This window comes from Myotis nattereri, assembly GCF_964212035.1.
Source record: "Myotis nattereri genome assembly, chromosome: 1".
Lineage (NCBI taxonomy): Eukaryota > Metazoa > Chordata > Mammalia > Chiroptera > Vespertilionidae > Myotis > Myotis nattereri.
The window spans coordinates 24,128,869-24,414,205 of NC_138075.1; the positions used below are offsets into that span (position 1 = coordinate 24,128,869).

General features: G+C 44.8%; 10 protein-coding genes and 1 long non-coding RNA gene across 19 annotated transcripts in view; 5 read left to right on the forward strand and 6 right to left on the reverse strand.

Moving 5' to 3' along the window:
- The first annotated feature begins 2,442 nt into the window (after window positions 1-2,442).
- Window positions 2,443-28,556, forward strand: ENTPD5 (ectonucleoside triphosphate diphosphohydrolase 5 (inactive)). 2 transcript variants are annotated; one of them, XM_081100315.1, is made up of 13 exons: window positions 2,443-3,074; window positions 3,967-4,046; window positions 5,475-5,618; window positions 11,075-11,150; window positions 11,427-11,462; window positions 11,783-11,871; window positions 12,182-12,261; window positions 13,369-13,430; window positions 15,015-15,116; window positions 15,787-15,927; window positions 20,967-21,023; window positions 21,716-21,831; window positions 27,507-28,556. In XM_081100315.1, exons 1-13 carry the CDS (start codon window positions 2,858-2,860, stop codon window positions 27,573-27,575), a joined length of 1,269 nt encoding a protein of 422 aa, XP_080956441.1. In that variant the 5' UTR covers window positions 2,443-2,857; the 3' UTR covers window positions 27,576-28,556. The 2 variants fall into 2 exon arrangements, with proteins under 2 accessions (XP_080956441.1, XP_080956440.1); XM_081100314.1 differs by lacking the exon at window positions 27,507-28,556 and adding an exon at window positions 24,966-25,545.
- A 137-nt stretch (window positions 28,557-28,693) lies between these two features.
- COQ6 (coenzyme Q6, monooxygenase) lies at window positions 28,694-42,819 on the reverse strand. Of its 3 annotated transcripts, none has more exons than XM_081100298.1 (12): window positions 42,612-42,819; window positions 37,257-37,391; window positions 35,938-35,996; window positions 35,539-35,683; window positions 33,568-33,698; window positions 32,761-32,868; window positions 32,361-32,423; window positions 32,058-32,165; window positions 29,789-29,991; window positions 29,596-29,711; window positions 29,259-29,425; window positions 28,694-28,824 (listed from the first exon to the last, which is right to left on the reverse strand). In XM_081100298.1, exons 1-12 carry the CDS (start codon window positions 42,775-42,777, stop codon window positions 28,795-28,797), a joined length of 1,431 nt encoding a protein of 476 aa, XP_080956424.1. In that variant the 5' UTR covers window positions 42,778-42,819; the 3' UTR covers window positions 28,694-28,794. The 3 variants fall into 3 exon arrangements, with proteins under 3 accessions (XP_080956424.1, XP_080956425.1, XP_080956426.1); XM_081100299.1 differs by having other exon boundaries at window positions 35,539-35,662; window positions 42,612-42,811; XM_081100300.1 differs by having other exon boundaries at window positions 32,058-32,219; window positions 35,539-35,662; window positions 42,612-42,810.
- A 212-nt stretch (window positions 42,820-43,031) lies between these two features.
- FAM161B (FAM161 centrosomal protein B) lies at window positions 43,032-58,658 on the forward strand. Of its 2 annotated transcripts, none has more exons than XM_081100322.1 (9): window positions 43,032-43,157; window positions 49,196-49,515; window positions 50,261-50,811; window positions 52,377-52,723; window positions 53,467-53,594; window positions 55,360-55,524; window positions 55,752-55,851; window positions 56,636-56,778; window positions 57,565-58,658. In XM_081100322.1, exons 1-9 carry the CDS (start codon window positions 43,107-43,109, stop codon window positions 57,701-57,703), a joined length of 1,944 nt encoding a protein of 647 aa, XP_080956448.1. In that variant the 5' UTR covers window positions 43,032-43,106; the 3' UTR covers window positions 57,704-58,658. The 2 variants fall into 2 exon arrangements, with proteins under 2 accessions (XP_080956448.1, XP_080956449.1); XM_081100323.1 differs by having other exon boundaries at window positions 43,100-43,157; window positions 50,666-50,811.
- A 78-nt stretch (window positions 58,659-58,736) lies between these two features.
- On the reverse strand, window positions 58,737-98,795 carry ZNF410 (zinc finger protein 410). Of its 4 annotated transcripts, XM_081100332.1 has the most exons (13): window positions 98,714-98,792; window positions 86,146-86,329; window positions 84,578-84,713; window positions 81,262-81,480; window positions 79,416-79,607; window positions 74,661-74,811; window positions 73,760-73,941; window positions 69,030-69,119; window positions 68,445-68,570; window positions 67,366-67,506; window positions 65,777-65,904; window positions 60,980-61,052; window positions 58,737-59,821 (listed from the first exon to the last, which is right to left on the reverse strand). In XM_081100332.1, exons 2-13 carry the CDS (start codon window positions 86,176-86,178, stop codon window positions 59,796-59,798), a joined length of 1,497 nt encoding a protein of 498 aa, XP_080956458.1. In that variant the 5' UTR covers window positions 86,179-86,329; window positions 98,714-98,792; the 3' UTR covers window positions 58,737-59,795. The 4 variants fall into 4 exon arrangements, with proteins under 4 accessions (XP_080956458.1, XP_080956459.1, XP_080956461.1 ...); XM_081100333.1 differs by lacking the exon at window positions 60,980-61,052 and having other exon boundaries at window positions 59,041-59,821; window positions 98,714-98,795; XM_081100335.1 differs by lacking the exon at window positions 60,980-61,052 and having other exon boundaries at window positions 59,041-59,821; window positions 84,578-84,616; window positions 98,714-98,769.
- Window positions 98,796-98,800: 5 nt separating this feature from the next.
- LOC308525592 lies at window positions 98,801-104,485 on the forward strand. The gene is made up of 3 exons (XR_013996460.1): window positions 98,801-99,205; window positions 99,573-99,660; window positions 102,207-104,485. It is a non-coding gene; the product is annotated as an uncharacterized lncRNA (long non-coding RNA).
- PTGR2 (prostaglandin reductase 2) lies at window positions 100,648-115,366 on the reverse strand. 2 transcript variants are annotated; one of them, XM_081100348.1, is made up of 9 exons: window positions 115,341-115,366; window positions 114,397-114,481; window positions 112,943-113,061; window positions 110,123-110,314; window positions 105,660-105,869; window positions 104,742-104,863; window positions 103,839-103,926; window positions 103,026-103,065; window positions 100,648-100,813 (listed from the first exon to the last, which is right to left on the reverse strand). In XM_081100348.1, exons 2-9 carry the CDS (start codon window positions 114,431-114,433, stop codon window positions 100,728-100,730), a joined length of 894 nt encoding a protein of 297 aa, XP_080956474.1. In that variant the 5' UTR covers window positions 114,434-114,481; window positions 115,341-115,366; the 3' UTR covers window positions 100,648-100,727. The 2 variants fall into 2 exon arrangements, with proteins under 2 accessions (XP_080956474.1, XP_080956475.1); XM_081100349.1 differs by having other exon boundaries at window positions 114,797-115,347.
- Window positions 115,367-200,141: 84,775 nt separating this feature from the next.
- Window positions 200,142-219,027, forward strand: MIDEAS (mitotic deacetylase associated SANT domain protein; the record flags this gene model as incomplete). The annotated part of the gene is made up of 12 exons (XM_081105397.1): window positions 200,142-201,590; window positions 202,679-202,978; window positions 207,762-208,107; window positions 209,991-210,057; window positions 210,784-210,926; window positions 211,073-211,176; window positions 211,521-211,596; window positions 212,250-212,338; window positions 215,170-215,319; window positions 216,479-216,691; window positions 218,121-218,317; window positions 218,663-219,027. 12 exons carry the CDS (start codon window positions 200,142-200,144, stop codon window positions 218,823-218,825), a joined length of 3,297 nt encoding a protein of 1,098 aa, XP_080961523.1. The 3' UTR covers window positions 218,826-219,027.
- Window positions 219,028-222,758: 3,731 nt separating this feature from the next.
- On the forward strand, window positions 222,759-225,365 carry PNMA1 (PNMA family member 1). The gene has a single exon (XM_081110636.1). The coding sequence runs from the start codon at window positions 223,540-223,542 to the stop codon at window positions 224,599-224,601; it is 1,062 nt and encodes a 353-aa protein (XP_080966762.1). The 5' UTR covers window positions 222,759-223,539; the 3' UTR covers window positions 224,602-225,365.
- Window positions 225,366-232,012: 6,647 nt separating this feature from the next.
- DNAL1 (dynein axonemal light chain 1) lies at window positions 232,013-254,387 on the reverse strand. Its single transcript, XM_081110652.1, has 8 exons — window positions 254,322-254,387; window positions 247,567-247,605; window positions 245,656-245,765; window positions 244,362-244,417; window positions 240,582-240,637; window positions 236,679-236,805; window positions 234,861-235,001; window positions 232,013-232,579 (listed from the first exon to the last, which is right to left on the reverse strand). Exons 1-8 carry the CDS (start codon window positions 254,322-254,324, stop codon window positions 232,539-232,541), a joined length of 573 nt encoding a protein of 190 aa, XP_080966778.1. The 5' UTR covers window positions 254,325-254,387; the 3' UTR covers window positions 232,013-232,538.
- Window positions 254,388-270,610: 16,223 nt separating this feature from the next.
- Window positions 270,611-276,848, reverse strand: ACOT6 (acyl-CoA thioesterase 6). Its single transcript, XM_081100406.1, has 3 exons — window positions 276,218-276,848; window positions 275,611-275,813; window positions 270,611-273,063 (listed from the first exon to the last, which is right to left on the reverse strand). The coding sequence occupies exons 1-3, from the start codon at window positions 276,672-276,674 to the stop codon at window positions 272,461-272,463; spliced, it is 1,263 nt and encodes a 420-aa protein (XP_080956532.1). The 5' UTR covers window positions 276,675-276,848; the 3' UTR covers window positions 270,611-272,460.
- A 7,529-nt stretch (window positions 276,849-284,377) lies between these two features.
- The window catches only part of ACOT4 (acyl-CoA thioesterase 4), a gene marked incomplete at its 5' end in the record, with an annotated part of 3,501 nt that continues 2,541 nt past the window's right edge, over window positions 284,378-285,337 (reverse strand). The window contains one exon of the mRNA XM_081100395.1: window positions 284,378-285,195. Coding sequence (XP_080956521.1) covers window positions 284,590-285,195 — 606 coding nt within the window. The 3' untranslated portion in view covers window positions 284,378-284,589. The remainder of the gene's footprint in view (window positions 285,196-285,337) is intronic.

The window sequence follows — 285,337 nt, forward strand, 5'->3', positions numbered from 1 at the left end:
ATGATTCCTTGAGACCCCACCCAAATTGTTTCCAGTGGCTTTTCCACATGAATGGTCTGTTTTGGCTTGTGCTTCAGATTTTCCTAAAATCTCTCAAGCAGCATCTGGCCTCAGTGTGCCCCATACCTCTCACTAAAGTGACCCCAGGTCCAGCACTAGTAAGTAGCAGCAGCCTTGGTTTGCAGCTTGGTCTCATCAGGGCACCTCCAAGCCCAGCACAAGTAGCAGCCATCTGCAGGTCACTTTGTAGCTCATGCTGCGTGGCCCCAGGCAGAGCACAGGCAGCAGCTGACCTTAGCCTGAACTTCCTGGGAGGCCCAAAGTCAGTGCACCCAGTGGACAGCTTCAGACCACATTGAAGCACCACCCAACCACCTCCACATGTGGCACACTTCAGAGGTGGACTCAGCAGGCACCAAGCCATGCCGAGTAAGTCTTGCTCTGTGGGGTGGGCCCTGCATAGCTGATCTTCCATGGTCATTGGTGGTCACAGCCAGTCCTTGCAGCTGATTGGCCTGGGGGATAAATCCCTCCCATTGTTGTACATACAGCAATCAAGGCTCAACTACACAGGAGGGTGTACACAGCCCACCTGGGGCTGGGGTTGGAGAGTACAGTGTGCCGCAACCTTTTACGGCGGGGGTTCAGGATCTGAAGAAGGGGCTGATGCACGAATGAAAACTCTAGACAAGAAATATGAATTTAGAAGGCATGGGGGCCAGATTCTTGGAGAGGCACATTGAAACTTGGCCTTATCCGCTTTTTATTCAATTTTAGATATACATCTTGCCCTCAGTAAAGCACAGCAAACAGGTAGCAGACTAACCGTCTCTAAGGTCAATAAACATCAGTAAGGTTCAGCAAACATTTACTTTGAGGCTGTTAAGTCAGGAATTTGCTTTGAGCCACCACTATCTCAACACAGCCTTGCTAACGTCCAAGGTCCATTGGCCTCCCGCGTTCCTTGGCGCACTCTTATGGCAGTATTGGGAAAGCGGTGGCTTCCTGCAGCAGTGCACCTAGAGTGCCCAGCTCAGGCGAATAAGGAGGCTGTGTCACTGGACCCTATAGAACACCTAGTACATAAGGCCACCCTGCCTTTCGGGGGATGTTGCAGCTCTACCTAATAGAAACAAACACAGGGAGGCAGCCAACATGAGGAAACAAAGAAACACGTTCCAGAGGAAAGAACAGAACAAAACTCCAGAGAAAGAACTAAACAAAGTGGCAACAATCTACTAGATGCAGAGTTCAAAACACTGGTTATAAGGATGCTCAGTGAACTCAGTGGAAACTTCAACAAAGAGGGAGGAAACATAAAAATGGAGATAGAAAACAAAAAAGAACCAGTCAGAAATGAAGACTATACTGACTGAAATGAATACATTACAGGGAGTCAACAGTGGAGTACATGAAACAGAGAATCAAATCAGAGATTGGGAATGTAAGGAAAGCAGAAAACACCCAATCAGAACAGCAAAAAGAAAAGAGAATTACCCCCAACCAAAAAATAAAATAAAAATGAAGATAGTATAATGAGTCTCTGGGACAACTTTGAATAATGGGAGTGCTGGAAATAGAAGAGAGAGAACAAAAAATTGAAAACCGTCCAGCTGGTGTGGCTCTGTGGGTGAGTGTTGCCCTATGAACCAGGAGGTCACTGTTCAATTCCCAGTCAGGGCACATGCCCAGTTTGTGGACTTGATCCCCAGTGTTCGGCATGCAGGAGGCAGCTGATCAGTGATTCTCTTTCATCATTGATGTTTCTATCTCTCCCTCTCCAGTTCTCTCTGAAATCAATGAAAATATATTTTTTAAAAAGAAATTGAGGCCGGAACCGGTTTGGCTCAGTGGGTAGAGAGTCGTCCTGCGGACTGAAGGGTCCCAGGTTCGATTCCGGTCAAGGGCATGTACCTTGGTTGCGGGCATATCCCCAGTGGGAGATGTGCAGGAGGCAGCCAAACTGGTTAAGGCAGCCGTGGGCAAACTACGGCCCGTGGGCCGGATCCGGCCCGTTTGAAATGAATAAAACTAAAAAAAAAAAAAAAAAAAAAGACCATACCCTTTTATGTAATGATGTTTACTTTGAATTTATATTAGTTCACACAAACACTCCATCCATGCTTTTGTTCCGGCCCTCCGGTCCAGTTTAAGAACCCATTGTGGCCCTCGAATCAAAAAGTTTGCCCACCCCTGGGTTAAGGCCTATTTAGGTGTTTTAAATTAAGTTGATTATTTCCTTGAAATGTGGTTGCATGTGCAAGCCAATGTCAACATTGTTGGTCACAGTGTCAGTCCAATGACCTGATTTTTGAAGGTTGGGAACACCCTGGTGCTGGGACTTTATAACTCCTTTGGAACTTTATAACTTTATTTCAGAAATTGAAGCTTCTTATATCAAAAAGAAGAAAGAGAGGTAGCAGGGAGAGAGGGTTAGTATATGATCTAAAGACAAAGTTGTCAGAGTGGCGAGAATAAAATTTGACTACGATAGGAGCAAGGTGTCAGAGAGAGCTTTTGAATATGTGAGATCCACCCTACAATTAAAAGCAGAGCTTGGTTAAATATATTTTAAAACTCAAATTTCCTTTTGCAACCAGATAGCCTTCAGAAAAGGTCCTAAGAGTCTGTGTCACCCTGGTCTATCTGGTTGTTCTGGTTATTAGAAATAGAGAAGAAGGAGCACCTTAGGAAAGGGGTGGTACTTCTATGATGGGTGTTTCTTCTTTTACAGGTGTAAACAAAAAGGCCACTTGATCTAAGCTTGCGTGTCTTTATCCTATAAGCCACTGCAGGTGTTTGAGCGGCACTGCTTCTACAACAAAGGTCTAGAGACTCACCGCACCTTGGGAAGAGAATGGCCACTTCCTGGGGAGCAGCCTTTTTCATGTTAGTGACATCCTGTGTTTGCAGCACTATCTTCCACAGAGACCAGCAGACTTGGTTTGAGGGTGTCTTCCTGTCTTCCATGTGCCCCATCAATGTCAGTACCAGCACCTTGTATGGAATTATGTTTGATGCAGGGAGCACTGGAACACGAATTCATGTTTACACCTTTGTGCAGAAAATAGCAGGTAAGTGCAACTGGTACCCTCACCAGAGTCAATAAATCCATACTCTAGTAGAAACAAATGTACTGAGAGTGTGTAATGTGCATTACAGAATCTTATGGCTCCTGAATGTCTTTCTTCAGAGAACATTTTGGACTATAATTGAGTACATAATGTTTAATTCAATGTGAGATTAAGGGGGATCTGGGTTGCCTATAGTTTGAAACCCATGTGTCCAAGAAGTATAGCTGAAATTTGTCTTTCCTTTCCTTTTCTTTTTTTAAAATATATTTTATTGATTTTTTTACAGAGAGGAAGGGAGAGAGATTGAGAGCTAGAAACATCGATGAGAGGAGAGAAACATTGATCAGCTGCCTCCTGCACACCCCCACTGGGGATGTGCCTGCAACCAAGGTACATGCCCCTGACCAGAATCGAACCTGGGACCTTTCAGTCCGCAGGCCAACACTCCATCCGCTGAGCCAAACCGGTTATGGCTGTCTTTCCTTTTCTTGAAAGGTGGTTGATACTTCTGGGTGCAGAATATTGAGAATATTGAGGTAGTCTCGAGAGAAGGATCACTACCATCCTTGAAGAATGGGAGAAGGGACCCTGATGTATAATTTTTTCTGAATTTCCAGGGTTTCTGTCTTCAGGTTACATATAAAGCCTAGGGAAAGGAGTAGGAACTAGGTGTCCACCAGAGAAATGACAAGGGGACTCTCAGGGATTGCCTATCATCCTCTGTCCTCCTCCTCAATACTCCTGCAAGCCATTCCTCGCAGGGGGGATCACCTGGAATAGCTCAGGGAATAGCAGGTTAATCTAGGAGGTCGTGTGACAGCCCAGTATCAGAAGCAGCTTAACTTTTGGTAATCAGCCATCTCTCTTCTGTTTTAATCCCTGGACAAAATAGGACAGCTTCCAGTTCTGGAAGGGGAAATTTTTGATTCTGTGAAGCCAGGACTTTCTGCTTTTGTAGATCAACCTAAGCAGGTGAGTTGTTGGTTGTTGTTTTTTTTAATTTTAATAAGATGTTTAGATTCTCAATATCTTGATAATTTCACCACACAGCTGCTGTTAAATAACTCGTGCTGTTCACTACTGATACTGAGGTTATGTGTGAGATTGGTTTTCTGTCCTCTGCTAATCTCCTGGATAACAGAAATTTTATATCCTGAACTCATTAAGGCTTTGGTGGAAGGAGGCTAGAATCTCTTTAAGAGATTGCTTCCTTTGTATTTACTGTTTAAGATTTTTATTTGAAGTCATCAGCTGCATTGATTAATGTAGGTGCAGAAGATGGACATGAAGTTCTATAGGGTATGAGATATAAACATGACAGACAATTTAGGGAATGTTGACCCATTGAACTCCTTTCAGAACACCATGATATAGGACAGACCATGCCTATACTCTGGAAATTAGGCAAGAATATATGATGAAAAAATCTTTGGTGGCAGAGGATGAATGGTTTTGTTGTGTGTTTCACATTGGGGCACCCACAACATATGCAACACCCAGTGTGTCAGAGGCCACATTAAAATATAATAATTCAGAATAAAATAGAATGTTGAACTTTGGTAGCAGCTATAAAGATATTATTCAGTGCCTCAAGCATAATCACTAACCAAAGGGAAACCTAGTGCTAAAAATAGTTTGAACTTGAAGAACTGAGAAGATGCTTATTTTCTCAGCTCACTGTTTTGAAATGGCAAAAATGCTAGAAAACTAGGAGCTCTTGAAAGCAACTACATTATGAAAGACTGATTCAACATTTAGAGAAGAAGATTGTGTTATGGTTGCTATTAATTATAATGATTATAAGAGGCAGCATGTATCAGGATAGGTGTTTACTCAGGGAAACAGAGGATTTAAAATAATGCTTTTGAATTAATCATAAATTGAGCATTACTGTGTACCATGCATGTAGATGTCAGTGATGTAAAAATGAACCTGACATATTTTGTCCTAATGGAAATAATATAAAGTGTAGCATAATAATAGCTACAGCTGGCCTTTGTGTGGAAACTACACACAGTCTGCCACATTAATGTACACAGCAGTTTGTGGTGGTGTGAGGAATCTATCCCATCTCACAGCAGAGGAAGCCAAGTCCAGGAAGCCCCTATGGTAGGCACAGGGTTAGCAAGCAAGCTTTCTAACTCCTCAGTATGTGTTTCCTTCACTATATTCAACTTTTTGGCCTGAAGCTAATTTATATGAGACACAAAATAGCAATCAATTAAAATGATCACACTATAAAAGAATCATTTTTATTACTACTTAACCAAAATGAAATGGATTCTCCTTCAAAGAAGCCCATTTGTCTAGGTTTCTGCTCCTACAGAAACATGATGAGGGAATATACAAGTGCCACCATATGGACTCTTTACTGCATGAGCGGCTCTTCTCTTTTTGAAGGGTGCTGAGACTGTTCAAGAGCTCTTGGAGGTGGCCAAAGACTCAATCCCCCGAAGTCATTGGAAAAGGACCCCAGTGGTTTTGAAGGCAACAGCGGGACTGCGCTTACTGCCAGAACAGAAAGCCCAGGCTCTGCTCTTTGAGGTAATATTTGAAATCATCTGCATCTTGGGTAATTCTTTTTCCCTATATAAATATTTTCTTTATGGGTTTAAAGCCCTCTGGCATGTTAACCTTTAGTATTGCACCATTGCTAAAGCACTGTGGTGACTTTGGGCTCTTTTGTAGCTAATTATTTGCATTTCAAAATATTACTCTTGAATTTATGGAGTTTTTCCTAAAACATTTAAAGCACTTTCTATCCATGATGTTCTTTTTTTTTTTTTTTTTTTTTTTAAAACATATTTTATTGATTTTTTACAGAGAGGAAGGGAGAGAGATAGAGAGTTAGAAACATCGATGAGAGAGAAACATTGATCAGCTGCCTCCTGCACATCTCCCACTGGGGATGTGCCCGCAACCCAGGTACATGCCCTTGACCGGAATCGAACCCGGGACCCTTGAGTCCGCAGGCCGACGCTCTATCCACTGAGCCAAACCGGTTTTGGCCATGATGTTCTTTTTTAAAAAAATATTTTTAGCAATTTTTAGAGAGAGAGGAAGGGAGAGGAAGAGAGAGAGAGAGAGAGAGAGAGAGAGAGAGAGAGAGAGAGAGAAACATTGATGTGAGAGCAAAACATAGATTGGCTGCCTCCTGTACGCTCCCTACCGGGGATCAAGCCCACAACCTGGTCATGTGCCCTGACCAGGAATCAAACTGGCAACCTTTTGGTGCACTGGAGACCACCCAACCTAATGAGCCACACTGGCCAGGATCATGATGCTCTTAATTTTCTAAACTTATTACAGCAGAATTGTTTTTAATCAACTTTAATGAGAAATAACTTACATACAATTAAATGTATCAATTTTAAGTATACAATTAAATGAATGTTGACAAATACATATGTTGCTTGTGCCCCTTTGTAGTCAATTTCCCCCTCCAGTGAAACCAGGCAACAACTGATTTGCTTTATGTCATTATAGATTCGTTTTACGTGTTCTTACATTTCCTGTAAATGGAGTCATACAGTTTTATATTTCTTTTTTGTATGTGTCTTATTTTTTTCTCTCAGTATAAAGGTTTTGAGAAGAATCATAGAATTGTAAAGTATGAAAGATTTTTAAAGATATCTATTTTATCGCTCATTCAGATCAAAACTAAGTACAGAGAGTTTTAAAAAACTCAATATTTTAAACATTATTGTACATTTTATTATACAAAAATGTGTAAATTAATAAGATTAATAAGATTTAATATTGTGAAGAATATATGCAGAATCCCATTATAACAAAAAAAAAATCACAGCAAAAAAATGATTCTGTATTTAGGTGTGTTAATTCAGTCTTATAAATCCACTAGAGGCTGATGCACGAAATTTGTACAAGAGGTTTGGCCCTCTTAGCCCCAGCTTCGTCCGGAAGGTCGTTCCGCTGTTCTGCCATTCAGTCGATTTGCATATTACCTTTTATTATTATAGATTCTCCTTTGACTGTCAGTACAGAGGGCTTAAGTCCCTTGCCCAAGGACAAACTGCCTGGAATGTCCTTATGAAAATCTGAATCCCTATTCTTCATTCATTCATCCATTCATTCATTCATTTATTCATCATATAAGTGCTTTACTATGTACTGGGCACTGGTGAAGTGGGACATAGAGCAGGGAACAAAAATAACACTGTCCCTGTCTTTTTTTTTTTAATATTTTTTTATTGATTAAGATATTACATATGTGTACCCTCTACCGCCCCCCCCCCCCCCCCGCTCATCCCCTCACCCCCCCCGTTGTCCGTGTCCATTGGTTAGGCCTATATGCTTGCATATAAGTCCTTTGGTTGATCCTTCCCCCTTGCCCCCACCCTCCCCTACCTTCCCTCCAAGGCCCGACAGTCCAATCAAAGCCTCTCCGTCTCTGGATCAGTCCTTGTTCATCAGTTTATGTTGTTCATTATATTCCACAAATAAGTGAGATCTTGTGGTATTTATCCGCTCTCCAGTTCCATCGATGCTGTGGCAAATGGTAAGAGTTCCTTTTTCTTCTTCCTCTTCTTAAAGAATACCTTTCAGCATTTCATATAATGCTGGTTTGGTGGTGATGAACTCCTTTAGCTTTTTCTTATCCGTGAAGCTCTTTATCTGACCTTCCATTCTGAATGATAGCTTTGCTGGATAAAGTAATCTTGGTTGCAGGTTCTTGCTATTCATCTCTTTGAATATTTCTTGCCACTCTCTTCTGGCCTGCATGGTTTCTGTTGAGAAATCAGCTGACAGTCGGATGGGTACTCCCTTGTAGGTAACTGACTGTCTTTCTCTTGCTGCTTTTAAGATTCTCTCTTTATCTTTTGCTCTTGGCATTTTAATTATGGTGTGTCTTGGTGTGGTCCTCTTTGGATTCCTTTTGTTTGGGGTTCTCTGCGCTTCCTGGACTTGTAAGTCCATTTCTTTCACCAGGTGGGGGAAGTTTTCTGTCATTATTTCTTCAAAAAGGTTTTCAATATCTTGCCCTCTCTCTCCTTCTGGTACCCCTATAATTCTGATGTTGGTACGCTTGAAGTTGTCCCAGAGGTTCCTTACACTATCTTCATATTTTTTGAATCTCTTTTCTTTTTTCTTTTTCGGTTGGGTATTTTTTGTTTCTTTGTATTTCAAATCTTTGACTTGATTCTTGGGATCCTCTTGTCTGCTGTTGGATCTCTGTAAATTATTCTTTATTTCAGTCAGTGTATGCTTAATTTCTAGTTGGTCCTTTTTCATGTCCTCCATGGTCTCACTATACTCCTTGATGGATTCATTAAATTTATCGGCGGTTTCCATAAAATTCTTGACAAACCTTATAAACGTGGCCTTGAACTCTATATCCAGTCGTCTGTCCTCCTCCGTTTCTGCCAATTGTGACCTGTTTCTTTGTCTCCGCATTTTGGCTGCTTCCCTGTGTTGATAGAGTGGCCCTGCGTGCCAGGTGTCCTGTAGGGCCCAGTGGCTCAGCCTCCCCAGTTACCTGGGGTGGACACTCTTGGTGCACTCTTGGTGCCTTGGTTGTTGTAGGATCACTGGGAGGAATTGACCTCCAGGCCAATTGGCTGTGGGAAGCAGCTGTGTCTGAAGTGGGAGAATGGTCCCCCTCTGACCACTGGGTACAGTGGCTCCTGGATCTAAGGAGGTGCTAATTCAGCCCCTGCCTGAGGCCACACAGCCGGAGCCTCCACGAAGAGGCTCAGCTGTGAAGCAGTGCAAGCCGCTGTGGGGCCTTGGGCCTTCTCTTGGAAGTTCCGGGTCTGCCTGGCTGGGCTGTAGTTAGGTACATTCACATGCAAAAGCCTCTGCTGCAGCCTGGGTGGGGCGGGGTCTCAGGGAGTCAAAAGGGCGGGGAAAGAAGCTATGGCTGATTCTCCGCGCCCGGAGTCGCGCGTCTCAGTGTCCTGGTAACGGCTGCAAGCACCTCTGAGGGAAATCCGCCCTCAAGTTCGCCCGCTGCCGCCTGACAGAGCAGCCTCTCCCTGTATGAGTCCTGGGTCCCCAGAGACTTCCCAGAACCGGAGTTCAGAGCAGTCGGGAGCTTGTGATTCAAAAAGACAGCCGTGTCCTCAGGTGCCACCCCCTTTCCGTGCGCGCGAGCCGCCGCGCACCTCTGCACTCAGCCTCCGCAGCTCCTCTGGCTCTCAGCGTGCTTTTCTTGTCTTCTAGTTGTAGAAATTACACTCAGCCAGCCTTCCTGTTGTTCTGGACGATGTTTGCTCCGTCCTTTGGGATAATTTTCAATTGCTGTGGGAGGCGACTATTTCCCGGTGTTTATCTATGCCGCCATCTTAGTTTCTCCTTGTCCCTGTCTTAATGGAACTAACGTCCTAGTTTCCAAGACAAAATGAACAAGTCAATACAAAGTATGTCAGGTACTTTAGAAGCTATGGAGAAAAAATAAAGCAGGGTAAGGCAGATCGAAATGCTGGTGGTAGTGTGAAAGAGATGCTATTTTAAATAGGGTGGTCAGGGAAGACCTCATGGGTAAGTTGCATTTGATCAGAGATCTGAAGGGAATGAAGAAACAAGCTATGTAAAACGTTTGTGAATGTAAACTATTCTATACTAGAGAAACAGGTGTAAAGACCTAAATCAGGAATGTGCTTGGCATGTTCAAGGAACAGCATCCAGGGTAGGGTGGCTAGAGGAGAGGGAGTGATGGAAGGGAAGTAGGAGATAAGTTCAGAGAGGTGGGAGGGGTTTATCATGTAGGGCATCAAAGGCCTATGTAAGGACTTCGGCTTTTTCTCTAAGAAGGAAGCCACAGGAGGGTTTGAGCTAAGGAGAGACATAATCTGATGTCTGTTTTTAAAGCACCACTCTTGGCTGCAGTGTTGAGAATTAATTGTGAGCAGAGGCATGGAGTGGAGAGGGCAACAGAAGAAACTATGTTTATTCCTGTTTGCTTATCTATCTTCCTAAATGCTTGTTTATGGATCACTTAACTGACCTTTCCTGGTTGAAACAGTGTTCAGAGGTCACTGCAAGAAGTGTTTTGTCCTGTCAGAAATGAGAACAACCAAGACTAGAATTTTTCCTATCTCTATTTGGGACCTCTCCCTCCCCAACATGATAATCATATAAAAATAAGACATAACACTCACCTTATTGACCTATATTTATGGAGAGTTAAGAGCATTTGCGCAAGCTCTTCATTCTCATCTTCTAAAATAGAATAAGTAAATTCAAATTTGAGTCCCTAGCCATGTGCCAGCATTTGATAGGGGCTGGCAGCAGAGTACTTCAGCCCAGGGACATGAGCTCCTTTACCACTAAGGACAAAAACTAGAATTTGATAAGAGAGCAGCAGAAATTTTATTGTAGCCTAAGGAGCCCCCCAGGCCCAACTCTTCTCTACTCTCCAAGTTTATCTGCTAATCTAAGAAATAGAGTGGGAAGGGGTCCTCCTAGCTTCCAGTACATATCCAGGTAGAATTAATCAGTTGTTTTAAAAAAATTACAGGATCCTGATTTGAGCAAGGTCAAATGTATGCCCTTTCCTAGGTCCAGTTCACCTATAAATGTAGATGATTTGGTTGCAATTTATTTTAAAGTCAAGGGAATCCCTGTGTTTTCTTTTTACAAGAAACCACTAATAGCTTGCTTAGTTCCTTCTCCAGCTCTTTTTTTCTTTTTAAAATATATTTTTATTGATTTCAGAGAAAGGAAGGGAGAAAGAGAGAGGGATAGAAACATCAATGATGAGAGAATCACTGATGGGCTGCCTCCTGCAGGCCCCCTTACTGGGGATCCAGCCTGTAAACTGGGCATATGCCCTGACTTCCTGGTTCTTAGGTTCATGCTCAACCGTGAGTCACACCGGCTGGGCCTTTTCTAGTTTCTTTAGGGAAAATGAATGAGTTCTAAGATTTTATTTAGGGAAAAATGAAGAGAGTAGTTTTCTAAGCCTTTTAGGACATAGCCAAAATATGGAAATCTATTTTATTGCCTTAGGGAATTCAAATTTTTTCCTTTTTCTCTAGGTAAAAGAGATCTTCAAGAAGTCACCTTTCCTGGTACCAGATGACAGTGTTAGCATCATGGATGGATCCTACGAAGGTGGAGAGGTGTTGATATATGTTCTAGAGGGAGAGGGACAGGGTTAATAAAAGGTCTGATTAAAGGACTGTGAACAGGATGGGGGTACTGAAGAAAAAGGAACTAAGGGGAAACAAATAAGCATAGAGGAATGGAATAGCAGGAAATGGTAGGATGGGGAGAAGGGAAGTGTGCACTTTAGACATGAACTTTAGAGAGAAAAGAGAACAAAGATGGGGCCCGAGAAGAGAGGGAAAGTGCTCTGTGATGTAATCCTTGTCTTTCTGTCTTTTTTAGGCATATTAGCTTGGATCACTGTGAATTTTCTGACAGGTAATACAGTCTCAAGTGTATCTTAAGATTTTGACTGGGTTTCACACAGGGTCACTGCAAAATTACCTTTCTTTTTTCCTGTATTATTCTTTCCTTTTGTAAAAAAGAGAAAAGGAAAGACAGGATTTAGTGTTTATAACCTGCCTTCAAGGCCTCAGCTGCAGCAAGAGTCCTTCGTGGTTAACATTTGCCTGTAATCCATGGGGGCAGGAAGCAATGGAGTGTTTATGGAATTCCTCCAGGGCAGGAGAGAAATTGCAGACCGAGAAGTATTGGGCTGTCCAGGAGCAGAACATTTTCAAACTGGCTCTCATCCACAGGTCAGCTGCATGGCCACAGTCAGGAGACTGTGGGGACCTTGGACCTGGGGGGAGCCTCCACCCAAATCACATTTCTACCCCAGTTTCAGGTGAGTCATTACCATGAAGGTTTGGTTAGCAACTCACTTGGCAGGCATATCATGGTGCTAGGAAAGTGGTGCCCTATTTTTAGGCAGCAGCTCCACCACAAATAGGCTGAGTAGAATAAATTAATAACTGAGTGGACTTTCCTTTATCACTGTTCAGAGTCCCTTTGCTTCCTCAAGCCATATGAGATTAGCAGTTTAATCTGTCTCCGTCATCTCTTGTTTTCTGGGGGAGGGACAGGGATGGTGGTGATGACATCCTTAGAATGATCACCCATTCTAAATAGCCTTTTTGCTTTTTTTTAATTTTCAGAACACCCTGGAACAAACCCCTAGGGGCTACCTCACTTCCTTTGAGATGTTTAACAGAACTTATAAGCTCTATACATATAGGTGAGGAGGGGGACAGGGAGGAATAATATTTCATGTAGTATGAGCCTTCTAACTTTTTAAAAAAATATATTTTTATTGATTTCAGAGAGGAAGGGAGAGGGAGAGAGAGATAGAAACATCAATGATGAGAGAGAATCATTGATTGGCTGCCTCCTGCATGACTCCCACTGGGAATTGAACCTACAACCCGGGCACATGCCCTGACTGGGAATCAAACCGTGCCCTCCTAGTTCATAGGTCTACACTCAGCCACTGAGCCATGCCGGCCGGGCAAGTCTTCTAACTTTTTTTTTTTTTTTAATTTTTTAAAAAAATATATTTTATTGATTTTCCACAGAGAGGAAGGGAGAGGGATAGAGAGTTAGAAACATCAATGAGAGAGAAACATCGACCAGCTGCCTCCTGCACACCCCCCACCGGGAATGTGCCCGCAACCAAGTTACATGCCCCTGACCGGAACCGAACCTGGGACCCTCCAGTCCACAGGCTGATGCTCCATCCACTGAGCCAAACCGGTCAGGGCTCTTTTAACTTTTAAAAGCATTTTCACATCTATTATTGCATCTGACAAGCCTTACATGGTCTTTACCATTCCCTGAAGGCCTATTACCTGAAAATCAACTCACTTACCAAATGCCAAGGCAAGCATGTCAAACTTGTGGGTTTGACATGCTTGTACCAAGGAATCCAAGGATTTATTCATTCTTGGCTTCCAACATATATGACTTAAAGAGTCAAAAGTTTTCTCTATAAAGAGGACACTCAGTAAAGCTCAACCAAAGCTCTGTGCCAACTCCATTGAGTTTGCCTTCAGATGTTCAAAATCCAGCCTAGGATTTGATCACAGTGAGTCTGGGAGCTAAGATGAGAGCTTTTCTGGGGATGGTTCCCAGGGTGGGACCCTAGGCAGCGTCACTATCTCTGACCTTTAAGTCATAGCTGTGGAAAGTAGTTACTGCAGGGCCCTGATCTAAACTGTGCAGAAATTACCACTTAGCCACACTAGATGAATAGGTTACAGAGGAACCATGTTACTTTTGAAAGAGGTAGCTTTAGGCTGGAGAACTTCAGGACCAGCATGAAGGTAGTCAATCCTGTATTTTACAGTTACTTGGGATTTGGATTGAAAGCTGCAAGACTAGCAACTCTGGGAGCCCTGGAAACAGAAGGTTCGTCTGGGTACCTGTGCTGGTTGGGGTTTGGTGAGAGTGAACCCAATCCTTTTCCCTCCCTTGGCAATGATTCTGTGGAGGAAAGAGTTATGCTAAATTAGGAAGCACCTATATATATAAAAACCCAAGTGACCGGTTGATCGTTCGACCAGTAGGTATGATGTGCACTGACCACCAGGGGGCAGGTGCTCAACACACAGGCATGAAAACATGGAACAGACTGATGAATCTCAGAGGGAAGGAGGGTGGGGAAGGACGAGAAGAGATTAACCAAAGATCTTATATGCATACTAGAGGCCCCGTGCACAGATTCAGTGTACGGATTCTTGCACTGGTGGGGTCCTTTGGCCTGGCCTGCAGGGATTGGGCCGAAATTGGCAGTCCAACATTCCCCTAGGGGTCCCGGATTGAGAGGGTACAGGCCAGGCTGAGGGACCCCACCGGTGCACGAATTCGTACACTGGGCCTTTAGTATGTTATACAATGGACATAATAATGGCAAATTCTTTTTTTCCTTTATGAGTTCAGATAAGTTTTGGTATGCATTATTAGTCATTTCTAGAATAAGGTCTGTTTGTATGGGGCAATAGCCTGTGGCCAGGAGGCTGAAGTATCTGCAGAAATTCAAGGCTCAGAGAGCAAATTTAGTAGGAGCTTACTCAAGCCCTTGGCTTTACATGGGAGATACAGATGCAGAAAAATCCACTTGCAGGGTGGAATAGCTGAGCAACTCCGTTCACCTCCTCACAGGTGGTAGAAGGGTTAAAAGTTTGGCTTTTTTTTTTTAACCGAATCTTTTTCTTTGTATGTTTTTATTGATTTTTTGAGAGAGGAAAGGAGAGGGAGTGAGAGTTATAAACATCGATGAGAAACATCGATTGGCTGGGGATCAAGCCCACAACCTGGGCATGTACCCTGACCAGGAATCAAACCAGCGACCTCTTGGTGCATGAGTTGATACTCAACCACTGAGCCACATGGGCTGGGCAAGAGCTCAGCTTTTGCGGTCAGGTAGAATTGGGTTCAGTTTCAGTTTTGTGATTTGGGGCAAGTTAGCTACCTTTCTGTGCCCCTTTCCTCACCTTAAGTAAGATTTTACATTTAAAGCACTTTGTATTACTTTGCAATAATAGCCAGTAAGCTATTTTGTGGTGATGATTGTATAGCATTTCAGTTTATAAATGTGTTTCATTTAAGCCTCATAACAACCAATGAGAAAAGTAGAACAGTATTTCTCAACCCCCACCCCCCCACCCTTTTTCTTTTTTTTTAGAAAGGAGGGAACTTATTCCATTGTAGGTTTGGGATTTCTTTCAGATGTGATGAAAGCCATGGATCCTTCCACCAAATGCACATATGACAGAAATGTGCTCATAGTTTTAGGGGCTTCACCAACACCATGAAGCCCGGCTATGAACCCTTGTTAAGAATTCCTGTCCTAGGATATAGTCATGGAACCAATTTAATATGATTGGAAAGCCCAGCCACCTTGGTGATTACTTTCCACCTTAGTGGCTTCTTGCTTGCCTCCCTCTCTCACATCCTTGCCTCTTACTTTGTGGTCTGGTGTTTTCCTTTCAGGGACTGAGGGACATACTTTTCGAAGTGCCTGTCTACCAAGATGGTTAGAAGCAGAGTGGATTTTTGGGGGCGTGAAATACCAGTATGGCGGCATCCAAGAAGGCAAGTGATGTTTTTTCACTGGTTGAAATTATTTTTACACTTGAAGTCTGGAGAAGTTCATGTGAAACTTTTTACAGAGCTCAAGAGAAACTTGCCATATTGCAGAGACTCATTGCAAAGAGATATTGGTACGCCTCCAAGACATAGTGGGAAGTGACCGTGAACAGCTGTCGTTCTGTATCCTGCTCTTGCCCTGGCCCAGTGTTGTGGATTCATTAGACCTGGGGTCTCATGCATTAAGGGTCTCTGCCCTCAGCGGGGTGAGCCTGAAAATTGAGATGATAGGGAGAATAATTCATTTTAAGTTTTATAAAAGGCATAGACCTTGAAATCAAGGAAGAACTTGATTTTTCTAGTAAAGGAAGCAGGCAAGCCTTCTAGCTACTTCTCATAAGCACCATGAAACATACTGTGAGGCAGCAGCTCTAGGCTGACTGGGGCTGTTTTTGATGAGCACAGGTCAGGGAGGGCGCTTCATAGAGAAGCAGGTGCCTTTCCTCCGGACGGCGAGGCTATGGAATTTCGCTCACCTCTGTAAGCCTTTTGTCCTGAGCCTCAGCTGTCCTTGTTTCCTCCTCCTGTGTCCTCGTTGGCGCCAGTAGCTTGTCTCAGAGAGTGGTCCTTCCCTGTCATTTTTCTCACCGTGTCCCTGTGCACTTTGCCCTGGCAGGGGAAGTGGGCTTTGAGCCCTGCTATGCTGAAGTGCTGAGGGTGGTCCAAGGAAAACTTCACCAGCCAGATGAGATCCAGAGAAGCTCCTTCTATGCTTTCTCTTACTACTATGATCGAGCTGTTGACACACACATGATTGGTAAGTTCACGCCAGGTGTCAGGTCAGGGAGGACACTGGGCAAGGCTCTGGTGGGAAAGGGAGAGGGATTCTCTGAAATGCTTGGTCGGAGGTGATCATCCTACTCTTCTTCAGTGCTGGTTGTTGAGTGGCGCTAGTTACTCGAATGGAAGGGGGCATATGATTGAGAATCTTTTAAAGCTAGAAAATGGCCTTAAAATTTTACATGAAGTCTTTTTTCTTTCTTATTGAGGTATAATTGACATAAAATAAAATGCACATACTTTATTTTTTATTAAAATACTAGAGGCCTGGTGCACAAAAATTTGTGCACTCGGGGGAAGGGGGTCCCTCAGCCTGGCCTGTGCCCTCTCGCAGTCTGGGACCCCTCAGGGGATGACCACCTGCTGGCTTAGGCCTGCTCCTCGGGAGACTGGGCCTAAGCTGGCAATCAGACATCCCTCTGGCAGCCCGGCAGCCCTTGGGGGATGCCCACTTGCCAGCAGGGAGCAGACCTAAGCTGCAGTCGGATATCCTTAGCGCTGCTGAGGAGGCAGGAGAGGCTCCCACCACCACTGCTGTACTGGAAGCCATCAGCCTGGCTTGTGGCTGAGCAGAGCTCCCCGCTGTGAGAGCAACTGACCACCAGAGGGCAGCTCCTGCATTGAGCGTCTGCCCCCTGGTGGTCAGTGTGTGTCATAGTGACCAGTCATTCCCAGTCGTTCTGCTGTTAGGGTCAGTTTGCATATTACCCTTTTACTATATTGGATAGAGGCCTGGTGCACGGGTGGGGGCTGGCTGGTTTGCCCTGTAGGGTGATCCGAATCAGGGTGGGGGTCCCGCTTGGGTGCCTGGCCAGCCTGGATGACGGGCTGGTGGCTGTTTGCAGCTGGTCACACCTCCTTCAGGGTAGGGGTCCCCACTGGGGTGCCTGGCCAGTTTGGGTGAGGGGCTGAGGGCCATTTTCAGGCTGCCAGGCGACTGAAGCTCCCAGGCTCTTTTTTTTTCTTTTTTTTTTTATTCTGGGATTTATTTACCTTCTATAGCTGTCGCTGGAGCTGAGAGCCGGCTCCAGCTCTGAGGCTGTGGCTGGCTGAAAGCAGGCATCTGGGTTTGTTTAGCTTCTATAATTGAAACTCTGTTGCCATCACTGGCGCTCTAAGCTCTGACCCCTCTGCCGGCTGAAAGCAGGTTTCTGGGTTTGTTTAGCTTCTATAATTGCAACATTGTTGCATCTGGAGCTCAGAGCTGGGCTGCGGCAGGCGGGGAACCTTGGCTTCCTCCGTCACTGGAGCAAGCAAACCACATATTCGCTTCAGCTGCATGGCTGCCGGCCGCTATCTTGGTTGGCAGTTAATTTGCATATCTTGCTGATTAGCCAATGGGAAGGGTAGCGAAGTTACGGTTAATTACCATGTTTCTCTATTATTAGATAGGACTAGAGTCCCAGTACACAAAAATTTGTGCACTCGAGGGGGGTGTCCCTCAGCCCGGCCTGTGCCCTCTTGCAGTCTGGGACCCCCTCGGGGGATGTCCACCTGCTGGCTTAGGCCCACTTCCCAGGGGGATCAGGCCTAAGCTGGAAGTCAGACATCCCTCTGGCAGCCTGGGAGCCCTCGGGGGATGTCTACTTGCTAGCGGGGAGCAGGTCTAAGCTGCAGTCGGACATCCTTAGCGCTGCTAAGGAGGTCGGAGAGGCTCCCGCCACCACCGCTGTGCTGGCAGCTATCAGCCTGGCTTGTGGCTGAGCTGAGCTCCCCCTGTGGGAGTGCACTGACCACTGGGGGCAGCTCCTGCATTGAGCGTCTGCCCCCTGGTGGTCAGTGTGTGTCATAGTGACCAGTCATTCCCAGCCGTTCCGCTGTTAGGGTCAATTTGCATACTACCCTTTTATTATATAGCATAGAGGCCAGGTGCACAGGTGGGGCAGGCTGGTTTGCCCTGAAGAGTGTCCCGGATCAGGGTGGGGGTCCTGCTGGGGTGCCTGGCCAGCCTGGGTGAGGGGCTGAGGGCCGTTTTCAGGCAGCCACATCCACTACAGCAGTGGTTCTCAACCTTCTGGCTATTTAAATACAGTTCCTCATGTTGTGACCCAAACATAAAATTATTCTTGTTGCTACTTCATAACTGTAATGTTGCTACCATTATGAATCGTAATGTAAATATCTGATATGCAGGATGGTCTTAGGCGACCCCTGTGAAAGGGTCCTTCGACCGCCAAAGGGGTCGTGACCCACAGGTTGAGAACCGCTGCCTTACAGGGTGGGGGTCCGCACTGGGGTGCCTGGCCTGCCTGTGTGAGGGGCTGATGGCTGTTTTCAGGCTGGTCAAGCCCTCCAGTGCCGACCCTCACCCCACGGGGTGTGGCCAGTCTGGGTGAGGGGCTGAGGGCTGTTTTCAGGCTGGCCACACCACCTTCAGAGTGGGGGTCCCTACTGGGTTGACTAGCCAGCCTGGGTGAGGGGCTGATGGCCGTTTTCAGGCTGGCCACGACCCCCCAACCACCCCACGAGCCAAGCTCCCAGCCTCTTCTTTTTTTCTTTTTTTTTTCTGGGATTTATCTTCTATAATTGAAACTTTGTAGCCTTGAGTGGAGCCCAGGGCCGTTCAGGAGGGAAGCTTGGCTGCTCGCTCCTGCTCTGTGGCCGCCCACCATCTTAGTTGAGTTAATTTGCATACTCAGTCCTGATTGGCTGGTGGGTGTGGCTTGTGGGCATGGCTTGAGCACAGCAGAGGGACAGTTAATTTGCATGTTTCTCTTTTATTATATAGGACTAGAGGCCCGGTGCACAAAAATTTGTGCACTCGGGGGGGAGGGGGGGTTCCTCAGCCCGGCCTGTGCCCTCTCGTAGTCTGGGACCCCTCAGGAGATAACGACCTGCTGGCTTAGGCCTGCTCCCGAGTGGTAGAGGGCAGGCCCAATCCCTAGGTGCAGCCCCTGGTCGGGCTCAGAAGCAGGGCTGATTGGGGAGTTGGGGCGCCGCCCCGTCATGCACAGAGCAGGGCGGATCGGGAGGTTGCGATGCCACCCTGAGTCACGCTCAGGGTAGGGCCGATTTGGGGGTTGGGGCACCGCCCACTGTCACACTCAAGGCAGGGTCGATGGGGAGGTTGCGGCGCGACCCCCTGTCACGCACAGAGCAGAGTCAATCAGGGGATTGTGGCGCTGCCCCCTGTTACTCACAGAGCAGGGCCCATCAGGGGGTTTGGGGCTCCGTACCCTGTCATGTACAGAGCAGGGTCGATCAGGGGGTTGGGAAGCTCCCCCCTATCAGGCACAGAGCAGGGCTGATCAGGGGGTTGGGGCTCCTTCCCCTGTCATGAACAGAGCAGGCCGGATAGGGAGGTTGTGTCCCTGCCCCGTTACACACAGAGCTCCAGGGCGATCAGGGGGTTTGGGCGCTGCCCCCTGTCACGCTGATCCTGGTGCCGGGAGGCTTCGCGGCTCCGCTGATCCCGGTGCTGGGAGGCATATTACCTTTTACTATATAGGATAGAGGCCTGGTGCACGGGTGGGGGCCAGCTGGTTTGCCCTGAAGGGTGTCCTGGATCAGGGTGGGGGTCCCCACTGGGGTGCCTGGCCAGCCTGGATGAGGGGATGATGGCTGTTTGCAGCTGGTCACACACCCTTCAGGGTGGGGGTCCCCAGTGGGGTGCCTGGCCAGTCTGGTTGAGGGGCTGAGGGCTGTTTTCAAGCTGGCGTGTGACTGAAGCTCCCAACCGCTCCTTTTTTTCTTTTCTTTTTTTTTATTCTGGGCCAGCTTTAGCTCTGAGGCTTGGCTCCAGCTCTTAGGACTCTCAGGTATCTGGTTTGTTTGGGTTCTATAATCGAAACACTGTTTCAACTCCAGCTCTGAGATCCCGGCTGGCTGAAAGCAGGTTTCTGGGGTTTTGTTTAGCTTCTATATTTGTAACAGTGTTTCAAACTGCAAGCTCAGAGGCCGGCAGCGGCAGGCGGGGAACGTTGAATTCCTCCGTCACTGAAGCAAGCAAGCCTCATGTTTGCTTCAAGCTGCCTGGCTGCTGGCCGCCATCTTGGCTGGCAGTTAATTTGCATATTGCCCTGATTAGTCAATGGGAAGGGTAGCGGAGGTACGGTTAATTACCATGTTTCCCTTTTATTAGATTAGATGGTTGACATAATATTAGTTTCAGGTGTACAAAATAGTGATTCAACATTTATTTATATATATCTTACAAAGTGATCTCCCTGTAAGTCTAGTAACCATCTGTCACTGTGCAAAGTTCTTACAATATTGTTGACTATATTCCCTGTGTTGTACATTACATGCCGGGATCTATTTATTTTATACTGGAGGTTGGTGCCTCTTAGTCCCCTTTACCTTTTTTGCCCATCCTTCCATCCCTCTCCCCTCTGGCAACCATCAGTTTATTCTTTATATTTGTGAGTCTGTTTCATTTTGTTTGTTTTGTTTTTTAGAGTCCACATATAAGTGAAATCATACAGTTTTTGTCCCCTGACTTATTCCATTCAGCATAAAATGTACATATTTTAAAGTGTACAGGTAGTTCATAAGTGTGGTGATTGGGTATTCACACTCTTTTGTGAGATGTGCCTCCCTCAAACCTTGTTACATCAGCACATTACCCGTGTGACGTGGAAAAATGTATACTTTGCTAATTTTGACATACACCCCTGAAACCATTACCAAATTCAATATTTAAAACCATATATATTACCCTAAAGTTTCCTCCTTCCCCTTTTTAACTTTTTTTTTATCACAGTAGTAATGTTTTTGTTTAGCTGTGATGATGTATGTATGGAATCTGTCATGGCCTGAGATATGAATTGATTTTCTATTTTCTAGTGTGTTTTTGCAAATGAATCAAATTTTTATTGTGGTTAAATACATATAACATAAAATAGATTATAAATAAACAGACTGCATAGATTATTTTGTATGAATATCATGTATATTTATTCTCTAATGTTGGGAATTTTATTTCCTGTTTTTCTTTATTACAAATCTCACTAGGATGAATTTTCTTATGTTTCTTTGACACTTTTTGACATCAGCGACTCTTCTGCTTCATTCCAGATTATGAAAAGGGGGGTATTTTAAAAGTTGAAGACTTTGAAAGAAAAGCAAAGGAAGGTAAGTGTCAGTGGCACCCCTTAACAGCGAGTCTGAGAGGCTGTGCAAAGTCCAGGGACCTTAACGTGTCCCGACGTTCCACAGCCAGCAGGAAGCCTCTCAGAGGCTGGTTTTCTGTCCTTGCCAGGAACTTAAAGCATAAGTGGCATAGAAAAATGTGAGAATAGAAGAAGCTTTAGGAAGATGGTGAAAACCTGCTTTTCTACATTTCTGGTGTGTGCTTTTTAGTTGAAATAGTGTTATTAATGCTAATGAAACATCAAACACCAAAATATATGGGAAATAGCCACAGAGGTTTCCTGGAAAGAGTCCATTGGAAACATAAATAATCTTATCCAGTGTCCTTAAAGTAATGCTAACTGGTATTTCCCTGTCCTCAGGGCTTCAGCATTAATAATATATAAGGAATGTGGTTGAATTAAGCCCAAAGAATAGACAGAGAAATTTAGCAAATAAACAAGGGCCCATGTAAATTTGAGTAGATAAGATATTACATCAGAAATCTGCACGTTCTTAAGAAGCTGCAGTCTTGTAGAGGCTGTCAGTGCACAGTTCTAGCCTCTAAGACTCCAAGGCATCAGCCAAATGGAGAATCCTGCTTTGCTTATTCCAAGTCTATATTTAGAGAAAATTACACACCTCTCAGTTGGCTGCAAACTTGAATTCCACTCTTTACTCTCTCTCCCCTTCAGTGTGTGACAACTTGGAAAATTTCACCTCAGGCAGTCCTTTCCTGTGCATGGATCTCAGCTACATCACAGCCTTGTTGAAGGATGGCTTTGGCTTTGCAGACAGCACCGTCTTACAGGCAAGAGAGAGGGCAGAGGAATCTCATAACAGACTTCTTATTTGGGAGTTGGGAAGAAAGAGTTAAGAGTGACTATAGGTGGAATTATGAGGATTTTTATTCGGGCTATGGACAAGCACTGTGCAAGACACTATGAGTGTGGGAAATTACCTCGATGCAAAGGCAGTTTCTAAGTATGTTACCAGGAAAGCTATCCTAGAGGTCACAGAGCAGAAGGCTTGCATCCAAATGAAGATGCCCAGGCCCCATGGTTTATTAAATCAATTTTGAAACTCAGGACAAGAAGCAACAGGAAAGAAATGGGACAGGTGAACACACAGTGTAGGGTGCAAGCAGGTTGGAAGTGCCACACTTCCTGAATTCTGGGTAGGTATGTCCTACCTCCCTCTGCTGCTGCTGACAGTGTGGTTGGTTGCAAGTACTAGACCTGAAGTTTAATCAAGGGGGCACAAGGACAGAGGTGCCTGGAGCCATTGCACAAATTTCCACTGTTTGGAGAGGCATAGGGGCAAGTACATTATCTGGTAATATTAGTGTACTCAGCCCAATAGATGGTCTTATTTGGCAGAGGACATGAGGGACTAAAAGGGTGTCACAAACAAGTGGCTTAAGATCTCATGAATGTTGAATGCCTGTGTATATGTAGTATGTCATATATATTTGATATGTGTCTTGTATATTTAGTGCTTCTTGAATCTTGGGTCCCCCTTTATCTTCCTATCTCTGTCCACCTGTTCCAGAATAGGCAGGCTCAACATTGTAGTAACTTATTTATTTATTCTAAACACATCTTATATCTTTTATCCATCCCATTTTCTGGTTTTCAGTACAGTAATTAAGTAATTGCACATATGTTTATGTCAATGAAAGAATGTCCAGCGTTAGAAAAAGTCTTATAAGAGTTTATTTGAGCCAAACTGACAACCATTGCTGGGAAGCAAAATCTCAGTGGATTGGGAAAATGCTCCAGAGAATGGCAGTTTGCAGTTTATTTTATACATTAGAATCAAAGGAGATATAAGGGGGTTACATGAAATCCATTTGGTGGTAGATTAGGGAGGTGGGAGAAAGCAAAGTGGAGAAATCTCTGAGATTAGATAAAAAGTAAAACACAGAGATGCATCTTATACATCGGTGGGTACAGGACAGTAAATATTTACGGGACACTGAATGGCACATGGGCAACAATACAACAGTGTGGTCTCGTGCTCTGGTGCGGGTGGTTGTGCCTTCGAGGGGTCTGGAAAAGAAAATTACCCTGACATTTCAAAGGTATGTTATCTTAGATGCACAAAGAAAAGAGACAATTTCAAAGGTAAAGGTTGACCTTTCTCAAGGAAGCTACAGGCCTAGGACATGACTACCCACCATGACCCACTTTTCGTTAGGATGTTTTACGTTCAGACCACCTTGAGTCAGGTTTACTATGGGACCCTTTTTCGTCCACAGTTACAAGGATGGGTAAGATGCAGTCTTTGTCCTCAGATATCATGTAGTCTATTAAAGGAGATGGCACAAGGCAGCTTTGAACTTTGGGGTCTAGTACGTAGACTGTATTCTTTTTGAGCCTCCTCCCCCCTCCTTGTGCCATTTCCCCTTCCTGTTTCATCAGTTCCGGATGAGTTTATATTATCCAGTTTGTTGGGTTATACAGATGTCATAAACTCATTCGTACTAAGGTACTTGAACTTCATGTGTTTTGCCTGCCAAGAGCTTCAGCATTTAAAGTGCTTAAGACAGAAGAGTTACCTGCCAGTACTTTAGTATAGTGGTGTTTATAGCATGGGCTTTGTTGTCCGTCATATCTGGATTCAAGTTCTGATTCTGCAAGCTTGCTGGCTCTGTGACCTTAAATGATTTACTTCCCCTCTAACTTTTAGGTTCCTCACCCAAAGCACAGGTATCCTTTGAGTTCCTATTTTATAAGACTGTTATGAAAATTGAGATAATGCCTGTGAAACACATTACCTGGCACGTAGTGTAAGTTATTAGTATTGGTGTCGCTAGTAGTATAGACAGTTGGGGAGAGATTTGTGGATTAGAGAGGTCATCCTAAGCCCTTAGTACATAGTACTGAGTTAGCAACTTTCTCTACTTAAGTAACAACTATAACCAAATCATGTAAGGACAAGTTTCTGCCATTTCCAGTGCTGGCATCCTTTTGCTCTTTATGATTTCAGTGGCAACACAATTTAAATCAGGGGTTCACAGTCCTGCCCGAGATAGCTTCACTTCAGCATCTAGGTCTTTAGGCTCTCAGCCCAGTCCTCAGAACAGAGGAGAGCATTTGATTGGGGGACACTCCCAGTTTGACTCAGGTATCTCAGACAAAACCTCAAGATGATCCACATGCCATTCTCCCAGTGTTTGGCACAGTGACTAGATTGGATTTCCTCAGGTCAACAAAGTATTGTGTCATAAAACTGAGTACTAGAAAGACAGACTAAAACCAATCCACTGGTTTCCAAACTTGTGTGCATGTGTGTGGTGGTCTTTACTCAACAAAAGCTTATGCAGAATGCCAGTAACACTGGTATGTGGAGCATCTGGTTGAAGCAGAGGTACAGGGCCTGGGACTCCTCACCAGATGGCCCCCCTTTCTCTTTGAAGCGCTTCCAAGGAACCCTCAGGATTCTGAAGAAAACAATTTGATAAATACTAACTGAAACCCTTTTATGTAGTTGAGAAATTGGGGTCTAACATGGGGTCATGAACTAATTGAGGCTCAACCTGGCCTAGAATGCCTTAAAAACCTTAGATGGTTAATAGTGCTTAAGAAGCAGCAGTTACTTACAAAGTATGAGTGGGGAAGCTTTAGTATGTGCGTTCATACCTCTAACTCTATTCCCAACTCCTATTATATCTAATTTCAGGATTAGGAAAAGAGTTCCAAAGGTCCTGTCGAAAGCCTGGGTGAGACCACTTTCTGGGCCAGAATATTCAGGGATCAGCTTGGCAAGGGGCCAGTAATAGGCCACGGCAGGAAGGAAACTTGCAGAAACGGGTTGTGGGGAGGCCTCCAGACTGACTACGTCCAATTTGCCTTGGTTTGGCCATGTGGGCGATCTTTGCCCATGTCCTGCTTGCTAAAATTGAATGAAAATGTGAAGGCTTTTTTTTCTCCTCCCCAACAGCTCACAAAGAAAGTGAACAACATAGAGACAGGCTGGGCCTTGGGGGCCACCTTTCACTTGCTGCAGTCTCTGGGCATCTCCCACTGAGGCCACACCCTTCCTCTGAGGCCCGCATTTGCCAACAACCTTTTAACGGGAGAAGGAGACAAGATTCAGTCATGTTATGAGGCGGTCTGGAAACCACCTGGATTGAAACCCAGCAGCTGGCTTCATCAGGAGGAAGAGGTTTTTGTAGACAGCTCTTGCCCTGAAGTCTAGAGATTTGGGTTTAATTAATTTTACACATCTAATAGGAACTGGTACCTAACCATTCTGCTTGCACGGCTGGTACTAGAGTCTAAATTTTTGAGCATGCTTGTGTGTCACAGAGAGCCAAAAGGAATAGCTTTGGAACTTAACCAAAGAAAAATCTCATTTCAACCCTTTGAGTGCCTCTTTCCTTTTGAACATTTTAAGTTTCCTCTTACATGCTAATCTTAGCTGACTGATTGCAATCCCATAGCCTGTCAACACCAGTATATTTTTCCTCCCTGCACATTGCCTGGTCCCACCCTTACCATACCCATCCACTCACTTGCCCAAAAAAGAGAGGAAAAAATACCTGGTTTTGTAATTCAAGAGGAAAGAAAGGTCCCATCTCTGAAATTGTGTGGTCCTGCTTTGTGCTAGCTCCAATCAGCCAGCTGAGAGCTGTCCTCTTAGCAGGAGAGCAACTCCTACCTGTACAGCCTTAAGAAAAGAGGCCATCCAGTCTCTAAGGACATGTTTTGGGAGAGCGTGGCTGCCTTGTATAGGCCACCTTCTTTTAATCAACTTTTTATGTCAACCGTGAGATGAATGAGTATGTCCAACCTTCTAGGAATATGTGTTTATTCAGTGCCAGTGCCTCCTTCCAGGCTCTGTTTATAGTAATTTGTCATCCTAATCTTATTTCTTTGTATTTCTAAGAAGTACATCTCTACTCTTCTATTGGAGGATCTAGATTTTGGCCGTAGCTCCTTTCAGTTTGCCCTTTTATTCTGTTTATAGCAACATTTCCTCCTACCTGGCCCCTGATCATTTTAGCTACCATCTCCTAAATTGTCTAGTTCCAGGGTTTCTGATAACCTTCTCGATGATAAGCTAACATTTTATTTTGTTGGCCATTTGGGCCCTCACACTGTGGATTCTCTTTTTGGGTTGGAATGCTCTGAGCCCTTCATTTTGTGAATTACTTCCCCTAAAATTCATTATCTCGTACTTTCCCATAGGCCCATCACCTGCTTCTTGTCTGCCCGCTCAGCGCCCTTGGGCTTGAAGGATCTTCCTGTTGGCTGGCTCTTTGACCTTGGCTCTTTACCCCCAGCTTCTTTCCAGCAGTTTGTATCTTCCACACTTGTAGCCATCACAGTAGCTTTCTTCTGGCTGTCTCACCAAAAAATGTTATTAAACACCTGGCCCTCACAAGAGCTCCTTTTTTTTTTTTTTTTTTTTTTTTTTTAAGAGCTCCTTTTTTAAAGTTATTCCACTGAGTCAGTAAGTGGTTAACATCTGATGTGCAAGTAGCTAGCCAAATTTTATCTTTATCTCCCACATTTTAGTGTGTTGTTTGGTTTCTTTATTTCATTGTGGAATTTTTTCAGATTCTTCATACTGACTTTATTTTCTTTTTTCACACTGACTTTTATACCAAGGTCACCTTGATACCTATTGTCTTCCTCAAAAGAATGCTAATACGTCATACAATCTTTAGAGTTGGAAACAGCCCAAAGATAGAATCCAGCCTTCTAACTGTTGCAGAATCCCCTCAACATTTCTAAGTAGCTGTACTTAGCTTCTGGTTAGCATGTTTTGAGGCAGCTCATTGCATTTGGGACAGCGCTGATGTTAAACATCCCTTCAATGTGGCGCTGCAGTCTCTCCTCTCAGTGGTCTTCTCTCATCGCTCCTTTCACAGCCTTTCCATCTCCTGAAGAAAATTCCTCCCGAGTCCTTTGTGGTCTCTCCTTTAGTAGAACACTTGGCTTCTGGACCCCTTACATTTTTGTCACACAGGTTGAGTGCTAGAACCAGTCACACACTAAATGTTGTTCCACATGATTAGGGAGAGACCAGTTTCTCTAGTAGAAACCAAGTGTTTTCCCCAAGAGGTAAGCTGTGTTCACTAAAGACTCCACCAGTTTGACGGTTGAGAGAGGCAAGATTCCGTGGTCTTTGTCATAGCTTGTCTGTGAAGATTTTCTTATGGACAGAGGCTGTTCAGACTCCTTTGGTCATCCCAAGTACCTCTAGAACTCTTGGATAGATGCATTAACTCCAGAAATGTGTTTACCTAAATTCTGATAATCTTGACTAGAACATCTGGAGAGAATTAACCAGTTTATCCATGTTAGGAGCAATATGGAATAAGAATTTTTATTTCTTAGAAAAAATGACTTGTCTATAATGTCCTTTTGCCCCTTAGTGTACCTTTTGGGCCTCTTATTGAGGAATCCTATAGTGGCTAATATTGCTGGTTAAGTTTCTTTTCTATAAATGTGTTTATATATTTCAAATACTTAGGACCTGGCCTGGCACATAGTGGATGTTGTGTGTTCACCATCATCATATGAAGAACATCCTCTGTGGTAACGGAGGGCCTTGTAAGATGTGCCTTAAAATTCTTCCTATTTTGCCTGATTTTATTTATTTGCATACTTTTGGAGAGTCCATGTTCTTCTTTCCTGGGCTACCTTTCCAATTTTTGTGAAAGACGACGCCCCCCACCCCCTTCAGTGGTTACCTTTCTGGACTCTGCTAGTAGTCATACAACTTTCACAGTAGTTGCCATCTTTCATTCTGGGCACATCTTTCCAGAGATTCCAGGAACTTTTGTGACACTATCATTTTTTACTCTAGTATCTTATAAATTTTCTGCATTTGCCTGAAAAGCTCCCCTTTAGAAACATCTTTCTCATTCCTTCAGTAACTAAGCTAAACTAAACAGAATAGTTTAGCTTGGTTCAAAAGCAGACTGTTTCTTCTCATTTCATCAACAAATCAGACTTTTGGACAAAATTTTCTCTACAGTATACAAATCTAATGGATCCCCCAAATCTCTTCAAGAGGCATCTCTGGTTCTGCGAAGTGAGCTCTTCAAACACCCACAGCACCCCTACACTCTTCAGCTACCAGTCCGCAACCAAATATGACAAATTCTGCTGCTAATCAGATTTTCCCTTTGACCTGGCTCCTGAAGTTCTCACACCTGTGCAATGAAACTATTTATTGTTTTGTCACTGAACAGACAGTGGTGTCCCAGAGAGGAACCATAAATAAAAGCGAAATCCGGTGCTGTGATAAGGAAGTAACAATGAGCAACAGATTTGGTTTTCTTTTTAGAAAGTCCAGTGCACCTACCACAAAGGTTAAAGCAATTTATTTTTAATTTAAAACAGTAATTCTAACAAAAAATCATCAATTGAATATTTCTAATTCTTCTTTATCAAAAGCTAATTGTATAAATTTATGACCAGCATTTAAAAAAAACTATAGATCTTCTCTTTAGAAAGGATTGTTAACAAGTGAAAATGAATGAGATAGCACCTTAAGTTGTTTTAGTAATAAAAAGTTATTTTCAACAAAAATTGTAATAGTCTTTCTTTGGGGTTTTTCTTGGCTTGGTTTATATACCCCTCCCCACAGCAAATTATCACTCATTTGGGTTCCACAGACCCCTTAAATAAAGGAGAAAAAGAAACTAGAGAATGCTAATATAAAGTCAGTTTATTAAATTAAATCTTGAAACTGTATGATGGCCTTGGGAAAAGATGTTTATTTTTCTTCAATATAATCTGCAGAAGAGGAGCATTCATTTGCTTGCAAAGGCCATAATCTGTTCCTAAAGAGAAATGAAACAAAGTGAGTGGTACTCTGACATTGTGAGGGCGGGTGAAGAAAATAGTGTCAAGTATCCAAAGTGATTAAAGCAAAAACTCAGCGAAAGTCCCAGATAGATGCTCTTCACAAGAGTCCCTCCAAAGTGCCTTTCAATGGATGTTTCTCAGTAGAAAAAGCTGACCAAGCAGCAAAAGGAGTTGAAGCATCTTTATCTTTGAAAGCCCCTACTTGCTATTTTAAGCCCTTCCTTATCCTGTATAAAATTACTGCTTAGATAGGCCCTAGCACCAACAAGCCCAGCAAGGTCTTTTTTGCTCATTATTGGAGAAGATAAGAAGGATAATTTTACAGCCAAGAAAATTAATTCAAATTTAAGTCATTGGCAAAGTCATTCCTCGGTGACCAAGACTCTGAGAGCCATGAGCGACCTCTTACTTTGAGTGGAGATACTGCATTTGTGGCCTGCAAGCCCCACGTCCTGAGCAGCACAAGAGGGGTAGCACTGGTGGAATAGAGCCTTTTCAGCAGGTCAGTAGCAGCCAGAAGAGCAGTGTTGTGACGTTGTCGGTCTGTCTCATAACCTGTGAGGTGGCTCATGGAGCCTGGAGGAAAAAAGGAAAGTTACACCCTAATCCCATAGTGAAGTTTTCTTTCCAAGAAAAGCGCACACACTTATGTCCACCACATCTGGCTACTGAGGGGCATTCAGGGGTCCTGATTTTCTCTAACTACATGACCCCTGGATACTTCTTTAAGGTACCAGAATCCTTACCCAAGTCTTTCCCATCGAAGGCTGCAGTTCTAAGGTGATGGACCAAGCTGGAGATATCCCCAAAGCCCATGTTGACACCTTGTCCTGCCAGTGGATGGACTCTGTGGGCTGCATCCCTGAGAATGAAGCAGAGTTTAGGTGTGGCCTCCAGCAGCAGAGTGAGAAGGGAATAGCTGCTCTGCCATCATCTTACCCGATGAGCGCCAGCCGAGGCCGGACGTACTCAGCAGCATGTCCCAACCCAAGAGGAAACAGTACGCGGCTTTTGGCGTCCACCTTGGCTACGCTTGGCGGCAGCTGGCGAGCTGAGACCTTAGTGGGCTTTAGAAAGGCAACGGCGTAGTGCAGCATGGTGCTGGCCGAGTCAACGAAGTCTGTGTGGTTAGCGTCACTCCACTGAGTAGCATCGGCCACAAAACAAAAGTGAAATTTCATCAGTGACTAGCAGGGAATTAAAATTAAACAAGGAAACTCTTTATAACCAAAGCCAAGGGCAATGGTACCTAACATGCCTAAAACAACCTAGACCCCCCAAGTGACAAGTCCCTCCAATAAAGGCAAAACACAGATTCCAGGTTGTAGGATCAAGCGAAATTGCTAAGCCCCAACCTCAATCACCTGCACCAGCCACAATGTAGCTCATTCTACAACATCCTCTTGCCTCTGACACGCCCTCTGCTTAGAATGCCCTCCCACTTAGACTTCACCAGGATCTCACCTCAGAGCACCCGAGGCTGTCAGCTGTTTTTATAAACCTTCCAAACTCGCCTGTGTGTGCTCACCTCTCTGTTCCCATAGCATCCTATGCATATTCTACCACTGTTCTGAAATTGTCATTTATGTACCTTTCTCCTCACCTGACTATGAGCTGCCCTAAAAGCAGGGACTGTGTCTATCACCAGACCCTTTTATGTAGAAGGCACTTGTAATTATCTATATAATAAAAGCCTAAGTGGAATGACCAGAACGACCGGTCACTATCATGTGCACTGACCACCAGGGGGCAGATGCTCAACGCAGGAGCTGCCCCCTGGTGGTCAGTGTGCTTCCACACGGGGAGCGCTGCTCAGCCAGAAGCCGGGCTCACAGCTGGCGAGCGTGGTAAGGAGCAGCGAGCAGGCGGGCGATAAGGAGTGAGAGGTTCTGGACTGCAAGAGGGTGCAGGCTGGGCTGAGGGACCCTCCCCCTCCATAACCCCCCCAAGTGCATGAATTTTGTGCACCAGGCCTCTAGTTGCTAAATGAATGTCCTACAGAGGCCTGTGCCAGGAATACTAGTATATGCTAAATGGCCCAGGGTGGGTAGCAGTTATCTTGGAAGCCACTTCAGTATGTTTAGTTCCTTTTACTGTTACTACCATAGAGCAGTGAAACTTAAGTTCTTTGGTGTGAATTATTAGTGAAGTAGTGGAGTTTGGTAGTTAAAACCATAGACTTGAGGGAAAGCCTCATTTCAGAACCCAGCTTTGCACAAGAGGTAGGATCTTGGGCAAGTTACCTATCTCTAAATGAGCATGTTAACAGTACCTTCCTCAGAGAGTCACTGATTTAAATACATACATGCAGGTAAAACTCTTCCCCTGTACCTGGCACATAGTAAGCGCTTGATAAATGTTACCAATTATCATATTGGTGAATTTAGATAAATGTAGCATTTAAACTTCAGAAATAATGTGCCATATTATCTAAAAGCCATATTACTCCAGAATCATTACTATTTGAGCATCTATAATGTATGAGGTATGCTGAAGCATTTTACATAAAGTCTCTCATCTTAAGTCTTTAGACTTTGATTATTATTAACCTCTCAAAGGTTGGTGATAGTATTTCCATTTTTCAGGAGATTTACAGTTAGTACCAGTATTGAACCTATGTCTGTCTAAAGGAAGGGTGGGGAACCCTTTTTCTGCCAGGGACCATTTGGATATTTATAACGTCATTTAAGGACCATACAAAATTATCAACTTAGAAATTAGCCTGCTGTTTGGTCAAACATTAACTAACTCACCCCTAATGCCTTGGCAGGGCCAGACCAAATGATTTTGCGGGCCTTATGTGGCCCATGGGCCGGACAATCCCCATCTCTGGTCTAAGACCCCCACTGAAATGTGATTAACCCCTCTCCAAAACATCCTGATGAATTAGGCTTCAAAGGTTCAGGTACCTGGGACCCAGTAGAGCTGCTCAAGATTACCTAAGAATTACAGCTTCAAAAGAGGCCAGTGCTAACTTCCACCCAGGCAGCTGTTAAATCAGCATAACAGCAGCCCATGACCCTCAAAAGAGCACACAAGTTACTGATTCCTATTGTTTGGATTCCCCTGAATGCCCTCCTCCACGTCATCCAGACCAAGCCTTTCAGTTATAAAAGGGCAGCTGGTTGGTTACTTCTTTTTCCTACTCAAACTGCCTTTCTATATCTACCCCTGCAACGCCTCATCAGGCAGACAAGTTGATACTCACAAAGGCGGAGTTAATGGCATCCACAAAGTTCTCCTCGTCCATGCTGACCAGCTCTGCTGCATGCTCATGGGATGTGGACCAGACCAAGGAACTCAAGGTGTCTGAGAGCTGTCTCAAAAGAACAACATCAGTACTGAGAGCTGAAACTTCTGTTCTTGGGCACTATCACGCATAAAGGCATGAAGGAGAAACGGAGCTAGCCGGGAGATACTTCACTTGGAACCTGAAAATGGCTGAGAGAAAATGAAGTCCTAAACGGGAGGCTGGACGTGTTTAAGCAGACCAGCCAGACAGACGTCTTACCGGGAGCAGAGCGATGGGCCCTGAGGGAAGAAATCTCTGCCAAGCTACGTTGTTTTCTGTGACCTGCAATAGAAAGGAGACCGGTTGTGAGAAGCACACATATCAAACACCAGCAGGGCCCCCAGATGGTGGCTCAGGGTCTTATTTTTTTTTTAAATCCTCACCTGGGGATATGTTTACTGATTTTAGAGGGAGAAGAAGGGAGAGAGAAAGGGACAGGAAAACATCCATTTGAGAAAGAAACATCCATCGGTTGCCTCTTATATGTGCCCCAACTAGGGATCAAACCTGCAACCTAGGCATGCACCCTGACTGGAATCGAACCTGCCCTCTTTCGGTATACAGGACAATGTCCCAACCAACTGAACCATACTGGCCAGGGCTGGGCTCAGGCTCTTACCTCCGATAAATGCAGAGTAGCCACAACGGCAGACTGGTCGTAGTCCCAGCTGACATTCTGGATTCCAGCAGCTTGCCGTACTCCTGAGTTGTGACCATCTGCACCAATCTGCACAGAGAAAAGAGCCTGCTAAGTCTTACAATCTTTGAGTAAATGAAACTGCTCCAGAAGTTTGTCTCTGCCTCCTAAAGATTTCTCTAGTTCTAACTCCTGGCAAGCCCATCTATGGCAGACAACTTTTTATCATGCCTGCCTCACTCACAGCTCTAAAGGGGCGGCTCTTCATATGTGACCCCGGCCTCAGCTGGGGCCAGACCAAAGCTGGACATCTGACCAACGAGGTGCCAGCCACAGGTTAAACCCAGCCAAATTCCCTTGCTATTTAGACTAGAAAGCAATAGGCAGGCACCAGAGCTGAACAGTCCTGATGTAAGGTGAGGGAGGGCTGCCATGGAAAAGGGAAAGCTGATGAGCAGAGAAAGGAAAAATATAAGACACAAGGAGATGACTTACAGGACTCCTGGGAGGGAAAGAACAGCCTCAATTTCTGATACTCTGGTTCCTGTCTCTGTGAGGCCAGCTGTCCTTATTTCATGACCTAAGATGGTCCAGGAGATTTGGTCCTGTACAGGATTTACAACAAGACCATCTTAACTGGAGCTGGCTTACTGGGTACTGGTCCTTATAACCAAAAGCTTAGCCTAAAATGAACATCAACTGTAGCTTAGATGGAAAACTAGAGGCCCTAGAATTGAGGCTACCATGTGGCTATGCAAGACCCCTGGCGAAACAAGAATCTTTAACTACCAACAATTTGGTCTGGAGGGTGCTGCCATCACCTAGGGTAACATGAACCCACGGGCTGGAGTCTGCCATGGAAATGGGAGAAGGCCAGGTAAAGCCGACTGCTTTGCTCCGGTAGAGAACAGTCACTCGGTCTAGGGAGGTCAGAAGAGAAAACACAAAGCATTAGGAAGACGGCCCACACAGGCTTGAAGAAAAGCCATAACTAAACCTAAAGCAGGTCCCAGGACAGCTGTCTCTTGTCCTTTACTCCTAAACAAGAAAAGATCTAAAAAATCCTCATGTGACTGGTGCTATCGTCTGAGAGCTGATAAACAACAAAACCACAGGGATGAGTCAGTGTGAAAATCGATCTCTCAGTGAACGGTCAGCCGACAGCAGGCACTCTTCCCCGCCTGCTCCTCCCGTTCACTCTACGCTTAATGAGCCCATGTGTGCTTTCAGAGCAAACAGCATGGAAATACCACGGGCTCAAACTTCTACATTTCAGAACATTTTTCTTCCCCCTGGAAATCATTTTACTTCTCTGACCATAAAAATGATATGCTCACTGTAAAAGTCTGAACAGAAGAAAAGTTTAAAAGGGGGGTGGGGGGAACCACCCTCAGTCATGCCCTGAGACAACTACAGTTAAGGCTTTGCCATAGAGCTTACCAAACAATTTCCATACATGTTTATGTGGCGTGCACACCCTCACACACACAAGTGGGATCATGTGACATGTAATATTTTTCACCAATAGACTGTGGGACATGTTTCTAAGTTACTAAATATTAGGTCTAAATTATCTTTAAAAGATGCACAGAAGCTCATTACATGGGTGAACTACTACCCATACCAAAAGCATTTCAGGTTGCTTCCAATTTTTTCTCTTTAGAATAACCCTGAAATACTTGCAAATCATATATTGAATAAGGAATTTATATCCAGAATACATAAAGAACTCTGGCCTGGCCGATATAGCTCAGGGGTTGAGGGTCGACCTATGAACCAAGAGGTCACGGTTCGATTCCTGATCAGGGCACATGCCAGGGTTGCGGGCTCAATCCCCAGTTGGGAGTATACAGGAGGCAGCCAATCAATGATTCTCTCTCATCACTGATGTTTTTAGCTCTCTCTTCCTCTCTGAAATCAATTTATTTTTAATTAAAAAAGAACTTCTATAACTCACAAAAAGACAAATAATCCAGTTTTTAAATGGGCAAAGGATTCTGAATACACCTTTCTCCAAAGACAAACAAATGACCAAAAAGCACATGAAAAGATACTCAACATTATTAGTCATCAGGGAAATACGATCCAAACTATAATGAGATACTATTCCAGTCACTAGGATAGCTAATTTTTTTTTTTTTTTTTTTTTTTAAAAAAAGGGGGTAGGAGCCCTGGCCGAGTAGCTCAGTTGGTTAGAGCATCCTCCCAATATGCCAAGTTTATGAGTTTGATCCCTGGTCAGGGCACATACAAGGGAATACAACTGGCAATAAAAAAGAATAAAGTACTGACATGTTACAACATGAATACATCTTAAAAATACATTCAATAGGAGAAGTCAGACACCAAAGAATACATGTTTTATGAGTCTAACTCTATGAAATGTCCAGAACAGGCAAATCCCAAAAGACAGAAAGTAGAGTAGTGATGCCAGGGGCTGGGGGTTGGATTGGGGAATATTATGAATGAGCTCCAGGTTTCCTCTGAGGTAATGGAAATATTCTAAAGTCATGAGATGATGGTGGCATAACTCTATAAATAAGAAAATCATTGAATTGTACACTTAAAATGGGTAAATTTTCTGGTGTGTAAATTATACCTGGATAAAGCTGTAAAAGAAAAACCCTAAGTATCAGAATGTTTGTTTATGGTGCACATTCAGTATTTGTAAAAGGGATCCTTTCTTCCAATGAGCCCAGAGTAATTCTAAACAGTTCACCTTCCAGCGAATGAAAGGGAGATGGAGAGGTGGGGCCTCACCTGACACGGCCTCCAGCTGCTTCGTGAGGGCATGCATGATGACGTCGTTCTCCACTATATAGCCCATGTCATCCAGGTTATCCTTGTCGAACATGATCAGGGCCTCTGAGCAGGCGTCCCACACCTGGCAACACAGAGGGAGCGTCTGTATGACAACCCAAGGAAAAGGAAACATCACTGCTTTCCCAAGTGACAGAGCAGAATGATCACAAACTGACAATCCCTCTGGCAGGACATAAGGTGAGAAGAAAATTCTCTGGGAATGCTTTGCCCCACTTTCTTAGACGGAGTGTGGACACTGATTCTTGCCACGTTCTCAGAAAACCTGGAGAATGTGGACTCTAATATCTTAACACAAGACAGACCAAGGTATCTTGCCAAGAGTGACAAAGGAAGCACCTGCATTCGCCGAAAGGCTCTGTGTCTCATGTGGCAGATGTGGTCCCAGGCACCGAAACCTACAAAAGAAAGGATCTATGTAGAGAGCAGAGCACCCTTCCTGGGCTCCCCTGTGTCCCTCCGTCCTGCTGTCAGAGGTTGTTCTCAGCGTTCTCCACAACAGAGAAATACTCTCCCCTTCTGTCCTGTTTGATGGCAGGAGCTACGCTACTCTGTTCCCCAGTTCAGATTACAGTCTGAAAAAGACCAGCTTTCATGATCAACAGGTCAAATCACATTGTAAAGTAGGGGAAACGAATAAGGAAATCTAAGCCATACTGTTCTTTTTTCTTTGCCATCCTATTGAAGTTACAAACTCTCTGAATAAAGACTACCTTTTGTTATCCCCATGGCACTGAAGAGATTCACTCATTGAGGAAATATTTACAGAGCACCTAAAATGTGACAAATACATTTCTAGGTACTGAGCAAAAAGTGGAAACCGAATGGACAAAGTCCCCACCTTTCTGCAGCTAACATTCTAATGTATTATTTGTAGTAAAAAACAAATACGTAATATAATGTCAGGTGGTAGTATTATGAAGAAAAATAAAGCAGTATAAGGGGCTAGAGCAGGGGTGGGCAAACTTTTTGACTCGAGGGCCACAATGGGTTCTTAAACTGGACTGGAGGGCTGGAACAAAAGCATGGATGGAGTGTTTGTGTGAACTAATATAAATTCAAAGTAAACATCATTACATAAAAGGGTACGGTCTTTTTTTTTTTTAGTTTTATTCATTTCAAACGGGCCGGATCCGGCCCGTGGGCCGTAGTTTGCCCACGGTTGGGCTAGAGAGTAATACGAGAGTCTATTTTAGATAAGGTGGTTCCAGACAGGATAGTCTGAGGGAATAACATTTGGCAGAGACCTAAAGACAATTTGCTGACAGCTGCTCCTGTTTGCACACATCCATCTTCACCCCAAAAGCATTTATTACACAGGCTCCCTAACTTCCTACAGGGCAGACTCTGGGAATGAAGAGGGTGGGGCTACTGGAAGTGAATGCTCATAATTAGTTCATATAGTTTTAGTTCCACTCATTTATAATGACACCACATCACAAATGAAGTCTATGCGATGGACCCACATGTCCCAAGGATGTCTTCCTCAGACTGGGAATTGGCACATTAACGATTTCAGAGGTCCGCATCTTCAACTACCTGCCAGACTCCAACCACACCTCTCTCTCCCACCCGCCTCAGCGAGCTCCCTCCGCCCAGATGCTCGGGGAGCCGAGAGAGATGGAGATTGGTTCTATGAGGGAGGATGTTCTACTCACTGCTGAGAAGGGTTGCAGAGCCAGGGGAAATGGAGCTGACCCTGTTGCTGTAAGTTTCTGGCAATTTCTCCAATACTTTCTTTGGACCTGCTTCTAGCAACAGGATTTTCTTATCATGAAAGTGAATATCATATCCTAAAACAAACAAACAAACAAAAAACACACACAAAAAAACAGGCAAAATTTTATATCATTTTAGGAAAATCAGAATTTATTTTTTCATTGCCAAGAGAAGCAACAATTAATTCCTGAACCCTTAGGTACAAATTTCTTACAAAGCACACAAAAAGGAAACGCTATGCGGAGTCCTAAGCAATAACATATACCACCATTTCAGCCATGCGAGCCACCCTGCCAACTGCCGTAAGGTAGTATTTAGACACCAGATATTTCTAATCCTCAAAGAATAACATCACTGACAATTACAAATCCTGTTCAACAGAAAAATGTAGTTAATAAGCAAAATTCACTGTGGCGTCAAGATTAACTCAAGGACAAAGAATTAGTCTGTAAAAGGGGGCCAAAAATACATCAGTTGTGCCTGCAAATCTGATCCTAAAACATTGCAGAGGAAGTAAAAAGGGAACTTGGGCCCAGCTGGCGTGGCTCAGTGGTCGAGCATAAACCTATGAACCAGGAGGTTAGGGTTTGATTGCCGGTTAGGGCACATGCCCAGGTTGCAGGCTCCATCCACAATGTGGGGTGTACAGGAGGCAACCAATCAATGATTCTCTCTCATCATTGATGTTTCTACCTCTCTCTCCCTCTCCCTTCCTCTCTGAAATCAATAAAAAATTATTTAAAATAAAAAGGGGGGTGGGGGACTTGGGGATTCCATCACTGGGTGTCTGTAGCACATTACAGTCAGTCCCTCCAGTGTCTCAGAAAAAGACACAGGGCAAAAACATGCAGTGAGCTGCTGCTGCCAATAAAGGAGAAAAATATGTGATAGAATTGCCCGACCACCTCCCCCTACCCCGTTCCTCTAGGAGAGCTTCATCTCATTCCTCCTTTGATCAGTTATTTACAAATCTTTCTCCTTTGCTAGATTCTAAACTCCTAGGGGACAGGAATTATTTTCCCCTTATATTAATATCCCCAGCAGCAAATGCTGTTATCTCCTCAATCCATAAAGTAGATAATGTCTTCACAGAGATTTTTGTTAAACAAGAGACCAGGAAACTAACAGGAAAAGAATTAGATTTCCAAACACATTATAAGATATAGCCAAGTTTAATACTTTATTTTTTAGCTATTTAATGTAACATTTTAGAAAACTCATGTGTCAAAAACATATTAGAGAATTTACAAGTTTACAAATAACAATGTAAAAGGGAAATACAGATATTTCAAGCCTAGAACAGAAATTTGAGTTTGAAGAAAAATCAAGGAAAACATAAGCTGACTGATACGACAAGATGAAGAGCCATCTATCTAAAATCAAATGGGTGTGGAACTATAAAGTAAGGTCAGTCAGGATACCAACTACTGACAAGGCATTTTCTTTGGGATACCTGCCATGACGATCCGGGGAGACATCAGCACACACAAAATGCCAAGCAGGTAGTTCACTTGACTCAACAGGAGAAAACACCCTCCACTACACCTGCCTATGAAAGGTGTATAACACTGCACAAAAGTTAAGAGGTAAAGTTATTACAAGACAATTAAGCACTTCCCTGTGTTTCTCATTCTCAAAGTGTGGTCCTCAGATCTGCATCCATCCCCAGGGAAACATGTAATAAAGGGCCTCACCTGGGCAAACTGAATCAGTTACTGGGGGTAGAACTGTGAACCCTCATTTCTAAAGTATCCCCCACAAACGGGCAACAGTGATTGTCCGGGAAGAGAACTGGGTGGCTAACAATAAAAAATGAAGTCTCACTTTATATGCTTTACTAGAGGCTCGTGTACGGACTTGTGGGGGAGCAGGGGGGTCCCTCGGCATGGCCTGCGGGGATCGGCCTAAACCAGCAGTCCAACGCTGCCTGCGGCTCCTGCTCATCCCTGCACCGCTGTGCCTGCTGCCACCCCTCAGTAGGCTCACTGCCACTCCGCTGCGGTCTCCAGGCTGTGGTGGCCAGCCGTGAGCTCTGAATCTGGCACCCCTCGGTCAGCTGAGCGGTGCTCCTGCTGTGGGAGCGCACTGACCACCAGGGGTCAGCTCCTGCAATTGAGCGTCTGCCCCCTGGTGATAAGTGCACGTCATAGCAACCGGTTGAACAGTCAAACGGTTGCTTAGGCTTTTATAGACAGATAGATAGATAGATAGATAGATAATCTATATCCAATACCCTTTGTATTTCAAAATTCCTTTTGAATTTTATATATGTGCCTGTCCTAGTTTTTCAAAACCCAAAACCAAAGCAAAACAAAACAATCCAGGTGATTCTTAAATGCACCTGAGAACCACTATTTTAATCCATTAATAGGTACAACCAAAATAGCTGTCAGGGAGAAAGGGTATATACACAAAAATCTTTGCTTAATTACTGGCTTTTGAGTGCAAATTAAATTTTCTTGAGCTTTAACTTCCTTACCTGCACAATCAACAATCAAGATTATTGTGAAGATTAAATAAAAATGTATGTAGAATACTTTAAAATATGCCTATCCATAGCAAGTGCTTAATAACTGATAACTATATTTTCTATAATTACTTTGAGATTCAAGCCCATCAGCTTATACAGAGCATTGTTTCCCACCAGTTTCCTAGAAGAGGAACCACACTCTAATTCTCAAGTCAACAAACACTATTAGTGATCTTTGTGAGGCCAGAAAAATCAAACCTAATTTCTGAAAGTCACTGTACAGTTGTTAAAAGCAAACTTTCCTGAGTTTGGTGGCCTGGGTTTGAATTCAGATTCTGCTAGTGCCTGGTTATGAGACTCTGGTCCTTACTTAACCTTTGCCAGGCAACTTTTCTCATATAAGGTATGAAAGTAATATCTACCTCACAGGGTAGTGAAGCAGCCAAAACTATAAATATGAAAGCAAAGTTCTTACCTCACCTTATACACAAAGTTTAACTCAAAGTAGATGATAGGCTTAAATGTAAGAGCTAAAAGTATAAAACTCTCAAAAGAAAGCATACGAGTGAATCTTCATGACTTTGGGTTAGGTAATGATTTCTTAGATATGACACCAAAAACGTAAGTGGTGAAAGACTGGTAAGTTCAATTTCATCAAAATTAAAAACTTTTGACGCTAGCCAATTTGGCTCAGTGGTTAGAGCGTCAGCCTGTGGACTGAGGGTTGAGGGTTCAATTCCAGTCAAGGGCATGTACCTGGATTGCAGGCTGGATCCTCACTCCCAGTCGGTCTGTGTGCAGGAGGCAACCAATCAATGTCTCTCTCACACTGATGTTTCTCTCTCTGTCTTTCCCTCTCCCTTCCACTCTTTCTAAAAATCAATGGAAAAAATATCCTCAGGTAAGGAGCAAAAAGTAAAAAGTAAAAAACTTTTGGGCTTCAAAGGACACCATCAAGAAAGTGAAAAGACAACCCACAAAATGGGAGAAAATATTTGCAAATCATTTATCTGACAAGGGATGTGTACTGAGAATTCATGAAAAACTCTTACAACTCAAAAATAAAGACAAATAGTTCAAGTGGGCAAAAACTGTAACAGGCATTTCCCCAAAAGATATACAAATGACCAATAAGCATATGAAAGATGCTTTATGGAGCATTAGTCTTTATGGAGATACAACTCAAAACCAGGATATACCACTTCACACCCAATGGAAAGACTAAAAACAAAAAAACATTAACAAGTGTCCAGGATGTAGAAAAATTGGACCACTCCTATATTGCTGGTAGGAATGTAAAATGGTGCAACCAGTTTGGAACACTGTTTGGCTGAATTACCATATGACCCAGCAATTCCACTCCTAGGAATCTATTTAAGATAACCAAAAATATGTTTACACAAAAGCGTATACACAAAATCATCCACCACTTAATGAATGAACAAAACGTATTATATCCACACAATGGAATATTACTCAGCCATAAAATGAATGAAGTATTGGCACATGATACAGCCGATGAACCTTGAGAACATTAAGTAGATTTCATGTAGATGGAAATGTCCAGTGAAAGCAAATCTACAGACAGAAAAATACATGAGTGGTTGCCTAGAGCAGTGATTTGCAACCAGTGGTGCTGCAGGAATTTTTAAAACATGCAATCCCTGACTAGTCAGGGGCACTGACCTCTTTCCCTTGTCAAATTCAAAAATGGCAATTGCCAACACAATAGCCGTTAGTGTGAATGAATCAAAATTATAACTATTTATACCTATTTTTTGTCAGATCGGCAAAAAATACATGCTTTGTAATTTCAGTAATTAGTTTATGTGTGCCATGAGATGAAAGCCATTGAAAATCACTGGCCTAGAGCTAAGATTGGGGGGAAATGGGCAGTGGCTGCCAATGAGTTCAGATTTCTTTTGGAGGTAATAAACATGTTCCAAAATGTGTCGTGATGGCTGCACAGTTATGCAAGTACACAAAAAACACGCACATTAAATTGTAGCCTGCAAATGGGTGGACTTTAACTCTGGCCCCGTAGCTCAGTGTGTTACAGTGTCCCATTCACCAAGGTTGCGGTTCCATCCAAACAATCAACCAGTGAATGCAAAAATAAGTGGGACAACAAATCCATGTTTCTCTCTCTCTCTCAAATCCGTCAATAAATAAAATAGTGGTAAATGGGTGAAATTTATGGTATGCAAATTATATTTCAATGAAGCTGTTAAAACACACACACACACACACACACACACACACAGAAAGAGGAAAGAAAGGAAAGAGGAGAGGGAGGGGGAGGGGGAAAACACCTAGCCCAATGCAACAATGCCTGACTGCTTCCAGTTTTGCCCATAGCTAAACAACCCTGAGCAGGTCTACACTGAGTGGCCAGATTATTATGGCCACCCCATCAGTACTTCCAAAAATACTGAATACTGAAAACTCCCTAAGCAAATACTCTCAAGGTTTTATTATTATTATTATTATTTTATTAGTTAAGGTATTACAAATGTGAAGGTTTTATTATTATTACTTGCATAACTAATTCACTTCATTGTACTGATGGGGTGGTCATAATAATCTGCCACTCAGTGTATTTCCCTTCAGGTTGGAAGGACTCCTAAGGTACCGCCCACTTTTGACCCTTCGGCACCCGAAGAACCAAACGCTTGCCCTGGGGCCCTGGGGATCCTCTGGGGGAGGGAAGGGGCCACAAGATCCGCAACGCTCAGACTCTGGGAAAACAGTGCCCGAACTCCCAGGGTCCCCACCGCTCCAGGGCCCCTCACCCCCACACGGCTGGCCTTGGAGATGCGCTTACCCAAGGCACAGGCCATGGCGGCGCCCACCAGGCCTCCACCTGACACCACCACATCGTACACGGTGTCTGCCGCGGCACCGGCCCACCTCCGACAGGAGACTAGCGGGCCTCTGCGGGCAGCCGCACGTGCAGCCCCGACCCGGCTCCCAGCCAACAGAGCCGCCATGGTGCAGACCCGCTCCCTCCTCGGCACCCCGCTAGGCCCGCCTTCGGTAGCACTTCCAGAGCAGAGCCCTCCAATCACTTGCCGCCTCAGCCTCCCGGCCTCAGAACCGGAAATAGGACGTGAAAGGGAATAGCCAATCGGAGAACAAGCCTTGCCTCGTTGGGCGGGACGGATTGGAGGCTCCCTGGTAGGGGACTGGTTCAAGCATCCGCCTGGGAGCCAATCAGAGCACAGGTCTAGAAAGGGGCGGGACTTGGCTCGCGGAGGTAGCGCCGCCACCGCAGTCACCGCTGGTGGCGCGGACGCTCTGTCTCTGCCCCACTGAGAAGATGACCGTGGGGAGGCGTGCGGGAGCCTCGGGCGGCGCGCGGAGCCTTCAGGTGAGGAAGAAAACAGCGGGGGAAATCTGGTCTGGGCCCCGGAAAGGAGTGCCTGGGAGAGGAAAGTGTTTGACGTTGCCTTGGAGACCGACGTCGAGGCGTGGTCCCGGGGGGCGTGGGGTTAAAATTGGTCGCGTTTAGCCCTGCCTGAACCCATGAGCCCGACGTCCTCCTCTTCGCAGAACCGTGCAGTGGCCCTCGGTTTTTGCTTTATCCTCTCAGCTACCCTCGGGCTGTCGTGGACTGTTGTCTCCATTTTGTATAAGAGAAAACCGTGGCACAGAGAGATTAAGAAATTTGCCCCCAAGTCCATATAAACAGAAAGTAGAATGGTGGTTGCTTAGGGCCGGCGGGAAGGATGAGGGGTGTGCTGGGAAGTGAGGTGGGGAAGGGTTGGGAAGGTCGTGGGAAACAGGGAGTGACTGCTACATGGCATGGGGCTTCTTTTTGGAGTGACTAACATGTAAAACTGGCGGCGGTTGCACAACTGTGAATATACTAAAACCCACTGCACACTTTATTTATTTTTATTTTTTAAATTGATTTTATTGATTTTTTACACAGAGGAGGGAGAGCGTTAGAAACATCGATGAGAGAGAAACATCGATCAGCTGCCTCCTGCACACCCGCCACTGGGGATGTGCCCGCAACCCAGGTACATGCCCCTGGCCGGAATCGAACCGGGACCCTTCAGTCCGCAGGCCGACGCTCTATCCACTGAGCCAAACCGGCCAGGGCCCCAATGCACACTTTAAACAAGTGAATTGTATGTATTGCATGATACGTGAATTTATCTCAATAAAGTCCTTTAGAAAGGAAGCTTCCTAAGATCACACACTCTTCAGTAGCAGAGTGAAGGCTAGAGCACCTACATACCTTTGACTCAGTCTAGTGTTCTTTGCAGTGTTAGAGCTGGACCTTAGAGAACCCAGTAAAATCATCAGCAAGTCCAGCTGCAGCCAGTCATCCTCTGGTCGCATCCTGGCACCACCACACCTGCTACACTGGCCCTCTTCCTACCTCTCCAAGAGCCAAGTGTGTTCCTGCCTCAGGTCCCTGCCCCAAGGTCTTTGCTGTTCCTTGAACCCAGAAACCACGTACCCCAGATCTGAGCAAGGCTGGCTCCTTCCCATCAGTCATGTGTAAACCCCGAACTCCTCCACCGTGAGAAGTGAAAATCATCCCAGGTCTGAGAAAGTACAATTCAGGCCGTAGTAGACAAATAAGGCAGCAGCAAGATCAGCAGAAAACGGTGTTTCTCATAGGACCACACCATACTGTAAAATGACCAACACCCCCTTCTAAAGGGTTATGCATACCTATCAATTACTTACCCACCCCCTTGTTCTTGTCACCTTTTGAGTAAAAATTGCTCAGTCATCCACTTAGTAAACTGCCCCCTCTTCACGACAGCATCCACTCAGAGTTGATCCCTGCTTCCCCTAACTCTCATCAGAATTATTCAGGACAAGCTAATCCTAGAAAAAGCCCCTCTCCCACCCTCTTACTAAAAGCTAGCCCCTCCCAAGTTCCCTATAATTTTCCATAGTTTACTGCAGCAAGTTGATAAACCTAACTCTGATTATAATACAAGCATACACACCTACCACAATATATTTCTATCTTTACATAAATATATAGTCTTTATCTGATGGTTTTTTTAGGCCAGATATAAGGAAAGCTTCCTGTAGCTACTCTATAATCCCATAGTTTTGGATTTCACTAAATTATTATCTTTTATCTTATGTCTTCCTTTACTAGAATGTTAGCTTCATGAAGGTAGGGGTCTTGTCCGGTTCTCAGCTTAATTCCTAGAGCATATTAATCACCTAATAATGTATATTTTCTGGAGTATTTAAACCCAGTTGGGTTTCCCATATTCTAGAACATTGCTCATTCAGCTAGACCACATTGTCTCTCCTGTTAATTATTCATTCCTAGTGACACAGTGGAAATCAGCTAGAATATGAGGAAAGCAAAGGTATAGACAGAGGAAGCAAGAAAAGGAAGATTGACAAAAGTTGGTAAAATCCAAATAGGGCAGGGCCCAAAGAGTGGCCAAGGTCATGGGTAGGATTCCTGGAGGGAGCAGAATGCCTGGTGCAGAGTAGTTTCTCTGTAAATGCTCACCGCACTGCATGAAGTAGGGACCCAATTTCAGCTCTTTGCTTCTCTTTCCCGTCTTTTGTCAACCAAAGGTTGCTGCCACAATTCAACACCAAGTCCCCAATTTTGGGTGCGTTCCAGGAGAGATTTTATTCAGTAAAACAACTCAAAGGTTGCAGCTGTTTGCAAACCTGGGAAACACTATCTGCTGGCTTATACAGAGAAGAGTGTCTGCCTTCTAGTCTCTGATTGATCAGTTTTCATACAAATGAACCACAGACTTCTTGTGTTCTCATTGGTCAGTTAATATGCAAATGAGGACATAGTTGCACAGCTCCAATTGGATAAGGTAGGTCTTCAGCCCATTGGTTGAATTATAGCTCCAGGAGCTCTATTATAAAGGTCAACTCAGATGGCAGGAACACAGTACATGAGGCTGGCAGCTCCAGCTGAGGTTTTCCCTGACATACTGTGGGGGTGAGGGACCATTGTAGACAGTGGCTACTACACTCTGGTTATGAATTTGAGCCCAATTAACACAAGGAGTCCTTGGCAGGTATATTCTTTCTTGGGATTGACACCTTCAACCAAGCACACCCCATATACCAATTTGTGAAATTTCTTTTTTTTTTTCTTGGATAAAAATTCTTTTTTTTTTTTAAATTTTGTTTTATTGCTTAAAGTATTACAAAGAGTATTACATATGTCTCCTTTTTTTTTCCCCCTTGACCTTCCCCCGGCCTCCCCTAACCCCCAGTGTCTTGTGTCCATTGGTTATGCTTATATGCATGCATACAAGTCCTTCGGTTAATCTCCACCGCCCCCCCCCAACCCTCCCTGGCCTTCCTCCTGTAGTTTGACAGTCTGTTCGATGCTGCTCTGCCTCTGTATCTATTTTTGTTCATCAGTTTATTTTTTTTTATTTTATTTTTTTAAAATCTTTATTGTTCAGATTATTACATTTGTTCCTCTTTCCCCCCCCCCATAACTCCCCTCCTCCCAGTTCCCGCCCCACCCTCCGCCCTCACTCCCCACCCACTGTCCTCATCCATAGGTGCACGATATTTGTCCAGTCTCTTCCCACATCTCCCACACCCCTTTCCCCGCCAAGAATAGTCAATCCATTCCCTTTCTATGTCCCTGATTCTATTATGATCACCAGATTATTTATTTACTTGATTCTTAGATTCACTTGTTGATAGATGCATGTTTGTTGTTCATAATTTGTATCTTTACCTTTTTCTTCTTCTTCCTCTTCTTAAAGGATACCTTTCAGCATTTCATATAATCCTGGTTTGGTGGTGATGAACTCCTTTAGCTTTTCCTTATCTGTGAAGCTCTTTATCTGACCTTCAGTTCTGAATGATAGCTTTGCTGGATAAAGTAATCTTGGTTGTAGGTTCTTGGTATTCATCACTTTGAATATTTCTTGCCATTCCCTTCTGGCCTGCAAAGTTTCTGTTGAGAAATCAGCTGACAGTCATATGGGTATTCCCTTGTAGGTAACTGAGTTTCTTTCTCTTGCTGCTTTTAAGATTCTCTCTTTGTCTTTTGCTCTTGGCATTTTAATTATGATGTGTCTTGGTGTGGTCCTCTTTGGGTTCCTTTTGTTTGGGGTTCTCTGCACTTCCTGGACCTGTAAGTCTATTTCTTTCACCAGGTGGGGGAAGTTTTCTGTCATTATTTCTTCAAATAGGTTTTCAATATCTTGCTCTCTCTCATCTTCTGGCACCCCTATAATTCTGATATTGGTACGCTTGAAGCTGTCCCAGAGGCTTCTTACACTATCTTCGTATTTTCGGATTCTTTTTTCATTTTGCTTTTCCGGTTGGGTGTTTTTTGCTTCTTCGCATTTCAAATCTTTGCCTTGATTCTTGCGCTCCTCTGGTCTGCTGTTGGGAGTCTGTATAGTATTCGTTATTTCAGTCCATGTATGCTTAATTTCTAGTTGGTTCTTTATCATAACATTGAGGGTCTCATTAGATTTCTTGAGGATCTCACTACATTTATTGACGGCTTCTAGACAGTTCTTAAGAGACCTTAAAAGTGTGGTTCTGAACTCAATATCCTCCATTGACAGTTTTGTCCTGTTTCTTGGTCTCCGCATTTTTTATGCTTTCTTGGTGCACCCCCTAGTGGTCTTTGTGCGCAGTCTTGTTGTAGTTAAGCCTTGATTGTTGTTGGCAATACCGGGGGTGATTTGACCTCCAGGCTAACTGGCTATGAGAGTCCGCTGTGTCTGCAGTGGGAGAGCTTCTGTGCTGGATCTCTAGGGCGGTGCTAATCTAGCCTTTGCCTGAGGCTATCCGGCAAATGCCTCTGCGCAGGGCTTGGGCGGGGCAGGCCGGAGTGAGCAGTTATGGCTGCTCTCAGTTCCGTCCCTAGGGGCTCTGCCTCACAGAGTCCTAGCAACCGCTGCAAACCTTGGAGAGAAAGCTGCCTTGAGTTCCAACCGAAGCCAGACAGTCCCGCTTCTCCCGTTTGAGTCTGGGTCCCTAGAGACTCGCCCGGATCTGGAGCTCAGAGTCTGAAACTCCCTCCCGATTGAAAACAACAACCACGCCCTCCGCCTCCAGCCCGCTCCACGTGCACTCCGCACCTTAGTATTTCACTTCAGCACTGTGCCTCCTCTGAGTCTGGGTATGATATTCTCTTTCCTCCTAGTTGTAGAATTTCCACTCAGCCAGCCTTCCTGTGGTTCTGGATGATGTTCGTTCTGTCTTTTAGGTGTACCCTTGAATTGGTTGTTCGAGGCAGCAATCTCCGGCGTTAACCTATGCCGCCATCTTGGTTTCTCTCCCATCAGTTTATAATGGGCTTTATTATCCATAAATGAGTGAGATCATGTGGTATTTTTCTTTCATTGACTGGCTTATTTCACTTAGCATAATGCTCTCCAGTTCCATCCATGCTGTTGCAAATGGTAAGAATTCCTTCTTTTTTACAGCAGCATAGTATTCCATTGTGTAGATGTACCACAGTTTTCTAATCCATTCATCTGATGGGCACTTAGGCTGTTTCCAAATCTTAGTTATTGTACATTGTGCTGCTATGAACATAGGGATACGTATATCCTTTCTGATTGGTGTTTCTGGTTTCTTGGGATATATTCCTAGAAGTGGGATCACTGGGTCAAATGGGAGTTCCATTTTTAACTTTTTGAGGAAACGCCATACTGTCTTCCACAGTGGCTGCATCAGTCTGCATTCCCACCAGCAGTGCACGAGTGTTCCTTTTTCTCCACATCCTCTCCAGCACTTGTCGTTCGTTGATTTGTTGATGATAGCCATTCTGACAGGTGTGAGATGGTACTTCATTGTTGTTTTGATTTGCATCTCTCAGATGATTAGTGACTTTGAGCATGTTTTCGTATGTCTCTTGGCTTTCTGAATGTCCTCTTTTGGAAAGTGTCTACTTAGGTCCTTTGCCCATTTTTTGATTGGATTGTTTATCTTCCTTTTGTTAAGCTGTATGAGTTCCCTATAAATGTTGGATTCTAAACCCTTATCAGTGATAACATTGAAGTTTCTTTTTTTTAAAAAAAATATATTTTTATTGATTTCAGAGAGGAAGGGAGAGGGAGAGAGAGATAGAACCATCAATGATGAGAGAGAATCACCGATTGGCTGCCTCCTGCACAATCCCCACTGGAGATTGAGCCCACAACCTGGGGAATGTGCCCTTGACTGGAATTGAACTTGGGTCCTTCAGTCTATAGGCCCACACTTTGTCGACTGAGCCAAACGAGGTAGGGTGTGAAATTTCTTTAGAACACATCTTATTTCCACATTGTCTTTCCTGTTAATTAAAATTTTTCTTTGTTCCTCCCCAGTCCCTAATATATAGAGGCTTATTCAAAGTGAAATTAACAGTTATGTTTTGAATAAATTTGAAATTATAGTTTGACCCTGGTCTATCCTATTTCATTTTAGATATTTCCCCCCAAATCCTCCTCAGACACAGAGGCAGAAGAGGAGCTGTCTGGGGATGGGCTGTTTTTGCCTAGGGCTGGCAAACTTGATGAGTTCCTCAGCCTGGAGGAGACAGATTCTACTTCTGCTGACTCAACTGGGAGCTTTTACGAGACCCTGCACGCACTGATGCAGAAAGGCAGATGGTGCCTGTCAGAATCCCTTCATCAGTCTGACCCAGACAGTGATGAGAGCCTCTCTGAAGATGATGAGGACCTGGAGAGTTTCTTCCAGAACAAAGGCCGGGGGAAGCCGCAGGCCCAGTGCCCACCATCGCCAAGGTGAGGCACTGCAGTTCAATAGCTGCTTCATGTGTTTCTCCCCCAGTAAAGCAAAGACCACTTTTTCAGGTTGCCATTTACCCAGGCTCCGGGAGAATCAGCTTCTGGATCCAAACATGGGTTCTGATTCCTACCCAGCAGTCCTAAATCACTCTGGGTAACCCTGAGTCACCCGAAGCACTGGGCTCGGTCAAACTGATGCCTTTCCCAAACGCACTACCTCCCTGAGAATGGCAACAGGGCACATTTGCCTTGGCCAAGCCCTGTTATATGTAGGTATGCTTTACCTCATTTAATACTTATTTTTCTCCTCCACATCACCCTGTAAATAGATATTATTTTGCCATTTTACAGATGAGGAATTGAGGTTCCAAGAGAACCTTGCTTAAGGTCACACAGCTGGCAATTGTTTGAAGCAGGATCTGACGCTGGCTCTGTCTGACTCTAAAGCCCTGCTCTGCACCACTGCGCTGTCCCCCTATGAAACTATCAGAGTGCAAAGTGGCAATTTTTGGATCAGTTTTGAGAAGAGATTTCTTACTAAGGCTGCGAGATGGCCTGTGGGAAGGAGGGAGGCCTGGTTGAGGAAGGGAAAGGCTTAGAGGCCTGTGGGGCTGTGATGTTAGGCTGAAAAGCTAGATGCAACCTGCTGGCAGAGAGGTCTGGGGAGCAGTGGGAAGAGGGTCTGGGAGGAGCCGGGCCTCCTGCCACCCTGTCCTCCAGGCACACTGCTTTCTTCCCCCAGGTGTGGCCACACAAGGCGCTGCAGCTCCCTGAGCAACCTACGCTCCGACATCCCCAAAGTTCAGTCCCAGCCACCCACAGGCTCCAGGCCTCCTTCCCAGCACAGAAGTCTCAGCTCCTGGGCATCCTCCATCACTGTTCCTCAGCCGTTCCGTATGACGGTGCGTGAGGCCCAGAAAAAGGCCCAGTGGCTGGCCTCACCTGCCTCCTTCGAGCTTGAGAGGCAGCAGGCCCAGAGGCAGGGCCAGGAGGAGGCCGAGTGCCACCGGCAGTTCCGAGCACAACCCGTGCCTGCGCATGTCTACCTGCCCCTCTACCAGGAAATCATGGCGCGCAATGAGGCCCGAAGGCAGGCAGGGATCCAGAAGAGGAAAGAACTGCTCCTCTCCTCTTTCAAACCCTTCAGCTTCCTGGAGAAGGAGGAGCAACGGAAGGAAGCCGCTCAACGGAGGGAACTGGCCGCTAGTGCGAAGGCCAAGACCCCCAAGCCGACTGCCACTAGAAGGATCCCCAGGTCCATTCTGGAGCCAGCTCTCGGGGACAAACTCCAGGGTAAAGACAACCTTGCTGCCTTGCTGCCTCCTGCCGGGGGTGCGGTGGGGACTTGGCCAGGCTCAGGGGTGAGCCCGGCTTGGAGATGCGCTGTTCAGGTGGCCCTGCTGGAGGCCACTCCGTGCAGGCCGTGGCGTAGGTTGGGTGTGTTTACACAAGGGGGACCCTGCAAGGAGCAAGGAACCAGGAGATGTCCTGCAGCACTCCCCACCAGCCCTGCACTGGTGAGCTCTCTCGCAGCGAGTGCACGTGAAGGCCTCTGGCCGCACAGATAGGAGAACAGAGAACCAATGAGACACCTAAAGTCAGGCTTAGACCGGTGCCACCTGCCTCTGAGGAAAGCGCCCCCCACCCCCCATCCTGGTGAGGTACTCAATTCAAGAAGTGCAGCTCAAATAAGAGACTCAGGCTTTCTTTGCTCATTCAGTGACATATGCCATGTCCCACGCATTGTTCTAGGGTGAATAAATAGTCATGGAGTTTGTGGACATGGGAGGGAGACAGTAATAGATAAATAACCACAACTGTGATGAGTCATTTGCAGGGATTATAGGGTCCTGTGGAGTTTATAACGGAGGATCTAACAGGGTGTGGTGAGGGGTGGGAACAGTTAGGGTCCCCAGAGAAAGTGAGCATTGAGGCTGACCCTGAAGGGTGAGCTGTGTTAACTTGATGAAGAGGGAGGAAGAGTGTGCCAGCAGAGCTATAGCATGGAGGTGAGAGAAAGTTGAGCACAGTCAGGGGTGAAAAGGTAGAGGGTGGAGAGAAGAGGGAGAGTGGGGAGGAGAGAGGCAGGCATAGGCCAGACCTGGGGCCTTGTGGGCCGTGGGAAGGGTTTGGACTTCACCCAAGGGCACTGGGGAGCCACTGGAGGGTTTTAAGTCGATGATCAGATATGAAGTTCAGAAAGATCACTCTGATTGCTGTTGAGATCATTAAAGGGGGAGGTGCAAGACTCAGGGATGCTGATATAACAGGAGGCTATTTCAACAATTTAGTTGAGAAATCATGAAATTAGTAGCAGGGACAACGAAAAGAGACTGAACTGGATACAGGTTAAAGCGGAGGAGACAGTGGAACATGTGACTGATAAGATGAGGGAGGGAGTGTCAAGAATGATTTGGATAATGGGCTTGGGCAGTTGTGTGGGGGTGGGGCCTTACCTCTGAGACAGGGGAGACCTGGGAGAGGAGCAGGTGACTGGCCTATTCCTCCTGGTCATCCTTAAGGAACCAGAGAAAGCACTCAGTAAATGTGAATGGCAGCTGATTCTGCAACCCAATTGGTACCTGGCAGTGTTCTTGTCAGCATTAATGAGCTCTCCAGAAAAAAAAAAAAAAGCAAACCGATTTGTAGTGTTTGCCATTTTCTGTGGTGTAAATATGCCTATCATGGCCAATTTCAAGCTTCCCACATGATGTCAGCTGGATCACAAAATTCCTGAAAAGTTAACATTTGATTCCAGCACATTACTGCTAGTGTTTAAAAGAGGGAACGTTCTCCAAACCTTTTGGTATGAGGCTCGGTCCCTTCTCACCCATCACCACCCTGATTTTTCTTCATAGAAGCTGAGCTCTTCAGGAAAATTCGCATCCAAATGAGAGCCATGGACATGCTCAAGATGGCCTCCTCCCCCATCATCTCTTCCAGTTGCAGGGCTGACCCACAGCTCCGCACAGCCACCCGAACCTGGCAGGAAAAGCTTGGGTTTCTGCAGACTGACTTTGGATTCCAGCCTCGGGTGAATCCTGCTGTCCCTGACTATGAGGGCCTTTACAAGGCCTTCCAGAGAAGAGCTGCAAAGAGAAGGGACACGCGAGAGGGGACTCGCAACAAGCCCTTCTTGCTGAGAACCGCCAGCCTGTGTCACACTCGGCGGCCCTGTGATGCTGCCGCCACTGGAGGGAGGAAGGTGAGAGCCCAGGCAGTTGCGGGGGGTCAAGGGCCTGGAGGCCCGAAATCCAAAGAGAGCCACGTCTCAATGGAAGGCATTTTTCTATCTTAATTTTTTTTTAAACACCAGTTCAGCTGTAAGCAGATCACAGATCCACAATTCCTATAAACTTAAGACCACAAGAATACTTCTTTTTCTTCCCTCTCTCCAGAGAAATTGAAGAAATAAGTTCAAGCAGGTCTGGGAGGCAGGAAGTTGGGATCAATTGTTGTGTCCCTATGCCAATTCCAGAGAACTCTTCTCATTTGATTAAAAACGTCAGGATTGCCCCAGCCAGTCTGGCTCAGTGGATAGAGCATCGGCCCCTGAACTGAAGGGTCCCAGGTTCTATTCTGGTCAAGGGCATGTACCTTGGTTGCAGGCTCAATTCCTGGCCCAGGGCCCTGGTTGGGGCACATGTGGGAGGCAATCAATTGATGTGTCTCTCTCACACCGATGTTTCTATCTCTCCATCTTCCTTCCACTGTCTAAATATCAATGGAAAAATATCCTCGGGTGAGGATTAACAACGAAAAAACCCTTCAGGATTGACATCCAAGTCTGTCCCAATTACTAAACTTGAAATCTTACTACCCTTGGCTTTAATCCCCGGAAAAAAGATTTAGTCTGATTAGTTTCTGTCTTAACTGAAATTGCTCCCAGCTAAGATAGAACCTAATCACACATGCCGTCCCACCAATACCAGCCTTTGTTTCCTCTAGGACTCTCCACAGCCACCTGCTACTCCCCGGCCAAGGAGTCATTCTCTGAGTGGCCTTGCTTCCCTCTCTGCCAACACCCTACCTGTGCACATCACAGATGCCACCAGGAAGCGGGAATCTGCAGTCAGGTGAGTGCTCAGGCTGCAGAAGACTCATAATGCCCGGATTGTGGCCCACGTGATGGAAACCACCCCACTGCGGGGCCTCCTCTCCTGTTAGCGGAAAGCCTAAAGGCGTGGAAGGGAGTTCTCTGATCAGGACAGGAACACATGTGGTCCTCCACACTTAGGGCTGGAAAACATGTCTCATTCAGCAGATATTCACGGGGCCTTACTCTGTGCCAGGTAGAATGTTAAGGCTGGAGATACCTATGGAACCTATAGTTGAATAACTAATCTGAAATACAGAAAAGCAATGAAGCAACGACCTTATCTTGTTGGTGAGTGCAATGATGAGGGAATACAGGGGACTGTGGAGGCACTGGGGAGCCTGGGGCAGGGGACTCTTGCAATAGATGTCTGAGGTGAAACCTGAAGAAAGAGGAATAAGCCAAAGGCTGGAAAGAAAGAAGTTTCCAGACAAAGAACAACATTGGTAAAGACCTACAGATGAAAAAGGAAGGAACCCATTAGGAGCAAAACTCAGAGAAGCATGACAGGTGGCTGAGCCTGCCAGAGAGGAGCATCCATTGCACGTATTTGAAATCTCCAAGATTCATCCTGGGGAACTATCAGAGGTCAGTTGGGAATCAGGCGCCTCCTTATTTTTAGCTCTTTAGCTGACCTTCCTGTCACGGAATTGTTCTCATCCAGCCGGCTGGAGTTCCTCCACTAGGGCCTCTGAGACGAAGTGAGCAGGGGACCAGCATAGCGGTGCTTTCCTGTGGAGCTCACAGGAGTAACAGAACCGACGTGGCCCTTTTGAGACCCACACAGATCGTAGAAATCTATTTAGAATCCAATGGATATTTCCCTTTCCCTCAGATTTCGTAGAGCTACTAAATCAAGGCTGAATGTAGCAATATCCTGAGGTCCCAATTAGGTATTATGAACCAGAGGTTGGCCCACCTGTAGAGGATGTCCACAGCTGCTTCCTCGCAGTAGATAAAACTTTAATGTCCTTCTTCCTAATCTGTCCACTTCGAGTGCAGGCCAAATGCAAGTCTTGACTTTTTTCCTTTGGTAAAACTCTCCATAATACCTTTTAGAATATTTACACAAATGAAGTGCTTAAAGTTGATTCCAAATTGTGCATTAAAAGAAGTCCATTTCTAGTTATCTGTATTCCCAACGGACCATAAACTCGGGCACCTTCCAACCCACGGTTTATAGCAGTGTATATACCAAGGGCAGAGACTTACAAGGCAGATACCCTGATTCTAACCTTGGCTTTTCCACTGGGACGCTGGGTGGCGTTGGGCAAGTGGCTTACCCTGTCTGAGGCGACATCTCTTCGCCTATAAATGAATGCTCCTAGTTCGCAGGGCAGTTATGAGGATTACACAAGAGAGTGGACATAAAGCACTTGCGGACTGTTTGCACTGGTTCAGGATACATAACTCAGCTACTGGTAGCTATTAGTATTTTGTTTCAGGATAGACACCAAGCCTGAATGTTTGGCTGTTTAAGTAAGGATATTTTATTCACACGTTTTTTTAGTTCAATGAGTGAGACTCTCCTGGGTAGAATATCACTGTATCTAGAGTGCTGGGAAGGTGTCATATGCCCATGCATTTGATGCCAGAATCTTAATCTTTCTGAAATGCCAGGGAGGTAAGTTACTCCCCCACCCCCTTTCATAGACAACACCAACTTTCCAGAGAGGTTACTGAGATTGCTTTTAAATATATCCAAGTTGGTCATCTGTATTTTTTTTTTTGCCTCCTCCCTTTAGAAGTTCACTTGAAAAAAAGAACAAAGCACATGAGAATACTCAGTGGTTGGAGATGCATAAAAAGAAGTGTCAAGCAATGTCCAAAGCCGTGACCTTGCGCGCAAAAGCCATGGATCCCCACAAAAGCCTGGAGGAGGTATTCAAAGCAAAGTTGAAAGAAAACCGGTCAGTGTCTTCCCTGCGTCAAAGGGTTGTGTCTTGGGATCCAGCAGATCATTGGTCTTGAAAACAGCAAAATGGAGTTACTAGGGTGGGCTCCTATAATGGCAGTCATGAGTTTTGCCAGGCACAGTTAGGAATTTACAATGTCCATGGGACTTACTCTGTTTAACTGGAATGAAGGGTATTCTGGATTGGAAAAAGGTGGATTTTAAAAATCTTATTAATTTCAGGAACAAAGACCGTAAAAGAGCAAAAGAGTATAAGAAAGAATTGGAAGAAATGAAAAAGAGAATACAAACGAGGCCGTATCTCTTCGAACAAGTTACCAAGGTAAAACTAAACAGTCATCTTCTTTCTGTCTAAGGGTTCTTAGACATGAAAGTTTACTATCTGAGTATTAAACATTTCCTTGAAGCTCAGAAAGATTCTAAATTAGGCCCATTTGATTACTACCAAAGTAGTCATAGTACATGCTACTTGGGCTAAATTCATCCAAGACTGGACTCTAGAGACATCTAAAATGGGAAATTTCAATTCCTGGAGTTTTCACTGTAGTCTAGCGTTCAGTATGAATCAGAGTGGGAGTTAGGTCCCATACACACAGTGAGTTTGGCTGTGTTAGCAAGCACATCTTTAACTTATTAGTATTAATGTGACTGAAAATCCAGTCTTTTCTGCTGTCCAGAGCCATTGTTCATAGTGGTGGAACATCACCAGCCTCTAGATCTGTGGTACATTGCTAGGTCTCCAAGGGTTTTTAAGTCCATCATTTTCATCTAGACCTCACTTGGTCTTTCAAAAATCTAAGTCCTTGCTTCTCAAAGATGTGGCTCCCTAATCAATGGCTGGCATCTCCTGGGACTGTTAGAAATACAGAATTGCAGGCCCCATCTGAGACCTATCAAATAAGAGTCTACTTTTTAACGAAATCTTCAGATAGTTCCTGTGCACTTTAAGGCTTGAAAACAAAGCTCAACGTAATTTCTATGCAAATCTCGTCCCCACGAATGGGAGATGGTGGTGGTGAGCAGTATTTTAAGGATATGGGTTAAGCTAGTAATTTAGAATTCACAAGTAATTCACAAGACAGTTACAGATTAGTTTCCTTCCACAGGACCTTGCCAGGAAAGAGGCAGAACAAAGGTATCAAGACACCCTGAAGCAGGCTGGGCTGGATGAAGACTTTGTGAGGAACAAGGTCCAGGGCACCAGGGCTGCACAGTGGAAGGCGCAGCTAGAAGTGCATGATTGTCCCAGGTAATCCCAGATGCTGCCGTTCCCCTGCAGTCCTCCAGGTGCCATCCCTCGTAATGCTCCTGGCAGGAACCTTTAGGACAGCTACTATCCTGTACTTACAGAATACTATCCAGACATCTCCAGATAACACACTTGAATCTGGAGAGAAGTGCAGTTGTGAATAAAATATAACCATTGTAGCCCTAACCAGTTTGGCTCAGTGGATAGAGCATCGGCCGGCGGACTGAAGGGTCCCGGGTTCGATTCCGGTCCAGGGCATGTACCTTGGTTGCAGGCACATCCCCAGTGGGGGGTGTGCAGGAGGCAGCTGATGGATGTTTCTCTCTCATCGATGTTTCTAACTATCCCTCTCCCTTCCTCTCTGTAAAAAAACAATAAAATATATTTAAAAATTCATATATAACCATTGTATATTAGGTCTAGATTCCTAAAATTTGAAACATCATTTTTCTATTCCAGTTCCAATGCCACCAGTCAAAAGTATTTCCACTCTGTTTTTGAAAAGTCATGTGTATTTTTATTTCCCATAAAATGATAAAACTGTTTTTCTAGTGCTCTTTAAAAATAACTTATTAGCCCCACCTCCTCCATTGAGATCATATAAATCAAAGGGAGTAAAGCATCTCTAATATTTTCAATTTTGTTGTCTCTTAAGTCCTAATTCCTCTCCCCATTTTCCACCTAGAAATTTCCTTTTGTATCCCATATAAAATAATAAAAATGTTGAGACCATCCTTAAGCTTTACATACTTTAAACGTTTTTTCATATTTTTATTTATTCTGCAGCACCCATGAAACTACAAAACTCGGCATCAGAAATCCACAGCAGGATTTAGAAGAACCTCTAGAACAGCCTACCAGCCCCAAGAAAGAGCAGGAGGAGCTGTCTTATGAACTGCTAGATAATCTCGAATCACCTGCCTAACCAGTAGACTTCATTACTGCTTTTCAATAATATTAAGCAACTAAGGTTGAATCAAGGCAAGGAAAACTTGGGTTTTGAGTCATGGCTATTCTTGGAGAATGGGGAAAAGAAAAGTAGCAGATAACAGGGAATGGTTCAGGTAAATCAAAGTGAAGCTCAGGGTGGAGGGATCATAGCCGAGCTAAGGGGTCTTACTTTGTGCCTCACACTTAAACATTAGGGACAGAAAAAAAGGCACAGGCCCAAATGCCTACAGAGGCTAGTCAGAAAATAAATGGGTTGAATGGGCTGGCTGTAAGGGAGTAGGGGAAAATAGAGACTGGAGTCTCTGCTGGAATCCAGGCCCAGAATTGCCAGATCAACTGCCTTTTCAACAGAAGCCAGAAATCTGCATGTTGTCATCTAATTTAAAAATTACTTGGAAATATTGTATAGGCAAAATAAAACACCTGGGGGATGACAAGTTTGCAACTTCTAGCACAGCATTTCTCAGCCTCAGCACAATTGACATTTTGGGGCAGATGAATCTTTGCTGGGTGCAGGGACAGGGAGCTGTCCTGTGCACTGTGGGGTGTTTAGCAGCATGCTGGCCTCAACTCACTAGATGCCAATAACACCCCTCCAGTTGTGACAACCAAAAATGTCTCTAGATATTGCCAAATGTTCCTAGGAGAGTTGGGGGCAAAATGTTCCCAGTTGAAAACCGCTGCTCTAGTATAAGAGTGAGGCTACAGGAAGTAAAAACTGGCGTTTTAAGAATACAAGTAATTGACATGAACTCAATCTACACAGCACAATATGATTATATACATGTCATTAACAAACTGAGAACTATAATTACTTTATTTAAAAAAGCAGTTCTTTCCTGTTATATATTTAGAATGTTATCTGTGAGCATGTATGTGTCAGCATGAGATTCACTTTAAATAAATTTGACAGCCATGATTTTCTACTAGTAAGTGATCTTTGGAATACTCACTAATTATAATTAGATGTTCTCTCAATAGCTGTAGAGACAGGATAATAGCAAGAGTGCCTACAGAAGCACCTTTCCCGTTTTGTTTTTAACTTTCTGGGAAAATTCATTGCTAATTTTCCAGACTCAGACCTGGTTCTTTCTGATGGGGATAGAGTGACACTCCTGCAATAGCTATCATCTGGGTTTGCTAGTTAGAGATGAAGATGTTCATGTCATGTTCTCCAAGACGCCTGAGCTCGGTCTTACCTGCATGGAATCCTAAGGGTAAATCAATACCTTATCTTAAAGGTGAAGACTGAACTTCTTTCTTAATCTTCTAAGAGAACAAATTCTGTCTAAAACAAGAAGCCAAAGAACTGACTGGGCTATTTTGTTTATTTAAAGGGAAAACAATTGAAGCTCTGAATCATGTGATTTAACTTAAAAAAAAAAAAAAAGCCCTTTAAACATGCTACTGTATGTTCCATAAACAAAGAAAGCAAAGTGGCTAAGTAGAGGTGTATGGGACAAGATAGTACCTCAGTCTGGGCTAAGTAGGGATTCAAGTAATTTATTTTTTTGCAGCCCACTGGCAGAGAGTGTCTTACTCAGGTTGCTAAAGGGAGAGCATCACAACAGAACTGACATCCCTCCCTTCTCCAAAGCAACAAGGCATCTTGAAAGCTCAACGTCTTGGTGAAGTTTTATGGTTGGTGGCAGGACTTAGTTCATCCACATGATAAGAGAGCAGAGGCTGGGATGGTAGCTCTTCATAGGAAAATCTCTTCTCAATTGTTATACTGAGATAGGTCAGCCAACACATAATCAAATTCATTTTTCGGGAGAAGTCCATCCCAAAATTTTCCAGTGGGAAGAGAGGTAGGTACAGTGACCTAGCCCACATTCCCTGCTTTCTTCCTTTTCTGGATCAGATGAGAGTCTGAAGAGAAGCTCTCTTGCATTCATCTTCTTTGCCAGGGAAGATGCACAGAGGAAAAAGCGGGGTCTTGTCATTCACAGATTCATTTTGATTCTGGCAGATTGTGAGCCATAAGCAAGCTGTTCCCACTATATGCTTCCTGGGATCAGATAGAGTGCTCTTCAGGATTCAATACCCATGCTCATGTCCGTCTTTCAGTTAAATCTCCTTGGTTTAGTAACTGTAAAAAGAGTACAACAAAATCTGAAATAGGTTACGGGTGAATAAAAGAAAAATAATTCATACTAAGTAAAAGGTTGATGCGTGGGAGGGGGAATGCACTGCAGGGGCTGAGTCAAGGATATCTAGTTCCAAAGCAAGAGCCATGCAGATACTGGCCATGAGACAGCATTGTGGACACTTCACGATGCTGTCATTTTCACTACGGCAATAAAATGTCCTGAGTCTGTAAATCAAACTATAGTTTGCATATTCGTGTACTTACTAGTCAGTGAAAGAGGAATCTGACTTACAGGGAAATTGGAAATGGTGAAACCAAAAATCTTATGTCAGTGTTAGCCCAAAGTACAGGCTGCAAGTTCAAGCAGAAATAAAAGGAATGGAAGGCTAGTCCCAAAGAGTCCTACCTGAGAGCTAGACCCAACTCAGAAGAACTTCAGGGATTTCCTGGGCTTAAGGAATACCTTTCCTGTGATGAAGTGAGACAAGCCTGAGACTCCAGCAGGGTGGCAGCTAACACGGACATTCTACTCTATACTTTGTTGAAAAGTGGTTTTGTACAATAATTGCTGAAATTGGGTTCCATTTTATTATGAAAAGAAAATGAGATTGGAATACAGTGAAATTCAGAATACAAATTTGGCTTATTAAAATCTAATCAGATAAATTATTGAGCTGGAGATGTATTTACTTGTTGACCTCAGTTTGGATGAAGGTAGTTTATACAGAATTTAAAGACATTTAAACAAATTAAAGGACAGATTTCATTTGATGCTGTGTGGTAGGGATATAAGAATGGTATGCTTTTAATTTAGGCCAAGATCCAGATATTTGAACTCAAAAACTTAGCAATGACACTTTATTAGAGATGGTATAGAATTTGTAATTTGTTTTATCTGGAAAACATGCTAAGATATAGTCAAACTAGCTGGCAATCACTTATACTTGTTCTTGAGTTTAAGAATGTAAACTCGCCCTGGCCAGGTAGCTCAGTTGGTTAGAGCATCATCCAGGTACACCAAGGTTGCAGGTTTGATCCTCAGTCAGTGCACATACAAGAAGCAATCAATGAACAAGTGGAACAACAAATCAATGTTTCTATAAATGAATGAATGAATAGAATGTGAACTTTCTGACATGGGACCCCAGTTGGGATGACCTGTATTCGGCAGCTCCAAAAGCCCTGGGGTCCCAGTGGGCCTGCACAATGAGTCCTCTGATTCTTGGGAGACCTGGAAATACTGAGGGAAGACAGAAATTGTCCAATCTGTACCATCTGAATGAGGCATAGTTTTGATATATTTTCCATGAAATTTTTGGATACTTGATTTGGTTATTCTGATACTCCTGATAAGTTATTTTTATTTTTAGAGCATATTTACAAGGAGTCCAACTGGTGCATCAGTAGATTCTTAACAGGTATAATATATACTGTATGGTGACTTCCAAAAGCAGAATTTGGAATGGGCTTGTGTTGTTTTAGGGTTGCAAATTGCCTTCTCCTTCTCTGGCATCTGAGTCTCCCCAAGGAATCAACCTTCCTCACTGACTGGAGGAATGGTCAGTTAGTACCTAGACCTTGGATGAGGAAGAGGACTAAGGCTGGAGCCTTGGGGGCTTGTAGCTTGAAAACAACTAAGGTACTGGAGGGTGTGATAAGCCTACCCTGAGAAAGGAAAAGGAGGGGTGAGCAGTGTTGTAAGAGGAAGGCAATAATGGTAATGGTGAAGGTAATAAAGGTAATCTATAATAATACAAGTGTAATATGCCAATTAGACCAGATGTCCTTCCGGACGTCCTTCCAGATGATCTTCTGGACGAAGCTGGGGCTGCGAAGGAAGCCTGGGTCCTGGGTGCCTGCCAGCAGCCGGAGAAAAGCCTGGGTCCCGGGTGCCTATCGGCAGCCGGAGGGAAGCCTGGGTGCTGGAGGGAAGCCAGTGCCGGCAGCCGGGGGAAGGAAGGCCTACTCTTGCACAAATTTTGTGCATCAGGCCTCTAGTGCAGCGGTTCTCAACCTGTGGGTCGCGACCCCTTTGGGGGTCGAACGACCCTTTCACAGGGGTCACCTAAGACCATTGAAAAACACATTTATAATTACATATTCTTCTGATTAATCACTATGCTTTAATTATGTTCAATTTGTAACAATGAAAATACATCCTGCATATCAGATATTTACATTACGATTCATAACAGCAGCAAAATTACAGTTATGAAGTAGCAACGAAAATAATTTTATGGTTGGGGGTCACCACAACATAAGGAACTGTATTAAAGGGTCACGGCATTAGGAAGGTTGAGAACCACTGCTCTAGTGTGTTAATAAATATACAAGGACCCATGAGGAAAAAGTGATAGTACAGGATTTTTAGCTACATCTAAGGGCAACACTTCCCACTTGGTGTTAACACTTTTCTATTAAGTGCTGGGGTCTTCCATTATGAAACTAGTTACTTAGGTCGCTATAGATCCTTAGTGTGTGTTTCTTAGGTGGCCTGTGCTATTGTGTCTGCCTGAGGCTGTAAGTGGGCATCACCTGGACATGGACACTCTGCAGTCAATTCCATGGCCCATGTGCCCAGGTTCAAGAGAATAAATGCACTATTACTGGCCTTCCTGCACACACACATCAGGCCGTAACATACCTCATTTAAAACTGCAGTGGCTGCCACTGCCCCCAGGATACAATCAGGTCCTGGAAGGCCCTGCAAGACAGGGGCCAGCTTATCTTTCCTGTTCCCATTTTTCCATTCCAGCTCCCATCATACTCAACCCTCTGTGGTTCCATAGTTCCCTGTTCCCTCTCATCCTCTGCCTTAGTACACATTGCTATCCTTATGCCTATTATTTCCTTCCAACCCCTCCCACTTATCCATCAAGATTATTGCTATCATCCCTCAGATCTCAACTTAAACACTAAAACTTGCCCTGGCCGGTTTGGCTCAGTGGATAGAGCACTGGCCTGTGGACTGAAAGGTCCCAGGTTCGATTCTGGTCAAGGGCACATGCCTGGGTTGTGGGCTCGATCCCCAGTGTGGGGCGTGCAGGAGGCAGCCAATCAATGATTCTCTCTCATCATTGATGTTTCTATCTCTCCCTCTCCCTTCCTCTCTGAACTCAAAAAAACAAGAAAACACTAAAACTTATTCCCTGACTTCCCCCAAGACTAGCACTTACTACAGCATATAAAAATTGCCAGTTATTGATCTTTCACCCTTCCCATTCTAACTTCTCTGTACAGCACCACTCCAGGGACACCATTTACATAGTTATGGAGTTATAAAAGGTAGAGGGCCCAATTCTGACTGTAAATTCTTTGAGGCAGACATTGTACTTTATTTACACTGTACAACTAGTACCCAGTACAGTGCCTCACACATATTAAGTACGAAATATATGTTGACTGAATTATGATTTTATACATCTGGCATTAGTTTGGTGTTGCCTGGAGTGCTTCAATTAAAAAAAAAAAAAGTATTTTGCCCAGCCGGTGTGGCTCCATGGTTGAGCATTGACCCATGAATCAGGAGGTCATGATTGGATTCCTGGTCAGGGTACACGCCCGGATTGCGGGCTCCATCCCCAGTAGGGGGCATGCAGGAGGCATAGATCGATGATTCTCTCATCATTGATGTTTCTATCTCTCCCTCTCTCTTCCTCTCTCTGAAATCAATAAAAACATTTAAAAAGTAAAGTAAAATAAAATAAAAACTTTTAAAAAAAGTATTTAACAGTATAGGAGAGAAAAGCTCCAAAGCTTCAAATATAAAAAAAGGTTGAGTGTTGCAGATTAGTATGTCAGGTAATAATTTGTAGAAGAGAAGACTAAACTGACTTTCAGAGCAACCCAATAGTTGGTGAGAAAAAGTACTTGTTTTATAAAAGAAAAGCAAGGGGAAAAAGAGAATTAGGACATCACCATTTTGCAAGCTCTAATATAAAAATAGATTAGGCCATGATCAGTAATGGCTGCCAAAGTTTTTACTTGATTCATTGGTCAATCTTAAGATCAGTAAGAGGAGAACAACTGATTATCATGTGTCTCCTGATGAGATGTCATAGGAAGCAAGAGTACCACCTATGAAATATTCTTGTGGGGTTTAGGGAGGAGCATGAATCTAATCAAGCCTCTAAATGTAATTACCAGCTTTTAGAAAATCTGTGAATAGAAAAATATATTAAATAACAAAAGGAATCAATCAGTCAAAATCAGAATATCGGAAATTCTATAGGCAGAGTAACCCAATTCCTGAAACAGATAACCATACTGGAAAAGAAAAAAAAAAGTGTGGTGGGTGGCAGGAACTATTTTAAAGAGAATTAAGAATTATTAAGCAATGCAATGTATGGGCCTTGTTTGAATCCTAATTCAAACCAACCAACTATAAAAGATATACTATTCTCTCTATACTCTTTGAACACTTCCATAATAAAGATTTTAAAATAAACAAGGATAAAATAGATAAAGGAAGGCTATATAGGTGAGCCATGTTCCAAGGCAATAACCAGGAGAAGGTAACTTAGGAAAGAACCAGTGGACATGTGTGTTATGTGCCACTGAATTAGCTCCAACTCCTAGTGAACATCGTGATGTTCAACAGCCCTGCTCAGCTCCTGTAGACTCAAGTCCACGGCTTCTTTAATGGAGCCTGTCCAGCTCATGTTTGGTCTTCCTCTTATCCTGCTGCCTTTTATTTTCCCAGCATTACTGTCTTTTCCAAAGAACCCTGCCTGCTCAAGATGTGCCCTAAGTAGGACAACTTCCGTTTTTTTGTGTGTTTTTTTTAATATATATTTTATTGATTTTTCACAGAGAGGAAGGGAGAGGGATAGAGAGTTGGGAACATCGATGAGAGAGAAACATCGATCAGCTGCCTCCTGCACACCCCCTACTGGGGATGTGCCCACAACCAAGGTACATGCCCTTGACTGGAATCGAACCTGGGACCTTTCAATCCGCAGGCCGACGCTCCATCCACTGAGCCAAACCGGTTAGGGCACAACTTCAGTTTTGTCATTTTGCCTCCAGCAATATTTCAGGCTTAATTTTCTCTAGGACCCACTTGTTCATCTTTCTGGGGGTCCAGGGTGTTCATAAGAGCTCTCCATCACCACATTTCAAATGAATCCATTTTTTTCCTGTCAGCCTTCTTCACTATCAAAGTTTTGCATCTGTACATAGTAATTGGGAATATGAGCGTGTGAGCAATCTTAGCCTTGGTCTCTAATGACACATCTTTGCTCTTAATGATCTTAAAACTCTTTAATTTAGATGATGGTTCTCATTCAATAAGCCAGTGAACACATTTCTATATGACCAGTTAGTTCAGCTTGGTATCTCCTAGATATATGACCCTATCAAAATGAACAATAATTTTAAAAAATTATTTGTCAGTACTTTTTTTTGCTTAAGTACCACTTTGTCCAAGGATGTTATTTTCTTTGTAAAAAGCAAACTCATCTCATAGTGAGGCAGAAAACAGAAGGAGCAGATATTCATTAAGCCATGTGAATACAGAAATTTAAAACTCAGAATCTCACCTGTAATTGACCAAGTTCTCAATTCAGGAAACCCTACCACTCAGGCTCCTTTCTGAGCTTAAAGGAAGATATTCTATTCAAAGCTTCTGGGAAGTTGAAATTGGAGAATTTTTCAAATCCTCTGAACTAGATTCCTAATCACTCTCTACCCCAGTGGTTCTCAATCTTTTGGCCTTTTAAATATAGTTCCTCATGTTGTGACCCAACCATAAAATTATTTTTGTTGCTACTTCATAACTGTAATGTTGCTACTGTTATGAATTGTAATGTAAATATCTGATATGCAGGATGGTCTTAGGCGACCCCTGTGAAAGGGTCGTTCGACCGCCAAAGCGGTCGCGACCCACAGGTTGAGAACCGCTGTTCTCTACATTAGTTTCCACGGGAACAAAACAAGGGCAAGAAACCATTTTACCTCCTGTGGATTTACGGCAGTTAAGACAGAAACCTCATATGACTGTCTCCCTGACTGCATGGTCACCAAGTGATGTGTCACATCAGGCACTGAAGACAGGGTACGTGGGGATCCTTCAGCAAGCACCTCTGTGAAACAGCAGAAAAAAATGTTTCAACAAAAAGTGAATCCACAAATACCTACCTACTTTATCAAGCCTCTCATTAAGAATTTTAAAACTGTCCCCTGAAACACTGAATCCCATGTTCCTGTATTTCTTCCAAATTAACTCTTATCTAATAATCATTATCAGTGAACCTGGAAAGTACCATATTACAAAAGGGGAATGGGAAGAAAAGGGAAAAAATCTTGATGTAGGAGCTGACCAGTTTTTAATATGCTGATTTAGAATAATATGGCTTTATCACTGCTAACTGGGTTAACACTGTTAACTGGGTTAACACTGTGTAGGAAACGGGACAAAAGCTGCCTAGGCAGGCAAATCAGGAAACCAGAGGTGACCCTTAAAGCAGTCACCAATGATACAAAGAGCACAATGTGTGCAGGTCAAGAACTTAAACCTAGCTTCACTTCAAAGTTCCTACTCTGTGTCCCTTCCTCCCTTACGACGTTCTTCCTTCAGGTTGGCAAAGTACCTCCATGCGATGTCTGTGCCTCCTGCTTCAGTTAGCCACAGTATCATTCATGAAACAGGAGGGGTAAGGGGTAGAGCACTCCAAGGCCTTGTCGGCTCCATGGAGAAGTCACACAGATATGGTCGCTTATGCCCCGAACTGACTGAGTACGATATGAATAACTAAAACACAGGTCTCAGACTTACTAAATGTTCATTAGTGATATCACCATGAAGATCTTTTGGAAATAGTTTATGCATAAACCACTTAGGCTTCAAATTTCAGTTTATTTTAGTGGCTTTTTTAAACTTATACTGCTCTTCCTAACTATACCATGTAATTTAACATTTGCTTAGTACTATCTTCTGTTTCCCATGTGTAAGTTTTGACTTCTCAACTAGATTTTAAGGTTCCTGTCTTCTACTTTTTAATCTTTCCCATGGTGCCAGGCATAGAATAGGCACTGAATAAATGCATGCTGACCTCACCTGTTACGTTTTTCAGAGAAGAGGGCCTGGCCTGTGTAACTTGGGTGAAATTTCTACACCAGAGAGAAGCAACTGTTTCCTAGAGAGCCCTTTCTTTTCTCCTGAAGATTTGGCTTTTGATGGTATGGAGAAATTGCTTTATATCTCCTCTGTAAAACCTGGTTATGTTCTGTTTAAATGTTTTAAAAGTTAAGTTCTTCCATAACTGCAATAGGAAAAATAGAAATAGTTGGGCTAGGATGCTAGGATTATGGATAATCTTGTTAAATTTTTTTTCTCTTTATTCTGTTGTTACATCTTTTCAATGAAATTTTTTTTTTTACAAGTTCACTTATCCACCCCAGAGACAAAGAACACAAATGCTACTCAATCATACCACAGCCACTCACAAGAAACGAAACTAAAACCTCCATTTTGGAGACAACCCCATTCCTTAGTCTCTAGTGCAGCCCACTTTCCCCAAACAAAGGAGAGTTGAAATTCTTACCATCATCAACTCCTAGGATAGAATTGGTACTTGGTAGGTTCAAGGACTCTCCACCAAGGCTGGGCTGGGGATTCACAGACACCAGGTTTTTACTGGGTACTGACGCCTCTTCAAGCAAACCACTGCCCATTAGTGGCTCAGCTGCACAGAGAACAGGATGTGAGAGATACAGCAGTCAAGGCTGCACCTGGTCCCCACTCTTGCACAGGAAGCTTGCCTTATCTTTCAGAACTAAAAATTAACCTGCATCTTGGATACCACCTCCTATTTCACCTACTTTTGAAAGCAAGAATAAGCCTACAAGGAAAGGGTTCAGCCTTATGAATAAATACCCTTGCTTGTGAGCTGGATAATTAGCTTATAAAATAGGATGAATGCCCTTAAAGGAGCGTTTGGAGTGAAAGAACTGGTTAAGGAAAGACATGGAAAAGGAATAATAACAAAAAGTATCAAATTTACGGTAAAAAGGGAGTCATGACTGATAAGTAAAATATGCTTAAACTCCTGTCATACAGAAATCTTTATCACAGTGATACTCAAATGCTGGTTCATGGATCAGCACTAGTTACCATCCAACTCACTCAGGAAAGTTTTAAAACTACAAGATTCTGGGATTTTACTTCCAAATAATCTCACTATCAGGTTGTTTTGTTTAGGGGGAGGAGTAGACAATATGAATATACTGTATATATTTTAGAAGCTTGTGGCTCAGTGGTTGACTGTCGACCTATGAACCAGAAGGTTGCCAATTCGATTCCCAGTCAGGGCACATACCTGGGTTGCAGGATTGATCCCAGTAGGGGGCATGCAGGAGGCAGCCAATCAATTATTCTCTCTCATCATTGATGTTTCTCTCTCTCTCTCTCCACCTCTCCCTTCCTCTCTGAAATCAATAAAAATATATGTATTTTTTAAAAAGCTTGCAAAGGGTTTTACTGTATAGCTACATTTAGAAACCACTAGCCCATCAAATGAGACCAGGTCTCTTCCCAAAACAGAATCAGAAAATTTCCAGATAACCAGGCATGCCAGTTATTTGGCCAGAAGAAACAGCACTCCAAGAAACCCTCTCTGCTCACCAGTTTGCTCCTGCTCTTGACTCCCAGCTGTTCCCATCTGCAAGTGATGCTTTCTCATGTGCACGTTCCTGCTCCCACTTTGAGAGAAGGTCTTCCCACAGACTTGACACTGATGAGGCTTCTCTCCTGAAACAGGGACCAGGTTAAGACAAGGGAGCCAAAACGACAAGGTACATTCCTGACAACCAGAAAATAGACTCAAGGCCTCGATGGAGAAGCCCAGGGAATGTTAAATCACGTTAGAGGCTGCTCCTTCTCCCACTTCCCACCTTCCCCAGCCTCTCAGGCTTCAGTAAGAAGGCAGGAAAAGTACCCCAGGAAGACTGAGCATGCTCACTGTTCCCAGGCCCCAGTCCTTTCCAGACCCATTGGTGCCTTCATAAAACATCTTTGCTATAAGGTCACGGCAGCCACACAGAGTATTTACTTCCCTTTTCAGATACAGGCCTCCACAGACCTCTAGGATATGTACCATCCTCAAGGACTCCAACCCTGGGTTCACAATATCACCTTATCCGATTCCCTGCCACCACTCTCCTCGTCTTCAACATTCACCCTGGGGGTTCTGAACAATGATCGGAGTACCTGAGTGAACCACCAAATGTTTTCGGAGGCTAGAATACTCAGCAAAGGAACGGCCACATCCTTGGGCTTCACAAAGGAAAGGCTTCTCTCCTAGAAACAGAAAATGAGATAAAGACTCAGTCTTCTGGTGAACTCTCTCTTTTCCCACCAACCGTTTTCTGTTTCTGATTTCTTTAATTCAGGCTATATAATTTCAGCTGGGCTATCTAGCAAATGTCACCTCTCAATGTTCTGCTAGGATACAGCCCACCAGACTGCCCTGCCCTTTTCTCCCTCCTGGCTCAAGAGCTGACCCTCAACTGCACTGACCTACCTTCTTTAGTGACCACATCCCCCCTGAGGACATCAAGATTACAGTATGTAATATGTGCCGCTAGGATTTTAAACTTATGTACCAATTCTCTTTAAGAATCAGTTTCTAGATCCATTAAAAAGTATAGATTTTTTAAAGTTATAAAGTAGATATTATATTTTCTCATTTTATAAAGAAAACAAATAGCCCTACCCAGTTTGGCTCAATGAATAGAGCATCGGCCTGCAGACTCAAAGGTCCCCGGTTCGATTCCGGTCAAGGGCATGTACCTTGGTTGCGGGCACATTCCCAGTAGGAGGTGTGCAGGAGGCAGCTGATCAATGTTTCTCTCTCATCGATGTTTCTAACTCTCTATCCCTCTCCCTTCCTCTCTGTAAAAAATCAATAAAACATATTTAAAAAGAAAACAAATAAAAAACATGTTTAGTCAAGGATACACAAAAAAAATCTATAAATTATGTTAAAAGTAGATATCTTCATAGTGGTATTATAGATGATTTGTTTTCTTTCTGCTTTTCTGTAATTTTTTTCTACAATCTTATTTAAAAATCAAACATGCATGGTAAAAACTGTGAGTAAGGCCTGTGTGTGGACTGACAGTACTGTTAACATCCTGGCTTTGATACTGTACTATGACTGTATAAATGCCACTTTCTGGGGAAGTGGGGGAAGCACACACAGAACTCCTTGTACTATTTTTGCAATTTCCTGTAAGTCTATAATTATTTCAAAATAGAAAGTGAAAAAAATCAGATGTAGTCTCTATCCTCTAAAGGTCACAGACTAGTGTGAGAGAGATAAATGTATTTATAAATAACTTCAATGTAAATTCTTGTACAAAAAAAAGGCTATAAGCATTTAGAAAGGGAAGAAACACTGATTGTGATAATTTTTTTAAAGAAGCTGAATTTAAGCTGGTCTTAAAAGATGACAAGGATGGAAGGAAATTCCAGGCACAAGGAATAGCATAAGCAGAGCCTTGAAACTGAGAGTGCCCAGGGCAAGTTCAGAAAACGGCAAGTGAGAAATAATAAGAAATATATACATTGGTCTCTGGCCCTGGTTCTTCACACAGAGCTCCTACAATTCTTATGGATAAGGGTACCAGGAGACTCTTTTGTTCTAACATTGAGTCTTTAATCTAGGGGTTCTCAACCTGTGGGTCGCGACCCCTTTGGGAGTCGAATGACCCTTTCACAGGAGTCGCCTAAGACCATCGGAAAACACATATATACTTACATATTGTTTTTGTGATTAATCACTATGCTTTAATTATGTTCAATTTGTAACAATGAAAATACATCCTGCATATCAAATATTTACATTACAATTCATAACAGTAGCAAAATTACAGTTATGAAGGAGCAACAAAAATAATTTTATGGTTGGGGGTCACCACAACATGAGGAACTGTATTAAAGGGTCACAGCATTAGGAAGGTTGAGAACCACTGCTTTAATCCCAGTTGCTGATGCAGGGTTCCTAACATCTTGTTGCAGAGAATTGCTTGGTGTGCGGGAAAACCCACACATTTGGTGTCAGAGTGCTGTGAGTGTGGTTGTGTGAGAATAAAGGAGAAACATAAGAGTGAGTTTCTCCTACTCAGCAAGTAAGGCTGGCATGGTGATAACACAGGAGCTGGCCTTGAAGGAGGAAGGGCTACTGCTCTAGATTATCCTGTTCTTTCAGACTGCACCACACAGCTTTATGTGGTGTTTTTCTTTGTTTGTTTGTTTGTTTTTGTTAATCATCACATGAGGATATTTTCCATCGAGTTTTAGGGAGAGTGGAAGAGAGAGGGAAAGACAGAGAAAAACATCGATTGGTTGCCTCCTGCACAAGCCCCTATCAGGAGCCAGCAAGTAAGATATGTGCTCCTAATCAGAATTGAACCTGGGACACGCTCTATCCACTGAGCCAAACCGGCTAGGGCCACACAGCTTTATGTTTATAACATTCCTGTGGACTGCAACTTTTTTGAAAGCATATTTGTGTACTTACATCTACCCCAGAATGCTAGGTACTCAAAAAGTTGCTGACTGAACAATATCACATATATAATATAATAATATGAATAAATGTCAGAAAAACTGAAAATTCTAGTAATAAATAAGATTAAATGTTTAATGAGATGAACTAATATAACCTTAAAGTAGAGGATTTAGAAAACAGAATCGAGTAGTATGAATCTCTGCATCAAGCTGCCTCGGATATAGACACAGCCTCCCTATTTGGACACTGAGAGGGTGGTGATTTTGCGGAGATAAAGTACAAAGGAGAAGAGGAGGCTTAAAAGGTAATGTTGCATTACGGTTAAAGCATGAGTTACTTAACTCTGAGTTCAAATCCTGGCACTACCACTTACTAGTATGGGGAAGATATTTAACCTCTCTAAGAATTAATATTGTTTGTTTGTTTTTAATCAACAGAGGATATGTTTATTGATTTGAAAGGGAGAAATTGGTTGCCTACTCTAAGTGCCCCAACCATAGATCAAACCCGCAACCTGGGTATGTGCCCTGACCAGAAATCAAATCAAATCAGCAACCTTTTGGTTGGGTGGCTCCAAGAATCAGTTTTTTATCTATAAAATGAACATAATACAATCTCAAAATATTATTTTGAGGATTAAATGAGATACCACAAGTATTCAGTATAGTGCCTGGCATAGTAAGTTCTCCTAGTAAGCCATTAAAACTAGCAGCTCTGCCATTTCCTAGTTGCGTAATGTTAGGCAAGTTACATAACTCTCTAATCTTCTGTTTCTTCATCAATAAATACAGTATGTACTGAATAAAGTTACCGTGAAAATTAAATAAGATACACACACACACACACACACACACACACACGTGCTCGGCACATATTAAATTACCTCAATAAATACTAACTTTTATTATTATATTAATTTTTAAAAGATTTTTTTTATTGATTTTGAGAAAAAGAGAGGAAGAAAGAGAGAGAAACAACAATATGAGAGCGAAACATAGATTGGCTGCCTCCTGCATGCCCCCTACTGGGGATCGAGCCCACAACCCAGGCATGTGCCCTGACCAGGAATCAACCAGGAAACTTTCAGTGCACGGGGATGACGTTCAACCAACTGAGCCACACCAGCCAGGACTATTATATTAATTATTAAGACCCGGATCTGTGAGTCATCCTGGGAGAAGTGATTGAATTAAGGCCTGGGAATTCGATGAGAGAGCACACCGAGTGAAAATGAAAGAAGCTGGAAGTTCTGATACTGGTGAACAACTGGAAGATTAACAAGGGAGAGCTAGTAAAAGTTAGAATAAAGAGAGAAAATCAGGTCATTCTCTGAAGTAAAAGAAAGCATTTTAAGATGTTCAGTTTTACGAAAAGCTACAAAGAAGGTGAGCAGCACAAGGTTGAAGTCACTGTACTTAACAATAAGGCATGGTGAACTCTACTTCTTTCCTAATCTGTTCAGCTAGATGTTTTTCTTAGTGTTGTTGGTTTTTTTTTTAATTCAAACTGCTTTCTTGGAGCAAGTATAGTTTCCTCTTTCAAAGAGGACGAGCTGAGAACAGAGCTATTCTGCCCTGAAACACAGCCAATGGTAATGTCAATCTAGAGGGGATCACGCCTGGAACAAATGTGACTTCAGCTTGGACTTTTAAAATGCCGTTTAATCATACCTGCTGCCATGTTAGTAATGCAAGAATGAACAAGGAAGAGACAAAGGAAGTGGCGAGAAAGTAGAGAAGAGTTACACATCCCGAGGCAGTGATCTGAGTTCAGTGAGTAAGCTCTGGCAAGAGACTCAGCACATGCTGGGCAATGGCTTGGCAAGTCACCCTATCCTTCAGCTATCCCCTCATGTCTCCTTCTCAGACTGAGAGTCAGGGTATCTTTATTTTGCCACTTTGATATGAACATGTTGTTTGACACAGACAAGTTAATTCTCTATTCTGTTTCTCATGCTGTGAGGCCCTAACAAGCAAGCAAGCTCCTCAAAGTCAGGGATTATATCTTCACCTTTGTATTTCCCCCATCTTACCCCATTCAGTGCCTAGAAAAGGCTCTGTAAGGTTTCTGTGACTCAATATTCATGCCCAAATTACAGTTGTATAATGTTCAAAATTATCTGGAAAGACTTATTTTGTCCATTTCTCATCATATCATTGCTGTCAGAGGTTTTATATTCCTTTCTACACTTTAGGCTCCTAGAGGCAGAAATTAACACTGTCTGTTCCTCACACACAGGTGAAAGCTCAAGAAACGTTACTGAATGAATTGACGTACCATGAGGAATCTGAAATAAAGAAATTCCATCTTCATAGTTCTAGCAACAACCTTCGCCTCTATTTCCACCTCAGAGCCTTTCCTAAGTATATGTAAGCCAGCACTAAGCCAAACAGTTTGTCCATGGGAAGGTGAGGGTTGCACACACCTGTGTGGATCCTCAGGTGGTTCTTCAGGTTCCCAGCTGTAGTGAACTGCTTACCACAGCTAGACTCAGGGCACATAAAGGGCTTCTCTCCATTGTGGGTCCTCATGTGCACCTTCAGCCTCTGCAGCACATAGAAACTTTTCCCACAGCCTTCTGCAGGGCAGATGAAGGAGCGGTCATTTCTGAAAAACAAACAAACACGCATGAGCAACCATACTTAAAAATGCTTATTGTTGCCCTGGCCGGTTTTGCTCAGTGGATAGAACATCGGCCTGCAGACTGAAAGGTCCCAGGTTCGATTCCGGTCAAGGGCATGTACCTTGGTTGCGGGCACATCCCCAGTGGGAGGTGTGTAGGAGGCAGCTGATCAATGTTTCTCTCTCATCGATGTTTCCAACTCTCTATCCCTCTCCCTTCCTCTCTGTAAAAAATCAATGAAATATATATATTTTTAAAAATGCTTACTGTTAGAGAGGACGAGTCAAAGCTCCTATTGACTCTGAAGGCAGACAGTAAATCCCAAACCTGGATATACTGAAATTACCTGAAGTTTGTTAAAACTACAGACGCCCAGGCCCTTCTTCTCAAAATATGGATTTCATAGGTTTAGAGTGGGGCCCAAGCTTATGCATTATTCTTTTTAAGTTCTCCAAGAAGTTATATTTATAATGAGGTTTGAGAACGCTTGCTGCAGCTCATTTAGATGCCAAATGTCTTATTAAATATGTGCCAAGAATGAGATAAATGAGACAATGATGATCTTTCTACTAGAGAACAAAAGACATCTTAACCACAAATAGTGGCAGCCCTTGCTTTCCATTAATTTATCAATTGGGGGTACAAGTTCCTCTGAAAGCATCAATGTCTTTGGCTCCAAGTGTGGAGTCTCAGCTTTGCTCACCGATGAGTTTTGAGGTGGTACTTAAAGTGAGCTGGCCACACAAATGTCCGGTCACAGCCTTCAACTGTACACTTGAGCTTCTTTTCCGCTTGAGGAAGGGGCCCCGATTCTTTGGGTTGCCCATCACCAGAACCAAGGTGGACGTTTTCTCCTATAAGAGAGTCACATATTTGTAATCCAGGAAAGAACCCTGCTCAGCTACTTTGGTTCAAACAAGAAAACTCCTATATTTTATTCCTAGTGATCAATTATCAAATACCTATCTTCCTCTTCCCCAACTCTTCATATCCATTTAACAAAAGAAGTGAGAGTGTTCCACATGCCCATCCCCTTACGCTAAAAACTGCCAAAGCCATCATGCTTTGTTGCATAGACTAGGCCTCTTGGCAAATGTTAAGAAATGTCAAAAATGGTTTTGTATCAAAAAGCAGAGTTAAGCCTATTTTGTATTACACAGATTGGTGGGAAGACAGGTATATCAACACCCAGAGTGGGGTGCTACAGAAGATGACTTAAAGTCATAGGTAACAAAAACTTGTATTTTAAGGAGGAACAGCCATTCTGGCATAGTTCTGGGCTTACAGTAGTTAATTTCTTTTGTAGATGGCCATTCTTACATTTCAATCTTCTGAAGTCAATTTGGCTATTCCTATCATTCTACAGAGTAACAGCCACCTTCTAATTTTCTGTACCATCCCTCTTCAGTTATAAAGTTTTAACCAGTCAACTGCCACGCGTCCAAAAGGAAAACCATCTCCACACGCCACAATATTTTGAATTTAATTTAAAAAATCAATTTGCAATGAATATTATAAAAATAAATATATTACTCATAATTCGGGTGTTCTTAAATATTTCCAGCTGAAAATTCTTATGAAAAATGACTTTAAAGTTGGTCAGGGCTGCCAATTAGGGAAAATATTTTTTTTTTAATAGACTTACATGGCGTGTGGGGAAGGTCTGCCGCTTGTGTCTACAGACGCTTATGGCGTACAATGGGTTAAGAATGCAAAAACTCAGCAGATTTTAAAATTTCTAACCACACTGTACAAGAGAGAGATAATATCTACTGAAGTTTTTTGTTCAACAGAATAAAAGGAGGAGAGAAGCACACATTGCAGTACCTCCTTAAATTTAAATAAATCAGTTAATTAAAAATTATTTATATTCCAAAGTAGCAGGTGGTGCTCCTATCCTTTTAGACATAGTTGGACATTAATTGAGAAAAACATTCATTTAATTCTGCTATAGACATAAAGACTTTATCTTTCCACTCATACATACCTTAGAAAGACAAGAGTTGGGTACATATGTTGTTCCTATCACACTCCTTGGAACTTGACAGTTGATCAAAGGTAGTGTCTGTCCCATCTATTAATCTTATTATCTTCCTGCCCTACATTCGCTTTCCTGTACTCCATCAATGCTAGTCATAAAACTAATTGCTCCAAGGTCAAAGTAAAAGCTAAGATGCCTTCTGCTAGTTAATATTAACTTTCTCTTTTAAAATACTGTCTCAGTTCTTTTTATTTGTTTAATTGAAAAAGCAATACCTGTACATGGGTAAAATTTAAACAGCACACACCACAAAGGAAATTTCCCAACTCCAAAGCTCCACTAATTAATTTCTAATGAAAGGTCTGTAGAAACCTCTGGCTAATCCAGAGATTTAAGCCTGTGACAGTTGGGGCTCTGTGCATTCAATTTTGTAGACACAATGATATAATTATAAAGCAGAAGAAAATCCCTCAGCAAAGAGTGAGTTGCCTTGTATTTTGAGTCCTTATAAAATTACTCCCTTAGAGAAGTGCTTGCTCCCTCAATTACTGTGTTTTGTGGGGGAGGGGGGAGTACTGTTTGCAGAAGACAGATTAGCTTAAAATGACTTCAACAATGATAGTTTTGAATATTTAGAGGTCACCTGATGAACTGGTTCAAACAAAAAGAAAGACAAAGAAATTCAACACCTCATATTGCAGAAGCTGGATAACAACTGTAAACACTTTAAATCTCCTACGGTTATGCCAGCAGGTCTTTGCATTTGGGATGCAATTTCCAGTGAGGTTATCATACATAGCAAGGATCAGTCAACTTTTTCTGTAAAGAGCCAGATAGTAAATACTTTTTACTATGAGGGCTATATGATCTCTGTTGTAAGTACTAAACTTTGTCATGGTAGTTGCCATAGACGATTTGTAGAACTAATTGGCATGCTAGTGTTCCAGTAAAACTTTATTTACAAAAACAGGTGGGTATTTGGCCCATGGACCTTTGCCTACCCTGATATAAGTATCAAATGCAAAATTAAATTTTGTTGTTGTTGTTAATCTTCACCAAAGGATATTTTTTCCATTGATTTTTTTTTAGAGAAAGGAAGGGAAGGAGGGAGGGGGAGAGAGGGAGAGACATCGATGTGAGAGAGCCTCATCAATTGGTTGCTTCCCACCCATGCCCCGACTGGGGCTGGGGATCAATTCTGCAACCCAGGTGTGCCCATGACCAGGAATCTAACCTGCAACCCTTTGCTATGCTGGTCGACTCTCTAACCACTGAGAAACACCAGCCAATGCAAAATTAAAATATTTTAATGTCTTCATCAACTTAGATGAGTGTAAAGATGATGTGCTTTGATAAACTGTGCTACAGGACTCACAACGTGGCTTCAGTAATGACAAAGGTTTTTGTTTAAATGTATTAAAATATTGAATGAAATTTCATTACGTTATTGGGTAAAAAGCAATATTAAATTAATGTTTCATATAATCTAAAATGTGTGTGTAACCACATTTAGCAAATAGCAATTTACAATGTTTAATTTTATCTACATGCCTAAAATACATAATAGCCCCCAAAAAAGGCTTTTAGGCAACCATTTTATTGAGAAAATGGAAGATTATCATATACTAGAGGCCTGGTGCACAAAAATTCATGCACTCGGGGGGGGGGGGGGTTCCCTCAGCCGGCGTGTACCCTCTCACAGTCTGGGACCCCTCAGGGGATGTCCACCTGCTGGCTTAGGCCCGCTCCCCAGGGGATCGGGCCTAAGCTGGCAGTCAGACATCCCTCTGGCAGACCAGGAGCCCTCGGGGGATGTCCACTTGTCAGCGGGGAGCAGGCCTAAGCTGCAGTTGGACATCCTTAGCATTGCTGAGGAGGCGGGAGAGGCTCCCGCCACCACTGCTGTGCTGGCAGCCGGCAGCCTGGCTTGTGGCTGAGCACAGCTCCCGCTGTGGGCGCGCACTGACCACAAGGGGGCAGCTCTGGCATTGAGCGTCTGCCCCCTGGTGGTCAGTGTGTGTCATAGTGACCAGTCATTCCCAGTCGTTCTGCTGTTAGGGTCAATTTGCATATTACCCTTTTATTATATAGGATAAAGGCCTGGTGCATGGGTGGGGGCTGGCTGGTTTGCCCTGAAGGGTGCCTCAGATCAGGATGGGGGTCCCCCTGGGGTGCCTGGTCAGCCTGGGTGAGGGGCTGAGGGCCATTTTCAGGCTGATCAACCCCCCAGTGGGGACCCTCAACCCATGGGGGTGTGGCCAGCCTGGGTGAGGGGCTGAGGGCTGTTTTCAGGCTGCCCACAGCCCCTTCAGGGTGGGGGAGTCCCGCTGGGGTGCCTGGCCAGCCTGGGTGAAGGGCTGATGGCCGTTTTCAGGCTGGCCATGCCCCCTGGCAACCCAAGCTCCCAGCCTCTCCTTTTTTTCTAGATTTATTTATCTTCTATAATTGAAACTTTGTAGCCTTGAATGGAGCCCAGGGCCAGCCAGGTCAGGCAGGAAGCTTGGCTTCCTCCATCGCTGGGGGCAACCCAAGCCTCCTGCTCACTCCAGCTCTGTGGCCACCTCCATCTTAGTTGGGTTAATTTGCATACTCACTCCTGATTGGCTGGTGGGCATGGCTTGTGGGTGTGGCAGAGTGATGTTTAATTTGCATGTTTCTCTTTTATTAGTGTAGATTTGGACTCACCTTATACTCAAGCATATAAGATAGTTGTTATGCTATCTCAAAGTAACATATTTTGAGAGTAATAAAAACATCCACACAATGCTTTGCTGATTATAAAGCATTTCCCAGATAGAATCTTATTTAATCTCTATAACAACCTAATCAGATATGCTACCTGACCTCTATGTTCTGAACAGCAGAAAATTGAAGCTAAGGAAGATTATATTCCCCAGGCAGGGAACTAGTAAACAATGGCACCAGGTATGGATCTCAGGCTCCCAGAGTCCAAATCACAAGTTCCCTCCCTATACTGCTTCTCACTGGCAAATATAGCACTATTCCCTCAATGTAATATGGGGACGCTGAAGATTTCAGGATCCAGAAATCAGCAAAAGCATCACAGGAAGAATTTGATCTTCATTAGGATAGGGCCTAAGCACCTGCATTTCTAAGTTCTTAAGTGATACCGATGATCCAAGGACCACATTTTGAAAATTACTGGGTAGAGAAAAGTGGCAGAAGAAATAGTACAGACATGCTAAACTCAAAAGAAACAATACAGGGGGAGGGGGCAGACTAGAAAGGGTCAATGGGGGTGGGAGGGGGGAGAATGTACATCTATATTACTTTCAACAATAAAGATAAATCTAAAAAAAATAAAGTTTAACATTAAAAAAAGAAATGAAACAGTACTACAGCCCGCATAACTAGTTGCTAACTTGTCATGAGCAACAATTTCATTTCCTCAAAATATAACCATCACATTACCAAAATCTCTGCATGGAATACTGGAAAACACCACAGGGGTCTCACCATTGCTGCTGGTTTTTGCATTCTTTGCCAGCTGTGCACGAGTAGCAGCGATCAAACTGTCATGGGCCAACTCCTGAACCCGGAGGAACCATGGGATGCTACTGTCCGTGCTCTCACTGGAGAGGAAATCATTTCCTGAATCCTCTGCCTCATCTTGTACAAATACTAAGTGCTCAGCTGAAGAGCTCAGACCTGGTAGAAACAAGAAGACATATGAAAGTCAGCCATCAGGTAATCCTTTTATTGGAACCCTGTGTGTCCTGAATCAGCTGTTCCAGATTTTCACCTCTTACCTCAAGCTTCAATTCTCACACAAGATTAGGTTATCACCTTTCCACTCTCAGCCTGCAGACTTGTCTTCATCTTATCTCCTATTTCAGTGGCAAAGATGTCCTTCCCGGCAACCAGGCTAACCCTTTCCTCTTGTATCCCCATTCTACCCTTCAATTAACCCATGTCTCCTCCAGCTGTCTCTTCTCTACTGGCCAGCCTACAGCCTCCCTTACAGCCTTTAAACCTGTTCAAGTTCAAGTTTCTTCTATCTTTACTTTTTTAAAAAGAACAAAAAGTCCCAAGTACTTCTCTAGCTATCCACCTCCATCTGTTCCTTCAAAGTAAACTTTCTTGAACAGTATAACTGCTAACTTGCATATTCACTTTCTCACCTGCCACCTACTCCCCACCTCCCTCTCTCTCTCTCCCTCTCTCTCTCTCTCTCTCTCTCTCCCGTTATCCAAGGATTTTTTTTCCCCATTGACTTCTAGAGAAAATGGAAGGATGGGAGGAGGAGGGGGCAGAGAGAGAGAAACATCGACTGGTTGTCTCTTGCAGGTACTCCTACTGGGGCTGGGGAACCTGTGACAGAGGTACATGCCCTTGACTGGGAATAGAACCTGCCACCCTTCAGTCCGCAGGCCAGTGGTCTAACCATTGGGCTCCGGCCAGGGGTACTCCCCATCTCTTTAACCCTGACCTCCACTTCTACTACTGCAGAAACAATCGCTCTTGCTAAAGTCACTAGTCCTCATCTCACTAGCCCATTCTGAAGTATTTGGCATGATTTAGTAACTTTTCTTCTTTAAAACATTTTCCTTCCTTGGATTTCCCTTCACCACTCACATTCTATTTCCTTATTAAATTTATTAGGGTGACATTGGTTAATAAAATTATATAGGTTTCAAGTGTATCGTTATATAATACATCATCTGTATATTGCATTGTATGTTCACCAACCAAAGTCAAATCTCCTTCCATCACCATATATTTGATCCCCTTTACCCTTTACTACCTCCTCCCCACCCCCTTTTAGCAATTTCTTCCTATTCTTCTGTTACCCTCTTAAATGTTTGGGTTTTTCCCCATCGTCCCAGATTTGCCTATTTTTCTGTTTATGTTCTAGACTACTCCTGAATCAAAGAATCCTGCTGTTTCATACATTTCCCGAATGCTGATAAGCACCAAAACTACATATTTCATACCAGACCTCTCTATAGCTCTGGATTTGTTTCTAATGCTAAAGGATTCCTCCTCCTGAATGTCCCTCCCACAGCTCAACATCAACAGGCACAAATGGGAACTAATCATCCTCCCTCCAGCCCTGTTCTTTGTGTTCAATATCTTGGTGACCAGCACCACCTAATTTCCCATACAAGAAACTTTTGATTCACCCTAGAATCTGCCCTCTCTCTATCCACATTTAATTGATCACTAGACTATACCAATTCTCCAAAGTAATAAAATAATAAGGCTTCGTTTCATTTTAAGTATGTCTGAGTTAAATATGGCCCAGCACAATTTTTTTTTTTTTTAAGCATGAGCAGAGTTCAGAAAAGGATAAAAAAAATACCTGCTCTTGTTAAGTTAAGAAGAATAAAAGAAGTGCTATCACTTGGCTGTAGATCTTGCAACAGGCTAGGAGACTCTGGAGTGGACAAAAACTCCGGGGACTTCTGTACAGTCTGAGCCCTCGTCTCCTCTCCGTCTGGGCCCACATTCACCTGAAGGCTTCTTAACACAGCTGAAGGAGGGACCTCCTTGGAGGAGTTAGTATGATTTGGAGTATCATCTAGTAAAGAAAAAATAGTACAGCTTTATAAAGCACCTATTTCCAAAGAGCTCACCATATTGATACATAGCACCTAATACCCTTGTAACCTCTCTTAGCATCTAACAACACCCTTACAGGAACAGACATTTTCATTTTACAAATACAAAATTTGCCTCAGAAAAGAACAAAGATATGGCTTTAAGTTCTAAAGAAAGTCAGTCAACAAGTGAGGGACATACTCCTCTAACACCTGGCAGTAACTAATAGCCAACCATCTACATTTGGAATTATAGACCTTTGTTCTTTTGAGGCCAGAAATCAGTACTTTCCCCTTTAAAAAAATATGGTTATACAATGAATACTAACCTAAGAATAGGCTCTAAATTTTAAATTATTATTCTTTGGGAGAGATCCCTTCCATGTATGTGACAGTTCTGGTGAATTATTGGGGGATGGGGGGGGCATAGCTGGGGAAATAACTGAAATTTTATAGAATCATCAATATGTTTCATTATAGTCTGGGTTTACACTGGATATAAAGAAATAATCAAAATACTTTCTAATTTTATTGTAAGGAGGAGATGAATTTACAAAGGTTTTGGTTGCAATATAATGAGGAACTGAACTACAGCGCTGAAGCATCCAATGTTTTCAGCGGTTTCTTTCATCTTTATCAAAAGCAGATAATATTTTTTCCTATTTTAAGGAAATAATAGACAAAATTATAGGAATAAAAGTGGAAAGCTAGGGGCAGTATTGCCATTTCAGAGCCTAATGAAGTTGCACAACAATATAAATATACTTATTAATGCCACAGAACTGGTTAAATAGTAAGTTTTGTTATGTATATTTTACCACAAACATTTTTTAAAATAAAGCTCATAGACAGTTTGTCATTGAACAATAGAAAATAAGTGAATATTCATCAATAGTGACATGAATATTGTGGTACACTCATATAACAAAATACTCTAGAGCAATGAAACCAAACAAACAATAGCTACACACAAGAATGAATTGGATTAATCTCACAAATACAGAGCACTAGTAAAGGAAGAAAGGTACAACATACTTTCATATAACTCCATTAATTTAAAGTCCAAAAACAGCTAAAATCAAACTGTGTTACTTAGACTTGGGTAGTTACTGGAAACTTGGAAACAAAGAACTGTCTCAAAAGCTAAGGACGGTGGTGACCTATGGAACAACAGAGGTTGTCTTTAACAGAGCGGGCTCCTATGGAGGGCTTAGGAGCTGGCAATGTTCTACTTCTTTATTACGTGGTTGGTATCTCCTTTATAATAATTCAATATGTATATCCATGTGGTTTTATACTTTTCTGAATCTATCATATATCTCAAGTAAAAAGAAAACATGCAGGCCAAACACATGTGTGTTTAGAATGATACACACATACTTAAGAGGGAGGGGAATGAGATTAGGGAGGTTTGTGCAGATACATTTGCTATTGTAATATTGTATTTCATTAGCTGACAGGTGCGTAGATGAGTTTTCATTTATTATCTATAATTGGTTCTTGAAAATATTTTAAATTAAAACTAAAAGAAGGTAATGTGCAAAAGAAGACATGCTTTTGTTTCTGTTTTCATTTCCTTTATTATTGTTAATTATTTATTCAATAAGTTAAAATTGGGGGTGAAGGAGACATATGTTAATACTTTAAACCAGGGGTCCTCAAACTATGGCCCGCAGGCCACATGCAAATACAAATATTGTATTTGTTCCCGTTTTGTTTTTTTTACTTCAAAATAAGATATGTGCAGTGTGCATAGGAATTTGTTCATAGTTTTTTTTTAAACTATAGTCCATCCCTCCAACGGTCTGAAGGACAGTGAACTGGCCCCCTATTTAAAAAGTTTGAGGACCCCTGCTTTAAACAATAAAAAATAAAATAATAAGTTAAAATTGGGAGAGAAAAGTTGGGGGAAAAGCCTAATGAAGATAAAAATTTATTAGCACGTGGAAATTTTCACATATTGAAAATCCATAAATATATGGAAAGACTCCCAATATACTAATAGAAAAATGGGAATTGAAAGGTAGGAAATGTGGAAAAATTTGGAGCTAGTTAGGGAAACCTTAAGTCAACATTTGGTTAGTTCATTATATCTGCCCTTCTTGAATCTTTAAACATTGAAAAAGATAGAAAGTCACTTGAAAAAAATAAAAGAAAAAGGAACACCACTAGAAGACAGTAACCAGAAGACTATAACAAATAATTTGTTACCAACAAATATTGATCCTCACCTGATTTAACATTAGTATTCCAAATTTTAAAACAAGGACCAGAAAACAAAGAATTCATTGCATCTAAAAATAATATTCTCCTTGGTAATAGTCAAGGAGGTTATTAGCTTTGGATCACCCTCTTCTCATCCAAAGCTAATAATCTCACTTCCCTATGCTTAGCATCCACTTCATTCTACTCTCCTGAAGCCTCCTCACCAATTATCCACATTTTCTGTTCACAACGTCTCTAACTGGCTCTTTTCTTTTAGCAAAAAACCACCCTTAAATATTTCAAATCTGAGAAAAGAATTCTTCCATCTATTTTGTTTTTCCTTTGCATAGCAGGAGAGTCTTTACAAAGTATAGATACTTCCTCTATACATATCTTACACAAGTATCGCAATCCTCTGCAGCCTGGCTTTCTAACCCCTTTCCATGGAACTGGTCCTGCTAGGTCAACAATGGCCTTGTTGACCCTATCTCACTGGGCCTCTTAGGAACATCTGACACACTGAGTATTCCCTTGGGTTCCATGCCTGTATTCTATGCTACTCTACACTTTCCTATACTACTCTAGGCTTTCCTTCTCCCCTCCACAGGCTCTCCTTAAATAGGATAGTCCAAGGCGTTCTACCTTACCCTTCTTTTCTTCTCACTTTCATATTCTATGGGTGATCATATCCATCCCTATGGTGTAAACTATCAATGCACTTATGACTTCCATGGCTCCTTTTCTCCATGATTCCTAATTTTTACAGTTCCCACCAGTCTGTTATAAAATCAGTAAATCCATTCCACCAGTACCATAGAGTAGGCTAAGCTCTTAGGACTCATTTATCTTAACTGTGGTGTTCTTAATTTTTACCTGGTAACATTAGCCGACTGCATTCTGAGGCCTCAGTCACTGGAAGGAGGGACAAGCAAGTAATGTCTTTAGCTTCTGATTCTACTAGCCCCTGTCCCAATGGGATGGATGTATTCTGAACAAACTGTACCAGGAGCTAGGGGATGGGGGAGGGGAAACAACATAAAGATATACAAGTTGTTAGGAATGGATATAAACGTCTGAATTTCCCAAAAGGTGATGATGTAATTAAGTCTTAATTGCTCACTAATCTCAGCCATATTCATTGTAAAACTAAATTAACAAATAAAATTTAAAGTTATTTTTATCATGTCATCTGTTCTGGAGAAAGGTTAAATTATGTAATTAATTTAACCTCTGTCATTTTCCACCAAACAAAGAAATGATAAAAATAATTATATTTTTAAATGATGGCTATTAAAAACTCAATCATATTGTATTGATTACATTTTATAAAACACTTTTCTGTGTATTGGCTTCCTTTAAGCCTCACTATAAATCAGTAAGCTTGAACATGTATTTTAAAGATAAGGAATCAAGTTGAAGACACTGAATGACTTTTCTAAGGTCCTAAGACTAGTTAGGAGCAGTGTCAGTCTTCAAACTTAAGTAATTTGATTCCAAATTCAGTGACTTTTCATTATGTAACACAGATATATTTAAATTAAAATGAGAAAAATAAATAAAAATTTAAAATGTTGTCTTGGCCGGTGTAGCTTAGTTGAGGACCATCCCATCCACCGGAAGGCTGCTGATTCAATTCCTGGTCAGGGCACATGCCCAGGTTGCTGGCTTGATCTGCAGTAGGGGGCATGAAGGAGGCAGGTGATCAATGTTTCTCTCTTATCGATGTTTCTCTCTCTCCCTCTCCCTCTCAAATCCATAAAAAGATATTTAAAAAAAAAAAAATGTTGCCCTGGCCAGTGTGGCTCAGTTGGTTGGAGCATTGTCCCATACACCAAAAGGTAGCAGGTTTGAGTCCTGGTTGGAGCACATACCTAGGTTGCAGATTTGATCCCTGGTCAGACCACATGTGGGAGGCAGCAGATCGATGCTGTGCTCTCACATTAATGTTTCTCTCTCCCTCTCCTTTCCTCTCTCTCTAAAAATCAATAAAAATTATTTTTAAAAAAGTTTAAGTCCTCCAATTACATTTAGAAAGAAAATACTTTCAGATATATATACTTTCTGAAAATACTTTCAGAAAAATTAAAAGAATGGTTTGTGGTAATAAATATTTACAAATGTATACATACATTACACATATATGCCATATATAAAATATAAAATTTTGTCATATAATTATCTAGATGTATAATTTTATACTTATTAAATAACAAATATTAAAAGTCATAAGAGGTAAAAATGGAATTTTTAAATCTTTGAAAAAGTACTTAGTGAGAGGAAAATAATAAACTAGTAGTTACAATCAAAACAATATGGCCCACAAAGACTAACATTTTACTATCTGGCCCTTTACAGAAAAAGTCTGTTGACCCCCAAATTAAATAAAGACAACCTTTGGAATAGAGCCCACCAAAAAGAAAAGAAAAGCTGATTTGGCTCACCTCTGGTTTGGATTCTAACTCATCTGATAACATTGATTCAGCTTCCAAATCCTGTAGCTGTTCAGGCAACAAGTTAAATTTTTAATTCAAAGTCAATGACACCTTCCTGTTTATGCTCATATTCCTCTAGGAAATGCTATGCTTTTCCTGTAAGATGCTGTGCTGGGTAGGTAATCAATTTAGCCTAAAATGAGGGAAAGAGAGAGAGAATATTAAGAGCAGAGGAAAAATGTAGCTAAATAAACAAAGACTTTATTGTAATAATCATAAGTTGCATGTCCTTTTCCACTATTTCCCACCCTGGTATATCCACAGCAAGCAATAAAGAATTTGTCCTAAAACAATTGTTTTAAAATAGAACCCAGTAGGTCTCAAAACCCATAAAAAGTTTTACTTTGATGTAGAATTTCTATTTCTACTAATCTATTCTAATGAAAGGTCTTAACCCTTTGCGGTCGTATTAAATTTGGACATGGGTGTCGTACTGGTCGGAATTAATTTCCATTGAAAGAGCAGTGATCCATAACATGCAAGATTATGAAGGATAAACAAGATTTATTAATTCTTTTTTGGAATTACGTCACTACAAACGTTATCACTTTCTACGTCAGAGTCAGTATTCAAGGTGCCAAAATAAAACTCTTTTTTTTTTTTAAATATATTTTATTGAGCTTTTACAGAGAGGAAGGGAGAGAGATAGAGAGTTAGAAACATCGATGAGAGAGAAACATCGATCAGCTGCCTCTTGCACATCTCCCACTGGGGATGTGCCCGCAACCCAGGTACATGCCCTTGACCGGAATCGAACCCGGAACCCTTCAGTCCGCAGACCGACGCTCTATCCACTGAGCCAAACCAGTTTCGGCCAAAATAAAACTCTTCATCGTTACTTTCAGATTCGCAGTACACTTCTTTCGGTAACTTTCTTTTTGCCATTTTGGAGTATTATTTTGAAATATCTTAACAAGCGAGAATGCCTAATTACAGTTAAACATAACTTGTAAAGCTTTATTTGAAATTCTGCAAAGTATCTCCAAAGCTTGTCGATTTCTTCACTCTCAAAAGGCAACTGACTTGCCACGGTGTTTTGCATTGCGAGTGTGGAACGACCGCGTTTGTTTATATTGAGTTTCGATATCTCCGATTTGTCGGGGCAATGTTTTGGTTCGTGACAAGGTCGCTTAGACACTTAAGAGCTTTCAGAGAAATTATGAACTGATACATGAATGAATATAGTTAAGATTCGTAGGGTTCCTTGCTGTGGTGGCTGAGAGCAGACATACGACCGGAACGGTAAAAAAGCTTTGGTGGCTGAGAGTAGACAAACGACCGCAAAGGGTTAAATATGAGAAAAGCTATATGTCCAAAGAATTTCATCTTATCATCTGTGATAATAAACAACTTCAAACAACATATAAATACATGCATATACCCAACAATTGGGGAGTGTTGATAAATGTTGGTTAAATTACAAAAACAAAATATGAAATTACAAACTTGCCAATATTAAAACTAGTTAAGATAAGCATAGGAACAAGTGAAAGGAAATTCACACAGCTGTGATAGTAGTTTATTGAGTGGTAGGCTGGTGTGACTATTTTCTCGATTTCCCAATTTTTCTAAAAATATTTATACAGTCAGTCAATATTGAATAATATTTTCCCAAAGTAGTACTCTCAGGACCCTGCTGCAGCTGTTTTCTACCCATAATTTAAACTCTTACTTTCTTTTTTTTAATCATATATTGTTCTTTTTTAAAATATATTTTATTAATTTTTCTCTCTCTCTTTTTTTTTTTTTTTTTTTTTTAGAGAAAGAGAGGAAGGGAGAGGGATAGAGAGTTAGAAACATCAATGAGAGAGAAACATCGATCAGCTGCCTCCTACACACCTCCTACTGGGGATGTGCCCAAAATCAAGGTACATGCTCTTGACCGGAATCGAACCTGGGACCTTTTAGTCTGCAGGCCGACACTCTATCCATTGAGCCAAACCGGTTAGGGCTAAACTCTTACTTTCTTATAGCTTAATTTTTCCCCCCGGGATTTTGGCAAAGTGAGTTCATTTTATTTTGTACAATTATTGTTAAAATTGGGAGCACTACTATATACAAAGTGGTCATACAGTGTAAAATGTACTCAAGATGAGAGTTTTTAATTAATACCAAGGTAAAGTGAAAAGTTAGAAAGATTTACTCTACAAAAAGAGCACTTAAATGTACCTGAATAAGTGTTACTGCCCTGATAGTTCCTTCCTCTCCCTTTTGTTAGCTGCCAGAAATCTGTATTTTTCATCATTAAAAAATTATTTACAAGATGTAAATAAAATGTTAAGTTTCCCACATAAAGTAGCATAAATCTCCAACTTTTCCTTTCACATACATTTTTCTTATTCAAGCACTATAATAGCTCAATGGGGCTTACCCATCCCTCTTATACATTGAAAGGAACCAAGGCTCAGTATTATCACTTGTCCAAGTTATTAAGCTTCAGAGCCAAACCCCTACCCACAGAGGAGGTTGGCATGAATAGTTGGCATAAATAGTGATTATATCTCTCTAAATTTGATCTTGAGTCACCAGGGTGTAAGAATTCCCTTTCCCCAATTCCAGGTCCTCTCAAGAAGCCAAAAAATTACCAAATGTTTATTTAAGTTATTCTTAATGTTCCTCCAATTTTGAGATTCCAGGATTGTAAAATCTCTAAGAAACTAGACAATAATTTACTGTCTTTATATTTGTTCCTTTTTATTTTTTTTTAAGAAACTAATGGTGCTGGCTCCAGGGATAGGTTTCTGTTTCCTTACCTAATGAAAAATAAAGGATAAGAATATGTGCCCTTAACAAGGGAAAAATCAGGTATAGCAGATCTTAAAACACTTTTGCAAAGCTGTAATAACAACTTAGAGAAGGAAGCTGCCACTTCTCTTATAGTTTAAGGACCACCTCTACATCATCATTTCTCAATCCAAAGTTATCTATGACACCCTTTTATTTTAGTGTTTTCATTTCAATGATAATCTTAAAAATTAGCACAATCACTTCCTGGAACAAATGGGTATCTGTATTATAACTGAGAACTGCCATACAATTTTGGTATCCAAATTTGTGGTTTGTATGTGTGCCGTGTAAACAAAAGAGAGAATAGTCGGATGCAGTACAATAGGCAGGATCAGGATGATCTCAAAAGAATCTGTATTGGAGCACTCAGTACCACAGTAAATGTACTGTGTGGATCTCATCTTTAACACAGCACCAGCTAAGTGTGATGGCAAATTCAATTCTATTCCTAATTCCAGTTACCCATGTAACAGATTTCAAAAATTGCAATGCAAATTTTTTTAAATAACAGCTTCACTGAGATATAATTCACATACCATACAATTCACTTACTTAAAGAGGACAAGTACATTGTTTTTAGTATAGTCACAGATGTGCAAACATAACCACAATCAATTTTATAACATTTTTGTCATCCCAGAAAAGAAAGCCTGTACCCATTTTCTCCCAAGCCCTTCACTGAGCAGGCCTAGGCAACTACTAATCTATTTTCTGTCTGTATGGATTTTACCTACTCTAGACATTTTTATAAATGGAATTATATATGTGATCTTTTGTGCCTGGCTGCTTTCACTTAGCATGAAGTTTCCAAGGTTTACCCTATTGTATGTAGCATGTATTGGTACATCATTTCTTTTTGTAGCAAAATACTATTCTACTGTATGGATGTACATTTTATTTATCAAATTATCAATTGATGCACATTTGGATTATTTCCACATTTCAGTTGTTTCCCCAGTTTGGCTATTATGCATAATGTTGCTATGAACATTCATGTACAAGTTTTTGCATGGACATACGTCTTTATTCTTTTCTGTACTTTTCTAGGAGTGAAATCGCTAGGTCATTTGGTAACTACGTTTAACCTCCTGAGGAATACCAGGCTGTTTTCCAAAGTGGTTGTGTCACTTTACAATCCCACCAGTAGTATATAAGGGGGATCTAATTTCTCCACACCCTCACCAACTCTTGTTAATTAGTATCTGCCTTTTCTATAATAGCCATCCTAGTGGGTATGATGTAGTAACTCACTGTGGTTTTGAGTTACATTACCTGATGGCTAATGATGCTGAGTATCTTTTCCTGAGCTTATTGGGCATATGTCTATATCTTAGACCTTATCAAATATTGGTTTGCACAACCTTTCTTCCATTCTATGTTATCTTTTCGCTTGTAAAGCAAATCTTTAATTGAATAAGGCAATTCTAACTCTACAAAGTCATCAAATAATACCTCATTAAAACTGGTATTCAAGGACTTCTCAGTCACCTTTGGTTAAATATAAGATCTGATTATCATAAACTGTGTAACAAGGCCTTGACATTACAAATACTACCTTGTATGCTATCTCTGCGCTAGTATTTTCTAAAGTTGAAATTTAGAAACAAATGAAATATATTACTGCATCCAAGGCTAAATCTTTCCACTGTTAAGCTCAATATTAAATATGTAGTTCATTTTAACAAACAACATCTCTACCACATAATATGAATGTTAATTTGAATTTTCTTGTTGTATGGTATTGCTTACATCTGTATACTTATTCATGAAGATATAAATCCATGGCAACAACTAACATAATCTTGATAATCTAAATTTTATGATGTACATGGTTCCCCATGGCCATCAAAACATATTAGACTGCTTAAAGAAAATAATCTTTGTTTAGCATATATATTTTAGAAATTCACTGATCATGGCACTACTATTATTGATTTGTAAATTTGTTTTGATGTTGCAGTTGATTAAGAGCTATAAAGGCTCAGCATAGGAGGTATAAGAATTACCTAGCTTTATGTTTGAGTATATTTAAAATAAAAATAATTTGCAAGTATTGGGGGTAGGGAGGGTCCCAATGCAATGTTTTTCCTTTAAATGCAACTTATATGACACTGAAGTGAAAGGCACTGCTCTTACTCAAAAGGAAGATATTTTCAGAAAAATTATGGATATCAGAGGAAATTTCTTCCCTGGCTTTCTTATGCTATTAATTAAGATAAGAGATTAAAAATGCAATATACACAGTAGTCACCTAAATCATCCAAAGTTCTTTAATGTGGACAGTAATATTTGTTCATTTTTACTTTGTATCTGTAACTGGTGGACAGGCAAAATGTATATCTTTATTTCCTTTAAAATAGAAAATGTACTAATTTAGCTCCATAAATAATGGAAGAGACAACAACATTTAACTATCAGCAATGAAGGCCAGGCCCATCGAATCATATTTTCCACAAATCATAAGTAAGAAATCTTGTCTCTAGATTAAGACTTTACAACAAAACAAACTGATCTTAGAAATTGGTCAAAGTAGTACTGTTCAGACCAGACCTATTTCCTTCTCCCCTTTTACTGTGTGCATGGCCATCAAAGCATATTAGACTGCTTAAAAAATAACTGGCCCAGCATATATATTATATTTTTTAGAAATCCACTGACCCTGCCACTGTTCAGCCTAGAGATTAAAAAGAATGCAGACAAAACAACAACAACAACAAAAAAACACCTCTGCAATGAACAAAAGCAAAACACAAGGCTTGAAAAGAAGTAATTAGAGAACTCTAACAACAGCAAAGTAGATTTAGGACAACAGCAATCTCTATGATCAGGACTATCCTGAGAACAACTCTCCTTCTGTTTTCAACCAATAAACAAATCCTGGGGACTAAAGCTTGATAAGCTGCATTCTTTTTCTGCAACACACCCTACTTCTGCATTAACACTAAGTAGCTAAACAAATTAAATAAAGAAGCTGAGATATGTTTTTTAAAGAAACAAAAATGCAAGGTCTCTAAAGCAGGAATCTTAATTCTGCCTCTGACTAGATTGAGACCCGGGCAAGCTACTCATCTTCTCGGCCCTAGGAAACTCATCTGAAATATAGAAATGAAACAGATCAACCCTAGGATTATTTTTATATCAGTCAATAGAAATAATTATAAAATTCTTCAGAAATAAACTTCTCTAGAGGTGCTTAAGAAATAAGTAAGTCTATCAAATGTTTAATATACATAGAAGGTTAAGAACTATGCCTTTTATTACTGAGTCCAAATTTCCTATAGAGACTGCAACCCACAGTAAGATACATTTTCCATCATAACCCAATAAACTAAACACACACAGATAACATAGTTTCATGAAATAATACTAAACTATACTATACGACTCTCATGCACTCTGAAAATATTTTTTTAATGATGAGACCCAATAAACTGATCTCACAAACTAATAGGTTATATCCCACAGATTGAAAAACACTTTATTAAAGTAACTTCAAAATGTCTAAAATACATATGTTAAACACTACAGACACACTGCACAAAATTCGTGCACGGGTAGGGTCCCTAGACCTGGCCAATGATCAGGGTTGATCTGTGGGGTGACTGGCGGGTGATCAGGGCCCCCACTCGCACCCACCTTGGCCTGGTACTGCCTGCTCGCCAACCCCCCCCGCCCCCAGCTGCAGTCCTGCTCTTACCAGGGCCCACCGGGGCCAGCAGTGCTTCCACTGCCACCTACTGCCAGCGGTGCATCGCCAACGTCCACCATGTTCCGCGCCACCCCCGGTGGTCAGAGCATGTCTAGCTCCCGGTGGGTTGAACTCTCGCCAGTAGGGACAATTTGCATATTAGCATTTTATTATATAGGATAGCATCACATACAAAGTGTAAACCCAAAGATATAAACCTGCTTTTAATATATATTACAGCCCAGTCAATGTGGCTCAGTGGTTGAGCATCAACCTATGAACCAGAAGGTCACAGTTCGATTCTCAGTCAAGGCACATGCCCCAAGTTGTGGGCTCCATGCCCAGTATGGGGTGTGCAGGAGGCAGCCGATCAATGATTCTCTCTCATCATTGAAGTTTCTATCTCTCTCTCCTTCTACTTTCCTCTGAACTCAATATATATATATTTTACAATCAGCCATTATTATTGTTGGAGTTTTGGTGAAATAGATTACTTGAATCTTATCTTTTGGCCCTCCCTGTGAGTTCTGCAGAGGAAAATATTAAAAACTAGGCAAATAATTAGCAACAAAAAGAAGTTTTTGGTCCCAAACCCCAATGCAGACCTCTCACATACTGGGAGAGAAAACCAATCCAAAGTAAGCAAGCAACAGGGGAACAGAGATAATACCAGTCTCCTGTCTCAGTCCTGATTGCTATGCAGAAGGGAGTGTATTTCCAAGGGAAATATGACCAGGGGCTTTTACTACTTTGCCTCATAAAAGACATATAACATCATTGTGTTAACCCAGGGGTGGGCAAACTTTTTGACTCCAGGGCCACAATGGGTTCTTAAACTGGACCGGAGGGCCAGAACAAAAGCATAAGCATGGATGGAGTGTTCGTGTGAACTAATGTAAATTCAAAGTAAACATCATTACATAAAAGGGTACGGTCTTTTTTTTTATTCATTTCAAACTGCCGGATCCGGCCAGCAGGCCATAGTTTGCCCACCGCTGTGTTAACCTCTAAAAAGCAGAGTGACCCTGGGTAGATTAGTGGGTTAGTATTGTGCGGAACACCAAAACGTCAATTCCTGGTCAAGGCATATACCTAGGTTTCAGGTTTGATCCCTGGTCCGAATGCACACAGGAGGCAACCGATCACATCACATCGATATTTCTTTCTCCCTCCCTTTCTTTCTCTAAAATCAATAAGAACATATCCTCAAGTTCTTATTTAGCTCCATAAATAATGGAAAGAATACCAAGTAAATAAAAATAAAAGGCAAAGTAATTCCACCCTAGAAAACAAAGCCCTGAATAGCAGTACTGCTCTAGCTTGAGGGAGGTCAACAATGCTTTGACCTTGACCCAGTTTTAGGAAGAAGTGGAAGGTGGGTGGGTAGAGGAAAAAAGAAAAAAGAAATTGAGAAGCACTGTGCTCCCCACAACTGGTCACCATTCATACAAAGGCTAAAATAAAGCACATGATTTCAACCAAAAGGACTAGTCTCTCTGACCATGGGCCAATCTGCTTCTCAGCTCCCTCCATCGCCATCTGTGGCTGACCACAGATATAGATCCAGACAACTCTACTGACATTAGTAAATTACAAAGACCAAAAATTAAAATTTATTTTAAAAGAGCAGTTTAAATTTTGGTATAACAGTGCTGGGAACAGGAAAACGAGGTAACTTTCTATATCATACCTAGCATATTATGGGAGTTGATTAAATTCTAATGATAAAGTGGTAACGGGTACTAACGAAAGAAATTTGGAATACAGAATTGTAAAGCCAGAATGAGTTTTAAAACCATAGGATTCACCCTAGGCATTCTCCTTTCTCTTCCCAGGATCTTCTGGGTGCTCCATTCCTACAGCTTTGAATCTTATTCCATTCACCTCCCCATTTCTCCACAATCCTAATTTTCTACAAGCTAAATTCATCAAGAGTTGTCTCTACTTTCTCATCTCCAATCATTACCCAACCCCGCCAATTCACCAAAACCTCTCTTGTAAAGATAACCCATGATCTTCATGTTGCCAAGTCCAATGGACACTTTACTGTCCTCATCTTACTTGACCTTTGCAATGGACAACTATTGTTTTTGACTGTCTTACTTTCATTTCCCCTGCCTGGGTGACAGGATCCATTTTGTTTGGGGATTTACCCCTCCCCATTAATTACATTCTTGGCAGGACTGTAGATTAAGATGTTCTTTTCTATCCTGGCCAACTACTGGACACTTGACCCATGGTGAACAAATCAGACACTTTTCCTCAGAACATGAATCCTGAAAGTAACTAAGGACTGAAAAATGCTGCAGCAGCCCATTCATTCCAGTACTGCAGTTAGCAGCCTTCCCTGGGGCTGCTCATATTCCTGTCCTTTATAAAGTCAGGGCCTTCAGCATTTTCTTTGGTCCTGTGAGTTGCTCACATCCTGGTTATAAATTCCTCTTCTGAAGTAAATTGTTCACTTGCAACCAAAGAGGCATCATTGGCCCTGTTTCTCAAAGGCGCTGCCTCCATTCTCAAACACTATTCTCTTTATTTCCAAGATACATGTTCCTTACTTCACTACTGCCTATTGGCCACCTCTCCAGTCTCCTCTGATAGCTCCTATCTTCCTCCTCCACTCAGCCCCTAAATGTTACTGTTCCTCAGGATAGTTTTCAGACCCGTTTTTCTTGCTATACTCTCTCCCTCTTGTGAATTCACCCAGTTCCTTGGCTTTAAATCAGCCGTGGGCAAACTACGGCCCGTTTCAAATGAATAAAACTAAAAAAAAAAAAAGACCGTACCCTTTTATGTTTACTTTGCATTTATATTAGTTCACACAAACACTCCATCCATGCTTTTGTTCCGGCCCTCCGGTCCAGTTTAAGAACCCATTGTGGCCCTCGAGTCAGAAAGTTTGCCCACCCCTGCTTTAAATCATATGGTCTCCAAAATTTTTATCTGTAGCCCAGATATCTCCTCTGAGCTGCAGACTTGGATATACATCTCTATTTAACATTTTAACTTAATATCTCCATTTTAACATGTTCAAAACAAATTCTCTCTCAAGCCTGTTTCCCATCCTTCCTTACCAGCCCCTCTCACCACAACCCTTTACTCAAGGACCACTATTTACGTCATTTAGGAGTAATCTTTATTACTTTATTTCCTTTGTTCCCAATACTCAATCCAGCTGCCAAGTCCTATTGATTCTATCTCCAAAGAAGGAAATATAGCAAATGCACCTACTTCTTTCTCTACTGCCACCACCCACTCCAGGCCACCCTCACCTTTTGCCCTAAAGCACTGTTACTGGTCTCCCTGCTTCTGTTCTTGCCACCCTCCGTTCTGTTCTCTTCACAGCAATAAATATCATCTTGAAATGTGAATCCTATTATAGATACACTTCCCTGCTCAAACTCTTCTCTAAGCTTTCCAATGTGTCTAGACAAAATCCAAACTCCTTACTCTGGCCTGTAAAAACCTATGTGAGCCATTCCTGCATCCCCACCCCCCGGCGTCACCCTCCTTTACCTGCTCACCAAGTCCCAGCCAGAGGAAGCTCCCTTAGCTCCGAGAACACATGAAGCTCTTTCTTATATGATGGATTTGCACATGACATTTGCTCTACCTAGGAATGCTTTTGCCATTCTCTTCCATTGGTTAGCTCTTTTTTTGTTTGTTTTAATCCTTCATAGTTCAGTTTAACTGTTAACTCATTTAGAAAGGCTTTCCCTGATACCTTACTCAAGGAAGGTTTGCCATACACCCTCTACCATCTTCACTAATCACAATTTCTAATTCTTTCATTTGTTTTTATATAGTCTTTATTTTTTTGTGGGCTCTCCCATAAATTGCAGGCTCCATAAACAAGGGTAAGAACTAGTCTTGTTCACTACTATCTTTCCCAGAAATATAGCAGAGCACTTTATGTAAGTCATAAGGAATTTAGGTTTTCCAGTGTCATTTCTGATACTGTGACGCTCTAAGGTTTTCTTTACTATGAGCTTAAAGGGCTTCCACACAAGGTTCCATGTAAGCACCTAGTAGGCACTGAATAACTATCTGTATAATAAATGAATGACATTGCAAATGATACCTAAATTTTTGTCTCTATTCCTGACCTCTTCTGAACTTCAAACTTTCATTTCTAACTAGCTTGCTACTATCTCCACATAGCTATCCAACAGCAACTCAACCTAACAATGTACTAAATCCAGATTATTATCTCCACCACCTAACCCGTTCTTCTTCCTGCAGCATTCATTTCAATTACTGCCCAGTCTTCCTCCCACTCAGTTGCAAATTCTCCATCTTTAACAATCCCTTTCATCTTCCCTACTGAAATAATCCCAGTGGTTTCGATTCCCCCAAATGTATTCCTAGTGTAATGCCCTGTTTAGGTCTCTCATTATCTTCCAACTACAGTATTGAAATAGATTTCTATCTGGCCACCCAGACCTTAAAATGCCCCTTTCCAATCCATCTTTTACACAACCACTCGAGTTACCTTTCCAAAACATAGAAATGTTTGTATTATTCCCCTTACTCAAAGCTCAGTGCCTCAGTAGTCAAACACCTAAGCATGGCATTTTAAATATTCTACATGTCTTCTGACACCAGCATCCACTATATTCCTTAATAAACTATTTACTGCAGGCCACACTAAATTCGCTGTTAAATGAACACACTAACCTTTGTCAGTGCTCAAGGTCTTTGATTGGGCTAGGTCTTCAATCAGTAATAAACACCCCCAATCTAGATCTGATCTTGTGAAATCCTTCCCAGCCTTTAAAATTCAATTCAAATGCCATCTCATCCATTAAGACTCTGATCCTTTCCCTCCAGTCAGAACAAATCTGTCCTTACCTCCGTGTTTTCACAAAACAGTTTACCCCTCTTTTAGCAATTATTTCATTTTCCTTAGGGTGTTAGTTGTCTACATGGAAATGTTTCTCATTGGTTAGGTTTGAGTTTATTCACCCTTCTTCCATTAACCTAGGACGACGCTGTGTACAAAGTAAACACTCAGGAAATATTTGCTGGATAAATAGGTAAGCTCTTTAATTTACAGAGAAAAAAGAAAAAGCCAAAAGCTAGAGATTATGTAACTTGCCAAAAATTAGGCATCTACTTCGATGTCGAACTTTAAAAACTAGAACCTAAATCTTCTGCTAGTTTAGTTGACTGTATACTCTGTCCACAACTAAGATAACACAAAGTGGAATTTCTTCCTTAACAACAAAATGTCCCTGACTTTATTTCAAAATGGTTTTTTTTTTAGTCTCTTTGAAAATACGCTGCACTGACCTGTTGCCAAAGTGAGGAAGAAGTGCAAATTCTTAGGTCCCAAGTTAATAGTCTGTAACCTCCAAGTAGTGCCTAAATGCATGCCAGAGTCTCATGAGCAAGTGCAACCAACTTTAATAAACTAATTGTATCTGTTATTTGAAGAAACTACAGAGGATAAATTCAACCTGATAAATGCATCCAGGCTGTGCACACAGCCCACAGCCCACACCCCCCGCCTTGGAATGACAGGCGGCGCAGAACCCGCAGTCCAGCCCCTCCCAGTCGGCAGCCTTCCTTCTTCCAGACCCAGAAAGTAAGGGGCGTATGAAAGAAGGGGCAGCTCGGGGATGAACTATCCCGGGCAGAGTCCCTCTGGCATCACATTTCCCCAGGACCACGGCCTCAGTGTCGAGCCCCAGGTCCGCGGGCAGGCCCGGCTGCCAGTGCAGCCCGGCAGCCCCCGCCCACGGGACTCGCTGACTCCGGCTTTCTCGGGACGGTCTGGTTCCCACGTCCCGGCCCCCAAAACCAAGCAAAGGAGCCGAAACATCGGCCCCAAAACCCCGCGAGGGGAAGGGTCCACGCCGTGGGGCTTCAGACCGGCCGCTCCGGGCCCGCCAGGTCCCGCCGGGGTGCCTAAGGGGGGCGGTTTCCCTGTCCCCCCCGAGGGCGCCCTGGGCCCGAGCCCCCGAGGAGCTGGTCCTGGCTCCTTCCCCGTCGCGGACCGCCTCGCCCAGCAAGTGTGGCCCGGCCCGCCCTGGAGCTCACCTTACGTCCCCTGCAGCCGCCCGTGGGTCAATCGGTCCCAAATTCCGTCCACACACAGCGTCTTCCGGCTCCTGCCGGAAGCAGCTCGAGCGCGGGACAGGAAGTTTGGCCGCCCCCCACGCACACACCCACTTTCTTGCCTCCAGGCCGAGCGGGGGGCCGCCGGGCGCCCCGGTTTGCGGCGCAGGGCTCCGCGCCCGGACCCAAGGCGCCGTGGTCTCCCACCTCCCACTCATTCTCTACCGGCCTTCGGGGCTCCGGGGTCTGCAAAGCCCGCAAAACGGGTCGGTTCATTCCCGCCGTGACGTCACTGCTTCCCTGCCGCGGCGGACGGGCCGTGGTACCTGTCGGCCGAGGTCTGTGCCAGCTACAATGGAGGCGAGAACGGCCACTGCTGACTTTCACCGGAGTTCTCAGCGAAGAGGATCGCGAAGCTTCACCTCCCCGGGAAGGGAACTGCAGAACCTACCTCTGCATTGTATGCCGAGCAGGGTAAGAATTGAGACTCAAGTCTCAAGTTTCCATTTTTTGGAATATGAATTCCCTAGCGTCTGGGTTCCACATACGGTGGGGCCTTAACTTACGAGTGTCCCGACTAACGAGTTTTTTGAGATACCAGCTGTCTCTCGGCCGATTTTTTGCATTGAGTTAATAGAGTAATTTGAGTTAATAAGCTCCTTAACGAGCTCGGTCTCAGAACGAATTAAACTCGTAAGTCAAAGCCCCACTGTATTTGGATGTAAAGAGCTCTCAGGTGTCCTGCCTGGGGGCTAGACCACTTGGTTCCAGGCTGGATGCCACCACTTGTTAGAGCTTTATGAGTTTGACCGACTTCTTGAAATTACTAATTTTTTGATAGTGCTGTTTGCCAAACCATGAAGAACTCAACGAAGACAGTGGCAGTGGGAATTAAAGGAGTTCTCTAAGAAAGGCGCATAAGATTAAAGGTAAGCCTTGAAGACAGGCATATAAATGGGTGAGAGAGTAGTAGTTTGAATATACAAATAAACTATGGTGATTTGCAAAACAAAGGAGAAACACAGTTCAGGGGAAGATAATTCCTCTTTAGATAAAGTGCGTTTATCCCAAGGGGATATTTACTTGGAGGTAAAGGTCCCAAACTCAGGTAAGAAAGAGGCCAAAAATAGAGATGTAGATTTGGGAGTTATCAACATACAGAGATTAAATGGCCCTGGAAAATTATATAAAACAAGAAAGAAGGCCACTAAAGACACCAGCCAGGCTGTCTCAATCTTTTTAATCACCTAAAACTCCAAGTAATGTTTAAATCTATTTGCCCTGGAAATCTTGACAACTATTTGACAGTATGTGCCTGCTAACCTAAAATAAACATATGCTTTTATCAATAAATATTTTGAGTTCCTATACAGTAAATTATTTGGCATAACACAAATAGATCATCTTCTGTAGCAAATGTAGTCTCTCCATCAACCTAATCAACCTCTACTTATCTTCTCATACTAGTCCCAACACAGAGCTCTGCATTCCCCCAAACTCCAGACAAACACCCTGCCATTAAGTCCCTTTTCCATGTATAGAAAGGCCACCCCAATTTTCTTCTTATGCCAAGTTTCAGTTCAAGAATTATGTAAAACTTTCCCAGTTCTATAAACATTTACTAAATGCCTCCTCAACCATTCCGTTTTCAATAAAAGTTATTAATTTTGAAAAGCTGTTTTGTATGATCCATTAATAGTTGTATCAAATCTCCAGTGGTTTCAGTATATATGATAAAAATACGTATGTAATAGTTTTAGGAAAAGAAAGAAAAATAGATCATTTTGACTTCAACCTATTGTATGTAATACGTTGGATATAGAGTATATATATATAATGTTGAAGATATAGGAAAGAATTATTTTGCATCTAAGAAAATAATCACCTATTAGTACATTTAAACCAAAAGCTATCTGTACTCTCAGGTGTTTTTTAATGTGTCTTGAAAGTCTTTGTGCAAAATGGAAAGAAATTTATATTTCCTTGATGAAGATGTTTATAGAGACTGCAAAGAGGTTTCTTCTGAAATGCAAACTATTTGCTTTCCAATATTACCTCCTGTCATCATGGACTGGAATGCAGCTAGAAAGAAAAAAAAAAAACTAAGTTATCTCAAAACATAAATGTCACTATCATACATATCTTTTGGTAGGTCAAACACAAGTAATTTGAAAAATTACTTCAATGATTTTAATATTTAAGTATAGAAGAAAATTGTCATCAAAAGAAACCTCACATATACACTGGCAAAGGTACAGGGTAAACTAACCCAATCAGCATCTTAAAAATTGGCTTTACTCGCCAGGCTGGCGTGGCTCAGTGGTTGAGTGTAGACCTATGAACCAGGAGGTCACGTTCAGTTCCCGGTCAGGGCACATGCCTGGGTTTCAGGCTCAATCCCCAATGTGGGGCATGCAGGAGGCAGCCAGTCAATTGATACTCTCTCATCATTGATGTTTCTATCTCTCCCTCCTTCTCTTCCTCCTGAAATAAATAAAAATATATTTAAAAAATTTTTTTTACCCAAACTAGAAATGTTTAATTGGTGTCTATATCAACACTCATGGCTTACAGTCTGAAAACTAGAGGCAAGTAAGTTTGAAGGTAAAATATCAGCAAAACAAATCCTATATAATAAAAGGCTAATATGCAAATCGACCAAACAGCGGAATGACCAGTCGCTATGCTGCGAACTGACCATCAGGGGGCAGATGCTCAACACAGGAGCTGCCTCCTGGTGGTCAGTGCACTCCTACAGGGGGAGCGCTGCTCAGCCAGAAGCTGGGCTAACGGCTGGTGAGCACAGCGGTGGTGGTAGGAGCCTCTCCCGCCTCTGCAGCTACGCTAAGGAATGTCCAGCTGACACGGGGAGCAGGCCTAAGCCATCAGTCAGACATCCCCTGAGGGCTCCTGGACTGCAAGAGGGTCAGGCCGGGCTGAGGGACCCCTCCCCCCGGAGTGCACAAATTTCATGCACCAGGCCTCTAGTTTCTATATAACAGTTAAAATGTCAGAAATCTAATCACAAAGTTTTACTAAGTGAAATACACATTATGCCAGAAAAATAAGTGAAATTATATTTCTGTTTGGTAAACTTAGTAACCAAATACATTAAATTTTTTTCTGAGAAAGAAAAAAGTTGTTTGATTAATCCCTTTTATTTTTAAAAATATGTTTTTATTGATTTCCCTACTGGGATTTGAGCCCACAACCTTTGACCTCCCCATTCATAGATCAACACCCAACCACTGAGCCACACCAGCCGAGCTAATCCTTTCTATTTAAACCAAACAAAAGAACCAGCAGCGGTTTGAGCATTGACCTATGAACCAGGAGGTCATATTTAGATTCTGGTTAGGGGTTTATGCCCCGGTTGTGGGCTCGATCCCCAGTGCAGGAGGTAGCTGATCAGTGATTCTCTCTCATCATTGATGTTTCCATCTCTCTCTCCCTCTCCCTTCCTGTTGGGGTTCAGCTCCATCAGGTCCAGGGGTTCCCAAAGGTGTGGACGGAGTCAGCGAAGAAGGATGGACATGGAGGCAGCGTTCAGTTGATCAGCATACTAGCCAGGTTCTCTCACCAGGTGTTCTAGCCAGGTTGTCTCTTTATTGTCCTGTTACATCTGTATTTATACCATTTGATCCTATAAGCATGCTTCTATAATCACATCATGGTATGTTTTGGGTCCTCCCTTGACCTACATTTCCTTGTTTCATGTCCATAGTTTCTTATCTGACCTTTGCCAAAAATCCCATCTCCATCTAGTTCTGTTGATTTTAATCCTATCCATTCTATTCCAAAGGTTAGGGCGTTTGTTATCTCCATTCCAAGGTCACTACTCGACTGTTCTGTTAAGCTACAAGGAAGTAACTGAAGGAGATTATCCTAAGTAAAGATTATGTAGTTTAAGCCTGACACTTAGTTAAGGGGCTTTACTGATTTATTCCCTTCCTTAGTCCTGTTAATCCCTAACTCCAGGGAAAAATCCCCACCTGGGGAAACAACCTTTGTCGGAGAGGTGACCTTGGTTAAAACACACAGCGCTAAGAAGGGGAGCAAACATATTAAGAACAGTATGCCATATACACCAGGTCCCTTGAAACATATGCTGTGCAGATGTTTCTTCCCTGCAGCGACTGTGTCAAGCAGCAAGGATGGACCGGCTTCCGGCACCTTCCTCTCTGAAATCAATAAAAATATTTAAAAGAACAAAACACCAGAGAAATAGAAGCAAAAGAAAAAAGGTATTATTTGTGCTGAGCACATATATATAATAAATCTACATTCATCTTACCTCCCATGTTTTCTAATCCATTTGTCATAGTTTCTTTAATCTGTAAATCAAAATAGCTATACTTAGTATTCTTTAGACTTCAGTGTTTCTAGTTAATAATTTTCATGTTTGCAAAAGACAGCAAAACTGTTTAGCACTTTCTGTCTAAAAATAGATATTCTTAATTTCATGTAGGTAACCCAAAAAGGTTTCCTATCAATTAACTTTTTAAAATAAAATCCCATTTTCCCATTGTCTAATCTTCCACTGGTAACAGCACAAGCTATATACCCTCTTTTCCAAAAGTACATAAGCATACACACATAAACTTTGCCTATCATTTGCAGGTTTTAAGAACATGCTAGGTCAGGGTCTCTGGACCCCAGATTAATAACTCCTGATTTTAAAGCAATGAGAAGAGATATATCAGAATGTCCTGGGAGGGCAGGAGAGACATATGGTAGTGGAGAGGTGGGGGTACTAGGCGGTGCTTATAAGATTTTTGAGAAAGCACAGCTTCTAACACGTAGAATTCCATATTAATATTTGTTAAGTTAATGAGTATTAAAATTTAGGAAGGAAAATCTATTGATCTTACAACATAATCTAAGAAAAGTATAAGGTTAATAAAACTTCAGGTAAAGGGAATAATAAGAAAGGGCTTCTCAACCAGGAGGTTATATCGCCTGGGAGGCAAAGTTAATTTATAATATCCAGTACACTTCCCTTTTGTAGGAATTTTTATTATGAAACTAGTACATTGCTATAATAAATTCAAAAGCATGTCAAACAGCAGGAAGAATGCTATCGATAAAGAATAGAAGCAAATTCTACCTTTAGCTTTCCTTCTTTAAACCATTGACTCAGCTGTAGAATACCAGACTCAAATTTGTCCTTATAATTTAACACCATAAATCTTTCTCTGTATTGGGAAAGAAAAGAATAATGGTCAGAGACCAGTGGGGGAATAAGAGTCCAAAATGAAATCATTCCACATCTCTATTATGTGTTAATATTTCAAACATTAGGACTTAATCACAGAGTCTGGCCAGATACAGTTTTAGGTGTAGAGACAGGGATAAGTGCAGTGGAGTTCTACTGTTTTGTCTATCCAGCATTTATGACCCCATTTGGTAATAGCTCTATGATTTTACTTTGTGGGTAACATCCTTTCCCTACCCTATGTAACCAAAGCCAAGCCAGTATGAGCCATAAAGTATCAGCGTTGGGACTTGATAAAACTGCAAGAAGAAAGCTGTTCTCTTTTTGCTTGGATTGCTAACCTGGTAAAATGTAAGACTAGAGGTAACAGCCATCCTCCTGCTGCTGCAAGAGGAGAGCCTGGGAGGGAGCACAGCCCAGAGGTGGAGAAAAACAGTCGTGATGCCACTATACAAACCCTTTATCCAGCCAGAGCTCAGCCAGTACTGTACTAATATTGGACTTCTCAATACATGAGCCAATAAATTTCCTTTGTACTTAAGCCAATGTGATTGAGTTTCTATTACTTGCAAAAAAAGACTTGCAAAAGATTTATAGAACAGATGCAATTTTTTTAAAAGTTTTCTGCCAAAGAGCTAATTAACTAAAACCTAAGTAGTGAATCAACTTAAATATATATATTTTCAAGTTTTATTTAATAAGAAAAAATTATACATGGAGAACAATGCATTTCACATACACCTGTGATCTTTAAACCCCTTGAATCCGGTAAAAACAGGAAAAGATAGAACACACCTTGCAATGTTTCTTTCTTTCTGAATTGCCTCTACATCAGGAGGTAGTGGAGGAGGATAAGGCACATCTTTGTTGTACTGAGAAATTTGGCCACACAGGACGATGTGACTGTTTTTATTCATCTGTTCAGATAAAATAGGTGATTATACCCTAAGATATATGCCTTTCCCATATATGACTTTATGGCTGTCTCAAAGAAAGCCTCCTTGACCACTGAATTTAATCCTTTAGTGCCAATTAATATATTTCATTTTAAAGATTTACCCAGTATATGTATTTAAGAGTTTTAATAGGCTAGAAAATAAGTCCACTTCCAAGGAATTAGAGGTAAATAAGAATTTGGTAATCAGCAAAAGAATTACATTAATTGTTGCTGTCGTTGTTGTTGCTACTTTTAACAGTAATAGTAGCAGAGTATTTCTTTGTATTTAAATAATTTAACCTCAATTGCAAATAATTTTACCTATATTAAAGGACAATGCAGTGTTAATAGCTGATATTCACATTTTATAAAACTGTCAATAAAAATAGGTAAATACCTAATGAAAATCCATTCCCTACCCAAAGTCAGGGGCCATGGCTGAGTTGGTTCATGATAAGTTAGGAGTCAGAACTTAACCATTTGAACAATACAACTGTACTTTTCACAAAAATTAACTGCAGGTGAAAAATATAATAATGCTAGCAAAGAACTGAAACTGACGTTCATAGTGCAAATCTGTAAGTGGAAGTAGATATATCAGCAAGCTCTTCTGTTTCACTTAATTACAGTTGATCACTTGATCATCATTAGTTTCTTTTTCTCAATAAACCCAACAATCTTATACAGTTTTTTTTATCTCTTAGTATCAGGTAAAAATATATCACATCAGATAAAATATAGCATTCAAATTTATAAGAAACAAATCAACAAACTACCTGACTTATCACTGTATTACTTATGTCACCGCCAACATTGTCAAAGTAAACATCCACACCAGCTGGGCATAGTTCCCGGAGCTGTTCTGCTACATTCTCTTTTTTATAATTAATTGCAGCATCAAAGCCCAGTTCTGAGGTCAAAATGAGGCACTTCTCATGTGTTCCACAAATTCCCACCACTCGGGAACAGCCCATCAAGTGACCAATCTAGGGGGGAAATTTTTGAAAATTAAACAACTTTCTATGTCATATTTACATTTTAAAATGTGAAAGCATGCAAGATATTATAAGTATATGAGAGTGTTCACCACAATTTAGGTTAGATTACAGGGCTTTCAGCTAAAAGTAATTTGAAATCAGAACAGAAAACATATAATGCCATTCTTAAAAACATTAAGATTGAATAAAATTAGACTTAGTTTGAATGTTAAAATTTCAGAATTTAAAGCTAATTTCATAAAAAGAATAGCCAGATCCCAAACATCACTAACTTGCAATTTATTATTTTTCAGTGGGATGGACCTTGAGCATATAGTATTATGTTAAGTGAAATAAGTCAGATAGAAAAGTGAGAATGTGATTTCACTCATGTGGGATATAAAGCAAAAAGCAACAAATTAACAAACAAAAAATTCATAGACACAACAGAATGGTGGTTACTAGAAGGAAAAGAAGGTAAGGGGAGGACAAGGAGGGTAAAGGGGGTCAAGTATATGGTGACAGAAGGAGACCAGACCAGGTGGTGAGTGCACAATAGAGTACACAGGTGTCATATAATAAAGTTGTACACCTGAAATTTATATAATGTTATTAAACAATGTCACTCCAATAAAATAAATTTTTTTAAAGTTTTAAAATATTTTTCAGGCCTGTGAGTAAAATCACTACTAAGAAAAAAATATTTTATTTCAGAGGTTTCATACTATAAAGGCTATTATTCATAAAAACAATCTTATATAATAAAGAGCTAATATGCAAATGGTTGTCACATCCTCACAGCATCATGCTATAATGGCTCAAACGCTTAACACTGTACTTTTCAGGGGAATGGGGACCAGCCAGGCACAAATGAGCTCGTGAGAGAAGAATGGGACCAGCCCGGCTGCGGCCCAGCAGAGGGACAGGCCACCTGCCCTGCGGTCCTGGGTGCCAGCGCCTGCGGCTGTGGCCCAGGAAAAGCCACCTGCCCAGGGTCCCCTGTGGCTGTGACCGGTCCAGGTGAATCCGGCCTGGGTCCTGGGTGCCTGTGGCTGGCCAGAGAAGGGAATCCTGGGTCCCAAGTGTGGGGTGAGGCAGAGGCGGTTAGGGGCAATCAGGCAGGCAGGCAGAGGAGCTAGGGGAGATCAGGCAGGCAGGCAAGCGGTTAGAAGCCAGCAGTCCCGGATTGTGAGAGGCAGTTGGACATCCCCTGAGGTATCCCGGATTGGAGAGGGTGCAGGCTGGGCTGAGGAACTCCCTCCCCCCCCCCCATGTATGAATTTCATGCACCAGACTTCTAGTGCATTTTATAAAATTCTATCATAATATTTACTGTATTTGAAGACTTTTTTTTACAATATGTGTTTTTTTGTTAATCCTCACCTGAGGATATTTTTTTCCATTGATTTTAGAGAGGAAAGGAGAGGGAGAGATGGAGACAGAAACATCAGAAGCATCAATGTACGAGAGACACATCGATTGGTTGCCTCCTGCACTGGCCAGGGATTGAGTCTGCAACTGAGGTATATGCCCTTAACCAGAATAGAACACACAAACCTTCAGTCTGCAGGCTGAAATTCTAACCACTGAGCAAAACTGCATAGGGCGAGTTTGTTTTTTATTTTTAGTTCATGAATTCCACATAGGTACTTTGATTTTCTTCCTTGGATCGTTCTAGCATTTCCTGTGTCTATTTTTGGTTAACAGAGAACAAGATACAAAAATCTACAACATTTTTCATATTATTATAAAGACAGTCTAAGCAGGTAATAATATATTTTCTACCAGAAATGTGCAAAATAATCATAAATTTGTTCAATTTTATATTTTAAATGATCCTATATAATAAAAGGATAATATGCAAATCGACCAAATGGCAGAACAACCTGTCACTATGATGCACACTGAATACCAGGGGGCAGATGCTCAACACAGGAGCTGCCCCCTGGTGGTCAGTGCACTCCCAAAGGGGTAGCGCAACTCAGCCAGAAGCCAGGCTCACGGCTGGTGAGTGCAGCAGTGGTGGCGGGAGCCTCTCCCACCTCTGCAGCAGCGCTAAGGATGTCAGACTGACGGCTTAGGCCCGCTCCCCGTGGGCTCCAGAACTGCGAAAGAGCGCAGGCTGGGCTGAGGGACCTCCCCCATTCCAGTGCACAAATGTCATGCACCAGGCCATATATATATATATATATATATATATATATATATATATATCCAGAGATTCAATTATGACTACGTTTTTAGAAAATCAAATGATTCTCAGAAATTATTACCTGCCCAGCCAAGGATCCACAAGCACCAGCAGCCCCACTAACAACCATTGTCTGATTAGATCCAGGAGTTATATGACCTTTTTCCTGTATTCCAATCAAGGAAGTTAAACCAGGCATACCAATAGCTCCAAGAAAATATGAAATATGTCCATTCACGAGTTGCGGGTCTACCTAAAATGAAATATATATCTTTTATTTGTATTTATTTATTTTGTCTAAATATATATCTTTTAAAAAGAAAACTAGGAATCCCAGTTTTAAGTCAACAAGGTAGCAACAACTTGTTATAGGCTGAATCATGTCTTCCTGTGGACAAAAAAAGGGTTTCCACAGAAAGTAACCTCCCAGGGTGATCTGATCATAAATTCCTAACAGGGCAGGTCTTGGTGGGTGGTCACTCCCCAAGCATATAACTTCTTTAGTAAAAGGTTTATTTTTGCCTTAAGCAAGCCTATCTTAGGTTACCATTCTTGTTAACTATCCTGTAATCCAATTGCTGCCTTTCTTTCTCCCTCCTGCATGTAATCTTCTTTATGTTTTCTTAATTTCAAAATGTATAAAAGAACATGTAAAACTTATTCTCCAGAATATCTAAGATCTTGCTTCCCAGCAATTGTCATCAGTTTGGCTCAAATACATTTTTTAAAATATATTTTTATTGATTTTAGAAAGGAAGGGAGAGGAAGAGAGAGACAGAAACATCAATGATGAGAGAAACCTTGATCGGCTGCCTCCTGCACACCCCACACTGTACATCTGCAACCTGGACATGTGCCCTGACCGGGAATTAAACCATGACCTCCTGGTTCATAGGTCGATGCTCAACCACTGAGCCATGCCAGCCAGGCTCAAATAAATTCTTATAAAAATTTTCTAGTCCCGGTCACGTGGCTCAGTGGTTGAGCATCAACCTATGAACCAGGAGGTCACGGTTCAATTCCTGGGCAGGGCACATGCCCGGGTCCCAGGCTCAATCCCCAGTGTGGGGTGTGCAGTTGATCAATGATCCTCTCTCATGTTTCTCTCCTCCCTTCCTCTCTAAATCAATAAAAATATATATTTTTAAAAATTCTCTACTAACCGAAACCGGTTTGGCTCAGTGGATAGAGCGTCGGCCTGCGGACTGAAAGGTCCCAGGTTCGATTCCGGTCAAGGGCATGTACCTGGGTTGCGGGCACATCCCCAGTGGGAAATGTGCAGGAGGCGGCTGATCGATGTTTCTCTCCCATCGATGTTTCTAACTCTCTATCTCTCTCCCTTCCTCTCTGTAAAAAATCAATAAAATATATTTAAAAAAAAAAATTCTCTACTAATTTGGACATTTCTTACATTGGCACTCCTAAAATTCATATGTTGAATACCTAACCCTTAATGTGACTATACAGGGGTGACAAAGGTAGGTTTACAGTTGTAAGTATGCAAAACACAGAGTTTATTCTTGTATTATTATTTTTTAATTATTGTGCTGTTTTCCATACTCATAACTATAAGCCTACTTTTGCCCCACCCTTTACATGAAGCTGCCAGTTTTTGCAGGTCAAAACAGAAAGATATTGGTAGTTTCACCTGGTTCAACCTAACAGAAACCAAACTCAAGATTTCTGACACAAGATGGAATTTCAAGCTCAAACCAAAGGAATTTCTTAAGTGTCAATTTCTCAGGAAACTTTAAAGCATACAACTACAAGGGGCCTTTGGTTCTTAGTATAAAATATTTTTTGATGCTTATAGTTCAGGTTTTATTTTATATCTGTAAAATTTGAGAAATAAATTAAATATGGAAAACACCACCACTCACTGGTAATCTAAGAACTGTCATATATAGTTACAGCCAATAGTGGAAAAGGAACAAAGGCTTTCCACATTTTTGCAGATATCTAAAAGAAAATGTATGCTCCCCACCTCCCCTCCCCCTTATCAAACAACTGAAGACCAAAGGTACAAAATAAGAATTACAGTGGAGAAAAATACTTTTATATTATACATCACCTTTTCTAGGCTATTTCCATCCAGAATAACCTTGGTTTGCCAGGGCCAGTAGAAAGAAGTCACAAACTCGCCTTTAGTAAAATTTGTGTGTTTGCTTTCTTCTATAATCCCAATACCTCCTCCGTCAACCACTTGAGACAACTGCCAAGGTGCTAAATAATCAGACCCAGAATCTTCATTCATTTTACAGCGCTAAAAAAGAAAACACTGATTAGCATAATTCTGTCTAATAATACTGAACCAGTTTACTAATTTATCTAGTGACCTAAGGAAAGGTATATAAGTAATGTTAAGTACAGTGTTAAACAAAATTTATCTTAATTTCTATCTTCCTTTCAGTTTTTTATTCTGGAAAAAAAAAATTGTATCTTCTCTCTAACAAGTAAAGAAGTGCAATTCAAAAGAAATTTAAGGCTGAAACCGGTTTGGCTCAGTGGATAGAGCGTCGGCCTGCGGACTGAAAGGTCCTAGGTTTGATTCCGGTCAAGGGCATGTACCTTGGTTGCAGGCATATCCCCAGTAGGAGATGTGCAGGAGGCAGCTGATCGATGTTTCTCTCTCATCGATGTTTCTAACTCTCTATCTCTCTCCCTTCCTCTCTGTAAAAAATCAATAAAATATATTTTTAAAAAAGAAAATAAATTTAAGTATATTCTAAAGTGATGATAGTTCCACAATTTTGTGAATAGACTAAAAACCATGAATTGTACATTTAAATGTGTGAATTATATGATACGTGTATTATATTTCAATAAAGCTGTTAAAATTTTTAAACAATTTAAGTAATGTTACAGACATTATACTAACAAAATTAATTCAAACTACTGTGCCAGTGGTTTCAATGGATTTTGGCAAATTAAGTATACTTACATGTTGATGACAATATTATGAAACTCTACTTTTTATAGAAAACAAATTAGTATCATATAGACCAGTGGTTCTCAACCTTCCTAATGCCGCGACCCTTTAATACAGTTCCTCATGTTGTGGTGATCCCCAACCATAAAATTATTTTCATTGCTACTTCATAACTGTAGTTTTGCTACTGTTATGAATCGTAATGTAAATATCTGATATGCAGGATGTATTTTCATTGTTACAAATTGAAAATAATTAAAGCATAGTGATTAATCACCAAAACAATATGTAATTATATATGTGTTTTCCGATGGTCTTAGGCAACCCCTGTGAAAGGGTCGTTCGACCCCCAAAGGGGTCTCGACCCACAGGTTGAGAACCGCTGATATAGACCATAATGGTACTCATTTCTTTTGGCCTAGCAATTCCACTTCCCCAATGGAAATAACACATACAAAAATGAAACTATTTTTTCTTTTTATTGATTTCAGAAGGGGAGGGAGAGGGAAGGAGAGGAAGGTAGAGATAGAAACATCAATGATTAGAGTGCATCATTGATCTGCTGCTTCCTGCATGCCCCCTATGAGGGATCAAGCTCGAAACCCAGACATGTGCTCTGACTGGGAATTGAACTGTTACCTCCAAGTTCATAGGTCAACACTCAACCACTGAGCAACACCGACCGGGCAAAACTATTTTTATACAGTTGTTTATCACCATCCCTTCTGAACTCCTCTTCCTAATTTCTAATACTACCTATTCCCAAAACATTTTTAAGCTTTCCCCAACTGTTCAATTTTCCACAATAAAACAATGATAGGGAAAACTTCAGACCAAGCACTACATCATACCCCTAACCTCAGGTGGATGTTCTCTTTATTCAGCCAAGAAAAAAATGCCACAATGACACCACAGCCTCCCATGAAACTATGCTAAAGACATCCTGGAAATTAGTGAAGGCTCTCTTCTTCTCTGTGGCTCACTCTTGCTTCTCTCATGAAGCCAAGAATTGGAGGCCTATAGTGTGGTCCAGGAGATGGAAAAGATGGAAACACTGCTTGATTAAGGGTGGTCTAGTTCAGTCAGAAAAGACCAAATAGGAATTGAAGCAGAAGCTTCTATAGGTATATGCTACACTTCTGCTTCTGTGTCCCTCCCATGTATTTTTGGAAAGCAAGTGCAGCAGCCATTGGATATTGGCCAGACCAAGGACCTGACTCAAACAAGGCTAAGAGAAAAACAGAACCACCAATGTAATGATATTTCCACTAGTTTTTCATATAAAGATATGTACATAAAGTCACTTAAATATGAAATCAAAATAGTATATACACATTAAATATAACCACGTAAAATACTGTACACACATGGTGATTGAAATTAGTTGTGATTTTGGAATGATATAAAATTGCAATGATTTAATGTTCATTAGATTCCTTTTTTTTTCATTTAAAGTTGTTTATGTTCTTTTTTTTTTATAGAACAATGTCTAGTGAAGGCAAGTGATTAATTATAATTCCCAAGTGGAGTGGCACACCGTCCCATGCAGGGCCACCTGGGGAAAGAAATGAGTTCCATCCTTCCTTCCTTTAATTAATACTTAATAAGCACCATGCTAGTCCCTGGAGATGGAGTGATAAGTAAGATCTTATAAACTGGATAAATTTGAGAGAATTTCCAATCCTAATTTACTATCTTCAAGCTTTACTTACTACTGGGAAGTAGTCTGGACATTTGGGAAAACTGATAACCACAAGTGCTACTATAATGGAAATCTTCCTTCTATAACATTCCTTAACACTAGTGACTAAAAACAAAGGCGATCTGTAATTCATAGGTATCAAAATATAATTGCTCAAATATTTGTTAATCATGAGGATTGCTCAATAAAATTTAGATGCAGCATTAAAAAATAGAAAAGTAAAATTAATTTTCACCAAGTCACAAAATCCTGACTCTTACCATGTAAGGATCCACAGAAAGATAAAGAGTTCTGACTTGTACTTGTCCTTCATTGATATGATCTGGCAAATTTACTTCTTCTACTCGGAAATTTTCTGCCACTGGATTACCATTTTTTCCTAAAATATTAGGTAAAAATGTAAAGTAAAAAACTCATTGTCCTATATAATTATTTACTATTCTTTAAAAGGTCACTCTAGGTTCCAGAGCACTGTCTTTTAACATGGGCATGAATAAATCTATATTATTTTGTAATTTCTCTGTAACTCAATATAAATTCTTCAAGTAGTTTTACTTGCTCTTCATTTTCTCCAAAAAGATCCTTTGGAATATTGCTGTCAACTTTAAGATTTCTTTTTTGAGATGACTAAAGGTAAATCATGTCATTTGTTTTAATATTTAGGAAGATTTCAAAAATGAAAAATCATAGCCAGCTTTTTTAAATACTAGAAGCCCGGTGCACGACATTCGTGTATTGGAGGGGAGAGAGGGATCCCTCAGCCTGGCCTGCACCCACTCACAGTCCGGGACCCCTCTGGGGATGTCTGGGGACATCCGCTGAGGGGTCCTTAGCGCTGCTGTGGAGGTGGGAGAGGGCTCCTGCCACCGCTGCTGCACTCACCAACTACAAGCCCAGCTTCTGGCTGAGCTGCGCTCCCCCTGTGGGAGCGCACTGACCATGAGGGGGCAGCTCCTGTGTTGAGTGTCTGCCCCCTGGTGGACAGTGCATGTCACTGCAACTGGTCGTTCTGCAGTTTGGTTGATTTCCATATTAGCCTTTTATTACATAGGATTATGAAAAGGCAACAAAACCCAGGCAGCATGAGCCCAAACCTCTCAGGTTCATTCCATACCTGTTTCTATGTCTCAGGTTGCAAGATCAGCACAGACATAAGTCAGTGCTGTTCACATCAAAAAAAAAAAGCAAATTTGCCGAAACCGGTTTGGCTCAGTGGATAGAGCGTCAGCCTGCGGACTGAGAGGTCCCGGGTTCGATTCCGGTCAAGGGCATGTACCTGGGTTGCGGGCACATCCCCGGTGGGGGATGTGCAAGAGGCAGCTGATCGATGTTTCTCTCTCATCGATGTTTCTAACTCTCTCTATCTCTCTCCCTTCCTCTCTGTGAAAAATCAATAAAATATATTAAAAAAAAAAGCAAATTTTAAGAACCAATGATACATACTATAAATAAAAAACAAAAGCCACATATTTGTAACATAATCTTTTAAATAATAATTCTGAAATACCTTATTTTTTTCAACAAATGGCCTTGATATCACTTGAGAAACTGAATAGTACATTGTTTAAAGAATTTCTTCTAATATTTCTGCTACTATTAATATCTTCCTACCTCAGTTTACCACATTGACATCATATGGATACTTTTGTTCCTCCATTTTCATTAATAATTATCAAAGACCATAGCTTTTCATTCATCACAGATAAATACATACCAGGTCGGGAATTCAGTACCACTCTTTGTACAATCATCACCTTGTTTGCACAGGGATCTCACAAGATTTCTGTATAAAGTAATTCCTATTGATAGAAAACATTTTAAATCACAAGGAAGTTTGAAAATATTAAACAATTTAAAAATAAGAAAGCACATTTGTGGGGAGAAGACAAATCATACTTAGGATCCAGAAAAGATATAGTTCCCTGTCAGAGTTTGCCTCCTAAAACAAATATATGAAGAAGGACTAAGTCTAATTAGAATTTTTAATAGAAACAAGTTTGTTGAAGACTGAACGGGCAGAACGTTTTTGGCCTCAGAATGCAAACACATTCATCTTCATACCATCATTAGTCAGCCTCCTACTGAGGCTTGATTAAAAGGAAACAGCACGATACATTCCTCCAGAGCTGGCCAGGTGATCCTTTGAGTCTTCTTGTTTCCTCCTTCCTCCTGCAAGACCCTTCCCTTCTCAGGGACCTCGCCTTCCTCTTGGGCTCCCACTACCCGTCACTCATGGAAACGACTAGGCACCTGCATCCGCAGCCCAGAATTTCAAGCTGACTTCCCAGACCGTAAGCACCAGGAGGACAGGGATTTGTATCCGTTGGTCAATGATTTATGTCCAACCCCTATGCCTGGCACATGGTAGACACTCAAAAAAAAATGTGTTAAATAAACATCTCGGAGGCACCTTGGACACAAGTATGTCCAATCCTGAGGTTGCTTACTCCCCACAATTGTTTTTTAAAAAGACCTGCTTCTGCCCCTCCAGCATTCTTTATTCTAAGTCCTCGCTATAACGCCAGTAGCTCCAGGAGGAAGCCTCGAGGCCACCCTGGCCCCCAGATCTTCCCGCCCCCCGACGGCCCGACCCAACGGCAGGTCCCCCAGTCCCAGTGGCCGCGACGGACCGGCAGGCCGCCTCCGCTCCGCACTCACCGCCACCGAGCTCCGGAGGAAATATCGCGTGGTTTGCGGCGCCGAGAGGGGCTGGCTGCGCGACTTCATCGCTCCGACCGCAGTACGCAGGCGCGCGGCTAGACCTTTGCTCCAGGTCCTCCCAGGGAGGTGAGAGGCGGGGGAGGAGCAGAGCAAGGACAGTCACGAGTCCAGTCAAAGTGTATTAATAAATTAGCCGGACTGGCCGCCCCTACTCTTTGTCCACAAAGAGCAAATCGTGAGTTCACTTACTCGTTTGATGGATTCCTCCCTGAGCCTTGGGCTGGAAAATTGCAGTGAGAGAGGGGCCGTCAAGCCCACCCCTCATGTTGTGGATGGAGAAACAGGTTCCGAGACCTGATATGATTGGACCACCCACCTTTCAGCCGGTGCGGGGGGGGGGGGGGGGGGGGCAGTGCCGTGATTAAACCCGGCTCTGTAAGACTGCTGGCCCCTGGCCCTTTCCCATTGCTTTAAAGCAAGGCTCCCTTTTCTTTCTCAAAGAATCCCAAATTCCTCAAAGATGGATTACCCGGTGTGGGAGACTTCTCAATTTCATTAATTATTAATTGTTTCCTTTTGTGCTCAAGTGGGTTGAGCAAGACTTATTCCCAGGACAGCTTTGGAACCCCAGGGAACCTAAAACAGACTACCCTGATTAGGCAGGTGTAAAGAATTGCTTTTTACATTGCATTCATGTCAGAGCTAATAGTGCAGCACAAATTGTGGTATTCAGTAGCTGAAAAATAACTGGAATGGTGAGCAAGGGGGTAAGAATCATTAAACAAGTTGAAGCTCCTAGTAGCTTCACCTCTGAAATTTTTACTTCTTTGAGAAAATTTCAGGAAAGAAGTAGGATTATACTACTTTGCAAGTTCCTCTAGGCCAGATCTTATTTCTTTTATCAGTCTTGTACAAGTAGATCTTCAATACCTTTTGTTGTAATAACTTGAGCCAACTGATGAAAAAGAAATGCTCAGACTAAAAGTAATAGAGGAAAATAAAGGTAGTCTAAAATTTTGTTTTAGAACTTGATCTTAAAAGAAACAATCTTTCAAAGTAGAACAGAAACTGCAATATTAAATTAGTTTTGACTCTTGATTCTAGGGCCTGAGAACTGCTTGTGTCAAGTGTGATTTTTCTTCCCCGAATGAATTCCCATACCAAAAAAAAAAGCCATAAAATGAGCATCATGCGGTATTTGTGACTTCAGGAGAGGAGAGAAACTTACCCAGAACTACCTACCTAACCTCTCTCAAATTCCCAAACCTCAGAAGAAACTGTGTGAGATAATTTGTTTTTTGTTTTTTAAATATATTTTATTGATTTTTTTACAGAGAGGAAGGGAGAGGGATAGTTAGAAACATCGATGAGAGAGAAACATGGGTCAGCTGCCTCCTGCACGCCCCCTACTGGGGATGTGCCTGCAACCAAGATACATGCCCTTGGCCGGAATCGAACCCGGGACCCTTCAGTCCGCAGGCCGAGGCTCTAACCACTGAGCCAAACCAGCCAGGGCAATTTGTTGTTTTAAGCTGCTAAATTTTGGGGTAGCTGATTATGCAGTAATAAATAGCTAATATGCACACTAAAGAAGAATTAGTGTTCCTTGGAGAAATAATCTGATTTCAGATGAGCCTGGAACATCTATTTTTGCTGGAAATTAAGGAAGTTTTCAAAAAAAAATGATGAGGCATATCTCAGGGACACAAAAGCCAGCTTGAAGAGGATCCTACTAGCTAACTCTGGAACAACTTGAACACCAAAATAATTATGATAATGATTTATAAACATTTAAAAATGTTTATACCATGAATATATACCAATAATAGCAGGTAGAATGGAGGGTTTTTTGCTTACAGTTGAACAATGTGGGTTTGAACTGTGTAGGTCAGGGGTGGGCAACTTTTTTGTGAGTGCGTGCCAAAACCAGCAAAATCTCTGACTCAAAATTCTTCTGCGTGCCAACCCTAATTTTTTGAGAACATGTTACACCTACTTGATATCTCTTAAGGTGTACGTATGTGAAGAACCTGGAAGAAATAATAAAATTCATTCAATGCCCTAGCCGGTTTGGCTCACTGGATAGAGCGTCGGCCTGGGGACTGAAGGGTCCTGGGTTTGATTCAGGTCAAGGGTATGTATCTTGGTTGCAGGCACATCCCCAGTAGGGGGTGTGCAGGAGGCAGCTGATCGATGCTTCTCTCTCATCGATGTTTCTAACTCTCTATCCCTCTCCCTTCCTCTCTGTAAAAAATCAATAAAATATATATTTTTTAAAAAATTCATTCGAGCAACAAAAACACAGTATATGATGATGAAAAAAAATTATTTTTTAATGTATACATGTACACTGATAGTCCGACAGAAAACTTTATGACTCCGTTTGAAATTATCAGTGGGACTTTTGCTGCTGCATCACTGATGACAGAGATTTTACATCAGGTTTATATTTCGTGACCTTCAGAGATATGCACGAGCTACTACTTTCATCCATCAGGCTACTCCTATTACAAAACTTAACAAAATTCATCACTGAGAACAAAGATTCACAAGCGTATGTGGATGAAAACATGGAGAGTAACGCTGTTGCAAAGTTTTTTAAACAGAAAAATCTTTCTGGAATGGCATTCCAAGTCCTCAATAGTTCGTTTTCAACACTTCTCTCTGGTACTCCTGTCTCTAATCGCTTTTTTTCAATGTTTTCCAAGTCAACTCTAAGGTCAATAAATTTCTGCTTCCAAATTGAGCTACTCTGAAATTCAATCAACTGCATTTCAAAGTCAGCCATGTCTATCCATGAAAACATTTGTAAGTTTAGTTCCTCCAGTTTCATGCTATCTGGAAACCGCATGAATTTTGCTGTCTCTTCCAGTTCTCTGAATTTCGCAAATCTTGGGAAGAACTGCTCAATAGTTGACTCGATGATGTTTAAAAACAGCTTTTGAAGGCTTTGACAGTCTGTTCTGTCATCTTTTGGGAGGTCTTTGATGTGCCTCTTGAGGTTTGGGAAATATCTAAATCTCTTACCATCCATGTCCCTCTTAAAGACTTCCAGTTTCTTTTCAAAAGCCTTTATGTAACCAGAGATCGAACCTGCAACCTTGGCATATCAGGATGATGCTCTAACCAACGAAGCTGCCTGGCCAAAGCTGGATGTTTCTTATATTATTCTATAAACTTTCTGTATTTATAAAATATCTCATGGTTGAAAAAAAAACATTAAATACCAGCTATATTGTTTTAAGGAGGACAAAAGAGTTACATGTTGCCCTAGCTCAGGCGTGGGCAAACTACGGCCCGCGGGCCAGATCCGGCCCGTTTGAAATGAATAAAACTATTCAAAAAAAAGACCGTACCCTTTTATGTAATGATGTTTACTTTGAATTTATATTAGTTCACACAAACACTCCATCCATGCTTTTGTTCCGGCCCTCCGGTCCAGTTTAAGAACCCATTGTGGCCCTCAAGTAAAAAAGTTTGCCCACCCCTGCCCTAGCTGGTTTTGCTCAATGGGTAGAGCATTGGCCTGCGGACTGAAGGGTCCCAGGTTCGATTACAGCCAAGGGCACATGCCTGGGCTGCGGGCTCGATCCCCAGTAAGGGGCGTGCAGGAGGCAGCCGATCAATGATTCTCTCTCATCATTGATGTTTCTATCTCTCCCTCTCCCTTCCTCTCTAAGATCAATAAAATATATTTTTAAAAAAAGCGGGGAGAGGGTTACATGTCAAAGAAAAGGTTCAGGTTGTCTTTTGAAGCACACAAGCATCTATGAAGAACTGAGATTTTTATTCCACTCTGGTCTTATCTAAGGAACTCAGAGACTTTGTATGGTTAATGTGCTTTGTATGGTTTTTGTTAAAAACGCTTTATTTTTCTTAAACTTTTTCAGAGAAAAACTAAGACTTCACACAGTGAATCATTGTGTTGGAAGACAAGTTGAGGGATCTATTAGTGTCAACAGAAATTGTGAAAGACTTTAAAGTGCGTACTAAAGGTTACTGGGTGTCCAATCTAGCAGATTAAGTGTGCTTTCACTGACTTTGAGCTATTTTACAACTCTGTGTGTTGCAAAAAACCTGATAGTAGGCTCTAGCCAGTTTGGCTCAGTGGACAGAGAGTCAGCCTGAGGACTGAGGGATCCTGGGTTCGATTCCGGTCAAGGGCACATGCCCAGGTTGCGGGCTCAATCCCTAGTAGGGGGTGTGCAGGAGGCAGCCAATCAATGATTCTCTCTCATTGATGTTTCTATCTATCTCTCCCTTTCCCTTCCTCTCTGAAATCAATAAAAATATATATATATAAAAAACCTGACAGTAGTACAAATGATTCTTGTCCATAGAAATACAAATGCAAATTGTTCTTGGAGTACAATTGATCTCTCTTCCCCTCACCCAAGAAACCAGTGTTGTGTCTGTTAATCAAATGAATTGCAGCACTGTTAATTGTCTATATATGTTTCTGCTTCTTTGGATTATCTTTTGAATCAGTTGTAATATCTTACTAGTTCCCTCCTTCATTAATGAGTTAAATAAAATATTGGACACATACTAAGTTTGTATTTGTGTAAGTCATAACTTTACTTTAAAAAATAATTAGCCTTTAATAGAAGGGAAGAGTGCATGTTCATCTCATTTCTGCCAAGCCACACATATTGCACAATACAGGAGGCGGCTCCTCCCTGGCTGTAGACCTGGCCCCTGGGGACTATTTAGTTCTATTATTTCTCTCCTGCTCTTTTCTTCTTGCTCCTCCATGTTAAGTACTTTTTTATAAATCTATTTTTAAACCTTGGTTCCTTAATAACTGGAAAGATAACTAAGCAAGTAATATATAATGTTTTATCTGTGATGAAGGCCATCTCTACATGCACTACATGATATAAAAAATTGAAGTACTTAAGGTGTTTAAATCAAACCCATTTTCCAGCTTCTCATCTCCAACCTCCCTTCTCCCAAACGCCACATTTGCCTTAACATTGTACACACACTATATATACTTGTCAAATTAATAAACAAATGAGTAGATGCCTTTGTGTGCTTAACACCATAGTAAGTGCTAGTAATATATCATACATAAGCAAGAGTCCCTGACCCAGGGAAGTTTGTAATCCAGTTGGGAAGACAGGGAAGTAACAGTATATGGAGGATATAATAAATACCAAAAACAGTGAGATTGGCCATAAATGCTTCATTCATTGACCCATTGAGCAAATAATTATTAATTGTCCATTACATGCAAGCATTGTGGTATACAATGGTGAGCAAGATCAGCACAGACCCTCCCTTCACCAAGCTTAGTCTAGAAGGGACTGGGATAAATAATCAGGTAGTTATAATACTGCATTGCTAGGGCTACAAGAAGGGAACCGTAATTAAGATTGAGAAAGAATTTGTAATCCTCATAACATGAGCCCATACCATTACCATGGCCCATTTCATTTAATCTTGATGTTTTCTTGACTAGATTGGTTTTATATTTTGACATGAATTAGTATGCAGTGCTGTTCTTAAACAGAGTGTTGAATTTCACTCCCCAGAAAGTTTTCTCCTTCGGTAATGGAAAAACAAAGCGTATGTTATTGCAGTAATGACACCCTCACTTCTGATCTTGTCATCTCACAAGAATCTTAAAACAGGAGTTCAGCTTAGGAGACCTTCAGAGGAAAGGCATGTGCCATAGGAACAACCTGCAAAGCTGTTGTTCGCATTTCACGTTTTCCTTTTCTGTTCCCACATTCAGTCTGTGAAAAGCCAGAAGAAGGTGGGTCTCGGCATCATATAGCCTCAAACACTTCCTTTAAGTAGTTCTTGTTTCTTCCCCAGCTGCTGCACCAGGCCCGTGAGACTTCTCCCGTGGGCCCCGGGCACTCCAGAGAGGACTTCCTAGCACTTGGCCCCAGCTACTCCTGGCCTTCTTGGCCACTGAAGAAATAACGGGCAAGAGCTTGTGGTTTTAGAGCTGCCCATCCAGCTCTGGCCCAGGGGCTCAGGTGGTTGAAGCATCGTCCCATACACCAAAGGGTTGCAGGTTCGATCCCCAGTTGGAGCGAGTAAGGGAGGTAGCCGACCAATGTTTCCTTCTCTCATCAATGTTTCTCCCTCTTCCTTCCTCTCTCTAAAAAATCAGTAAACATATCCTAATTTTTTAGGATTAAAAATTTAAATTTTAAAAAAAAGAGCTGCTAATCCACACCTCAGGATGCCTTCTCATCAGAACCAGACTCAGTGGAATGCCATCAACACCCTGTCTCAGTGTTTATTATGGCAAGAGATTGTTTCATAAAAAGGTGTAGAGATGTAGAGATGATATGAAGTGAAAATAGACTAAGTTGTATTTGTTACCACCCGGGTACCTCTCTCTCCAGAATGATGCCTGTAATTCTTCACAAGGAGAAAAGTAACTGGAACCAGGAGATGCTCACCCATGTGCATGTGAACAGCAAGTGTCACATGAGCAGCACACTCTTGGGCTTTTAACCAGTTATCCGTTCACTACTGTAGTCATCGCCCATTTTTTCCTGATATCACCAATCAATGCTGTTATAAACATACCTCCTTTAGTTGATTTCACCATTTCATCAATCTGGACACAAAATCCAATAATATCTTCTGACAGCACACCATCGACGTGCTGGGGCGTGTGAGAGATGGGGGACTAGGGACGATCGGGGGGAGGGTATGTATAATTAACTGAGGAATGAAAATAAACTGCAAGGGGTATCAAGTGCAGCTAGTCTAAAACACGATGTGCAACCAAATCCTTGGCAACGGCATGGAATGACTCTCGGGGAGAACATTCACTTACCAAACTATTTTCAGAAACTAGTTGGAAAGGATTGCTAAGCAGCAGACTGCTGAACATCATCATGAGAAACAGTTGAATGACAGACACATAGCAAAAGTGCATAGATGAATCTAGATAAAGATAGCATTTTTGTGTTAGAAGTCATACTGTTTTGAGTAATTTATTACGAATTTTATACTTAAGGCTCAGCCAGAAGAAACTCTTATTAAGTAACTCTAGGTGACAGACACTTCAATAGGTGATGTCATCCAACATTGTTCCCTATGCTCCGTGGTGCATGCAGTGCTGCAGTTGCTGAGCTCCCCATATTAGATGTCTGTGCACACACACTGTCTCCACATCCCAGGTACAGTATGTATGTGCATAGAACTCATTACCTCTGACTGTAAAGAATAGCATAAGGCCCAGCTCATGCACACGGGCACCACTAAAACACCTGGAAGCTTGCTGCTTGCTTCCTCGAGGCCTCCCAGGGCCAAATTTAATCCTACAGTTTTGGTTTAGACCCAAAGATCTGCTTAGACTTGTCTGAAACCCAGCTGCTTTGGTGTTTCCCGGGGATCAGCCTGTGTGGGTCAGGTATCCAGATGGCCATGCTTATGAGACCCATTGGGATGTTTTTTCCCCCCTTTAATTCATCGTTTTCTCTATGCCTCTGTCACTCATAATCTGCAAGTGTGTTTCATTTAGCAGATCTTGACTCTGTCAGGCCCTGAGTTGTGACCGACGGGGTGGCTGTATTTTCTCTGCTGGGCGAATATAAACCAAAGTGACCAGCAGTTCTTGTGGGGTGGTCACTGAGGCAGGAAGGCTTACCAGGCCCACAGAAACCAGGGATAGTGCTCCCGGCAACAAGGTGCACTATCCCCTCAACAGCATGTGTCTCAGCCCCACAGGGTGTCCAGCGGTCTATGGCTTGGAGGCCTCACGCTGGTGCCACTCTCTCCCCAGCACATTGCCTCAGCACAACCGGAAGAAGGGGAGAAGCATCCTGGGCAGGGGGCAAGGCAGAGAGGCTGGTGACAGCAGAGAGGATGGTGGCAGCCCAGGGAATGCTGACTTCCGGCTGCAGCTGCATGACCACTTAGTGGCTTCCTCCAGACACAGAAGAAGCACCATCACAGCCCCAGGACATGGATAGTATTTTGAAAGATTAACTTTTGTTTTTTCCCCTCCCTGCATATTCTCTTTCCCATTATGTTTTATTGCCTTAGAAACGCTGGCCGGGTGGCTCAGTTGGTTGGAGTGTTGTCGCATGCACCGAAGAGTCACAGGTTTGATCCCCAGGCAGGGCACATACCCAGGTTTTGGGCTTGATTCAAGGTCGGGAGGCAACTGATCCATATCTCTCTCTCTTTCTCTCTCTCTCTCTTTCTCGCTCTCTCTCTCTCCCTCTCTCTCTCTCTCTGTCTGTCTGTCTTTCTCACCAATAGAAACATATCCTTGTGTGAGGATTTTTTTAAAAAGTATATGAAAGGGCAGATGGCAGTCTTTTGTTCCTTGATTAGCAAATCCTTCGGTGAATGTAGGTTTGCGTCTGAAATAGAAGAAAGAGTAAAGGAAAAGGTGCTGGAGTTTTACAGTGGGACGCTTAAGAAAGTTGAAGGGAACAGATTCCCTTCCTGGCAGGGCTTCAGGGAGGTGGCAAAACCCCACAGAGGAAAGGCGTGGAGGGCCCCAGCCTTGAAAACAAGCTCATGTCCCCCAAGTGGGGCATGGAAACAAAAGTGCCACCAGATCTGGAGGGACCCCTGGGAGAGGCATGATGTCGTCTCAGTGTTAACGTTCAACAGTCACGGATGACCCGGTGACAGCAGGGCACCTCCCACTTGGAAGCGGGGAAGACGGTGGAATCTTCACCTGACCCCAAGGTGGGGAAGCCCAGGAATGGCGGAAGTTGAACATCTTGCCTGTCTGTGGGGATGGGGCCAGACTCAGGCAGGAGCTCAACTGATACGGAAAACAAAGCAAGTGCTGTTCTGCGCGCAGACTGTGTGGACTGAGCATCGGCTGCTCAGCACCTTCGTGGGGAGAGCCGTGGAGCTGAGCTCCGTTTCCCAGCCTCCTCCCTGTGTGGAACCCGTCGGGCTTGGCCACAAGAGGAAAATCGCGTGAGCGTCGGGAGGCAGAAGTGAGGCGGCGGCCGTGGTGCCCCGGAGGTTGACTCGGGGCGTGGGTGTCACCGTGCTCACACGTCACTGCTGACTTCCCGGCTCACCTCACTGCTGCAGAGCAGCCGCTGCGCCCCCAGCTCCCCCGGTTCCCGCTGTGCTTCCTTGTTTCCTGAGATGATTCCCAACGTAAACGACTTGCACTCAAATTGTTATTTTATTCTTGGCTGCTGAGAAAACCTACACGAAACCCCAGGGAACAGTGGACTGAATCTGATCAGGTTCAACGTGAAGATCTGCTCTAAGGGTTCAGAAACCATCTACAGGGGAGATACAATGTCTAATCGCTGGTCCAGTGTGGGCACCACCAGAGCAGCTGCAGGTCTCAGAGCTGGAGCCGGTTTCTGGTTGTGCCCGTGAGAAGTCGAGGGGGTCCCAGGCGTCCCAGGTTTTTGGTAAATTTACATCCTGCACAGCCACACCAGGAGAAAACGAGTTGTTTGTGTATAGCGTGCCGCTGGTGCCGACAAAGAGAAGCCCATGAGTATGACCCAGATCCTACATCTGAGCCGCCATTTCCTGCCTTAGGGTGTGCTCTCTGGTCTAAAGAAACTCACGTCTGACTCCAGACAACCTTGAAAGTAACAAAGCCTTTCCTACATCTCTCTCACAGTCCTCCGCTGAGGAAAGAGTTACATTATCGGACACACAGCAAGTTCTTCAGCCCCCAGATTGCACCCTTTCTGCAGTTGCTTAAGTCTTTAGTTCTCCGGCAGCTCCAGCCTGCAGTGGGCTCACGTAGACTACCCCCCACCTCCCAGTCTGCACGTGTGGTTTCCATGTCACACAAACCAAGAGTTGTGCTCAAGAGACTGGGGTTAGAGAAGGGCTCAAGGTAGTGGGGAGGGAAGACCGACTGATTTTATTTCAAAATCGTATTGTCCCTGTTGCATGTAAATTTTAATTCTTAAAGTTTATCCTCAATTTGGAATCCACCACACCCTTCTCACCAGCGTCAGGCCTCCTTGCAAAGAAAATTAGGGTAGAATAACAGTACTCAGTTACCGCTCACTTCGGCTGGAAGACAGTCCCTAGTTTTTACATAGGTATTACAGGGAGGGTTGCTAACGGCTTCCAAGCCCATTAGTAACCTTCTTAATGTTGGCTTCAAATGCTGATGCAGGTAGCATGGCCCATTGCCTCTTGGCAAGATGTGAGTTTCTCTTTCTGCCCTGGCACAGTCAAGTTCCCAGTTCTCAGGTAGCACCCATTGTCCACACACTGAAATCCAGGCCAGTACAAAGGGCTTCAGAAACTGGCTGACCTCTAAATCCTTTCTCATTTCACTCTTTTCTGCGCTGATGTACAAAGGGAAAGTTAATGCGGTGAGACAGAGCACACTCTATTTTCTCTGCTAATGGAAGAGAGGAGGAGAGAAGGAAACACAAAACAGGCTCTATCTGCACAGGGCTCACGTTGTCCCTCTCCTGGGGGCTCGCTTACCTCTCGGCAGCTTGCCTCCGGAGGGGACAGCAGGGCTGCCGGGGTTGTGGGGCCAGGAACTCCAAGATGCATGAGAAAGGCAGCCCCGGAAGGCTGAGCCAATTCCAAGGCACCCAAGGGGTAAGCAAAGGAATTCAGAGCAGCAAACCCTTGCTACCTCCATGCCATCCATCTAGCAAAACCCAGGCAACATGCCATGGAATGGGAAAAGATATTTTCAACTTGCAAAGCCCTAATATCCAAAATAAATACACACTGCAATAAATCAATGAGGAAGGCAACAACCCAAGGGGAGGGGAGGAATGGGCAAAAGACTTGAAAAGGCATTTCACAGAAGACAAAAACAAAACATTAAGAAGATGCTCAACATTAATTACTAGAATAATGCAACTTAAAACAAGTATGAGATACCTTTACACATCTTACAAAAGAAGTAAATATTTAAAAATCTGACAATATCAGCTGATAGTGAAGATGCAAAGCAATGGCAACTGCTGGTGAGAGAACAAATTGGTTCAACGGAAAACTCTTTGGCAGCTGAATATCCACAGATGCTATGCACAGAGCCTTTCGGCACCTGCCTCAAACCTGACCACTTCTCTTCCAGGTCTCCTGGAACCTGGTCTGGATTTGCTATAACCCATAAATTAGACCTCTGAAACCTATATAATTTTATTAACCAATTTCACCCCAATAAATTCAATAAAAAAGAAATAAAAAAAGAAATGAGATCTGGTTTGAGGGTCTGGCATTCCTGTCTGTCCCTCCCTTCCTTCCTCCATCCCTCCCTTCCTTTTGTCCCTGCTTTCAGTTTTTCAAAAGAGTGAGATAAAACATACAGGCATAAAAATGCATAGAACACATTTGGACAGCTTAACAAATAATTGCAAAGCAACCCTCTGTGGAACCAACATCCAGATAAAGAAATAGTAACGATCAGCATCCAAGAAGATGCCTGTGTGTCACCTGAACAATCACAATCCCCGCCATGTCCATTATAATTAATTACTATTATCCTGACATTCATGCTATTAATTTCCTTCATTGTCTTTATAATCTTACCACCTATCTTTGAACCTTGGCCAGTATGGATTCCCATGGAATATAGTTTTCTCTTGTCAACATTCTCTTCCTCAGCATTATGTTCGTGAGAGTCAAGGATGTGGCTGTAGTTAGTTGTCGGTCACTCATTTTCATTGCTGTATTGTAGTTCATCGCATTGATACCTATGCTACAATGCATTTCCCCATTCTGTTCTGCACGGATAGGGCTATTTCCAGCTTGAGCCCATTATGAACAATGCTGCCAAGAACATTCTTGGACATAAATCCCGGTGACATGTGCGAGAGCTTTTCTAGGGTGATGACCTAGCATGGCTTCCCTTTAATCCAGGCTTAGCACATTCATGCTTCTTCCCGGTCTCCTCTTTCAAAACCAGTTCTCAGGAAAGGTCATTAAATTCACTCATGCTCTTCCATACAACTAAACTGACATTAAATGAGTTCATTTTAATAGTAGAATCTCAACTATCTGGAGGTTGGGGGGGGGGGGATCTATTAGGGTGAACCCTGAGAAAAATGTATAGCAGTAACACATGAACCAAAAAAACTAAAAACAAAAAAATCAAAACAAACATGAAGAATACCAAGGTGTTATATTTTTTAAAATCTTATTTCATACGTTCAATAATTTCGTGAAAAGAAAGGAACCTTAAAGACTGTGCTGTTGGAAAAGTCAAAAACCAGACACGAGGAGTGAAACCCCTTACCCAAGCCAGCTGGCACTTAATGGCTCAGCTAACTGAAGTGGTCAAGAAGAAATCCTTAGGCCAGACACCCACACCTGAGGCCCAGCTCCATCAGCCAGATAAGCCATCTTCTCCAACAGGTTCCCTCCTCTGTGAAATTGACATGATGATCGTACTTACTTCATGAGGTGGTTCTTCTACCAATACAAACAGCAGCGCCTGCCACTTAGTAACTGCTCAGACAGTATTCGGCATCATTCTGATTACTTTAACTTTTGAAGCTGAGTGTGGACACTTTCTGTGAGAGCCCAGTAGCAAATGATCTTAGTCGGGTTCACTGAGGCTGTTGGGCAGGTTTAAGGAGGTAAACAGGAGAGAAGAGGGAAAGAAAGCAAAAGCGAAGCTGGAAAGAGAAATAAAAGGGGCACGTGTGCTAGGCAGGAGGAAAATGCCAGATTTCCAGAGGTGGGTGGCTAAAGGCCAGTCAGAGGGGTGAGCAGAGCGGCTGGGGCCAGGGAGGCAGAGGGAACGCTGTAATAATAGGTTCCGACTGCAGAGGTCTGAGCAGGTCTTGCTGGGTGGGGACAGAGAGGTCAGAGGTCATCTATACATGAATAGCAAGGTTCAGGGAAAGAAGTGGGCAGCCAAGAGTCAGCAGCTCCAATGCATGCTGGTGGCTTCCCACTCAAACACCAAGAAGTCACTCAGCTTTTCTGTCTCAGGATTTTCTCCTAGCTTACACCTTGCCCAATTTACTTTGCAGGCACAGCCACAGCAGGAAAGTGTGAGGGTGTGTATGTGCGCACGCAAGCCCATGTCTCAATTTTCCATCCTTCAAAGGGACAATTCCAGGTAATTTTAAATGGCTCTTCAAAGGGTCTCCAGGGAAACTGTGCCAGCTATAACTAGCTCAGTAATGCATCTTTCATTGGTTTTCCTGTCTTCCCTGTTTCACTCTTCCCTCCTCCTGGTATTCCTGGGATAGCTTCCCAAATAAAATACTGTCACCAACATCCTTGTCTCAGTTCTGCTTTAGGAAGGACTCAAACTAAATTATATTGTTATCTTTTTTTGTTAATCCTCACCTAAGGATATTTTTCCATTGTTTTTTTTTGTTTGTTTGTTTTTGTTTTTTTTTAGAAAGGGTGGAAAGGAGGGGGAGAGACAAAGAGAGAGAAATATTGACGTGAGAGAGACATATCGATTGGTTGCAGGGCCAGGGAATAAGCCTGCAACCCAGGTATGTGTCCTTGACTGGAATCAAATCTGGGACTCTTCAGTCCACGGGCCAACACTCTATCTACTGAGCCAAACTGGCTAGGGCACTAAATTATATTATTATCATGTAGCATAAATCTGAGAGCTGAAATTCAAACAAAACAAAACATAAAACATTCCTTCCCAACCGCTAGCTCAACAGAGCTGAAGAAACGCGATCAAATGGAAATTAGGTTTCCTTCTTTTTCTACAAGAGAATTATAAGAACGAAGAGTTGAGATCATAGCACAAGCTAAATGTGCTCAGATAAATTAATCAAATGTGGATGGGTATATGAATAGGAAAAAACAAACAAACTGTAAAAGTATTAGAAGAAAATGTAAGCACTCTGGAAATATACCCTAGAAAACTTCTCACACAGGATGGCCCACACACAAGATTATTCATTGCAGGGCTGTTTCTGGTAATGGGAGCCGAAGGCTCCAGGGGCTCACTACTAGAGGAAGGGATGAGTGAAGCAATCAAGAGCAAGAAACTGCATGTACCACAGCCATGTGGATAGCTTGTAACACAATGTTGAATGAAAACAGTAAGAAATAGAATAAGGTCTGTGACACAATATCGTTTACATAAATCTTCCATACACATACTACATATTTTATAAGGAAACATACAAACACACCAGAGTGATTGTCTGGTGGGCAGGAGGAATTGGAGTGAGAAATGGGGATAAAAGGGAATATCTTAAAAAGTGTCTTATATGGCCAAAACCGGTTTGGCTCAGTGGATAGAGCATCGGCCTGCGGACTGAAAGGTCCCAGGTTCGATTCCGGTCAAGGGCATGTACCTGGGTTGCGGGCACATCCCCAGTGGTAAATGTGCAGGAGGCAGCTGATCGATGTTTCTCTCTCATCAATGTTTCTAACTCTCTATCCCTCTCCCTTCCTCTCTGTAAAAAATCAATAAAATATATTTTTAAAAAAGTGTCTTATATGGACCAATGACGACTGCGTGGAGTATGAACCGAGGAGCCAAGGAGTGGGATTAGATCAAATTCTGCACCTCAGGCCCGAAATGAAAAAGAAAATATAGGAAGACACTATTATAACCTTAATGTAGGGAAGGCTTCTTCAACAAGGTAAAAACACATAAACCATAAAGGAAAAAAACTGTAACTTTGACTCCATGCACAAGGGGGCAGCTATAAGATTTCAACACAGCATTTTAGTAATAGCTAAAAATTGGAAATAACTAAAGGTTCATCCAGATGGAAATGGTTAGTTGTGGCCTGTTAATACCATAGAATGGAATACTATTTAAGATCAAAAGAATGAAGCTAACCTGCATGTGCTGTCAAAGGGCACAAAACTATAAGGAGGCCGTTCTCAGGGTTGTGCAGGTCTCACCCGCCTCACCTTAGTCCTGGCCCTGCCAGGATATAGTGATAGGTTAAAAAAAGGCAAGTCAAAGGAAAAGCTATAGTACAATATAATATATACTATAAAATGTGGGCTGGCACAAAAAAGAAAGCTATTTTTTATCTATATATGTTCTACATATACATAAATGCTTAGAATGAAGTCTGGGGCATTTAAAAAATAAACAGGTGTCAAAAGCAGGCTAGGGAGCCTTAAAGGTTTGCTACATGGCTAGTGTCTCTGTGGCAAGACCTTCCAGAAGTTTTGAGCAATAAGGCCAGTTTTTCGAAGTGGCACTGGGTTCATAAGCACTCATCTTCCTGGGTCATATCCCTGGAGAAATTTTTTGGGCCAGAGCCTGCACTTTCCCGAGCATTCCAGCAGGGGGCAGAAGCATCATGAGCCCGCAGCCCTGGCAAACTGCCCTGTGACCTGGAATTTAGGGCTGGCCCCGCCTCCTTGAGCAGCAGACATTTGGCCTGCTTCTCCACCATTAAAGACTGATTATTTTTAAGTTTTCTCATAGAGTAGCAGATTCGAATATGTACTCTTCGCTGCATATTTTTAAAATTCTGAACATGCATTTGAGTTCAGGGAAAGGCCTATTTTTTTTTTTTTCCAAAATGGAATTGGTCCAACATATTTTTTTATTATGGAAGGTGAATATATTACAATTTTTAAGTATAAAGTGGGAAACTTGTAGGTTTATTATCTGGAGAAAACACTTTAATGTATCTCTTTTCTAGACTTTTAAAAGCATATGTAATCACTTTACCCAAAGGGCCAGCATAGTATACATACCATTTTATAGCTGCTTCTTTTCAAGTGGATCGACAGGATTGCGAAGGCATCTTTTAAGGGGTCAATATTAAGTTAATTTTGCATGCACGTTATTAATCCTGTTTTTCCATTAAAAGCATCCTGACACTGAGCAGGATAGACCAAGACTTCCATGCCATTGGGCTTCCAGTCTGGTCATGATGTTCTGAGCCGAAGGGCCTGACATTTCTAAGAGCAAATCAGCAGCAAAAGAAGCCAAGCCATCTTTGGATCCAGACCTCCAAATGGTGTGGAGTTATGACAGCCGAGAGCTTATGTCCCTCTGTGGCCTTTTGTCTGTTTCCCCACACCGTGGCCTCCTGGATGGTGGGTGTTATTTCCATTTATTGGATGACAGGAGATCATCGCAGATCAGCTTTAAAATCTCTCTCGGAAGAGTGACCAAGCTGTTCCTCTGCATATTGTGTGGGCTGACTTACTAGAAAGTAGACTTTGGACAGATAGATGTTAGCTGCTGCTCCTAGAGAAGGTGATTATCTCATTGTAGAAATGAAAAATGTAGCCCTTACTAATGACATCCTTCTGGGAGGTTTTGTTCCAAAAGAATAAAGTAATGGCCTCACCTGCAAAAATATGACAGATTTAAATTATCTTCCTTTCTGGCACTATCCTTCCAGTGGTACTAAATCTGAAGCCTAGAAAACTTTACCGGATGAAAAATAGAGTTTGATTTTTTTTTTTTTAAATGAATTTGTTTCTTGTTTTTGAAAGGATTCAAATAAATAGAAAGTTGAAGGATTTGCTGATAAGTAGAACAAACATACCCTTTGGAGAGGATCAACAACCACACAAAACCAATGTCTAAGAAAACTAAGACTAATTTTGTTACCAACTTTGCAGGATTCAGAGAGGAGATGTGGTATTGTTTGCTCAGAGGTGTAATGCAGGATTTCCAAAACCAAACATCTTGACAGACAATGGCTCAGACAGTGGCTGAACGGAATAATCAAAAGCAGAGGGACAATGAGCCACAGCTGCAGAAGGGCAGGGTCAGTAGTGAGGTGACAGCGTGCCAAGCTTCGAGGGCCCTTATGAAGAGTTCTGCAGCTGAAGTCCTTCTTCCTCAGTATTGAGGTCACAGATGATCTCCCCTCCCTGTTTACACTACTGAGCTTCAACCCACCTCCAAAACGGTCATTGCCGGGAGTCTCTCCAGCCTCGGTCTGTGGCAGAGCACAGCCTGGTTGGACCCCAGAAAGAACATTGTGGGAGGGGGCGGGGAGTGTTCTTTTAATTTTTTGTTTGTCTGTGGGTGTTTTTTTTACATGATGGAAGCCAAAGTTTATTGAAGGTATAAATGTCCATTTTGCAGAACAACTAAATATGTGAATAACTTTATTAAGGAAGTATCTCATCCCAATGTAAAGGTAACAGACAACCAGAGACTATTATACCAAACAAACCTGCTGTAAAATGCATTTGTCCTTGGGAGGTGATAGACCAAAAATGAAGAGAGGGGATGGTGAATCTAAATGTAAAAGCTAAAACTAAAATTCTTAGCAGAAAACAAAGGAGTATATTTTCATGACCTTGGATTAGGCAAACTTTTCTTAGATATCACATTAAAAGTACAAATGACAAAATTAAAAAAAAACAAACAGATAAATTGGACTTTACCAAAATAAAAACTCTTGCATTCCAAAGAACACCATCAAGAAAGTGAAAAAACCTATACCTGAAACTAATGTAATATCAACTGTAATTTAAAAAAAAATAAGACAATGAAAAAACCTACAGAATAGAAGAAAATATTTGCAAATAATAGATCTGATAAGGAATTTGCAGTCAGAATAAATAAAACCTCCTACAACGCAATGATAAAAATACAAATAACTTAATTTTTAAAGTGGGTAAAGGAATTGAGTAGGTTAATAAGAGCATGAAAGGCCACACCCTGCAATTCCACTTATCTGACATGTCTAGAGTAAGCAAATGCATAGCGATAGACAGTGGATTAGTGTTTGCCAAGACCTGGGTGAGGCAGGGAATGAGAAGGGACTGCTCCTTTTGGGGGTAGTGGAAATGTTCTGAAATTAGATAGTGGTAATGACAGCACAATTCTATGAATATACCAAAACTACGGAATTGCACACTTTAAAAAGGTGGGTTTTATAGTATGTGAATTATATCTCAATAAAACTGTCAAAATAGATACACAAATAAATTCAGTGGGAAAGGATGGAAGGAAAGAGGAAGGGAGGGAGGGAGGGAGGGAAAGAAAGAAGAGAAAGAAAGAAAAGAAAGAAAGAAAGAGAAAGAAAGAGAAAAATGGCTCTAACCAGTTTGGCTCAATGGATAGAGCGTTGGCCTGAGGACTCAAGGGTCCCAGGTTCGATTCCGGTCAAGGGCATGTACCTTGGTTGCGGGTACATACCCAGTGGGGAGTGTGCAGGAGGCAGCTGATCAATGTTTCTCTCTCATTGATGTTTCTAACTCTCTATCCCTCTCCCTTCCTCTCTGTAAAAAAATCAATAAAATATAGTAAAAGAAAGAAAGAAAGAAAGGAAGGAAAGAAGGAAGGAAGGAAGGAAGGAAGGAAGGAAGGAAGGAAGGAAGGAAGGAAGGAAGGAAAGAAGAAAGAAAGGAAAGATGGAGGGAGGGAGGGAGGTCACAGACAGTCCTGAGCCCCTCTCCCTGATGAGCAGGAGCCCCCGTGCCCTATATATTGACCTGCCCCACATGTGACTGCCAAGGGAGGAGTGAGGGACAATCAGGAGGAGATACTCACGGACGAAAGTGTTACCAATACCTCTTAAGATGTCCCTTTTCAGTCGGAAAATCCTAGGAGCTGGCAAGTCATGGGAGCTGAGGACACCAGAATTGAGCAAGAGGGATTGCAGGAAGGTAGGAGAAGGAGCAGGGGTATTCCCTGAGTTAAAAAGCATAGTCAATTTTATAGTTGCCCGGATCCAGGTGTGAGCAGAGGTGGAGATGTTCAGGGCACCAAGCAGATATTGGGTGGCTTTTAAGGAAACTGACTTATGGAAGTAGTCATCCACTGTCCCCAAAGTGATGTGACATTCATTTTATTCAGTAAGCTTGTGGGCCTACCAGGTACTAGACATAGGCAATAAAAGGAATATAAGAGCCAGGGGCTTGCAACCTGGTGAGAAAGACAGATGATAAGTTACTCTATTAGTACAACAGGTGCTATGATGAAAGTAGGTGCCAGAGCACAGAGAAGGATCACCAAATTCAGGGTAGATGATCAAGGAGGGCTGCCTGGAGGAGGAGGCGGCACTTGAGAGGAATCATGCCTTTGAGGAGATGCTGCCATTTCAGGAAAATGCAATCTAGTGAAGCTGACTAACCCTCTTCAGGGAGAGCCCATCACAGCTCACAAACTGATCATCTCTCCTTGTCCTGACACCTTCATCTTCCATGAGGAAGGACTCTAAACCAGAGAAGAAAACTGCTAGTTCTGATGCTGGACTAGGCACTGCACTGCTTTATAATGGTAGAGACCTTAGATCTATTCTACTTGTGAACAATTTTCTCCCCTAATGAATTAGAACTGTGCTCATTCTTCATGTAGATGGTATAATTTAAGCCAATGCTCTCCTTTTATACAGGTGTACATGCATGTGAAGAAAAAGTCAAGTCACAAAATGAAGATCCACTGAGTGGTCAGTGGGGTGGGGGTCAGAGTCCCCCACCTTTAGATGATCTGTATAATCATTAGCCCTAGTCTTCCCTCCCAGGGTCTGAGGTGGGTGTCCTGTGCCTGAGATGGTGATCTCTTTATTTTTTTAAAATATATTTTATTGATTTTTTTACACAGAGGAAGGGAGAGGGATAGAGAGTTAGAAACATCGATGAGAGAGAAACATCAATCAGCTGCCTCCTGCACATCCCCACTGGGGATGTGCCCGCAACCAAGGTACATGCCCTTGACCGGAATCGAACCTGGGACCCTTGAGTCTGCAGGCCGATGCTCTATCCACTGAGCCAAACCGGTTGGGGCGATGGTGATCTCTTTAGCATTGAGAAAGTTGGGCAGGGCGAGGTGGCTAGAGGAGCCCTGTCCCTTTCCCCCAGTGCTTTGCAAATGCTACCTTTTACCCTCTGTGTGCCGTGATATAAGTAAGAAAGGAAGCATTGATCTAGCATCAGTGGCATCGCCAGCCCTTTCTCAAACTCTTTCTTACCAAGAAGGGCCAGAGATTGATGAGTAAATAACTTTTTTGCCATAGCAATACAACTATGATCGTAGTTTCTGTTCAGGAAGAAAGGGTAGGGAAATACTACTGTCTCCCACGAATAAGTAACTCACCGTTAGGGTGACCCTTGGGTTAGAGTTCTATAAACCAGCAGGCCTAGCGAATACAATGGGAAATTTGGTCAACTGGAGACGGATGCTTCATACCGACTTTCAGAAGCCTGAGGCTGAGCAGGTAACAATTTGATTCTCTGGGTCAATTGGATCAGTGAATCCTGTTTTAATGTCACGTGTTCCAAAAATGGCTGTGTTATGAATTGTACTGTGTTTCCCTCAAAAAGATATGTTGAAATCTTAATCTCAGAATCTGACCTTATTTAGAAATAGGTCTTTGCAGATGTGCTTAGTTAAAATTAGGTCATACTGGATGAAGTAGGAAGGACCCCTAATCCAATATGACTGGTGTCCTAGTAAGAAGATGATCACATGAAGACAGACATACCGGGAGAAAACCATGAAGTCAGAGATTGGAGACATGCAGCTATAAACCAAGGAGTGCCAGGGTTTGCCAGCTAACCAGGAACCCAGGAAGAGGCAAGGAAGGATTGTCCTATGGGTTTTGGAGGGAGCTGAACTCTGCTGAACTCTGAATTTGGTCTTCTAGCCTCCAGAACTGTGAGACAATACATTTCTGTTGTTTTTTTCTTCTTTTTTTTTACTCCTCACCCAGGGATAGAGAGAATGGAAGGGAAGTAAGGAGGGGGAGAGAGAGAGAGAAACATCTATGTAAGGGAGACATCATTGGTTGGGCCTCCCACATGTGCCACACGGCTTGGTGCCTGGGAGAACCTGCAACCCAAGTATGTGCCCTTGACCAGAATCAAACCCGGGACCTTCAATCTGCAGGCTGACACTCTATGCACTGAGCCAAACCGGCTAGGGCCAGAAATTTTTTAAATGTCTTGTTACATCATGGTCATATAAGGAAATTCTTAAGCCTACGATACTTAGTAGCCTTTCCCTCCTTTCCTTTGCTCTAAAGAAGCAGGACCTTTAACTTAAAAAAAAAATCCTTACCCGAGAACATGTTCATTGGCTTGAGAGAGAGAGAGAGAGAGAAAGGAAGAAAGGGAGGGAGGGAGGGAGGAAGGAAGAAGGAAGGAAGGAAGGAAGGAAGGAAGGAAGGAAGGAAGGAAGGAAGGAAGGAAGGAAGATGTGAGAGAGAATTTTTAATAGGTTGCTTCCTGTACATGTCTGGACCAGGGATCGAACCCAAAACCTAAGCATGTGCCCTGACTGGGAATGAACCCAAAACCTTCGGGTGCAAAGGAGGATGCTCCAACTAGTGGAGCCACCTGGCCAGGGCAAGGAGTGTGATCTTTATCTCCTCTTCTTTCTTTCTCTTAATCTCACTCGTAAATAAATAGATGATGCAGATCTCAGACCTTTCCAGACACCCAGGGCTTCCCTGAGCGATACTCTCGGCTGCCCTCATTATTCCGCCTGACTTGCCCGTGGGTCTTCTTCCAAGGCCGTCACCTAATTGTGATGTGAGCCCCATCACAGCTGCCACAACACGTCACGAGACACGTACATGGCACACACTCAGAGCTGAAGCTGCAAGTGAAAACAGGAAGCAGGCGAGGCTTTCCATTCCAGAGGGAACTGTCTCAGATGCCTTGGAGAATGACTCCCAGCTTCTGCCTCGGTGAGCTGACCTTTGTTTCAACCTCGAAACTATTTTGTTATGGTGTGTGGAAATGGCAAAGGTTAAATTCAGTGCTTCGTGAGGCAATCGTCTATCTAATAACCACCTTTTGTTATGTGAGAATAAGACCATCTCTGCAAAGGGTGAAGAGGGATGCATTTTCTCATTCATTCACTCACCGGACAGGTATGAAGTGACAGGCTACTTTGGCAGATGACGGGAAATCTAAAGCTAGAAACACAGTCTCTACCCTTGCAGGGCTCATAGTGGGGAGAGAGATATAAACCGACTTGAATGTAACCAGGACCTCTCAAGCCGCTCTGCTATATGTTGGAGACTTATCCCAGCATCCAAACCGCCCTGCTCTCGAGGCGTCCCATGAACAGGCAAAGGAGCGGCATACAGCGCTCATCATCAACAAAACTTGCCATCATCCTCTTTTTTTAAAGCCTCTCTGCTCCTTTCCCAAACTGCCTGTCACCTCATCCCATCTCAAAAGCAGGACCTTAGCTTTTTCTCTCCGCCCTACCGTACCCCTCCACTTGCAACCTGGCTTATTTAAAAAAAAAGACTTATCTCAAGTGTCTCTCAAGGCTGCTCCAGGGAGCCTCAGTTCAGTGTGTCTGGTGCTGCTGGGCTGTAGCGCGTAAGGCAGGGAGCCAGAGGCCAGAGAGGAGGCCTAGAGTCAGAGTCATGTGACCTCGTCTGCAGATTATTTTTCAGAGTGGCAGCACTTACTTTTAATTTTCTTTTTTTTTTACTACTTCTAAGGTTGCAAGACTTGGTAAATAAGAAGATAAGATGCCCAGCTAAATTTGAATTTTATATAAACAATGAATATGTCTCATGGCAAATTTGAACATATTTATACTAAACATTATTTGTTATTTATTTATAAAAATCAACCCTGACTCCTTCATAAGAGGTATTGTGTCCACCCATCAAGAGGTTTCTACTATCTCGCCGTCTCTCTTTTTGCGATGTTAGTGGCTGGTGATGATGATCATGGCCTAAATTGATTATTTCCCTAGAGGTTGTAAAACTATGATGTTCTAATTCTACCTTTTTTCCTCTTCGTTTCTTTCTTTTGAATCCTCACCTGCGAAATAAGGATATTTTTTTCCATTGATTTTTAGAGAGAGTGGAAGAGAGGGGGAGAGACAGAGAGAGAGAAACATTGATGTGAGAGAGATGCATTGATTGGTTGCCTCCCGCTTGGTCCCGGACCGGGCTGGGGATTGAACTACAACTGAGGTATGTGCCCTTGACTGGGAATCGAACCTGCGACCCTTTGGTCCTCTGGCTGATGCTCTAACAACTGAGCCACCGGCCAGGGCTCCTCTTCATTTCTTAGCTAGAATATGTCTATAAAGAGAAACTCCCCCACCAACTATTTGGTTTGCCTGGTCATTTTCATATAAGAAAAGTAAGATGCATGCTTAATTCTTTTTATTTATGCATTTTCAGAGTAATTAGTTCCCTGGCATCCTCCAAAGGTGACCAATGAGTTGTGTTCTTTCCCTTGAATGTATCATTATGAACTCAGGGATTTTGACATGAATATGTTTTGATCCATTGCTATTATTATTCTTTTAGACATTCAAATCGTCCCATCTTTGGCCAGTGGGAGCCTCTGGCACTTGGCTTCTGAGTCCTTCTGATGCCACTCCAGTAGTCTTTGTTGGTCCCTTTGCTTTCTAGTGTAGCAAGATGTTCCAGATTCATCTTACACATTTCCAGCCCAGACCTGAACAAGACATTTCTCTTAGGAGCCCCTTCAGTGGGAAATGATGTTGAGAGACCAAACATCTCTGACTCCACTATTTAAAACTATAACAACCTGCTGGAAAAACACAAATTCACATGCTCCCTGAGATCCCCTTGCCCTGATCTGATGATGCAGGCCTGAGAAGAATGGGGGAGACCCCTGGCATGACCCAGGCAAGGGAGAAGAAGGGCCTGGATCAGGACAGGGAAATGGCACTGACTGAACTTATGAAGCAGGTTGACCTAGAGACCTCCCAATTCCAGACCAGGAGGCAAAGGCCAGGGTGGATAATTTCTCAGGATCCAAACCTACCTGCCAAACAGCCTTTCTCCGTCTCCCCCTCACCCCAGGTAGACACACGTACCAAAACATCGCACCCTTTCCCAAAGCATAGAAAGCAGGATGCACACTGGGGTCCTGGACAAATGCCCAGCTGCCTCCAGGGTGGCCTGGTCTGGGGACAAAGCCGAGAAAGCGCACAGGGTTGCCTTGTTCCCCCTACTGGGTTTAAGTGAATCTTGAACACACTCTTCTCGGCTCCCCGAGGATTAGCCATGTGTTTCAGCAAGTGATTGAAAATCATTACTCGTCTCTTTTGGTTGAACCTCAGACGTTTGAAATGTACACAGCTTGGCAGGCTGGCCAGGGCAGCTGAGCTTTAAGAGGACGTGTCCCAGCCATCTGTTGCCCTGCTTCATACCAGCCCCTGCCCTTCCCGCTGCTGAGGAGCGCAGGGCTCGACGAGCAAATGCAGGACAAAGACAACTGCAGCCTTGGCCTCAAACAGTTGCTCACGCTGTGTCTTGAAGGTGGGGGGAAGGGAAGTCATTGCATCGTTTTTTAAGTGCTTTGCCTTGAGACATGGAGTTTTTCCCTCATCTTAGAGATCCAGCCAGTTTTAGGGACAGAGACAAAGGACATTCCTTGTGATTTCCCCTCCACCAGAGCAGCTCCAACTGTGCTCAGCTACTCTGAGGTGGTTCAGGCATGCAATGTGAAGATTAGAATTTCATTTTAAAATATCTAAGTATTTTTAAAGCTGCTATTAAACCCTGCGGCGTGGCTCAGTGGTTGAGAGTTGACCTATGAACCAGAAGGTCACAGTTTGATTCCTGGTCAAGCCACATGCCCGGGGTTGTGTGGGGCTTGCAGCCGATCAATGATTCTCTTATCACTAATGTTTCTATCTCTCTCTCCCTCTCCTTTCCTCTCTGAAATCAATAAAAAATATTTTTTAAAAAGCTGCTATTCAAAAGTGTGTAGCCTAAAACTATATGGATGCATTAAATAAACACATCTATCCCAGGAGGTTTAAATTGCATCACCCTGGGGAAGGCAGTCAATTTTATTATTATATTTTTTATTAATAGACTTTATTTTTTCAGAAAGAAATTTTAGATTTGCAAAGAAACTGAGCAGATAGTACAGAATTCCCATATTACCCGCCCCTTTCCAGCACCCACTGTCCCCCATTAACATCGTTCATGGATATGGTACATTTGCAACAATTGATGGCTCGATATTGAGACATTATTATTAATTAAAGTCCATAGTTTATTCAGATTTCTTTAGTTTTTACCTACTGGCCTTCTTTCTGTCCAGGATCCCATCCAGGGTACCACGCTACATTAAGGTGTCTGGTCTTCTTGGGCTTCTCTTGGCTTTCCCAGACTCTCCTTGTTTTTGATGACTTTGTGAGTGCTGGGTGAGTATTTTCCTCTGCTTGCAATCCCTCTATCAGGATTTATGTACTTTACTCGTGATAGACTGGAGCTGTGGGTTTGGGGAGGATGATCGCAGAGGTAAAGTGCCATTCTCATCACATCATATCAACGGCCTGTACTACAACATGATTTATGACTGTTAATGTTAATCTTTTTAAAAATATATATTTTATTGATTTTTTTACAGAGAGGAAGGGAGAGGGATAGAGAGTTAGAAACAATGATGAGAGAGAAACATCGATCAGCTGCCTCCTGCACAACTCCTACTAGGGATGTGCCCGCAACCAAGGTACATGCCCTTGGCCGGAATCGAACCTGGGACCTTCAATCTGCAGGCCGATGCTCTATCCACTGAGCCAAACCGTCAGGGTTGTTGATGTTAATCTTGATCACCTGCCTGAAGTAGTGTTTGTCAGATTTCCCCACTGTAAGGTTTTCTTCTTTTAAAAAATTTATAGAAGTGTGAACTCATAGATATTTATTTTATACTTCGGGTGATAATCTAATACTACTTTGTTTCATTCCTCAAATTGTTCCAGCTTTGGCCATTGGGAGCTTTCTGTCAACTCCTATGCCCCCGTGTCACACCCCCATCAATGCGGGCTTTTTGTGTAAACTCGGTTTTGTGAGGACTTTGGCACAAGTTCCATCTGGCGTCCCTGAGAGCGGGCTGGCACCGATAGTGGGTGTGTCTGCAAGAATCCGTGCTGCGCCAGCCTGGGCACGTCTGCTTGTAAAGAGCAGAGCAATGAAGAACTGAGTACTTCTGCGCCAGCTCCACCGGGCTCCACAAACACCTTTAGCAGTGACTATGGAGAGATGACATTGTCTTGTTTGTTTAGTACTTGCTGTAAGTTTTAGTTGTGCATTGCCTAACTTTTATGTTTATGATGAGTATAAAGAGCAGTTGTTGGATATTTTGATAATTACTCATTCAATTCAAACAAAAATTTCCAGTACTTTTCTATCTAGTTTTTAGATCGATTTAATTGAAGACTATTATAATCTCAAATTGGGGGTGGGGGGCGGGGAGGCTGTGGGTAGGAGTTAAGAACACACACTCTGGCACAGGACTTCCTTGATTTAAATCCTTGACCTTGGGCAAACTACTCCACTCCCCTGTTCCTCAGTTTTATCACCTGTAAGAGGGGAATGCTAATAGTAGACCTACTTCAAAGGTTTGTTAATTGAGTTAATATACATAAATTGATTAGAATAGAGCCTGACATATAGTGGGTGCTGTGTAATGGCGTCTATCATTATTATTGACACCATCTGCTATGGTAAAAGTGTCTGTATCCCCCCAAACTTACTGTGTTGAAACCCTAATTCCCAAGGTGGCATTAGGAGGTGGGGCCTTTGTGGGTGATTAGATCACAAGGGTGAAGCCCTGATGGCTGGGATTAGTGCCTTTATGAATGAGGACCCGCAGATCTCTCTCGCTTCCTCTGTCATGTGAGGATCTAGGAGAAGCCTGCGACCCCAAAGAGGACCCTCATCAGACAATGACCTTGGACTTCCAGTCTCTAAAACGCTAAGAAACAAATTTCTGTCGTTTATAAGCTACAGTCTATGGTGTTTTGTTATAGCAGCATGAATGGACTAAGAAACCATTCATCTGTGTGACCAGAATTTCCTCAGAACTCTGTGACCAAAGCAAAATACAAAAACAAGTTGGATGCTAAGACTGACATAAGACTGTAAATCGGTCAGGGTTCTGATTTAAAAATGCCACAGGAACAGGCTCTGGATGATTTAAGCATAAGAGGAATTTACAGAAAGCATGCTGGGTAGCCCACAGAATCTCTGGGAAGGCCAGAGAGCCAGGCTCAGGGCAGGAATGACAACAGAGGATGCTGGGCAGCAGCCAAGAGCATGGCCAGAAGTGTGACACAGAAGCTGTCTAGGGTCCTGCCCTTGGCCCCATGGTGTAATGGTTAGCACTCTGGACTCTGAGTCCTGCCCTGGCCTCAGAACCCTGGGAAGCTTGTGCCACAACCAGGGCTGGGGCCTGAATGATGACCCTGCTGCTGCTGATACCCTGGAATCTGGACATGACGACCACAGCTGCCACCCGCACGGGAAAAGGCCCTCTGTGGTCCCTGGTTCAGGCCAGGGCAGTGCACCTGATTGGCCAAACACAGATCATATGTCTAAGCTCTGCAGATGAAGGAGGCTGGGAAGCAAGTGTCTGGCCTTTTCAACCGCTATGGTGAGAGGTGAGCCGTGGGCTCTAATTTCTACTGAGACTCGGGGTGGAGTCTTCCCCACACCTGGGAAGGGATTCTGAGGCTGGGCACCCAAAATATGGCAAATGTCATCCATCACCCCTACTTTCAGATTTTGTTCCATCATATTAGCATCATTGATGGACTTCGTAAAAAGCAAAAGTTTGAAAAACACTGGCCCATTGCTCTGGTGTCCCTTATATTTTTCAAGTCAGAGGGATAGGTGACTAATTTCTGTGAATTCTAAGGAAGATAGAAGCTCTGCTGGCTGGATTTGGGTCGGATTTCATGGAGGCTCAGACTCTGGGCCTTAAAGGATGTTGCATCCCAAATTTTTGTGACAGTAGATGCTCCTGCAATTAATAAAATACAAATTTCTTTATTTTTTTATGTATTAACTTGAGAGAGATAAATGTGCTGTTCCACTTATTTATGCATTCATTGGTTGCTTCTTGTATGTGCCCTACCTGGGGATCGTATCTACAACCTTGACATATTGGGACAGTGCTCTAACCAACTGAGCTACCCAGCCAGGGCTGCAAATTCTATTATTTTTTTATTTTTAATTTTTAAAAAATCCTTTTTTAAAAAAAATATATTTTATTGATTTTTTACAGAGAGGAAGGGAGAGAGATAGAGAGCTAGAAACATCGATGTGAGAGAAACATCGACCAGCTGCCTCCTGCACATCTCCTACTGGGGATGTGCCCGCAACCCAGGTACATGCCCTTGACCGGAATCGAACCCGGGACCCTTCAGTCTGCAGGCCGACGCTCTATCCACTGAGCCAAACTGGTTTCAGCTTTAAAAAATCTTTATTGTTGAGAGTATTACATATGCCCCACCTTCCCACCACCCCCATTTACCTCTTCTAGCCCACCCCCTACCCCAGGCCTTCACCATACAAATTCTTTTAAAAGATACAAAACTGATTATTGCCGAAACCGGTTTGGCTCAGCGGATAGAGCGTCGGCCTGCGGACTGAAAGGTCCCAGGTTCGATTCCGGTCAAGGGCATGTACCTGGGTTGCGGGCACATCCCCAGTAGGAGATGTGCAGGAGGCAGCTGATCGATGTTTCTCTCTCATCGATGTTTCTAACTCTCTATCTCTCTCCCTTCCTCTCTGTAAAAAATCAATAAAATATATTTTTAAAAAAACAAAACAAAAAAAAAAAAAAAAAACAAAACTGATTATTGTTTTTATCATTTTGCATTGTGTGGCTCAACAGATACTAAAATTACCATTGCCATCTGGAATCTTTGAATTTTTTTGCTCTGGGAAAGAAGCCTTCATATTCGCACGTTGGAAACCCTGTGCATTGTCTCAGTGGAGGAATGGAGTCCCAGAGGTGAAATGACTTATGCAGGGTCACACAGCTGGTTCGGTGGCAGGCTCTGAGCCTAGTGCCTCAGTCCTTGGTGTCCCTTCTTGTCACGCTGCCAGCAGCTGGCCCAGGAGCAGGCCTGGCCATCCAGCCCACAGCCACTGCCTTTCTGACAGGAGACCCAAAGCTGCTTTTGAATACGTACTGGCCTGTGGCCACTGCTGCTGCTTTATTAATTCTTACGGTTTAGTGTGGGAAATCCTGAGTGGCTTTCTCTCTGCCTCAGGCTCCTCCCTGAAGAGAAGAAAAGAGCCAGCAGACAGTAGCCCCCACACTGGCACTGGGCTTCACCTCTGGACTCCAGCCTCTGCTGGGCTCTGCTCTGGCTCCTCCTGAGTGTGGCTAATCTCCTGCCTTAACCTTTGACTTGTTCCAGATCCTGATAAACAGATTCCCTGGTCCTGCAGTCACACCCTGGCTCCCAGCCACGAGGCTAGGTCAGATCCTACCGTCTGCTGCATGCACTCTAACAATGAAACAGCCTGTCTCCTGGTCTGGCCAGCCAGATCTGGCCCCAGCCAACCCTAAGGAAGCTCCTGGAAGCAGGCTCATACCCTGCCCCCCCCTGGCATCCTCAGCACCCACCGTGGCCTAGCAAACCCTTGTTGAAGAGATGAATGGCCTGCTCTGTTTGGGTGCTGCCCACATCTAGTCATAACATACTACGGCAAAGGGAGGCGGAGGTGTTGAGAGGACAAACTGTGTAAAAGTTATTTTTCATCTACGCCACCTGGGGGTATTTATGTCTTGTATTGACACTAGTTATTTAGATCTGAACCCACAATGCCATAGACAAGATTTGGGCTGTGGCTTGCCCAGATCAGAGCAGGGGAAACTGGTCTTGGGAATGCCAAGAGAACTTCAGGCAAAGTCAACTTAGCTAAACCAGGGAGAAAGACATCCATCCATCCATCCATCCATCCATCCACTGATTCATTCATTCATTCAATAAATATGTATTGAGTATTTATGTTAGGCACCCAGAGATTCAGTGATGAATGAGACAGACTCTCTGCCCTCAAGATGTTTAGAGTGAGGAAGACAAAGCAGGGAACTGGTATTTACAATAGATTATGAAGCATGTGGAAATAATAATAGCTAATATTTATTGAGTGCTCACTATATCCCAGACTCTGCATCAAGCTATTGACTATGCATTGTTTCAGGTTGTCCTCACAGGAACCTATTAGTAGGTATTACTATTACTTCCGTCTTACAGATGAGGAAATAGGGTGTGTAGAGGTTAAGTGACTTGCCCAAGGCCACACAGCTGGAATGAGTGGCATACCTACATTTTCAATTGAGATAGTTTTACTATAGGGCCAATGCTTCCTGTTCCTCCACTATAGCTCTGTCTCAGCACAGTAGAGGAACGCACAGGATACGATTGTAGCACATAAAAGTACACTGAATGGGAGAGGGCAGGGGAGACTCCCTTGAGGAGGTGACACATAAGCAGAGTCCAAAAGGAAAATGGGGAGGAAAAGGCATTCCAGATTGAGGGACCCACATGTACAGAGACTGGAAGCAAAGGCCAGGGTGCATTAATTACTGATTAGTAAACACTGACTGTTTGCCAAGGACATCTAGAAGCTGTAACATCAGTGTCAACATCACTGGCTCGTAATGAATGGAGAGAAGACTGGAGAGAGAAGAGGCTAAAGGGTTTAGCAGGCACCAGTTCACAAAGGCCTTTAAAAGCCAGGCCAAAGGACAGTGGAGAGATGCTAAAGGGGAGTTTCACAATCAGATTGCACTTCAGAAAGCTCAGTGTGTTTTTTGTGTGTGTTTTTTTAAATTTTTTTTTATTATTATTATTTTAAATGTGTTTTTATTGATTTCAGAGAGAGGCAGGGAGAGGGCGAGAGGGATAGAAACATCATTAATTAGAAAAGATCATTGAACGGCTGCTTCCCGCACACCCTCTCCTTCCCCAGGGAGAGTCAAGCCCACAACCTGGGCATGTGGCCTGACAGGGAATTGAACTGTGACCTCCGAGTTCATGGGTCAACGCTCAGTCACTGAGCACACCTGCTGGGCAATAGTAATTTCTTAATGTCTTCAAATGTCAGCTAGCATTCCATTTTTCCTGATTGTCTCAAAGTTAGTTTGAGTTGTTTATGTGAATGCATGTCCATGTAAGATTTATGTGTTGAATCTGGTCGGAGTATCTCCTAAGTGCATTCATCCTTAGAGTCTTTCTTTTTCTTTGCCATTTAGTTTTGAAGCATTTAGGCCACTTGTCTGACAGAGCCCCCTGCGGCCTGGACTGTGGGGTTGCATGTCTCTGTGGGGCTCTTTCCCGTGTTCCTCCTCCTGTCCTTTCCTCCAGGAGATGGTGGTGGGTGTTGGCCCTCTGCCAGCGGTGTCAGTGTCACCTGTCCCTCAGGCAGAACGCCTGTCCCCATCCGCCCAGTGTGATGTTTATCCACAACATGTGGCATCACCATGATCACCAACAATCCGATGTCTATAACTAGTTCAAGATTTTTGGGGTGGCCGAAACCGGTTTGGCTCAGTGGATAGAGCGTCGGCCTGCGGACTGAAGGGTCCCGAGTTCGATTCCGGTCAAGGGCATGTACCTTGGTTGCGGGCATATCCCCAGTGGGAGATGTGCAGGAGGCAGCTGATGTTTCTCTCTCATCGATGTTTCCAACTCTCCATCTCTCTCCCTTCCTCTCTGTGAATAATCAACAAAAATATATTAAAAAAAAAATTTTGGGGGTGTGCTGGGGTCCAACCCCAGCAGGTCCAGGGGTCCCCAAAGGTGTGGGCAGAGTCGGTGAAGACTATTCACCCTCTTCCTACGGTGGAGTCCTATCCATCCCGAGAGTGGGGCTTACCTAGGGGTCCCTGTTCAGGCGCCAGATGCTGGGGTCCAACCCCAGGAGGTCCAGGGGTCCGCAAAGGTGTGGACGTAGTTGGCGAAGAAGGAATGACACGGAGACAGCATTCAGTTGATCAGCAGCCTAGCCAGGATCTCTAACCAGGATCTCCAGCGAAGTTCTGTTCAGGATCTCCAGCAAAGTTCTGATTAGGATCTCCAGCCAGGTTCTCCAGGTTCTCCAGCCAGGTTCTGTAGCCATGTTCCCTCGCTAGGTTCTCCAGCCAGGTTCTGTCACCAGGTTCTAGTCAGGTTCTCTTGCCATGTTCTATCCAGGTTATGTAGCCAGGTTCTGTCTCTAGGTTCTCCAGCCAGGTTCAGTCACCAGGTTCTAGTCAGGTTCTCTTGCCATGTTCTATCCAGGTTCTGTAGCCAGGTTCTGGCTCTAGGTTCTTCTCTAGGTTCTGAGGCCAGTTTCTGTCCAGGATCTTTTGCCATGTTCTGCCTCTAGCTAAGTTCTTCTGTCTCTAGGTTCTGTGTAGGTTCTGTGTCGAGGTTCTGTGTCTAGGTTATGTGTCAGAAAGTTCAGTTTTTAATTATACTTTGGAAAAGGAATAGAGTCAAGCAAGACAGGAGGCCATTACGGTTGTCCAGTCAGGAGATGATGGTGGCCTGCAGAGGGGCTTGGCAGTGGCAAGAGAGAAAAGTAGCCTAAGTGTGATTACATTGTTGTAGAGGAGGTCACCCTAAAATCAGAAGATTGGTGGAGACCAAGACACCTAGGTGAGCCTCAGTGGGTCAAGGGTCATCACTGGTCCAATGTCGGGCAAAAAGCCAAAGTCTAATCAGGTAAGTGGATGCTAGAAGAAAAATCCAGCAAAAGGTCGTGGGGACTCAGCAACAGGAATAAGAGGCCAATGAAAGACTTCCGCTCCTGGCAGGCTGGATGAGGAAAGAGAATTTTCCACTGGACAAGTAGAAATGGGGGGTCAACGGGAAGCAGCACCAGGAACAGGGTCCCGAGGCGATTCTGGACTGGCCGTGAGACTGAGGGCGCTCATCTGCAAGATGGAGATGCGAAGTTCCTTCTGTGCGCCCCCTTCTCTGCCGGCAGCTGGGTGGGTCCTATTTAATCGGGTCTGGGTTCAGGATCGGTGGGACAGGGCCATGCCGTGAAGGAAAAGAACAGAGCTTTGACCACAGACAGATGGAAGTTGGGACCTCCTCTGGAGTCATTTACTAGTTTACGACTCCAGGCAAGTTACTTAATCTCTCCGAGCCTTAGCTCACTCATCTATAACATGAGGATAACAGTATCTACTCCAGGGTTATTGAATGGGAATAACTACCTATTGCACAGGGTTACTATGAGGATATGGAGGTTAACATGTGAAAGGCCAGAGTAGGTGCTCAGTCAAGCCATCAACTGTTCACCTTTATCAGAAGTCACTTATGTGCTGGGCCCTGGGTCGAGGGTTTTGGTGCCTTTACCTTCCCAAAGGGAGATATTATGATTCCCATGTTGTGGGCCAGGAAATAGGCTCAGAAAGATTAAGAAATCTGTCCAAAATCAATTGCCAGCAAATGTGTTTTTCTCCAATGTCCACCAGTGTTTTTCTGAACTTTGGTCTGCATTCTCTGTACAACTTTTTCTATATCAACTGACCACCTATACTAGTCTTTGCAGGACGTTTTATTAAAATTAGCCTCCATTTTTACTTTAATTCAGCGGTTTTCAACCTGTGGATCGCGACCCCTTTGGCGGTCAAACGACCCTTTCACAGGGGTTGCCTAAGACCATCCTGCATATCAGATATTTACATTACGATTCATAACAGTAGCAACATTACAGTTATGAAGTAGCAACGAAAATAATTTTATGGTTGGGTCACAACATGAGGAACTGTATTTAAAGAGCCAGAAGGTTGAGAACCACTGCTTTAATTCATTTGCTTTTAAAAAGAGCTTTATTGAGCCCTAACCGGTTTGGCTCAGTGGATAGAGCGTCAGTCTGTGGACTCAAGAGTCCTAGGTTCGATTCCAGTCAAGGGTATGTATCTTGGTTGTGGGCACATCCCCAGTAGGGGGTGTGCAGGAGGCAGCTGATTGATGTTTCTCATCGATGTTTCTAACTCTCTATCCCTCTCCCTTCCTCTCTGTAAAAATCAATAAAATATATATATTTTAAAAAGAGCTTTATTGATATCTTAATTCACATAGCACCCAGTTCACCCATATAAAGCGAATTATTCAATGTTTTTTAGTATAGTCACAGAGTTGTGCAACCATTCCCACAATATATTTTAGAACACTTTTGTAATAAATTTACTTTTAAAGGAAATTTTTTTATTGTTTCCATAAATGGAAAACTTATGTTATTTACCATAAATGGCAGTCAAAAACAAAAATAAAAAAAGCAACAACACCTAGGCATTGTTATTAAATGCTCTCTAGTTAGCACAGCCTGTGAGGTATCTGGGCTTGAGAATTTTTGCCAAAAAGGGAGATCAGTAGGTGTTAAAGAGCTGTTAAAAACACACTAGTGCCCTAGCCAGTTTTGCTCAGTAGTTAGAGCATCAACCCTCCAGCCAAAGGGTTGAAGGTTTGATTCCTGGTCAAGAGCAGGTACCCCGGTTGCAGGCTCAATCCCTGGCCCAGGTCAGGAGGCAAACAATTCATGGATCTCTCTCACATCGATGTTTCTCTCTCTCTCTAAAAATCAATGGAAAAAGATCCTCTGGTGAGAAAAAAAAAAAAAAAAGACACATTAGCAGCAAACTGAGACCCTATTTTTAGCATAATCAGAAAAATTAAAAGATAATTAAAAATAAACTTACTTTTTCACTGTGCAATTTAATGCCACATCCTTGGACTCCCTATAATCACCCTGTGTGTACATCCCACACTTGCCTCCTTAAGGTAAGGAAAGTGACTTGTCCAACGTCACACAGCTAGGTAGTGGCAGATTGGATCTGGAATCCAGGCTTCTAAACTTCTAACACTATGTTCTTTGCACTATATATCACAGTCCTCTCTGCAGTCATTAATTTAAGTTGGTCAAATGCCTAATGTGTGTGCTAGACAGCCCTGTTAAAAATTCACAAAGCATATATTTTATAGCGAGAGGGAACCTCAGAAATAATCTAATACAACTCCTTTCATTTTACATGTGAGAAAACCAATGAATTTGTTCACCTAAGCATGTTGAGAATTGCCTGTCAGTCAGTTGAATGGACATATAACTAATGATACCGCTACCAACAGGCCAGAATTAATATGATCCTCTCTGGTCCTGAACTTAAATTAACAAAATTCCTGATATCTCAGTGCTGACCTAGCTTCAGTCTTACTCTTTAATTTGATCCTTTGGTCTGTCACAACCTCTGATGAGTAGTTTTGAGATTTTTACTTTCTTCGCAAACTAAAAAGTTAGCCTGCCACAGTTTTATGGATGCTGGCAGAACGCACAAACCTTCTGGGTCAGAAACAGAGGACTTCTTTAGTCACAGCAATAGCAGTAGCAAAAGTATGGACTTTTCTTTTTTTTTTATAAGGGAATTTTTAATATATTTTATTGATTTTTTACAGAGAGGAAGGGAAAGGGATAGAAAGTTAGAAACATTGATGAGAGAGAAACATCAATCAGCTGCCCCCTGCACACCCCCACTGGGGATGTGCCCATAACCAAGATACATGCCCTTGACCAGAATCAAACCCGGGACCCTTTAGTCCGCAAGCCAACACTCCATCCACTGAGCCAAACCCGTCAGGGCTAGACTTTTTCTTATGCTGGTTCCCTGATCCCCAATTCCCAAAGATGGTGCAAAGAGGGCCAGTTGATACCTGGACACACAGTAAGATACATCACGAGAGAGGAATCCAAAGCTTAGGGAACCAGATCTTAAATGACAGACAGCAAGCACGCCCGTACTTTGCTCTGAGGAAGACACTATCTTATAAAGATAGTCAGGAACAAAGGGCAGTCAGTGACTGCTCACAGGCATGCAGAAATATGACAGACCCATGGAGAATTGTCTCCCAACACCTGTTAAGTACATATATGGCAAGTGAGCTCACAGTCCTCTAGCTACACCAGAAGGCAAGGGATGGGCAAGTGGAAACACAGGTTGACTAGTCCTGTTCTTTGTATATTGATTCTTATTGGTTTCAATTATGGAAAGAGTATGTGGAGGCTTGCTTGTGGATTTTGACATGTGTCCCACTTTTTTGATGCATGTAGCCTCAATTCACTGCCTTGACAGGATTTCGACAATTCAAATTATTCCTTTTGCATAGCTGCCAGAAACCTCCAGAAGCTCCGTAACTCCACAGAAAGAAGAAGAGTATAGCCTTCCAAATGTTATTTGCTTCTGGAGATAGTGCATGCTGGGAAAACCCATGCTGGCCATACCTCAGTCCTGTCTGGGATGTACACCCATGTCTTGCATTATGTCCATCAGTACCTGCAATAAATGTGACAAGGTTTGCCAGTCACCAATCATTAAGATCCCTGACGTGGTTTAGTCTGTAATTTCAAACCAGGACTAATGGGTCACAAAGTCAGGCTTTATTTGTTAAATGAGCTCCATCTCTGAAGGCAGATGGTTTGTATCTATAACCAAGACCCAGAATTCAGGCCTCTAGCTGTCAGGTCTCCAGGCTGTTAGTTTTGTTCCTCTGTCTGGAGGAGGATGAATTCCTAGGCCCATGGTCGGCAAACTGCGGCTCACGAGCCACATGCGGCTCTTTGGCCCCTTGAGTGTGGCTCTTCCTAAGCCTTAGGAGTACCCTAATTAAGTTAATAGCAATGTACCTATCTATATAGTTTAAGTTTAAAAAATTTAGCTCTCAAAAGAAATTTCAATCATTGTACTGTTGATATTTGACTCTGTTGACTAATGAGTTTGCCGACCACTGTCCTAGACTAAAGAAGACCAACGCAGTTCTGTACAGAAGATTATAGATATTGCCAGAACCACACCAGGATCTGGGATATGGTCCATGGAGAGATTCTGTGGCATTCTATATAGGTCATCAGCCTCTTTGCAGCCACATCAGATGGGAGTTATTCAATGGGCTGGACTGAGGTAGTTGGAGCCTAGAGGTGAGTCAGTGACCACACCCTCCAACTAGGGGCAAAGGGCAAACATTATGTCAGGAAACCAGGCAAAACTCATCACTACAGGGCAAAGGCCATTTAAGTGGAATAGCTTGGAGAGTAATTCTAAAATTGCTGGGAAGCCACAGATTGTCCAGCTAGTGTAGTAGGCTGCTCTAAGTATAAATATACTCTATACTAAAAAAAGGGTAATATGCTAATTAGACTGGGAGACCTTCTAGGAGACCTTCCAAACGTCTTTCCAGACAAAACCATGGTGGCGGGGCTGAGGCAGAGGTGATTAGGGGTGAGCAGGCTGGCAGAGGGGGGCAGTTGGGGTTGATCAGGCTGGCAGGCAGAGTGGTTAGGGGCGATCAGGCAGGCAGGCAGGTAAGTGGTTAGAAGCCAGCAGTCCCAGATTGAGAGAGGGATGTCCGAGGGGTCCCAGATTGGAGAGGGTGCAGACTGGACTGAGGGACACCCCCCCTTTGCATGAATTTCGTGCACGGGACCACTAGTATAAATATAATTTAGAGTTGGTGATCCAAAGTGGTCCTTCCATCTCATTACCTTCTGGAGAACTCTATTCGGAATTAGGAAGTAGAAGGAGATAAATAAGGGGTCTTTTTCCCTACCCAAGCAATGCACAAACAGCTTTCATACACAGTTCCTTGGAGTTGCTGTGAAGAGTTTTATTTCACGAAGATCCTCAAAGAGCTTTAGCTGCTTACGGACTCTATATGCTGCTTCAGTGTACGGACCCTTGTTGTAATCCCAGACAGTACCGCACTCAGAAGAGGAGGGCTGCTTCTTCCCCTAAGAAGTCATAAGACCTAAAGTCATCTCAAGAATGTCTAGCAATCTCTTGGCCTGAGAACTCAGTGACACCTCCCACATTGATGCTAAGACTGCCCTGGCCACTGGGCTTAACTGGTCTCCAGAGCGTCAAAAGGTGGTGGATTCAATCCCTGGTCTCTCTCTCTCTCCTTTTCAACCTTCCTCTCTCTACAAAAAAGAATAATAAAATAAAAATGTAAGTGGAGAATCTTGAACAACAAAAACAACAAAAAACTAAGACTGATGCCCCAGGACCAATATTTATTACTGATTGTGAAAAGACTTCCTCCCTGGTGCAGTGAGCTTAGCCTTTGAGCTGTGCACACCAGTAAATGCTCATCTGCCTTAAACAGGAAAAAGCAACCTGTGCGAGGTGACTGAACTCCAACCTTCATCCCAGGAATGCTGTGCAGGTTCCTGGGTTTGTGCGCTTCTGTTTATTGTGAAAAGAAAGATTCATTTAGCCCGGCCAGTGTGGCTCAGTGGTTGCACACCAACCAATGAACCAGGAGGTCATGGTTTGATTCCTGGTCAAGGCACATGCCCAGGTTGCGGGCTCAATCCCCAGTAGATGGCGTGCAGGTGGCAGCTAATCAATTATTATCTCTCATCATTGATGTTTCTACCCCTCTCTCTCTCCCTCTCCCTTCCCCTCTCTGAAATCAATTAAAAAACAACAACAACAACATAAAAAAGAGATTCATTTATAAACTCTGGGTGGTTGGACAGCCTTGCTGGGGAACAGTGCTCACCAAAAAGCACAGAATTTCCATAGCAGCTTTTGTTTTACTTTTGTTAACCTTTTCTACACTTGGCCTCTACATGGTGGCAGGCAAGTACTACAGTAAGCAATTCTGAGAACAAGCTCCAAGAAATGGTTTGTGAATTGGATGGAGTTCATTCCTAAACCAGGTGGCTGTATACAGACTGAACGTTCAAGGCACTGTCTTAGAGTTTCTAGCAGCCTGTCACTGTGGGAACCTCCCTGTGAGCTGGCATCCTGGGACTTTACCAGGCCCACCCAGCCAGACTTCCTGCTCAGCTGTAATCTGGAAACTGGGCCTTCTCCTACTCCGTGTAATACATGTATCTAATAACACGATGTTTGGAAAATGCCACTGCATTCATTTTCTATGGCTACTGTAACAAATTACCACAAAATCCGTAGCTGAAAAATAAACAGCTTTTTATTTTACAGGCTAAAGTGAAGGTGTTGGTAGGACTGGATTTCTTCCTGGAGTCTCAGTGACCCCTCCACACAGGCCAGCTAGGAAGACAGTCATTGAGCACGTCTCTGCATTGACTTACGTCCGATTGCCCAAATGTAATTCAGGAAGGGGCTACGGCAGACAGAAGAACAGTCCTCCACAAAATGTCCCCGTCCTAATCCCCAGAACCTGTGACTATATTAGGTTACACGATAAAGGGGAATTAAGGGTAAGATAGACTTAAGGTTGCTAATGAGCTGATCTGGAAATAGATTATCCTGGATTTTCAGGGTGGACCCATGTAATCACAAAGATCCTTAACAGTGGAAGAGGGAGGCAGAAGAGGAATCAGTCAGGGGAAGACGTGGCTATGGAAGAATGATCCAGAGAGACGTCAGGCTTTGAAGTTGGAGAAAAGGGGTCACGAGCCAAGAAATGTGGGTGGCTTCTGCAAGCTGGAAAAGGCCCGGAAATGGATTCTCCTGTTGCTAGGAGAGCTCTGGTTCTCATGCTCCCCAGCCTTTGAGTGAGTCTGCCTTTGTGGCTTCCCATTGGGTGTGAAGGCAGGCTCACAGATCATTTCCCAGATGCCACTTTCCACCAGTTTCACATCCACCTTTCTGGGCAAAGACTTCACTCAACTCTATGGTTTCCTGTACTTCAGTAGAAAAGACCAAGCCTTGCAACCTGAGGTTCTGTGATCCAGCCAATGTGCTAGCAGAAGCAGTACTTGGGGGGAGAGGGGGGAGGAAGGAAAATGGTGGATTTTCCCTAAATGATGCTTTTGAGCCACCTTTAAAAAGGTCCCTGTTTTCCACAACAAGCTACAATGAAGCTAATGTTTCTGTTATGAAAGCCCTCCACTGCAGTTTCAAATGTCTGGTGTTTTTGCTGTTGTTGTTTTAAAGCCACAGCAAAGGCTAACCCCGTTTTTTCTCTCCAGCTTTACTGGATCAGGAATTCATCCCCCAAGACTGCTGCTTAACTACTTTGTTGCTGTTTATCAGAAATAAAAAAGATGGCTTTTTGTTGTAGTTCTCAGGGGTGAGCAAATTTATTCTGGGCGATGATAACTTTCAGAATGACTCTTGCCTGAAGCGCCTCTTCTCCGGACTCCCTCCTCCCCTCTAAGCCTTCGGCTGGCGATGAAACCCGGAATGCATCAGGCCCCAAAGAGATCCTCGGTGTTGAGTGTAAAGGAAGAGGTGGAAATCCGCAGGGGAGGAAACCATTTTGCAGCCTCAACATTTGCAGTCGCTGAATAGCCCCCTGAAGTGTCGTAAATGGTAACCATCCTGCACACTGAGCCCCGTGGGAGTGACGGCGGATACGCGTGCAGACCTTTTGAGGAAATGTGGGGAGGAGACCCGTGTTTTTTAAGGTCCTGCTGAGGCAATTATGTGGCAAAACAGAGCACTCTGCTTTCTTACCTGACCTTCTAGCTAGGCAACACCAAACAGAAAAACTTTCTCTCCTTCCTCCCCCACTGCTTTGTTTGTGGGTTGGGTGTGTTTCTCCTGGAACCTCAGCTCTCTGGGGCCCCTGCACCCCAACACCACCTTCCAGACCCGAGAGCAGGCTCGACTGCACTTCTTCAGCGCAGACGCGACCCGGCCGGAGCCAGCCTTTCCCAGAGGGGTCCAGCCTTGGCGGACGGCCGCCGGCTGCTCCCCGGAGCCGAGGGCGCGCAGCCAGGGAGACGGCACCCGAGGCCCTGAGCGCGCGGGCGGGCGGGCGGGCGGGCGGCTGCAGGGCCCGGCGCGCCGCCGCGCAAGCTGCTGGGTCAAAGCCTGGGCCGCGCCGCCCGCTCGGCGAGGAAGTGACGACTGCGCCGTCCCGAGAGCAACAAAGTTTGATCTGCGGGCCGCACGGTCCGCGCCCAGCGCCCTCCGAGCCGCCCCGGGAACCGGCGCGCAGGTGAGCCGCGGACTCGGCGCCCCTCCACCGCCGAGGCGCCGCCGGGGAGCTCGGAAAGCGTCCGGGCGGGGGCTTGGCCGCGCGGGCGGGGAAGTGGTGGGCCCGCCGCTCAGGGCGCCGGGGTGCGGCGGGCGCTGCAGGGAGGGAGCTCGGCGGCCGGGGTGGGGGCCCGGGCTGCGCCCTGTGGTCGCTGGTTTGCCGCCGGACTTCAAGCAGCCCTGGCCGTAGGCGGGCCGCTCCGGTCTGTGCTGATCGGATAGGAGGGGGTGCAGGGAAGGGACTTAGGGCGGCCTGCATCTGGGGCCAGTCCTCCGCCCCGCGCCCCCCAGCCCAACAGGCGGGGCGGCGCAGCACCCCCCCAGCCCCCTCCCCGCTTCTCCCCCTCCGCAGTGCTTCCCGGGGAAGCGTGCTGTTCCTCTTCTGGGCCCTCAGGGAGGTCGCAGGTAGGAAGTTAAAGGAACTTTCTCCCCACTTTTCTCTGCTCTGCCCTCCCGTGAGGAAGAGCAGAGCAGCTTAAAAGCTTGGGAAAACAACCTTCCCCATTTCCCAAAAGCAAAGCCAGAACTGCCCCCCAGCCCCCTTCAAACAAATCCCACCCTTCCCCCTCCCCCTCCGCGCCCTGAACCTGACAGTAACCACTAAGGCCTCACACTTTGCAACTTAGCCGTGAAAACTGTCAGCACACCCACGTACATAGGAGTGGTGTCTATACAAAACTCCAAAACCCGCTTCCAATGGGCTCGGTGGCCTGTCGCTCGCTTCTGGTTTCTGAAACTGCTGGGACTGCAGGACTGTGCTGGGGAACTTCGATGGTGGTTCCCGCCGCTCTCGGTAGCCTCGTGGCTCAGGGTTTTGTTTTGTTTTTAAGAACAGTTGAGAAGTTTATGACATCCCTGCAAAGTATTCCGGGGCTGGGGACTGGCGAGCCGGGCGGGTGGCTCCGGGCCACTGTAACAGCGGCGGCGGGACGCGTTGGTGTGCGCAGGAATGTACGTCCGTGCGTGCGGTGGAGACTCCACACTGGGGATGGCTAGAGGTTGAATGGTGCAGTTCCTAGCAGCAAGCTTCCTGCCGGCCTGTAATTACAGCGCGATTGCACAGTCAGGCATTGTTGGCGTGTATGTTTATACACAGGCTATTGTGCAAGCCGTCAGTGGCAGGGAACAAAACGCAGATTTGCATTGCAAATGCCCAGGACAGATCTGGGCCTGAGTTCCAGTCACCGAGTTCTTTTTGGTTTTTAACCTTAGCTAGGTGATTTATTTCCTTGCCTCTCCCTTAACCTTGGACAATTTGCCAAACGCTCCATAAGTGAAGTGGACCCAGGAGGGCAGGATCCCTCCACTCCCACCACCTTGGGCAGCCTGAAAACTATCCCAGGAGCCGTACCCTTATTTGTGTCTGTAGAAAATGCGGGATGACGTCAGCAGGAAAAGGAGCCGGGAGATGGCTATCAACCTCCCTAAACGGGAAAGCAGTTTGAATTAGCAGAATTGCATGGTGGCTTGATTGGGGCCTAGTTACTAAAAGGACACGTCAGACATGTGTGACTGAGCTGGCTGGTGAGCTAGACTTTGAGCCTTGAAGTGTCAGCTGCAGAAACTTAGTTGGTGGATCCTAATTCCTTTATTGTATCCCAGGCAAAGGGAAAAGTGCTGGGACTTTGAGACTACGTGTCTGTGACAGTGTCTGGGGTGGGGGTGGGGGAGTCAGAGGAGTGACTCATGTATTTTTCTCCAGAGGACCCCCAGACCCACGGCCTGAGCAAGGCATGCTGCACAGGCCAGGGTAGTGGGTCTTTGCACCCCCACCCACTAAGCTGCCTGCTGCAGGAAGGGAGACAAGCCTGCAAGTGCGGACAGAAGGCAGCAGGTCCTCCTTGAGCCTCAGAGGTGGCTAACTGTAACAGAGGGATTTAAAACAGTCATAAAGCACGTACATTGCCCAGCCGGTGTGGCTCAGTGGTTGAGCGTGGACCCATGAACCAGGAGGTCGCTGGTTTTTGATTCCCAGTCAGGGCACATGCTGGGATGGTGGGCTCAATCCCCTGCATGCATAAGGCAGCTGATTGATGTTTCTATCTTCTATCCTTCTCTCCCTTCATCTCTCTAAAATCAATAAAAACATTTGTTTTTAAAAGCATGTACAGGTTGCATGCAGAGCCATTCCCATTCCAAATCTCAGCCCACTCTCTTCCTGCCCTAGGTGGGAGACTCTCGAGGGGGAGGGGGGACAGCCCCCAGCTCTGCTGAGGGTACTGTGTGGCTCAGTGGCATCGCCCACCGGAGTGCTGGAGCAGCCTCTCTGCTTAGAGTGGCAGGCACCGATGGCCCTGGCACCCTGGAGCTCCTCCACGCCTGGCCTTCTCCCCAGCCACGTAACTGAGTTTCACCTGGAAGGAAAATGCTTTTTTTGCAGCCTCGTGCCAGCTGTGTGTCATGAGCACCGTGACCTTTTGTCAAACCAAAGCATTAGGCACAATCCCGGGCAGGCACCTCTGTGCTTCCAGAGACTTGAGGAAAAACATGTGAAATTAGAACATTTCTGGGTATTCTGGGATGTACAGACACAGTTCCACAAGGAAATGAGGTTAAAAGTGAAAACACCAGCACAGGAGTTCCCATGAGTTGCACAACCCCCTGTTCTGGGTACATTTGGTTTTTTATTGAACTTGACTTGTCAAGGTCCCGGTTAGCTGTCTCTCCTGACCAGGGCTGCTTTAGCTAGGGGATTCCTGGGGCCCGGCACTAGTTTTGAGGGACAGGGGGTGGGAGCAGGCCCTTCTGACCCCCAAAGAAAGACAGCTTTGAGTTTGCAAACCTTTGTGTTTATGTGGGATCTACAGAGACTACAATTGCCCAGAGGCCCCCCCAGGAGTTGGGGCAGAAGGGGGACCCCTTGCAAAGGCCAGAGAAAGAAGGAAACAGACTCCCTGGAGTTATGGAGCCACGTGAAGGAGTTGCCTGCCCCTATCTTCAGCTCACCCTGGCCGGGTTTTGTGCATAACTCAGGCCCTGCCCCTCGCTTGTTCAGCTTTGCTTCTGCATTCACAGAGCTTGCCCTGCAGAGGTTTAAGACCGGAAACATAATCCTGACTTCCTTTCCCACCTTACCTAAATGCTGATTTATGGCCTGAAGTTGCTGGCCAGTTCGTGGCCCCTGAGCAGCCCTGTCTGCTGCCTCGCTGTGCACAATTGGGAACGACATTGGAAAAGCTCCGAATCAAAACTTGACATGTTTAAAAAAATAATTTCATTGTTTTAAGAGGAAAAAAACTGTTGGAGGTAATTAGGGGGCTCAGCAACTCTGGCAAAAACCCCAAGATGCCCCTGAGCAAGGCAGATGGAGAAGTCCCCTGCAAGAGGGTGGTCTTAGAATGGAGGCCTTTTATTTATGTATATTTCTGTTCATCTGCCTCTTCCCAGCTGTTTCACTCCTTACACCACAATGCAGTGTTTTGACATCACGATTTACCTCCAAAATAGGAGGCAGAACACCCCCAGCCAAAAGGGGGCATTCTAGATTCTGAAGAAAGTGCTGCTGTTTTCCCGACGCCTGGCGGTTCTGTCCTGTGAATTTGTTTCCTTCTTTAAAGCGGCCCCCCTCCATTTTTGGTTCTCACTGAAGCATCTCTTTGTGAGACCCTTAAACCTTTTTTTTCCCCTCGTCTACATGACACAGGGCAATGCTTTACGACTTTCTGTCTCAAGTGCCACTTGAAATACACACAGGGCTTTGAATAAGCCTGGGATAAAGGGCCCCTCTGTAATCTCCCTTAAAATGCCTGTTTGCAAGAGTCACCCTCCTGCTCAGCAACCTTCAATGGCTCCCCACTGTCTGCATGGTAAGGTTCAAACTTCTAGGCTGGCCGTCAGGGCCTTCTACACAGGGGTCTGGCCTTCGCTGTTCTCCTGCCTGAACCTCCGCTCTGACCCAGTGACCCACTCTGTGTGTTTGTCCAAACTGCTGGTGGCAGCATTCCTGCCTCCCAGGCCTCCCTGGAATCCTGGAATGTCTCTTCTTTCATCTCTTCCACTTGGCTCAGCCTTGTTCTCCTCTTAGTCCTCCCTCCTGTTCATGTTCACCTTCTCAAGAATTCCCCCGTCACACTCCGTGGGCCTCGCCCCCGGGATTCCAGTAACATCCATTGGGGCCCCAATCTGAAGAAAATCCAAGGATTTTCAGCTTCTCTGGTGGGCCATGGCTCCACTCATACCCCATATTCAGCTTTGTAATGTGCCTTTGGGTGGATCAGTATGATCACTCTTCGGGTACACTGAAAGGCCCTGCTTATATGTCTTTGTGTCCCAGGGCCTGGTGCGCCTCCACGCATAGCAGGTCCCCGTAAATGATGACAATAGTGATACAAATGGCATTATTGTCTGCTTGTGCAAAGGCACACACAGCCAAGCCACGCACCGAGGACCATGGCTCCCAGTCTTCATTCTAAACCTTTACCCAGCGCTGCCTCCTTCTGTCTGTTAGTCTCTCTTTGGTGCCTCCTGGCTTTGCACCTCATATTCTGCTCCATTTCCAGCACCCCTAACTTCTGGGTGCCAGACAGTGTCTGTCCAGCTTCCGAACTGGCTCCTCTTTGTCCTGATTTTGGCCTGTCCTATGCCCCATGCTGTCCTATGCCTGAGCACCGGCTCTCAGGGAAGAGCATTTGTTGCCTGGGTTGACCTGGCCTCCCAAGGGAACCAGACTGATAGAAGGAGTCAGGGACACCTCTCAGGTAAGACTTGTGAGCAAGGCAAAGAGATACCTCTTGGTTGGTTGCAGGCTTCTTTTGCCTGAACAGGTATTGAACCTATAAAACTAGGCCAAACTCGCCCTGGCCAGGTAGCTCAGTTGGTTAGAGCAGGGGTCGGCAAACTGCGGCTCGCAAGCTACATGCGACTCTTTGGCCCCTTGAGTGTGGCTCTTCCACAAAATACCGACTTCTGCGCATGGGCCACGAAGTTTCAATCGCACTATACGCGCACGCCTGCACGTGGTATTTTGTGGTATTTTGTGGCAGAGCCACACTCAAGGGGCCAAAGAGCCTCATGTGGCTCGAGAGCCGCAGTTTGCCGACCACGGGGTTAGAGCATCTTCCTGATACACCGAGATTGAAGGTTCAATCCCCGGTCAGGGCACATACAAGGATCAACCAATGAATGCATAAATAAATAAAACAACAAACCAATGTTTTTCTCTTTCTCTCCCTTCCTTTAAAATCAATCAATAAATACAACATTTTTTAAAAAAAATAAAGAAACCAAAACAAACAAACAAAAAACTAGGCCAAACTGTAAAACTGAGTCTTGGGGAGATCCTGGCTAACCCCTAACATTGGGCTTGACTAAGAAGATTCTGTTGTCTCCACCCAGTTCTCATGCTGTTAATCTCAACCTTGCCATATAAACAAAATTCATTCTTTTTTAATTGAGATATAACTCACATGCCATAAAATGCACCCTCTAAGCCAGATTTTTAAAAAATTTTGTTTTACTTAAAAATAAAATCTGGCTCTGGCTAGTGTGGCTCAGTTGGTTGGGAGTTGTCCCAAGTACCAAATAGTTGCTGGTTCAATTCCCAGTTGGGGCGCATGCCCGGGTTTCGGGTTCAGTCCCCATGGGGGTTGTGCAGGAGGCAGCCGGTTGATGTTTCCCTTTCTCTCTCCCTTTCCCTTCTATTCTCTAAAAATCAATAAAAATATTAAATTTTAAAAAATCTGATAGATTCTTTTCTCCTCAGTTTTCTATTCAAAAAGTTAATACCTAGAATTCAAAAATTTAAAAAGATAAATTGTACAGTGTAAAGTAAGTCTAAAAAAGAATTTCAACATAGACAAGAGATTATTATTGTACAATATACAAACATATATAAATACAATAGAATTAGAAAAATAAATATCTGTTTTAACTTTGAGGGAAGCAAGAAAAGACACAAAGCAAAAGCCATAAGAAAATATTGATAAATTTAATAACATAAAAATTTGAAAGAATAAATTTCCCATCTTCTTATGGTCCCCATGTTTTCAAGCCTTCAGTGTCCTTGTCTTAAGCAACTATAGTTTGTCATTTTTTAGTTATGCTTCCAGATGTAGCCTCTGCAGATAGAAGAAAATATGAATAAATAAGCTCTGGCATATTATACAGAGGATTCTGATGTCTGTGTTTTTCACTTAATGTATCTTGGAAATTGTTTTATGTCAATGCGTATAGAGCTGCCTCTTGTTTTCCAATGGCTAAATTATTCTCACTGGATGAAAACGCCAGGATTTATTTATCTAGTCTCCTACTGAAGAGCATTTGGTTTTTTCCCAGTCTTTTGCTACTACACCCAATGCTGCAGTCAATATGCTGAATTCAGTTTTAATGGGAAATTCTTGATGAACATATATAGGTGAAATTGGGATTTACATAGAAAAGTTATGCATAAACTGCATTTAATAAACAATATTTTCTAGGATCTGCTGTTTCAGTAGATAATCAGTTTTTAGAACTGAGTAGGACCTTTGGGACTGCTTTCATCTAGCCCCTGTGTTATGGTAATTGCAGTAACATTATCTCAGAGAATCGTGAAGTATTTAAAACTGGGAAGGGCTCCACTGGTAACTCTCTCATTTTGAACGAAGGCTCAGAGAGGATAAGTGACTTCTCTAAGGTCACAGAGCTGTGAAGAGTCAGAGCACGAACTCCACATTCCATTCCCTGTTGCCATCCTGCATTGATCACCTAGCCCCATGGTCAGCAAACCGCGGCTCGGAGCCACGTGTGGCTCTTTGGCCCCTTGACTGTGGCTCTTCCACAAAATACCACGTGTGGGTGAGCACGTACAGTGTGATTAAAACTTCATGGCCCATGCGCAGAAGTCGGTATTTTGTGGAAGAGCCGGTATTTTGTGGAAGAGCCACAGTCAAGGGGCCAAAGAGCTGCATGTGGCTCGTGAGCCGCGGTTTGCCGAGCCACAGTTTGTGTAATCAGCAGTTCCAGCAGGTCTGTTTGTAAACCAAGGATTCCATCTCTTTCGTTTCCTTAAGGCAGTACACAAAGATTAAAAAAGAAACTTAAAAAGAAAAATGGGTGCAGGGGAGGGCTTTAAGGAGAAAGTGGGGTGCTTCTTTAGTAAACTTCTTACCATTATATTATCTCATTGCAATCTTAGTTGATCCTAGTTGTTATCAACCTATTGAGTTCCTAAAACCTCCTAACCAGCCTCAGTTGGCCAATAAAATTACTTGGTGTTTTCTATGCTTGGAACATAGGTTGTGCAACCCCGAGGAGGTGGAGGAACCCTCCCAGTGGTCTCATGAGGGACTTAGGAGAAGGCCCAGGAACACACACTTGGCACCCCATGAATGGCCAATTAACGTAGGGCCATCGGCCATTCCTCACTGGGCATTTATGGAGCAGCTGCAGTGCTCTCAGCACTATATGTGGCACAATGAGGGGTGCAAAAAGGGGTCCCACCTGCTCCTGCTCCTTCCCCCCCAGGAGACTGACAGTTCAGCTTCTGAGATAGGTTGTACCCAGAGGTAGAAACAGACACTGGGGTGGATCTGTCACCTAGGAATGGAATTTGGCAGAGTTGCATATTCTGGGGATCAGGTTCTAAAATCAGCATGTGAGCTGAAAAATAAGAATCCTATATAATAAAAGGGTAATATGCAAATTGACTGAACAGCAGAACGACCGGTCACTATGATGCGCCCTGACCACCAGGCGAGAGATTGGTCACCTCTGCCAGGCTAGCGGACTGAAGAATATTAGGGAAGGCGTAGGGTGGCCCCAGTGCCCTGCATGGTACCTGTGCTTAGTGAATGCTGTGGAATGAATGAATGAATGAGAGGCTTTCTGGAGGAGCTGATGTTTGAGCTGAATCCTGAGAAACGAGTAGGCGTCCACCAGGTGGCAAAGGGAGCCAGGGCTTTCTAGGCCTGGGAGCATCTCAGGTAAGGCCCGGGCGTGACACAACACGGTCTGCTTTGGGAGGTGCAAGCAGAGGTGTGATGGAGCAGTGGTGGGAAGGGGTGCTGAGAGGGGCAGGCCGGGGCCCGTCGTGGCTAGCCATTTGTGTCAGCCAAGAGGTTTGGACCTTACCTCTTAGTGGGGAAGCCACAGAGGACTGGTGGTGTGTGTGTGTGTGTGTGTGTGTGTGTGTGTGTGTTGGAGGAGGGGGTTTTGCAATTTATGATAACAGAAACCATGATTTTTGTGCACCTAGTACAACATGTCACACAGGAAGTTCTCCATAAGTACTTATTAAATTGAATTGAAATTGATCAGCTGTTGATCTTTGAGGAAGGTCAAGAAGGAGGACTGAAAACAAGGATTGATTTAGGAATTAGGAAGTTATTGGGGCTTTGCCCTGAGGGTGTCTCATTTGATTTAACCTCCCTGTGAAACAGGTGGTGCAGATGTTACCTACCCGAGGGTTGAGCTGACATGTGCAAGTTCTAGAACCCAGGTTTTCTGACTCCAACCCAGTTTCCCTGATCTTCTGGAGAAACAGGGATGAGGCCAAGGCAGTGGGGAAATGCATTAAAACCACCTAAGGCAGTGGTCGGCAAACTCATTAGTCAACAGAGCCAAATATCAACAGTAGATTGAAATTTATTTTGAGAGCCAAATTTTTTAAACGTAAACTATATAGGTAGGTACATTGTTATTAACTTAATTAGGGTACTCCTAAGGCTTAGGAAGAGCCACACTCAAGGGGCCAGAGAGCCACATGTGGCTCGAGAGCCGCAGTTTGCCGACCACGGGGCCAAGGGAGCAGTAATACCTTTCATTTCTGATATCAGTGCCCCAAACGAGGGCATCTGGTCAGAACCAGCAACAGGGTAGGCTGGTATTTGCAGCATGTATGGTATTTGTTCATATGTGTGATTATTTTGTGGCTGTGATCCTCTCAGATGAGTGGGTATTTAGATTAGACTTTTTTCACAAAGGAAGAGATAGACTTGAGCAGATGTGTTGTCTCGGGTGCCTGAGGAGCCAGTGTGGAGGTTGAAGGATATGCTGGGGAAGTCTAGGTCTTAGGTCTGCGCATGGCAGAAACTGACTCTTGCCAAAATAAGGAGAAAAGAATATATTGGAAGGCTACCTGGTGGCTCATGAAATGATGGAGAACATGGAAGACTGGAGAAAAAGGCTCAGAATCGATGAGGACCTGTGGGAAGGTGGGTGGCTGGAACTATAGCCAAGGTGATAATGCCACTGGCCTGGCATCACTGCTGCCAACTGACCTGGATGCTGCCACCCCCTGCAGAGTGAGTTCTGAGCTTGCCTTGCTTTTTTTGTGCAACTCACTCCAGAGGCAAAGCCCAGGCTGAGCATCTGGTTGTCAGTTTAGCCCACATGTCCATGTTCTCACTGTGGGAGGTCCTGAAGACTGGAGGTTACAGCTTCCCCAGTGGCAGGTGGAACTCTGCTTCCCACCAGGACTCAATGCCAGGCGCCTGAAACCTAAAAACAGGTGCACGTGCCAGATGGCCATGTGTCCACTGTAGAAGCTTGACCCCATTCTCATCCTCAGATTGGGACGGTGGGGCAATGCTGGGCATGGCAGGAGGAGAGGGGGCATTTCCCTTGGCCACTGAAAATTTCCACATCTTGATCTTAGTCTTTTTGGACATGTTTCTGAATCCTTTAGCTTCTAGCTAAACGTCAGGATTCTTACCTGCTCTGGAGAGCTGAGCATTTTGTTAGCAAATAGAGGCCCGATGCACGAAATTCATGCAAGAATAGGTCTTCCTTCCTCCCCTCCTTCCCCCCCTATTCCCCCCCCCGCTGCCAGCACGGGCTTCCCTCTGGCACCCGGACCCTGGCTTCCCTCGAAGCCCCAGCTTCATCCTTCTGGTCTAATTAGCATATTGCGCTTTTATTATTGTAGATTGGACTTCTCCTCTGGAATCTGAATGATTCCATGGAAAAGAGAGGTCATCCAGCATCTGGATCGCCCCTGCACGTTAGATTTCACTTGGAAAAGGACAGAGGCCCAGGCTTGGCTCTCTCTGGCTAACAGGCCGTTACAGTTTGAATTCTGTTTCTCCTCTGACGTTGGGCAAGATTGGCAGGGCCATGAGGTATTTGGGAGGCGCTACCTTGCTCTTCGGTTGGGAGGTCGGAGTTTGGGCTTCAGGCTTGGTTCGTGGAATGATTGAGATCGCTGGTGCCCAAGCTGGCTGAGGCGACGGGACTGGGCACCTTTCCAGTTCTGAAGATGTCGACCTAGTTGAGATGTTCTACCCAATATCCTGCCCGAGAGAGAGCCAAAGGAAAGAGGGCTTCGTAGCATCCCTGCCCAGGTTCCTCCTCCATAAAGAGGGTCTCAGCGAGGTGAGTGCCTGCTCACTTCGTGCCCTCCGATCCTTGGCTTATAGCTCTGTGAAGCAACGGCATGATGATTGAAATCTTGGTAATTCAGTCCCCATCAGCTTAGACAAAGGAATTCATTTCGGTCAAAAAGAAAATGCAGTTTTGGACTCTAGGCTGTGGTGTCCGCTGTTGTGCCAAGAGTCCCCCCCCCGCCCCCCCCCCCACACCCCATGCCTGGAAGCGGAGCTGGGCGTGTCTTGGGCTGGATTCTCGCAACCAGACTGGAGGTGATTCCTGAGGCTGAGGCTTGGTCACCAATATGGGATCAAGTTGGCCCCTAGGAGGGATGGAGCAGGGCTGTTCCCAGCCAGTGCTGGCTCTGGTACAGTTTACACTGACTTGCCCATTTCTGTCTGGCTGAAATGAGATCGCATTAAAAGCAGCATTGAAGCAGAAAAGGAGTCTTGAGAGACCCGAGTTCCTTCACTCAAACACAGCTTTGATCCCATCACTATTAAAAACCTTTGAGACCTGCCCAAGTTCTGCAGGAGAAACCTCACATTCCTCAGAATGGGGCTTGTGGGAGCCCCAGCCCACCTTCCCACCTTCTCTCCTGCCACTCGCCCTTCCCTAGCACGCATGTGTGTCCTCTCTGCTCCTCAGTGGGCTTGGAAGAAAGCTGCTCTGTGCTGTGTGCATTGTTTGCTCTGCCTGGAATGCCCTCCCTGCCCTTTTCCTCCTGCCAGAAGTCACCTGCTTCCTGCTGCCTTCCTGAGCCCCAACCTTAGCATTTCTGTGGTGGAACTTCCTCACTGTAGGATGCTGGCATCAGCTGCAGGTGTGCCTTCTCCTTCCTGGCCCATAGTAGGTGCCCCATGGGCAGCCTGAGAGGATGTGAGGGAGCAGTGGGCAGGCCCAGGACCTGGCTTGGGTCAGGTGGACATTTGGTTGGTGAACTGGTCGTCTGCGTGATGGCCTGTCTTAACACTTACTGGTGGAGCCACTGCCAAGGAAACCCTGGTGAGGGTGGGAAGGGACTTCGGGACACAAAGCCTGGTGCCTGGGTCCCCCTCACCCTGAGGACTCTGAAGAGGCATCTGTGATAGGTGCTGGTTTAATGGTGGCAGAGACTTCCCTTCCCACGGGCCCCAACCCTTAAAAAAGGATAAGTATCAGCTGCCCTTCGTGGACCCCTTAGTTTCCACGCCTGGTGCTGTCCGCTGGCTTTGCCCAGAGAAGGAACTAGAGAAAACGCATCAGCAGATCATGAGAGAGAGTCTGGGGCTCTTTAAAACAGAAGCCCTATTTGGTCTGGTGACAGTCAGGACAGGCTGTGGCTCTTCTCGTGTAGGGGGAAGAGGAAGAGATCCTCTTGACGGTGATTGCAGACCGCAGCGGGAGCCCCGAAGCAGGGCCTCGGGCCTTGGTCTGTCTATGAAATGAGAAGCTTAGACTGTATGTGGTCCTTTCCTGCTTGAAAATTCCACAGGCCTGTGAACGGAGCCTGGCAGGTGGTGTGTCTGGTGCATCATAGTGGGCCCTACGGAATAGTTATCTGGGGCCTGCATGCCACTTAGAGAGTGCTATGCAGTAGCATCTTTCCCACCAGGCTGACAAGGAGGACTTTCTTTCTTAAAAGATGTTCTTTCTTAAAATGGAATCACCTTTAGGGCTGAGGCCACAGCGTGCCTGGGCCTACTTGACGAGTACATGGCTTATGTCATTTGCAAAGTATGCTTTCAGACCCTAGAAGCACAAATTTCCTTTAGAAATTTGAAGCGTGTCTTTGTTCTTGGCCCCTGGAAGACCAGCTCGGGGAAGTTAGGGGTGGGGTGGGTTTGATGTCCAGGGAGGTGTTGGTTTGTTTTGGGAGGGACAGAATGTGGGATCTGCCTTTGTTTCTGCCTCCATAGAGCCTGCTCCTACCCACCCCAGTCCTCTCCCTGCTACCCACATCTCTCTGTCCTTTATTAGTATTATTCCTCCACAGCAAATCAGTTGAGCTACCTCCAATGTCCATCCAATCATGGGGTGTGCGCTCCAGATGCCCAGCCCACTGGGGAGCTGGGAAAAGTGGATTTAAGAGGAGATCTTGACTGGTAGGATTGGGAGGTGTAATCAGGAAAACTGCTTTGGAAAATAGATAATCCAGGTAATTCACACAAAACAATATATTTTTAAAAGGTAGAATATGAAACTGTAAAAATGTTAATTTCCTTTTACCTATTAGTATTACTCTTGGGAATTTATTGTAAGGAAATAATTCTGAACAGGAAAAGAACTATATGCACAAAGATATCTAGAGCAACATTGTTTAAAATAGCAAAAACCTGTAAGTAGCCTAAATGTTCCAGATGGCATATAATTCATGATATCAAGACACAGTGAATATTGTGCCACTGTTAAATTAATATGAAAATTATATTAACTTGTGGGGAAATGTGGGTTAGTTTTGGTGGAAAAGTGGCTTCTGATTTAGCAGGCAAAATTGCACATACATTTGATGAGTGCCTACAAACTGATTACATTGGCTATAATATACATTGGCATAAAGTAAGTACTGGATTTAGGTGAGTCGGCTATGAATGGAGCATTTGTGTGTTTGAAATCGTCTTAGAAATATATATATAGTATACATGCTTAAAAAAAGACCTTAACATATCAAAGACTTTGGATCTGGGTAGGAAGGAGGCCAGGGGAGAAACTCTAAGCCTCTCGTCTGTTACCATGAAGACAGAACTGCTGTGTTTAACCATCTGCACTGCAGGGCTGGAGAATTCAGATTGGCTGACTTGGGTCATTTAATAACTGGAGATCTGACTTCACAGGCCCACTAACTGTGTAACTGTGGGGCTCCCCGCGTGGACTCTGCCTGGTGCCGGCGACTTCCAACTGGCTTCAAAGCCCGGAACAGTTGTTCCCCACCTGAGTTTCCAGGGAACCAGAGCAGCGAGCCTGTGTACATTGAGCCTAGTCTCTGAGCCACCCACTCACCTGGAGGCTGCCTGGCCCTGCAGGCCCCAGCCACAGGGGGAGGTAACAGATTCTCTTTTCTGCAGTTCAAACAGGCAGCAGGGAGGATGTGCTTTGCAGCCCTCCCTAACCCAGGTGGAGCCTAGTCAGTTACTGTCTGGGGTGTTTCCAGGGTTGCACATATTCATTAAGGTATTGAAATTTAGAGGTGCCCTTTAGTGCTAACCTCATTAAGCCCTCCCCCCCACCCCCCCTCTAGCTTTGGCTAAGCAGGCAGGACCCTCGGCCTCCCAGTTTGCCATGAGCTCTGCTGGGACTTGCCAACTGCAGGTATGGCCTTGTGACTGAGCAGCTGATCCTTCTCTGACCACATTTTCGTATCTCTGGCATTTCAGAGCCTTGGGATGCCCAGTGAACAGCCTTCTCACCCACCTCTCCCCCTTGGCTTTGCCTGTCTATGTGTGTAGCTTTTCTTCTCAGTGGGGAACTTTCTTGACATGTGGAAGGTCTGTTTGGGGGGCCCATGATCATACCTTCCCTGTGACCGGCACAGGAGATGGAGACACAAGAACAAGAGCTCTGGGCAGGCCTGGCCGGGCAGGTTGTAGCCTGCACAACAGAAGCCACTGCAGCAGAGCCCATGTGGAGCGATGGCCAGACCCTGCTGGTGCCTGGTTTTTTCAGGCATACATCTCCCAAGGCCATATTGCAGAACTGTCAGAGATTCGGAGGGGGTTTTTTTGTTGTTCCAAGATCAGACTGAAATAGGGCTTTATGGATGGAGGTTTGCCAGGACCAGAGAGAAATTGGAAAGCGCTTGGGTTCAGGGCACGCCTGGATACTCACGAGGGGGACGCAGGCCAGTTTCACGTTTTCCATGACACGCCTGCTGGTGTTATATGTTTGGAGGCAAGGGTGGGGATGTATGTCCATGTGCTTCCTAGAATCTCGTGTTCATTCCTAGACGCTCTGATCCCATGACCACCCTCTGCAGTGATCTCAGACCTACTCCAACGAGATCACTGCTGATGGTGAATTAACTGTCACAGAATCTAAGTAACAAGCTGTCTTCCTGAGCCCAGGACCCAGCAATAACTGCTCATCTCAGTTCCCTAATTTAGAGACCACGTGCTTGCCCCAGGGTTGTCAGCAGCTCAATTTCTTGAAGCTTGAAACACATTTCCATAGAAACAATGCTATAAATGGTGGTTGGGCTCCTAGGCCAGCCCCCAAAGAGCCCTGGTGTCACCTCCGACTTGCTGAAATGGGTATTAGTAAAATTGAGAGCGCACATACAGCAGTAAGAGTTAGCGCCCAGGACGTTGAAGGTTAAATGGTGTTGGTTAATGTGTGTAACTTTTGTTTCTTTGATGAGAGGTGCTCTCCCCGATAAGGGAAGCTCTGGGGCCCTCCCCCCGCCCACAGTTGTAACCCCTTCTCTCCCAATTTACCTTCTTTCTTCCTTCCTCGTCAGGTCAGGAGCCTGGGCTTCCCTGTCCCCTGAGACTTGGGTTGAGGTATTTTTATGATTAATAAATCCTATTCAGCGGTCCTTACATCATCAGTGTCATCATCGTTATTGCTATTTAAACCATCTTGACCAACTTAACAGAATAAACATTCTACCTTAGCAATTTATATTGTTCAGAATTCTCTTCTTATTGCTGCTAATAAGCCTGTGGAAGTTTGTTTTTTAATATTTTTCTTATTGATTTCAGAGCGGAAGGGAGAGGAAAAGAGAGAGAGAGGGAGAGAGAGAGAAAGAGAGAGAGAGAGGAACATCAATGTTGAGAAAGAATCATTGATCGGTTGCCTCCTGCACGCCCCACACTGAGGATCCAGCCTGCAACCCAGGCATGTGCCCTGACCGGGAATTGAACCGTGACCTGGTTTATAGGTCGACACTCAACCACTGAGCCATGCCTCCTGGGCTGCCAGTGGACATTTTGACATAGTTTCTCAGTTTACGTGTACTATTTCTCTGTGCTGGCTTTGTCACCGAATATTTCATCAAATGGTTTCATCAGAATGTTGCCATGTGTCAGTCCCTTTTTAAAAAATTTAATTCTGTTATCATGCCACGCCATAATCTGAATGGATTTCAACAAGTGCAGTGAGCATCTTTTGTAAAAATTCTTTTTAGGAAATAATTTTAGTTTATTTTCATGGGATCTGGTCCCCTGACCATAATTACCTGGTCAAGGTGTTAAACTCCTGTGGCGCAATGCCAAATCACATTCCAGAAAGACTCGAAGTTTACAGTGGCACAGCAATGTATGTGCAGCTGTTTACTGATGGCCCTGCCGACAGCAGTTTCCTTGTTTATTTATTTTCTTATTTTCTCCTGACACCGGCCATAATGGGTCCTTAATGGTGTTCTAATGTGCATTTCTTAAATTGCTGCTGAGACTGTACAATTTTTCCTCCTAATGATTTACTGGTTGTGTTTCCTCGTGTGTCAAACCATGCTCATCTCCTGTCACCGTGGAGCCTCCCCACTTCCATCTATATTGGGAAACACAAGGTCCTGCCTTCCCCACGGCTCCTTCCCTGGGTGGGGCCTGTCCTCACCTGGGCTCACTCATCTGCACACCTGCCTGGTTTCCACCTTCAGCCACTCATCCCTCCCCTGGCTGGAACTCTCCTGGGGTGGGAGGGCGTGTGAGGGACAGACACTGGGGGGCTCCGTGACCAAGGCTGACGGGAGGTAGATATGCAAGGCAGGGGCTTGTCCGAGTGGTTCCAAAATAGGTTCATCAAGTGACCTCCTTGGAGAGATTCTGGGAGGAGCCACAGGCTGTGGTCACCCACACAAAGGCCTGTAGGGACCAGGGGCAATCTCAATGACAGGCTGGCCGTGGGTATGAAAACAGCGCATGTGAGATGATAAACAACAGGCCAGGGACCTTGGAAGGGAGGGAATCTGGGGGGGAAATTAGGATGTGCGAGTCCCATTGTAGTGCTACTCCCATTGAAGCGCTATTACCTTCGTAATGCTACTCCCCTTGCACTGCTACTCAGCTCCACCTCCCAGAGTGGGCTCAGTGTTGCCAGTGTTACAGTATTTTTCACGACAAACCAGAAATTCTGCCTTTTTAGCTTAAACCTACCGATTTTAAAAAATTTTGACAATACATTTAAGTCAATTAAAATAAAACACATTATATAGGTTGGATAAACTATATCTGGAGGTGAGAATGGTTTGTGAGCCTCTAATATGTGACCCCTCATTATTTGACTTCCTTACTTGGAGAACACAGGCCCAGAGAAGTACCCTCAAATAGCAGGGAGAAGGACTGAGGGAGTCCAGCAGTCACATTCCATCTGAATGACCTTGGAAGAGGTGTTGAAACTTTGCGAACCTTAGCCTCCTTATCTATAAAATGGGGATAATGGCTTCCTCTCAGGGTGCTGGGTGGATCCGGTGGGCTGGCATCACGCCAAGCATTTAGTAGGCGCTCAGTAAATGTGTTGATAGGTCCTGTGCGAGGTCATCCAAAAAAATTAGAGGAAGAACCAGGCTTAGGCTTAGAACTTTACTCTTTTGACTACCAGTTCAGAGCTTGTTCCATATCACATTGGCCTGCTTTCATAGGAGCTTCCAGAGGTGTCCGGACACAGCCCTCCTTCTGATCCCGGGAAATTACAGGTCATTTTATGAGAGTTTGATTGTGCAATAGTGCTGAGCTCAAGTCATGGGGCTCTCAGCTCCGTGGACTTGGACCTGCAGGCCCAGAACCCAGGAGATCAAGCTTCAAGGTAGTAGTAGCAGCAGCAGCCACAGTAGTAAAAATACCATACAACACGGAACCTAAGAAGCCAGTGATTATAAGTTGCACCATTATTTTATGTACAACTATGAAAGGGACAATGCTGCTTATTAAACCATGACGTGCTATCAATTGTAAGGTGCATCCTGATTTCAGAGATGTTAAAATGGGGGAGATGTAAAATGGAAGAAATGGAATAGTAATAAAAATAACATGTTAAATTGTACTGCTTGCCTTAAACTTTCGCATGTATTATTTTATCCCTGCATTTATCAGCAAGCATTTACTGAGCACCCACCGTGTGCAGGCACTGTGCAGGCCCTGGGGACACAGGCCACGAAGATCTCTGTGCCCCTCAGAGGCGCCGATCCTAGTGGAGAGATGGCACAGTAAGCAGCTGTAGGAAAGTGTGCAGGGGATGGAGTAAAAATAAACAACAGGATGCCATGGGGGTTTAGGGGAGGCAGCGGCTTTTCTGATCCTTAGGAACAGAGACAGTTTGGGGTGCCTGAGGTTGATTTAGGAAGTGCTGTCAGGAGGAAGGGAGTGAGGGCAGCCGACGAGGGCTGGGTAAGAAGCTAAGCGAGGAAGGATACGCTGCTAAAGCTGGGTCCCACAGGGAGCCCTGGAACATGGATGGCACCACCTTGATCCCACCTTGAAGCAGGAGGGCTAAACGTTGGGACCCATCCACTTCTTCCTCCACACCCTCCTTTCCCCAGCCAGTCATTGGCTGCGGTGTTCTCTCCCAGCAAAGACTGTCTTTGAGACGGGGCAGCTGTGGGCCCTGAGCAGCTGGAGGAGGGTCGCCAGCCTGACGAAGAAATACGAAAGGGCTCCAGCAGCGTACACTGTAGTGTCCTCCCTCTGCATGGCGGCATCGAGCAAGGCTTCCCGGAGGAGCTGCTATTCAGCTCAGGTCTAGTGGGGGACCAGGGCACGCGTTTAACTTGTGGATGAAGGTGGCGGGAGGAGGCGCATGCACGGGAATGCAGACATCTTGGGGAACTTGAGGCTGTTTGGCTGTGTGGACCTGCGGCTGGGAAGTGCGGCAAAGCAGGATCGTGCCGGAAGTGTAAATGCCTAACAGGCTGGCTACCCCACTGTCAGCTTTTTTTCAGTAGGTGATGGGAGCAGTTTTTCAGTAGGTGATGGCAGTGTGGATGGTAAGTGTGCAAGACTAGCAGCAAGGAGAGCAGTTAGGAGGTGAGACAGAACGATAGCCAGCACTTACAGAAGACTGAACATGTGCCACATGCTGTCTTCAGCTCTTCTCATTCCATCTGTAGATGAGAAAACCAAGTGGTTAAGTACTTTGTTCAAGGTCATCAAGCTAGTGTGAGCCAAGGTTTGGACTCAGGTCTCAGCTTGTGCTTTTAATCTGGACACTCCCATGAATGTGAATTTTGGATTCTAGTACATGATGTATCAGTATTTGTTTTCATTGAAAAATAATGCTTGCCCTGGCCAGGTAGCTCAGTTAGTTAGGGCGTCATCCCGACCCACCAAGGTTGCAGGTTCAACCCCCTGTCAGGGCACATATAAGAATCAACCAACTAATACATAAATAAGTGGAACAACAGATTGACGTCTCTCTCTCAAAATCAATTTTTTAAAATTCTTTAAAGCATGTCCTATTGGATCTCAGGGGTTCTGCTCCTCTTGGCCCACTGCCACAAGGTAGGGAAGCCGAGCTCCAGAGAACAGCTAGTGAAGGCGTCTCTCTGGGTCTGGGTCTGGGTCTGGGTCTGGGTCTGGGTCTGGGTCTGAGGGGCATGGAGCTGTGCTGAAATGAAGGGAGGCCCTTGGGAAGCTTGCGGCTCGGGCTCTGTGAAGAAAGGGTGTTTCTGTCCTCGTGGCCTTGCCTGGCAGCCACACCTGTTTTGTCCTCCTTCTCCCTGTGCCCAGCCAGACGTCTCTCCCAGAGTGACAGCAGCAACTGGGGACATCTGCAGAAGCTCCCTCGCAGGCCTGACAAAGGCAGTCAGAACCTGGCCCAAGCCTGCAAGAGAAGGGGGGCAGAGGGAGGTGGGTGGGAGGGCCAAGAGATGTGGACAGTTGTGGGCTGGTGTGGCAGGCATGGCCCTGCCCCGGAACAGGTGAAGTGAATGTGAACTGAGGAGGAGGGTCCCCTGGGTTTTTAAGGGTGAAAGACCATTCTGGGACTTCTCCGCACACAATTGCTTAACTTAATGGCTGGGTGGTTTTGAGCTCCAGCTCACTCAGAAAGGACATGGCAAAAAGAGGTACAGAGAAGGCACAGCCAGCAAAGGGCTGTCCCTGTTCAGGCTGGGCAGGCAGCACTGTGGGAAAGCTTGGTGGAAAGGACATGAAAAGCAGGGACTGGGAGAGAAGCCTTGGCGGGACACCAGGATGGGACGCTGAATTGATGCTGGAAAGAGTCTCTCTGGGCAGAGCCCAGGAGCGGGTTGCCCTAAGGCTGATAGAGTGGACCTACCGTCTTATAGAAGGAAAAAAACAATCTTGCCTGGACTAGGTTCTTGAAGGGAGAAGAAGCTGGTTTGGGGGAAAGGGGATTTAGAAAGAAAATAATAATTGGATGAAAATAATAAATGTCTTATATGAACAAAGCATGATGCAGTATGAGGCAGTGTTTTGTCCTGTGATTCTCCCAAGTCCCTAGAGCAGTGGTTCTCAACCTGCTGGCCCTTTCAATACCGTTCCTCATGTTGTGACCCAACCATAAAATTACTTTCGTTGCTACTTCATCACTGTAATGTTGCTACTGTTATGAATCGTCATGTAAATATCTGATATGCAGGATGGTCTTAGGCGACCCCTGTGAAAGGGTCGTTCGACTGCCAAAGGGGTCGCGACCCACAGGTTGAGAACCGCTGCCCTAGAAGGTGGGCATTCTTTCGTTATTTGTGTAATAAATACGTTACAGCACATGGGCTCAGAGAAGGCAGGTGTCGACTTCCGAAGATCGCACAGCACTTTAGCTTTCGTTAGGCAGGACCCAAAGGCAGTCCCAGCATTGTGGGCTTGTGATTTCCTCAATTGTATTCGTTCCCCCAATTCCCCACACTCCGGTAAAGGTTGGTTATTCACTTGTACACACCATGTGTGCTGGCCTCAATGGAAAGGTCCTGACGGAGAAGGGACAATGGAAAAAGAACCGGAAGGCAAGCAAGGGATTGGGGGAGAAGGAAAACCCCCTTTTAAACAGCGAATGATAGCAGCAGAAAGTTAATGGAGGTGGGGGGGCGCGGTGGTGAGAAGCTGGCTTCCTTGAAAGCTTCTCCCCCCCCCCCTTTATTGGGATATAATTCACATACCACAAAATTCACTATAGGAAGCTTCATGGTCTCAGGCTCTCCCAGAAATGGACACTCGTGCTGGCCACTCAGGGCAGTGACTCAGGGCAGATCACTCTGAGCAAAGTCCAGAGAGCTGATGCAGCCTCAGGAAGCCTCTCTAAGGCCATATTCTACCCTCACCGGACCCAGAGTTTGGAATCCTGTCTAGGGCGCTTTGCTGCCTGGAGTGTTTCTCAGCAGACACACTCCCTGTGAGTTGGAACTCTGTACGCTTCTCTTTTCCGCAGTTTGTGAAGGTCGATGGTGGAGAAAAGCCCCTTTTTTTCCTTCCCCAAAGGGCATCCTTATTGGTTGCCCCAGAAGCCTGTAGCAAGGGCTTGCTGGAGATTCTAAAACCAAAACTTTCACTTCACACGTCAGTGATTCTGCACTGTCATATCTGCAGCAAAACTGACCTCCAGGGCTTTCTCGGAAGAGCCGCAGCTTTCTTTACAATTCCTCATCTGCCTGCCTTTGCGAGGTAGGCTTCCCCTGCCAGGCAGGGGCCACCGGGCCAGTCTTGAGCCATCATCCCCTACACACACACACACACACACACACACACACACAACACACAACACACACACACACACACACACAGAGCTTTTCCTTCCTCTCTTCCTTTCTGAGATGGCCTGAATTTGGGGGTTTAGTGGGGTGAAGGGATAAGTTGCTCCAACATGAGCAGAGCTCCTCCAGGTCACTGACTTCTGTTTCTCATGCATCCTGCCATCTACCTCTCCTCCTGTGCTGCTTCCTGGTCAGCAGCAGCAGCCCAGCGTGGGACAGGGAGGACGTCCTGGCGGGACTAGGCTGGGGAGTGTCCTTTGGAGTGGCTCCCACTTGTTCCCTGGAGGCTGGGTCCTGGCTCCGTGGTGGCAGGCGCTTCTAGGAATGTGCTCCCCAGCTGGGCATTCTGGTTGGTCGGGAACATCCCTGGGCTGGTCTGCACTGGCTCTCAGGGGCTCCTTCAGGGGGCGAGGCCTGAGGCCAGCTGTAGGGGTTAGGCCAGCCGTGGGCAAACTACGGCCCGCGGGCCGGATCCTGCTCGTTTGAAATGAATAAAACTAAAAAAAAAAAAAAAAAGACCGTACCCTTTTATGTAATGATGTTTACTTTGAATTTATATTAGTTCACACAAACACTCCATCCATGCTTTTGTTCCGGCCCTCCGGTCCAGTTTAAGAACCCATTGTGGCCCTCGAGTCAGAAAGTTTGCCCACCCCTGGGTTAGGCTGTAGAAGAAGGTCAGGGTAGCCACAGAGCTGCAGGGGAACCTGGCAGCAGTGCCAGCAGTGGGCACTGGAGACCAAGTGGTTTTGCTTTTGCTTTCCTCACTTGCATGAGGTGTCCGTGGGAAGGCAGAAACGAGACAAGTGGAAAAAAACAAAAGGTTTTACCCTGAGCCTCTGCTTAAGAGTTTAGTCTCTACTTGGCCTGCATACCTGAACATTCGACCCTTCAACTGTTCACTGCCTTTCTCTGGGGGGGTGGGGGGGATCAGAGCGGAGAGGTGACAAACAATTGGCTTGCACTGGGATCTTCTGCAAGTCACTTACCCTCTCTGAACGTCAGTGTTCTCATCCACAGAACGAGAGGGACAAAGCTCTCGCACTCAGGGCTGTGAAGCAGTGTGTGTGGGGAATGCGCTTTGAGAATCGCTGTGAACAATACTGACACAGAAGATGTTAAATCTGAGAGCACGGGCTTTTCTTTTTGGAGGTGGTCCCCTCAGCTCCTCCATTCACTTCTTACAATCACAGAATCATGACTTTTAAATCGGAAGGCATTTCAGTAGCTCATCTAGCCCAGTCCCCTGGCATAATTATCTTTGTTTTGCAGATATGACTGTTTTAAGTTGTCGTTACTTTGACCTACCTGTCATATCAGGGTGCAATTAAGCCCCTTTCCTCCTAGGGGGGGTGTGAGCTGGATGCACACAGGTGCTCAGGCCAGCAAAGGGAGGAAGAGGACAGGAAGGCCATGCCCCTTGGGAGCAAGTGTGGGTTTTTCTAGGTTTAGGCAGAAGGCCTGAGTGGTGTGTCATCCACTCAGGAGTTGGGGGCGGGGGGGGGGGAGCTTGGGGGCATGCCCTTGCCCAGCAGGCTCAGAGGGCCTGAGAAACCCATTCTGCGGTCCCTCCTCTTCTCCCTGAGAAAAAGCAAGGGATGCACCTGCTTGTCAGGTCTGGCCACAGGGAAAAAGTGGCTGCCAGAACATGTTTTATTCCTTCAAATGAAGATCTCCTTCTGACCCATCTCCTTGGAAAACAAACACACAAAAACAAAAATGGAAGGAACCAGGAAAAAACAGGATTCCCTCCCCTGGACTTTCTGTTGGCCCTGGAGCCTCACTGAATGGGGGCAAGGGGGGAGAGCAAGAGAACCTCCCGAGTAGCAGAAATGTTTCCAATCTGTTCAGCAGCCAGGCATCAGGGGGATAGTGGGGAAGGTAGAGGAAATGTGGGCACACAGTGAAAAGCTGCCCGAACCCTGGCCTCAGTTGCTCGAATTAAACCCAGCAGCTTTCATCACCTCAGTAATGGAGAGGTGGGTCTTTTATAGGGGCTGGGGCCGGTTTCTCAACAAACTCTACACGACTAGGATGCTGATGAGCCAAAAGGGAAACTTGGGAAGACTGTTAATGAAGTGCCTTGGAGAGGATTGTGCATGATTTACCGGATCCAAAACCAGAGAGTAATTCTTTGTGGAAGAAAGCGACTTGTGTCCTCCCCAACATCACACACACACACACACACACACACACACACACACACACTTTCCTGGCAGGCCCGATGGGTTTCCAAACATTTCGTCACCGTCTCCTCCTGACCTTGGTGTGAAAGGAACGAGCCGCGTGGCCTGCTCCAGCAAAACCATCGGGGGGCGCCGCCTGCGCCCGGGGAGGGCGGCGACGGACTCGAGTGGAGGTGAGGTCTGCTGGAAATCCCCAGCCCGGGCCAGCCGCCGGAGGTTTAAAGACGCCTTCCCAGGCCTTATTTGGTCGCAGGAAGTGGGCGGCGCTGGGCCTGCTGGTGGAGAGGCCGACCAGAGACTGTTGTGCTGATGAAGTGGTAGAGCTGGTTCCTGCTCGCCGCCGGCCGCGCGCGCCGTCCGGCCGCTGTGGCTCCGCGCTCCCAGCTCCGAGTTGTGCAATCCTTTGTAGCACCTCAGAGTCCTCCTCCTTCGCTGTTGCCTCTCGCCCTCGCTCTTTTTTTTTTTTTTTCAAGCTGTGAGCTCAACCGATGAGTCAGAGCAGTGCAATCCTGACACTGCATCGCAGGACTGGGGGTGACACGGAGGGAGGGAGAGCGATCGCGAGGCGGACAACACCGGCGCGGGGTGAGCCGAGGCTCCTGCGCCCAGAGCGAAGGGTGACAGCCCGCGTGTCCCTCCCGGGCCCTGCCAGCAAACTTCCCAGTCTCGGGAGGCGCGGGCTGGCGAAAGCCCTGCGAGCGCCGCGGGAGGCGGCGGCGCCTGTTTGTTTTTAAAATCGGGGAGTGCGTGCAGGCGGCTGGAGTCTAAAAGGCGACCGAAGGCGGCAGCCCGTGGCCAAGAAGGGATAGCCGATGCCGGAGCTCGGGCAGGAGCAGGTAAGTGGGGCTGCCGGGTCCGCGGCCCAGGCCTGCACGAGGCGAGGCGCTGCCCGCCCTGGCGCGGCGGCCAAGGTACCCCCGGCTGCGTGCAAGCGGTGGCGGCTTGGCGCCCGGGCTGCAGCTCTGCAGGCGCGGCCGGGAGCCGGGGCTCGGGGCGCGGCGCGTCAACTTCTGCGGCCTGGGCAACTGTGTGCGTGGGTGTGCGTGGGTGTGGACATGCGTTGGCTGCTCGGCAGCCCGCCCCTCCGTGACCCCCCCCCCTCTCCGCAGCTGCGTGTGCAGCGCCAACTCGCCGCCGTGTTTGTGCAGCTACGCAACTCGCGCGCGGCCCCAGTCCACCCGGGCGCGGCCCCGGCAGGAAAACCCTCCCCATCCGCGAGGCTGGCGGCGGCGGAGGAACACGGCTGCTCCTCCGCCGCCTAAGCGAAACGTGGTGTCTGCAGGGACCGGCTTGCGTGACAGATCTCAGGCCCCGGAGGCGCGGAGAGGAGCTCGCCGAGTGCAGGAACTTGGTGCGGGAGGCCTCTTCCCCTTCTCCTTCCAGTGTGCACGGGAAAGTGGACATGGGAACTGCCCGCGCTGGGAGTTTGGGAACAGAGGTGCAGGGGTGGCAGGAAACGGGTAGAGCCCTAATTTAGAGTGTTTAGGGCGGGCGGGCTGGCCCCCACGGACCCCGGCGCTGCGGGTGCACCTCAGACCTGTCATCCCTCTCACCGCCCCCGCCGGCCCGCGCGCTGAGGCCTGCGGAGCTCTCCCCGGGCTTCACCGGGTGCTTGGTTTGGTGGTGCCCGTGCCAAACGCGGGAGCCTGGATTTTGTCTGGCCCCTGCATAAGGCTAGCTTGTTGGAGGTCGTCATATGGCCTCCCCTATTCACACAAACAGAATCGTGTGCACCAGGTTGCCCGTCTGAGAGCCCCAACCCAGGACTCTGGATGAGGGCCTGGTGCCTCCCTGGGGGCTTTCAAGCCTCAGCCCCCAGGAAAGCAGACCTGGAGGAGATACCTGCCACTCAACGTGGAGGCCTCTGGGGATTCCAGCCCAACCTCCAGAGTGAGCTACTCTAGAAGGATGAAAGGGGAAGTTACCAGCCCCATTTAAAACTTTGTTGGTCAGAACTCTGTCGGCTACTTCCTGCTTCCACCATCCCACATGGGACCTGTGTGCCCGGCTCTGGGGCCGGCGGGATGGGTGGAGAGCTGGCTGGGATGACTGTGAAGGCCTTGGTGGCACGTGTGTGCAGGGGATTGCGGGGGGGGGGGGGGGGGGGGGGGAGGTCTGGCTTGCTCCAGCAGGGGGAGCCTGGTCTGGCAGGGGCCTGGAGGTCTGGCCTCTCCTCGTCCCTGCAGCTTCAGGGTTGAGATTGGAGGTGTGGGTAACTGCAGCTCTGAGGAGAAGCCGCTCCTCTGGGCTCGGGCGGAGGGGAAGAGGTCACCTGTCCTGCTCAGAACCTCCCAGAGGTGGTGTGGCACATGCCCCTTTAGAGTCAGAAATGCACCCCGGAAATTTCCAGGAGGTATTAGACGGTTTCAGGATGAGGGGGAAAGGAGAAACCTCCCCAGGTTGAGAATTCAAGGGCCCTCATTTTATTTTCTGCTCTGGACACTGACTAACAGGGGTGTAAACATTCAATTACTGTGATAAACCTCCTCCTGCATGGCCCTGGCCCAGTCTCCACTCCAATTGGACTGGTCTCTGGCTGATTAGGCTGAGTAGCTCCCAGGGGACAAGGTGGTTAGGAACCTGGAGGGCACCCTCCCAGCCCCCCATCCACGAAGCTTGCTCTGGGACTGCCTGCCCACTTCCAGTGTGGCCTCTCCAGTGAACCCCTACCTCCCCTATCAGCCCCTCACCCCACCCTAGGAAAGACTGCCCCTGGGGATGACAGTTCAACTTCTAAGTATGGGATTTAAAAATAGAGCCCTCGCTGGGTAGCTCAGTTGGTTACGCAGTGGTTTTCAACCTGCTGGCCCTTTAAATACAGTTCCTCATGTTGTGACCCAACCATAAAATTATTTTTGTTGCTTCTTCATAACTGTAATGTTGCTACTGTTATGAATCGTCATGTAAATATCTGATATGCAGGATGGTCTCAGGCGACCCCTGTGAAAGGGTCGTTCGACCGCCAAAGGGGTCGCGACCCACAGGTTGAGAACCACTGGGTTAGAGCATCCTGATAGGCAAGGTTGTGGGTTTGATCCCCTGTCAACATACAAGAAGTAACTAATGAAGCATAAATATGTGGAACAACAAATTGATATTTCTCTCTCTCCCTTCATCTGTCTCTCTCTAAAAATCAGTAATTTTTATTTTATTTTTTTGGCTAATCCTCACCTGAGGATATTTTTCCATTGATTTTAGAGAGAGGGGGAGAGACACAGAGAAACATCAGTGTGAGCAAAACACATCAATTGGTTGCCTCCTGCACGGGCCCCAACCAGGGCTTGGGTCCAAGCCTGCAACCGAGGTACACGCCCTTGACTGGAATCAAACCTGGGACCCTTCAGTCCGAGGGCCAACGCTCTATCCACTGAGCCAAACTGGCTAGGGCTGCGCTACTGCTTTTAATAAATGGAGAGAGAGAGAGAGAGAGAGAGAGAGAGAGAGAGAGAGAGAGAAGACAATATGTAGTTACAGACTTAGCTGAGGACCTCCTGTGGCTCCAGAACCCAGGGAAGTTCTGCCCAGTGGAGCCAAGGCCTGTGGGCCCCTGAGTTGGGGAGGAGTAAGAGAAGGATGGTGCGGGTGGTCACACAGGGCTTAGTGGCCTGGAAGGGGAGTGGGCACAGTCCAGGACTCTTTGGCCTTGATAGCTCCTCTCCTGTAGTCGGGTCTCTCAGAAGGACACCTCGCTGGTGGTGGAGTAGGGATGGCCACAAGTAGCTGGGAGTTTCTTCCTTTCCTTCCTTTCCGTTTCAAATGCCACTTCTTTGGAGAAGCCTCAGTCTTCTCCTCAACAATTATTTCCACTTTATGTGGTCATTTGTGTATATACTGTAGAGTGGTAGTTAAAAACATCAACTCAGAGCCCAGCCGGTGTGGCTCAGTGGTTGAGCATTGACCCATGAACCAGGAGGTCAGGAGGTCACGGTTCGATTCCTGATCAGGGCACATGCCCATTTTGCGGGCTCGATCCCCAGTGAGGGGTGTACAGGAGGCAGCTGATTGATGATTCTCTCTCATCATTGATGTTTCTATTCCTCACTCCCTCTCCCTTCCCCTCTCTGAAAACAAACAAACAAAACACCAACTCAGAGCTAGAGTCTCTATACCTCCTCCTTAGAGTTGCAGCGAGGATTCTATGAACTAGTGTATACGGAAAGTCCTGAAAGCACATTTCAGCTTTATGGTAGCCTCTGCTCTAGTGTGAGCTGTATTGTTCCCACAATGCCTGCCTCTAGTAGGTGTTCAGTATGTGTTAGTGAACAAATAAATGAAAGATTTCCCTCAAAAAAAATGTGAGCTTGGCATGTGGTGGGCTCAGTGAACCCTGCTGCTGGGACTCATGCTGCACCAGTGATCCTAGTGCTGGTGAACCCAGTTTCCTGGCTCTGCCCGGTGGCTGGCCTTCTAGAGAATGCGTCCCAGTCATTCTGACCCCAGTAGGACCAAGTTCAGCTGTCTGCCTTTTGCTCCTCCCAGGGAAGAGCTTCCTGCCTGGGAATCTGCTAACCTGGGCATTTCCTTTAGCCAGGCACATTGGCACCCGTCCTGGATTATGTGCATGCATCAGTTTAGAAGCAGCCTGGAAACTCCATTCTTCCCTGACTCACCAAAGGTTGCAGGAAATGCAGCCAGTGGGCTCATTCTGTTGGAAGGGTTGTTTCAGCACCAAAGGACTCTGATTGTGGGGGTGAACTAAAAAAACCTGTGTGTGCTGGGCTAGCGCTATGTGGAATGTGCTGAAATCTCCAGTTCTTACTTAAGGGATCTGCATTTGCATTCAGAGCAACATCCAGGATACCCTGAGACTGTGAGCTCATTTTATGAATCAGAAGCATTACAGCATAACTTAGGTGTTAGAAACTGCTATTTGGAATCCAGATCGCCCTCCCTCCACCCCCAAAACACACACACACACACACACACACACACACACACAAACAGGGGCTCTCACAGTCATATACTTGGGAACAATAACAGCAGAACTTGTCCACCCCCACTGCCACCCCCACACTCAGAACACCATTCCTGGATGGTATGTGGACAGGACCGGGGCAGTGACCGAAGGAAACCTGGCTGGTGCATGAGAACAAGGCCTGGGTAGACCTGGGTTCATGCTCCAGCCTCTCTACTTGCTGGATGGCTTTGGGCATTGCTTAACTTCCTGAACTTCAGTTTCTTCATCTATAAAATGAGGATGGTAGTAATACTTCACAGGGTTGCTATGAAGGTTAAAAAAATCCTGCATGCAAAGCAAGTGGCCCATAGTAGGCACTCAACAGGTAATGGCTAGCATTTCACCGGCTCCCAGCTAGTTCAGCTGTCTGCCTTTGGCTCCTCCCAGGGAGAAGGACATGAAGGATGTCCTGCTTGTGGTAGGAGGGCAAATGAAGCTTATTTTCTAACTTCCCAGGCCCTGGCCCCAACTGCCTAAATCGGCCCGACCCTGGTGCCTGTGCACCTTTGCAAGCAATTCTGTCCTTGCTCAGCTCAGCTTCCCAGAGATCAGATTGTACAATCGGGACTCTACCCGCCCAGGCCTCAGGCTGAACTGCTCACGTGGGTGGGAGGAAGGCTGCTCTCTCAGCCAAGGGAAAAGTCCCCTTGCCTTTGCTTCACCTGAAGCCTTTCTGTGTGACCTCAATGGAGTTTTTGGGTGGAGCCTGGGGTGGGAATTGTCCCTCCAAAGATCACTTTGGCTCTTTCACCAACTGAATGGGGAGAGAGGGTTGTCCACCAAGATATTATATAAGAAGAAAGTTGCCACATGTCAGAAAAGAGCTGGGGTTTTTGCTGGGGTGGGGGTGTCTCCCGGGGGGACCCCGTTGCTGGCTGTGTTTTGCAGGGTCTGGTGGGGAGAAGAGCAGCGAGGGGCCTGAGGCTTTCCTGGCAGTGCTTTTGCTCTGGCTCTGTCTGGAACATAGCCTGGTACTGCGGTGGCCTGGGAAGGTGCTCCCTGTTCCCTCTGCCTTTCTCTCCAGCCGCAGGGAGCTCTTGGTGTGAGCGTTATTTTTTCCAGGCAATGCTTCTTCCTCCACGGGTCTCAGGAAGGGGGGAGGGGAGCAGCCTGGACAGTCTGTCCATTCCAGAGCTTAGAGAGAGAGAAGTATACCCGGCGTGCAGCCAGAAGGGGGTTCCCTCTGAGGCCACCCACCTTCTCTGGGGAAATGGGGTCCAGAGAGGAAGGAAAATGATGAGGGATTTCGATTCCCAGCTTTTTCCAGCAGTTGGGTAGACAGAAGCTCCAATCCAGACTGCTGTTGCCAGAATTTGCCAGTTCCCTGGAGGGGCAGGCCCCAGAGCTCAGAAAGGAGCTCAGTAAGGCTTAAGTGGTAGAACTGGCATCCCTGAGAATGCTTGTAGGCTGGTCGTTCTCCCCCTCCCTTCTCTTCTCCCTTCTCCTCCCCCTCCCTCTCCTCTTCCTCTCCTCCCTCTTGGAACGTGTACCTGGCTGCAGCTCAGATCCCCTTCCCCATCTGATCTTGCTCTGTCGGAACCCCCAGCTGGCCCTGGTCATAGCCTTGGGCTTCCCAGCTCCCCGGAGTCATCCCAGAGCTGGAAAATGTGTTGGAACATCTAGTCCAGCTCCTTCATTTTCCAGTGGGGAAGCTGGGAGGCAGTGAGCTCCTCGAGGTTCCCATAGACTGCCTCCACTTTCACCCGAGGAGTGCAGAAAGAGGAGCTGTTCTGTGGCCTGTCCCTGGTGCCTGCCCCTCCCAGTGTGGAAGTTGGGAGGGCCTCGTCAGTGCAGGAAGAGCCCAGAGGAATACTGTCTCGGCTCCTGGGTGTGGCTCAGTCCTCAGCTGGCTCCATAGTTATTTATTTGTCTGTTTGTGTGTATGTGAGTGAGTTCTGCGGTTGGGAGACTGGATCTGAGTGAAAGCAGAAGTACCCACGCTATGTCAGCTATGCAGTGCACAGATTGCACTCACAGGGACAGTCAGCCGAGGAAGAAAGGGGGCAGAGGCCCCTCTGCTCCGTGGCTGCTGATGCTCTTTTTTGTCCCTGCAGCGGCGCTTGCACACTTGAGTGTAAACAGCCCTTCCATGTTGCTAGCAGCTGCCTTTCTTTGCTGGCTTTGGGCAGAAGAGGTGCCAAAAATAACCAGGCGGGCACTTCCACTTGTGGGACATTCACTGTGGTGGCTTCAGGACAGCCTTGCTTGCTCCCTGCAGGCCTGGGTTCCTCTGGCCCCTGCTCAGATTTCCTGTGGCCACCCCCTCCCCAGCCTCCCTCAGGTGCTAGCACTTTCCCTTTTATTGTTCTTCTTAGAGTGAGCCCAGGAGGGTGGGGACCCCATTACAGGCCTAGAAGCCCTGCCAGGTATTATCAGGGGACTCTTCTTGTCCTACCATGTCCCTGCAGGCCCTGCTGGCACAGCTGAGTCCAGGGAAGGCGTGTGCCGGGTGTGCCCTCCTGGGCTCTTAGACTCCTTGTCCTGCTCCTGGCCAGTCCTGCTCTCAGCCAACTGTAGAACTGAAAGAATCAGACCATCTAGCCTCCCTCCCCCCCCAGGTGGTGAAGACTGGTAGTGATGCCACTCCTGCCCAGCAAGGGGCAGAGGAAATCACATTTATTGGGTCCTTACCTGTGCCAGGTACTTCGTGTATATATTAACCTCATTTAATCCCACAATAACTGTGAGATGAAAACATTATTATGCCCATTTCCCAATAGGGACACTAACTGAGAGGCTGATGATTAGAGAAGCCAGGACGTAGCCTGTTGGACCCTGAAGCCTGTCTCTTTCTAACGCAGCTCCCATACTTCATACTTCTCCAGGCTATTTTCGTGTGCACAGGGAGCAGTGCTTTGACCCTTGGAATGAAGTGCTGATGGTAGGAATTCAGGTACCATTAGACTGGCTGATAGTGGAGATATTTGGCTGGGAAGGGTGGGAAGACCCTCTGGAGCCTTTATCTGCAAACACTTCACAGCCAGAAGCCCAGCTGAGCCACGAGGCCTGCTGTGGAGGGCAACAGGCTGTGGGGGTCAGCTATGTGGCTGGGGGTGGGGGGTGCTGGGGGAGTTGCTCATGCATGTGAGGAGTGGAAAGGCTTAGTTTGGCCTCCCGGACACCTTCCAAACGCTCCTCCTCCCAAACATCCCATCCTCTGGCGCCCTGAGATTATCTCTGGGACCATAGGCTGGGGGCAGGTGGGTTCTTGGGTCTTCTTGGTGGCTGCTGGGTCTGACCCTGGGGCCCATTATTCCAGCTGGCTTGGCCCAGGTCCCAGGGAGTCTGGTTAGTGTGTACTTGGGGCTTGGGCTGGATGTTGTGCTGGTGCCCAGTGCCAAAGGCCTCTGGGTGTATTTCAGGAACAATAAAGAATAAATCAACAGGGAGAAAAAGCCCTGCAGCAGCTGCTCAGAGACTGAAAAAACGAAAGGAATGTTTGAGCATTTGGCAGAGGTCCTGGATCTTGACCAGGGCCTGAGAAAGGGCCTGACACTAACTAGATGGCTGGGCAAGCGAGGCAGGTGGCTCCCTGTGCCTACTCTGCAGCTCATCTAGGAGGCCCCAGGCAGGGACCCTCCCCCACCCTTGCTGGTTTTTGTGCTTCTTTTTTTTTCTTTAATATATTTTTATTGATTTCAGAGAGGAAGGGAAAGTGGGGGAGAGAGATAGAAGCATCAATGATGAGAGAGAATCATTGATCAGCTGCCTCCTCCACGCCCCACACTGGAGATCGAGCCCGCAGCCTGGGCATGTGCCCTGACTGGGAATCAAAACACAACCTCCTGGTTCACAGGTTGATGTTCAACCACCGAGCCGTGCCGACTGGGCGTTTTTGTGCTTCTTGGTCACCAGCAGGTAAAGGGAAGCCATATTGTTCCCATCTTTTCTGCTCCAAACCAGCAGGATTCCCCCAGCCCCCGGCTATCCGGTAGGTCTTGGTCCTTCTGGAACTGGCCAGGCAGGAGAGCCTGGGCTGATGAAACCACCACACCTAGACCCCCCTCCTCCACCTCCCTACTGAGAAGCACCAGGTCTGAAGGAGTGCTGAGTGTGACTATCCACCCAGGAGGCCCTGACCACAGCTCTCCAAGTCATCAGCCATGTGTCCTTGGACAAGTCGCTACCTATCAGGGCTTCAGTTTCATCAGTTATGAAATAGAAATCTGGACCAGTGATCTAGGGAGTAGGCAGCTAGTATCTGTCTCCCTTACTCAGGATGTGAAATGATCAGCGTTTATTTAGGAATGTAAGTTCTTGAGAAGATACCCATCTGAAAGCCCTATGCAGAGAAGAAGGTTGCTATGGCTGGGGCTGATATTCAATGGTGGGGACCATTGGCACTAGTAGGAACCCAAGCCTGGAGCCGACTTGCTCTGGACTTCAGCGTGCTGGCGGAGGGGGACAGGAGTCTGGGCCCCCTGGGAATTGGAGCATCTGACAGGCAAGAGAGAGTTGGCTTTATTTTTTAAAGCTGCTAGCCAACCATGGGTATGGGGCTGCAGAGTGTTGGAGGGGTGTGGCTTCCTCCGGAGCAGATGTTGAGCCTCCCACATGTTGACGCAGTGGTGGTAATCACCAGTAGCCTCTTCATCTTCAAAGCCACTCTCCTCCCACCTCTCTTACCCACCTTACCTGACCAGTCACACTTGCAGAAAATCATGGAGTTTTTCAGGCTCTCCAGGGAGAAGATGTAGCAGCATCCATCCCAGACAGTGTGGTGTGGCGCCTCAAGCAGGAGGCTGAGCCTGAAGCCCTGAGGAGGAAGTTTCCAGATAGAATTCTGGGTTCCAGTGCTGGCCTTGCCTCTATACTCCTGTGATTTCAAGCAACTGATTTGACCCCTTGGATAGTCAGGTTCCTCATTGAGAAAGGGGAGAGTAGTAATACCTACCTTGCACTGAGGATCAAACAGGATCATGTGTGTAGAGTGCTTGGCACATAGGAGCACCCTCGAGAAGTGTTAGAGGTGGTGAAGGTGGTGAAGAAGAAAGCCTTATTTTGGTGGTGTTGGGATTTCATCTTGGCTTCAAGCCCTGCCCAGTGTCTTGCCAAAGGTGGGGTCTGCCTAAATGGAGACATGAAGCATTGTTATTGGAGTCCTTGATTCTGTGCCCTGCTTGCTCCTGGCTGTGTATCTATCTCCAGGCAAATTTATTTCCTTCTCTGGGCTGCTTTGTGGACGGAGGAATTGGACTAAGTGAACACGGACATCCCTTAATATTTGGAATCTGTTCACTTCCCCACTTGGGCCCTGCTTTGCTGGTTGGCTCTGAAGAGGGATGCAGGCCACCTTTCCCCGTGTGCAGGCTCTTATTCCAGAGTGAGATCCTCCTGACCTGGCAGCTCCCCGCTCACCTCTGCAGTCCCCTCCCCTCAGCACCCTGTGGGCTCTCCCAGTTCCCTGGGGTTTTTATGGATTTCCCTGATCTTGAAGGGAGCCTGTTTCTGGGACTGTGTCTTATGAGGGAGTGTTGTATACTGTGCTCTACTTGGAAATGCCCCCGAGAAAAGCAGCAGCAGGAGGGAGCGTGAGGAAGGGGAGCGTCCACAGCCGGTTTCTGTGGGGTCCTCACGTGTAGCGTTCCTTTTGAGGCCCACATGTATAGATTCGGGATTTTTCTAGAAGGATCATGGAGGGATTTTTCTGGATCTTGCTTCTTCGACTTTCACAGCAGGGTCTCTGTTTCTCTCTCTAAAATGAAGACAATAAGACAGACACCTTGATGGGAAGTTTGGAAGCGTGGGTTAGGGTGTGTCCTGTGCCTGGCCGGGGGGAAGTGCGCTACACATGTTAGCTTCCTTCTTTTAGGAAGGATTTGCCTTTTGGATATTCTGTAGACTGGTTGGGGGAGTGAAATGTTTGCATGTGACCATTTTCCCAAGGAGAAGCAGGGCTGCCTAGCAAGCTGTTACAGCCCCAAGGACCTGTGCCTCCCCAACTTTTTTAATTCTGGGCTCAAACTTGGAGCCAGGCTCAGTGAGTGTGTGCTCAGTGTGGGGATGGGAGAGGCGTTTGCAAAAGCTGGAGGTCTGAGGCCTCCTGGGGCTGTGCAGGTGTGGAGTCCATGGTCTGAGTAAGGAGGGAGTGGCCTTTCTGAGCTGTGAGAACTTGACAGGTTCCTTTTAGCCTTCATTTCCTGCGAATTCCCCAAATTTCCTCCTGTTGATTTCTAATTTTACCTTATTTTGATTGGAGAACATATTTAGTATGATTTCAACCCTTTTAAATTTATTGAGATTTGTTCTGTGGCATAACTTAGGTTATATCCTAGAGAACATTCTATGGCGCTTGAGAAGAATTAGTATTCTGCTGTTGTTGGGCAGAATGTTCTATAGCTATCTCTCAGGGCTAGTGCTTTACAGTGTTCGAGTCTTCTATTTCCTTGTCAATCTCTGTTTAGTTGTTCTGCCCACTATTGAAAGTATAATATTGGAGTCTCCCACCAATTATTGTTGAATGGTCGATTTTTCCTTTTAATTCTGACAGTTTTTTTTACTTTGTGTATTTTGGGGATTCTGCTGTTGGGTGCGTATGCCTTTATCATTGTAATATCCTCTTGACGGATAGACACTTTTATCATTATGAAATTTCCTTCTTTGCCTCTACTAAGAATTCTTGTCTTAAAGTCTAATTTGTCTAATGTTTACAGTCATTTCAGTTCTTTTAATTGCTGTTGGCATGGTGTATATTTTTCCATCCTTTTACTTTCAACCTATGTGTGTCTTTAAATTTAAAGTGTATGTCTCTCTCTTTTTAAAAAATAGATTTTTATTGGTTACAGAGAGGAAGGGAGAGGGAGAGGGAGATAGAAGGAACATCAACGATGAGAGACTATTTGAACGGCCACCTCCTGCACACCCTTCCCTAGGGATTGAGCTCGCAACCGGGGCATGTGCCCTGATGGGGAATCGAACCACGACTTCCTGGTTCATCGGTCGAAGCTCAACTACTGAACCACACCGGCCAGGGGAAGTGTGTGTCTTTTATAAACAGCATATAGTTGGATCGTGGTTTTTTTTAACCCATCATCTCAACTTCTGCCTTTGAATTGGAATGTTTAATATATTTACATTTAAAGTAATTATTGACAAGGTAGGATTTTTGTCTGCCATTCTGCTATTTGATTTCTATCTGTCTATGTCTTTTTTTTTTTTATCATGTTCCTTCTTATATGTATCAAAACTCATACTGAGCAATGAGTTCTGGGTTGCAAAAGAGGCTTTATTTTTAGCACCTGTATTGTCTGTGTCTTTTTGTTTTCCTGTTGCTGGCTTCTTTGTGTTAAATAGATGTTTTTGAGTGTACCATTCCTGACCTGTAAAATGAGACGGAGAAGAGTGGGGGTTCAAGGAGATGCGCTTAGCACAGTGCCTGGCAAACAGTGAGTGCTCCGTGGACATGGGCACTTGGTTGTGCCTCAGGCACTGAAAGAGCCACGGTCCGCCGTAGGGCTGGCTGAGAGCAGAGAACACCCACGGCTCCGTGGGACCCATCATGTTTCCTGGGCAGGCACAGCGCTCTGGCAGGCGGCTCCTCTGGGGAGTGAGGAGCAGTAGGTCCTTGGAAACTGCTTAATGCCAGCTGCTGGTCCTCTGGCCTCTCCCCTGCTCCAACACTGGGGCACCCCCTAGGCTGCTTAGGAAGCCTTGCAGATTTCCCACCTGAGCCACCCTCCCCCCCTCAGCAGACCCATGAACCCATCTCTCAGGTTTGGGAACCACTGCTCAACACAGATGGGCAGCAGGGTATGATAGAGACCTGGTTTGGAGTCAGCAGCTTGGATTCAAATCCTGGCTTCTCACTCCTGAGCTCAGAATGTGACCTGGAATAAGTTAGTTTCCAGAGCCAACCTTTCCTCATTTCTCAGATGGGAATAAATGGTTGCACAGTAAGCATTGAACATGCGGGCAGTGCAGGTGGCTATTTCATATGGCAGTGGCTCATAGCAACGGGGTTTCTTTGATTCCTGGACACAGGCCTTGTCCCCACTTCCCTGGGCTCCTAAGTTCCTCACAGGCAAGAACCAATGAACAGTGGCTCCTGGACAGACACCTGGTTACCTGACAAACAGTCCGCTGCCCTCCCCATTGAGCCACACTGCCTCCGGGCCCTGCTTCTCCCAGCCTTGGTGCAGAAACAGAAGGGAATTGCCTGGCTGGCGTGGCTCAGTGGTTGAGTGTGGACCTATGAACCAGGAAGTCACTGTTGGATTCCCAGTCAGGGCACATGACCGGGTTACGGGCTCCATCCCCGGTGTGGGCGTGCACGGGGCAGCCAATCAATGATTCTCATCATTGAGGTTTCTATTTCTCCCTCTCCCTTCCTCTCTCTGAAATCAATTTTAAAACATATATTTAAAAAATAAACAGAAGGGAATTGAAGAAGCATTATGAGATAGTGGTTAACACTGGGCAAGGGCATGACCATCCAAAAAGACTAAGGAAAGCATGTGCTGGAGGACTGCCTGGAGGAGGTAGGCCTTGAAGGAAGGCAGATTGTCAGAGTGGAGGTAGAGATTCCAGGCAGAGGAAACAGCTCCAGAAAAGGTCCCAAATCAGGAAACCCTTTTTTTTTTAAAAAAATATATTTTATTGATTTTTTACAGAGAGGAAGGGAGAGGGATAGAGAGTTAGAAACATCAATGAGAGAGAAACATAGATCAGCTGCCTCCTGCACACCCCCTACTGGGGATGTGCCCACAACCAAGGTACATGCCCTTAACCGGAATCGAACCTGGGACCCTTCAGTCCACAGGCCGACGCTCTATCCACTGAGCCAAACCGGTTAGGGCAGGAAACTCTCGTTGGGGTGATCTGTTGTGTATGTATCTCCAGCCCCTGCACGGGACACCTTGCATTGTAATCTGTGCTCTGTGCCTCTCCTCCACTCCTCTGTGCAGGTAGGGACTGTGCCTTGTCTCCATGTCTCCCCAGAGCCTAGTGCACAACAAATGCTTGCGGAGTGGATGAAGGGGCCGTGAGCAAACCTCTGGTGCTGCAGAGGCTGTCTGTGTGTTGGGTGTGGGGGACCGTAGGCAGGGTGAGGCCATGTTAAGGGAGACCCCAGTGGTGGTCCCCTCTGTGTTTTGGCCCAGGGCAGAGACCTGCTGGGGAGACAGGCCTTTCCGAAAAGGGAGGGAAGAACTGGAGCAGCCTCCGGTGGGGTGAGCCCTGTAGAGCACAGAGAGGGTTGTGAGGAGACCAAGGGCTCCACCCGGCCCCGTGAGCCCCCCTCTAAAGGTTCAGTCACTGAGGTCCTGGCGGTAGGGACAGTTGCTGTATGTCTTCTGGAGAGAGCCTGACCCTACCAGCTTCCACCCCACCTCCCCTGGGCTCCAGAGCTCTGTTGGGAGGGGTTTTCCTGGGCTGCCTGTGAGCCTCGAGGCTCCGTCCTTCCCTGGCTCTGCCTGGGATTGTGTGTTTTCTCTGCCTCAGCTTCCCCTCGAAGAAATGGGCCTGGTTATCTTGGCTTTTCATGAGCATCCTGGGGATGTTTGCGGGCACTGGAGGAGGGGGATAAGAGAGGTAGCCACTCTGAGAATGCCTCATCAGGCAAAGGTTCCCCTCTCACAGGATCCCTTTAAAAGCACCTCAGTGCTGGCATTTAAAAAGATATATATATATATATATTTTATTGATTTCAGAGAGGTAAGGGAGAGGGAGAGAGAGAAAAAAAACATCAATAATGAGAGAGAATCATTGATTGGCTGCCTCCTACAGGCCCCACACCGGGGATCAAGCCTGCAACACAGGAATATGTCCTGACCGGAATCAAACTGTGATCTCCTGATTCATAGGTTGATGCTCAACCACTGAGCCACGCCGGCCAGGCTAGTGTGGCATTTTTATAATCAAAGCTCAAACAGCAGCCGGCTCGAACCCTGGCTGAGCCTTTTGAGCCTGATCAGCTTGACCCTGAGACCCCTGGGACCTGTGGCTCCCTGGCCCATCTACCTGGCCTCTGCCTTTCAGAGCTGAAGTTCAGTCTGGAGAATGATGATAACCGAAGACTCTCTCTAAACTAGAAGTGGGCAGCTTGTAAGGCCTGCTCTTTCATGCCCCCAGGGGAAGTGACACTTCTAGGAGGCAGGTCCTCCTCTTTGTAGCTGGTGTCTCCTTCCTTATTGGTTTGCAAACCCCATGAGAACAGGATTTGTGTGTCCAGTGGCTGGGAGAAATGGGGTCCTTCAGCCTAGCTGTGAACTCCAGTTACAGGGGGACGTACAGCACTGCAAATGAGGGCACTGTGTCCAGAGGAAGGTCTATCTAGGACAGGGGTGGGGAACGCTCGGCCTGCGAAATCTTTTGGTCTGGCCCTGCCAAGGCATTAGGGTGAGTTAATTAAATGTTTGACCAAATATAGCAGGCTAATTTTTAAGTTGATAATTGTGTATGGCCCTCGAATGATGTTATAAATATCCAAAAGGCCTTTGGCAGAAAAAAAGGTTCTCCACCCCTAATCTAGGGCCTGGGCAGCAACCAAGATGGCAGTTCCAGGCCACATGCCCAGTTTGGCTGTAGCCAAAGGCCTCAGAGTATCTGAGAGAGCTTTTCAAGATGTGAGCCTGGGCTGCAGGGCCAGCTGGGCCGTGCTGGGCTCCCCTAGGAAGGGCTCCTCATCACTGCCCCCCTGGCTTCCTAGCCAGACAGACACCTTGGTGTCCTGAGGCCCAGCCCAGCCATATCAGGACGCACAAGGAGACAGACCCGCAGGCTCATGTCCCTGGCTGTGGTCTCAGCAGAGGAGGAAGCCTCGGGGGAAGAAAAAATGAGGCAGGGGCAGTGACAGGGCTGGCGCTTTTCCAGTTGGCCTGCCTGTGATGCGGGGCAGCAAGTGACAGTCAAGGGGCAGGTAGCTTGTGGACCAGCAATTGGAGAAGGATTTGTGTTTAGCTTAGTTCAGTGGTCGGCAAACTGTAGCTGGCGAGCCACATGCAGCTCTGTGGCCCCTTGAGTGCCGCTCTTCCACAAAATACCACGTGCGGGCGCGCATGTACAGTGCGATGGAAACTTCGTGGCCCATGCGCAGAAGACGGTATTTTGTGGAAGAGCCACACTCAAGGGGCCAAAGAGCCGCATGTGGCCCGCGAGCCACAGTTTGCCGACCACTGGCTTAGTTGATGAGGGCCTGGGGCCTTTGATGGGGTGGGATGGGAAGGGGTGGTGGTTAGGAGGTGGGGCCTTTCCACTTTATCTCAGCGTCAGGGGAACTCTGATCGGGGAGACTAGAAATCAGGGTGGACACGCTGGCTGTGAGTAGTACCTCTGCCCAGGCATGGCTCTGACTCACCTTGGGTGCAGTCTTGAATGAGCATCCCAAGAGGCAGATACAAGCCAAGTTCCAAGAACAGTGTTCTGCAGCTGGCAAGTTACTGGGGACAAGGAAATACCTACCTGGAATGTACTGTGCTGAGGGTTGTGGTAGGCACTGAGGAGGCGTTAGGGGCTCATGGTGCAATTCCCGGCTTATCCTTGGGGTGAGGGGAGATTTTCCATGGGAAGCAGTCTAAGGCCTGAAGGATGAGGAGGACTTGGCCAGATGACAAAGGTGGAAGGTGTTCTAGGCAGAGGCACTGCCTGGTCAACGACCTGGAGACAAAGCAGGAACAGCACGTTGAGACAGGAGCAGCACTGAATGGTGGCTCAGACGTGGCGGGTGAGAGAGGTGGCAGGAGCCCGTCTGCAGGGACTTACGGGCAGGACAGGAAGTTTGGGCTTTGTCCTATGATGTCCTCTTTGGTGCTCAGGGAACTGGCTGCTTAGAGGTTTGGGGCCTTGTTGGGTGCCCTACTTGGGTTAGAGATGCATGAGCTCTGACTCTCCCTCTTCCTAGTGTATGTTGTGGGGTAGGGGTGGCCCCGGTTGTAAGAGCAGGAGCTTGGAACATTAGCTCCAAGGGTCAGGGGGTCCCCACATCAGAGCTGAGCCATTGGCCGCTGGCACCAAGCTGGGCACCTCCTTCCTGGCCTGTGTGACCTTGACCCACAACAGTCTTTTCTCTCAGATGGGCACACTGAATGCCCAGGCATGTAAGTGTCCTTGGTCCCCTGATTGGTCCCATCACCCTGTGGAGAGGGCTCACTGGACTCTCCCAGCTACTGCTGGGCATGCGGCAGGGTTGCTGATGGCACATGGGGAACGGTATGTGTTCATGTTGCCATCCTGGGCGGGCATGGTGGCACCATCAGCACAGGACGCCCAAGGCCTCTCCAGCACCTTCCCTCATGTGTCTGCATAACACATATGCAGGTTCGGCGTTGCTTTCTTTTCTTGGCGCACAGTACTTTCTTCTGCAGAGAGAAACTCCTTCTCGCCATTGATCCTCCTCAAAGCCCCTCAGGTCCCCAGCCTCTGATGACCAGACTCTTACCTCGTCTTCTGCCCAGGGCACCTGTGGGACTGACCAGGGACTGGTTGCAGTAGTGAGGCGCCTGCAGGAAGGGAAGGGTGAATGGAGCCATGACAGACAGTCAGATTGAGAGAGTGGGTTGCCGTGCCTGGGGCCCCATGGTGAATGGGTTTCCTTTTGCTGTGCTCCTGCCTCTGATGTCAGACGGCCTGCAGCTGGTCCTGGGGGTGAGCTGCCTGCAGGAGTTCCTCATTACACCCTCTTTCCTGCAACCTTGGGGAGTTGGCCCACAGGTCGGCAACCTGCAGAAGAGACGGCTTCCTTCCTTTTCCTCACTGTGAGGAAAGCCAGGCTGACTGCCACTGGGGAGAGGAGGAGTGGGGCTAGGCAGAAGAAATGGGAGGAAGTGGCTCAGTCCTGGCCAGAGTTGCAGGCTGTGACGTACCAGTGGGGTAGGAGATGGAAGCCCCACCAGCAGCAACCAGAACTGAGGCGGGGTGGGCTTGCAGGGGCTGGGGAGTCCAGGCCCAGAGGGTGGGCCCGAAGTGGCCCGTGCAGCCTCAGACCTGCCTGCAGGTGGACCTCACACACATGCTGGCCTGTGGTGAGCCCCCGCCTCTTCCCTCCCCTTATGTAGGACTGCGGGTCTCAGCTGGCCTGGGGGAGAATAGAAGAGGTTTACCTGCCAGAGGTTCAGGCAGGGGCAGGGGCTTCCCAGGGACAGTGAGAAGGAATATCTGTGTCCAGAAATCCTTGCTCTGAGATGTTGGGGAGGGAGCTGTGAAAGGAAGGTGTGCAGAGAGGAACCTGGTGTCTTAGTGGCGTGTCTTGGGGATAAGGAACAAGAGCTTCGTCTAAGAGTCAGACACACCAGGGTTCAAGTCCTGGCTCTGCAACATAGTTAATGTGTGATCATTGGCAAGTGACCTAGTCCCTCTGCGCCTCATCTAGCTCACCTGTGAAATGAATGTTAAAGATAATGCTTTGGCTTCATGCTGCTTTATAAAGCTGTTGTGGGAATTAAACACATATTAAAAAAGCACTTAGGATCTGCCTGGTACAAATACATTATTATTATTATTATTATTATTATTATTATTATTATTAACAACTACTACTGCTGCCATTTAGTGCCCTGCTGCCTTCCTCCCCTCCTGCCTCCAGGATTCCCAGGCATCTTCCACACTCCTCTCCATTCCCCAAATAATGACCTTTCTTTTCAGGGGATCCTAGGTCTGGGTGTCCGTGATCAGCACTCTTAGCCCAGCCAGCCAGTGGGGGAGACAGGGAGGCCTCTGCCAAAGCTTCTGGGGGAACTCAGCCTCCCCAGAATTGGCCCCTGGATTTCTTCTGAGCTGCTGGCCCTCCTTGATGTGCAGGGTCAGTGGTGGGAGGCAAACCGGCTGAGCTTAACCCCTCTGGGCCTGACCAAGTAGCTGCAGGTGGTTGGGCCTGGGGAGGTGGGGGCAGGAGCAGCTCTGCCTGGAGCCCCATTCACAGACTCCACTCCCACCTCTCCTGGCCCAGCATGCAGAGCCTGCCATCCTGGACCTGGTGTCTGGGTGCCCTCCCAACGGGCACACGCACACGTGCACCACGTCCCATCTGCCACGTGGGCTCTCCCTTACCCCAGACTGGCGCGTCTCACTAGGTGACAGGGCTGTGTGTGTGTGTGGGGGGGGGGGGGGGGCGGGGTGATGTCTGTGTACTGTTGGTGGAGGAGAGGCCCCAGTTGAGATAAGCGTGTACGCGCCTGAGAGGCTCCCAGCCCCTGGGAGACACGTGGACCTTCCAGCCTGCCCTGGGCAGCTCCCCTCCCCTCCCCTCCCCTCCCCTCGGCTTGAGCACGTTCTTCCTGGTTCTTCCTGCCTCTGTCTTGCTTCTGCAGACTCGTACCTCTAGTTGGTTCCTGCCAGTTGGAGAGGCAGAGCCGGGCTCCTGTAGCCAGGACAGCCCCTTCCTGCAGCTTGGAAATGGCCCCCGGGGTTATTTTCAGTCTGGGGCGAGCCTTTGGTTTCTGCTCCGAATTGGGGTGATTGTCAGGGAATGAGAGTTTAAAGCAAGAGAAAGGGGTTTGTTCAAAAGGTGCTTCCTGTACCCCCCAGCACTCTGCTGGGCCAAGGTGCCTCGGGTGCCCGCCTAGCCGCTCTCCCTCCTCCAGTTTCCACATGTGAAGAAAAGGGGGTGCAAGCGGGGAGAGTCTCCCTCACTTCAGGGCTGAGAGCTGAGGAAGGAAATGGAGGAGGAAGTTCCTCCCCTTCTTGGTGCCGGTGAAAGTGAAAGGCACGCAGGGGCCGGAGTGAGTCACCAGCGCTGGGAGGGAAGGGCTGGGAGCTGCGGAAGCCTGCGCTGGAGTGATAGCACCGGCCTCCCTGGGGCCGGGCATCTTGGGGTGTAGCCGGGGCTTCATACCAGCGCCTGCCCGGTGCCGCCCAGCCCCAGCCCTCCTCTGCTCTCCTGGGAACTCCTGGGCTGCTAACAGCGACCTGCAGCGGCTAGGGGCGAGGGCTGAGGTCAGCCTGGGCTTGCAGATGCATTCCTAGGGCTTCCTTAGCCCCCCTCTCCTCCCCTCCCGGCACGACTGGCTCAGGACCAGAACATTAATTAACCTGGGAAGAAGTGAGTCATGCAGCTCCCACCCTTACCAACTTCCCTCAGGGAAGAAAATATAACCATTTCTGAAGAAAGTCTTTGAAAATACATGCAAGTTATACATGTAAGTTATCACTTACACGTAAGTAATAAAAATACACGTAAGTTATGCTGGTCTTGGTTGTATGTTCTGTAGCAGGATAAATAGAGCAACCTGGTTCTTTTTTCTCTCTTTTTTTAAATCAAGTTAGAAGACAGACAGAAGCGCTTGAGTCACACCATGTCATGAGGGACCTTCCGGACTCGAGGTCCAGCAGTCTGCTCCCTCAGCATCATACCTTTGCTCTTTGGCAGTGGGGGGGGGGGAGCACTGCTGACCAGCTGCTAGGTGGCATCCCGCCTCCAGCCTGCCAGGGCTGCAGAACAGGTTCCTGTGCTAGTTTGGGGAAGACTCTGGCAGCCACCCTCCCACCCAGCAGCACCTCCCAGGGGCGGGGCTAGACAGCACACACCCTTGTGGGGCCTCACCTGCCAGCCCTGGTGCCAAGGACCTGAGCCTAGTCTTGAGGCCTGGACTCCGCAAGGACCTGGTGGGCTCCTGACTCTGGGACGGCACAGTTGGGAATGACCTGTGCTCTCCACTTTCTGTGTCTGAGATGTGCTTGGAGCGTCAGACGAGGCATTGGCTGCACAAATGCTCCTCCTGGCTCTGGAGGGGAGGTCACTGCCTGGACAGGTGGGAGAGGACCAGGCCGGGCTGCCCAGTGGACTGAGGCCTGGGTGACGAGGGGAAGGAACCGGAACACGGCCTTCGTCGCCCCTTTTCCCGGCTTGACCGCCGGAGCTCTGGCTGGATCGCAGCCCCCGTCCCCCGTGGCAGATAGATGCCTTTGTGCAATTCACAAATTACACCACATGCAGCAGGGCCTTAGAGGGCCCTCCGTCGTCCTTGTGCTGACGTCTGGGGCATCGTGGGAGGCTGTGGCTGACACTGTTGCTATGCTTCTGTCTGCAGGCTCCAGGACCCCGCGGAGCGTCATGAACTGGGAAGCGTAGACAAGCTCACGAGTGTCTCGTGAAGAGAGAGGAACCGCCCACAGGCCTTTCTCCCTGTGCCTGACCACATCACCCAGCACTTTTCCTGCCCCTGTTCAGCTCCCACGGCTCCCGGACCAGGGGGCTCCCAGCAGGACCTTCCCCTAGGGGATGGGCAACTGGTGAAGTTAGGTCTCATCCCCCCCCCTCCCCCCGGGCCGGCCCAGTTGGCCACACCATGAACCTCCAGGCCCAGCCCAGGGGTCAGAACAAGCGGAAGCGTTGCCTCTTTGTGGACCAGGAAGCAGCTGCCAAGGAGCAGCCCCCACCCCTGCAGGCCCCACCACAGCCCCCGGCCCCTCCACAGTCCACCCGAGTGAAGGAGGAGCCTTACTTCGGGCACGAGGGTCCCACAGGGGCTGCCCCTGCCTCCCAGCCGGTGGAGCTCTCCAACAGCCTGGCCCTGCTGAACTCCGTGGTGTATGGGCCTGAGCGGACCTCCGCCGCCATGCTGTCCCAGCAGATGGGCTCGGGCTCGGTCAAGTGGCCCAACTCTGTGATGGCTCCAGGGAGGGGCCCGGAGCGGGGTGGGGGCGGGGGTGTCAGCGACAGTGGTTGGCAGCAGCAGCCGGGCCAGCCTCCGCCCCACTCCACGTGGAACTGCCACAGCCTGCCCGTCTACAGTGGACCCAAAGGGAGCCCCCATCCCGGCATGGTCGCCGCCTACTATAACCACCCCGAGGCACTGAAGCGGGAGAAAGGAGGGGGCCCGCAGCTGGACCGCTACGGAAACAGCGTGCGGCCCATGATGCCACAGAAGGTACAGCAGGAGGTGGGGCGGCCCCAAGCGCCCTTGAACTCGTTCCATGTGGCCAAAAAGCCCCCAAACCAAACGCTGCCCCTGCAACCTTTCCAGCTGGCGTTCGGCCACCAGGTGAACCGGCAGGTCTTCCGGCAGGGCCCACCGCCCCCCAACCCCGTCGCCGCCTACCCGCTCCAGAAGCAGCAGCAGCAGCAACAGCAGGCGGCCCTGCCCCAGATGCAGCTCTTTGAGAACTTCTACCCCATGCAGCAGCCGCCCTCTCAGCAGCCCCAGGACTTTGGCCTGCAGCCGGCCGGGCCACTGGGGCAGGCCCACCTGACTCACCACGGCATGGTGCCCTACCCCTTCCCCCACAACCCTGATATGAACCCCGAACTGCGCAAGGCCCTCCTGCAGGAGTCAGCCCCGCAGCCCGTGCTACCTCAGGCCCAGATCGCCTTCCCCCGCCGCTCCCGACGCCTCTCCAAGGAGGGCGTCCTGCCTTCCACCGCCCTGGATGGGGCTGGTACCCAGCCTGGGCAGGAGCCTGCCACCAACCTGTTTCTACATCACTGGCCCCCGCAGCAGCCGCCACCCGGCCCCCTGGGACAGCCTCATCCAGAAGCTCTGGGATTCCCGCTGGAGCTGAGGGAGTCGCAGTTGCTGTCCGATGGGGAGAGACTGGCGCCCAATGGTCGGGAGCGAGAGGCTCCCATCATGGGCAGCGAGGAGGGCATGCGGGCAGTGGGCGCAGGGGACTGTGGGCAGGTGCTACGGGGTGGGGTGATCCAGAGCACGAGAAGGAGGCGCCGGGCGTCCCAAGAGGCCAATTTGCTGACCCTGGCCCAGAAGGCAGTGGAGCTGGCCTCACTGCAGAACACAAAGGTAAGAGTGGCATGGGGTGGGAGCCGAACCTGGCAGAGGGTGTGGGGTGAGCTGTGTGTGGGGAGAGCAGGGACTCCAGGCCCACAAGGGCACTTGTCTCACTTCATTAAAGGAAATGAAGGAACCTGTACATTTCAGGGAATTCTGAACTCCCTCGGTGCATCCATAACCTGAAGGGGAGATGAGGTTTATACAGGTGCAGGGATGCAGGCAGGAGGTGCATGTACCTGCATTTCCAGATCCAGTGTGCTGAATGTTAGCAGCTAAAAGACAAGAACATAGTAGTCATTATACAGGTGATTTTACTTGTCAAAATGCATCGAACTGTAATTAAAAATAGGTGCCTTTTATTGTGTCAATTATACTGCAATAAAGTGGATTTAACAGAAAAGGCAGTGACAGTGGGGGAGAAGAATGAACAGAGTGTGAGCATCCATATTGTACTTGGAGTTCCTTACACTTGGTCACAAATAATTTGATAGGAATGCTGTCATTTATCCCATTTTATTGCTAAAGAAATCCCAAGTGGGATTTCCCAAGGTCATAAAGCTAGCATAGAGGCCTAATGTCTGATTCCAAAGCCAGTGTTGGCCCCTTCCTCTACTTGAGGTCTCAACCTGTAGGACCAGGCTGATCTGTAGAAGGCTGTAGAATCTGACTTCATTCCAGCCAGCTGCCACTGGGAAAATAGATATACAAAGACCGCCCTTACCTGCCACAGTTCTCTGCTTGCTTTCTTTTACAGAGATATGTTTTAAATATTTAGATAATTTTTTATATGCCACTCACTCACTGTGCAGGCCAAGCAGAGTCCATCTGTAAGGCACCTGTGGCCTGAGATGGCAATCCGGGGACCTACCACAGGCTAGGATGGGGGAACCTGGCAGAAAGGAGGTGATAGAGGGTATTTGGGAATGTGGTGGGAGAAAAGGTGGTCAGGGTAAAAGGCCAGGTGATCCAAGACCATTGGGAACCATCATAGGTGTTCGAATCCCTGAATCGAATGGGACTAGGGATCCTAGACCAGCACGTCGGACTTGCCTTCTGAACCTCACCTCCGTTCTCCCTCCCTCCCTCCCCTCCTCCAGGATGCCAATGGCTCTGAGGAGAAGCGGAAAAGCGTGTTGGCTTCAACCACCAAGTGCGGGGTGGAGTTTTCTGAGCCTTCCTTAGCTGCCAAGCGAGCGCGAGAGGACAGCGGGATGCTGCCCCTCATCATCCCAGTGTCTGTGCCTGTGCGGACTGTGGACCCGTCTGAGGCGGCCCAGGCTGGAGGTGTTGACGAGGATGGGAAGGGTCCTGAACACAACCCTACCGAACACAAGCCGTCGGTCATCGTCACCCGCAGGCGGTCCACCCGTGTCCCCGGGACTGATGCCCCGGCTCAGGTATGAGAGGCTCCCCCTTCAAAAACCTCCAGTACCCGAGTGCTCCTGGGTCCTGGGGCCCTCTGGGGAAAGGACAGTGTGACTGAAGGAGCAATTCAAGCAACCCATGGTGATAACTATTTCTGTTTTCCAAACCAAACTGGACAAAGGCACTATGGGGGACAATGAGACAGTTTTATACTTGAAATTGGGACTGTCTGGGAAAATATAGTATGTGTGAATGTCTTCCATTTCAGGTCACCAAATTTTGATAGGGTCAGGCCTTGTGCTAGGCACTGGGATGTAAATGTTTGCTGCTTCTGTTGGTGCAAACATGCGTGTTGAAATCTCCTACTAAAATTGAGGTTTTGTTCATTTCTTCTTTTAGTTCTGATGGTGTTGTTTTATACTTTTCTTTTTAATTGATTTTTTACAGAGAGGAAGGGAGAGCGATAGAGAGTTAGAAACATCGATGAGAGAGAAACATTGATCAGTTGCCTCCTGCACATCTCCTACTGGGGATGTGCCCGCAACCAAGGTACATGCCCTTGACCGGAATTGAACCTGGGACCCTTCAGTCCGCAGGCCGACGCTCTATCCACTGAGCCAAACCAGTTAGGGCTGTTTTATTCTTTTTTAAAAAACATTTTTATTTCAGAGAGGAAGGGAGAGGGAGAGAGAGATAGAAACATCAATGATGAGAGAGAATCACTGATGGGCTGTCTCCTGCAAGCCCCATACTAGGGGTGGAGCCCGCAACCTGGGCATGTGTCCTGACGTGAATCGAACCTCAACCTCCTGGTTCATAGGTCAATGCTCAACCACTGAGTCATGGGCTGTTTCATACATTTTAATTGATGTTGTTGGTTGCATATTCATTTAGAACTGGATTAGACACTTTTCACTATGAAATGTTTCTTTTTATCTTCAGTAATCTTTTCGCCTTTTAAAGTCCACTTTGTCAGATGTTTAGCTTTCTTTTGGGGGATGTGTATCTCTTCTTTTTTTTTTTTAATCCTCTTTTTCCATTGATTTTTAGAGAGAGTAGAAGAGGGAAAGACAGAGAGAAATATTGATGTGAGAGAAACACATCGATTGGTTGCCTCCTGCATGAGCCCTGACCAGGGCCTGGGCTGGGGAGGAGCCTGCAACCAAGGGACATGCCCTTAACCAGAATCGAACCTGGGGTCCTTCGGTCCGCAGGCCGACGTTCTATCCACTGAGCCAAACCGGCTAGGGCTCTTCTATCTTTTTACTTTATGCCTTTCTGTATCCTTCCGCTTTTATTCTTTCTCATATCACCAGGCTTCTATCTCAGATTATTGAGGTGCTGCTTGGAGAACATCCTTAGTATTTCCTGTAGTGTGAGTCAGTCAATGATGAATTTTATTACTCTTTGATTGTCTGAATATGTTTTATTTCATCTTCATTTTTTGAAAAATAATTTTGCTAGGTAGAAAATTCTGTGTTGGTAGTTATTTTCTTTTGGCAAATTTAAAGAAAGCATTCTAGCCCTGGCCAGTGTGGCTCAGTTGGTCGAGTGTTGTCCTATACACTGAAAGGTTGCCAGTCTGATTGCTGGTCAGGGCACATGCCCAGGTTTCGGGTGTGTGTGGGAAACAGCCAATTCATGTTTCTCTCTCATGTCCATGTTTCACTCTCTCTCCCTCTCGTGTCCTCTCTCTCTAAAGCAGAGGTTCTCAACCTGTGGGTCACGACCATCGGAAAACACATATAGCATATCAGACATTTACATTACGATTCATAACAGTAGCAAAATTACAGTTATAAAGTAGCAACAAAAATAATTTTATGGTTGGGGGTCCCCACAACATGAGGAACTGTATTAAAGAGTCGTGGCATTAGGAAGGTTGAGAACCACTTTTAGGCTAAAGTCAATAGAAACACATTTAAAAAAAGATAAAGATATCATTGTATTGTCTTCAGGCTTACATTGTAGTTACAGTGTTGAGAAATCACTAGAAGCCATATTGTTGCTCCTTTGAATGTGAGGTGTCTTTTTATTTTGTGTGTTTTCTAAGATTTTTTTTTTTTTTTGTCTTTCATTTTCAGCAGTTTTGCTGTTACACCTAAATGTGGTTTTCTTTGTGATTCTCCTGGTTAGAGGTTGTAGTGCTTCCTGAATATTTCTTCTGCCCCATTTTCTCTCCTCTCCTACTTCTGGAACTCTGGTTACACATTTGTAAGAGCTTTTCACCATGTCCCCAGTTTTGTCTGTCATGTACTTTTCTATATTTTTCTTTTTTGAGTCTGACCTGTCTTTCAGTTTGCCAGTTCTATTTAGCTGGGTTTCATGTGTTGTTAAGCCCATTCATTGAGTTATATTTTAGTAGTTTTTCAGTTACCAAATTTCCATTTGGTTAATTTTTAGTTTCTAGTTCTTTGTTGGAATTCTCAACTTTGCCTTCTATCTTGTTGCATAGTTTTCTTAAAGCTTATTTCTGAGAACTCCATTAATGGGATCCCCATGGGTCTGTTTCTATTATCTGTTACTTCTTGTGTTTAAATCGCATCTTGCTTTCTTGTATATTCGGTTGTTTTTGTTGAATTTCAGATATGATACACAAAGACTTATGGAGGTAGCTGAAGGCTCTGGATGAAGTTCTCCTCTTCCAGAGAGAATTTATCTTTGCATCTGACAGGTAGCGAATAGCACCAGCTACCCTGGTTCCTTTAATTTAACCAGAGATTAAGTGGTGATAGAGATGAGATGATTTGAAGCTGGGCCTTATTCCAGGTGAGGACTCGTCTACTTCTGATTCGCCTCTATTCTGAGGCGATAGCCCTTTGGAGTCCCGAGCCCTCAACTCCCAGTTTCCTTCTGCTGCCTCCTTGAATTTATTTTAAAACTTCTCCTCAGTTTCTCAGCCTCTCAGTTGCCTCTTCCAGTCACAGCATCCACTCTAGGGAAAACGCAACTCCAAATGCTGGTTCACCTCTTTGACTTTCCTTCTTTTCCTGGATCTTGGCTTTTTAATTCTTTGCCAACTTATTTGGTCTCTGATACCTTCAGAAATGTGGTTTTTATATTGAGTCCAGATTTTTTTCGTTATTCTCAGCTGGACAATTGGCCTAAATGCCTGCCCTCCGTAACAGAAAGGGGAGCTCCTAGATTAACATGAGCAGCACAGGCTCTGCTCTCTGGAGTCTTATTCTCTGGTTGGCAGAAAATTTTGTGGTGGAGCCGGAGGCCTGGGAAGCTTGTCCTGAGGATGGGCAGGAAGGAGCCTGAGCAACTGCACAGCTCAACACACTCATTTCAATGATGAGGAAATAGATCCAGAAAAGGCAAGAGGCGTACCTAGGGTCATGCAGTCAAGTGATGCCAGAACTAGCCCTGGAATTTGAATCTCCTGAAACTCTGTCCAGGAGAACTTTCGCTACACCAGGGTTTTGGGGGGAGGTTTCAATTTAGTTATTTAGTTATTTTTGCTTTGTAGTAGACTTTTTCAGTCTTGCACAGAAATATGGAGAATGCTATAATCGACCCCAATATTTAGCCATCAGAATATAGTCGATCTTTTTTCTTTGTACCTCCACTTCTCCCTGCCACTGGATATTTAGAGGCAAATCCCCAACATCATATTGTTGCAACTATACATACTTTGGTTTGTATCTGAAGCATATCACGCATTCGATTCCCGGTCAAGGGCATGTACCTGGGTTGCAGGTTCGATCCCTGGCCCTGGTCAGGGTGTGTGTGGGAAGCAACCAATCGATGTATCTCTCTCACATCGATGTTTCTCTCCTTCCTCGTCCCACCCCCCCTTCTACTCTCTCTCTCTCTCTTTTTTATTTTATTTTTTAAGAAAGGACTATTTTATTATTTTATTTATATATTTTATTGATTTTTTACAAAGAGGAAGGGAGAGGGATAGAGAGTTAGAAACATCGAGAGAGAAACATCTATCAGCCGCCTCCTGCACATCTCCTACTGGGGATGTGCCTGCAACCAAGGTACATGCCTTTGACCAGAATCGAACCTGGGACCCTTCAGTCCGCAGGCCGACGCTCTATCCACTGAGCCAAACCGGTTTTGGCTTCTACTCTCTCTCTTAAAAAAAAAAAAAAATCAATGGGGAAATAAAAGTTCTTCAAGGAAGGACTCTCCTGTTCATTTTGTTAGACATGGGCCCCATGCCCAGCTCAGGTCGTGTCACATGGGGGGGAGAGGGGTTTCCATTAATGCCTAGAGTTTACGTAGTGATAGCAGCCAGTATGTATTGAGTAATTACTATGTGCCAGATACTGTCCTCAGTGATTTTCAATATTAATTCATTTAGTCCTCATAGATACCCCATTAAGTAGGCACTTATTATACCCATGTTAGAAGTGATGATACACAGAGAGTTAAGTAATTTACTTTAAGTGGTAGGTAAGGGAGGTGGATCTCAATCCAAGCAATCCAGCTCCAGGGCCTGGGCCCTTAACTATAGTCCTCTGCCCTACAGCATACTTTACAGCAGGAACTATGGGCTGTGGCCCAAATTCAGACGAAAAAATGGTTTTAATATCTTTAAAGGATTATTTTTGAAAATGGGGGTGTGGAGACTGGGGAGAAGAAGAATTTAAAGCAGAGACGACATGTGGTCCGCAAAGCCTAAATGGACTGTTTGGCCCTTGACAGAAACAGTTTGCTGGGACCTGCCACCTGTCTCAGGCTTGCCTTGATGGGTGCGGTGGCAGACTAAGTTTCAAAGATGAGAACAGCAAGCAGTGGTCAAGACTTCAGCGTCCCCGGACGGAGGAGGCTGAGCCGTCTTGCTTCTGTCTCCTTCTCCAGGCTGAAGACATGAATGTCAAGTTGGAGGGGGAACCTTCGGTGCGGAAACCAAAGCAGCGGCCGAGGCCTGAGCCCCTGATCATCCCCACCAAGGCGGGCACTTTCATCGCCCCTCCAGTGTACTCCAACATCACCCCGTACCAGAGCCACCTGCGCTCTCCTGTCCGCCTGGCTGACCACCCCGCTGAGCGGAGCTTTGAGCTGCCCCCCTATACACCACCTCCCATCCTCAGCCCCGTGCGGGAAGGCTCCGGCCTCTATTTCAATGCCATCATGTCAACGAGCAGCATCCCAGCCCCTCCTCCCATCACGCCAAAGAGTGCCCACCGCACCCTGCTCCGGTCTAGTGAGTAACCCTTGCCTCGGGGGCCATGTGGAGAGGGAAGGCAGTGGGCAGGGATGAGACTCACTTTATGGGGCTGCTAGGGATTGGGTTGGAATGCTGAGAAAAGGGGCTCCACTCCCATCTCTGAGAAAGAGAAGGAAGTTGTCCTGGTTCAAGAATACATGTGGGTGGAGGAGGGGTGTCAGCCCAGCGGCCTGGGTTCGAATCCCAGTTGCACCGTTTACTGTGACATCCCCTGTGCAAGTCGCTTACACTCCCTGGGCATCAGCTTCTTCAGTGTTTAGATGAGAATATCAGTGTAGTGTTTGGTTGATGATGAAATTGCCAACATTCAACTATTTTTAGGTTCACATATAGTAGTTTCCTATGGTTCAGCCTAATAGCTTAGCTACCTCAGAAGGTTGTGGTGAGGTTCAGATGCATTACCGTATGCACAGCACGTAATTTCATGCCTGATGCGTCATGTTTGTTCTTAATATTACGTGGCAGATCCTTTCTCCTCGGTCGTTTTGGCCAAGAGCAGACATTTTGGCTCGCGTGGGTTTGAATTGTTGAAAAATGTTGCCCGCTCTACAAAAAGATCCATTTCCCAGAAGGATGTGATAATGCTGTCTCCTAGGGTGGGGAGAGGATTCAGTGGGAGTAAATACTACCAGACATAGCACAGGGGTGAGGCGGTGCCATCACCAGATTAACCTCTGAGCCTCTGACCTCACCCATGGCTTAGCTCTCTGGTGCCCCCTGGTGTCTGTGAGTGAGAAATGGCTCACCTGGGCTGGCTGGCCTTCTGCCCTCACACTTCCACGCCAAGATTCAAAGCTGCTCTCCCTGCCTGGGTTGTGCAGGAAGAAGTCACTGTAGAGACCAGATTAGTAGCAAAGAAAAGGTCTGTCCATGCATGAATATTTACCAAGAACTTGGGTGTAAAGCCTCGAATCGGATCCTCTGAGGGCGCCAATGATATGGGGGGACACCATTTCCCCACATAAGGAAAATGCGGGGTCATTAGAGAGTTGACATGGAGGCCTGGGAGACAGAAAAGCAGAGGTTCCTTGCGGTGTGGGATCAGTGAGTGAAGCAGACCCTAAGCTCCAAAACCTGCAGAGGCTGCTGGCCTGGGGTAGGGAGGGAAGCATTCACGAGAGGGTGGGGCTAGAGCTGAGCTTGAACTGTGAAGGGGCGGGGAAGACACTCTAGGCAGAGGAAAGGAGTGGGACAAAGACATGGAGGTAAGACTGTGCAGGGAAAGTGAGGGCCCACGTGTAATCAGTCTGCTGGGACCCAGGGCCCAGGCGGGAGGGCGGTGGGCGGCCGAGGTGGAAGGGGACGGCTGAGGAGTGCAGGTTTTAGCTCACGTTGCAGAGAGGAGTCAGCAAAAATTTTGTTTTTGCAGCAAGGGAGTGTCTCTTGATCATGTGAGGCATTAGGAGATTAGCTCAGGAGAAACCGAGGCAGAGAACCCAGCAAGGAAGTGAGAACACAATTATGCAACAGCGATCTCCTTCACCACCTCCCTGAGGTGCAGAAAAGTTTCGGCCGCCTTATTAGTACAACCACAGTTTCATGTCGGCGTTAACCTGGCGTGTGGGGAGCTCCCAGGGCTAGGTTTTTTGCGTGATTTCATTCACTCCTCACATTATTAACCATCGGAGCCCCTTTCAGGGGGTGTGGAAAATGGAGGCACCCACATATTTAGTAAAGTTGCAGTCAGTTGTCACCATGGCAGGCTGGGAGCCGAGACGCAGGATGCCTGATTTCCAGGTGTGACCCTCTGTGAGTCACCACTGTGGTTCTAATGCTGGAGCAGCCACCTAGGGTTGGGGAGGGAGGGCTTTGCTGAAGGGAGGAGGGTACGGTCTACCAACCTGCCTTTTGTCCCCCAGATAGTGCCGAAGTCACCCCACCTGTCCTCTCTGTGATGGGGGAAGCCACCCCAGTGAGCATCGAGCCGTAAGTGCAGCCCTGCCTCTGGCCCGTGGTGTGAGGGTGGCCAGTGGGGTGCAGGCATTCAGGCCCTTGGAGGAGAAGAGGGCTCTTGCAGGGCCTGCAGAGGGCTGCGCGGCCTCTCTGGGCTTTCTTTTCCTCGCCCTGCTTCTGTGTGGAAGTTGCAGGAAAAGGAAGGGGCCGGTCTGGTTTGCATTTGCCTCTGAGAATTAGAAGGGTAGTCGGAGAGACTCCTTCCCTGCCTGTAAACCTGGAGCTCCTTCTTCCCTTCCCAGCACCGGGGCCTTGCCTTTCTGGCAGCACTTGGTGCCGTTTGCCAGGAGTCCTCCCAGAAGCCAGATTGCCTTAGACCAGTGGTTCTCAACCTTCCTAATGCCGCGACCCTTTAATACAGTTCCTCATGTTGTGGTGACCCCCAACCATAACATTATTTTCGTTGCTACTTCATAACTGTAATGTTGCTACTGTTATGAATCGTAATGTAAATATCTGATATGCAGGATGTATTTAGGCGACCCCTGTGAAAGGGTCGTTCGACCCCCAAAAGGGACGCGACCCACAGGTTGAGAACCGCTGCCTTAGACCCAGCTGAGGCCTTGCCATGCTCAGCCTGTCAGCTGCCCTCTGCATCTTCTCCCGTCCCCCAGGGAGAAAGTCAGATTCTGCCGCCTGCTCCCCCCCCCCCCCCCAAGCAAAGTGAGGCCTCACTCTCTGCCCTTTCCACCCCTGCAGACGGATCAATGTAGGCTCCCGGTTCCAAGCTGAAATCCCCTCCATGAGGGATCGTGCCCTGGCAGCTGCAGACCCCCACAAGGCCGACTTGGTGTGGCAGCCATGGGAGGACCTAGAGAGCAGCCGGGAGAAGCAGAGGCAAGGTGAGAGGGGACTTGAGCCAGCAAGCCAAGATGGTCTTGGGTAGGTGGGTGGGCTGGTCGTAACCCCGCCCAGCCCAGCCTGCCCTGAAAGTGATTTCCTCTCCTCCCTCCCTGTGCTCCCTCCCTCCCTCGCTCCCACAATGCAGTGGAAGACCTGCTGACAGCTGCCTGCTCCAGCATTTTCCCTGGAGCTGGCACCAACCAGGAGCTGGCCCTGCACTGCCTGCACGAGTCCAGGGGAGACATCCTGGTGAGACACCGCCCCCAGTGGAGGGAAGGGCCCTCAGGGAGGCTGGCCTGGATCCATCTCTGCTGCCCAGGAGCCAGGCCTGCTCACATGCTGATCTGAAACAGGCTGGAGGGTCCAACCAAGTTGGGGGTTGTAGGGGCTCAGCCCAAGGAAACCCTAGTTCTAAACTTTGCAGCACAGGGTCATGCCATCCACCCCAGTCCCTGATTCTGGGTCACTGGGTCCCCGCCTCCGACAGAGCGGCACTGAGGGCCTTCTGCAGCTGTGATTGCCTGAGGGGGCCCTCTAAGGTTTGCCCACTGAAACCCTGCCAGGGCCCTGACTTTTCTTCACTCCCCTTGAAGGAAACGCTGAGTAAGCTGCTACTGAAGAAGCCCCTGAGGCCCCACAACCACCCACTGGCAACTTATCACTACACAGGTGGGCCTGGTGGGGGCGGGTCTAGAGCCTGGAGCCTCAAAGGGTCTCCCATCAGTGGGGCCCAGTTAGTGCTGAGTCACAGCCCTGGGTGGGGGAGATGGGGGCTGGGTAAGCCAAGAGCCAAAGCACTGACTCCAAAGCTGGGGTGGCTCTCAAGGGGCTAACTGTGCCCCAGGAGGGTGTGGGCAGGTGGGAGCTCGTCCAGGCAAGGAAACCCAGGACACAGTGCAAGGGACAGGGATCCGGGGACTGCCATCCAAACTGGCATCCGGTACCTGGAACTTAGCCAACCCCTGGAGTGCCATGTCCCGTTCTGGACCCTGTGCTTTAAGAGGGACATGGACCACTGGGCATCATCATAGCAGCTACTGTTAGCGATCCCTGTGGAGTGGTCCATGTCGCCTGTGCCAGGCTGGGCACCAAGGGTTTCACATGCATGACCTCATTTAGTCTGCACAACTGGGAGGCGGCTTCTATTATTAGTTCCTGCTTCACAAGTGAGGAGAGTGAGGTTCAGGGGCAAGTGACGGGGCTAGTAAGTGGCAGAAGCAGTTTGTGGAGCCAGCTCTGACTTGTCAGCTGGTCAGGATCGCCCCCCGTGATGCTCACAGTCCTACCCACTTCACTACCCCGGCTCCCTGTTTGCCCCGCAGGCTCTGACCAGTGGAAGATGTCTGAGAGGAAGCTGTTCAACAAGGGCATTGCCATCTATAAGAAGGATTTCTTCCTGGTGCAGAAGCTGGTGAGCTGGAGCTCTGTTTAAGGGGCAAGTGAGGGCAGGAGCTGCCTGTAAGATTTGGGGTCCCCCTACCAGTGGGGGCCTGCAGTCGCTTACCAAGCCCTCTTCAAAAGTAATGAATTCAATGCACTGAGTAGCCTCAGAGAATTTTGTAAACAAAACAAGCAGGGGGGTGGGGGGGGGGATAAGGACTCCCCCCGGCCCTCGATTCTAAGCCCCCTTCCCTCACCTTAGGATAGTGTGGCCACACCCTGGGGTCTTAATCCAGAGAGAAGCCTGAATGGGTATCAGACTCAGTGGTATCAAACTTGAAATAGTGGTGCCCGGCTGGCATGGCTGAGTGGTTGAGTGTCGACCTATGAACCAGGAGGTCTTGATTTGATTCCCAGTCAGAGCACATGCCCGGGTTGTGGGCTCAATCCTCAGTGGAGGGTGTGCAGGAGGTGGTCAGTCAATGATTCTCTCTCATCATTGATGTCTCTACCTCGCTCACCCTTCCTCTCTGAAATCAATAAAAATATATTTTAAAAAAACAAAACCTAGCCGGTTTGGCTCAGTGGATAGAGCGTCGGCCTGTGGACTGAAGGGTTCTGGGTTTGGTTGTGGTCAAAGATACGACCCTTGGTTGCAGGTTCCCCAGCTCTGGTTGGGGTGTGTGCAGGAGGCAACCAATCGATGTGTCTTTCTCACATCAATGTTTCTCTCTGTCTCTCCCTCTTCCTTCTACTCTCTCTCAAAATCAATGGAAAAATATCCTCGAGTGAGGATTAACAAAAACAAAAACAAAAAAACCCACAACAACTTAAAATAGTGGCTTACCCAAGGGAGAGCTAGAAGAGAAGGAGGGTTGCAGGCCGAGCTGAGCCCTTCCCCAGGGCCTGGAGCACTCGAAGGCCACAATTAGTCTGTGGGAGGAGAGGTCACCCTACGATAAGGGGAACTGAGAGCAACGAGTGACTGTGTAACTGAACTGGGTGGGGGCCTCTGCCTACGTCTTGCCAGACCCAGGGCTTCTTTCCAGTAACTCGGCTGACCAGGTAGAGGAGGCCGGAGCCTAGCTGTCCTAGGTTTATCTTGTCCTCTCCCTATGTTCTTCTGGGGAACTAAAGTGCTTTGCTAATTTGCAGACGTGCATCTTCCCACCAACCCCGTCTGGCAAAATCTGGGCTGTGGGAGAGTGAGTTGTGTGGCCCACGGAGGGAAAAGGGCTTACAAGAACGTGCTCTTTCCTCTTGGGATGGTAGATGGTGCCAAGGATGGCTCTGGGGACTGGACAGAGTGCTGACGAATTCTCCTACAAGGGCCCTGTTGTGAGGACAGACATCTGCTGGGTTCCTGATTGGGCAATATTTCAGGAGCCCCTAATGCCTTAATGAAAAGAACAGACCAGTAGTCAAACAGATGATCAGAGAGAATTGGCAGTAAACGTGCAAACGGGATCTAATTAATAAAGTTGTGACTTGGCCATTCCTGGGAGATGGAGCATGTCTGTTTCTCCTCAGGCCCAGAGGACCTCTCTGCCTCCTTGGGCTCTGTGCATAGGACCCAGTGCTGCCCAGAAGCTGGCTGAGCAGTCCGTGAGCCTGGGGGAGTGAGAAGAGTCAGAGAAAACAGCCTGTGTTTTCTGTGTGTGGGAAAGTAGCCCAGAAACTAAATCCAGTGGCCAAATAGATTTGTGAAACGGGAGGGCTAGGACTTCAGAGCGTGGGAGGCCCTTAGAGATCATCTGGTCTCACCCCACTCACTATTTACACATGAAGAGACTTGTCCAAGGCCACACAGCTACTCAGTGGCAGAGTTAGGAACAAGATTTGGGCATCCTGCTTCCTTTTCGGGCTTTCCAGGGCTTATTAGCCTCCCTTGATAATGTGACATTCCTCTGTCCTCGCTTGTCCGTCACTGCCCCTGGAGAGGAATGGAATTGTTTGTCCACACTGATGAAGAGAGTCTATGTTGCAAGGTCTGTCCTGGCTTTGAATGTGGAGGGTGCCCAGACATTTTTCTTTAAAGAACCTTTTTTTTTTAAATCTTAGAGAAAGGAAGAAGGGAGAGGGAGGGAGAGAGAGAGAGAGAGAGAGAGAGAGAGAGAGAGAGAGAGAGAGAGGTGAGAGAGAGATATGTTGATCGGCTATCTCCTGCACACGACCCAACCAGGGATCAAAACCCGCAGCCTGGGTCTGTGCCCTGACTGGGAATCGAACCTGCCACCTTTTGGTGTACGGAATGACGCTCCGACCACCTGAGCCACATGTGCCAGGGCCAGACATTTTTCCCCTTTAACTTTTTATTTTGAAAAAGTTCAAACTTACAGGAAAATTGAAAGAAGAGTATAATGAACACCTGTGTACCCCTCACTTAGATATGCCAGTTGTTAACATTGGCCACCTTTGCTTTCTTTCTATCTATATAAACTTAAACATGCACCTGTTCTCTCTCTCTGTTTTCATTAATAATTAAAAGTAAGTTACAACCATCATGACACTCGACCCAAATATTGTCTAAAAACCAGGACATTCTCCTGTAAAACCACAGTGGCATTATCATCAAAGAAACTTAAACTGATAAATAACACGCCCTACTATGCAGTCCATATTCAAGTCTCCCCAATGGCTCCATGGTGTACTTTTTAGCTTTTTAGAAAAGTAGTGCTGAAGCTTGGGTTAGTTGGATTGGTCAGTGGTTTGTCAGAGCAGGTGTTAGAGAGATGCTTATATTTGGGGGATTGATTGAGTTTAGTGTTTGCTAAGTTTAAGGGGAGACATGAGGAAGGCTGGTGTATCCTCAGGCAGGTGAGCTGAACCTGGAACTCTGACCTCATTTTCGTTTCCAACCAGATCCAGACCAAGACCGTGGCCCAGTGTGTGGAGTTCTACTACACCTACAAGAAGCAGGTGAAAATTGGCCGCAATGGGACGCTCACCTTCGGGGATGTGGATACGAGTGACGATAAGTCAGTCCAGGAAGAGGTTGAAGTGGATATTAAGGTGATTTCCTTCCCATCCTCAGCTGCTGAGAGCCTGGGCTGGGTCTGGGTCCAAGGCAAGCCCTCCAGGAAGGAGTCCCTGGAGGGCAGAGAGAGGAAGGCAGTGTCCCTGATAACCCCAAGTTGCTGATGTCCTGGGCTGGGCACTGGCTGTGGGCCTTTGGGTTCCCCTCTCTGTTGGCCAGTGACGTAGTGATAACACCCTGTGTTGATACAGAACTTGGAGGAAATTTCCCATAGTATTTGCACCAGCGTCAATTTATTGTCCCCTCATAGCACACCTCTAACACTGTTTCCCAAACTTTAGCCATTCATGTATCACCTTTTTGATTTCTGCTATTTCTGCATCCTACCATATGTTACCATTACTATTTCTGTCATTTCCACATACCACTTGTGCTATTCATATTTTTAAGTCAACTCATTTTTACTCTAAAGGCAAGTTGTATATCACAGTCATACATAGAAAACAAGTACTGCTTGGCATAGACAGTTGTAGTAAAAATTAGTGTATGAAAGTCAAACAATGTTATTAAATTCTAGCTAGATACTATTATCTGCCAAGGCTCTGAAACGGAGGCCTGACCTCTCTTTAAGTCTGGAAAAGTGTAAAAGACACATTAACACGAACTGGAGACTTTCTCCTTAACATAATCAGGATTGAAAGAGGCTTGAAAAGAGAATGTTATTTAATTCTGTGTATCCACCTAAAGTCATTTCTGCGGCTATAAGCCCACACTGGGTGACATGCTGCTCTAAGAGGGGGTGGTTGGGTCCCCATTCTGCAGATGGGAAGGGGGCGGAGTTGAGAATGGAGCTCAAGTTGCTGCCTGGCTCCACCAGACCACCCTGCCCAAGAATGTGTCCCTGAGCACATCGGGAAGATAGGTGGCCTGCGGGGAGGGCCTGGCATGCTCCCTCCCTGCCCCTGGCTGCATTTCAAGTGCTCGGTCTCATCCTGAAGGTTCCCAGGGCTCAAAGCTCGCTCTCCTCTGCCAGGCAGACTAGGTGAGGGAGGGTGTGGAGTCAGCACAGGAGGCCAGGCCAGGATTCGCAGGGACATTGAGCCCTGGCTGGGTCAGAGTCCGTGCTCTATGGCTGCATGACTGAGCTCTGTGGCTGAGCTCTAGGGTCACTGCCCCTGTTCTTGTCCCTCATAGACTTCCCAGAAGTTCCCCAGGGTGCCTGCTCCCAGAAGAGAGTCCCCAGGTGAAGAGAGGCTGGAGCCCAAGAGGGAAGTAAAGGAGACGAGGAAGGAGGGGGAGGAGGAGGTGCCAGAGATCCAAGAGAAGGGGGAGCAGGAAGAGGGGCGAGAGAGAAGCCGGCGGGCAGCGGCTGTCAAAGCCACACAGACACTACAGGCCAATGAGTCGGTAAGTGTGACCTCCACTGGGGGAGCCCAGGGCCAGGAGAAGGGCTGGAGCTGGGCCCGAGGGGGTGGGAGGGAAGGCAGAGCAGGAACATGACTAGGATTGTCATCATCATAAGAGCAGGAAATGTATTCAGTGCCTGATGCTATTAACTCATTTAATCCTCATAACCCTATGTGGTAGGTACTGCCATTGTTCCCATTTCACAGATGAGGAAATTGAGGCCCAAGGTCAGATAGCTAGTAGGCAGCCTGACTCCAGAGGCTGCCATTAAATGTTACACTCTACCGCTTTGGTCTCTGAGACGCAGCAAGCAAGGGTTTATGAAAACGCGGAAGGTGTGTGGGACATGGGGGAGGCATTCATGAGGTGTAGCTCAGGCAGGGCTCCCCTAAGAGAGCTGTGTCCCTGACAAAAATGTCTGGAACTGAGCTGAGGTCATTGGCGTAGTAATAACGGCCCCTCACCCATGTTCTCTGCGAAGTGCTTTCCTGCCCCTGATCTCATTAATTCTGCACAAGAACCCCATACAGTGTGAACCCTCGCTTGGCAGAGGGAGGAAACCGGGCTCAGAGGTACTAAGTGACTTGCCTGAGGTTCCACCCCAGGTCCTAGCGCAGTGCTCTGTCCACCACATCACAGGACAAGAAGCAAGACCTCCAGCCAGAGCTGTTCTTGTCAGGGAGGGTCCCCCGAGAGAGGGTGGGGATGGGAAGCGTCTGTTGGGGGAACTGCTCTGAGAGCTTTTTTATTTCGGTGTTGAACACTCTGTGGACAGGCTCAAGGGAGTTCTGCTGACGTTTGTCAACATTTTCCTGTAGCATCGACCCGGTGCACATGCTTATGACTTCTAAGAGCCATCTGGGGCTCCCCTAGCCCCTGAGAACATGTCCTGAGCACCCCTCTCCAGGTCAGCACAAGGTGTCTGTCCTCTGCTCTCTGGCACCTGCCTGGCATTTCCCATGGTGGCTCATGGTGTCGTGAACTAGATGCCTGCTCATCTTCCCCTTCCACGGGACTGTGCACTCTCCGAGGAGAGGCTCCTGTCTGTCACCTCTGTATCCCCAGCACCTGTGCATCACATGGGCTTGAATCTCACTTACAGAATCAGGTCATGAATGGACTACATGACTGCAACATGAACACGTGTGTCATTCATTGAGACACCAAGTCCCGTCAGATACATGGAGAAGTTCTGTGGCAGCTAGGGCTGTCCCACAATTACTGTACCAGCAACTTTGTAAAGATAGAGTTGGCCAAAGATGGAATGGGTTGCTGAGAAGGCAGTGAGTGCCTTGTCACTGGAAGGATTCAAGAGAATGCCAGGGCGGAAGTGTCTGACCTTTAGGAGTCCTCTGGTCCCTAAAATTCCAGAATTCGGGATCGTGTCTTCCACAGATCTCTCAACGCCTCTTTGTTTGATTCTCTCCAGGCCAATGACATCCTCATCCTCCGAAGCCATGAGCCCAACGCCCCTGGGTCTGCTGGTGGCCAGGCCTCAGAGAAGCCGAGGGAGGGGCCGGGGAAGCCACGAAGGGCACTGCCTTTTGCAGAGAAGAAGAAGAAAACAGAGACATTTAATAAGACCCAGAATCAGGAGAACACGTTCCCTTGTAAAAAATGTGGCCGGTAAGATGTGTCTCCATGGGGACCGAGGAGGGATCGTGTTGGTGGTTGGTAGGTGGGTGGTAGGCGGGCAGGAGGAGGAGGTAGCCTGAGCTTCGCCTTGTCTTCTGATTGGCTCAGAGGGTTTCTAGGGCTGTGATGTCACTCAGCAGAGAGGGAAGATGGCACCGAATTCGGAACTCATCTCTGCTTTAGTGGGAGGGTGGGAGTAGGCTTAGAGGCATTCGCCTAGTCAGGAAGAGTCAGGGACACCGCCCCCCCCCCCCCCCCCACACACACACACTGTAGCCTGGTGGCCCAGGGGGTGGGGACAGACCTCTTACTTGAGCCCTCCTTGCCTGGCTGCAGGGTGTTCTTCAAGGTGAAGAGCCGCAGCGCCCACATGAAGAGCCACGCAGAGCAGGAGAAGAAGGCTGCAGCTCTGAGGCAGAGGGAGAAAGAGGCTGCGGCGGCTGCGGCCGAGGCCGCTGCCTCCCCCCACCAGACGGAAAGCGCTGGAGAGAGGAGCTGAGGCCCAAGGCTCCGCCTGGAGACCCAGGACTGGCCCCTCTGCCTGGGCGCCCGGCTCTCCCTGCACCAGCCTCGTCAAAGCGCCCCAGGCGCCCAGGAACTTACAGAGGGATCAAGGAGAGATCACGTGGACTTTTCTCCGAAAAACAAATAAGACAATAAAATAAACAGCTCTTTTATTTATAAAGGCCCCAGGAGCAGTGTTAAGGGCTGCAGGATCCAGTTCTCTGTGCATTCGGTCTGTCAGAAGGTGTCCTCATGTTTGCCTGGAACGATGAGCATCCCTGCTTGCTGGGGCTGCCCTCTGGGAGGGGCTCCAGCCGTTGCCATGTTGCCACTGGTGCCTCTCACACTGGTTCCCCTGCTGCTGCGCAGTCTCTCTGCTTCCTCTGCCCCCAGCTCCCCTTGGTCACCGTGGAGAGCCAAGCACAAGTTCACCCCCATTGTAGCATTATTCCTCCGCGCCAGAGGACCTCAGAGGCCCTCCCCTAAGCGCTGGAAAAAGGGAGCTCAGCCCTGCCATCCGTGTCCAGGCCTAAGCTGGTCCAGCGCTCCTGTCCTCACAGAGGCCTCTCCCTTTGCTACTTGCTAGCAGCCTGCTGGGGCTGGAACGTTTTCTTAAATGTTTGGGGAAAGGCCCGTGTTCCTGCCCAGGCTCTCAGCCTGCTGGAGGAAGGGGAGCTGTGAGGATGGGAGCTGCAGGGCTGGGCCTGAGGGCACTTTAGGTAAGCCTTGGCTCTTCCTGCTTCCCACCTTTTTTGCCAAATACCTTTGGGCCCTAGAGACTGCTAAGGGAGCTTAGCCCAGGCCCAGCCTGCCCCTCCTTGGTGCAGGTTTCCTGCTTGCCTCTGTCCTGGCCTTGGCAGCTGCCACCTAACCCCACCCCACCTGGTCCAGCGCTGATCTCCACAGCCCAGCCCCTAGTCCTGCGTGCTGGAGATTTCTGGATCCTTCCCTGGGAGGGGGAGGTCTCCTAACCAGATTGGACAGGAGCCTTCATTCCTTGACTTGTGTCATTTGGGAGCTATTTATTTATTCTTAATATTTAATTTTTTAACATCCTCTCAGGGACCAGGGGCCACCTGCTTTCCAGAGGCCCAAGTGCATTTATCCCAAAACAAGGCACCTTCTTGGCATCTGCGCCACCCTCCTGTTCCCAAGACCCTACTGCCCCTCACACACTGCTCTGGAAGCTCTTGCCAATAGGAACGATAGTGCCTGCTGAAAGAGGGTGGGAAGGTGGAAGGTGTCACACCTAGAGTAGCAGGAGCAAGGGGATCAAAGGCAGTTCTTGTTGCTACCTCTTCTCTAGCTGTGCTTGCAAATTGCCTGAGAGGATTGGCTGGAGGACAGAATTCTGGTTGGTTTCTGGCTTGAAGAAGCCATATTTGGCACGGAGTCCCTAATGAAAGGACTGGAAGATTCTGGAGGCCCCTTCACTTGCCAGTCCCACAGGAGGGCTGAGTTATTTTTCTGATCTTGTCCCTCAGCTGTCATTGTGTAAAAGAAGTTCAACGTGAATGCAAGGAAAAGGCAGGCCAACATGTTAGGAAGGAGCCAAAAAGCATTCTGCTAACTCATGAGGTAGCCGAAAGACATCGTGTTGGTAGCTGGGGGTAGGGAGAAAGGTTTTGTTTCTAAACTATGCACTACCAGGTATTTTTCAGCATTCATGCATTTATATGGTTCTATAAGATCCCAGCTACAGGAGCAACAAAATTCTCCCCCCAGGCTCCTGGACAACTACCTAGATTTCCAACTTCCCAGTTCATTTCCCCCATAAGCTTCTACAAACTCCGTATCCCAAGATTGCAAACATCTGGCATACCCTCCAGACATAGGAAGGTAGCAAATTTAGTCTCTCTTCTAAATCACTTGTGTAATATGAGTGCCTTCGCAGCTTTGCCCCAAAGTGCTACTTACGTTTCCCAAGGTTTTTTCTATTTAAATTGTATTTTGTTTCAGGCCTCCTTATGGACATGCTATAACAAATCTCCTTTGTCTAGAGAGTGATGCTCCTTTTTCTAAACCCATGGAGACAAGACCCGGTGAATGTAGGTGGAGAAAATAAAAATGGTACCTCTCTGTATTAGTCCCACCAGAACGCGGCATTTTAGAAGGAAGGGTTCGTGCTCCAGGATGGGTTTATATCTAGAACGCACTGTGAAAGTTAACACGCTTAGAGGGCAGATGCAAGTGCGGCAGGCGACCTGCCAATGCAGTAGGTGCAGCCAGGGGAGCTGGCTTAAGCATACGTCCCTTACGGTGCTTTCTCCCTGTGAACACATTAGGCTCATCTTGAGTTGTTTTTTTTTCTTCTACTCGGCGCTCTTTGCTTTAAGAAGTTAAAAATGACAAAACCTCCCGCTTCATAATGCCCTCCCACACCGTCTCACATAGCCGTCTCCCAGCCTCCATCTGCCCTCGGCAAGGGCATGAAACTAACCTAGTGCCTGTATTTCCAGACCATTTCTGAGGTCTCTCACCCACCTGAGGACACAGTGCTTCGGAACTGTCCTCCATGCCTTCAGCAGCCCCCTTCCCAGCGGAGGTACACACCCATCCCTCCCGCCGCCCCACCTCCACCCCTGGCACAGAGGCCGTGTGCTGCTGATGTCTAAAGGGATCCCCTATACTTAACTGCCTCAGTGACCTAACCTCTTTCTTCTCATGTGCCAGAGGTTAAGTTGAAGGAGGACTACAACTTATACTCAAGCCCGAACTGTTTAAATATGCTTTCACTGGGGCAGACTGTTCTTGGATGGTATTTATTACCAGACTGGCCAAGCCTATTAGGTTTACAGGAAGTATGCATACTTTTATAAAACAGTTGTATGTCCTCCACTATTTTGCTGTTAATCTTTGCCTCTGATCATTTGCAGCTGTTTCACCTTTTTCTCATTTGTCTCTCAGTTGAAGGCCTTGTTGGACGGAACAGCACAGGAACAGCCTTGACAGTCTGTAATTATTGTATAAATATTTTAATAGCATATAAATAACTATATTCCTTTTATTTTGAAAAAAGATGATCAGACACTGCCTTTTGTGTGTTTGCTGCCTGTGGCACCCTTTTTTAAAAGACTGTTACATATTAAAATAGTGTACATATATATAAATATTACCTCTTTTGCTGTACAGTTGTGATAGACCAGACTGAAGATTTTATTTTTTGTGTGCTTTTTATAAAAAAAAATTAATACACTAAAGAAAATCTTGCTGATGTGATTGTAATGTATCTATGTAACTTATTTACTTTTGAATGTTCTTCTGTATCTTTAAACCTTTTATTAAATAAGGTTTTAAAAATTCAGAGTTGAATGCTGTGTTCTTTGGGGGAGATATTCACCATCTGGGATTGACGTAAGTAGGCCTTGTTTTGCTTGCGGGGATTACTGGACATTTTTGAACCATAAGGATTCTGTTTTATCAGCCCATTGTCAGTGATGTCAGAACTGGAGAGATTAACACACCAGCATTTTCCTGGCTACAGAGGTTACTGAATATAAATCTTTTAACAAAATTTAAGAGCAATCTCAATTCACTGTCTCACACACAAAAAACACACGTAAATGGCACTCTTCCAAATTTTAGTTTCATTTGGATGAAATATGGAGGGTGGAGAATGCGATAAGGAAGCCCCGTGGCTGAAGAAGGTGTTTTCATGTTGAACCAGCCACAGTAGACACGTTCGTCTTAACGGACGCATTTTCAACAGTATCATCTTAAACCCACTATTATTATTATCTTTTAAACGCGGTGCTTTGTTTAAAAAAAAAAAAAAAAAACACCTCCGGAAAATATGGAAAAAGAAATGAGCCATCAGAGAAACCAGAGCCTCTGACTGTCACCATGGCAACCACTGGACCACCCCCCCACCCCCACCCCCACCCCCACCCCCGCGGGCGGCGGGAGCGCGCGGAGCTCCGGTCCTCTCGGGAGCCGTTGCCATGACTACACTGGCGCTGGATGGGCCGCGGGGCGCGCGGACGCCACGCACTGGGCCGGCCCCGCCCTCACTGCGGCAGTAACTGCTCGGCTGGCTGCGGGGCGGACCGTCCAGCGGCTGCTGAGTGCAGCTCTCCGCAGCCCGCCGCCGCCTAACCCGCCACAACCGCCGCCCTCCTCGCCGCCCAGTGGGCTCCCTGCGCCGCGAAGACGCTCCTAGCGGACTGACCCTGCCGCCGCCGCTGCGACCTCAGGCCAGACAGCCACTCCCTCCGGGGGCAGCACAGCCCTCGGCCGCCCGAACGCCCGGCTCCGACCGCGAACGCCGCGTCGACTCCGGGAGCAGCGACTGCCCCGCGCCGGGCGGCGGAGAGGAGGCGGCCACGCCCCACCCCCGCGCCCCGGCGGCCTCTCCAGCCCGGCGGCTCCCGCCCTCGCCACCGCCCTCGCCCCGAGCCTTCCCGCCACGAGGCCGCACCGCGCCTGCAGGCGGAGGACCCCGGCCGCGGACCCCGAGGAGGCGCAAGATGGCGGCGGCCGCGTGACTGGCGGACCGAGCCTGCCCGACGCTGCGCTCCGAGGACCGCCGGCCGACTGCCTGGGGCAGCGCAGGTTCGACTCCGGGCCTGGCGCCGGTGGCGAACGGCGGCGACGTCAAGCTCGCCTCCCTCGGGCGTCTCGCGGGGGAGTGTCTGCCGTGGTCCTCGGCCCGGGGGCGCGGGGAGCCGGTCTGACCCGTGTCTGTGGAGGGGGCCCCAGGGAGCGGGAAGATGGCGATGACGCTGCTGGAAGACTGGTGCCGCGGGATGGACGTGAACTCCCAGAGGGCCCTGCTGGTCTGGGGCATCCCGGTGAACTGCGACGAGGCCGAGATCGAGGAGACCCTGCAGGCGGCGATGCCCCGGGTGCCCTACCGCGTGCTGGGGCGGATGTTCTGGAGGGAAGAGAACGCGAAGGCGGCCTTGCTGGAGCTCACGGGCGCCGTGGACTACGCGGCCATCCCGCGGGAGATGCCGGGGAAAGGCGGGGTCTGGAAGGTGGTCTTCAAGCCCCCGACTTCCGACGCGGAGTTCTTAGAGAGGCTGCACCTCTTCCTGGCGAGGGAGGGCTGGACCGTGCAAGACGTTGCCCGAGTCCTGGGGTTTCAGACCCCCGCCCCGGCCCCGGGCCCCGACATGCCAGCGGAGATGCTCAACTATATCTTGGATAACGTGATCCAGCCTCTTGTGGAGTCCATTTGGTACAAGAAGCTGACGGTGTTCTCGGGGAGGGACATCCCGGGGCCCGGGGAGGAGACCTTCGACTCCTGGCTGGAGCACACGAATGAGGTCATCGGGGAGTGGCAGGTGTCGGATGTGGAAAAGCGGCGGCGGCTGATGGAGAGCCTCAGAGGCCCCGCCGCGGATGTCATCCGCATCCTCAAAACCAACAACCCTGCCATCACCACCGCCGAGTGCCTGAAGGCGCTGGAGCAGGTGTTCGGGAGCGTGGAGAGTTCTAGGGATGCGCAGGTCAGGTTTCTGAACACCTACCAGAACCCAGGGGAAAAGTTGTCGGCTTATGTCATTCGCCTGGAGCCGCTGCTGCAGAAGGTGGTGGAGAAGGGGGCCATAGATAAGGATAACGTGAACCAGGCGCGCCTGGAGCAGGTCATTGCCGGAGCCAACCACAGCGGGGCCATTCGAAGGCAGCTGTGGCTGACCGGGGCTGCGGAGGGGCCGGCGCCCAACCTCTTCCAGCTGCTGGTGCAGATCCGCGAGGAGGAGGCCAAGGAGGAGGAGGAGGAGGCTGAGGCTGCCCTCCTGCAGTTAGGCCTGGAGGGGCACTTCTGAGACAGGGAAGTGGCGTTTGAGTGCAGACCTAGGTAACAGCTTCTTTGTGCTGTCTTACAGGCGTGTCGCTTAGTCAAGGCCTGTTTCTGGGGGGAAGTCAAGGCCTGCATATGCATGTAACATGTAACATTAGTGAAGTTGTGCCAGGGAGCACCCTGAGCTGCTGTGAGTGTCATGCTAGCATGCTGAAATGCCAGGTAAAGGCTTGGACACAGGTGCTCAGGGCAAGCTGTCATCTTGACATCATCAGTTGTGAAAAAATGTGAAACTTGTGAGACTTCTCATCGAGATATTTAAATGTGAAATTGCATGTTCAGATGTTTAGTTCAGAGCCTGGCTAACACAAGAAGTGTTCAGTAAAAATAGGAGCTGTGATTAATAACGTGAATAGTTTTTCTGTTTGATGCAAATTGTTCCTGATTTATATTGATAAGAAGAAATGTGAACTAGATATTCGTAGTGGTTCAGCTTTACAGTGCTGTTTCTTATTTTTCATCTGTAAACATCAGGATCAGTTTAATTGGAAAGTATCCTGAGACTACAAAATAGTGTATTAGAAAAGTACAATTATAGAGCTGTGCAAACTAAAATTTTCACTGTACAAGATATAAATCGCATGGAAGGTTAATATGAACCAGTTACAGTATCCATTCCCCTATTTCAAATCCTTGTTGATTTGTATTTCTCTTTGTGCCGGTTCTAAGTGTTCTAAGTATGAAGTTATCAAATACATGTACACAAATAAAATATATTTAAAAATTGTAGTCTCATTTTCTGATGTATAAAAAATTTTCAGTGTAATTAAAATCTGTATCTTTTCTTAGACTTCAAGTCACTAAAGAAAATCAAACCTCAAGTAAATATGAACTTACTATAAAATGTTAGGAAATCCAGAAATGGGGTTTAGAGGTTACCCAGCATTTTTTCCTCCCCTTCTAAGTTCCTTTCAGCTAAAAGTGTTTGTTTTGCTGCAGGGATAATTCATACCTGTGTAAAATGAATGTTTCAGTTTTACAGCAGCCATTTTATGTCAAGAAGATATAAAAAGGGAAATATGGCTTAAAAACATGTTTATTTGGCTACAGAGATTCAGTGACTGAAGATGTCCATCTTTTGAGATCCAGGTCCTAGTCAATCCAGAAGTGGTTACATAAACAATGTTCAGTGGAGATTTTCCCCCAGTAACAAGGCTTGAAAATTAAAGCCAACCAACCAAATAAACAATAAAACGATAGCCAACCTGTTAGAACAATCATAAGGTAAAAATTATAAAGGCTAGTATTTGTATATGTTCTAACAGATGTCTCTATACACTCATCTCACTTCCTTCACTCTCTTCTCTCTGCACATCTCCACATATTTGACTCCCACAACAGAAAGGCAAATCTTCACTCCCCACAGACATGTCCTCATTCCCCCTCTCCCCCATTCACATCTCACATGGCTTCCCCTCCATCGCCCCCCCACCCCCAACAATGTGCTGGATACACATACACTCCCCTCACCTCTCACAATCCTATTTCATACATTCACTCCCACCTTCCCCAGAACACTCTATCATAAACATGCTTCCCCCTCTATACCAGTATCCCACTCCTGTCATACATTCCCATTTCTCCACATATATGTTCACACTCCTACTCTATACATACACTCATAAAAACAAATAATGGGTTCATTTTTTAACCCAATATGTTACGGGCATCCTATATCTGCACATAGGAATGGATATACCTTCTTTTTATAGGTGCAGAGTTGATTGCATTTTAGGAGGGAGGGTCATCACCTAGGATTCTTGTATTATATATAACAATTGTATATATGTGTACACCCATAAATACTTAATACAACACAAGTATATGGTATAAAACATTATCAGGATTTTAGATGTCCATCCTTTGTTCTAAAAAGCAATGAACTAAAAATAATGAACTATTTATAATTCAAATTAAGGTTTTCTCTATGGTTTCATTACAATCTGCTTTTTAAAGGAGGACAGTAGCAAGAAATATATCCTTATAACCAAAGAACTACGGAATAAAGAAGTAGACTGTCAAACTACAGGGGGAAGATAGGGGAGGGAAGGGGGGTAAGAGATCAACCGAAGGACTTGTATGCATGCATATAAGCACAACCAATAGACGCAAGACACTGGAAGGATTTGGGGGAGGGCAAGTACCCCGGGGTAGGAGAGGTGGAGGGGGGGGGTATTGGGGGGGGGGGAGACATGTACTATTTGTAATACCTTAAATTTTGTTTAATATATTTTATTGATTTTTTTACAGAGAGGAAGGGAGAGGGATAGAGTGTTAGAAACATTGATCCGCTGCCTCCTGCACACGCCCTACTGGGTATGTGCCCGCAATCAAGGTACATGCCCTTGATCAGAATCAAACCTGGGACCTTTGAGTCCACAGGCCGACGTTCTATCCATTGAGCCAAACCAGTTAGGGCAGATTTTTAAAAATAAAGTAGAAACTGCACTGTAGGTCTTACTCTGTGACCAAAGTAACATTTGCCTGACAGCGCAGAATATGTGCTGGGGAAATGTGTAATGTTACTGCTAGTGCTCAGTTCTTCCTGTTTCTTGTCTGATGTTATTCCAGACCACAAATCAAGGGCTCATCAGCCAACCTTAACCTTGTACACGTCCAGAACCAAGGAAAGGACTAGGAGTGGTGAAGTGCAGCAGTAACTTGCTGTACCTGTAGCACTCTTTCTAGGATCCTAATCATTTTGAAATGGTGCCCAGAGAACTGAAGAAGATTTACAGACCCAGAGAGAAAATTATCATTGGAAATGAGCTACTGGGGGAGAGGGGAGAGGGGGATAAAGAAATGAGTCAGTTTCTCCCTCACACATGTACATACACACACACACACACACACACACACACACACAAAGCTGTGGAATATGTTATCCAAAGACAATTATTTTGGAATTGAATATTCAAAGTTTAGATAGTGCTCTTTATTAGCTAAAACTAATGGTTATGTAACAAAAAAAGATACAAATTATTTTTTTATAAAATAACACAATTTATTACTATTTTAAAACAAGTCTCACAAAATAACATTCAGAAACTCAACATTTCTAAATAATTTAACACAATAACTTTAGTCATAAAGTTCATGCTACAAAATTCCTGCATATAAAAGATAATTACCAAAGTATTAATAGATGTTAATGGATGTTAAAATGTTCTTCAGAATGGAGTTGGTTCTAGAAGCCAAAGATTCTGGAATGATGCTCGTGATCATGACTGCCCCGCTGGGAGAAGTAGCTGGCAAAAGTATGTTCCTTACAGCTACCACCCCCTGCTGTTGATGGGATTGATCCCTCGAGGCAATCGCACCTCAGAGGCAGGGATCCTGCTGATCAAAGAAGCAAATAACTTCCTACCCTCCCTAACATTAGCCACAACTTAATTTAGCCAATATCTAAATTTTTAAAATCTAGATGTAGGAAAGATAACTCATAAGGTTTCTGAGCAGGAGAATCTGTACTGACACGTCCCCGCAAGGCTGACTGCCAATGCAGTAGACATGGAAGGCGACACCAACTAGGGGAATAGGGGAATCCCAACTCTGATATGTCAACAGACAACTGCAGAGGTGGCCCTAATGCGAGCAAGAATGGGTCTGACTCGAACATCCACGTGCAGGCAAGGTATTTACCTATCTGCCCTTTGGGAGTACTTTCAACCAACAATCACTTCATAATCTTAAAGTGCAAATCTACTGAAAAATAGTGTACTCTCCCCATCCCTTTGTTCAATTTGCAGATCATAATTTGGTTGGCTGGTTCCTCTCTAACCTGCCCAATATGGGAAATTAACTAGAATCCAGTTATGACTTTTCCACGTGTCAAGTGAAAATTTATCTTAAGTCAGAAAAGGTAAGACTCAGTTTAGTTTTTCCTTTCAGTTTTCTTCCTTTGCAGTCACTGGTTTATAAAAAGGCAGGAATAGAGATATAGATGTGAAATTTCTAAAGCTCAGTGATTTTTTTAAAAATACCCTTAAATCTTTTCATTGCACCTATTTTATGGTTTTACAAAAAACAACTGAAGCTAGAGGGAAGATAAAGGAATATGGTCAAGTTAGCTGTGTCAGAAACACCAACTCTGCTACACTACAGCTTGCTTTATACTTGACTATTTACAGACACAGTAAGCAGCCCAGGTTAGCTGTTAGCTTTCTCCCTTTACCACCACTTACAATGTAAAGTCTTTGTGACTAAGTCAGACTGCAGTTAGACACAACTGTCACAAATGTCACAAATGTCAATGCTTGACATTTCCCCCAATGTTTAAAGTTAATGATTAAATCCAACCTTTCTAGCTCTACACTTTCCCCATTTAGTCCCAAGAAAAGCCCAGGCAAAAGATTCTGGGTCACATACTCTACTTACATATCACCAATTCTGACAATAAGTCAACAATTAAAATTCATTTCTCATTCCTCCTTAGTCTACTTCAGCCCACGGGTGAAAGTATCAGAAGAAGCATCTGTTCAAGTCAAAATTTCTCTTTCCAAACAGGAACCACATTTAAGTGCTTACACCACCCCTATTTGTGGAATGGATCCAGTAACCAGAGCTGCTTCTTCTGATCACATCCAAAACTGGTGTCTACACCAGCTAACTTTCATATATGATTACCAAATTTTATACAGTATTTTTCTGTATTTAATGACTGCTAGTCTTTAAAATCCTGTGCATGACTCGACAATGAATGAACACTTAAAAAATGACATGCATTTTCTAAAGTATACTTAAAATGTTAAATTTTAGAGACAAAGCAAAATCTACCATAAACTTGGATTCTGTTGATAGTAAGAGAGAGGTAGGTTAATAATCACTATCCTAAGACAAGCAAAATGCTAAGTAAGATAAGATGTAAAAGCTGAGGTCCTGCTGGGGGGAACAATAAGTCGAACTCTCCAGTCCTGAGTTTCTAATGTGTTGTGAGAATTGTTAAAGTGAGCTTTACAAAGAAGGGAAACACCAATGATCATTTCCTTCCCCCATGATTACTAAACACACCACCTTCTCTCCTGTAACAACTCAGGTGCCATATGGCTACAGAGTGAGAATAAATGGGCACTGGACAAAAGGAATGTTGGAGTAAAGCACTGGTTCTTAACTAAGGGTGGATTTATTCCCGCCCATCTAGCCCAGGGGACAGATGGCAACACATGAAGACATTTCTGGTTATCACAACTGAGAGGAGGCTTCTTCTGGTAAGTAGAAGCCAGACATGCTGCTAAACATCCTGTACACACAGGACAGCCCTCCAACATTATCAAGCCCAAATGTTGATAGTGCCAAGGTTGACTCTGATTTAAAGGAACCAACTCCTATTAACAGAGAACACAAAAATGTTCAAGGCCTGACTAGGTAATACAGATAGCCATAAGCTTAGAGTTAGGAAACACAGAAAAGGTTAATTACTTGGTAGACTAAAATTTCCTGTGGAAATATTAAAATACTGAGCTGATTCCAGAGCTCTACCATCATTACAAGAATAGAAGAAATTTAAATGATCCACTAAAATGGCATAATGCTTCAAACCAGGAGCACAGAGAGAATCCATTACAAGTAGGTTAAAGATCTAACCCAAAAAGCACAAATTAAAGGCATTTAATATCAGCTAAATTTGCAGCAGTAAAGGATGAGTTAAGGAATGATTTGAGAGAATACTCTGAACTTCTTAATACACTCTATCTTCTATTTTCTATCTTCTGTTTCCTAGTGGATTCTTAGTTTCATTCCACACAAAGAATACATAGAAGTCATTCAAATATTTGTTGAGTGGAACTGACTATGGATATTTTGTGAAACAGACACAGAAAAGCATCTTACATTTCTCTGAGAACTACAGTGATTTAGAAACAAAGGGGCCCAGCTGGTATGGCTCAGTGGTTGAGGGTGGACTTATGAACCAGGAGGTTACGGTTCAAATCCTGGTCAGGGCACATGCCCAGGCTGCAGGCTCTGTCCTCAGTAGGGGCATGCAAGAGGCAGCTGATCAATAATTCTCATCATTGATGTTTCTATCGCTCCCTCTCCCCTCCGAGAGAGAGAGAGAGAGAGAGAGAGAGAGAGAGAGAGAGAGAGGACAAGGTGAAAGAGAGAAAATTAGTTTCTCTATTGCAGAACTAAAAATAAGCAAAAATAAGACTGTACGCCATTAAAAAAATTAAATATGAAGTCATCCATTCCCTATTATAGTCACTTCCAGAATAACTTTTAGAAAATACACCCATACATAGCAATATGGCTTCAAGTCTGCCTACTAGATGAAGTTCATACGACAAGAAAACTTTGGGTCCCGGAAGCTAAGACCCAAAGACTTTGAAAGTGTAAGTCAGTCAGAGTTAAGATTTCTTCCTATCAGATTGTGAGGAAGAGCTAAAAGGAAGCTAAAAAAGAAATGTTGGGCTAATTTTTCCTTTTTAGGATTGATTGTCGAAGCAGTGGTCCCTTTTGATCAGCATGACTGAGAAATCATGTAATTCCTATTTAAATGATAACTGAAAACTTCTGAAACCCAATACTACTTATGTAATCAGTTTTTGACTCATTTTTACACAAGTAAATGGGGAAATGAAAATCAATAGTCTCTGGTTGAGGGACTTCAGGCACAATTTGGCAGAGGGCCTCTGACTTCCTTACTGCAATCTATCACTGATTTGGTCGTGGATTACTATGGACTTCATCTGGTTACTGACTACCATATCTTCATTCTCAAAAAAGAATTTTTTTCTTATGTGATAAATTGTAAACTCTGCATCCAACTATTGCTCTGTAATTTTGAGGTTAATCCTCAAAAATACTGCCATTTTCCTGGGATCCCATAATGAAACATCTCTTTTCCCTCCAATACCACTTACATAATTCATTTTAAGAGCTGTTTAACTTAGAACTTTTCTAAAAATATATTTTGAAATACTAAATTTAATTTATTGAAAGGTACCAGATCTAGTCTTTAAGTTCTATACCCTTAGAACAATCATTTCTACCAACATGGTGGTCAACAGATCAAAGTTATTAGGGCAAATTTTAATATATATAAATGGCCAAGATTTAGACTAGGCATCCAAATATAACTACCACTTATATATATATTTCCTTATATAACATACAGAGAACTATTTACCCAAAAGTGTGCCTAAGATCAGGACCACATGGGTAACATGGCCACAGCGCTAGTCAAAGGAATAACGACAGTCACTTTACCACTGACCTGGCTCACGGAATGACTGACTGACTATGCACAGTGACCTGAGTGGCCACACATGTACACACAACCTAAATTCCAGTTGACAATGTACATATATTTTGAAAACCAAGTAAGTAAACATAACATGGGCGCTAAGGCCTCCAAGATATTAATTTTTCATTTTTTTCACCACAGCTTTTTCACTATGACTTTGGAGTTTTGCTTCTACGGCTGCTGCCACCGTGCTGCCTTTGGAACCAAAGGCATGACACATTTGTGCTTCTGAGTCGTAAGGGGATGGATCTTTAGGAAAGATGGTCTACAGATTCAAAAGTTAAGCGTATATATTTCACTGCCTGACCTAAAAAAAAAATTGAATGAATAACCACATTTATTCTTTTGTTAAAAATGATTGTTCAGTCTATAAAGGTTTCAGTAGATGGAGACTGAAGACAAAAAACTGAAAATTTGTAGTTTCTAAAAAGAGGACTACAATATATAAAGTTGGTATTACCATCTGCGGGGGGTGGGGGGGTGGGGGGGGGGAGCGGGGAACATTGAATAGGTTAAGAAAAAGAAAAAGACATCATAGATTTGTTTTATCTTAAGAACCTTTCGCTCCACACAGAATCTTTAAAACAGACAATTATACAAAACTTATCTATTGTTCTTATGACATTTAAATAAGTTAACACGAAGTGGAAAACACGGTGTTAGTTTTCTTCTTCCTCATCCTGTTTAATTACTGGGGTACCTAAAATGAAAAAGAAAATTATTTCTGGTCACTCTCAATAGACTGTTAAAATTCTAAACGAAAATATTTTCCCGTTAACCTCAGAAGCTCTGAAATGCTGTGAAGTATGCCATAATAAAATAATTTCATAAAATAATCTCTTAATTTCAAATGATCCAAAAAGCCTCTCAGGAGAATTCTCAAAGGGATTAATATAAGTACTTATGAATATATGGCTCTCTAAATGCAGAGTTGCAAATAAAAATGCCTACAGATGCCAGGCATAAAAAATAAAGCACTATGTACCGATAAATGTTTAATAACCAGCTGTGATTTGTAGCAGCTGCCACTTCCTGTGGTGTAAATACTCCCACCATGGCCATTCCGAGCTACTAACATGACATCACCCAACGTGGAGTTGAGAAGAGATACACACTCACTGCCCTTGAGAGCCTGTGCAAGGGGCCTAAAGCTCACCACTAGCTTCAGCACTGAACTACATGGTGGGTCTTGGCCAAGAGACTCCTATCTGAATCTCAGTTTCCAATCTTAGCCAGCATGATTGGCTAAGAGTGGGTACCCCAAATAAAAAATATAATAATAAATAAATAAATAAAGCCCTATATATACTGAAACTTTGTATGTTAAATACAAAGAAATACTCATTTTCACAATAAAATATGCAATCCAGTATATCTGATTTTTTATGTTATTCCCCAAAATATTAAACATTGGTAATAAGTTGGGGGTGGGGGAGAACCAAAGTACAGAAAACAAAGCACATCTGCAAGCTCTCACTGGCTGGACCAGGGAATTTCTGAGCTCCAGCATCTGAAACCTGCCTATAATCTTACCTAGTCAACTACTTAATCATAATTCTTTAGCCAGTCACCTTCCAATCCAGCTAAACTAATAAACTCACTGTCTCCCAAACTCATCTTGCACACTCTTACCCCAGGACTCCTGGTTAACAAAGTTCTTCCATTTTGAAATGCCCTCCCCAACTATCCTTCCATCTAAACCTTATCCTTAATTAAGAACTAATTCCAGCTCAGCTGGTGTGGCTCAGTGGTTGAGCATCGACCTATGAACCAGGAGGTCCCAGTTTGACCCTGGTCAGGGCTCGATCCCCAATGTGGGCATGCAGAAGGCAGCCAATCGATGATCCTCTCGCAACATGATGTTTCTTTCTCTCTCCCTCCCCCTTATTCTCTGAAATCAATAAAAAAATATTGAGGGGTGGGGGGAAAGAACCACCCCCATAGTAAGCTGAGGTGGATAAAAGGGTTGAGTACTGACCTTTAGATAGAAGTGGTGAGGGAGAGATAAAGAGGCACAGAATAGGAAGGACAGAATGGCAAAGTAACAGGGGTGATGAAGAGGGGACTGAAGGGTTGAGGAACAAGGAAACCTCAACCATAGACAACTAGGCCCTTTGGTTTTGGACTGTGAATATCGGTATGAATGTGGTGATGAAGACAACAGGTAGGCCATGGGCTCTGTGCATCATTGCTTCAGGGGCAGAAAGACTGTCAGACTTACTGGCTTTTGTCTTTGAAAAGCCTAAGAAGATCACTCAGAAGATGAGTTTGTGAGGAGATGCAGGATGATGTGGAAAAGGAGGGACAGTGGTGTTCCTCCGAATAGATATAGGTTTTCCTAGGAAGGTATTTCCCTGGCTGGCAGAGAAAAGGAAGTTTTTGGGTTCTGGAGCAGCTGGAATCCTGACCTGGGTTCCTGGCAGCACCACTGGGAAGAGGTGAGACCCCAAGGGGTCTGTGACAAATTATCATTTCCAGATTTTAGATTCAAAAACAAAAACTGTTTGGTGAAATTAAGTAACTCCCACAATGACAAAAAAGATATTAAGTGGTAGAACTGGGATTAGAACCCAGTCAATTAAGGATATCCACTGACAGAGACACCTATCTTAGATCCTGTGTGTGTGTTTGTGGGGGAGAGGGTAAGAGAACACTACAATTTTTAACCAATTGTGAAAAAGTACTTACTTACCACTTATGTCTAATTATTCTGCAAAATAGTGCCTGTGATTTCAGAATAAGCCCAACTTTTTTTTATAAGCTTTTGATCTAGAGATGATCTTCTACCAGTCTAAATTTCCTAAAAGTTTTTCATTTCACCCTGGCTCAAACCTGGACCATAAAATTTCCTGTGGACAAAAATGGCCTTGGAATAGAGCCAACCTATCATTTCCTTCAGTTTTGCTCCATTTCATGATTCCGTGTCATAAATTCAGCCCTTATGCCTATGAATGCCCCTAAGCTGGCTCAGAGACACCCACCGTCAAGCTTTTTCAGTCTGGGCACTCTCTTGGTTGCCTCTTCAATCCAGTTCCCCTCAGCTGAATGCTTCTCTTCCAGGGGATTGCCGACGAACACCAGGTCTTCCAGGCAGGGCAGTTCTGCCAGCTTCACAAATTCAGCTACAGGTACAAAGAACATCTCCCACATTAAAATGGCAGGTTTTACTGCTATGCTTTCGGGGTTGAATTCCAATATCACTGGTGGTGACTATTCAAGACAATTTGTCGTTTAAGATTTTGAAGGAAGGAAGGGTAGTTAGACCATGTGGACTGATTCTCTGAAAACATTACAGAAAGGGAGGGGAAAAGAAGACATACCTCTTCTACCTTTATGCTGGCCTAAGGCTAGGATAAGAAGAAGAAATGGGATTTACAATAAAAAGGATCAATAGCCCTCGCAGGTTTGGCTCAGTGGATAGAGCATCAGCCTGTGAACCAAAGGGTTCCAGGTTCAATTCTGGTCAAGAGGACGTACCTTGGGTGCAGACTCTGCCCCAACTCCGGGCCCTGGTTGGGGCTCGTACAGGAGGCAACCAATCAATGTGTTTCTCTCACATCGATGTTTCTCTCTTCCACTCTCCCTAAAAAAAGTCAATGGAGGAATATCCTGGGTAAGGATTATAAAAATAAAAACCTACAAAAAAAACCCCAACAAATCATTCAGCAGTGACAGGTCTTCTCTATGTTGTATTGCATCACTATGGGCTAAGCTAAACTGTCTATACTTATCCCCTCTCTCATCTTTGAATTCTTAAAGCAACTCATTGGAGCCTCTACTGCAGAATTTATCACAGTTTTACAATTATTAGCTTACTAGAGGCCCAGTGCATGAAATTCGTGCACAGGAGGAAAAGGGGGGGGGGGTGTCCCTCAGCCCGGCCTGCACCCTCTCGCAATCCAGGATCATTGGCTTTTAACCGCTCACCTGCCTGCCTGCCTGATTACCCCAGCCGCCTCTGCCTGCTGGCCTGATCGCCCCCTAACTGCTCTCCCCTGCTTTCCTGATCGCCCCTAACTGCTCTCCCCTGCCTTCCTGATTGCCCCTAACCACTCTGCCTTGGCCCCTGCCACCGTGGCTTTGTCCAGAAGGACATACAGAAGATGTCCAGTCTAATTTGCATATTACCCTTTTATTAGTATAGATAAACTAACCTTTTCACTAAACTGTGAACTCCTTGAGGGCAGAGATAGTGTCCTATTCAACTATGTATCTCAAGAGTCTGGCCTATAGTTCATGCACACAATAGGGCTTTAGTAAATACTGAATAAATAATGTACAATGCAAAAGCAAAGCGCCCAGCCAGCATGGCTCAGTGGTTGAGCAGCGACCTATGAACTAGGAGGTCATGGTTCGATTCCTGGACAGAGCACATACCTAAGTTACGGGCTCAATCCCCAATGTGGCGTATACACGAGGCAGCTAATAAATTATTCTCTCTCATCATTGATGTTTTATTTCTCTCTCCCTCTCTCTTCCTCTCTGAAATCAATAAAAATATATTAAAAAACAAAAGCAAAGTAATATAGATGTCAGATAAGCCTTCCACACAATAATTATTAAGTTTAAACTGATTTCTTCCAGGCTTTGGACAATTAATTGAAATTTTTAAAGATTAATAGGACCAGAACCTATTCAATTAAAATCATTCTAAGTAAATATTTAGATGTAAATTTTAAGCATTTAGCTATTTCCCTCGGTGGTTAGAAATAAATGTCCTCCTTTTGTTCCTTGTTCCCTATTGGGCTATTTTCTATAAATAGGAGGTAGAAGTTAGCAAAGAGCCAGCCTCAGCTTACCCCAGTCTTTCACCTGGTTATTAGACATGTAGAGAATCTTCAATTTCTTCATTACATGGATTCCTTTCAACTTCTCAATAAAATTGTAGGATATCCATAGTTCTTCTAATGTGTCCCCTACGGCTTCCTGAAAAAGAAAGCAATTTTATATGTATGCTTATTTTTAAGCTTTTTTTCCTTCCTTATAGACATAAAGAGAACCCAGACCCACCTGTCCCCTGGCAGGAGAGCTGAAGGCTGTGTGGGAGTTTTTGGCATTAAAAAAGCCAAGCAGAACATTCTCTTCCTCTCTTCAAACTGATCTGAACTAAGAAAAGGTACTGAAACCACCAACAGGGAAAATAACAGCACTATTTGATCACTTTTATTGACTAGTATAGCTTTCAAATTACTTGCCTATATATTTTATTATTTTATCCTTGTAACATTTAAGATAGAAAAGCAGGTTATTTATTTCTATTATACAGAGCTTAAGGGCTTTTTCTAAGACCACAACGTTATTAAGTAGTAGAGCTGGGTCTAAATTTCAGGATTCCCACCCCCCCTCCCAATATTTATTATGGAAACTTTCAAACATAACAAAAGTCAAAAGAATTTTTACAGTAGACGCCATATCCACTACCCAAATTCTACCATTAATATTTTACTATCCTTTACCTATCAAATATCTGTCCATCTTTCATACAACTATCATTCCATTAATTCACTTTTTTGCATGTATAAAATTCAGTTTCCATTATAGTAAGAAAATTAGACCATACTGACTCTTAAATGGTAGATACAGTCAGTGGTGGCACAGACAGACTGTAGTGATTCTTTCCATCCTGGCGCTCTTAAATCACCAAAGTGATCTAGTTAGTATATCATATATGTCTTTCAGAAGGGAAATCCGTTTTCATGTAATTTAAACTTTATTGCTTGTATTTTCATTGCAGTGCATCTGCACCCATTTCATGTCTCCAACTTAAAAAGTGTGAGATAGCAGAAAAAATACTGGTTAAATGCTGCCTAGAAGATTTAGGCTCAGTTCTGGGTTCTGCCACTTAGTGTTGTTTTTATATGTGCAGATGAGGACTTTTGCTCAATTTTAATATAGCCGATTTGTTCAGTTCTCCAAGTACTAATTTAGCTTCTACTTAGTTTTCAGCCATTTGGATGCAGCTCTTTTGCCATTACCAAATTTCAGTACATTTTGGGACTTTACCTGGGAATATTACTTTGTAGAACGAGAATTTCTTAAGGCACATTGACTTATAAATGTTGTACAGATGTTGAATGCCCAGGATGTGGTTCTGTCTTTCAGTACATCTTCAATCTATTCTACTGTCTTTTATATTTCCCTAAATATAAGTACTTGCTAGCCAGCTCAATTAGATTACTATTTTGATAACTTGAGAAGTGACCAGTGCCTAAAATGTGAAACTGACATTCTACAAAGATGGTCTGACAAATCCAAAAACTGGATGAAACAGCTGCAATAACATTAGCAGCACTAAACAAAACCTTAAAGAAAATTTCAAAAGGTGTGAAACCATTCCAAGAAACACAATTTTCTATATATATTAAAAGTAAGTAATAAAGATGAGATTTTGGTGAAGCAATCTGGTGAATATAATCAGTGAAACCTGGCTAAGTTTGTTTGAATCAATTCAGTAAAAACTGTCATTCAATAAACTGGCCCTTTGGAGAACTGGGCATTGAGTGAACAAGCATTCAGCAAATTGGTTCACTTCTGCCAGTAAACAAATAATTTCTTAGTGACTTGCTCTGTAAAATGAGGAGGTTGGCACAATGGAAGACCACCTCACACTCATTAGGATGGCTACTATCAAACAAACAGAAAGTAAGAAATGTTGGCAAGGATATGGAGAAATTGGAATCCTTGCACACTGTTGGTGGGCATGTAAAATGCTGCAGGTGCTATGGACCAGTTTGGCAGGTCCTCCAAAAATTAAAAATATATGATCCAGCAATTCTTGTGGGCATTTACCCTAAAGAATTTTAAAAAGGGTTTCAAAAAGATATTTAAATACTCATGTTAATAGCAGCTTTATTTACAATAGTCACCTTTTGACATGAAAAAATATTACTAATATAAAAGTAGGTTTACAGTTGTGAGTACACAAAACAGAGTTTGTGTATTATTACTAATTATTGTGTTATTTATGATTATAACCTACTTTTGCCCACCCCTCTATTGAGTGAGAAAGCAGAAGAAAAATATATTAACCCTGTATATCAATAGTACAAAATATATAACACATAGGCATACACATTTACACAGATATCCATTTGTATTTGCACAGAAAAAATATTAAAGTATACAAAACAATATTATTTGTTACCTCATGGAATTGGGGAAGTAGGTATGGAGAAAAAAGATTTTCATAGTGTATTTCCTATACTTATAAATTGCTTGATTTGTTTTTTACAATGAACATATATTACTTTTAGAATTAAAAATTTAACCTAATAGATTTTATAATTAGTAATAAAACATATTGAATCACTCATGAAATGCTTACAGAATGCCTGCTGCATGTATTAAGCATAAGGCAAATACTAATGAGCAAAACTGATGTGCTCATTAGGATCTGTGCGAGCAACAGAAAGAGAGGGCGGGGGTGGCGGCGGGGGAGGGATGAACAAGATGGAGAAGAACAAACCAATAAAAATTTCAGACAGTAGCCATAGCTGGTTTTGCTCAGTGGATAGAGCGTCAGCCCGCGGACTGAAGGGTTCCGGGTTTGATTCTGATCAAGGGCACATGCCCAGGTTGTGGGCTCGATCCCCAGTGGGGGACGTGCAGGAGGCAGCCGATCAATGATTCTCTCTTATCATTGATGTTTCTATCTCTCTCCCCCTCTCCCTTCTTCTCTGAAATCAATTTAAAATTTTTTCCAGACTGTAATTTATATGTGTGAGTGTGTGTATGTATGTGTGTATGTGTGTATGTGTGTGTGTGTGTGTGTGTGTATCAAGAGTTATTGCCACATTAGATATAGGGTAGCTGAGTCACTTTTGAGGAGGTGACATCTGAGCTGAAGTGTGAAAGTTAAGAAGGAGCAAGTAATGTGGAAATCTATAGGAACTAAGAGTGTTTTAGGCAGAGGGAACAGCAAGTACAAAATTCAGGTGGGAATGGACTTGGTATATTCCAGGAAGAGAAAGAAGGCCAGTAGCTGGAGATTACAGCTAGAAAGAAGAGTAATATGAAATGAGATCCGAAAGAAAGGCAGAGGCCAGAGCATATATACAAATGGGCTTATAATGTACCTTAATAGTCAGTTTTCCAGGTTTATTTTATCTTTTAATCTTTTTTTTAAAATTTGAAATCTTTATTTTTGAAAGTATTACATATGTCCTCTTTTCTCCCCATTGACCCTTCCAGCCCTCCTTGCCCGCCCCCCCCCCCCCCCAGGTCTTTACCACCCTATTGTCTGTGTCCATGGGTTATGCAACCAGTAGTTTTCAATAGACCCCTTCATTCAATTTAACACTCATGTTTTACAGATTAGAGTGGTCATGTGCGCTGATTGGGAACCGAACCCTGACCTCCCGGTTCATAGGTCAATGCTCAACCACTGAGCCACACTAGCTGGGCTCCATTATTTTTTAGAGAGAGTGGAAGGGAGGGGGAGAGAGAGAGAAAGAGAAAGATCGATGTGAGAGAGATACATCAATTGGTTGCCTCCCGCATGAGGTATGTGCCCTTGACAGGGAATTGAACCCGTGACCTTTCAGTCCGAGGGCTGATACTCTATCCACTGAGCCAAACTGGCCAGGGCTTTGGGACTTTTTAAAGTTACTTTTCTACTTTATAAAATTTCTGCAATGGACAAGTATTATTTTCATACTAAGAAAGAAGTATATGCTTTTGTAAAGCAATAAATAGCAACCTACCAGTCCATTTAAGTTCTTTATGTTGTTTCTTCCTAAAGACAATATCCTCAAGTTTTCTGTAGCAGGGAGGAAAAAAAGCAATTTTTTGTTTATGAGAATCATATTACACAATTGTAAATCTAGTATACTATAGCTTTAATAAATTTTATATAATAAATATATTTGTATAAGAGTAAGAAAGGCTGTATTAATTAAAAGTGGTAATCAAGTAGAAAATAAGGTGAACATGCCCTAGCCGGTACGGCTCAGTTGATAGAGCATTGGCCTGTGGACTGAAGGGTCCCAGGTTCGATTCCGGTCAAGCCACATGCCTGGGTTTGGGGCTCGATCCCCAGTTGGGGGCGTGCAGGAGGTAGCCGCAGGAGGCGGCCAATCAATGATTCTTTCTCATCACTGATGTTTCTATCTCTCCCTCTTCCTTCCTCTCTGAAATCAATAAAAATATATTTAAAAGAAAATAAGGTAAACACTACAACTGAGATTTCACATCACGCCAGTATTAATTTTTTTAATTGTTAGCTATTTAGAATGCATGCTCTTAAATTGATGGCTAATAAAAATATTAGAGGGATAAAATAAGAGCAAAGAAGATTTGAACTTTAGATTTGAGAGCATGTATATACTTCAAATCTTTTATGGTATGAGGACTCATAATAGAAAACATATTTAAGAATAGTACACCTCACTCCACAAAGGATTAGAAATAAAATTAATTAGTATTTTTTAAATCTTTTACTTTCAGTCTTTTAAATAATTAGATTGTGATTTGGTTTAAAAGATGCCTATTTGTATTTTTTATAAGGATGTTTCTATCTGTGTATCTACAGATTATTTGTGAAATAGAAAAAAGGAAGAAGAAACAGTGGTTGCTGTGGGGGAGGAACTGAGAGTATATGGTCAGAAGAAGACTTCTTTTGAACTATTTACATAAAACCACGTACATGTATTATTTTCAAAATTAAAAAAAGATTTCTAGTAAAACACAGGAAATCTCATTTGTTCTAAAAAAAACTACTTGATTACTTATGCATAAATTATACATTTAGTTTTCACAACTTAAACTTCAATAACTACACTGTCCAATATGGTAACTACTAGTCACATGGCTATTTAACTTAATTAAAAATAAATAAAATTAAAATTCAGTTTCTCAGTCACACTAGCTGTGTAAGGGTAGTGGCAACTGTTTTGGGAATGTGCAGACAGTTCTATTGGATGGCACTGTTCTATAACATCCATAAATTGATAGTTAAGAATACAAAACCAATTAACTGAGTTCAAATCCCAACTTTCTAGGAAAGCAACCAAACCTCTTTGAATCTCAGTTTTATTATGTAAAATAAAGAAATACAGTATCTATTTTATAAGCATATAAGAACTGAGGTAGCCCTAGCTGGTTTTGTTCAGTGGATAGAGCATTGGCCTGTGGACTGAAGGGTCCCAGGTTCGATTCCGGTCAAGGGCACATGCCCAGGTTGCGGGCTAGATCCCTGGTGGGGGGCGTACAGGACGCAGCCGATCAGTGATTCGCTCTCATCATTGATGTTTCTGTCTCTCTCTCCCTCTCCCTTCCTCTGTGAAATCAATAAAAAAATTATTTTTTTAAAAAAAAAGAACTGAGATAATTGTCTAAAACATTCAGCCTAGCCCGACTGGTGTGGCTGAGTGGTTGAGCATCAACCTATGAACCAGGAGGTCAGGGTTCGAATCTCAGTCAGGGCACATACTCGAGTTGTGGGCTGGATCCCAGTGTGGGCGTGCAGGAGACAGCTAATCAATGATTTCCTGTCATCAATGACGTTTCTATCTCTCTCTCCCTCTCCCTTCCTCTCTGAAATCATATATATATATATATATATATATATATATATATATATATATATAATAAAACATTCAGCCTATTGCCTAATCCATGGTAAGTACACAATAAATGGTGTATTTGTGTCTGTGTGTGTATCAGGTATATATGTTATATAAACTTTGGTTTTAATTAATTTAATTACTCTTTCTTTGTAAACATTTATAAAAGACGGTCTTGGATTATAATAATAATTACCTACTTCATAACTATTGTATTAATCCTCACCAGAGGATATTTTTCCATTGATTTTTAGAGAGAGTGGAAGAGAAGGAAAGACAGAGAGAAACATCGATGTGAGAGAAACACATTAATTGGTTGCCTCCTGCATGAGCCCCAACCAGGGCCTGGGCTGGGGAAGAGCCTGCAATCAAGGTACATGCCCTTGATCAGAATTGAACCTGGGACCCTTTAGTCCTCAGGCCAATGCTCTATCCACTGAGCCAAACCAGCAAGGGCACTATTGTGAATAATAAAATGAGTTAGTGTATATAAAGGACTTAGAATAGTGCCTGGTACATATAAAAGCTCAAGAAATATTAGTCATTTTCATAGTGAGGAATATGTTCTGTCCCTTTAGATAATGAACTCCTTGGGGGCAAGAATAATATTTTATTAATCATTTTTTAAAATATTTTTTTATTGATTTCAGAGAGGTAGGGAGAGGAAGAGATAGAAACATCAATGATGAGAGAGAATCATTGATTGGCTGCCTCCTGCACACCCTACACTGGGGATCAAGCCCGCAACCCAGGCATGTGCCCTGACTGGGAATCAAACCATGACCTCCTGGTTCATAGGTCAACCATGCTCAACTACTGAACCATGCTGGCCAGGTAAGTATTATACTTTCTAAAAGTCATTGACACCTTAGTCGGTTTGGCTCAGTGGACAGATTGTCGGCCTGCAGACTGAAGGTCCCGGGTTTGATTCCAGTCAAGGGCACATGCCTGGGTTGTGGGCTTGATCCTCAGTAGGAGGCGTACAGGAGGCAGCCAATCAATGATTCCCTCTCATCATTGATGTTTCTATCTCTCTCTCCCTTTCCCTTCCTCTCTGAAATCAATAAAATATATATATTAAAATAAATAAATAAATAAACAAGTCATTGCCAACTTGATAGGCAAAATATTAATATCTTGTTTTAATGTTTGTTTCTTCACTAGTGAATAAGCTAGGAATCTTAAGGTAAGTATCTTCAATTATCCAGGTGTTCCCTAAATGCAATCACAAGTAAACTCAAAAGAGAAAAACTAGACACAGACAAAAAAAGACAGAATGCAATATGACCACTGAGGCAGAGACTGGAGTGATGTAGTTCAAGGAATGTGCAGCCCTCAGAATTGAGCAGAGGCAAGGAACAGGTTCTCCGCTGAAGCCTCCGTAGGGAGTGGGGCTGACAAAACCTCGACTTTGGCCAGTGAAACTGATTTCAGACTCTGGCTTCCAGAACTGGGAGGGAATAAATGTCTGTTATCTTAAGCCATCAAGTTCCAGCAGCCATGGGAAACTAGCACCAGCGTCAGAGGCCTTGGCAGCTTGGTAGGTGATAATGTCATTAACAAATTTAAGAAGCACAGGAAAAACAGGGAGGATGAGAAATTAAAAGTTAAATATAACCAGTATGAAACATAAGACAAATCTGAACACAAAAAATATAACAAAAAATCTGATTTTTAAATTTAAGATATCTCAATTCAAACCCTTAGCTTTAAAATATATTTAAAATGTTCAGGTCTCATATATCTGTAATTTTCTTTGGATAATCAAATTTAAGACAAATGATTTATATAGTCTCTCTGTCATCTGACAATTACTGTGGTTAAAACAGGTGCCGGCTTCTGGGATTACGTAGTGTCTCTGGAATGTTTATTCCAATAACTAGAAAATCCAAGAACCATCTGCTATTGTGGATCGCTTACTTAAGCCGTTCAGGTTGGCAATTTTTTCAATGCAGTTCGTCGACAGTGAAAGCTTCCTTAAAAAGAACAAAGGAAAACTTGAATTAATATGAAAAAATTGTAAATAGTATATCAGAGATTATTTCTCTAGTGCCCATAAAAGATGATATTTAAGTCATACTTCCTTTTGTCAGTGAATTCTTTTATCCCCTTCAGAAATGGCATATATTCCTTCATTTTAAAATCTTCATAGTTTTTTCTGATTACAAAAGTTAACATAGACTCATTGTAGGAAATTTAAAAAAACCTCTTTGAGTGCAATTTGGTGTTATCTATTAAATATTTTAATGCATGTATTCTTTGACATAGTAATTCATTTCTAGGAATACATTGCATTGAAATACTAATGCAAATACCAAAAGTTCTATGAATTAGGTTATTGATTATATTATGATAGCAAAAAAATGGGGGGAAATCTATAAACATCCATCAACTGAGGATTACTATACTGTCATGAAAACAAATGACACTGGGCTATTGACACCAACTTGATATGTCCATGATATGTAGTTAAGTTTTAAAACCATCTAACAGAACAATACATTTTATTTTCTCATGTGTTAAATCTTTCAGAAATGTATATTGTAAGAAGTCATATGTAATCCTAACCACCCCACACATTCCCCCAGATCACTTAGTTCAAGGAATTTTTAATAGCTCATATATATTTATTTAGATTTTTTCTATACATACTTTAATTATATAAAGATAAATTTTTAAAGGGAGAATATATACAATTCTTAGTCTTCCTTGATTGACAAAATGTTTTTAATATCTTAGTAAATTTCATGCAAAAATATAATAAAAACTAATTTTATTGAATATTTAATGCATGCCTGTTATTCTTCTAAGTATTTTATATGCATTAACTATTTTAACCATTACAACAATCTTGTGAAATATTAGTATCCATATTTTGAGAGACTGAGGTACAAAGATATGAGACAATTTGCCTAATATTCCATAGCCAGAAAGTGGCACAGCCAAATTTAAAACCCAAAAAGTTTGACTCTAAACATGTGATCATATCCTTTCTGATTTGACTTGAAGAGGAATTATTCATTTTTTTACTTGATACAGCAAAGTCAATGACTGTACAGTGTAAATTACTGATCAAATCTGCATATTTTCTAGTCATCCCCCTTTCCCGAGAAGTACTAATGGAAAACTGAGTTCCTTAAACTTGGGAATATGGTGGGGAATAATTCTTTAATTGTCCAGACAACCAGAAGGATGAATAAAGACGAGAACTTACTCGCAATTAGCAAGCATGGACAAGGACGCATCCATCTTCTCTATAGGAGGGATCTGGGCATAAAGCTTTACCTCCTTGGCCTCAGATGGCTTCTGACTGGTTTTCTCTTCCTGTGATAAAAATTAATTTGGAAAAAAATGATCCCTGATTGTAATGTGGAGTTAAAGGAGGCTAGAATTTCCCAAGGCTTTTCTATCTTTATTTCAAAACAATTATTAGAAATTAGTAGTTCTGTGCATTCCTTTTTTTTCCTAACTATTATTTTTATTGAATTCAGAGAGGAGGAGAGAGAAAGAGTGAGACAGAAACATCAATGATGAGAGAGAATCATTGATTGGCTGCCTCCCACACACATCCCACTGGAGATCGAGCCCACAACCCGGGCATGTGCCCTGACCTGAATCTAACCCAGGACCCTTCAATCCACAGGCCGATGCTCTATTCACTGAGCCAAACTGGCCAGGGCAATTCTGTGCATTCTTAATTTTTTGATGTTGTTAATTCTCATTTGAGGATATTTTTTCCATTGATTTTTAGGGAGAGTAGAGGGAGTGACAGAGAGAGAGAAACATCAATGTGAGAGAAACACATAGACTGGTTGCCTCCCGCACAGCCGACCAGGGCCAACCCTACAATCGAGGTAAGTACGTGCCCTTGACTGGAATCAAACCTGGGACCCTTCAGTCATGGGCCAACACTCTATACCAGTGGTTCTCAACCTTCTGGCCCCTTAAATACAGTTCCTCATGTTGTGACCCAACCATAAAATTATTTTCATTGCTACTTCATAACTGTAATGTTGCTACTGTTATGAATCGTAATGTAAATATCTGATATGCAGGATGGTCTTAGGCAACCCCTGTGAACCCCAAAGGGGTCGCGACCCACAGGTTGAGAACTGCTGCCTATACAGAGCCAAACCAGCCAGGGCAATTCTGTGCATTCTTTATAGTTCACTTATTGACCTTTACTGTTGACTCTGATAATCAAGGTTCTACATGGAAAACTGAAGTAATTCATTGTTAGATCTGAACCAAAGGGGAAAAAAGAGGAAAGAAAATAACTAATTTCTGTAATATTTAAAACTAGAGGCCCAATACATGAAATTCGTGTAAGAGGCTTGGCCCGCACAGCTGTGGTGGCTTGCCATGGCCCTCAAAGCCCTGGCTTCGTCCAGAAGGTTGTCTGGAAGGACGTCCAGAAGGACGTCGGGAAGGTCGTTTGGCTATCCAGTCTAATTAGCATATTATGCTTTGATTATTATAGATCCTTTAAGAGCCTATCAATTAATAAAAGCAAACACAACAACAAAAACATCTTCCTGGGAAGAATTCATTGTCTCTAAATAACGTTTCCTTAAATATCAGGTTCAGACCTACATAAGATCAACTGTTTTCTTTGTCATTTCATCTTTCTGTTTTTATACATAATTCAGTCTGAATTAGAACCCCAAAATATCAAGAATTTTGGAAGATATTCTCTTTACAGCACAGCTGAGGTCACAACTATTTACTCTGCAGTAATTTACTACTAAGTTATACCTTAGAGTTTAATTTTGGTACTAAGTATACAAAATTAAAATTTAATTACCAATATATGCTGCCTAATAATATTTTCTAAGTATATCACAACCAGAATATTTATATTGATACAATCCACTGATTTAAATCAGATTTTCCCAATTTTACAGGTACTCATTTATATATATGGTGTGACTGTGTTTGTATGGGTGCATTAAGTTCTGCACATTTTTATCACCTATGTGGGTTCATGTACCCACCACCACAGTCAACATAACTAAGTAGTTCCAATACCACAAAGGTCCCTTTTACTGAAAGGTCAGATTTAAATAACTATCTAAAAATTCTCCTTGCATGGTTTCTAAAAGAAGTTAAAAACTCATATACTCACCCATCTGGCGAGGGCTTCTTTGATTGTTGTTGCTTTTGCCTTAAAAAGAGAAGGAAAAACAAGGCTGTCTTTATTGGTGTAATCTGTTAATTTTAAAAAATATATATTTTATTGAGTTTTTACAGAGAGGAAGGGAGAGGGATAGAGAGTTAGAAACATCGATGAGAGAGAAACATCGATCAGCCGCCTCCCGCACACCTCCCACTGGGGATGTACCCGCAACCCAGGTACATGCCCCTGACCTGAGTCAAACCTGGGACCCTTCAGTCCGCAGGGCAATGCTCCATCCACTGAGCCAAACCGGATGGGGCTAATCTGTTAATTTTTCATGCGATAATTACTAGTCTTTGTATCTACCATTTAAAAAATTAACTTGTTTCTTTGAGACTTTATATGCAAAGAGTTTTTCAATTTTCTCAAATCAGAAAGATTTAAATATCTCTCTGAGAAACTAAGGGAATCAAGATGTAATGTCCATTTACATAACTCCCACTTGGTTTTCAAAAAATATATAGATTTCAAAGCTTGATATTAAAATATGTCATTTCATTGATTCTAAGATCTACATCTTCTTTCACATGTTAACATCTTTGAAATTCGGATGCATCTTCTAACCAGGAACAATTTACAATTGTCGTGGCCAGGTGCCAGTGGTGAAGTTTTAGAAAAACAAGAACCATTTTATCTCATATACATAGATTCCTTTTTATGCTTGCAAAGGATGACATATAATAAAAGTCTATATGCCCAAATACATTTAAAAGAACTCTGCCAATAAGTACAAAATAAAAATTCTAAGTGATAAGAAATTATTTGTTATAGTTCAATTCTAATTTATTTTTCTTTCTTAGCAGAACATAAAATAATGTCGCACTTAATAATCAATAATACCTTAGATTCCATTTATTATGATATTTAAAACTTTAAAGATGAGAAAGGAAGACATCCATTGAATTACTGCTAGAGTTCTTTTAAAAAAAGAAAGAGAGCCCTGCCAGCGTGGCTCACTGGCTGAGTGTTGACCCATGAACCAGGAGGCCAGGGTTCGATTCCCAGTCAGGGCACATGCCCGGGTTGTAGGCTCAATCCCCAGGGTGGGGCAGGCAGGAGGCAGCCAATCAGTGATCCTCACCCTCTCCCTTCCTCTCTGAAATTAATAAAAACATATTAAAGTGGCGGTTCTCAACCTGTGGGTCGCGACCATCGGAAAACACATATAGCATATCAGATATTTATATTACGATTCATAACAGTAGCAAAATTACAGTTATGAAGTAGCAACAAAAATAATTTTATGGTTGGGGGTCACCACAACATGAGGAACTGTATTAAAGGGTCGCGGCATTAGGAAGGTTGAGAACCACAGTAAGAGTGAGGGGGGGGGGAGAGAGAGAGAGAGAGAGAGAGAGAGAGAGAGAGAGAGGGAGAGGGAGAGAGAGAGAGGGAGAATCTTAAACAAAAACAAAGGGAAAGTTTTAAAAGTATATAGCATTATGTCTAGAAAATAAGGGCATACTAATAAATCACTCTTGGGTTAAAAAATTAAAGTAAAATAATAAAATAAAAGACAAGTAAAAATATGAGAAATACATATAACACGTAAAACGAAACTTACAGCCTCAAATACATTTATTTTAAAAGAAGAGAGAACAAAAGATAGAAAACAAATAAGCTAAGCATTCAAGATATTTGAAAAAGTACATCATTATAAACCCAAAAAAGGCATAGGAAATGCAAAGGAAGAAGTCAATGAGAAACAGAGCAGCGGGGAAAAGATTAATAAAACTAAAAGTTAGTTCTTAAATCTCTGGCAAGCCTGATTGATCAAAAACGAGAGATAGCCCTAGCCAGTTTGGCTCAATGGATAGAGCATCGGCCTTTGGACTGAAGGGTCCTGGGTTCAATTCCACTCAAGGGCACCTACCTCGGTGGCAGGCTCCCGGCCCTGGTTGGGGGCATGTGGGAGGCAACCAATTGATGAGTCTCTCTCACATCAGTGTTTCTCTCTGTATTTCCCTCTCCCTTCCACTCTCTCTAAAAAATCAATGGTAAAAATATACTTGAGTGAGGATTTAAAAAAAAGAGAGAGAGAGAGACAAGTTAAAAATATAAACTAAATAAGGGGAAATAATACAGATACCACAGGGATTTTAAAATAAAATATGATAAGCAAATACATGGTAATAAGTTTGAAAAGCTAGGCCAAGTATACATTTCTAAAAACAAACAAAAAAAAACAACAGAAAAGTGCCAGAACTGTCACAAGAAGAATCAGACCAATAACTATTTAAATCATTAAACAGAAAATTGAAGAGATTTACCCTCATCCTCCTCCCCTAAAGCTCCAAGCCTAATTTTACAAATGAGTTCTACCAAGCTTTCAAGGAACAGATATTCCCTGTTATACAAGTTGTTCCAGGAACCAGAAAAAGAGGGAAAGCTGCCAACGTATTTAAGAGGCTAGAATAACTTGATGATATAACGAGATAAGGAGCCCTCTTCATTTCTCAACACAGATTTGAAAAGCCTAGATATGATAATAGGTCTCCAAAGCCAATGATGTATAATGAACATGATAAAGAAAAGTTTATCCCAGGAGCATAAGGATTGTTTAACAACAGAAAAAATTATAAATGTAAATCATTTATTATTGGATTAAAAGGGGGGAAATCACATTTATTTCAACAAGTGGAGAAAAGCACTTGATAAAGTTCTACATTTTTTAATTTTAAAAATTTATTTCTTGGTTTTAGAGAGAAAGGAAAAGAGAGAGGGAGGGAAGGAAGGAGAGAGAGAGAGAGAGAGAGAGAGAGAGAGAGATCAATTTGTTGTTCTACTTATTTATGCATCATTGGTTGATTCTTGTATGTGCCCTGACCAGGCATCTAACTCGCAACCTTGGCATATGGGGACAACATTTAAACCAACTGAAAAACCTGGCCAGGGCCCATAAAGTCTACATTTGATATTAAAAGCTCTCATTTAAGAGTTAAAGGGCTCCCAAGTGGCTCAGCTGATTGCAGCATCATCCCATACATCAAAAGGGTTGTGGGACCAATTCTTGGTCAGGGCGCATACTTAGGTTTCGGGATCAATCCCCAGTCATGTGTATGGGAGCCAACCAATCGATGTTTCTCGCACACATGATGTTTCTATCTCTCCCCCCCTCCCCTTTCTTTCTTTCTAAAATCAATAAAAACATATCCTCAGGAAAGGATTTAAAAAATAAAAGAAAAGCTACATACCAAAAAGCTATAATAAGCACCATACTTAATGGAGAAATTCATTCATTTCAGCAAATATTCATTGAGCATCTACCATATACCAAACATTCTTCTACATACCTAGTATATATCAAAAGACGCCGAAACCGGTTTGGCTCAGTGGATAGAGCGTCGGCCTGCAGACTGAAAGGTCCCAGGTTCGATTCCGGTCAAGGGCATGTACCTGGGTTGCGGGCATATCCCCAGTAGGAGATGTGCAGGAGGCAGCTGATCGATGTTTCTCTCTCATCGATGTTTCTAACTCTCTCTCTCCCTTCCTCTCTGTAAAAAATCAATAAAATATATTTTAAAAAAAAGATAAAACAAAGATCTCTGCCTTCATAGAACTATTAGCAGGAGATAAATGGTAATACAATTTTGAAAATAAAGAAATTATACACTATATTAGAAGATGACAATTGCTAAAGAAAGAGAAAAAGCTGAGCTTGGTAAAGGATATTAGGATCTGTGTATATGTATGTGGAGGGTGTTTGTTTTAAATGAGGTAGGTAAGGTGAGCCAGACTGGAATGGTAACATTAAAAGTATTCTCTTTAAGATCCCAAACACATCAAGGATGTCTACTATCACTGCTACTATTTAACATGATACAAGAGATCTTTAAAATGTTATAATAAAGAGAAATACAAACTGCAATGGTTAAAAGTAGGAAACAAAACTCACTTTGTGCAGATGGTCATCTATATAGAAATCATATAGAATAAACTCACAAATATTAGAACAAATGGAGTTCAGCAAGTGAACACTGTTGACAATGTAAACAAAAAACTGGGAGAAGATATTTTCAATGTAAATCCAACAAAGGGCTGATATCTAGATATATAAGGAACTCCTAAAATTCAGAACCAAAAGAAATATGGAAAAGTTGGCAAAAAACATAAACAGAATATGCACAGAAACTGAAATCCAGATGACTAATAAGAATATCATAAGGTATTCAAACTCATTAAGAATTGGAGAAATGCAGAATAAAACAATGGAATGCTAAAAAAACATCCTCAGACTGGCAAAAGTTAGAAAGTTGGTGACAATGTAGAGAGAAGCAAAAACTAGTAAAGCCAATCTGGAAAGCAGTCTGACAGTGTGTAGGTAAATTAAATCTGCATAGACCCTACGACTCTGCAATCCCACTACCAGTATATTTCCGAGAGAAATCCTTGCATGGGTCCATAAAAAGACACATAAGAACACTTTCAAGTTGGAAGCAATCTAACTATCTATAAATTGGTTTATAAGGTCATTAATTCTAAGGCAGTGGTCCTCAACCTTCCTAATGCTGCGACCCTTTAATACAGTTCCTTATGTTGTGGTGACCCTCAATTTCATTGTTACAAATTGAACATAATTAAAGCATAATGATTAATCAAAAAACCCAATATGTAATTATATATGTGTTTTCCGATGGTCTTAGGTGACCCCTGTGAAAGGGTCGTTCGACCCCCAAAGGGGTTGCGACCCACAGGTTGAGAACCACTGGTCTAAGGCCATACCATCCTGAACACACCCAATCATGTCTGATCTCAGAAGGTCACAAGTTCCTCTCTAGAGGGAAGGAATCAAAAACTGAAATGCCTAAAGAACCAATGGAACATCATTAATGGATAAAGCTAGCCAGGTAAAGAGCCCCTACTTGGCTCTAGAAAACTGTTGACAGGGGGGACTTGGGACAAGAATTACCCTAACATCACATTTCTTCAAACATGAAAACTCCCTTAATGAAAGCAACATCCTTATTTTATGTGCCATTAAGAAAAGATGCTGCCAATTATACGACAGTAAAACATTTTCAATAATATAAAAATGTAAAAAAAAATGTCTTATGGTGGAATATAGTATTTCTGATTTTTCAAAGAAGCCAGAAATCTCAGTCTTGTGAAATATCCTTTTTTAAGACACTGGAAGCTAATTTTTTTTTAATTAAAAAACAAACAAACGATTATGTGAGGCCCTGGTCAGATGGTTCAGTTGGTTAAAGTGTGGTCCCAATACACCAACGTTGCAGTTGGATCCCAGGTCAGAGAACATTCAGGAATCAGCCAATAAATGCATAAATGGGGGGAACAACAAATAGATGTTTCTTTCTCTCTCTCTCCCTTTCTCAAAATCAATCAATAAAAAAATATGTAAGGAAAGTCCTTTATAAGTAAATAACACATTATGTGGGCCTGTATTTCTGAGGGGACCAGAACTAACAGTTTACAGCCTCAGCTAACTTCATCTAATTACTGGTTCTGACTCTTTATTTGGAGATTTGCAATAATTCTTATGGTTCATGCTTGTGGGATTTAGAGCTTATTGTTTCTTTGCCTGAATATAAACCTAGGTTCCAGAACTTTTTCCTTCCCTTGGCAGTGGTTTTAGCTAAATGCCTGTGGAATAAAGTAAGGAAGGGACGGGGACTACTTTAAAAAGAGTGGTGTTTAATCTCATGGTTGCGGGTGGGCATGAATGGCTTCCTCATCATTTCCATTTCTTGGGCTCAGTTTCTGCCCACCTATGTAGCATTGGAATCACATAATGAAGACAACGAATTATACTTATTCTTCATAAACATCTCCATCCCAGCCAGCCAATCACATCCTTTGCTGAACACCTTTGGCTGGGTCTATAACCAACCAACAACATCCCTCTTCACGCTACTAGTGGGAACTGCCAAGCATGCAAGCAAGACAGAGCACATTTTAAGTAGGAACTGAGGAGCATCACTAGGTCAAGCCATTACTTCATAACGGTTTTCACTGGATAAACAGATGACAGATTTCAAAGCTAAGGCAGTATTTCTCAAAGTGTGGTGGGGCCCACTCCAATTTTAGAATAACCTGAGGTGCACTGTCAAAATGCACCTGCCTGAACCTCCCCCATCATATTAAAAATGCATAATCTGGATTCCAACAAGCTTATAGTATTTGGGCCCACTAAAATCATACATACGCACACTGACAGTTGAGAAACAGTACCCTAATGCATTCTATCAGGCTGGGTTTCACAACGCTACCTATTAACTGCACTCACAGTCATTCAGGGCAACCTGCGCACATCACAGGTTTAAATACTGCCGCAATGGTGTGACATGCATCACTCTCGTAGCCAGCTCCCCCACTCCATCTCCCTAGCGGGGGAGGGGGGAGTTACTTCTTTGTAAAAGATACCCTCATTCACCCACTCCCTTCCATCACCGTTCCCACCCCAAGCCCCTCTTCTTCGAGAATTTCCTGCTCTTTGCCTTCCCTTCTCTTTGCCAGGGTCCCTCCCTATTAACCCAATCTCTAATCCGTCCAAGCCCCGTCACCCCCGACCACCCAGCTTCTCCTTCGCCCCAGGCCTCTGACTCCAAGGAGCCAGCATCCGCTCCCGGGCTCCCTTCCGCTGTTCAAGGACACCCTCCGCCCTCCCAACCCTCACCACTCTACAATCACCCTTTCCCACTGCCAATCTCTTCTCGGCTTGACTACCAGGCCTGGAAGAGACTCACCATTCCGGCGGTTGCTACTGTCACTGCTCTGGTTGCTAGGGCCCGCCGAGGTCAGTGCGCGTGCGCACTTCTCGGAGTTCGCCGTGGATCCCTACCCCCGCCGCTGTCCTTTCTCTCCGCCCTCAGGTGGCTGGAGCGGGGCATTGTGGGACGGCGGGGCGGCCGCCCGGGTCCTCCGGCCCCGCTGCCCGTGGCTCCCCAGTAGCTGCAGGGCCACTGCCTGTGCCGCGCAGGGCTCGGGAGCTGAACCGCGCCCGGTGGTCGGGATGTGCTTTTCCCAGGGAAAGCAGTTGCCGCTAATCTGCAGCCGACGTACCCGCCGCAAGTTTAAAACTGCGAAACCTCCCTATAACCATTGCCCTGCCCATAAAAGGATTTGTAAAGCTCGCTTCCCCTGCGAATTGCCCTTCCTGACCTTCTCTGGACGACCTGCTGCAGGGAACCTGGCGTTCCCTCCCACTGAGGGTACACGAAGCTAAACTCGGCCGAATTTCTTCAGTTACCTTCCTCCTGGGTGCCAGAGGCGGCTGAAAACATAGCATTTAGGTTTCACTTGGATTATGCTGTATAATGTGGATGTTTTAAATTTTAGAATAAGAAATAAATTTCATTTTCAAAGACGTAACAATCACATTTCTAAAACTAGGAAAAAGTAAAAATTTTACTGGAGAAAATAAAAATGTATATTTATGACATATCCAACTTTGTTCTTGTGTGTAGACAGTTAGACATGAGCAGAGCAAGGACGATGGGCCAGGTACAGAAGGTCACCAGTGTGGAAAGCCCCGGGTACCTAGCAACAGGCAAAACTGCTAAAACAAGGACCTTGCCCCCGGGGGTAACCTTTCTTTCAGTTTAGACCCCCTGACCTTTCCATATTGCAGGTCATGCCATTTCCATTCGGGCCCTCCCCTGACCCTTCCTCCCCTGGCATGTCACTAGTTATGCAGTAGACTCCCTTAGAGGAGGAACGAGGATTGGAAGCGTGGCCCCCTTTGACTCCCAGACGGGCTCTAGCATGAAGGTAACATCTGGCGGTAACATCGAGGCCTCAGTTGTGTTTCAGCTCCAGGCCTAGAAAAGCAGCAAAACCAGACAAGCGATGCCATGGCTGACGTCTGGACCAGTTCATTGACTATGACCCCTGCCCTGGTACCGACCCATCAGCACAAACCACAACCCTGAAAGGACACACCTGAAAAGCTGAGGACTATTTTATTGGGGTCCTCCCCAGAGACCTCCAGATAAATGCTCTCCCTTCCTCCTCTTCTTCACCCCAGGTGTGTTACCTTTAACTTCCTCTTTCCCAAGCTCCAAGGGCCCTACTTTTGCCTCTGTAACTTCTTTCCTGAGCCCACACACAGCTGGCTCACTTTTCCTACCTCTGTGACTTTTTTTTTCCAGATCTTCAAACCTGTCTACACTCTCCAAACTAGAATTATTATTCTCCTGCAAAAACCTGTTTTTGTTGATGTGGTTGTAATGGAATCTAATTCTTAAACATAGCTCATAACCCAGCAGAGTATTTCTTTTACTCAAAACTACAGATTACACCAATCTTCATGATTGCTGAGAACATTATTTCTACATGTCATGAATATCTTTTATGTGATGTATATAAACTATTTACCACTGTATAAACAGAAATTTTCTTGTCTCTGCAAATTAATTCACAATATCTTGGTACATTTCCCATCAAGTGCATTTTGAGTTTCACATCCTCAAAGGTTAAAAATATTCACACACCACACACAGACACACACACACACACACACACACACACACACACACACATTCACACAGGAAAAGGAAAAAGAATTATATAACTTGGATCCTTTCTCTGTTCTTTTAAACCCTGCAAAATGACGAAATAGATTCCAAAAGCTGTTCACCAGAGAATATGGCTTGGGTCCACTTGCTCTTGTTGCAGGCCTGGATAACAGAAAGTTGAGAGAAAAGTTAAAATTATTATTAAAACAGTGTCCCCAAATTTTAAAAAATATAGCAGACCTTTTGAAAAGTATAGATAAAATACATAGTTTGAAATGATAGAAAACCAAATATGTTAAGAAGCCTTTAATTTTTAAACAAGAATGTGAATCAAATAAAAGAGAAAAATTGTCACAATTAAATGATTAGAAATTTAGCAAAATAGCTAAAATTTTTTAAAAAACACTTTATCACCTAATAGAGTGAATAATTCTTAGGTTATTAAGTCAAGAGATGTATAAATTCAAGTTAGAATGAGTATTGTATCAAATTTCAATAGTCAATTTCACAGATTATGATTCTCATTATAGTTATTTGCTGAAAAGCCAGTTCCTCCCCTCACTGTTATTGGTCTGTTTTAAAATAGTCCTCTTTTGTCCTAGCTGGTTCGGCTCAGTGGCTAGAGCATCAGCCTGCAGACTGAAGGGTCCCGGGTTTGATTCCTGTCAAGGGCATATGCCTGGGTTGTGGGCTCGATCCCCAGTAAGGGGTGTGCAGGAGGCAGCCCATCAATGAGTTCCTCTCATCATTGATGATACTGTCTCTCTCTCCCTCTTCCTTCCTCTCTGAAATCAATAAAAATATATTTTAAAAAATAAAATAATCCTCTAAAAAATCTTATATGAATAACTCAAAATTCAGGAGGATGTGTGGGTATGTTAATAATTTGAAACAATAAAAATAATGCTAATTTTGGGTGAACTATTAATACTACAAATTAGGGTGACAATACTTCATTTTCTGCCAAGAAGAACCCAAAATATAGTTTTGACCACAAGCTCCACTGATCAACCAAAAGCAAAGTCTAGTAATAAATACCTTCATTTTCCCCCTCAAGTATATGAAAAAAATTATGATGAGGGCCAGAACTTTTAATATTTGCTAATTCTACACACATTTTATCTTTTAAAAATATATATACAGCCCTGGCCGGTTTGGCTGAGTGGATAGAGCATCAGTCTGTGGACTGAAGGGTATCAGTTTCAATTCTGGTCAAGGGCACATGCCTGGGTCGCAGGCTCCATCCCCACTAGGGGGTATGGAGGAGGCAAGCAGATCCATGATTCTCTCTAATTGATGATGTTTCTCTCTCTCTCTTCCTTCCTCTCTCTGAAATCAATAAAAAACATTTATTGATTTATTGATTTCAGAGAGAGAGAGAAACATCAATGATGAGAAAGAATAATTGATCGACCTCATCCTTCATGCCCCCTACTGGGGATCGAGCCTGCAACCTGGGCATGCGTCCTGACCGGGAATCGAACTATAACCTCCTGGTTCATAGATTGACGTTCAACCACTGAATCACGCCGGCTGGGCTCTACACATATTAAAGTTTAGAATAAATTTTCAGAAATTCAGCTAAGATTATTTAAATAAGTAAGGCTTACCTAACTAATTGTAATTAATTTTTGGTGAAGGTGGTGAAAGGTAGGTGATGAGTTCTGTCTTCCCCTGAGATAATTACATTGCTACATGGGACTAGAACCTGGAATCTACCTAGTTTTAAACATATTTTTGAAACCTAGTGTGGCCCTAGCCTGTTTTGCTCAGTGGATAGAGCATCAGCCTGCAGCCGAAAGGGTCCCGGGTTCGATTCTGGTCAAGGGCACTTACCTGGGTTGTAGGCTCCTCCCTGGCCCAGGCCCTGATCAGGGCTCCTGCAGGAGGCAACCAATCAATGTATTTCTCTCACATTGATGTTTCTCTCTGTCTTTCCCTCTCTCTTCCACTCTCCCTAAAAATCAATGGAAAAATATCCTCGGGTGAGGATTGAAAAACAAACAAACAACCAAAAAAAGGAACAAAAGAAACCTAGTGTGAAGAAAAGGTTTTTTTAAAAGTACAAATACAGAGATAAACACACTGTAGAGAATCTAAGTATGTCTTAGTAACTGAATGCCATTTTTAAAGCAGCATCTTGGGATTTCTAACTTTTCTTAAAGATCCTAGAATGGGTGGCAACTAGAAAAATATCAAAATCTGATTAACAACAGAAAGGATTCTATGAGTTCAGTCTACCACCAATTAGCCTCCAAGTTATCTTGTTAGAATTCATTCCAGCCTCTGACTGTTATGAGCAAGTTATCATAGGCCAATTGTTCCCTATTGTAAAACCAAGGACCTATATTTATCTTGTTCAAAACAGTTGTAAAACCTATGGGACAGATATAGCAAACTAATTATACCATTTTTTTTTTTAAATCCTTGGAAGGGTGGGTAAATGGCAGATTGAAAACTGGTTTTTTAGCAATTACCTTGAGTTCAAGCTCAAACAAACATGGAGAAACATGGATAGTACCGAAGCTACAGGCTCTGATGAACTTGAAGTGAGTGTTTTTACTTCTTTTAAAAGCTTGCCGAGGCCATGAGAAGTCCAGATCTCAGTCATCATTTGTCAAAAATATCCAATCTGTCCCCTAATTTGTTCTGAGCATATTCTAAATTTAACTGTCTAGTTTGCAAGACTTTACCCCAGAAGCAAGTGCAAAAACTCCCAGATCTTCTTCCAAGACTCAATCTGAACAATATCATGAGCTTGGAGCTGCCCACCTCCTAAAACAGGAACCCCCAATACCGGGTCCAGGGCTGCTGAGAAAAAGGGGCTGTAAGGGTGATCTATTCTGTGGCCAGCATTAGGGTAGCTTAAAACAGTGAAATTTGTCTTCCCATGCTCTGTGAGGTGATTCACAGCTATGTCAGCATACACAGAGCTCTTCCAATGCCTGTCATCCTCTCCAACAATAAAAAGGAAATGGGCACTGGCTTTTTCAAGGGGTAAGGGGTCCTCCAGCGCTTCTTTAATATCATATGCCCTTGAATTGGTAGCAGAGATTTTGTCCAGGTTAAAAGACAATCCCGGCAGGATCAGTCCACCACATGTAAGGGAAGTAGCTGTGTTAGAGATGCAGCCATTGATGCTCACAACTGCAGCTATATTTGGGAGAAAGCTAGCCATGGAAAGGGCCAACTCTGCCCCTTTCCCAGAAACAATCACTCCAATGTTTGGGCCTTTGACCTGAAGATTCAAGAAAAAGACAAAGAAGGAAAGAGAAAAAGAAAGCCTAATTGGTATTTGTTACAGATACCTTCCAACCCACTAGTACCACTTTCTATATTCACTCTCTCCTAGCGCTAATGACTTTATTTTAAATACATTTCTCTCTGGCATCCCACTCACCTTTGGATGACTTTGCACAAATTTAGTTGCCTCCTCAAAGTAATCTAAATTTAAGTCCTTCATAATTGGAGGTAGATCTTCATAGCCAAAAAATGGCAAAGCCAGAGCAGCAAAACCTCGACAAGCCAGGAGACTCGCTCGAGATTCATTCAATCCTCTGTCTCCGAACATATCAATCAAACCAGGAAAAGGACCATCTCCTATAAACCAGGAAACAGGATTAATCTTGAATTAAGTGACAGAATATTTAATAAACTGTGATACCCAGCTAACATTTTCTAAGCCAAATTCTAATGGTATCATTTATCTTTTTTTTATTTTTTATTTTTTTAATTTTTTAATTAAATCTTTATTGTTCAGATTATTACATTTGTTCCTCTTTTTTCCCCCCCATAACTCCCCTCCTCCCAGTTCCCGCCCCACCCTCCGCCCTCACTCCCCACCCACTGTCCTCATCCATAGGTGCACGATTTTTGTCCAGTCTCTTCCCGCATCTCCCACACCCCTTTCCCCTCCAAGAATAGTCAGTCCATTCCCTTTCTATGTCCCTGATTCTATTATAATCAGTTCATTCTGTTCATCAGATTATTTATTCACTTGATTCTTAGATTCACTTGTTGATAGATGCATATTTGTTGTTCATAATTTGTATCTTTACCTTTTTCTTCCTCTTCCTCTTCTTAAAGGATACCTTTCAGCATTTCATATAATCCTGGTTTGGTGGTGATGAACTCCTTTAGCTTTTCCTTATCTGTGAAGCTCTTTATCTGACCTTCAATTCTGAATGATAGCTTTGCTGGATAAAGTAATCTTGGTTGTAGGTTCTTGGTATTCATCACTTTGAATATTTCTTGCCACTCCCTTCTGGCCTGCAAAGTTTCTGTTGAGAAATCAGCTGACAGTCGTATGGGTATTCCCTTGTAGGTAACTGAGTTTCTTTCTCTTGCTGTTTTTAAGATTCTCTCTTTATCTTTTGCTCTTGGCATTTTAATTATGATGTGTCTTGGTGTGGTCCTCTTTGGATTCCTTTTGTTTGGGGTTCTCTGCGCTTCTTGGACCTGTAAGTCCATTTCTTTCACCAGGTGGGGGAAGTTTTCTGTCATTATTTCTTCAAATAGGTTTTCAATATCTTGTTCTCTCTCATCTTCTGGCACCCCTATAATTCTGATGTTGGTACGCTTGAAGCTGTCCCAGAGGCTCCTTACACTATCCTCGCATTTTTGGATTCTTTTTTCATTTTGCTTTTCCGGTTGGGTGTTTTTTGCTTCCTCGCATTTCAAATCATTGACTTGATTCTTGCGCTCCTCTGGTCTGCTGTCGGGAGTCTGTATAATATTCGTTATTTCAGTACGTGTATGCTTAGTTTCTAGTTGGTTCCCCAATATAAGATCGAGGGTCTCATTAGTTTTCTTGTAGATCTCATTAAGTTTATCGGCAGCTTCTAAACAGTTCTTGAGAGACCTTAAAAGTGTGGTTCTGAACTCTATATCTTCCATTGACAATTTTGTCCTGTTTCTTTGTCTCCGCATTTTGTTATGCTTCCTTGGTGCACCCCCTAGTGGTCTTTGTGCGCAGTCTTATAGTTAAACCTTGATTGTTGTAGCTAATACCAGGGAGGGTTTGACCTCCAGGCCAAGTGGCTATGAGAATCAGCTGTGTCTGCAGTGAGAGAACTTCTGTCCTCTAGGGAGGTGCTAATCTGGCGTTTGCCTGAGGCTATCCGGCTAATGCCTCTGTGCAGGGCTTGGGCGGGGCGGGTCGCACAGGATCAACAGGGTGGGCCGGAGAGAGCAGTGATGGCGGCTCTCAGTCCTGTCCCCAGGGGCTCTGCCTCTCTGAGTCCCAGCACCCGCTGCAAACCTCGGAGAGAAAGCTGCACTCGCTCTGATTGAAGCCAGACAGTCCCACTTCTCCCGTTTGAGTCTGGGTCCCTAAAGACTCGCCTGTATCTGGAGCTCAGAGTCTGTGACTCCCTCCCGATTGAAAACGCCAATCGTGCCCTCCGCTGCCAGCCCGCTCCGTGCTCTCCGCACCTCAGAATTTGACTTCAGCACTGCGCCTCCTCTGAGTGTCCGTATGCGTTTCTCTTTCCTCCTAGTTGTAGGACTTCCACTCAGCCAGCGTTCCTGTGGTTCTGGGTGATGTCCGTTCCGTCTTTTAGTTTCACTTTTGAAGTAGTTGTTCAAGGCAGCAAACTCCGGCGTTAACCTATGCTGCCATCTTGGTTCTCCCTCTGGTTAATTATGTAGAATATTCTTTATTTCAGTCAGTGTATGCTTAATTTCTAGTTGGTTCTTTATCACAACATCGAGGGTCTCATTAGATTTCTTGAGGATCTCAGTACATTTATTGGCAGTTTTTAGAAAATTATTGAAAGATCTTAAAAGTGTGGTTTTGAGGTCTATATCTTCCATTTCTGACATTTGCGTCCTGTTTCTTTGTCTCCACAATTTTTTATGCTTTCTTGGTGCACCCCCTAGTGGTCTTTGTGCGCAGTCTTGTTGTAGTTAAGCCTTGATTGTTGTAGGTAATACTAGAGGGGATTTGAGCTCCAGGCCAAGTGGCTGTGAGAATCAGCTGTGTCTGCAGTGAGAGAACTTCTGTCCTCTAGGGAGGTGCTAATCTAGCCTTTGCCTGAGGCTATCCAGCAAATGGCTCTGCACAGGGCTTGGGCGGGGCGGGTCCCCGGGGATCTACAGGGCAGGCAGAGCGAGCAGTTATGGCTGCTCTCAGTCCCGTCCTGGGGGCTCTGCCTCTCAGAGTCCCAGCAACCGCTGCAAACCTCGGAGAGAAAGCTGCCTTCGAGTTCCAACCGAAGCCAGACAGTCCTGATTCTCCTGTTTGAGTCTGGGTCCCTGGAGACTCGCCCGGATCTGGAGCTCAGAATCTGAGACTCCCTCCCGATTGGAAGAGACAACCGCGCCCTCAGCCGCCAGCCCACTCCGCGCGCACTCCGTACCTGAGTATTTCACTTCAGCACTGCGCCTCCTCTGAGTCTGGGTATGATATTCTCTTTCCTCCTAGTTGTAGAACTTCCACTCAGCCAGCCCTCCTGTGGTTCTGGATGATGTCCGTTCTGTCTTTTAGTTGTATTTTTGAAGTGGTTGTTCGAGGCAGCAAACTCCGGCGTTAACCTATGCCGCCATCTTGGTTCTCTCCTAAGGTGGTTTTCTTAACACTCAGATATCTCAGTGTATCTTGATCTGATCTTTTTAAAATTAGATAAACTTTAATCATTTCTGGACTCAAGATTAATTTCAGAAGCCTAAAGCAAACCATGAAAAAGATATAACATACAGACCCTCAAATCAGTCTGGTAATAGAGTTTGCAACCACAGGCTTCAAAATATTAATCTGATTTACCACATTAAAAAAATAGAAGTTAAAAATAAAAAAGTTTTTAAAAAGCAAAAACAGAACACAACGAACTTAATTATTTTGTTTCAACTCAGTAATTTAATCCCTGATATGTAAATTTGCTAGGATATTATTGGCTATTTTATTTTATTATTTTTTTTTATAATCCTCACTCCAGGATATTTTTCTATTGATTTTTAAAATATATTTCTTTATTGATTTCAGAGAGGAAGGGAGAGAAAGAGATGGAAACATCAATGATGAGAGAGAATCACCAATCAGCTGCCTCCTGCACCCCCCCCACCCCCACTGGGGACCGAACCTGCAACTCGAGCATGTGCCCTTAGGCCAGAATTGAACTCGGGACCCAGTGGTCCACAGGCTGATGCTCTATCCACTGAGACAAACCAGCTAGGGCTCCATTGATTTTTAGAGAGAGTGGAAGGAAGAGGAAAACAGAGAGAAACACCGATGTGAGAGGGACACACATTGATTGGTTGGCTCCTGCATGCCCCCAACCAGGGCCAGGCGCCTGCAACCCAGGTAAGTGCCTTTGACCAGAATTGAACCCGGGACCCTTCAGTCTAGAGGCCAATGCGCTATCCACTGAGCCAAACCGGCTAGGGCTTTATTGGCTATTTTTTAAAAGCTGTCCTTCCCCCCCCCCCGGCCCCCCCCCCACATTCTTAGGCCTGGCAGGCATGGCTCAGTGGTTGAGTATGGACCTATGAACCAGGAGGTCAAGGTTCAATTCCGTCATGGCACCTGCCCAGGTTGTGGGCTTGATCCCCAGTGAGGGATGTGCAGGAGGCAGCCAATCAATGATTCTCTCTCATCATTGATGTTTCTATCTCTCTCTCCCTTCCTCTCTGAAATCAATAAAAATATATTTTAAAAAAGATTCTTAGTTGTCCCTAAGAATCCTGAGGGTGAGAGTAGGGGTTATGCTAAACTGAGTTTAAAAAAAAACAAAAACCTTAATATTTCACTCATTGTTTCACTTAGCCTGTATTTATGGAGAAGGTCATAGTTTGGAGCTCAAAGAGTTTTACTGCACCCTGATTTTACCATCACCTAGCTGTGTGATTTGGTTAAAATGCTGGAGGCCTCAGTTTCCTCATGTATAATATAAAGTTGTTCTTTGATGTATGAAATGAGCAATGAAACAGTTTTCTCATTACGGTGAAGGTCTCCAAGGCATTAGAGAATGTCAGATAACAACAAAAAATGTTATCTTTGGCCCTGGCTGGGTAGCTCAGTTGGTCAGATTATCCTCCCAACAGGCCAAGGTTTCAGGTTGGATCCCCAGTCAGGGCATATATTAGAATCAACCAATGAATGCATAAATCAATGGAACAACAAATAGATGTTTCTCTCTCTTATTTTTCTCTCTCAAATAAGTAAATTAAAAAAGAAAAGTCATCTTTACCCTACCATGAAGCCAGTATAAAAGAGTGAACGATATAATAGGACTTCAATCTGGCCTGTGTGGCTCAGTGGTTGAATGTCCACCTATGAACCAAGAGGTCAAGGTTCGATTCCATGTCAGGGCATATGCCCAGGTTGAGGGCTCCATCCCCAGTAGGAGGCGTGCAGGAGGCAGCCGATCAAAGATTCTCTCTCATCATTGATGTTCCATTTCTCTCTCCCTTTCCCTTCTTCTCTAAAATCAATAAAAATATATTATATATATTATATATGTCATATTATATATATACATACGTAATTCTATCTAATAAAAGAGAAACATGGTAATTAGCGTATGACCGCTACCCTTCCCATTGGCTAATCAGGGAGATATGCAAATTAACTGCCAGCCAAGATGGCGGCCGGCAGCCAGGCAGCTGGAAGCGAACATGAGGCTTGCTTGCTTCAGTGACGGAGGACTCCAACTTTCCCCGCCTGCCGCTGCCGGCCTCTGAGCTGCAACTCTAAGCAACTATGTTACAAATATAGAAGCTAAACAAAACCCCAGAAACCTGCTTTAGTCGCCGTGCTTCAGCCAGCAGGATCACAACATTGTTTCAAATACAGAAGGTAAACAAAGGCCAGAAACCTGCTTTCAGCAGCAGAGGCCTAAGAGCTGGAGCCTCAGAGCTAAAGCTGGCCCAGAATAAAAGAAAAAAGAAAAAAAGGAGCGGTTGGGAACTTCAGTCACCCTCCAGCCTGAAAACAGCCCTCAGCCCCTCACCCAGGCTGGCCAGGCACCCCAGTGGGGACCCCCACCCTGAAGGGTGTGTGACCAGCTGCAAACAGCCATCATACCCTCACCCAGGCTGGCCAGGCACCCCAGTGGGGACCCCCACCCTGATCCAGGACATCCTTCAGGGCAAACCAGCCGGCTCCCACCCATGCACCAGGCCTCTATCCTATATAGTAAAAGGGTAGTATGCCTCCCAGCACCGGGATCAGCGGAGCCACGAGGCCTCCCAGCACCGGGATCAGCGTGACAGGAGGCAGTGCCCAAACCCCCTGATTGCCCTGCGGCTCTGTGTGTGACAGGGGGCGGGGCCACAACCTCCCTATCTGCCCTGCTCTGTTCATGACAGGGGAAAGCGCCCCAACCCCCTGATCAGCCCTGCTCTGTGCCTGATAGGGGGGAGCTCCCCACCCCCCTGATTGCCCTGCAGCTCTGTGTGTGACAGGCTGCGGTGCCCCAACCCCCTGATTGGCCCTGCTCTGTGTATGACAGGATGCGGCGCCCCAACCCCCCCCCCCCCGCCCCCCATGGGCACTGCTCTGTGTGTGACGGGGTAGAGCCATAACCTCCCCATCGGCCCTGCCCTGAGTGTGACAGTGGCAGCGCCCCAACCCCCTGATCCACCCTGCTCTGTGTGTGACAGGGGGCGGTGCCCCAACTCCCCTATCGGCCCTACTCTGTGCGTGACAGGGGGGAGCTCCCCAACCCCCTGATGGGCCCTGCTGTGTGCATGACAGGGGGGAGCTCCCCAACCCCCTGATGTGCCCTGCTCTGTGAGTGACAGGGTAAGGAGCCACAACCCCCTGATTGGCCCTGCTCTGTGTGTGACAGGGGGTGGTGCTGCAACCTCCCCATTGACCCTGCCTTGAGTGTGACAGGGGGCGGTGCCCCAACCTCCCAATCAGCTCTACCCTGAGCGTGACTGAGGGTGGCATCGCAACCTCCCGATCTGCCCTGCTCTGTGCATGACAGGGGAGGCGCCCCAATTCCCCAATCGGCCCTGCTCTGAGCCCGACCAGGGGCTGCACCTAGGGATTGGGCCTGCCCTCTGCCACCCGGGAGCAGGCCTAAGCCAGCAGGTCGTTATCTCCCGAGGGGTCCCAGACTGCGAGAGGGCACAGGCCGGGCTGAGGAACCCCCCCTGCCCCCCCCCCCCCAGTGCACAAATTTTTGTGCACCAGGCCTCTAGTATGTGTGTGTATGTATATATATATATATATATATATATATATATATATATATATATTTGAATTTCAGTCACTTTGGGGCTTGAGCAAGACACCAGTGAAAGACAGATATGTATCACTATTCTCGGCATGTTTCCCAAGATACGATAATGGCGAAAGTTAAATGAACACAAAGCTGTGCCTACGAGAGATAGGCAAACCAGCATTTAACGCCAGAAACTTTACCGCCACCATGCTTAACACAGCAAATCAGAAGGTATATGCTCCCAAGGAAGTGTCTGCAGCACTAGGAATTTGGAGGGTGGGCAGATGAATTCACATCGAAATCCCAGCCACCAATTAGAGAAATAAAGAAATTATGACGCTCGCTTTGTTTTCAGAGGACAAATCAGCTAGCAAAGCCATCCGCTTTGGTAAGTGTATGCCCTAAAGCCCCTGCAAGGCCCTCTTGGGGAAAGGCGTGCTCACGCCCCTCGGGGCAGCAGGAAGATGCCCCGCACGCTGCCCGTCTGCAGCCGAACGCGGGACAGCTCGGGGCTGGAGGACCAGCACCGCACCCGGTCCGAGGCCAGCGCCGGGCCCAGCGGCCCCTCCGTCTGCTGCGGCGCGCGGTGGACAGTCACCTCCACTTTGAGCGGGTTTTCAACACGCCCCTAGGCATCCGGCTGAGGCAGGGGCCCCGCAGCCCGCCGGCGTGAGGCTCCCCAGGAGCCCCATGGGCTCCACGCCCTCGAAGCCCCCGCCCAGAGCCGGATCCCTGGCCAGGTCCAGCGTCACCCGCTCCCGGGGCGCAAGCCTCCCGCTCTGATGTCCAGGAGCGGGACGGTGGCGAGGAACCGGACGGTGTGGACAGGCACCTCCGGAGCTGACGGGGCGCCCCGGGGGTTCGGAGCGCGGCCCCAGACGCCCACCACATGGCGCCAGGGTCTTCGCGGGTTTGACCCGGGTCGGAGAGGGGACTGGTACCTGCCAGACGGAGGGTCCGGGCTCCGGGACGCAGCCCAGCTGGGCAGGTTCTGGCCCGAGGGGGTGGGGCGGGGCCAGAAGGACCGGAGGGGCGGGGCCGAAGTGGGCGGAGCCAGAAGACCGGTGGGGGCGGGGCCAAAGTGGGCGGGGCGGTCAAGAGGACGTGGGCTGGTCCCTGGGGCGCCACTCAGCGAAGGACTGCAAAAAGGGGCGACCTCTGCAGGCCCTGGGTCCGGGGTGCTTTGGGAAGTCCTATGGTAGACCGCCTGAAAGAGGCACAAGTTCATTTCGAACCTACCCCTCTACCAAACCAGAGTGACAGAAATGCCGCCAGTTACCTTCTCTCAGATCCCTCACTGGCCACCAGGTGACACTGTTCCCTAGACCTAAAGGAGGCAACGTGTGCTAGGCTCAAAGGTTGAGCATGGACCTTCCGACCAAGGCCTTGCCAGATCGATTCCCAGTCAGGGTACATGCTGGGGTTGCGGGCTCCATCCCCACTGGGGGGCATGCAGGAGGCAGCTGATTGGTGTTTCTCTCCATCCCTCTCCCTTCCTCTCTCTGAAATCAATAAAAACATATTTTTAAAAATCAGCATTGGCTCGCATTGCTCAGTGTTTAGAGCATCGGCCCTCGCACTGAAGAGTCGTGGGTTTGATTCCTGGTCAAGGGCACATACCTGGGTTGCAGGTTTGATCCCCGGCCCAGATCCAGGCGAGTGTGGGAGGCAACCAATCAATGTGCCTCTCTCACATCGAAGTTTCTCTCTCTCCTCTCTCTCCCCTCCCAACCTCCTTTCCGCTCTCAATGGAAAAAAAAAAAAAAATCCTCAGATGAGGCCTAAAAATAATAATAATAAAATAAAAATCAGCAGAGATATCTTGGCTATAGAGATGCCCCCTAAGGAACAAGGGATCCCAGCCCCACACCAGAATCCCCAGCAAAGCCTTCCAGGGCTGGGAAGACAAGTCCTCAGAACTTCTGACTGTAAAAACCAGTGGGGATTGTGGCTAGGACAGAGGGCTCTGAAGTTCCAGGCATTCTTCTTCTTTTTTTAAATGAATATATTTTTACTGATTTTGAGGTATGGTAGCAATCATCTCAGGTAGAAACTATAGTTTAACTTTAACCCTGCTGTTTGGCTTCTGTACTTATTTGCTTTGTTTAACAATGGAAAAGTTATTTTGATTTTCTGAATTATATAAATCACCCCATTCGATTGAATACCCTATTGATGGTACTGTGACTATCCCATTGATTGTGGTCACACTGGTCTTAGAAAGCACATCTTCCTTTACCTGGGAAGGACAGCACAATTATTCCAAGGTCAGAGGGCTCCAGTTAACGTGTCCCTGTTGACTCAGTGTTTCTGAGACCCAAAAACTGTAATTTAGATAACATGCTGCTTTGCTTCTGTAAACTGCTTTTTTGCAAATCAGGTTCCTCGTTCCAAACCCTGGGATGTAATCAATACCTTTGTGATTTTTGCCTATATAAATCTGGTGTTGCGGCCATCTTATCACTATGAGATCTGGAAGAGTGAAATGCCCCCTCATAGTCCCGGATTTGCAATAAATGTGACTCTTTAATTCAACTTCTTGAGGTGTCCTTGTGTGATTCATGGGGTACATTACAACAATTTCAGAGAGAGATAGAAGCATTAATGATGAGAATTATTGATTGGCTTTCTCCTGCATGCCCCCCTCACTGGGGACCGAGCCTGCAACTAGGACATGTGCCCTGATGGGGAATTGGGAATTGAACCATGACCTCTTGGTTCATAGGTCTGACACTCAACCACTGAGCCACTCAGGCTGGGCCCAGGAGTTCCTCTTAAAGGGCTGGCACATGGACTTACTTGGACTCACTCCCTCTGAGGTCCAATGCTGGGGCAGCAGCTCAAAAGAGCCAGGGACATCCTGGGAAGAACTGAATTGTCTGGCTGCAAGGCAAAAGCTGAAGGGCAGCTTTCTCCCAGACAGACGTGCTGACAGAGGCCATTATTCTTTGCTGAGCCCTCCCCACAGAGCTGGCAGGCAAGCCATATCTGAGACTCTAACAACTTGGCTTACCCTGATAGCCCCATCCTGATGATTCCCTGAGACCCTTTCCCACCCAATTTCCATTGGCTTTTCCATGCAAATGGCCTCTCTTGCCTCACGCAACAACCCTGCTTAAGGCTCTCTGGCTTTGAAGAATACATACATATGTGGCTGATCCCCCAGTTTTAGAAAAATAGCTCAAGATATTTTTACTTCTGCACCACAAAACCATCATTATAGTGCCCATGAATTTTGGATTTTGTGCATCTCTGCATGTGCCATCTGAGAAAATAAAATGCCTTTCACAAGCTTTTATCTTTCCAGTGTTCAAAACCACTTAAACCCCCTACTGGCCTGGCTCACTGGTAACCCGGAGATAACGGTTCAATTCCAATTCGATCCAGGTCAGGGCACATGCCCAGGCTTCGGGCTCGATCCCCAGTAGGGAGGCGTGCAGGAGGCAGCCAATCAATAATTCTCATATCATTGATGTTTCTATCTTTCTCTCCTTTTCCCTTCCTCTCTGAAATCAATACAAATCCTATATAATAAAAGGGTAATATGCAAACTGACCCTAACAGCAGAAAGACTGGGAATGACTGGTAATTATGACACACACTGACCACGAGGGGGCAGATGCTCAATGCAGGAGCTGCCCCTGGTGGTCAGTGTACTCCCACAGGGGTAGCTCTGCTCAGCCACAAGCCAGGCTGATGGCTGCCAGTACAGTGGTGGTGGTGGGAGCCTCTCCCGCCTCCTCAGCAGCGCTAAGGATGTCCGACTGCAGCTTAGGTCTGCTCCCTGCTGGTAAGTGGACATACCCTGAGGGCTGCCGGGCTGCCAGAGGGATGTCTGATTGCCAGCTTAGGCCCAGTCCCCTGAGGAGCAGGCCTAAGCCAGCAGGTGGTCATCCCCCAAGGGGTCCCAGACTGCGAGAGGACACAGGCCAGGCTGAGGGACCCCACCCCCCGAGTGCACAAATTTTTGTGCACCGGGCCTCTAGTATAGATATATTTTAAAACAATGTAAAATGAATGTACATAATAGCTTGTGATTTTCAACTTGCTGAAGTATGTAACAAGTTTATATAAATATTTTTAAGTGATTGGTGGTTGACAAAAACATCCATTTGCTTCCGAAATGGCCCCTTGGCCTTTCTCATCTGATGAAGTACATTCAAAAGTATTGGGAGCACAAAGGAAAACAGAACAAAGGGATGAATTTGGTTATATTTTTTGATTTGTGTGTGTTTTTTTTGTCATTTTCTTTTTTAAAGTGTCTCCAATTAAATTTTAGGCTTCAACTGCTTTGAGCCACTAAGCTTCAAAATAAAATTGCTGACAGCCATTTAAAAAACCAATATGTAGCCCTAGCTGGTTTGGCTCAGTGGATAGAGTGTTGGCCTGCAGACTGAAGGGTCCCAGGTTTGATTCCGGTCAAGGGCATGTACCTTGGTTGCGGGCTCATCCCCAGTAGGGGGTGTGCAAGAGGCAGCTGACCTATGTTTCTCTCTCACTGATGTTTCTAACTCTATCCCTCTCCCTTCCTCTCTGTAAAAAACTCAATAAAATATATTTTTAAAATAATAAAAAAATAAAAAACCAATATGTACACACACAGTAGTGTGGTGAAGGCCTGGAGTGGGGGAGGGGATGGGCTAGAAAGGGTCAATGGGGAAAAAAAAGGGTACATCTATATAACTTTCAACATTAAAGATAAATTTTAAAAAAATCAGTATGTTTACAAATGGTCCCTTATTTCTTATCATTTTAAATCTGAACTCTCCAATTTGGTTTATGGAGACTCAATTATGTGACCCTAACATACCCTTAACTTTCTAGGAGTCCTCATCAAGCAGCTCTGCACTATTTGAGCATATATCCTCAGGCTGGAAGGTAATTCAAAATGTGTGAAGTATACTTTATCAGTAAGAAGAAATTGAGATCTAGGGCCTCATTCATAAAATAAAAGCAAAGCTCAGAGGTGAAGGGATTAAGATGTACAAATTGGTAGTTACAAAACAGTCAAGGGGATGTAAAATACAGCATAGGGAATATAGTCAATAATACTGTGATAACTATGTATGGAAATATGGGGTGGGGGGAACACTTTGCATATATGCATAATCCATGGACACGGACAATAGTTTGGTGAAGACCTGGGGAGGGGGCAGGAGCAGGGTAGGGAGGGTCAACAGGGGAGAAAGAGGGGCATCAGTAAGGCTTTCAACAATAAAGATACATTTTTTTAAAAAAACAAAGCTTAGTACAGTAGTCCCCTTTTGTCCATGGGGATACATTCCAAGACCCCCCAGTGGATGCCTGAAACCATGGATAGTACCAAACCCTATATAGTCAGTACTACTTTTTCCTATATATATATATATGTATACATACCTATAATAAAATTTATCAATTAGGCACAGTAAAAGATTAATAATAACTAATGAAATAGAACAATTACCAGTATAACAATATACTATAACTTGTGAATGTGCTGCTCTCTCTCTCTCAGAATACCTTATTGTACGGAACTCGCCCTTCTTATGAAGATGTGCAATCACAATGTCTATGTGATGAGATGAAATGAGGTACTCAGAATAGCATGCAATTTAAACATATGAGTTGTTCATTTCTGGGATTTTTCACTTAATATTTTCTGACCACTGTTGATCACAGGTAACTGAAACTGCAGATAAGGGGGTACTACTGTATCGATGTCCCAATGGGAATTCAAAAACAAGTCTTGAGCACACGTTCAGGAATGTGTACTGGTAAGAGTTAAGCAGACTCCATTCCTTAAAGAACTTGAGTGGGCAGGTTCCCAAAGCTCAGGTAAGGTCAGTTAGGGCCCAAGGTGTATATGGGACTCTTAGCAATACGGAATCTCAGTCCACAGAACAAGAACACAAGGCCAACTCTAAGCCAGCAATTGAAAGTTGGGCAAGCACTTCTTATGTTTCTCCTGCTTAAGGTTAAGATTGTTCTTACAAATAAAATCAGGGTTAAGCCTATACATTGGATAAAGTTCAGGGGAGAAAGGGGTAGACCAAGCAGTGAAGAAAATAGGGTTGCAAAGGTTGAGAATCCAGTAGGACCTGACAAGGAAGCCAAGGTGGTTGCTTTGTTACAAAAAGATTCCTAGGTGCTCTGGAAAACCCAATACATGTCGCATGGGTAGGATTTTTATTAATAGTATCTCATCTATGATTGTAAAGTTACAGTTTGCTGTTGACAGATTTTTTACCATTGAGATGTTTATGGAAGAAAGTTTGAATTTGCTGCCAGGCATCTACCTGTGCCCTTGAATGAGCCTTTAACTCACCTCCATAGTATATTGGTAGGCCCAATACTGCATGCACAGAGGCTCTACTAGGAGGAAAATAAGGTGGGTCGATACAGTGACCAGTTCCTGGGTAGTAGAGTATCTGGGGTCTGTCTTTCCCATGGGCTTGTAACCGTTCAGAGGCCATATAAGCATAGAATTCACTCTTCCAGCTATAATCATCCATGCCAACAATAAACAGGAAGGGTCCCTGGGCCTTTTCCAGTGGAATAAGACTTTGGTGGTAGGGTTTTTCCAGTGGATTATTCCAAATGTTCATAAAATTGAACAGGCCTGACTCAGTGGTTGTATATTTCCCTAGGTCACTGCCAAGATCAGGAATAATCATATCCTTGTAATGCAGAGGAGCTACTGTGTTGGCCACACAGGAATTGATAACCACAGTGGCTGTGATGCCCTTCAAGAAAGAGGCCATTGAGAGACACAAGTCACCTCCTTTGGAGAATCCAAGAAGCCCAACACTAGGGCCTTTCACCTGATGAGGAGAGAGAGAGAGAGAATAAGCTTAGAATTTATAAATAGAGGATATAAACAGTGATTCTATATTCTCCAGGCAGTTTTCTCAAGTGTCAATTGCTTTCCATTTTTTATGCAACAATCTACAAGGTTCAAAAGTGTCTTCTAATAAGCAAATTAATTGATTTCCTAGTACACAGGCCTTCCACTAATATCTATGGGGTCTGGGTTAAGAATACACACAGAGAGCCATTCACACTATACCTAAATATTTAAAAGTTAAATATCAAATGAACAAACTATTAAATAAAATATATTCTTTTCTCCTACCTTGATAACAAGCCTCCATAACAATTTACAAGGTTCAAATTTAAAATCTTGGAACTCATTGGAGTTTTTTTTTTTTAATATATTTTATTGATCTTTTACAGAGAGGAAGGGAGAGGGATAGAGAGTTAGGAACATCGATGAGAGAGAAACATCGATCAGGTGCCTCCTGCACATTCCCTACTGGGTATGTGTCTGCAACCAAAGTACATGCCCTTGACCGGAATCGAACCTGGGACCCTTGAGTCCGCAGACTGACGCTCTATCCATTGAGCCAAACCGGTTAGGGCTCATTGGAGTTTTGTACTGGAACATGACATAGGGGAGAGCCAGGCCTGACCCCAATCCCTGGTCCCTGGCCCACTGCTCTTCTCTTCCACCCCTAGCTCCATCATGCAACTTGAGGGGCCTTTCACACACGTGTGAACAACCCAACCAATATGTTTAAAGACTTGGTGTATTAACATTGAAAGACCCTGAGCCCTGGCCGGTTTGGCTCAGTGGATAGAGTGTCAGCCTGCAGACTGAAGGGTCACAGGTTCTATTTTAGTCAAGGGCACATACCTTGATTGCAAGCTCAATCTCTGGCGCTGGTTGGGGGGCTTACAGGAGGCAACCAATCGATGTGCCTCTTTCACATCAATGTTTCTCTCTTTCTTTGTCTCTACCCCTCCCTTCCACTCTCTCTAAAAATCAATGAAAAATTATCCTCGGCTGAGGATTAATAAAATAAAAAAAATTTAAAGCCTGGCTGGTGTGGTTCAGTGGTTGAGCACTGACCTATGAACCAGGAGGTCACTGTTTGATTCCCAGTCAGGGCACATGCCCTGGTTGCAGGCTCCATCCCCAGTGTGTGGCTAGGCGAGCTGGAGGCAGCCATTCAGTGGTTCTCTCTCATCATTGATGTTTCTATCTCTCTCCCTCTCCCTTAAAAAAAAAAAAAAAAAAAAGACCCCAAGGAGAGGCATTGGGCCTGAAAGCAGAAACAGTGCAGTTTGGCAGAGAATTCTGGGGTTCAAGATCCCAAGGGCACAGTGAGCGAGGGGCCACATAGGTTCCTGGTGAACACATTCCCTTGGTCCCTTGGACTCCTTACCCTGTGGGCAGAGATGCACCAAAGAAAGGCCAGAGTGTGGTCATCCAAAACAAAGGGCCCAAGGAAGAACCCCCTTTTGCCTAGGTTTGAGGGCAGAACTAATAGTATATATTGTTCTCTTCTTTTTTTCTGGGGCCTTATGTCCCCTACATAAACCAATCATCACAGTTCAAGATCATCTAGGTTTTAGCAGCTCTGCTAAAAGACCAGTCCATGAATTTTAACAGAGTTAAATCATCCCACAGACCTTGTAGAATATCTTATTCCTTAACATTAAAATGTGTGGGTCTCTAAGTTCAGATAGTAGCAAAGAGTATCTATTCCATTTATTTTCACTACCAAAATATTTTAATTCATTTTTTTCCACTATCAGATAAGAACTTTCTCTGCAAAATCCTAATACCATTATCACACTTAACAAAATGAATAATGATTCCTTAATATCATCAAATACAGTCCTCATTCAAATGTCACCAATTGTCTCAAAGATGTCTCTCTTTCTAGTCAAACTTTTTCTTCTACACGTTTACAGTAATCTTATACATGAGAAAAACTGAATCTGAGAGGGCAACTGCCTTATTCAGGATCATAAGGCTTATTGGTAGTAGATATAAAACCAGAACTCAAGGTTAGTCACTTTTTAGTCCAGTTCTTTGAATTATGGTCAAGAATTAAAGGGGGGGGGGGAGAATTAAAGGGAACGCCCTGCCAGGGGGCGGGGGAATCAGTTGACTGGAGCATTGTCTCATACACCAAAAGGTTGCAGGTTCCATTCTTGGTCAGGGCACATACCCAGGTTGCAGGTTCGATCCCTGGTCTGTGCGTGTACAGGAGGCAACTGATGGATGTTTCTCTCTCACATTAATGTTTCTCTCTCTCTCTTCCTCTCTCTAAAATCAATAAACATATCCTTGGGAGAGGATTTTTTAAAAAAAGAATTAAAGGAAAGTAAACAGTCAACTCTCAAGGAATTAGAGAGAGATGGGTAGAAATGGAAATAATAATCCTTTTAATAAAACTCCTGAAGGAGCCTTTGTGTCTCATGCCATACTTCCAGCCCCCGAGTGTCCTGGTGGGCCTTTTGGATCCAGCCCTGTGTCCGTTCTGCTTCTCCCCTGCATTCACAGGAGCACCAGAACCCACCTTTGGATGCCGCAGCATGAAGTCCACAGCTTCTTCAAAGTACTCCAAGTGCACGTCATTGAGACTTTCGGGGAGATCTTCAAATCTGAAGTAAGCCAGAGCAAGCACAGCAAAACCATGTCTGGACAGGAGGCTGGCCCTGTATTCACAAAGGCCACCACCACTTCCAAACAGATCAATGATCCCAGGAAAGGGCCCTGCACCTAGAGGGTACCACAAAACACAAGGAGCTTTAGACTCTCAAAAGACATTCTTGGGTTTCAGATTTTGGCAATCAGGAAAGAGAAGTTTCTGAAACAAGGAAAGTTGGGGTGTGGGGGTTGGTGGAAAAAGGATCCTTTTTAATTTAACTTAAATATATTATATTAATATACATACAGTTAGTTGGTCCTTCTTCACCTGGGGACATGCCTGAGCGCTTGGGCCTCAGGAAGTGCCATTACACTTGAAGAAAAACTTCCACCCAGAATCCACAACAGACTCGGGAGCGCGGGGACCAATTTTGGTCAGTGCCACCATCACGTGGTTCCCAGGCCAGGCAAGAGGTCAGTAGGGTCTCGCACTCCACCCAACCCCTCCAGACTAGCCACGGGAGCTGGTGGCTCACCTGGCGGCAGGAAGAGCGTGGCGCGCACCCGGCCCGCGCGCACCGGCTCCCTCCGCACCCCGGGCGCAAGGAAATCGCGCTTGTGCACCGTCCGGCCCAGGAGGCGCCCGCCCTCGGGCTCGTGGCCATCGAGCACCTCCAGCTCCACGGCGAAAGGCTGGTTCACGTCCCGCTTCACCAGTCGACCCCAAGGTTTCTCCGCTTCCATGGCCCAGAAGAGCCCCATGGGCTCCAGCCCCTCGAAGCTGCCGCCCAGCGCGGGCGCGCGCGCCAGGTCCAGCTCGCCGCCGGCGTCGGCGCGGTAGCGCGCGTGGGCCCGGAAGAGTTCGCCCTTCTCGTCGCGCAGGGACACGCGCAGCGTGACTCGCTGCTCGGGGGCCAGGCCGCGCACCACGATGCTCACGGGCTCGTCCCAGCAGCTACGGCCCGCGGGCTCCAGCGTCACGGTTGCGGCCATCTCGGTCTTGGAGAAGCAGGGGCGGCCTGGCTCGGTGGAGTCGAGGGCGGGGCCTGGCGTCCCTTCACCTCCCTGGGGATCAGCCGCTATTGGACCCCTGGCGCTCACTACGTGCCACCGGGCTGGCTGGCTTGTTGACACCTTCTAAGCCGCTGTGTGAAGTCTTCTAGAATTGGTGCACTCCACGAGTGCCTGAATAGGATAAAGTCTCTGCTAAGAGTTAATTACTAACCCTGCAATCCAATGTGGTGAGTGTTGAAACAGAAGAACAAAGACCGCTGAGAGTTAAAGGATTGGGAAAGATATGGAACATTCCAGGAGTCTGGACTTCTAAAAAAAAACTTCTCTGATGTGCACAGTTGACCTTTGAACAAGGGGCGGGGTGCGGTTAGGGACGTCAACCTCCGGCACAGTCTAAAATCTGTGTAACTAGTAATTAAGGGGATCAGTGGAGAAGCATAGTCCTAATCCCTCCCTGATCCCTCAGTCCTTTACCAAGCCTTTTCCCCAGCGCGAAGGGTCCGTAAAGCGGCTTCCAGAGCAGGTAGCTGTTTATGGGGTAAGACCTCCCTGGGTTCCAGGCTGGCCCTGCTCCTTTGAATAGTGTGGTGATTCTCATCTAGCTACGTAATTAAGCCCGTGACTCCAGTTTCCTTATCTGTAAAAGTTTTTTGGGTGACGATCACAGTTCTGGTCACGCGCAGTGTCAGCGCTGAGTTGTTTCAGACTACTGGCAGGAAAAAAAGTGTCACTTTCAAATTGGGTAATTTGAGGAGCGTTTCAGAACGGGACTATTTGCAAAGAAATGGGCAAGGTTTAAAAAAATGGTTTGGCGCAGAGCCTTGGGTCTGAAGGCTCAAGGGGAGAGGGCTGCCTGCCATGGGTGTAGCATAGAGGGAGGCAGGCACCCATGGTGAGGTGGCAGGAGTGGTGAGAATGAAAACTTTGACCTCATTCTCCTCTTGCCCTTGGGTATCTTGTGAGTTTTCAAAGTAGCCACTTGTGCTCTTTGGCTGAACCTAACCATACAGCTCAGCCTACGTGGGTATAAAGCAGGGTGGAGAACGGTAGATGGAGCGCATGGAAGATGCCCTCAAATGGAGGCTCAATACATTTTATAAACTGGACAAAAAGATATCAGATGAGGTCCCCAGTCTCAGAGTTCCGAGAGCCTTCCCCAGTCCACCTCCTTCAGTAATTGCTGCAGCATATTTTTTTAAATTTAAATTCTTTATTGTTGAAAGTATTACATATTGTGTGTGTGTGTGTGTGTCGTGCCCCCCCCCCCCCCCCCCCCCGCCCACTGACTTCTTCCCGGCTGTTCCCTGCAACATATTTTAAACACCTGTTGTTTAAAGTGTTTCAGGCTGGCCCACGCTGGTGTGTCTTTGTGGACAGAGCATCAGCCTGAGGACTGAAAGGTCCCGGCTTTGATTCTGGTCAAGGGCACATGCCCCGGTTTGAGGGCTCAATCCCCCATAGGGGGCGTGCAGGAGGCAGCTGATCAATGATTCTCATCATTGATATTTCTGTCTCTCTCCCTTTCCCTGACTCTCTGAAATAATATATATATATATATATTTTAAATAAAAAGTGTTTCAGGCTGTCCTCCATATAGAAACACACTGCTTCCAAAAAATTTACGTGGGCCGCTGCAGCCACCAGCACAATAACTGTAGATAACATGATAATATAGTATATATAGAACCCTAAAGATTCCACCAAAAAACTATTTAAACTGATAAATGAATTCAGTAAAGTATCAGGAGACATAATAAATATCCAGATGCATTTTTATACACCAATAATGAACTATCAGAAAATGCAATGGGATAAATTTTTTTTATTGATTGACTTTAGAAAGAGGGAGGGAGAGATTTGTTGTTTTGCATATTTATGCATTTCTTAGTTGCTTCTTTTATGTTCCTTGATTGAGGGTTGAACCCGCAGCATTGGCATACCACAGCGATTTTTTTTTTTTTTTTTTTTTTTTTTTTGTGGCTGCCCCTTCTATGAATACTTTATTTTTTTTTTAATTAAATCTTTATTGTTCAGATTATTACATTTGTTCCTCTTTTTTCCCCCCATAACTCCCCTCCTCCCAGTTCCCGCCCCACCATCCGCCCTCACTCCCCACCCACTGTCCTCATCCATAGGTGCACGATTTTTGTCCAGTCTCTTCCCGCATCTCCCACACCCCTTTCCCCCCCAAGAATAGTCAGTCCATTCCCTTTCTATGTCCCTGATTCTATTATAATCACCAGTTCATTCTGTTCATCGGATTATTTATTCACTTGATTCTTAGATTCACTTGTTGATAGATGCATATTTGTTGTTCATAATTTGTATCTTTACCTTTTTCTTCCTCTTCCTCTTCTTAAAGGATACCTTTCAGCATTTCATATAATCCTGGTTTGGTGGTGATGAACTCCTTTAGCTTTTCCTTATCTGTGAAGCTCTTTATCTGACCTTCAATTCTGAATGATAGCTTTGCTGGATAAAGTAATCTTGGTTGTAGGTTCTTGGTGTTCATCACTTTGAATATTTCTTGCCACTCCCTTCTGGCCTGCAAAGTTTCTGTTGAGAAATCAGCTGACAGTCGTATGGGTATTCCCTTGTAGGTAACTGAGTTTCTTTCTCTTGCTGTTTTTAAGATTCTCTCTTTATCTTTTGCTCTTGGCATTTTAATTATGATGTGTCTTGGTGTGGTCCTCTTTGGATTCCTTTTGTTTGGGGTTCTCCGCGCTTCTTGGACCTGTAAGTCCATTTCTTTCACCAGGTGAGGGAAGTTTTCTGTCATTATTTCTTCAAATAGGTTTTCAATATCTTGCTCTCTCTCATCTTCTGGCACCCCTATAATTCTGATGTTGGTACGCTTGAAGCTGTCCCAGAGGCTCCTTACACTATCCTCGCATTTTTGGATTCTTTTTTCATTTTGCTTTTCCGGTTGGGTGTTTTTTGCTTCCTCGCATTTCAAGTCATTGACTTGATTCTTGCGCTCCTCTGTTCTGCTGTCGGGAGTCTGTATAATATTCTTTATTTCAGTCAGTGTATGCTTAATTTCTAGTTGGTTCCCCAATATAACATCGAGGGTCTCATTAGTTTTCTTGTAGATCTCATTAAGTTTATCGGCGGCTTCTAAACAGTTCTTGAGAGACCTTAAAAGTGTGGTTCTGAACTCTAGATTTTCCATTGACAATTTTGTCCTGTTTCTTTGTCTCCGCATTTTGTTATGCTTCCTTGGTGCACCCCCTAGTGGTCTTTGTTTGTGGTTTTATAGTTAAATCTTGATTGTTGTAGCTAATTCCAGGGAGGGTTTGACCTCCAGGCCAAGTGGCTATGAGAATCAGCTGTGTCAGCAGTGAGAGAACTTCTGTCCTCTAGGGAGGTGCTAATCTAGCCTTTGCCTGAGGCTATCCGGCAAATGCCTCTGTGCGGGGCTTGGGCGGGGCGGGTCGCACAGGATCAACAGGGTGGGCCGGAGAGAGCAGTTATGGCGGCTCTCAGTCCTGTCCCCAGGGGCTCTGCCTCTCTGAGTCCCAGCACCCGCTGCAAACCTCGGAGAGAAAGCTGCACTCGCTCTGACCGAAGCCAGACAGACCCGCTTCTCCCGTTTGAGTCAGGGTCCTTAAAGACTCGCCAGGATCTGGAGCTCAGAGTCTGCGACTCCCTCCCGATTGAAAACGCCAACCGTGCCCTCCGCCGCCAGCCCGCTCCGCGCACTCCGCACCTCAGAATTTGACTTCAGCACTGCGCCTCCTCTGAGTGTCCGTATGTGTTTCTCTTTCCTCCTAGTTGTAGGACCTCCACTCAGCCAGCGTTCCAGTGGTTCTGGGTGATGTCCGTTCGTCTTTTAGTTTCACTTTTGAAGTAGTTGTTCAAAGCAGCAAACTCCGGTGTTAACCTATGCCGCCATCTTGGTTCTTCTCCCCCTTCTATCACCACAGCGATATTCTAATCAACTGAGCTACCCAGTCAGGGCCCTTAGAGTAAATTTAACCAATAATATAAAAGACCTGTACTTGGAAAATTATAAGACACTGAAGAAAGAAATTGAAAAAGATACAAATAAGTGGAAGCAGCCCTGGCCAGGTAGCTAAGTGAAATAAGCCAGTCAGAGAAAGACAAATACCATAAAATTTCACTTATATGTGGAATCTAATGAACAAAATAAACAAACAAAATAGAAATAGACTCATAGATACAGAAAACAAACTGACAGCTGTTAGAGAGGAAGAGGGTTAGGAGCTTGGTAAAAAAGGTGAAGAGATGAAGCAAAACAACAAACACACACACACACACACACACACACACACTCACACACACAAACCCGCTCATAGACACAGATACTTTCCCCCATCATTTACATCTTGCATAAATGTGACAATTTGTTATTTGATGAGCTAATATTGATACACTATTATTAACTTGAGTCCATAGTTTATGTTAGGGATCACTCTTCGTGTTGTACATTCTATGGGTTTTAACAAATGTGTAATGATGTATATACACCATTACAGTATACACAGAATAGTTTCACTCTCAAAATTCCTGTATGTTCCATCTATTCCTCCCTTCCTTCCTCCTCCCCAAGTCTTTGCCAACCACTAATCTTTTTGCTGTCTCCACAGTTTTGCCTTTTCCAGAATATCACATAGTTGGAATCCTATAGTATATAGCCTTTTTGGATTGGCTTCTTTCGCTAGCAATATGCACTTAAGTTTCTTTCGTGTCTTTTTGCTGCTTGATAGCTCATTTCTTTTTACTAATGAACTAGAGGCCCAGTGCACAAAATGGTGCGCGGGTAGGGTTCCTAGGCCTAGCCTGCGACCAGGGCCATCTTCCGCCCGCTCGCCAGTCCCCAGTCCCGCCCCGCCACCACCCACCCCAGTTCCCTGTTGATCATCCAGTGATTGGAGCCTGTGGGATGGGGGGAGGGACCAAGAGGTTGTCAATGCACCTCATAGCGACTGGTCGATCGGTCGTTGTAGTCGTTATGCTGTTACGGTCGCTGGCCTTTTATTGTATAGGATAATATTTAATTTATGGATGTACCTCCATTTGTTTATTCGTTTATCTATTAAAAGCTATCTTGGTTGCTTCCAAGTTTTGGCAATTATGAATAAAGCTGCTATAAACATCTGTGTGCAGGTCTTTGTGTGGTCATGAATTTTCAACTCCTTTGGGTCAATACAAAGAAATGCAATTGCTGGATTATATGGTGAGAGTATGCCAAACTGTCTTCCAAAGTGGTTATACCATTTTGAGTTCCTATTAACAATGAATGAGTTTCTGTTGCCCTTAGAGAGTGGAAGGGAGGAGGAGAGACAGAGAGAGAAACATTGATGTGAGAGAGACACATCGATTGGTTGCTTCCTGCACACACCCTGACCAGGGCTGGAGATGGAGCCTGCAACTGAGGTACATTCCCTTGACCAGATAGAACCCCAGACCCTTCAGTCCACAGGCCTAAACAACCACTAAACAACCAACGAGGGCTTCATGACCTTATTTGCCATGAGGGGTCCAATCTTATGCCTGTTTTTAAAATATATTTATTTACTTCAGAGAGGAAGGGAGAGAGATAGAAACATCAAGGATGAGAGAGAATCATTGATGGGCTACCTCCTGCAAGCCTACAATGGGGATCAAGCCCGCAACCCAGCCATGTGCCCTGACCTCCTGGTTCTTAGGTCGACACTCCACCACTGAGCCATGCCACTCAGACTTGTGCTTGTTTTTTAATTGGGTTGTTTGTTTTCCTGTTGTTGAGTTTTAAGTTATTTGTGTATTCTGGATACCAGTCCTTAATGAAATATGTGTTTTGCAGAGATATTTTTCCACAGTCTATGATTGTCTTTTCAATCTCTTAACAATATACTTTAAAAAAATCAATTTGAGACAAATACATTGATACTATGTACTAGATGCTAGGGATTTAAAAAAATAAATGAGACCTTTTATATCTGTAGGGATCTCACAGTGTAGAGGGGAAACTGACCCATAAGTGGTAAGTCTAAACATGTTATAGTAGCTGCTATACACAGGTACATATAACATAGACTGGGGATCCAGGGACAGAATGGTCAATAGCACATGTTGTGGGTCAGAGAGAGTTTACAGAGGGACAGCTTATGTAAAGGCAAGAAGTTTGACATGTTGAGAGTGTACTGTTTTAAGAGGAGCAGTGAGAGATGTGGCTAAGAGGAGCAGGAGGCAGATCATTGAGATTTTAATTAGATAAGCATACATGATCAGAATTGTATTTTAGAAAAATTACTTTGGCATCAGAGTGAAGATGATTTGGGAAAAGATTAAACTGTGAGACCAGGTAGGAGTTAAAAAGAGTGCCCAAACTGAAGCATGGCTTTGCTTTAGATATGGAGGAGACAGTCTGAGGAAGGAAGTAGTAATATCATCAGGTCTCACTGATGGGTAGAGGAGAGAAAGAGGAAGAAAATTGGTAATCAGGAATCACCTGTCTTTTTTGCTTCTCCTGAATGCATTTTGCTGTGTGGAGTAATATATTGTCTCCAGTAGTAATATTAATTTCATTTATACTCATAATTTTAGATAATTGCCTTTAGGCAATACAGATTATAAACTATGGAAATGAATTGTTTCCTGATTCTAGTTTATGTAGTTTATATACCAAGTTTTGAATGGTCTTGAATTAAGGTGTGTTTTATGTGATTTAATAATTTAGATTACAAACATACATACAAAAAAGCAAAGAAAAAAAACACGAAACAAAACAAAAAATAAGCATACATACAAGGGTGTATGTCCTAGGTCATGACGTAAAATGTATTTTTTCCTGTAGGGTATAGTGAATAAAGATGGAAAAACACTGAAGTGAAGCATGTTTATTATTGTTTAATAATAAGGTACTATATCTACAATGTTAGATCACAAAAATTCTCTCCTCTAATATACATGATACACTGAAGTGGTACCTGACTTTTAAGTTGTCTCTCAACTCACCAGTCTCAGAAAATTACTTCATTTTATGGTTTGTATTATTTTTTTTATCATTCTGGTAAAATATATCAACAATTCTTTTTAAAAAAATGTATTTTTATTGCTTTCAAAGAGGAAAAGAGAGGGAGATAGAAACATTGATGATGAGAGAGAATCATTGATCGGCTGCCTCTTGCATGCCCCCTACTGGGAATCGAGACCGCAACCCTGGCATGTGCCCTTGGTCAGAATCAAACCCAGAACCCTTCAGTCTCTGGGCCCACACTTTATCCACTAAGCCAAACCAGCTAGGGCTGTCAACACTTCTTGATTCCACCTTTGGGTATATAGCTGAAGAAAGCCAAACACTAATTCGAAAGAATATATGCACCCTTTGTTCATTGCAGCATTACTTACAACAGCCAAGATATAGAAGCAACCGAAGTGTCCATCAGCAGAGGAGTGGATTAGAAAGCTGTGGTACATATATACAATGGAATATTACTCAGCCATAAAAAAGAATGAAATCTTACCTTTTGCGATAGCATGGATGGACTTAGAGAGTATTAGGCAAGTGAAATAAGTCAGTTAGAGAAAGACAAATATTATATGATCTCACATATATAACATATATAGTATGTTTATTATTGTTTAATATTATTACAGTACTGGGGAGGAGCCTGCCACTAAGGTACATACCCTTGACCAGAATCGAACCACTGAGCCAAACCGGCTAGGAGGGCTTTGTTGTATATCTTTAATTGAATCTTCTACAATAGGCATGGGCTACATTAGTAAAATTAGTGAAAAAATAACATTCAAAAAATTTACCCAAAATATAACATTAATACCAATGACATGAAGTTAATATGATTTAGGGAACAATTTATTCCCGTATGATCATTAAACACTAGACTTGGACTTGTATCTCTCATGTCAACAACAAACCAATGCATTACAATTTGGGGGAAGCTCCTTTCTGGGTACCTCCAAGATGTGTGCAGAAAAAGGCCAGAATTTGCTTCCAAGCATCTATCTGGGCCTTAGAATGAGCCTTGGGCTCCCCACCCCAGACCACAGGCTTTTCCAGTAATCTGTGCAGGGAAGCTGGGCACATGGGAAAGTAAGGAGGCTCAATGTAATGCCCAGTGCCAGGGTAAGAGATGATCTGAGGTTTTTCCTTCCCATGGGTCTGTAGACGTTCAGAGGCTATTTGGGCATATAACTCACTCCTCCAGTTATGGTCGTCCTGACCAACGATGAAGAGGATAGGCCCCTGAGCCTTCTCTATTGGAATCATGCTGGGGTTTTCACACCCTCCTACAATATCATTCCGTATATCCACAATGTCCAGGAGGCCTGAGAAATGTGTCTTGATTCTCCTCAGGTCATGGCCCAATGGTGGGATGCAAGTATCCTTGTAGCATATGGCTTTGCTTCCACTGAACCCAGATCCATTGATGGAAACTGTAGCTGAGATGTCCTTCAAAAATGAGGCCATGGAGAGACAAATATCAGCCCCTAAAGAAATGCCCAGAAGGCCAATGCCTGGGCCTTTTACCTGGAAGAAAAGGGAGAAGAGTCAAGAGTCAAGAACCTACCCAATAGAAAAATGTTTTTCTAAATGCAACTAGATGTGCCGCTAGATGTAATATGTGAACTGGGCACAAGAGAATCAAACTAAGCTGATAGGAGTTTCTTCC

What these genes read in the sequence shown, in the direction of transcription:
- FAM161B (XM_081100322.1), top strand. Translation starts at nt 43,107, where the DNA reads ATGACCGTGGGGAGGCGTGCGGGAGCCTCGGGCGGCGCGCGGAGCCTT. An exon ending in GCAAAGTTGAAAGAAAACCG is followed by an intron (nt 55,525 to 55,751) that starts GTCAGTGTCTTC and finishes TATTAATTTCAG; the next exon opens with GAACAAAGACCGTAAAAGAG. An exon ending in TCTTCGAACAAGTTACCAAG is followed by an intron (nt 55,852 to 56,635) that starts GTAAAACTAAAC and finishes TTCCTTCCACAG; the next exon opens with GACCTTGCCAGGAAAGAGGC.
- DNAL1 (XM_081110652.1), bottom strand. An exon ending in TAAAGAACTTAAATGGACTG is followed by an intron (nt 236,806 to 240,581) that starts GTAGGTTGCTAT and finishes TTTCTTTTTCAG; the next exon opens with GAAGCCGTAGGGGACACATT. An exon ending in CAGACTGAAAAAGCTTGACG is followed by an intron (nt 232,580 to 234,860) that starts GTGGGTGTCTCT and finishes TTTTCATTTTAG; the next exon opens with GTACCCCAGTAATTAAACAG.
- PTGR2 (XM_081100348.1), bottom strand. Translation starts at nt 114,433, where the DNA reads ATGATTGTACAAAGAGTGGTACTGAATTCCCGACCTG. An exon ending in AAAGAAAGAAACATTGCAAG is followed by an intron (nt 103,927 to 104,741) that starts GTGTGTTCTATC and finishes TTCCCAATACAG; the next exon opens with AGAAAGATTTATGGTGTTAA. An exon ending in TTAAAGAAGGAAAGCTAAAG is followed by an intron (nt 103,066 to 103,838) that starts GTAGAATTTGCT and finishes TTTGATTTACAG; the next exon opens with ATTAAAGAAACTATGACAAA.
- COQ6 (XM_081100300.1), bottom strand. Translation starts at nt 42,777, where the DNA reads ATGGCGGCTCTGTTGGCTGGGAGCCGGGTCGGGGCTGCACGTGCGGCT. An exon ending in CGCCATGGCCTGTGCCTTGG is followed by an intron (nt 37,392 to 42,611) that starts GTAAGCGCATCT and finishes TGTTTGTTTTAG; the next exon opens with GATATGATATTCACTTTCAT. An exon ending in CCTCGGCTGGCGCTCATCGG is followed by an intron (nt 29,712 to 29,788) that starts GTAAGATGATGG and finishes CTTCATTCTCAG; the next exon opens with GGATGCAGCCCACAGAGTCC.
- ZNF410 (XM_081100332.1), bottom strand. Translation starts at nt 86,178, where the DNA reads ATGTTATCAGATGAGTTAGAATCCAAACCAGAG. An exon ending in CCACCTGAGGATCCACACAG is followed by an intron (nt 69,120 to 73,759) that starts GTGTGTGCAACC and finishes TTCTGTTTCTAG; the next exon opens with GAGAGAAGCCTTTCCTTTGT. An exon ending in TTTGGAGCTGCCGAATACAG is followed by an intron (nt 59,822 to 60,979) that starts GTCATCCCAACT and finishes CTCTTTTTACAG; the next exon opens with TTACTAAACCAAGGAGATTT.
- ACOT6 (XM_081100406.1), bottom strand. Translation starts at nt 276,674, where the DNA reads ATGGCCGCAACCGTGACGCTGGAGCCCGCGGGCCGTAGCTGCTGGGAC. An exon ending in CACGCTCTTCCTGCCGCCAG is followed by an intron (nt 275,814 to 276,217) that starts GTGAGCCACCAG and finishes GGTACCCTCTAG; the next exon opens with GTGCAGGGCCCTTTCCTGGG. An exon ending in TCATGCTGCGGCATCCAAAG is followed by an intron (nt 273,064 to 275,610) that starts GTGGGTTCTGGT and finishes TCTCCTCATCAG; the next exon opens with GTGAAAGGCCCTAGTGTTGG.
- PNMA1 (XM_081110636.1), top strand. Translation starts at nt 223,540, where the DNA reads ATGGCGATGACGCTGCTGGAAGACTGGTGCCGCGGGATGGACGTGAAC.
- ENTPD5 (XM_081100314.1), top strand. Translation starts at nt 2,858, where the DNA reads ATGGCCACTTCCTGGGGAGCAGCCTTTTTCATGTTAGTGACATCCTGT. An exon ending in TTGTAGATCAACCTAAGCAG is followed by an intron (nt 4,047 to 5,474) that starts GTGAGTTGTTGG and finishes CTCTTTTTGAAG; the next exon opens with GGTGCTGAGACTGTTCAAGA. An exon ending in CAGACAGCACCGTCTTACAG is followed by an intron (nt 21,832 to 24,965) that starts GCAAGAGAGAGG and finishes CCTCCCCAACAG; the next exon opens with CTCACAAAGAAAGTGAACAA.